Below are 288,358 nucleotides of genomic sequence, written 5' to 3'. Positions count from 1 at the left end.
CACATTGTACCCATGCGGGGATTCAAACCCGGGGTCTATGGCGTGATGAGCAAACGCTTTAACCACTAGGCTACCCCACCACCTATTCCTGGAAAGGGAAGCATGTCCCCATCATAGACGTTGTAGCAACTGCTACCACAAAAGCAATAATAATAATAATAATAATAAGGACTAACATGGCAATGTCCTCCGCCGCTTAAGAAGAATGAACTATACAATATTTAGGAGTTTTGATCTTTTGGTCACACAGAAGATTACCTTTTGTGTGATGTAGTTTTTAATCATGGTCACTTCTCAAAATCTTTTCTAACTTTTCTAAGGAATGTAGTAGATTTGAATGTATAGATGCTGATGCACATATATATCCACTGTCAGTATCAGTGTGTATTAGGGCTGTGATGGGACCAAATTTTCTACCCCAGGTACCCCACCCCCTATTACCCTATCCTACCTGGATACCCGTTATGTTATTCCTGACATCAAATTTGTAAGAAATGGCAATATATTCTTCAGCTCGGAGGCTAAAATTGGGTGCAACATTATATCTTGTTTACAAAAGTTTGAAAAATGGTCAAAGTGTCATGGTGACCTTGAACATAAGGTCAAGGTCAACCAAATTGATTGGTGTCTGCGTAATCCCCCAATGTAGGATATCACCAAATTAGAAGACATTGGGTATAACAGTTCATAAAATATCGCGTTCATCACCAAATTTGAAGACATTGGGTATAACAGTTCATGAAATATCGCATTCATCACCAAATTTGAAGACATTGGGTACAACAGTTCATGAAATATCGCGTTCATCACCAAATTTGAAGACATTGGGTACAACAGTTCATGAAATATCGCGTTCATCACCAAATTTGAAGACATTGGGTACAACAGTTCATGAGATATCGCGTTAATCAGAATCAGGACATACCAACGGATGTACAGATGCTGCTGAATACATAGTCCCCATTCCACGTTGCAGCGGGGACAATAACAACCCTTATAGACACTATTCAGTGTCCAAAAGTTACTAAGTATATTTAGCTTCAAGGGTGATTTGTTTCAGGTATTTCGTTCTTGGTGGGGGGAGAGCATTTTGCTTCTTCAATGAATAGGTTCATATGGAACAGTCATGTCAATGGAACTCTTAAAGCACCTGAAAGGCAGTTCTGGTTGTATACTCCCCAAGGAGTTGAGAAATCAATAGGACTGCATAGCAGTTCACTGACCAGGGTAATAATGGCATGACCTTTAGGCACACCACTGTGTGGTGCCAAGACTTGCATTTTCCGAGGCTAATCACTATTGATCACGTGTATCTATATGGGGGACACCTTTTGAAACACATAATAAAATGCTTTATGAATTTATTTTTTTTCATCTATGTGGGTATAAATGTAGGGAAGAATGAACTCATTATTTAAATCTGCAAACTCTACCCATCATAAAAAAGTAACAAAAGTATTGAAGTCAATTCTAAAATCTATAGACCAACAGTTCCAATGAGTGATTGATTGATTGATTGAGGGAGTGATTGAGTGAGTGAGTGGGTTCATTGCCAGTTCATTCACTATTTCAGTATCAGCATAGAGTGGGCAACAATTAGGGCTGGGACGTTTCACCGATGCATCACGATACATTTAAGTTTGATAAGTTTCGTATCGTGGACAGTTGTATCGTGGACAGTTGTATCGATACAAAACGATACACAACTTTTTTTCAAAACACTATTATCTTAAACATGTTACAGTACTTATTAAGAGAAAAATACGCAAGTATGATGGAGTTATCTGTTTGTTTATTACAATAGTGTTATTGTTAAACACAAATACCTTGAAATAAATCATTTTAAATCTTGATACCGTGTCATTCTTTCAAGGTGTATGTATCGTGATACGTATCGTATCACAGGAAAAATATCGCGATATGTATCGTTATCGTGACATAGTGTATCATCCCAGCCCTAGCAACAATACCACGTGGAAGATGATACCATGAGGTTTCAACAAAATCCTAATGAAGTTGAAGCTGGCACACTACGCCCACTATCAGCAGATCTTGGCAGGGCTAAGGGACACAACTCTGCACATAGCCGAAATAGACTTACAACACTGCATTCTAGGATTTTTTGCTGCAGAATCCAAAGTTATTGAATCAGATCATATGAATTGCAGAAAATCTGCAGATGCTTATAAATGAGTTGAAATCCTCTTCTCCATGTGGTACGGTTTTCACAGCACTGACCTGAGCATTGAACAGAACACCCACCAACTGAAAAATCACAGCAAGTACTTGCTCAACTGATATTGACAAATGAAATCAATGACTTTATGATATATTCCACTATCATACTGACCTCAGCTTCAGGTCAATAGCTAATCTAGGGAAACAGTAATTTGTGTAATTACTACTTGGAATAAATCATCGCCATGGCAACTGTATGATGGTACCAAGAGAACCAAAGTGAACATTCCACATTGCAACACCCAATTACTCCAGTCCTAGAGGACTACACCAGATGCACAGACAGGAATCTGCTGAGACAACAATTTCTGTAATTATTCTTGTAAGCAAATCATCGTCGTGGTAACCATGGTAAACATGGCCATCAACATCTGTTTGGAGATAATGCCACAGCATCTGTATACACTCAACATGCTTGTCGTAAAACATACTGACCTCAACACTTTGAAACGTACACCCTAGAATTTTCCGTGGCACCAATTTGAATAATTCTATAACAAGAGGAGCTGATATGGGATTTGACTATAGAATAGGGGATATATACATTGACTAATCTCACAAGGGAATCAGACTGGATGACATGTAGTGCCAATCCCTTGACCTACAAACAAGAACATGAACTGTGAAGGTCCGGGTTAGAATTGGTCTTCAGGAACCCATGTATGTAGTAAGAGGCGACTAACGGGATCAGGTGGTCAGGTTCGCTCACTTGGTTGACACGTCATCGTATCCCAATTGCGCAGATCTATGCTCAAGCCATCAATCACTGGGTTGTCTGGTCATTGTGTCAATGAGAAACAGTGAAACAATTGTTACATTGTTCCGGTTCAGATTCAGCAGAGTGCTGTGGTGTGATATATTTTATAGTTTCACTTAGAGTTAAAACTGATTCAGAAGCTTCTAGAGCTGGGCCTAGATTTTCGAAGCTCTCTTATCGCTAAGATAGTCGTAAGTTAATGTTAATGTATGGCACTTACGACTATCTTAGCGTTAAGAGAGCTTCGAAAATCTAGGCCCTGGAACAATCCAGCATAGTCACACCTAAAATGTTTTTGATTGTTTCAGTAGGGAAAGAAGTTAATATATAAGGGACACTCTCATGCCTGTGTGATCTCACGGAAGACCAGCAGTTGTGTGAAGATCCTATCCATTACCTGGCTTACTGACCAGGGTGTTATAACACAGTTATACAATGTCTTTGGCATGTATCACTCAGCTGTGGAAAGATGCTTACAGAGATTGTACCTCATCACAAACTATACTCAGCATTATTAGAGCAGCTTTTCCCATAACCTTTAATTCAGCAAACCTGTTGTTTTTATCAGTTATTGTCCTTTTTTCCAGTTTCATGAGAACATCCAGTCAACATTCTGATGGTATAACAACATGTTCCTCAACTGATAATCAACTTTTGATCTATCTGCTGATACACAGTATCCAACTATTTGAAGCAGCCAATATATAACTGAGACTGGACCAGACAATCAAGTGATGGTGGGACAAGATGTTGACTATGATCAACAGATACATTTGGCAGCATGTTACGACCAGCATATTGCTCAGAAAAATATTCCAATCAACATCAAAGAAGTGGTTGATAGCATGAATGACAAAGAAGATTTTTGATAGCATGAATGACACCCACAACATCTGTGCAAGATGAAACACATTCAGCCAAGCATACCGACGAACCACCTAATCTCATTCTTTAAAGGGAGCCATTGCTGGCCAAGTGGTTGAAGCATTTGCTCATCATGGAATGCCCAGGTTTGATTCACCATATGGGTACATAGTCTAAATCTATCTTTAAATTGTCCACAATGATATTGATCGAATATTTCAACAATCAGCATGAAACTTAAATCGTCATTACTCATCAGTTCCGACTACAATATCGGTGATACATGCAGATCCCTAAATCCTCCACCCAAGCTCTGTCATAATTGTATTTCTACCTCTGCTATTCCCTGTGACCGTGGACTAGCATGTAAGTGTTTCCGAATCTCCACGATCACCAAGTCCAATTAAGGCTGGAAGTATATGGAAATAACGTAACCCGAGTTCAGCTGTCTACATCAGGTGTAGGTGTATCAGTAGTAATACCCGACGTGCCATGCGGAATGTAAGACAGTGCTCCATAATTCACTGTCCACCGTCTCCAGATCCATGGCCATAGACATCAATTCGTGTAATCAATAGAAAACAACCATGTATGCATCCCAATATGTGATTAGCAGCCAGAAAAAACAGCTCCACCAATGTAAATATCACCCCTTCCTTCGAGACAGATTGACACTAGAGGGCGCTGCTGGTAACAAACATAGTAGTTTGCCGCCATGTCGGATGAATGTCAATCAGAAAGCATCATCTGACAACAAGACCTATTGTATTCCGATAAATATCGGCTCATTTGTCTCCCATTTGGAATATTTGAGATGTCCTCACAGTGATGGAAGCATATGTTTACCATGAAGAAACATGATTTCAATATGAACACAGCATGGTGCATGAGCAGGGAAACCCACCAATAGATAGTGCTAATCCTTAAGAAGTGTAGTGACATATTAGCAAGTCGAATACCATTTAAAAACGATTTCTACATCTGAGTGAAATACAACAACTCTAGAGCAGGGAAACCACTAACAGCAGTGAGTAGTACTCTTCCTTATGAACTTTCGTGACACATTACCTTGTCAAATGCAAAATATAAAAACAATTTCTTGATCTGAGGGAAATGAAACAACTCTGGAGTAGGGAAACCCACTAATAGCACAGTTGGTAGTGCTCCTTCATATGAAATTAGAGACACATTAACAAGTCAAATGCAAACTTAAAAAAATGATTTTTAGATCAGAGTGTTAGATAAATAGCCGTGAGTAGTGCTCTTCCTTATGAACTTTAGTGACACATTACCCAGTTGAATGCAAAATAAAGGAATGATTTCTCAAACTAAAAGCTTTAACCACTAGGCTACCCCACCACCCGTCAGTACATCTGAAGACCAAATGACATCTTGCAACAACCATTGGATGTTGAAGATCAGTTCTAACCCATGTATCACTTCCTTCTTCCAGTATTAAGATCCAGCATAAAGACCCAGTGTACTGACTGACTGACTCACTGAGTTTGGTTTTACGCCGCTTTTAGCAATATTCCAGCAACATCACGGCAGGGGACACCAGAAATGGGCTTCACACATTGTGCCCATGTGGGGATTGGAACCCGAGACCCAGTGTAAAGGTCCATACCAACATGTCACTAATGACCAATTCTAACCCATTGTTCTCGTGTTAAGGTCCAGTAGAAAGACCCAGTGTTAAGGACCATACCAACATGTCACTAATGACCAATTCTAACCCATTGTTCTCGTGTTAAGGTCCAGTAGAAAGACCCAGTGTTAAGGACCATACCAACATGTCACTAATGACCAATTCTAACCCATTGTTCTCGTCTTAAGGTCCAGTAGAAAGACCCAGTGTTAAGGACCATACCAACATGTCACTAATGACCAATTCTAACCCATTGTTCTCGTGTTAAGGTCCAGTAGAAAGACCCAGTGTTAAGGACCATACCAACATGTCACTAATGACCAATTCTAACCCATTGTTCTCGTGTTAAGGTCCAGTAGAAAGACCCAGTGTTAAGGACCATACCAACATGTCACTAATGACCAATTCTAACCCATGTATCAATTCCTTGTTCTCGTGTTAAGGTCCAGTAGAAAGACCCAGTGTTAAGGACCATACCAACATGTCACTAATGACCAATTCTAACCCATTGTTCTCGTGTTAAGGTCCAGTAGAAAGACCCAGTGTTAAGGACCATACCAACATGTCACTAATGACCAATTCTAACCCATTGTTCTCGTGTTAAGGTCCAGTAGAAAGACCCAGTGTTAAGGACCATACCAACATGTCACTAATGACCAATTCTAACCCATTGTTCTCGTCTTAAGGTCCAGTAGAAAGACCCAGTGTTAAGGACCATACCAACATGTCACTAATGACCAATTCTAACCCATGTATCAATTCCTTGTTCTCGTGTTAAGGTCCAGTAGAAAGACCCAGTGTTAAGGACCATACCAACATGTCACTAATGACCAATTCTAACCCATTGTTCTCGTGTTAAGGTCCAGTAGAAAGACCCAGTGTTAAGGACCATACCAACATGTCACTAATGACCAATTCTAACCCATTGTTCTCTCGTGTTAAGGTCCAGTAGAAAGACCCAGTGTTAAGGACCATACCAACATGTCACTAATGACCAATTCTAACCCATTGTTCTCGTGTTAAGGTCCAGTAGAAAGACCCAGTGTTAAGGACCATACCAACATGTCACTAATGACCAATTCTAACCCATTGTTCTCGTGTTAAGGTCCAGTAGAAAGACCCAGTGTTAAGGACCATACCAACATGTCACTAATGACCAATTCTAACCCATTGTTCTCGTGTTAAGGTCCAGTAGAAAGACCCAGTGTTAAGGACCATACCAACATGTCACTAATGACCAATTCTAACCCATTGTTCTCGTTAAGGTCCAGTAGAAAGACCCAGTGTTAAGGACCATACCAACATGTCACTAATGACCAATTCTAACCCATGTATCAATTCCTTGTTCTCGTGTTAAGGTCCAGTAGAAAGACCCAGTGTTAAGAACCATACCAACATGTCACTAATGACCAATTCTAACCCATTGTTCTCGTGTTAAGGTCCAGTAGAAAGATCCAGTGTTAAGGACCATACCAACATGTCACTAATGACCAATTCTAACCCATGTATCAATTCCTTGTTCTCATGTTAAGGTCCAGTAGAAAGACCCAGTGTTAAGGACCATACCAACATGTCACTAATGACCAATTCTAACCCATTGTTCTCGTGTTAAGGTCCAGTAGAAAGACCCAGTGTTAAGGACCATACCAACATGTCACTAATGACCAATTCTAACCCATTGTTCTCGTGTTAAGGTCCAGTAGAAAGACCCAGTGTTAAGGACCATACCAACATGTCACTAATGACCAATTCTAACCCATTGTTCTCGTGTTAAGGTCCAGTAGAAAGACCCAGTGTTAAGGACCATACCAACATGTCACTAATGACCAATTCTAACCCATTGTTCTTGTGTTAAGGTCCAGTAGAAAGACCCAGTGTTAAGGACCATACCAACATGTCACTAATGACCAATTCTAACCCATTGTTCTCGTGTTAAGGTCCAGTAGAAAGACCCAGTGTTAAGGACCATACCAACATGTCACTAATGACCAATTCTAACCCACTGTTCTCGTGTTAAGGTCCAGTAGAAAGACCCAGTGTTAAGGACCATACCAACATGTCACTAATGACCAATTCTAACCCATTGTTCTCGTGTTTAAGGTCCAGTAGAAAGACCCAGTGTTAAGGACCATACCAACATGTCACTAATGACCAATTCTAACCCATTGTTCTCGTGTTAAGGTCCAGTAGAAAGACCCAGTGTTAAGGACCATACCAACATGTCACTAATGACCAATTCTAACCCATTGTTCTCGTGTTAAGGTCCAGTAGAAAGACCCAGTGTTAAGGACCATACCAACATGTCACTAATGACCAATTCTAACCCATTGTCTCTCGTCTTAAGGTCCAGTAGAAAGACCCAGTGTTAAGGACCATACCAACATGTCACTAATGACCAATTCTAACCCATTGTTCTCGTGTTAAGGTCCAGTAGAAAGACCCAGTGTTAAGGACCATACCAACATGTCACTAATGACCAATTCTAACCCACTGTTCTCGTGTTAAGGTCCAGTAGAAAGACCCAGTGTTAAGGACCATACCAACATGTCACTAATGACCAATTCTAACCCATTGTTCTCGTGTTAAGGTCCAGTAGAAAGACCCAGTGTTAAGGACCATACCAACATGTCACTAATGACCAATTCTAACCCATTGTTCTCGTGTTAAGGTCCAGTAGAAAGACCCAGTGTTAAGGACCATACCAACATGTCACTAATGACCAATTCTAACCCATTGTTCTCGTGTTAAGGTCCAGTAGAAAGACCCAGTGTTAAGGACCATACCAACATGTCACTAATGACCAATTCTAACCCATTGTTCTCGTGTTAAGGTCCAGTAGAAAGACCCAGTGTTAAGGACCATACCAACATGTCACTAATGACCAATTCTAACCCATTGTTCTCGTGTTAAGGTCCAGTAGAAAGACCCAGTGTTAAGGACCATACCAACATGTCACTAATGACCAATTCTAACCCATTGTTCTCGTGTTAAGGTCCAGTAGAAAGACCCAGTGTTAAGGACCATACCAACATGTCACTAATGACCAATTCTAACCCATTGTTCTCGTGTTAAGGTCCAGTAGAAAGACCCAGTGTTAAGGACCATACCAACATGTCACTAATGACCAATTCTAACCCATGTATCAATTCCATTGTTCTCGTGTTAAGGTCCAGTAGAAAGACCCAGTGTTAAGGACCATACCAACATGTCACTAATGACCAATTCTAACCCATTGTTCTCGTGTTAAGGTCCAGTAGAAAGATCCAGTGTTAAGGACCATACCAACATGTCACTAATGACCAATTCTAACCCATGTATCAATTCCTTGTTCTCATGTTAAGGTCCAGTAGAAAGACCCAGTGTTAAGGACCATACCAACATGTCACTAATGACCAATTCTAACCCATTGTTCTCGTCTTTAAGGTCCAGTAGAAAGACCCAGTGTTAAGGACCATACCAACATGTCACTAATGACCAATTCTAACCCATTGTTCTCGTGTTAAGGTCCAGTAGAAAGACCCAGTGTTAAGGACCATACCAACATGTCACTAATGACCAATTCTAACCCATTGTTCTCGTGTTAAGGTCCAGTAGAAAGACCCAGTGTTAAGGACCATACCAACATGTCACTAATGACCAATTCTAACCCATTGTTCTCGTGTTAAGGTCCAGTAGAAAGACCCAGTGTTAAGGACCATACCAACATGTCACTAATGACCAATTCTAACCCATTGTTCTCGTGTTAAGGTCCAGTAGAAAGACCCAGTGTTAAGGACCATACCAACATGTCACTAATGACCAATTCTAACCCATTGTTCTCGTGTTAAGGTCCAGTAGAAAGACCCAGTGTTAAGGACCATACCAACATGTCACTAATGACCAATTCTAACCCATTGTTCTCGTGTTAAGGTCCAGTAGAAAGACCCAGTGTTAAGGACCATACCAACATGTCACTAATGACCAATTCTAACCCATTGTTCTCGTGTTAAGGTCCAGTAGAAAGACCCAGTGTTAAGGACCATACCAACATGTCACTAATGACCAATTCTAACCCATTGTTCTCGTGTTAAGGTCCAGTAGAAAGACCCAGTGTTAAGGACCATACCAACATGTCACTAATGACCAATTCTAACCCATTGTTCTCGTGTTAAGGTCCAGTAGAAAGACCCAGTGTTAAGGACCATACCAACATGTCACTAATGACCAATTCTAACCCATTGTTCTCGTGTTAAGGTCCAGTAGAAAGACCCAGTGTTAAGGACCATACCAACATGTCACTAATGACCAATTCTAACCCATTGTTCTCGTGTTAAGGTCCAGTAGAAAGACCCAGTGTTAAGGACCATACCAACATGTCACTAATGACCAATTCTAACCCATTGTTCTCGTGTTAAGGTCCAGTAGAAAGACCCAGTGTTAAGGACCATACCAACATGTCACTAATGACCAATTCTAACCCATTGTTTCTCGTGTTAAGGTCCAGTAGAAAGACCCAGTGTTAAGGACCATACCAACATGTCACTAATGACCAATTCTAACCCATTGTTCTCGTGTTAAGGTCCAGTAGAAAGACCCAGTGTTAAGGACCATACCAACATGTCACTAATGACCAATTCTAACCCATTGTTCTCGTGTTAAGGTCCAGTAGAAAGACCCAGTGTTAAGGACCATACCAACATGTCACTAATGACCAATTCTAACCCATTGTTCTCGTGTTAAGGTCCAGTAGAAAGACCCAGTGTTAAGGACCATACCAACATGTCACTAATGACCAATTCTAACCCATTGTTCTCGTGTTAAGGTCCAGTAGAAAGACCCAGTGTTAAGGACCATACCAACATGTCACTAATGACCAATTCTAACCCATTGTTCTCGTGTTAAGGTCCAGTAGAAAGACCCAGTGTTAAGGACCATACCAACATGTCACTAATGACCAATTCTAACCCATTGTTCTCGTGTTAAGGTCCAGTAGAAAGACCCAGTGTTAAGGACCATACCAACATGTCACTAATGACCAATTCTAACCCATTGTTCTCGTGTTAAGGTCCAGTAGAAAGACCCAGTGTTAAGGACCATACCAACATGTCACTAATGACCAATTCTAACCCATTGTTCTCGTGTTAAGGTCCAGTAGAAAGACTCCAGTGTTAAGGACCATACCAACATGTCACTAATGACCAATTCTAACCCATTGTTCTCGTGTTAAGGTCCAGTAGAAAGACCCAGTGTTAAGGACCATACCAACATGTCACTAATGACCAATTCTAACCCATTGTTCTCGTGTTAAGGTCCAGTAGAAAGACCCAGTGTTAAGGACCATACCAACATGTCACTAATGACCAATTCTAACCCATTGTTCGTGTTAAGGTCCAGTAGAAAGACCCAGTGTTAAGGACCATACCAACATGTCACTAATGACCAATTCTAACCCATTGTTCTCGTGTTAAGGTCCAGTAGAAAGACCCAGTGTTAAGGACCATACCAACATGTCACTAATGACCAATTCTAACCCATTGTTCTCGTGTTAAGGTCCAGTAGAAAGACCCAGTGTTAAGGACCATACCAACATGTCACTAATGACCAATTCTAACCCATTGTTCTCGTGTTAAGGTCCAGTAGAAAGACCCAGTGTTAAGGACCATACCAACATGTCACTAATGACCAATTCTAACCCATTGTTCTCGTGTTAAGGTCCAGTAGAAAGACCCAGTGTTAAGGACCATACCAACATGTCACTAATGACCAATTCTAACCCATTGTTCTCGTGTTAAGGTCCAGTAGAAAGACCCAGTGTTAAGGACCATACCAACATGTCACTAATGACCAATTCTAACCCATTGTTCTCGTGTTAAGGTCCAGTAGAAAGACCCAGTGTTAAGGACCATACCAACATGTCACTAATGACCAATTCTAACCCATTGTTCTCGTGTTAAGGTCCAGTAGAAAGACCCAGTGTTAAGGACCATACCAACATGTCACTAATGACCAATTCTAACCCATTGTTCGTGTTAAGGTCCAGTAGAAAGACCCAGTGTTAAGGACCATACCAACATGTCACTAATGACCAGTTCTAACCCATTGTTCTCGTGTTAAGGTCCAGTAGAAAGACCCAGTGTTAAGGACCATACCAACATGTCACTAATGACCAATTCTAACCCATTGTTCTCGTCTTAAGGTCCAGTAGAAAGACCCAGTGTTAAGGACCATACCAACATGTCACTAATGACCAATTCTAACCCATTGTTTGTGTTAAGGTCCGTAGAAAGACCCAGTGTTAAGGACCATCCAGTAGAAAGACAATTCTAACCCAGTGTTAAGGACCATACCAACATGTCACCTACCAACATGTGACCAATGACCTCTAACCCATTGTTCTCGTGTTAAGGTCCAGTAGAAAGACCCAGTGTTAAGGACCATACCAACATGTCACTAATGACCAATTCTAACCCATTGTTCTCGTGTTAAGGTCCAGTAGAAAGACCCAGTGTTAAGGACCATACCAACATGTCACTAATGACCAATTCTAACCCATTGTTCTCGTGTTAAGGTCCAGTAGAAAGACCCAGTGTTAAGGACCATACCAACATGTCACTACTATTGTTGTAAAGAAGCTACTCATCCTCCATATGTCATCAGTTGCTTCCAGTATTTTAAGGAATTCTGAACCAACGACACTGGAGGCTTTTCTATCTCTCCCATCACAGATCCACAACGAACTCTAAAAAAATTGCCTCAATAACCATGAAAACAAAATTTTCAAACGCTGTCCCAAAATAACTCTGACAGACCATGCTGGGCGGGCAATAACAGTTCTCATACAACAAGTGGGATAATTACGAAGCCGTATCCCCCTCCAGTAGCAAACTTCCAAACATAACTCTCGCTCTTCAGGGCATTAGCAGCAATTATGATCTCATTAGGAAACAGCTATCTGCTCACGACCACATTACAACGTCCGTGGTGGCATTAATGGGTCTACATCATGGCTACCGTTGGCTACAGTGTGTGACTCGGCCAGTTTGACATCCATGTCACAGCCAACTTGACTTCTCACGACGACAAATACCACTTGTTCTCCATCAAGGATTTTCTTGCTTACAATGACGCTGATTGGTGACTTTTACTTATATGTTTCAGGAGCTGATTTATATTGGTGTAAATTACTGCTACTTGTTGCTAGCAAATCTTAGTGCAGCACTTGTGACACAAAGAATGTGTAGTGAGTGAGTGAGTTTAATTTTACGCCATGTTTAGCAATATTCCAGCAATATCACAGTGTGGCACACCAGAAATGGGCTTCACACATTGTACCCAGGTGGGGAATCAACCCAGATCTTCAGTGACGAGCAAACGCTTTAACCACTGGGCTACCCCACTGCCCATGAAATTTGTAATTATGAAACAAAGTGTCTCAAGTGTCACACATGATCAAAAGGAACTGACAGAATTTCAACAAAACTTTATTTATACTGTCAAGACACCATACAGGGACATTTTGCATCTTTTATTGGGTCAGCCTACATTAACCCATAGGCCTAGAGTTTTATATCAAATATACTATGCTATAACACGACACAGGTTGACCAGTACACCCTTACTGTAATTCACCTAATGGAGTTAAATCCCTTAGGTGTACAAGGATCTGCTGGTTGTGGTTTACTGATTGACTTCCACTATGATGACCCTTGCTAATTGGTTTTCCCTAATCGACAAAGGACAGGATAGTTAATTGATCTTTTTAAACCACTGTAAAATGTATATTTGGAAATCATCACATATGAATAAATGCCTGAAAGCTGGGTCCTGATCCACAAAGTTTATCACAGGCTTACAATGGCATAGTGCTACAGACATTTGGTGGATCGGGCCCCTGGGCTTGTTTCTTCGTCACACTTGAGACATCACACGACAGGAGAATGGCCAAAATGACCAAAAACCCAACTACACATATGAGTGCACGAAACTTTGAAAACAAGCTTTGTCAGCAAAACATTAGTCCATTCATTGTCACGCCATCCTCAAATTATTCGGTCTCATCTTTTTATGTTATTCCACCCATGAAGATCTGGGTTAGAATTGCTCTTCCACAACTCACGCTTGCCGTAAGAGGTGACTATTGGGTGGTCAGACTCGCTGACTTAGTTGATACATATCATTGTATCCCAGTTGCACATGCTGTCAATCACTAGATCGTCTCACCCAGACTCAGCCATCAGTTACAGTTGTATAGCTGGAATATTCATGAAGGGGCGTTAAACAACAAACAAAACAAACAAAATCATGTCATTCCATAAAACCAATCTGATCAATTTACTCACAATTCGAATTTTTACAATATAAGTGGATCCAATTGGTTCCATATCTTTCTCACACCAGTGCTCAAAGTCACCTAATATGGAATACGACACTATACTTCATCTTCAGCTGAAACTCTTCAATACCCCATCCTGAAGAAATCAGGTATAACTCACCTGAACTGTCACATGCTCAGACTGTCAACTTTGACCAAAAATAATAAAACAGAGATCATATATGAGTGAGTGAGTGAGTGAGTGACCTTGCTTTTGGCAGAGATTTCTTATGACAATTGACTTTGTTGCTTATTAAACAAAAAATGACTCGTGAAGTGCAGTGGTGTAATTTTGACTTTGTCATCATAGGTGCAGTTATTTCCCCTTGCTGAGTGAGTGAGTGAGTGAGTGAGTGAGTGAGTGAGTGAGTGAGTGAGTGAGTGAGTGAGTGAGTGAGTGAGTGAATAAGTAAATGAGCTGTTCATTTTCTATTTTATTCGGATTAATGGACCATAGGCCTTTTCCACAAATAACCTAACAAGTTTTATGAGGGGTGACCGTTCAAGTTAGGCAAATAACAATTAAACTCCATTGCTCAAACTAATTTGGCTGCTATGGATTGATTGTAACCCCACACCATGTTAATGGACATATCACCATCTGTATCGAACATCGCCCCTGAAGCGGAAAACAACATTCACTCACTTTCACTCTGCTCATCACTTGCCCTTCCAAGGCTTCCACCACAAACTGAGACATTGTCGAGAGGACATTCTCCAGAGATACAATATGTCAAAGCAATTCATTTGAGTGCCTGTCACCTGGACAATCAAGTTTCCGCCTGTTACAGTCAAGACAGGCTTCAGGACAGCCTTATAAATGATTGTATTATGTCTACACGTCAGTGGGTAAAGTTGGGCAGATAACAGGAGGATGGTATCAGGCACACCATGTGATCAATGTATGACACTGATCTTCCTGTTGTTGTCAGGTTGTGTGGTGACCAACAGATGATCTTCCTGGGGTTATCTTACGTAACATGACACTGACAAAAGGTCTTCCTTGTGTTATGTTGTGACAGTTGATGTTCAGTGTGTTATCACATGCCATGTGATGGCTGACAGTTGATCTTCTGTGTGTTATCATATCACATGTGATGGCTGACAGTAGATCTTCAGTGTGTTATCTTATCGCATGTGATGGCAGACAGTTGATCTTCAGTGTGTTATAACATGGCATGTGATGGCTGATAGTTGATCCTCAGTGTGTTATATCACATGTGATGGCTGACAGCTGATCTTCAGTGTGTTATCACATGGCATGTGATGGCTGACAGTTGATCTTCAGTGTGTTATCACATGGCATGTGATGGCAGACAGTTGATCTTCAGTGTGTTATATGGCATGTGATGGCAGACAGTTGATCTTCAGTGTGTTATCATATGGCATGTGATGGCTGATAGTTGATCTTCAGTGTGTTATGACATGGCATGTGATGGCTGACAGTTGATCTTCAGTGTGTTATATCGCATGTGATGGCTGACAGTTGATCTTCAGTGTGTTATATGGCATGTGATGGCTGACAGTTGATCTTCAGTGTGTTATCATATCGCATGTGATGGCTGATAGTTGATCTTCAGTGTGTTATCACATGGCATGTGATGGCTGACAGTTGATCTTCAGTGTGTTATCATATCGCATGTGATAGCTGATAGTTGATCTTCAGTGTGTTATCACATGGCATGTGATTGCTGACAGTTGATCTTCAGTGTGTTATCATATCGCATGTGATGGCAGACAGTTGATCTTCAGTGTGTTATATGGCATGTGATGGCTGACAGTTGATCTTCAGTGTGTTTTCACATGGCATGTGATGGCTGACAGTTGATCTTCAGTGTGTTATCATATCGCATGTGATGGCTGATAGTTGATCTTCAGCGTGTTATCACATGGCATGTGATGGCTGACAGTTGATCTTCAGTGTGTTATCATATCGCATGTGATGGCAGACAGTTGATCTTCAGTGTGTTATCATATCGCATGTGATGGCTGACAGTTGATCTTCAGTGTGTTATCATATCGCATGTGATGGATGACAGTTGATCTTCAGTGTGTTATCATATCGCATGTGATGGCTGACAGTTGATCTTCAGTGTGTTATCATATCGCATGTGATGGCTGACAGTTGATCTTCAGTGTGTTATCATATCGCATGTGATGGTAGACAGTAGATCTTCAGTGTGTTATATGGCATGTGATGGCTGACAGCTGATCTTCAGTGTGTTATCATATGGCATGTGATGGCTGACAGTAGATCTTCAGTGTGTTATATGGCATGTGATGGCTGACAGTAGATCTTCAGTGTGTTATATGGCATGTGATGGCTGACAGTAGATCTTCAGTGTGTTATATGGCATGTGATGGCTGACAGTAGATCTTCAGTGTGTTATATGGCATGTGATGGCTGACAGTAGATCTTCAGTGTGTTATATGGCATGTGATGGCTGACAGTAGATCTTCAGTCTGTTATATCGCATGTGATGGCTGACAGTAGATCTTCAGTGTGTTATATGGCATGTGATGGCTGACAGTAGATCTTCAGTGTGTTATATGGCATGTGATGGCTGACAGTAGATCTTCAGTGTGTTATCATATCGCTTGTGATGGCTGACAGTTGATCTTCAGTGTGTTATCATATCGCTTGTGATGGCTGACAGTTGATCTTCAGTGTGTTATCATATCGCTTGTGATGGCTGACAGTTGATCTTCAGTGTGTTATCATATCGCATGTGATGGATGACAGTTGATCTTCAGTGTGTTATCATATCGCATGTGATGGCTGACAGCTGATCTTCAGTGTGTTATCACATGGCATGTGATGGCTGACAGTAGATCTTCAGTGTGTTATATGGCATGTGATGGCTGACAGCTGATCTTCAGTGTGTTATCATATGGCATGTGATGGCTGACAGTAGATCTTCAGTGTGTTATATGGCATGTGATGGCTGACAGCTGATCTTCAGTGTGTTATATCGCATGTGATGGCTGACAGCTGATCTTCAGTGTGTTATCACATGGCATGTGATGGCTGACAGCTGATCTTCAGTGTGTTATCATATCGCATGTGATGGCTGACAGCTGATCTTCAGTGTGTTATCACATGGCATGTGATGGCTGACAGCTGATCTTCAGTGTGTTATATCGCATGTGATGGCTGACAGTAGATCTTCAGTGTGTTATATGGCATGTGATGGCTGACAGTTGATCTTCAGTGTGTTATATGGCATGTGATGGCTGACAGTTGATCTTCAGTGTGTTATCACATGGCATGTGATGGCTGACAGTTGATCTTCAGTGTGTTATCATATCGCATGTGATGGCTGATAGTTGATCTTCAGTGTGTTATCACATGGCATGTGATGGCTGACAGTTGATCTTCAGTGTGTTATATCACATGTGATGGCTGACAGTTGATCTTCAGTGTGTTAAAGAAGGTACTTGTGGTTACCTAGTCTGGCACTCAGCATAAAGAGCAAAGATGTACTCTGAGTCAGAATGTGTCCGTTTGGGACTTCCATGTTAACTTAAGCTGGTATCTCAGCTAACAAAAAGATTACATTTTGACTGCACTAACACAAGAAGCCACAACCATCCAAATATATGCATGCACGACCACACATTCACATACGCACATCTTGTGAACACAATGTTAAACCCTATTTCAGATCAGCCTCATGTTGAGAGATACTACTTTCCACACACCAACCAACAAACTGGGTCAGCATCCCTCAGTAGCCCTTGATTGGAGGTGTGTGAATAGTGTTAAACATTGCAGCAGCAATTTCTCGGCTATTTCAAGTGACCGACAGAGGGAATTCCAGCATTTAGGCTATCTAGTCATTTCCGCTGTCTACAAAGCTGATGAAAAACAAATACAATCTGCATCCATCTCTGCTGTCTCCATGGCCACCGTAGGCCAGTGAAAGGGCCATCTTGTTAAAACATGCTTCTATCAGATGGTGCCATCACTGTATCATTAATCAACCACCTGCCACAGGAAACAAATGTTGGCCCCAGACACAGAAAACGTGAGTTTTAGACAAAAACAGACAAAAAGGCTGCTGAGTAACAAACTACAAAACTAGAATTAGAACTCAACATAATACTGGTCAGTGGGGCAGCAACTTACCCATCAATCATGAACACCAGGAGCAACTGTGGCTATGCACCACTGTGGGCAATGGTGGCCTTATGGCTAAGGGTTCACTTGTCATGACAAAGGCTCAGGTTTGAATCCCAGCATGGGTACAAAGTGTGAAGTACAAAGAATATTTTGTTAAAGTGGCATAAAAACCTCAGTGTGGACATTGTGCAAAGATGAGCTCCATGGTATGGCGATGGCTCAGAGATGAGACACTACAATCATCTCATCCTCAGGCTTCACACATTGCAGCTATGTGGGGAATCGAACCCTGGCCTTCGGTGTGACAAGCAAACGTTTTAACCACCAGGCTACTCCACCGGCCTTAAAAACTAGTAAGACAGATGTATAAAAATGACCTGATCACGCCTACAAGAGTTGACACAAGACTCACTTAAACACATAAAAGTCAGATGGAAGGATCACATAGACAGAAGGATACGCAAACATCTCCAGCTGACAGTGTAATGGTGGTGTTGTATTGTTGCTGCTATTGACGAAAATATCACGTGGTTGAAAACACTACAGAAAACTCAATTGACATGGTACTCCACTTTGGACTCTTGAATTAAACTGCAGATTGTACATGTCGTTTTCTGTTCAAAATCGTAATAAAATAAAATTGAGCACCTCATTAGAACTTTAACATTTGCTTTTTCAGTTGAAATTATTTTATCTTCAGTGCATATCACAGACGAAGGCTGCAAACAGTGCCTCTTCTACTAGTGCAGCAAGTGGATGCATACACGTTATGGCAGTTCAAACGCCCAATGTGAATAAAACGCAAATGTCAAAGTTCCGATGTCTCACGACAGCGACAAAATAGAGAGATCTGTCTGCCAGAGACAGTCGCCCTTAAGTCCTGGATCAACTAACACCCCACAATTCAAACATGAATCCTCTAAACTAACTTGGACCAATTACTGTGATTCAGTTCTCGGCTTTGAAGCCCTCATTACAAAGCTGTAACTTTTCTTTATGAAATTACCCACAGGAACTCAGCTCGCAGACCTGCCAACACAGGGTTATCTCCCTTGCACAAGAGAGGTGCTAATTGTCAATTATCCACCATCGGGCATCAGTGTGGTTGTAAAGTCCCTCTCTAGTCACGTGACTTCCATCCCGGATGGTTGAGAACGTGGCAAGATTTGAAATAATTGATTTTTCAACAATAGCACTTCCTGAATCCTAACACAAAAGCTTACTTCTAAACAGCCATTTCCATCAAAGAGTTTGAGAGCAGAGGGAAAGAGAGAAAGAAAGAGAGAGAGAGGGGGTTGAAAGAGGGAGAGAGAGAGAGATTCATAAAATTCAAAGGACCATCTGAGCCTTAGACTAGTATTTAAACAGGAAGGGAAATGTCTTTGCACAAAGTGTTCCAAATTGTTTTTGACACAGCATGTAACTGGGCAAATCAATCCACTTATTGTAAAATCAGGATTTACCAGCCTAATCTAACAGACATGTTTAGCATGGTGTTAACCTTGCAACGAATCTACAGTGATGCAGGGTCTCATGGTGTTATCAAACCAGGAGACCCATGAAGATATGGTTAGGACTCAGGTCTTCAGTAACCAATGCTTGTCGTGAGAGGCGACTAACGGGATCGGGTGGTCAGGCTCGCTGATCTGGTTGACACATGTCATCGGTTCCCAATTGCGTAGATGGATGCTCATGCTGTTGATCACTGGATTGTCTGGTCCAGACTCGATTTACTAACAGGCTGTCGCCATATGGCTGGAATATTGCTTGTGCGGCATTAAACTAAACTCACTCACTCACTCAAAATCTAGTTCAAGACAACAGCAGAGGTAACCAACCAAGTTAATAAATGTAATCACACTTGTAACATGTCTACTGTTAAACCATACCTGAAGCAAACAGTGATGCCCCATGTGAATTCTTATTTTGATGAATGAAGTAGGTAAGTATGATTTTATCGTTTTGACAATAATACAGCAATATCGCAGCAAGGGACACCAGAAATGGGCTTCACACATTGAATTTCTTACATTTCATTCAATTATCAAAATTTGAAATTTCTGATTTTTATTCAAACATTTAATAAGGAAATTTCACATTTTCTTGAAATTCTAAATGAACAAAATATTAAACCAGATATGTGTACACTAGAAAGTAATTCAAAAGTATTTTCAACTGTTTTACAGGCAACATGGCCGATGTTTCGGAAAAAGCTGTCTGAACCGGATATCAAGCATTTATCTCGCTAACCCGCCACACACTCACAGTTTACAACTTCAATTGAAAATGCTGTCTGGACTACTCAGGGCAAAATGAAAAGTAATTTTTAAAGGGTGAACTGGTAGCACAAATTAGCTGTTCATGCCCAAAATAACCTCCTACATAAATACTTCAAAAACACAGCACTAGATAACAGAAAGCTTCATTCCAAAAGTGGGACTTGACATTTCGTGTCATTTCATTTCTTGTTTACGAAATGTCAAATTCAGTTCATATCTCTGTCGTTCTGGCATCTCAGTGGGCGATGATTTAGAGAATAACTCACAAGCTGCAAGGGATTGAAAATTATCTGAGCTCGTGATTTGTCCTCCCACAACCATATTCTCTGCTGAGTAGGATTATATACTCCAGCAGCTGAATGTAACCCGACAGCATGGATCAGCGCTAATAGCTCAAAATAGCACTCAGTGGATTGTCTTGGCACTCACAGAAAGACACACAGACACACACACTTACTAAGATAGACACGCACACAGAGAACAGACATATATACACACAGACACACAGAGAGAAAACACACTCACACAGAGACTTACAGACACACACTCAGGCACAAACACTAACAGAGACACAGACAGTCACAGACACTCAAACACACACTCTCATGCACGGATACTCTCTCAGACACACACTCACATGGAAAGGCAGGCACTCAAACTCACAAACAGACCCTCAGATACACACACTCTCATGCACGGATACTCTCTCAGACACACACTCACATGGAAAAGCAGGCACTCAAACTCACAAACAGACACTCAGACACACACACTCTCATGCACGGATACTCTCTCAGACACACACTCACATGGAAAGGCAGGCACTCAAACTCACAAACAGACACTCAGACACACACACTCTCATGCACGGATACTCTCTCAGACACACACTCACATGGAAAGGCAGGCACTCAAACTCACACAGACACTCACACCAACTCTTTCACACACACACACAAATAGGCAAAGGAATGTCTCTTTTTTCTCTCTCTCACACAGAAAGAAAAAATAGGCAAAGGAATGTCCCTCTCCTTTCACTCACACACACACTCACACTCACTCACTCACTCACTCACACACACAGACACACACACACACACACACACACACACACAGAGGGGGAAGGAGTTAAAAAGACAAAAGAATGTCATGCCAGGTGACACCAGAACAGTCTTCACTAACCGAACTAAAGTTCGGCATAAAACCTGTACCTGAATAGGTGAGCACTCTTACCACAAGGCTACCAAACCATCCCAACAAAACCTTCTGGAAGAGACTTCAAGTATTCATCTCAAGACTTGGTTAATCTCATATCTAATATTTCAGGCAGGTTCCATAGATCAACAATAGAATACAGAAAGTGTAAATTGAGAAATATGAAGTAAAAGAAACATTGCAAAACACAATCACAATTTAATTCCATTTTTAAAATTTCACGAAATAATGGAAAAACACACGAGCTGATATTTAATTCCTTCTGATCAGAGGAATTACCTGGAAAGTTATTATCCACAGGGAACGGTAAAAACATCGTAACTAATGCCTCGATTAATTACAATTGTACACAAAATGTCAAAGTAATAAGTGTTCAAGGAATATGAGAAACCATAATTTTGGACTTTGCACCCAAATCACCCTAATCTGATGACAAAAAAATGAAAAAGAAACAATATTGGCAGTAAGCAGAGATCAAGAAATAATCTTTTCATTAAGTCCCAATAATATCAGATATGAAACTAGCTGTCCATTCAATATCGCTGACATTACACACAAAGAGGATTCCGGAATTTGAACAAGAAACGCATCAAATTAACCCAAGAGTTAAGAGCTTGTTATGAAAACAGCACCTGCTAAAGCTGATGTGGAAGAATCTGAACGGTTTCCATGACGTTGCAGGGTTCCACACAAGGGGAGGTAATTGATGACAACGTTGGTTAATGAGTTATCCCCGTTTCTGTTTGATCTGATCTTTAATAACATCACTGTTCCCTTTGTTGAAGATATTTTCATGAGAAACAAAGCCAGTGGCAGACAGGGAAGTGAGGGCGCCGACAGCGCCACCTATTGGCAGCCAAAGGCAGACATCGTAAGGTCATTAATGTTGAAGAGGCATCATACAGACAATCGATGAAGTCAGACTAATAAGAGATGATTTGAGATAAATTGGTTTTACTTCTTACAATAATGAATCCTCTGTCAATACTTCCAATGTTATCGTCTGTATGTACAGAGGTTGAGAGAGAGAGTTGATGAGTGAGTGACCTGTTCAGTGAGTGAGTGAGTGAGTAGTTAAGTGAGCAGTCGAGTGAGTGAGTGGTTGAGTAAGTGTGTGAGCAAGTGATTGAGTGAGTGTGTGATTGAGTGAGTGGTTGAGCAAGTTGTTGAGTGAGTGTTTGAGTGAGTGTGTGAGCAAGTCATTGAGTGAGTGTGTGAGCGAGTGACAGAGTGAGCGGTTGAGCAAGTTGTTGAGTGAGTGTGTGGGCAAGCATTCAGTGAGTGTGTGAGCGAGTGATTGAGTGTGTGAGCGAGTGACTGAGTGAGTGGTTGAGCAAGTTGTTGAGTGAGTGGTTGAGCGAGTGTGTGAGCAAGTCACTGAGTGAGTGTGTGAGCGAGTGTTGAGCAGTTGACTGAGTGAGTGTGTGAGCGAGTGATTGAGTGAGCGGTTGAGCGAGTGTGAGTGAGTGGTTGAGCAAGTTGTTGAGTGTGTGAGCGCGTGTGAGCAAGTCATTGAGTGAGTGTGTGAATGTATGAGCGAGTGATTTAGTGAGTGGTTGAGCAAGAGTGTGAGCGAGTGATTGAGTGTGTGAGCGAAAGTGAGTGACTGAGTGAGTGGTTGAGTGAGTGATTGAGTGAATGGTTGAGTGAGTGGTTGAGCAAGTGAGCGAAGTGAGTGATCGAGAGGGAGTGATCGAGGGAGTGGTTGAGCGAGTGTGTGAGCAAGTGATTGAGTGAGTGAGTGATTGTGTGAGCGGTTGAGCAAGAGTGTGAGCTAGTGATTGAGTAAGTGGTTGAGCAAGTGGTTGAGTGAGTGATTGAGCGTCTGTGTGAGCGAGTGATCGAGGGAGTGGTTGAGCGAGTGTGTGAGCAAGTGATTGAGTGAGTGAGTGTGTGAGCGAGTGATTGAGCGAGTGGTTGAGTGAATGTGTGCGAGTGTGTGAGCGAGCAAGTTGTTGAGTGAGTGGTTCAGCAAGTGTGTGAGTGATTGAGTGAGTGAGTGTGTGAGGGAGTGATTGAGCAGTTGAGTGAGTGTGAGCAAGTCATTGAGTGAGTGTGTGAATGTGTGAGCGAGTGATTTAGTGAGTGGTTGAGTGAGTAGTTAAGTGTGTGGTTCAGAAAGTGGTTGAGTCAATGATTTAGTGCGTGAGTGGTTGAGCGAGTGGTTGAGAAGTTAAGTGAAGAGTTGAGTGAGTGAGCTGTTAAGTGAGTGGTTGAAATAGGGATTGAATAAGTGGTTGAGCAAGTGGTGCAGTGAGTGATTGAGCGAGTGATTGAGTAACTGGCTCAAAATGACTTTCAAGGATTGACATAGTGGTTGAGCGAGTGGTTGAATGACAGGTTGAGCAAGTCATTGAGTGAGTCTTCAGTAATCCATGCTTGTCGTAATAGGCGACTAACAGGATTGGGCGGTCAGGCTTGCTGAATTGGTTGACACACCTCACATCCCAATTACATAGATCGATGCTCATGCTGTTGATCACTGGACTGTCCGATCCAGACTCGATTATTTACAGACCGCTGCCATGCAGCTGGAATATTGCTGAGTGTGGCATTAACCAACCAACCAAGCATCCTGGATGTAGTGAAATTGATCAGACATTGTGGAAAAGTGAGGAAATGAATATACATTTGGCATGAGAAATGTATTGGTGATTACAGTGTAATTCCAATAATATAAAAGTATCAAGACTTCCTGAACACTTTGTGAGCAGTACATATGATCACATCTAACCAAAAAATACTAATGCGTCAATAAAAAATTACAAATATTTTACAAATACAATCACAAGCAAATAAATCTCATACACTTTTCTTCATTTGACACTATCTTCCCAGCAACTTATAACAGAACCGAACATGAGCCGAAAGGTATAAATACTTTCGTCACTTTTGTATGTTCTATTTTGATACATTTTACCACAAAACTGTTAACACAACAGACGGGAAGCAGAAGAAGAGTGTTATGAACACAATGGCTAGAGATGATTTCCAAGGACTTAAATATTCATTGCATGTTGTCTGGAACGTAGAACAGTTAAATGGACAAATGGACTAATGGCTCAATAAAACCACTGCTATCATCTGTTGATGATGGTTACACAATCAGGAAGTGACACATCTACACAACAATGTTCGGGCATACAGCCAACATTTGATGTAAGGCCAAAAGGTCATTGGCTTCCCTGATTACGAATGAAAAGACGTAGTGTAAAGAAATGTATTGTGTATATTTGCTTGTGTTCACTTATATTCATGACATACTGGTTCCATGTTGTTTTTTTGTTGGTGTTCAACGCCACACTCAGCAATACTCCAGCTATATGGTGGCAGTCTGTAAATAATGTGTCTGGACCAGATAATCCAGTGATCAACATCAATTCAAAACTGCCTCTGTTCACCCTTCAGGAAAAGGGTACTCGATGGGATTATCAACCTTCTGGCGCCTCAATGGCAGCCTGGCTTACCCTGGGTAATAACGTCCAATATGTTCCATGCACTTATAGCATGCCTGTGTGGCGATTAGTTCAGTGTCATCTATGTGGCCTTATTATTATTATGAGCATCGATATCTGGGTCTCCAGGGTGACGATCAAACGCTTTAACCACTAGGCTACCACCGTCTCCACAGTGTTTGTGATGTAGATCACTGGTTTGTCTGGTCCAATGTGATTATTTACATAGATGCTGTCATAAGGTGGGATATCTTTCAGTGTGACATACAACGCACTAACAAAACCATCTTATCACAAAGCCAACTACAGCACTAGTCATGGCAGAGATGTTTTCACTGAACAGGAATTGCATTTGGAAAGAATTTAGGATTTTAGTCAGAGTCCAAATAATTTTAATAATTCTAGATATGATTCTCACTAAAACGGAAACGTATTACATTGACGAGTCTATTTAAAGAATTATTCTTAAAAATACCTTCGGCCTTACATTTATGAAAATATGACAAACATGATTTCTTGATTTATTTATTATTTAGTTTATATTTGTTTTTTTTAAATTTCATGCATAAATAAACCTTTGAATCTAAAGAAATGCAGTGATGTGTTTTCATAGGCAGCAGTTAGCATTCGGGCAAAATACCAAGCACCAACGTAAACAAAACCACTTGGCTCTGCTCATCGATTATGTTGTATCCCACAATATGTCCAGTACTAATACTGAAGCAGTAAGGTATGTACAACACTGCTACACTGGCTAGTACGCTTTATGCCTTATGGGGGTAATGGTATAAGGGAAGTAACTCTTGCACATTCCATCTAGTGCTTGTAATTCAGCAGTCACTACACTTACATATGTAGTTCAAGCATACATTATAACTGTTTATTTTTTAAATATTGTTTTCTGCATATTTTTTTAAATTAACTGTTTAACTTTAGCAAATCTTACATTTGATTGATTAATAGCTTGAAAAATACCACTGACGTTTAAGCAGATTCTTATACATTTTGCTTTGCTTTCTTTAGTCTTCTGGAACCAAAGTAATATTATTCTTTCAGGGTTATGACTCAAGCGTCTGCTCAGAATATACAGTACATCCTTCAATGCAAACCAATATTGGAGTCACTTCTTCAAAATATAAATGTCATCACTACACCTTGATTAGACTGTTTAGTTTAACTTAAAAAGACACTGATCCAAAAATCTGGGACATTCAAAACAAAAATGCAATCAGAACCTCCTCCCATCAGGAAACAGCAATCTGTGTATAGAGATATGAATATGCAAAGGCCACTGGAAGATGAATGCATATGAAGTGGTATAGTCAACCAATCAAATTTAATTTAATCAATTCAAATTAGTTTAGCAACATAATTAGTCGCCTCTAATTTGTAAATCAAAGCTGTCCGCAAAAAGACATAACTTCTTTTGTCACATCCCTCTTCATATTTTTCTGTGTATTTTCTCATCCTCCCCAAGCATAAAATAGCTGAAATTTTTCTATATCATTAACATCAAACAAAAGTCGAAACACTGATCAACCATTGGTAAGGTTTGTCAGTATTACTTGCGTTTATCATATATATTTTATGAAACTACATGTCAAAGAATTATTTGTCTTAATTTCCTGCTTGACAACAGTACAAGAATCTGTATCGAAATGTCGCACTCACGAAATAATAGAAGTTGTCACCTATAAAGTTTGTTCAATATTGTACTTCCCAAGTTCTAAAATGACACTCAAAGAAATTGTTTGTCTTAATTATTATACAAAATGCCTGAGTGAGTGATATACGCATTTACACATTGTTGCTTAATGAGGAACCAGTTACTATTTCAGTTATATCATGGCAGGTGATCTTCATGAGAAGAAACAGTTACTATTCATGTGTTCTTCATGTTGTGAGGAACCAGTCCTTATTCCACTTTTATCAAGGCATTTTATCTTTGTGGGAGGAAACAGTCCTTATTCCACTTTTATCAAGGCATTTTTGCATCTTATCTTTGTTGGAGGAAACAGTCCTTATTCCACTCTTATCAAGGCATATGATCTTTGTGGGAGGAAACAGTCCTTATTCCACTTTTATCAAGGCATTTTTGCATTTTATCTTTGTTGGAGGAAACAGTCCTTATTCCACTCTTATCAAGGCATATAATCTTTGTGGGAGGAAACAGTCCTTATTCCACTTTTATCAAGGCATTTTTGCATTTTATCTTTGTGGGAGGAAACAGTCCTTATTCCACTCTTATCAAGGCATATGATCTTTGTGGGAGGAAACAGTCCTTATTCCACTCTTATCAAGGCATGTGATCTTTGTGGGAGGAAACAGTCCTTATTCCACCTCTATCAAAGCATGTGATCTTTAAGGGAGGAAACAGTCTTTATTCCACTCTTATCAGGGCATGTGATCTTTGTGGGAGGAAACAGTCCTTATTCCACTTTTATCAAGGCATGTGATCTTTGTGGGAGGAAACAGTCTTTATTCCACTCTTATCAAGGCATGTGATCTTTGTGGGAGGAAACAGTCCTTATTCCACTCTTATCAAGGCATGTGATCTTTGTGGGAGGAAACAGTCCTTATTCCACTTTTATCAAGGCATGTGATCTTTGTGGGAGGAAACAGTCCTTATTCCACTCTTATCAAGGCATGTGATCTTTGTGGGAGGAAACAGTCCTTATTCCACTCTCATCAAGGCATGTGATCTTTGTGGGAGGAAACAGTCCTTATTCCACTCTTATCAAGGCATGTGATCTTTGTGGGAGGAAACAGTCCTTATTCCACTCTTATCAAGGCATGTGATCTTTGTGGGAACAAACAGTCCTTATTCCACTCTTATCAAGGCATGTGATCTTTGTGGGAGGAAACAGTCCTTATTCCACTCTTATCAAGGCATGTGATCTTTGTGGGAGGAAACAGTCCTTATTCCACTCTTATCAAGGCATGTGATCTTTGTGGGAGGAAACAGTCCTTATTCCACTCTTATCAAGGCATGTGATCTTTGTGGGAGGAAACAGTCCTTATTCCACTCTTATCAAGGCATGTGATCTTTGTGGGAGGAAACAGTCCTTATTCCACTTTCATCAAGGCATGTGATCTTTAAGGGAGGAAACAGTCCTTATTCCACTCTTATCAAGGCATGTGATCTTTAAGGGAGGAAACAGTCCTTATTCCACTTTTATCAGGGCATGTGATCTTTGTGGGAGGAAACAGACATTAGTTCAGTGATATCATAGAATATCATCTTCAGCCCTAATTACGGCTTTACACTGCCACTTTGTGAAACACTCACAGTTGTACTCCTAAGTGATCACAAAACAGAAATAAACAAGAAGACAAAGTCATCAATATCCCCCACAATGGCAAAATACTCTTCATGATTATGTCTACGAGTTATGATTATGTCAAATATTTAGGTGTGTATATAGAAAAGTGGAAGGAGAGTATTGAAAGGTTTTTAAAGTTCTGCTCCAGAAAGGAGCACTATCACCAATTTCAGTCATGGAAACGCCAAAACTATTTTATTCAGAATTCCAAAACTACCAAAAGGCACCAGTACACCACCAGATCTATCTATGTGCCAAGTTTGGTGAAGAAATAGTGAACAGTTTTAGAGTTCTGCTACAAATGTGCACGGACGGACGGACGGAGTCCATTTTAATACCCCCCCACAAAACGCGTTGAGGGGGATAACTAATTAAAACCCCAAAACAAGGCCACCAAGATTAAAAATCTCCATTCACATGTCAATCTGTTTGGACAATTTGAGACAATATCATGGATGCCTACACACTAACAATGTTTCGCTGTAATTATTGAAATTGAATGATGGACAAACGACTCACATGACCAGCTCGCTGACCTGCACATCGTCCGACTTTCCCATGTCCGCTGCCTACAGTCTCCCACACAAATAGGCTGAGAATTCAGATGAATATTCTATATGTTATAGACAGCCATTCTGACAAAGATGCCCATCAAGATGCAGAATTAATTCCAGGTTCAGCATCTTATCCCAAGCAGGAGCTGAATAGTCTACTCCACATTCAAAGGAAGTTAAACCAGTGTCAAACTTTACAGAACTATGGATTTGGCATCTTTCGTAACATTTTGACAAGGCATTAATGTACACAAGCGACCGGATATTGGCATTTGTAGGAAATAAGCATATGTTTCATTGGATTCCGATGTTTTATATCCTACGAACTCTACCTAATCAATGCTTACGCACAGCACAAGGCTGATTTAGAGGCTGTTTTATGAAGATAATGGAGACCCATGCAATGAATCCTACTGTGGCTGGGAAAAAATAGTGCATTAAGATGATAAATATATGACATACAGGCAGCCCAGTGTATAATAATCCATATCACAACATTTACAGATCTTATGATGTATATGTGACATACAGGCAGCCCAGTGTATTATAATCCATATCACAACATTTACAGATCTTATGATGTATATGTGACATACAGGCAGCCCAGTGTAAAATAATTCATATTACAACATTTACAGATCTTATGATGTATATGTGACATACAGGCAGCCCAGTGTATAATAATCCATATCACAACATTTACAGATCATATGATGTGTATGTGACATACAGGCAGCCCAGTGTATAATAATCCATATCACAACACTGACAGATCTTATGATGTGTATATGACATACAGGCAGCCCGATGTATAATAATCCATATCACAACATTTACAGATCTTATGATGTGTATGTGATATACAGGCAGCCCAGTGTATAATAATCCATATCACAACACTGACAGATCTTATGATGTGTATATGACATACAGGCAGCCCAGTGTATAATAACCCATGTCAAAACATTTACAGATCTTATGATGTATATATGACATACAGGCAGTCCAGTGTATAATAATCCATATCACAACATTTACAGATCTTATGATGTGTATATGACATACAGGCAGCCCAGTGTATAATAATCCATATCACAACACTGACAGATCTTATGATGTGTATGTGATATACAGGCAGCCCAGTGTATAATAATCCATATCACAACATTTACAGATCTTATGATGTGTATATGACATACAGGCAGCCCAGTGTATAATAATCCATATCACAACACTGACAGATCTTATGATGTGTATATGACATACAGGCAGCCCAGTGTATAATAATCCATATCACAACATTTACAGATCTTATGATGTATATGTGACATACAGGTAGCCCAGTGTATAATAATCCATATCACAACATTTACAGATCTTATGATGTATATGTGACATACAGGCAGCCCAGTGTATAATAATCCATATCAAAACATTTACAGATCTTATGATGTATATGTGACATACAGGCAGCCCAGTGTATAATAATTCATATTACAACATTTACAGATCTTATGATGTATATGTGACATACAGGCAGCCCAGTGTATAATAATCCATATCACAACATTTACAGATCTTATGATGTGTATGTGACATACAGGCAGCCCAGTGTATAATAATCCATATCACAACACTGACAGATCTTATGATGTGTATATGACATACAGGCAGCCCGATGTATAATAATCCATATCACAACATTTACAGATCTTATGATGTGTATGTGATATACAGGCAGCCCAGTGTATAATAATCCATATCACAACACTGACAGATCTTATGATGTGTATATGACATACAGGCAGCCCAGTGTATAATAACCCATGTCAAAACATTTACAGATCTTATGATGTATATATGACATACAGGCAGTCCAGTGTATAATAATCCATATCACAACATTTACAGATCTTATGATGTGTATGTGACATACAGGCAGCCCAGTGTATAATAATCCCTATCACAACGCTGACAGATCTTATGATGTGTATGTGATATACAGGCAGCCCAGTGTATAATAATCTATATCACAACATTTACAGATCTTATGATGTATATGTGACATACAGGCAGCCCAGTGTATAATAATCCATATCACAACATTTACAGATCTTATGATGTGTATGTGACATACAGGCAGCCCGGTGCATAATAATCCATATCACAACATTTACAGATCTTATGATGTATATGTGACATACAGGCAGCCCAGTGTATAATAATCCATATTACAACATTTACAGATCTTATGATGTATATGTGATATACAGGCAGCCCAGTGTAAAATAATCCATATCACAACATTTACAGATCTTATGATGTATATGTGACATACAGGCAGCCCAGTGTATAATAATCCATATCACAACATTTACAGATCTTATGATGTGTATGTGACATACAGGCAGCCCAGTGTATAATAATCCATATTACAACATTTACAGATCTTATGATGTATATGTGACATACAGGCAGCCCAGTGTATAATAATCCATATTACAACATTTACAGATCTTATGATGTGTATGTGACATACAGGCAAGCCCAGTGTATAATAATCCATATCACAACATTTACAGATCTTATGATGTATATGTGACATACAGGCAGCCCAGTGTATAATAATCCATATCACAACATTTACAGATCTTATGATGTATATGTGACATACAGGCAGCCCAGTGTATAATAATTCATATTACAACATTTACAGATCTTATGATGTATATGTGACATACAGGCAGCCCAGTGTATAATAATCCATATTACAACATTTACAGATCTTTTGATGTATATGTGACATACAGGCAGCCCAGTGTATAATAATCCATATCACAACATTTACAGATCTTATGATATGTATGTGACATACAGGCAGCCCAGTGTATAATAATCCATATCACAACACTGACAGATCTTATGATGTATATGTGACATACAGGCAGCCCAGTGTATAATAATCCATAGCACAACATTTACAGATCTTATGATATGTATGTGACATACAGGCAGCCCAGTGTATAATAATCCATATCACAACACTGACAGATCTTATGATGTATATGTGACATACAGGCAGCCCAGTGTATAATAATCCATATCACAACATTTACAGATCTTATGATGTATATGTGACATACAGGCAACCCAGTGTATAATAATCCATATCACAACATTTACAGATCTTATGATGTATATGTGACATACAGGTAGCCCAGTGTATAATAATCCATATTATGATATATATGTGATACACCGACAGCCCAATATATAAAATCCATATCACAACATTTATTGATGTTTTGATGTATATCTGATGTATAGGCTGCCCAGTGTGTAATCTATATCACAACATTTATATTGGGTACTTGGGAGCTATTCATTTTGTGGAGATCACCATGAGACACTGAGAAACTATTCTGTAGTTGGAGACCAACATGGGACATTGGGGACCTATTTTGTCTGTAGAGACCAGCATGAGACTTTGGGAACCTTTTCCATCCATGGCGACCAACATGGGACATTGGGGACCTATTTTGTCTGTAGAGACCAGCATGAGTCTGTGGGTACCTTTTCCATCCATGGCGACCAGCATGGGACATTAGGGACCTGTTTGGTGGGGGGAGGCCAGCATGGGACACTGCGGACAAGGAGACGACACAGGGACCCTGGGAATGTTGCTATTAGTCCAAACCTATTTTGACGGACAATCTCCAACAACATCTTCTGATGCTTATTTTCTGGTTCAGGGTGTTAAGAATATTCTGATATATACACAATATCAGCTTCATCTAGTTTTTGCACAAATATTCTTGGACAAATTGCTATTTTATTCTGTAGTCCTGACAAGCTAATCTTGGCAATACAAGTTTAAAACGATCATGTCTTAGCCTTGTTATAATAGCCAGTACGTTTTTGACACAATCCCTTGATCAGTGAATGCAAGCCGTAACAACGTTACAACCCATTTACAAAGAAGGACTAGAAAAGGCATTCAATACAGCTTTCAGCCCGGGATCCACCAATTTCCAATTCAAATCTGTCAAAGCTATGCATTGTATATTTTCCTTATCGAGACAAACAGATGGCCATTCTGTCAAGAAAGAGTTAAAGAATGAGAGATTTGAGGCACTGTTATTTCCAGTTTTCAAAACATTTTGTCTAATGCTGACTGACGAGTATGGAGACCCATAGCCAGTCTCACCATGTCTCAAGTGGGCAGGTGATGAAGAAAGTTGTTAGTTTTCCAGTATGAGCGAATGAACCAAACTATTTGACAGAAACTCCTAATGCTGGAGAGGACCCTATGTTTAGTAAGAAGTACGGTATTATGCCACTTTTAGCAATATCACAGCAACATAAGAGCAAAAAGCACCATAAATAGGCAGGGCTCGATTTAAGAGATGTTAACCTACTTGCACCAGGTGCAACCTTAGATATAATCCTAGTTGCACCTGTCAAATTCCAGTTGCACTGTTTTTATTGCAATATGTAATATCAGAAATATGCTATTGAATTATTTAGATGTTTTATTCAGAAGTTTACCCACTCAAAAATTGACTTGCACCTGGTGCAAGTTAGACTCATAACTAGGTTGCACTTTGTTATATTGGGTTGCACCAGTGCAAGTAACAAAGCACTGAATCGAGCCCTGATAGGCAACAGACATTTTGTTTAAGTGGGGAATCGAACCTGGTTGAGTTGCTGAACAGGGGCGGATACAGCTTTTTGAGAAGAGGGGGGCAGCAGCGGCTGCAGGGAATGAAAAGTTCATTTTCACCTGAGACCAAATGGATCCACCTATGATTTAATAAACTTTCAGGACAAAAGGGGAGGTGCGCACCCCTCCTGTGGATCTGCCTATGCTGAAGGCCTATTCTAACCCATAATGCATCAGTAAACACACACAAGTAACTGATGTCAATCTAAGACTCTGCCTATTCACTTGATAGTGACTTAAGAGCCTTAAAACAAGTAATTATCAATTTGTCTAAACTCCTCAGTATTGCTAACGTGATCGTCATCATGTTCCACACTAACACTCCTTTCCATTAATCCTTGTTTGCCAAGAGACCACCGGATCCTAACCAGCCAATCAGCAGCCTCGCTTCTGATGGTGAAGAGCACACACAAAGGCCATTCGGCAAACGTATCGAGCAAACCTCTCTCTGAAGACAAATCTTGGGTGTCCATTTGCAAATGTTTTACCTAAAATCAAATCTGTCTAATTGACTTGCGTATGATGGTGAATGTATTACAAGAAACAGACAATGGGTCTTGTAATCTGTGTAAATGTCTGTGTATAGCTGGGCCGTTAAATCATACGGTCTCGTTTTACAGTCAGATCACCATGACAGTCAGTGAGTTTAAATCTCCTTGGATCATAAATTGAGTTTGGTTTAGATAGTCAATTTGACCAGTACTCCAGTAACATTATGGCGTGTCATGTGGGAAGAAAGCCTCATGCAAGTCTTAAAACTTTACAACTATGGTAAAACTCTATAGTAAGGGTATTTATTGTCTGACAAACATGATCAGGTGGAATCTGGCTTAGAATCGATGATCCTTTGGGTAGTGTCAGAAGCCGTATAGTGAGTGAATATGGTTTTATGCTGCCTTTAGCAATATTCCAGCAATATGACACTGGGGGACACCAGAAATGGGTTTTACACATTGTTCCCATGTGGGGAATCGAACCTGGGTCTTCCGCGTGACAAGTGAACGCTTTAACCATTAGGCTACCCCACCAGCCTTGGAACAAGATTTTAAGATGTGTGGTTCCTGAGATACCCAAACCAGCATAATCATATTATCTATAAACACACAATCTCTTTTAGAATGTGGGCAAATGTAACAGGAAATTTTGGTGATTACACCTTCTTGGTAAAGTAGAGATTGTGTACTTTGGGGGTCGAGTCCCACTGGGGACTTGGAACTTGGAGGTGTCTCACTCTGAAACTATGGGTTCAAATGTCTGATTAAAAAAAATGCTAGAATCTCTACTTTACCGAGAAAGAGTTATCTCACATATGATATTTCACATTATCTAATGTGGTGTGCTTCAACCACAACGCTACCCAAAGCCTTTATTACCATTCTATAGTATGTTGGAATTTATTGAACTTGAAACTGTTTGTTGGCAGTATTAAAAGCATTATATCTTCTTTCTGTGATTTCTTGAACTTTCAGGGACAAATAATGCCTTCCCAAGTTTGGAAGACTGTGATAACGCCACTGTGACTTTCTACAGTGGATTTCTTCAAAGATCTCAAATCACAGACTTTTATGAACACTAATACGGCGTCTGTTTGTAAACAGAATAAAAAAAGTTCCAATCTAAGACATTTAATTTCTCACCTAAACTAATTCCAGATTTTTCTCATGATACCAAAGATTCAAACTTAATTTTCTCAAAATCTTTTCTTGTGAACTTTTGCTATCTTTCCCACTGAGCTCTAATTACAGTTTGCAACTATTCATTTAGACAATGTGTCAACTTTTTCCCATCCTTTTTAAATTTATTTTTCAATTTCAGTTGTGTTAGTTATTCTCAAGTGATTCACATGATGAGCAAATCACTGCAAGGATCTGAACACAACCCAGTCACAGAGTACAGCGTGAGCTGAATCAGGGGAAGGGAGATAACTCTAACAGGCTTAATCCATTCACTTCCCTGGGTCTGGTGAAATAACAGTGTACATTGATTTTCCTCGATCTCAGCAAAGAAATTATTCGCCAGTTGATTAGAAAACGTCCTCCTCACAACTACTGCACTCTTGCAGATTGAGTAATGACAAGGAAATTGCATGTGCAGAATCGCCCCTTGGGAAGCCTATCTTATGGTGGTTTTTATCTGTGTGCAACACTTTTCTCAGATTTAACAAATTACATGTAAGAACCATTTGGCATTTCATCAATGGATCTTTTCTCCACTGTGCAGTAATAGGTTTTATATTTTGTTCTGTCCTGGCAAAACAAATCCATAAAACCATGTATATTTAAGACAAAAGCACAGCCTTTTTACGAACCATCAGTTTCAGTTTTTCAACCATTTTCAGATTTGGATTTAATAAGTATATAAATCTTCACATTAAATATTTGTCTTTTTCCTTTATTTGTAAGTTTTTAAACATAAATCTTGTGGCATCTATCAATCATGATCGTATGCCAGTCTGTGTTCAACTCTCTTGAGAGAATGACCTTTGATCTTGATATCAGTGAGTGAGTTGGATTTTACGTCACTTTTAGCAATATTCCAGCAATATCACACCAGAAATTGGTTTCACACAGAACACTAAGTTTGGGAATCAACCCGGGTCTTTGGAGGGACGAGCAACTGCTGTAACCACTTGGCTACCCCATCACCCATCTTACCTTCACCAGATCTTAGTATTAATGTCTGCATGCATTTATCAGCAAAGTTTACTGGACCAAAAGAAGCTTTGTGAGACTCGGACTTCAGACAAGTGAATAAAGTCAAACATTCTTACAGATATTTGTTTGTATGAAATTCAACGGAAAAACAGTTTACATTCCAACAGTCATAGGAGAAGTCATAGCATAAAATATAATTACAAAATTCAAAAACAATTTAAACACATGAAAAGAAAATATACGACTTTTATGAATCATTCAGGATCCTATCTGCGGTGAAGCTGTTCGAAAAATGTTGCTTTTCTGCCGACTCACTCACCTTCCGAAAGTGTTTGGTCATGTGATCAACAGGGAGTATATTCAGTTTATACAACCAGTCTAAATGGTAATAGTGATCAATACTTCCTGGCAGAACTGTGACAGAACTTGTATATCACATAGACTCATGATACAACATGCCATTGAACCAGTCATTCTTATAGGGGCTGTTACAGTGTACAAAATAACAGGAATCTACATAATTTGTTTATACAAATAAAGATAATTCAAAACTGACAAAATAATTATCATGACACTGTCAGACATGAGTGAGAGAGTTTAATTTTATATCTCTTTTAGCATGTTGACATGACTGACTGACTGAGTTTTGTTTTACGACGCTTTTAGCAATATTCCAGCAACATCACGGCGGGGGACACCAGAAATGGGCTTCACACATTGTACCCATGTGGGGATTCGAACCCGGGTCTTCGGCGTGACGAGCCAACGCTTTAACCACTAGGCTACCCCACCGCCCCCATGTTGACATGAAGTACAACAGGACTTTTGATAGCATGGTATATACACGCTTATCATCTATCACCTGTGTCCATCAGAATTTCGCCCCAATACTGACTGACTGAGTTTGGTTTTACGCCGCTTTTAGCAATATTCCAGCAACATCACTGTGGAGGACACCAGAAATGGGCTTCACACATTGTACCCATGTGGGGATTCGAACCCGGGTCTTCGGCGTGACGAGCCAACGCTTTAACCTCTAGGCTACCCCTTCGCCCCAATAACCAATGATAGTCATACAGTGACTTAACGGATCAAGGTTGGATGATTCAGAGTCTCACAGTACTCAGTGTCAATATAGTTGCTCATCATATCAATCACTTGAATGTCTGGTCTGTATTCAATTAGTACAGCCCACTCTCACAACCTTGAATATTGACAGAGTTGCATTAAACAAATAAACAATTAATCAATCAATATGAGGTCAGACAGTTTCTTGAAGTATTGGTGTATCTCTTGTGTCGGACGTCACTAACATGATAACACTTCTTCGGACTACAAATACCGGTTATCTGGTCACATGACCAAACAGCCACATGATAAGACGACACACAAACTCTTAGAGCGACCTTCAACAGGCGACCTTCAACAGGAGTAAAGTCAAATCATTAAAAAGTCAATACATCACACTCTCCTACTGAACACTAAAGCAAACACTGCACAACTGAGATATTAACAACTTCAACACATGAGGCTATGACTTCAACAGATTGAAGGACAACCATAAACTTTGAAAGTATTGAAACATGGACAGCTTTCTTTGCAGATTCACAATGTTATTAATGATCAACTAGACTGGCTTAACTTGAGCTCAGTGCTAATTGGCATATGGAAATTACATTGGCTAATTAACATGAAACCAGTGTGAAAACAGATGGAAAATGGCTGCCCTTAAGAAGATTAGCTTGACCGGAAAGTTTAGATGCCCCTATCCATAGTCCAGGCCCATACATGTGAGTCAGTGAGTTTGTTTTTTACGCCGCTTTTCACAGTATTCCAGCAATATCATGGCGGGGGCACCAGAAATGAGCTTCACACATTGTACCCTTGTGGGGAATCGAACCCGGGTCTTCAGCGTGACAAGCAAACACCTTAACAACTGGCCTACTCCGCCGCCCCAACATGATGCATGAATATTGGAGCATCAAGGCAGCAAATGAGGAATATAATCTGGGTCAGGCAAACAAGTGGTTGATTGCATGATGACTGATCAATCCTGTAGGATTTCACTGCCATGCAGTCATTATGTTCATTATACAAGCAGAGGGAACAGGAATCTATTCCAATGGAATCATGGGACAGTGAGGTTAGTATACAGGTGAATGAATGAATGAATGCATAAATGGATGAATGCATGGATGAATGAATGCATGGGTGAGTGAGTGAGTGAGTGAGCCATATCGTGACGAAAACAATTTACACAAGAAAAAGTGAAAACGTTTTGAAAATTACAACCTGTCGACGATGGACAGTAAAAATACTAGAGAATCGCAGATATGAATATAAAACTAGCAAGCAAAGCTGAAACATTCCAATTAAAGAAGACAATACAGTATAAAACACAGGCTATAGATCACCAACAACTGAAGGTAGATCACCACACCAGGGACCAGGGAAAGAATGAATGGATGAACGAATAAAGGAATGAATGGATGAACAAATAAAGGAATGAATGGATGAATGAATAAAGGAATGAATGGATATATGAATAAAGGAATGAATAAAGGAATGAATAAGGAATGGATGGATGAATGAATAAGGAATGAATGGATGAATGAATAAAGGAATGAATGGATGAATGAATGAACGAATAAAGGAATAAATGGATGAATGAATGAATGGATGAACGAATAAAGGAATGTATGTATGAATGAATAAAGGAATGAATGGATGAATGAATAAAGGAATGAATGGATGAACGAATAAAGGAATGTATGTATGAATGAATAAAGGAATGAATGGATAAACGAATAAATGGATGAATGAATAAAGGAATGAATGATAAATGAATGAATGAATGAATGCATGAATGATTTTGACTTTACCAAGCATTTAGCAATATTCCAGCCTTATCAAGGCAGCACCACATAAAACACACATTGTACTCGGTTGGGAATGGAACCTGAGATTTATTTCACCATTTTTTCATTGAAACCCATTTCTTTGGCCCAACAGGTGAATGCTTGAACCACTCAGCTTCTGATTCCATTCACCTCATTTGCTCCAACACCAAAACAGAATCTAACTAGCCAATTTTCTATTACTTCAAACCTCACCTAACCAGAAACCAAATAGGATTTTTTTTAAAAACCCATTCAAACCAAATTTCTCAATTTAAACTCCAAATTATGACGAAGAAGTCTTCAACAGAAGTTACCATGACACTCGAGGTCATGAATGACTCACTTGCATCGCGGAAAAACAGTCTTCTTTCCATCTCAACATCTTCAAAAAAATATCACCCTGAGTGTAACCAGGGTCCAATCTCTTGAGGAAATTGGTTGAAATCAACACTATCAGGCTGGAGCTGCATTAGCTAAGTCACTCACAGTGTCCATGAACCTGAGCTGTTAACAATATGCTGACAAGACCTTTTAGGAACTAACACACTAATTGAAGAGAAGTGTCCTCAGCTGACATAAGAGAAAACCTCAATCACACGTATGATTCCTCGGTATGGAACCATCCATTGGCAAAAGCCACTGGAATCTGCATTTCATGGTTTGGAGCTAGAAACGTCTTCAAGGAATTACTGCTCAAAATATCTTAATCCATTCTGCATGCTTCCACGCAACCAAGGGGAGATAACTCCCATTTGGCGTCTGCTCTCATCGAAACATGTACAGCAATTGAAATTCAATTAATACCTTTGAGGAGTTGACATTAATCTCAAAATTCTACAAGATCCTTGAGGATTAGATAGTTGTAGTTACAAGTGAACATGCATCTCACAGAACATCTGAAGGAAAAGGATTTACTGAAAACAAGCTAGTATTGGATCCACTTATCTTGAAAGGAAGAGCTTGTTTGTGACTGAAATTGACGTGAAGATTGGGTAAAAACATTTTAATGCCACAATGAAATCGGAAATTATTTTGTTGAGGTTGGAACAAGGAGACAAGCACTGTGGGCTTTGTGTTTGAGTGGGGGGGGAGGGAGGGAGGAGGGAGGGAGGGAGGAGGAGCACACAGGAGTGTCAGGAAACTGAATGAGTACTCACTCAGTTTTACGCCGCTTTTAGCAATATTCCAGCAATATCACGGCAGGGGACACCAGAAATGGGCTTCACACATTGTGTCCATGTAGGGAATCGAACCCGGGTCTTCAGCGTGATGAGCAAACACATTAACCACTAGGCTACCCCACCGGCCCCTGAATGAGTGAGTGAGTGAAAGAGGGAAGGAAGAAGTGAGTGAGTGAGAGAGGGAATATTGGTGTGAGGAAGTGAATGAGTTGGGTATGAGTGAGTGAGGGAGCGAAGGAATTGGCACACAAAAATGTGTGGAACTGAATGAGAGTGAATGAGTGAGCACACAAGTGTGTGGGGAACTGAAGGGGGGAAGGAGGGCACAGTGACGATGGGAGGAAGAGAATGAGTGGGTTTTAAGTGAGTGGGTGAACAAACGGAATTTAAGCATGGAACCAGTTGTACACAAATGAGTGACTATGGAGTGAGTGAGTGAAGGTGTGAAGTTGGAGAGTGGGAGCACCAAAGTCAGAGTGTTAATGAGTGAGTGAGTGAGTGAGTGAGTGAGAGTACATGGTCTGAGTGAGTGAGTGAGTGAGTTTTACGCCACTTTTAGCAACATTCCAGCAATATCACAGCGGGGGACACCAGAACTGGGGGGCTTCACACATTGAACTCATGTGGGGAATCAAACCCGGGTCTTTGGCATGACAAGCGAACGCTTTAACCACTAATCTACCCAGCACCCTCCATGGTAGGAGGCAGTAGTACTTTGATGATGAAGCCATGAACAGACCCTACAAGCCCCCACACCAACCAGCAACAGGAAGTCACAAATCACAGCAATTACCAGCCCTCGCATCCTGGCGTACACACCGTTACGGATAAAATTGCTACAGATGAATAATTTTCTACCGAGGATGAATAATTCACCAATTTATGGACAAGTTACACCTCATAATTTGCCTGATACCCCTCACATCTAAGGTTTGCAAAACTCATATAGCGACAGAGATTGTCATTAATGCATTGCAAATAACAATTTAAAAGATTAAAACTTTTTTAACATAAAGAAAATTTTTACCAATTCATTGTGGTCGACAGATTGATTAATGTTCCGTATTTATCAAAAACAGATTTTGAACTAAAGGACAAAAAATTGGCATCTCATCAGATAGTGTGTGTGACACATTAAGCATGGTGACTGGCACCAACAAATGTTTCCATGAATCAATCGAAGCTCCCAACCAGGCTATGTTTACTTTACACTACGAATCTGACAAAGCAAAATGAAGGCCAACATTTTCTCAATAACTGGAATTAATATACAAATGTGGCATGTCTGAATTGACAATGACACAAGCGAGGAGGAGTGCATACTATTTTAAGCCTTAGTCAGCAATATCTAAGGTGTGTAAGTGAAACCACTATACAAGGCCAACATGTTTATTTGCATTGGCTGATTGACGGAAATTTAATTTGAACTTGGGTTTTTTTATTTCCGCCCACTCACACTCCGGACCTACCGACTGCTCATTCACTGCTTCCTTTCTTTTTATACATTTAATTTATTGATCCACTATCATATATAACTCAACAAAGATAACTTGTACCGGTATTGAATAAGGTGTCTAGCTTTGTAACAGGAACGTCTGATTCAATCTATTTTGATGTTCTCTGCTGATTATGCTTACAGAGCAATCTGTGTTATGGATTCAAGATCTGTAAATTAGACAACAAATTATTCCCTTGTATATATTTTTTATGAAAACCTTTTCATGTATGAACACATATACACATTGTTTACCTTGTCAAATAAACTCACACAGTGTATCAACACACACGTGTGATTATATTCCACCAAGTTATACAATGTGTGTAATGTGTTGATACAATGTGTGAGTTTATTTCACAAAAGTATACAATGTATTAACGCATACACACATTGTACATTGTGAAATAAACTCAGATATTGTATCAACACAAACACACATTGTATAACTTGGTGAAATATACTCACACATTGTATGTACACATACACACATTGTATAACTTGGTGAAATAAACTCACACATTGTATGTACACAAACACACATTGTATAACTTGGTGAACTCAACACACTGTGTAACACTTTGCTGCCACATCAACCCAGTGCAGTGGGACAGTAATGTTTGTCAGACAGGCTGTCAATCATCAGTCAACCTGCCCCACAACATGACATGCAGCTTTACCTCCTAACTGGGTCATCACATCAACCTACGCAAAACCAGTTGTAAAACATTAGTTCTCTAACTCGTGCATAAATATACCAAATGATTCATGTTTTATCTAACATGCTGCGTACTGTATATATTGAATAATACACACACTGAAACAGTGCAAGTAATTCATGTATACTGAGGACAAAAAGTAAGGGATCACATGAAAGGACAAGTGTTCCTTTATTTTTTTTCCAGGTTTCTTCACAAGCTATGCCATACAAAACTTGTGTAGAAACCTGGAACACTTATAAAGGAACACTTGGGCTTTCATGTGATCCCTTTATTTTTTCCCTCAGTATATAAATTGGCCATGTGTGAACTCATGACTAACAGTGGTAAAATGTGTGAAGCCCATTTCTGGTGTCCCTGCCGTGATATTGCTGGAATATTGCTAAAAGCAGCGTAAAACCATACTCACTCACTCATGACTGACTGACGGCATGAATGACAATCAATGTTATTGTGTTACAAAGTTTCTGAGTTTCATCATCCCAATGTTGCTAGTTTCTTATGATGCAATAGGGGACTATTCTGATCCAAAATCCAGAGGCAAACCCACAATCAACAGCTCCTGGTTCATCTAAGGGAAATAACTTGTGTCAGTATGTCTATTAACCATTACACTACCAAGAGTATGCCCATGCCTGTAGGTTCTTCTACTTACTTGCAAACAGCTTCTGACACAGACAAGGGACCTTTAAGCTACCAGGTATATTTCAACATCTCGAACTCCTCTCAAAGACCAGCAAGAAGCTCTTTAGTCTGTACATGACATCCCAAACTGCCATTTAACCATACATTATGATATACCCATATATCCTCTTGATATATACTCAGCCTCAATGGCGTCATTCATTCATCCCAGACAGCTCTATTAACCATCAACATTTAATTCTTCAATTAACGTGGTAGACAAAAGTGTATGTCTTCTGTTCCCTGATTTACGTGTTTCATTATCGGAAGAAGACTACCACCAGATGGAGTAAATCAAGAACAAAGCATCATTATACGGATGTTGACCAAGGCGGAGGACGAACAGATTGAGGGAGTCATGTGATCTGTAGTGTGATTGATAGTCATCAATGATGGTCATCATATCGAAATTGCCGTTTATTGATCGTTGGTGGCTGGACTTAGGTATATTATATCATACACTTGTAATCTGGGCGATATGAAACATTTGACATGTAATGGTTGTGTCAGCCATTTTAGATAATGTTCTTCATTTCACTTGGGTCGTAATTCATAGCTTAAGTGATGGCTGTAGTTAGACTGAGCTAGAGTGATGACTGCACTGTGCTGCTGTCAGCTCTATTAAACCAAATTACAGCAGCCTGTCAATAATAGAGTCTGGACCGGGCTAGTCTGTGGCTGTGGATCAGCGAAGTCCTTACCCATCAACGGACAGTGTCACACAATCAACAAGTGATATCTCACAGCTCTGTCAAGTCCTGTCCAACATAAGGGGCGGTGGGGTAGCCTAGTGGTAAAAGCGTTGCTCATCATGCTGAAGACCCGGGTTCGATTCCCCACATGAGTCGAATGTGTGAAGCCTATTTCTGGTGTCCCCAGCTGTGATATTGCTTGAATATTGCTAAAATTGGCGTAAAACTGAACTCACTCACTCACTCTGTCCAACAGCTCTGTCATGTGATATCTTACAGCTCTGTCAACCGATATCTCACACCTGTACAAAGTGATATCTCACAATTCCCCCAAGTGATATCTTATAATTTGCCAATTAATATCTCTCAGAGCTGTTAAGTTATATACAGCAGCTCTGTCAACTGATATCTGACAGCTCTGCAAAGTGATATCTCATAGCTCTGTCAACTGATATCCAACAGCTCTGGAATATGATATCTCATAGCTCTGTCAAATGATATCCAACAGCTCTGGAATGTATCTCATAGCTCTGTCAACTGATATCCAACAGCTCTGGAATATGATATCTAATAGCTCTGTCAACTGATATCCATCAGCTCTGGAATATGATATCTCATAGCTCTGTCAACTGATATCCATCAGCTCTGGAATATGATATCTCATAGCTCTGTCAACTGATATCCAACAGCTCTGGAATATGATATCTCATAGCTCTGTCAAATGATATCCAACAGCTCTGGAATGTATCTCATAGCTCTGTCAAATAATATCCAACAGCTCTGCAAAGTGATATCTCATAGCTCTGTCAATTGATATGTTACAGCTCTGTCAAGTTCTATCCAGCAGCTCTGCCATGTGGTATCTCACAGTTTCGTCAGCTGATATCCCTTAGCTCCATTAACTTATATATCTAAGGTCAGTTAATTGAGATCCCACAGCTGTGCCAAAAGTTAAGTGGAATGTCATCTAAAATATCAACCAATAAAGACCTGTTTGACCAAGAGTAGATTGAGAAACAATAACCTCAATAACTCTTAGTTATGTCATCAAAACATTACAATTTGGAAAACAGGAATTAAATTCATATTGGGCAGAAGTAATGAATGCAAAAACGGCAGAAAGGAATTCATCTTTTATTTTTTATATCTTCTTCCTTCATATCCTTCATACAACTGCCTGCTTTCATTAGAGCCTTCTTATGCATATGAAAAGTATTTTGATTCATTAATATGATTTACTCTTTATTTCTATTTCATATTTGACACAAATATTTTCCACAGAACATATCCAAAAGAAATTACACAAGATTAATTCAAATTTTCACCCAGAAGTGTTGAAAAAGTATGATCAAACAATCCTAAACTGAAATGTAGAAGATTAATTTTTCAAATAATTCTTTGAGAATTTCAATCACGAAATTCAAACACAGTGGTCAATCAATATTTCTCCGTGATGGCTTCAAACAGAAGCCAAATCCTAGCGGAATGCCGTCACTACCCACTAAGGCTGTTTGAATCATCTGCCAGGAGCACAAAACTGCAACAAATCATTTTTTTCATAGAAAATGCATGGTCCGTTCGAAGAATTGTAACATGTGAATGAGTAAGGCCAATTTGACATGCGTTAAGATCAATATCGCCTGTTGTACCTGTGTAATAAAGCTACAACCTGAGACGCGAAGGTCGGAGTGTTGCTCGTATCCCACCCCCAAAGTCTCATATCACACGGTGTATCAACTCTTCCTGGTTGTTTCTGCTGAATTATTGTACTCATAAAACTCGTTCCGATCCAGACGTCGACAATGATTGCATGTTCTTCAACCATTATGGTAAGAAATTTCCTACCATTCAGTGGAAGGAATCAACAAGTTAAAATATTACATGGACAAGTCTTAAGGTTGAAAAGTTTGAATTACACTGAAATATACTCACTCTGCAACAATGCTTACCTGATGGCAAACGCATTATCTGAAGGATTTTGATCATGCAAGCCATCAAGGTCAGTACCAACCTTTGGTTTGGCAACTAATTCTTTGTTCAGGTTGATTTCAGTGCCAAATGGTTCCTGGAAGTCTTGGAGGCTTGATGAAGAGTTTCTTCATGGTAGGTTCTTTCAAGACATATGTAATAACAACAGCCTAGTGCTTTGCTGTAAGTATGGCCATTACGCAGTTGGAAAATCAATGTACTGACCATTATAAGGCAGTTTGAGAAAAATAATTCAGGTCTCAGGATTTCAGTGTGGCTCCTTGAAGACCTTTTGGAGCCATTTGGCCTATCACAATTTAACAAGCGCATCAAATCTGTATCCAGATTTGCAAAGCAAATTCTTTTGACCGACTCCAGAGTTATGCCGATCCATCTCTGATGTGTCATGGAGCACGTGAATGTCAACAACACTTCAGCAACTTCAGCAACATCTCATGGATATCAGGCACACGATGGTACCCCAAACTGCTTTCAGCAATATTGTAGCCATATCACACAAGGTTGGGAGACACAACCCTCACAGACCACAACAACCAAACGAATTTGCAAGTGACAAGTTTCTCTCTCAAGAGGAAAGCTTTAAACATCCACTTCACCGAAATGCTACATTTTCTTAATAATAACCAGTGCCATGTTCCACAATGTAATCTTAGAGCTTGGAAAATCGTTACTACTGTACTGTAACTTACGACTATCGTTACTACTGTACTGTAACTTACGACTATCGTTACTACTGTACTGTAACTTACGACTATCGTTACTACCATACTGTAACTTATTATTATCGTTACTACCATACTGTAACTTACGACTATCTTTACTACCATACTGTAACTTACGACTATTGTTACTACCATACTGTAACTTACGACTATGTTACTACCATACTGTAACTTATGACTATCGTTACTATCATACTGTAACTTACGACTATGTTACTACCATACTGTAACTTACGACTGTTACTACCATACTGTAACTTACGACTATGTTACTACCATACTGTAACTTACGACTATGTTACTACCATACTGTAACTTATGACTATCGTTACTATCATACTGTAACTTATGACTATCGTTACTACCATACTGTAACTTATGACTATCGTTACTACCATACTGTAACTTACGACTATCGTTACTACCATACTGTAACTTATGACTATCGTTACTACCATACTGTAACTTACGACTATGTTACTACCATACTGTAACTTACGACTATTGTTACTACCATACTGTAACTTACGACTATGTTACTACCATACTGTAACTTACGACTATGTTACTACCATACTGTAACTTACGACTATGTTACTACCATACTGTAACTTACGACTATGTTACTACCATACTGTAACTTACGACTATGTTACTACCATACTGTAATTTACGACTATCATTACTACCATACTGTAACTTACGACTATCTTTACTACCATACTGTAACTTACGACTATGTTACTACCATACTGTAACTTACGACTATCTTTACTACCATACTGTAACTTACAACTATCATTACTACCATACTGTAAGTTACGACTATCACATCTCAAAGATTGAGGAACAAGACCCAGTCTCTATTATCACATCAGTGTCCGGTCAATATGGAGGGAAAGTCCATCAATGCTGTGGATTGAAGAACACTGGTTTCTTGCTACAAATTATAATCAGAAAAATTCCAAAAACAACAGTACATACTTAATGACAAGCTAAACAGTAAAATGCAACACCTTATTCAATGGTTTAATGAACTTGCCCTTTGGCCAGCAGATCCTGTATGACAAAGGGCAAAACCCTGCATGGTTTTCCATGGAAGAGTAAGAACAGCTTCATCCTACATTACTATGATATCCCACACAGACTGATACAGAGCAACGGCAGTGTCTACAGAGCAACTGCAGTGTCTACACTATCACTTAGAACGAAGGTGCTTAGTCAAACTAAAGTCTATAAAAGTAATTGATTGCTAACAAAAATATGCCTTAAAAAACTGCTGCACAAAGACAAAACCCCTTGGAAGACTCTCTGATTACTAACTGTCCAATCCCCTTCTTCAGAGTCATCCAATCAAATTGCCCCCACATATAATTCATTGATAAAATCACAACAAGCCTTCTTCAAAGGCATCCAATCTGATGCCCCCCATATATAATTCATTGCCCAATCACAACAGGCCTTCTTCAAAGGCATTCAATCAAATGTACCACACATATAATTTATTGACCAATCACAACAGGTCTTCTTCAAAGGCATCCAATCAAATGCCCATCACATATAATTCACTAACCAATCACAACAGGTCTTCTTCAAAAGCATCCAATCAAACAACTCCAACATATTATATTTTGCTGAAAGACAATACTGTCAGAAGGCTGAAAAGCAATAATATTGAAACACAGTTATTCAATAAAAAAAATGGGATGCAACGATTCAGAAAATTTGATGATGACATTATGTTTTCTCCTCAATGCTCTCAGCAAACAGCTATTTCAATGAATCAATACCGTATTCAGTATGAAGGTCAGAGGTCCACATACAATATGTAATTTACACGTTTAGTAGAAGCATTGTACAAAATTACATACGTTGTAGGACAAGCACTTTCTTCTTTAATGATTACAATAAATAAAACAAGCATAATGACTGCATTTTTTAGGATCATATCTGGCAATCATACTTTTAAATATATACAAATTTAGTGACCAATAATAATATTTAATTCTAATGGCATCACATGCATCAACCCAAGTTTAAAACTAAATTCATCCTTAATTCATTTCCACCTGCTTTAATTATTTCCATATTTCTCCTTCCTTAGAAAACACTTACTGAACAATTCTTAATTTACTTAGTTCAGGAAGATCATTTTCCGGTTCTAAATAACTTTTCAATTCACTCTGCTTGTTCTCTGTTGTTAACAGAACAATTACAAGCACAAGTCTTCAACAAACCTCATGAATTTATATAAGAAACTTAACCTAGTTACAAATTTGTGAAATTTAATTTTCAATTAATATTTTGAATTCTCAAAAAATTGGTTATAAATGAATTTGTCTTGACTATCCAATGAAACAAATTCTGTTTGGTGTATAGGTGAAAAACTATACATTATATGAATGGATCACTGATTTTCAGTGTTCAGGAGTGGCAAGTTGCAAATTGCCAAAAATATATTATTAGATTAAAAATCGGATTCCTTACACAAATTATTTTCTTAAATTCTCTAGTATTTAAAACAAAAAATAACCAATAAGAAGCTTCCTGATTTTTGGCCCTGATATCAAAGATATATAGTTATCTCTGTCAGTTACCGTGACACATTAGTTCTAACTTTAGGAGCATTAACTGGGATATCATCAATTCTAATCTGGGAATTTCAGAGATACTTCCCTTAGAATTGGGGTTGAATTTCAGCCTGTGAGCTGGTCTAGACAAAAACTGTAATTACTGAATATTTTTCTATTTCAAGACAGTGTATTGTATGCCATCGATGTGGATCGTTGCACCCATGGTAGAAGAAGGTTTGACTTACTTTCCGATGACTTCATAGAGGTCATACTTGTTGTCAAACAGGACCTCTGTCGCTGCGTCCTCCGCCATGGTAGCTAGTCAAACATGGAATGCTTAGGAACTGAAAAAACAAAAACATAGTTACAACTTCAAATTAATTTCACAACCATGTTAAGACAGTATCCAAATTGAGTATTGACAAAATTTTACGCACTGAACACTGAGCTCGACCTTCAGCACGTTTAAGATGTATTTCTTGCCATTTGAACACAACGTTAAAGAACAGAAAATGAAATTCATAAACTTTTCCAATAAATTCCATCACTGATTCCTATTGCCTGAATGCTGAAAAGGCAAAAAAGTTGAAATCTGGATCCAAGGGGTTACGAAAATAGAGAAACCAAAAACTCAGTTACTGTCTCAAACTGTCTCTCCTGGCCATCAAATTGTGGGTCGGCTTAACCGACGTGGTTAAAGGGACATTTCCTATAACATAGCGTAGCACTCAAGGCAAGGTACTTCAGTTACGGGACACAAAACAGATTCAAGTTTGTACTGCCTAAGAGTAGAGTTTGTATTTCACATCATGCAACACTCAGCAATATTCCAGGTATATGATAGTAGTCCGTAAATAATGGAGTTGGCACAACTGAGTGGCAACTCCTTCTATCACCTGCTGGAAGACTTGTTCTTCGCTGGATGAAAGTCATGTGCAAAATAGGACAAACAAATTAGAAAGCATATATTACTGCAAGTTCTTTGGTCAATACATCCAAACAATTTTGGAATTTACATCTGAAAATATACCCAAGACGCACTTATGTCCAATCAGTGTATATCAGTTTAAACAGCATCTGATATCTGTATGATATAGGGAGGAAATATGCATTGGAAACAAACCTACAAGATGAAAATCACCTAGTCTTAAAATAGCCATGAGTAACAGTTTGGCTTGTCTCAGAATAACAGAAGTTGGTCACATAGATTTCAGTGGTTGATATCTGGAGAATCAATCCAGGCATTTTGGGACCAAGTCAGTCAGCCAGACCATCAGATCCCCTTAGTCACCTCTTGGAACACAAGTGTTGCTGAAAACCAATTCTAATCTGTACCTTCTGAAGGACACTTGTACGTACATTACTTCACCACAACTGTAATATATATTTTCAAACTGAACTAAATTTAGTGTCCCTTCCTCATCTCTCCTGCATCCTCCAAATACCCCCAACCCCCCTCCCACGCACCTCACTTGACGTTCAAGAATGCAGGGGAGGACACGGTTCATTTTCACCCATTTTCACGAGAGTTTAATTGGTCATTTAATAAACTTTCGGGACAAAAGGGGGAACACACCCTGCATCCCCCCTCTGGATCTACCTATGGGAATGGCAAACTACAACACCATCTATGTATGCTCACACAGGAACCAATCGGTAAAGTTAAAGTCATCTATAGCTTCTCCATGCTTCACTGCAACACACACTGCTTCTCTGCACGCAGCCATTAACACAACTCCAATGAGTATAAACCTCTCTTACTACATAAAACCATGTTGCAAGTTGTACTGCACAAACTACTGAAGTCATCTTTTTTCCAAAATAAATAGTGTGTGAAATACAACAGTGATTCATAAATAGCCCAGCATCTCCAACACTTCCAGAATAATTAAACACCAGGTTTCTGCACTCACACAAACACTACCACAGAATGATGGAAAAGTGCTTAAGACATCGACTGCCAAATGATAAGATTCTGAATTCGAAAAATATGGTTTTCACATTCAATCTTATCTCGCTACACAAAGGTCAGGAAACAAAAAATGTGTGAGGAGGTAATTATCAGTTACTTCCAGACTGAGTCGGAACATGCTCTCTCACTGCTACCTGACATGAAACATCCTTTGTGACAACCCTCGCTGTGGTACAAAGTCGTCAGTCTTAAATTGATTTTGATGAAGTCTTGCGGAGGTCAAGATCAGCAACCTGTCACATTTCCTCTCTCAAGTCAGAGAGTAAATGGTGATTGTTTTACAGTATTTCAGCAACATCCCAGCAATATCACAGCAAGGGACACACCAGAAATGGGCTTCACACATTGTACCCACATAGGGAATCAAACCTAGGTCTTTGGTCTATGAGCAAACACTTGAACCACTAGACTACCCCACCACCCCACTGTTAAGTAAGAGCTTCTCTACATTAGAAGCAGGTATCTATAGATACAGTGCTTCAGGCTGAAGCAAGAGATAGGGTTCTGAAATCACTGTTGGGCTTCCATGAAACGCTGAAGGTTTAGTGAGTTGGCTTTTAGCAATCTTGGGCAATATCACACCAGAAATGGGCTTCACACACATCGTACCAATATTGGGAATCAAACACAGACCTTCAGTGTGATGAGCAATGCTTTAACCACTAGGCTACCTCACCACAATGCTGGCATTAAGGATGGATTCTTAGATGAGCATAACTGTTCTAAAACGAATAAAACCCCAACCATTAAACACGGGGAAATATGGCACTTGAGACACCGTAAATTACAGAGGACATCAAATACTGTAATAGCTGGTTTGTGATTTGTTCATCTATTTATATATTTTATTGATCATACAATGAAATACTCAAATGACATGTGCATAAATATTGTGTCATTTTCTGCCATCTCAAATATCATAAACTTACACCACCAGCATCTGAATAGGCTGAAGAATTTTGCTTACCATTGTAACACTGCAGTAACTGTTTAAATATATATATATTTCAAAATGAAATGGATTAGTAAACAAGAAGAAAGTTTATCTGAAAATGAGACTACATTTATTAAAGAAATCTAATAGATTTTGAAATAAATATCGTACAGACTGAGCTATGTCTGTTTCCAGTACAGATTTTCCAATATTAACATATAAAGTTCTTTCAATATCATCTCCATGTGTATAATACATATCATTCTAATGATTGTGCTTATTGGACATGGAAATAAGTAATAAAAGGTAAAAAAGATTCAGTTAAACTTTCAGTTGTATTGGGGCAATAACCATAGAGCCTTTAAACAGAACTAGAAAATCTAGTTGTGGCTGAAGGCAAAGATACCAGACACATGTGAAATAACCAGATCTCTCTGTGTGTTTCTCTCTATCAGTAGTTAATACCGGCATCTTTCAAATAAACCGTGTATCACTGCCGTTTTCTCACAACTTAATGTATACTAGTGCTGGGAATTGGTTGAAATCTCACAATTGATGACTGCTCAATACCAACGAACAATCATCGAAAAAAATTGGTTACAATCATTTTTCAGATTGTCCTATCCAGGTTGTTATTGCAGATATGTATAACATGATGCTACTTGTTACTTTAAAGTGATGACTTATATATCATGAACATAAACTTCCTGGAGTCTTCAAGAAATATTCAGTCATGACTTTTCAGTTAGTGAAGCGAGTTTTCTAAGAATTAAACAAGTTTTCAGGCCCTGACAACTTCGAAGATATGTTCCATTGTCAAGTGTTTCAAAGACTAAAACAGCAGTTCCAAAATTGTTTGTGTTCGATTAGGAGAAAATGTGATCGACTGATTGGTCGTTTGGTCACTGCCGCCAATCTTCGATTATTTCAATTAATCGGAACACCACTAATATATACAGCAGGTCATATCATATTCAGAGAGATAATTAAGCAGGGGTGGAAATAACTTTCAAACTGCTAGTGTACTCCGGTACAGTGGAACATGTAAAATCACTTGCCCTGATCATTTTTCCTCTATACCCGCCAATTTTCTTGTTGATTTTTTAAATAATAACATAATTAACATTGGAAAGTCAACTGGACACCGGTACAGCGTGACATACAAATTTGCTTGCCTGACAAAAAAACCCACTGGACTGGGACGTTGGGGTATGGGGTTATTTCCTGTGAAGCAAGGCAGTCTCTCTCTTTTTCTCTCTCTCTCTCCCTCCCTTTCTTCCCATTCTTGTTCCCTCCCTTTCATTTTTCACTCTTTCCACTCTTTCTTTCACTCAACTCTTTCCTTCCTCCCCTCTCTCTATCCACTCTTCCTCCCTCTTTCTATCCACTCTCCCCCCCTCTCTTTCTTGCACTCTTTCTACCCTCTTCATTTTATGGCTTTCACTTTCCTTCCCTTTCTCTCTCACTCTTTCTTGCCTGTGTGTGTCTCTCTTTCTCTCCAGTAAAATAAATAAAAGTAGTAAGTGACTACTTTACTCGTATTATATATCACGCAGGTTTTATTTTCACGCTTTTCGCGCAAAATATTTTACCGCAAAAATTGATACACAGCGAATAAACCTTTCATTCATTCATTCATTGTATTATTTGCAGGGATTAAGATTACCGTGTGTATTTGAGCCCGGAAATAGCAATCAGCTGTGCACACGTATCCCGGCGATTAAGTTCAAACATGCACAATAATATAACGGGACGAATTCTGACACAGTCATCAGTAAAATATAATACAGTACTATTATTTAACCCAAAGAAATATATCCTAGCATTGTGTAATTCTAGTTACAGTTTTTGCTCTATAAATGTAAAATATATATAATCAACACTAACATTATACGGACCCTCACGAACGTGGTAAGTTGTACGCACATGGAATGGGGTAAAATAAGGGTATTTTATTTATTCATTAAGATTTTATTTATATCTATTCCTGCATATTAGGAAATGAAATCACAAAAACCTTCATATACGGTAGAAGTTCATTTCCTTGATAGTCAATTAACACATCAATCATCACATTCACAGCAACCCGGCTTGTTTGAAATTACGCGATTATGACTTCGGCCTCAGTGTCATCTTTGCAATCATTTGGACCTGGAAGTCCAGCTGCTTGGGGGTAGAGGGTAGGTAGCAATATACGCCGCCTGATAGGTTGTTTTCATTGCTATTGGTGGCGGCCAAAGAGACGGTTGGCAGTTCCGGCAATTACTGATTGCGCGAATAATTGACCGCTCGATGTAGTCTAAACTAAAGTCTAAAGTCAATTTCCTCGAAATTTGCACCAAGCGAAAAAAAGTATGTGTACAGTAAGTTACTGAGTGACTCAGCAATATTCCAGCTATATGGCGGAAGAGAAAGTAAGTTACTAAGCATGCACTTTACTTGCAGCTGGCACTCAATAAGGAAATGATACCCAGTGATGGGTTCATCATCATCATCCTTCATCTTCCTATCAACTAACTGAACTTTATTTTCTTATCTCAAAACATGACTTCCTTAAATCGTGCACACTGCAATATCTTGCTATAAGCATGATAAGTCGACCCACCTTGCCCCTACTATCTCAGCCAGATTATTTCATCAAATCTGAAGCAGTTTCTATAGGGCTACATCACCAATTTAAAGCAAAGCAGAAATATTTAAAGGTAATTCTGCTTACTACAATGTATCTTGCAAAAATAAACCCAAACTGTACACAAAATGTTATCATAAAGCAACAAAATACATGTTCCCCTTATCAACATGAAAAAGCTTCTAAACCTGATCATTAGCGATTTGTTCAACCTTCAACATTGTATAACTGCCTTTATCAGAGTACAACAATGTACCAAAGCAAGTACAATACTACACAACAGTCTAAAATATTGTACGAAATGGTACAACTGTGTTCCACTGATTTTATCAGAGTACAACAATGGACCAAAGCAAGTACAATACTATACAACAGTCCAAAATATTGTACAACAGTGTACAACATGGTACAACTGTGTTCCACTGCATTTATCAGAGTACAACAATGTACCAAAGCAAGTACAATACTATACAACAGTCCAAAATATTGTACAACAGTGTACAACATGGTACAACTGTGTTCCACTGCATTTATCAGAGTACAACAGTGTGTCGAAGCAAGTACAATACTATACAACAGTCTAAACTGTGTACAACTGTGCCACTGCCTACATCAGTGTACAACTATCTACAACAGCCAAGTATAACACATCACTTTACAAGTGCCTACAGCAATGCACTACAGCCTACAGCACTTTACAACTGCATACAACACTGTACAACAGCCTACAGCACTTCTCAACTCCATACAACACTTTACAACAGCCTACAGCACTTTACAACTGCATACAACACTGTACAACTGATTACAGCACTGTACAACTGCATACAACACTGTAAAACTGCCTACAGCACTGTACAACTGCATACAACACTGTAAAACTGCCTACAGCACTGTACAACTGCATACAACACTGTAAAACTGCCTACAGCAATGTACAACAGCCTACAACACTGTACAACATTCACAAGACCTTTTCTTACACATCTAAACACTATTTGATTTGCTCCAGTTTACAAGGTTTAGGCAAGACGGAAAACAAATGATGACATCACGCCCTTCAAGCTCTTATTTAGTCTAAAGAAAAAGTCTGTCTCACTTGTGTAAAACTGTCTGGTAAAGATACTTTTTCAAACTAGAAAAATCCCATAAGACCTTTTACTACTAATTGAAATAGCTCTGTTCTCCACTGGGAGAGACAAAAGATACAGACACTGGGACTTTGGGAAGCTGTAACTCAATTAGATTCTAATCTCTTTTGTGAAGAAGGATCGGAGAAATTACATTTTCTCAATATTACTTTTCTTGAAACTGTCTCCAGTGAGACTTGTCAAGCGAGGAGCGGAGCGGAGTGGAGCATCTACATCGCGGGAGGTCAGGACACAGGCTGAACATCTCTACTGGTCAGTGAAACCCACAAGATAGGTATAACAAACCAAGGATCATTATCAGGTGGAGAAGAACACCCACAATCAACAGATCCTGACACAACAAGGGACACAACTCTACAAGGAGGTTGCAAGATTTAAGTTGGCAAGGATGACATACCACTTACACAAGGGAACAAAATATACATGGAAATCATGGCAATAAGACTGACTGACTGAGTTAGGTTTTACGCCGCTTTCAGCAATATTCCAGCAACATCACGACGGGGGACACCAGAAATGGGCTTCACATATTGAACCCATGTGGGGATTCGAACCCGGGTCTTCGGCGTGATGAGCCAACACTTTAACCACTAGGCTACCCCACCGCCCCTGGGAATAAGATCAAGGTAGACTTGGGTCTGTAGCAATGAGTCAGTAAGATGCATTGATTGCCACTTTGTTCAGTATGTCAGCAATGTCACAGCTTGTGAACTTCATGTGTGAGGGAAGCTCAAAGGGTTTATACAACTTCGGTGAAACCAAACCTAAACACCCCATAGTGGTGACTTGGAACTGGATAACATGATCTTAGGTTTGTGGTGTAGCAGTGAGTGTTTGTCACTCAAAAGTATTCCACCTACATGGCAGCAGTCTGTAAATAATCGAGTCTGGACCAGACGATCCAGTGATTAACAACATGAGCATTGATCGACGCAATTGGGATACGATGACATGTGTCAACCAAGTCAGCGAGCCTGACCACCTGATCCCGTTAGTCGCCTCTTACGACAAGCATGGGCTACTGAAGATCAATTCTAACTCGGATCTTCACAGGTTTCAGAACTTTGCATATGTATCAAACATTTGCTCTACTTGTGCCTTTATAGGTATTTCTAAAGAAAATATTGTTTCTGTCTCCATGTTTTGTTTTCCAGAGATTGGTCCTTTGCTACATGTTGACATGTTGTCTTGTTTTATTTTGTCCATACAATTACAAAAGCATGCATGCTTATGAAAAATACTTGTCAAGACTGAACAAAAGATGGGTGGCATAAAACATTATTTGCCACAGTTTGACCCTTGTTCCAAACTATTTGACTCACAGTAAATTGGCTGTATGGGGACAAGTCCTCTCCGAAACTGCTGAAGTTACATATTTGCAGTGAGGAAATCTCATTGGTTTTAAATTTCAACTAACAGTAAAACAGTCATTCAAATATATTGTTTAACATTCATTTCAACTGTTTTTGTAATTTGAGGATCTTTTGTTGATTGGTCTTGAAAAACAAAGAAATATATATCTGCAAAATGATTCTCAAAGAAGTTTTACATTACCAATGCTTTAAAACATCTTTAGTACAACCATTGCAAAAGCATTCTGATAATAGACATCACAAATGACATGACAAATTCCAAATTTGCAGAAAGTTGCGGGCCAAACAAAGCAGAATTTTTTTTGTTATTATCCAATATAAATTTATGAACATCTATCAACAGATACCCACATGATTTTTCTTAAGAAGAGAATTTGGAATCAATATCAATGGAAACATTGATAAAAAGCAGCAGTTTACTGTTTTCTTATACAGCGAGTGCAGGATCGATAGTTGAAGTTTCCTGTTTCTTCTTGTTATCAAATCATTCTACCCAACAATGAGCAATCGAGATCAATAATTCAATCAATCATTTCACCATCCACTTCTCATGTAAATTGGCTTGTAATAACATAGTGTACTGGGAATGTTCTGCTCCGGAAACCAAACGGGAAGATACAATACAAAGGGCATATTCTCTCTACGATGATTTCAAACATCATCATAAGAATCAGAGTGACAAAAAAGTATCTACAAGACTGAATGATAAGGGGCAGTGGGGTAGCCTAATGGTTAAAGTGTTCGCCTGTCACACCGAAGACCCAGGTTCGATTCCCCACATGGGTGCAGTGTGTGAAGCCCACTGGAGTTCTCCACTGTGATATTGTTGGAATTAGGGCTGCGTAATATAACCGGTTTACCGGTATTTACCGGTTCAGACATGAAATCGATACGTATTGCGATGCACGGATCGAAAACCGTTTTTTCGACATGCATTCGGAAAACTTCGTAACACTCGGAAATCTTCGGATATTTCCATTTTTCACACCGGAAATCAAGTTAAGTTCGGTTTGAAGTTGTGTTCTTAATTTTTGTTCAAGTGTTTTGCAAAGTTTTGGATCTGAATGTTATAGGCTATATATATTTACTCATTATTGACCAGTGATCCCTGATATGTCCTGACCAGGTCAAGTTGCTGTCTAAAATCTCAGGGCACTTTTGAGAGTGGAGAAACTAGTTCAAACTAGTAACCACTGTGTTAATGTTAAATTGTTCTTTTCCTTGTTTCCTTCATTTTAACATGATTAAAAGTTTTAATTAAAGCTTAATCAAGCATAGTGATTTTGTTGTGTTTTTGCTTTAAACATCAAGCATTAACTCGATCATAAGTAATTTTTTATGAAAAAAATATTCTTGCAATATATTGCAATATGTATCGCAATATATGCTTTCGAATCGCAACATATCGCAATATGAAAATTCTCTGCAATACCCACCCCTAGTTGGCATACTGCTAAAAGCGGCATAAAAGTAAACTCACTCACTAAATGACAAGACGGACAACTAAAACTTTCCAACATTCAATTTCAAGCACTGTTCCAGAAGATCCACTTTGGTGTCTAAATCTAAATTTCACAACTATGACAAGTAAACATGTTTTTCCAGATTTCTAAGTACATCATTCAAATCTTGTTCAAAATTATTTTTTAATCATGTGAAACATTCAAGGGCTTTGTAAAAAGTTTATGGTTGTTGATGAGAGGACAAAAAAGACGTATAACCCAAAACCTTTTTTAGGGGATCAATTGATTTGGCTTTGTATGTGTTTTTGGTCAACCAGGTTTTTTTTGCAAACAGCTGATATCGTCATAAAATTGATAGTGAGTAATTCACACACACATGCTCATGACACAGTCATATCCTACAACTGACTGACATTTCTGAGTACTGGTTTGAATATGTCACTTGTATTTACACAATAATGTGTTACCTCGCTTAAAAACTTTCACATCGTATTGACCCATGATTGATGCGAGGGGCTGGAATCGGGAAAACCCATTATCTCTGTATTCTCCAATGACCTATCTCATGCATCGTAGTCAAAGCATTTTTCTAAAAGTTTGAAGTAAATGTGAAAAAGACCTGAGAAAAAATGAAAGTTGACAAAAACGGCAAATCAAGGAGCACCTATGGTGTAAGAAAGGCACCAGTCAATGCCTACAGGTGCCACTCCGAAGAAATCGGTGTTCTGACAAGACAAGAGATTCATCACAATAACTATTCTGGGCCTTCAACTTGTCTACCAAAGCACTTATGAAAACTCTATCATGGGTTTAAGGTCACGAGCAGCAAGTTTTTCTGTAACCTAAGAATATAAAATCTATAGATTGTAGACAATCAACACTTGCTTGTCCATAGGCAAACTGTTAAACTCAGTCATATGTTAAAGACTTTTTATCCACTGAATAATGACAAAGTTGGCACCATATTTGTTGAAACATCAAACTTGTCAAACAATTGATCAACATTAATACCATACAATACCACACCATACCATGATATGCCACACCATACCATGACATACCACACCATACCATGACATACAAAACCATAATATGATATACCATACCATACGATGATATACCACATCATGCCATGACATACCATACCATGATATACCACACCATAAGATGATATACCACACCATAAGATGATATACCACATCATGCCATGACATACCATACCATGATATACCACACCATACCATGATATACCATGCCATGACATACCATACGATGATATACCATACCATATCATGATATACCACACCATACCAAACCATAATATGATATACCATACCATACCATGATATACCGCATCATGCCATGACATACCATACCATGATATACCACACCATACCATGACATACCATACCATAATATATAACACCAAAAAATAACGACATACCATACAATGATATACCAGACCATACGATGATATACCACATCATGCTGGCATACCATACCATGATATACCACACCATACCATGATATACCAGACCATACCATGATATACCACATCATGCCGTGACATATCATACCATGATATACCACACCATACCATACCATGATATACCACACCATACCATCCCATAATATATAACACAAAAAAATAACATGACATACCATACCATGATATACCAGACCATACGATGATATACCACATCATGCCATGACATACCATGATATACCAGACCATACGATGATGTACCACATCATGCCATGACATAGCATACCATGATATACCAGACCATACGATGATATACCACATCATGCCATGACATACCATACCATGATATACCACACCATACCATGATATACCACACCATACGATGATATACCACACCATACCATGATATACCATGCCATGACATACCATACCATACCATACGATGATATACCACACCACACCACACCATGCCATGCCACTGTACACTGTCAATTCAGTAACACTGGAAATTTGGGAATAGCATTTAATGTGAATTATTTACTTCAGTAGAAACCTTAAACACAGTATCCCAATCAGGACGGTAGACAAGCATTAGACTTATGGACCAGTAGTTCCAAAATATTTTTTTTACTTACAAACATATACAGTCAACCGCTGTTGTGTCGACGTTAAAGGGACCTATGTAAATACTCAAGTTATCAGAGGTTCCAGACAACTGACAAATTACACAATAGGAAGTTAAAATCATTTACTTTGAGATAACTCTCAGTTCCACACATCAAAGTTTGACACAACATTGGCTGTCACTGAAACAAATTTATTTAGCCCAAATGAAACTCTGAAATATTTTTATTTTCAGAAGCCAAGACAATCTAGACTTGCATAAAACCTGAGTTGGATTCATCAGTTTTTCTATAGGGTCTCGGAAACAGGCTAGTCAAGCATTGCAAGTTTAGTTCAGTAATTTGTAGTTTTTCTCTATCTACGTTTCAACTTTGTAGGCAAGATAGACAGTTACACAAGAGCCATTATCAGCGGATCCAAATATGGGCAAGTAACACCTTAGGCCACTGGCCCCTGAACTCCAGCTGGTGCATGTACTGGTATATGATGTATTATATAACTCGCCCATGACAGTCACTTCACTCTGAACTGAGGAGGGTAGTGTCTGGCTATGTGGCGTGTCACATTGAATTATCATTCTGCTTCCAGAAAAACTTTTGAAAGCAAACAGTATGAATTAGGAAATGGAAGGATATTTACATAAAATATTTTTTTTCAATAAATACCACCACTAACCTTTACCATTGCTCAAGGAACAGCAAAAAAGAAATAAGGTTTTAAAGTCCAATTTTTATCTTTTAGAAATGTTTGTTTGTTTTGTTCGTTAACACTGCCGTCTGTATATGATGATAGTCTGTAAATATTAAGGTCTGGACTAGACAATCCAGTGATTGACAAACACTGACCAACACAACTGGGACCCAATGACATTCAATTAAAGCACACCTTGCCCCTCCATCCATTGAGTCGCCTCTGAATAGATTCGTGTGTTGTTGGTGCGTGAGTGAGTGAGTTGATTTTTATGCCACTTTTAGCAATATCCAAGGAATATCATGGCAGGGGACACCAGAAATTTTACCCATGTGGGGAATCAAACCCAAGCCTTTGGTGTAACAAGTGAACGCTGTACCAACTAGGCTACCCACTGCCCCTGGGTTGCTGGGGACCAATTTGAGCTCAAACATGTCACAGGATGTCCAGAAAAATCGGTCAATCATCTAGGAAGAACGGAAGAGGCCTCAACCAACAGTTATAATATAGCAACACCCCACACAACATTTAACCTCCACAATTAATATTCACCACCGTGGTTGGCTGCCCCTGGAACAGCCTGGATATCTACGTACAGTGTACTTAGCTGCTGTCATTATACGTCATGAGCAGCGAATTGTAAAATTAGAAACATTATAAAAATACTCCAACTCTAATGAATAATTTCAGCATGGTGCTGAACCCACTACAGTGTGCTATTTGGGATTGCACTTATTTCGTTCTGGTTAAAGAAACTATTGATTGGCTGTAATCTGCTTTGCACTGATGGGCTGAAAAATGGATTTCCATGAAATTATGAATATACAAAACAGTCAACAGACCATGCAAGCAACTATCTGCAGTCTTAAATTACAGGCTGCATTTCTGTCCTGGAGATGACACTGTGTTAATTGTAATTATTTTCAGTTGGTGCGGCACATTTTGACCCCAGTCACTAGGGTACATCCGAAGATTCCAATACTTCTCTCACCACAATAGGAACATTGTGTTACTCAATAAACCAGATAAAACTGATGTCACGATTTGACTGACTGACTGAGTTTGGTTTTACACCGCTTTTAGCAATATTCCAGCAACATCACCCAGGGGTGGAAAAAACTTCAAAATTGATAGTGTACTCCGGTACAGTGGCACATGTAAAGTCACTTGCCCTCATAATTTTTCCACTATACCGACCGTTTTCTTGCTGATTTTTTAAATAAACAACATAATTACCATTGGAAAGTCAACTGGACACCGGTACAGTGTGATATACAAATTTGCTTGCCCAACAGAAAAAACACTGGACTCGGACGTCGGGCAATGGGTTATTTCCATCCCTGATCACCGCGGGGGACACCAGAAATGGGCTTCACATATTGTACCCATGTGGGGATTCGAACCCGGGTCTTCGGCGTGACGAGCCAACGCTTTGACCACTAGGCTACCCCATCGCCCTGTCACGATTTGAAATATATGCAAATATATGTCTTCCATACACTGATGCTATACTTCATAACACAGAAAGGTGTGTATTTTATCCCTTAATAAAAACACTACACGGCCCTGACTGGTTATTCATTCTCCTTGCAGTGTTTATTGTATGATGAACAGTGACTGTGAGTTGCTGATTTCTTAAATCTGACATTTTGGACAGGCTCTTTAAGGTTGTTAGCAAGAGTCACCAGATGAGATATCTCTTCATCTTGTTGCCCATCACTGATCATACCTACTTATACCCCACTTTGGATTTATTGCCATTGGATACTTTCAGCTAGAATTTTGCTGACAGCAGCATTAAATATTCTTTCACAAACTCACTCTCTTATCTCAGATCTCCATGATATAGCTGGAATTGTGCTCACTCACTCACTCGCCTGTGTGATACAATTGGAATATTACTGAGTGTGACATGAGTGAGTGAGTGAGTTTAGTTTACGCCGCACTCAGCAATCTTGCAGCTAGATGTCAGCGGTCTGCAAATAATCCAGTCTGGACCAGACAATCCAGTGATCAACAGCATGAGCATCGATCTGTGCAACTCGGATACGATGACATGTGTCAACCAAGTCAGCGAGCCTGACCACCTGATCCCGTTACGACAAGCATGGGTTACTGAAGATTCCTTCTAACCCGGACCCCTTCACGGGTCTGAGTGTGACATGAAGCAACATTCACCAACAAACATGTCCCATATTAACTGTCGGTTTTAAATAAAACAATTCAAGCTATGATAATTTCGTTATATACCTCTGATTTTCCAACACGGTATGTTTATCTCCTAACTACACCATGACTTTGAAGATGAACGCACCAGGTACCTCTAAACATCAAAGAACCCTCATCCATCCAAAAAACACAACAAACATGGTATTATGCAAATAACTCACCACCTGAGTCCTAATCCTCCCCGAAGCCTGACGCAACCATCATTGATATATGTTACATCCCCAGCATAGCCCATAAATATACACTGTGTATAAACACTAGACAGGTAGGACAGTATAGTTATATTACCCTAGTACTCTAATATGCTGTAGCATGTTGAAAGCTGGTTTTGCAACACTGTTTACTGTGCTCAGTTAACTGAATATCTCCACAGCATATAGTGAGAGGTAATCATTCGGGGGTTTATCAGTTAAATATAATCTACAGGGTTTCACCTGGGTCTATCTTTGTAGGGTCCAAGGGACTCTCAGTAATAAATAGGACTGGGAAAGCTGTCAAGAGCCTAAATATGGTGTAGCAGGCCGGTACCGTGCGACACCCTTCACTTGATTTATGAGACTAATACTTACATCATATCATTGCATGTGTTCAAAGATTTACACCTGTTATAGATGAGGATTCTGATATTGGTTTAAAGATTGTTATTCACTTACACCTGAATTTTCAAGGGTATTTTTGACGAGAAATTAAATGTAGTGTTATGCTGCAAGCAATTTTGATAAATAGAACTGATTTAAACAGCCATACATTTTGTGTCTCATAGCTTATATTATGTGCATCCATTCTAAATGTATGTGGTCACAAAATGCCATATTTTGCATTCAGTCAATTTCTGTGACATCTCTATTACACTGTGGATGGCACAGTTTGGAGCAGACAAACCACACTACCCAGAGTGCTACAAGGCTCCAAGTTAAAGACTCCATAAAACTTGAAGCATGATGTCCTAAAACCTCTTAATTCTTCTAGTCTATGTATGGCTCATATACTGACATGAAGTTAAATGTATAACCCACTATTTTACATGAATAAACACATGTCTCTTGCCATCCTTTTAGTGGATATCAGTGATAATATACAAAATATTTAGAATTAGCTGAGTTTTAACTTTTAGCCCCCACAGAATTTTTCTAAAATTAAGCTTTGAACAAGTGGCCAAAGTGGCAGACTGTTATGTTCTTGTCTTATGAAGTAATGCTAAAAACTCCAGTATGAACTAAACACATATAAGTTGTAATAATTTGTTTTACTCCATGCTTGTAGCCCTGCATTAGGACACAGACTTTGTCTTAGTCAGGTCAAACATCAAAACAGTCCAATCCTCATCTTCTGTAGCTCTTACAGCTATCAGCAGAACCTTTCCAGATAGTAGAATGTCCATTATGTATTGCAGAAAAAATATCTCAGATGTATTGATTAATTAATATTGATAACATGGTAATTATAAATTGTTACATGCAATTACTCGTTTCATCATTTTAATTATTATCTACCTGACATACATCTTATAATTGATTTGTTATTTTGTACTGACATTGTTGGTTTTAGGAAGATTTTGAAGTTAGACGTTATAACTATGTTGTTCGTAAATAAAGTTTGCAAGGGAACACATTTATTAATGTTCATCGAATCATGATATATTGAGTACTCTTGGTTCTGAAAAGGTGACAGCTCCTTTTCATGGTAATAAGAAATTAGCCACGATTAAAGGTCATATGTGATGATTTCGTGTTTCTACAGGTCAACTGCAAACTTTTAACTGAGCGTTTGTTTCAGTAAACATACACCATGTACACACGTCAACACATTGGTCCAAGGGAGGCAACCGCTGGCTGACAATACCGGTTCACACGTTTTCAAAATACAACCACATGCTGTTTAATAAATATCAACCTTAACTACAAAGTGCATCCACAGTCACTGCTGGACAAACGTGCACGTCCGAAAATGATCTTTGTTGCTTTTGACAAAACGTAACAAATCATTTCCACTTGTGTTTATCTAAATCCTTGATCCTTCTTTGCAAACCAACACCACTTTATCACGGAACTGTCAAATCGCACCGAAGCATGTTTCACGTGATACGTGCTTGTAACAACCACTTTTCTCCATGCAACGTGACAGTGTGATATCACTCATTATCACCTATCAATATATCACACACAGGGGGCTTATAGACAGGCGCGCTATTCAGGGGTACGGTCACGCTCCTCCTAAAACTTGGCTCTTTCGGACAGGGCTCGGGTCAAATTCCAGGCTTGCAAAATCCTTACCTGGCAAATGTGAAAGTTTAAAGAATAATCCGATGCCAAACTTTGTCTTTAAATGCAGATATGAGTAGGCACTGTTTAAAAAATACACAGATAGCTGGTCAATGTGGGTGATCGGGTAAAACAGTCCCTCTCTCGTACTCTTCCGCCATAGACTGATTTGTAACCGGAAGTAGGTCTTGTGACCCTCACGAGTCGAGATGGTCTGCGCACAATTTGTCGGCGACTGTCAGTTACCCCTTGATCTTTTGTAAAGGGATACATTTAACAAACTTGTTACAAAAATATTCCCAGCGAGTCAGAGAAACAAGACATTGCTACTTTTTGTGCATCTCTGCGGCGATTTGTTACTTTCCGCTGTCAGGACTCACGAAGTTTCATTCGTCTCGCTTGCAGTTTGGTTGAATGATATTGATTTTTTTAAAGTAACTATTTCGAATCCAACCCGACATAAGTTTCCAATATACTGACTGTTTGATGATGATATTAACTGCATGATTGTCCATATTTACGTAAGATTGAGTAAATTAGCTACGGCTGTCGCTGAAGAAAATCAATATATATACACGCATTCAGGGATGAAATGGTTCAAATTTTTTGCATGACTAAACGTTTTATATATTCATCCTTTTTCTGTCTTCTGTTATCTGGCTGGATAGAAATGTATGCCGGCAATAGCCCGGTATAGTACATAATCATAAATTCCAATTTGCCGCGTATTCCTTTCGGCTCGGCACACGAATACAAGGGTCCGGTTAAACCTGGGAAGATTACGCTCAAAGTGCCGTAAAACACTATTTTATGGCTTTGTGTGTGTGTGTGTGTGGGGGCAGAATGTACAATATGAATGACCACCCCTAAATTTTATATACAAAAGAAGTCAAAAGCCCCTCCATATCATGTACAAAATCAATTACCCCCCTCCCCTTCCCATAATTTCTAAGCATAATTTTAAACATATTTTTATGTACAAAATTGCTGACACCCCACCCAGTATGTGTGTTCAAAATAGCTGACCCCCAGCTCCCTAGAACAAAGTGGGTGACCTCCCCTTATAATCATCATCATACCCCTAGCCATAAATTATGAAAGGTCCCTAAATGACCATTGAAACTCTCTCTCCCCACCCCCACACACACACACACACACTTCATGATGTGAATCACTGGATTGGTTTGTCCAAACGTGATATATACAAACATCGTCATGCACCTGTAATATTGCAGAGTGCGGCGTAGAACAAAGAAAGACACACCCATAAATATGACACGGGTTATTATTAAAGCTATTCCAACCCAGTGCCCTTTCCATAAAAAAACACATCGCGTCGTGTTGGAGAGCATAGGGTGTCTTTCCGGAGAACGGAAGTTCAATAGTTCTATCCCCTGGTCACGTCCTACCAAAATACATTATAATATGGTGCTTGTTGCCCGGAGGTAGTATGCGTCTGTGCGACATGGGTACTCAGTTGAGTAAAATACGAAAACCGGCATAGGTCCGGTCTATTACAAAACGGACGCACACACGCACACACTGTCCACGTCGCTATGTAACAGAAATCTTGCTGAAGGCGACGTTAGAGCCCGTTTTACCTCATCTCACGTCCTTAGATGATTTAGATATGATGGCACTAATGTTCATGTCATTTGGGTGATTGCGTCGGATCCAGTGTAAATCGTTAATTAACCAGTGGTTTGTCTGATCCATATTCAATATAAACAAAAATATAATATATGTAGTTGGTTTACTGCCTTTTTTACCTGTCACTAAATAAGATAAGTACTGTCGGCACCTTTGATCTTTTAGCGAAGCATCTTTGGCATTTATGTCTAATACAGGTATCTCTACTCCCATGTCATCCTCGATAATCTCCAGGGTATACGGTCCGATAAGTCTCCACTATATAGCGGAGATTTATCGGAACGTATACCCTGGAGATTATCGAGGACAACCCCCAACCAACCCCATGTATAGTGTAATAAGTACTGTTTGCCCTGAAAAATTATAGCTGAAGCATAAAGACACATGACGTAACAACACATTACGTCAACAATGTCATGCCGCTCCCTTTGCCCCAATATCATCAGGTTCTATTCTTTGTACGTGCTATATGAATATGTAAACATTGAGGTTAAAACCTGCGATCAGCAGTGCATGTACTGTTTTCGTACGTGGGACCTCAGTCAGTAGGATTAGATTCCAATGTTGCTTTGGTCAGTACATCTTGTGTCTGAGTAGGAGCCCACTTTTCAGCACCGTCCCCTTGTTCTTGTGTTTCAACAAAGAGGGAAACGTCTCAACTCTACATCATTTCGGGGGCGGTGGGGTAGCCTAGTGGTTAAAGCGTTCGCTCGTCTTGCTGAAGACCCGGGTTCGACTCCCCACATGGATACAATGTGTGAAGCTCATTTCTGGTGTTCCCCATCGTGATATTGCTGGAATATTGCAAAAAGCGACGTAAACCCCAACTCACTCACTCACATCATTTCGTGCTTTCCCCCCACATAACGCTGACATACCGTGAAAAATAAAAAAAACACTGTTAAACTCATTCACGAAGTGTTGTGAATAGTATTAACGCTGAGGCTAGACTAAGCGCAGGTTTCTGTTTTTACTGACGTTTCACTCGTTCATGGTTGTGAGGGCTGTGGGGTAGCCTAGTGGTTAAAGTGTTCGCTCATCGCGCCGAAAACCCGGGTTCGATTCCCCACATGGGTACAATGTGTGAAGCCCATTTCTGGTGTCCCCCGCCGTGATATTGCTGGGATATTGCTAAAAGCGGCGTAAAACCATACTCACTCACTCACTGATGGTTGTGTGCTGTAGGGTAATTTGATACACCACCATTGACGGTTGACATTGTAGCAGTTTCAATTTTCTAGAGATACATCGCCAGAACATCCATTCCTCTGCTTTCCTCTTGTTGACTCTGTACATGTAACCTTCAACACACAAGTACCTACCACCACGTGAAGTTGGAAGGACTGACTGACTGACTGAGTTTAGTTTTACGCCGCTTTTAGCAATATTCCAGCAATATCACGGCGGGGGACACCAGAAATGGGCTTAACACACTGTGCCCATGTGGGGAATCGAACCCGGGCCTTCGGCGTGACGAGCGAACGCTTTAACCACCAGGCTACCCCACCGCCCCGAAGTTGGAAGGAACTCGTAATCGAACTCTCTCAACTGTGCATGCGCCATTATGAAAGTGATACTAGCTGTAGTAACGTGACGGTAGTTATACAATATGTAAGACATGCAAGTGCACTGTATGGCACTGGTTGATTGAACACATTAATCAGTATCATCATAATTTCAGTTACGTAACCTCAGTAAATTCAAATCATATTCCACAACATAGTTCAGAATTTTACAACACCCAATGACTTAATCCCTTATAACAACACAGGCACAACATCAAGGAGACTATACTGTAACAAAAAAAATTCTACTTCTCGGGAATACCTCGTTTCTGAAACCACACTGCTAGGCTACGATCAACACAAGAGCGTGTTGCACGACATCCGTGCACCTTGTCATGCAGTTGTTAGACCAACTCCATTCATATATCATATGGCGAGTGTCACGGAAAGTCACACTTTCACATACATATACCGTGAAAGTGCTTGTACACCTGGGCACAATAGACACTTGATCTCCTTGCTGTAATGTACAACTGATTGATTTATCCTTTGTTGTATTTATGGTTTATATATTGATATTGGTTTGGTTTCGTTTATTTGGGGTGCATCGTCTATCCATCCATTTTCATTCGGAAATGGTATGAGCAGTAAGTTTGAGTATACAGGTCTCAGTGCTGGGGTCTTTTACTGACCCGGAATCACTGTTAGCTTGTGTCAATGTACATGTAGACAGATTCTGAATGATTTCGGAACTGCGATAACTGACATTTTAAACTTGCAGCAACATAAGTAATGACACGGAGACTGCTTCAGAATGCTGAAAAATGTAACGGCATGCAACATTCCTGTGATCAAGTTGCCCTGGGCATTTATCTGTAAGACAGATATGAAGATGTTTGAACCACTACATTTTCAGCACCTGTCGTAAGAGGCGACGTGTCGGGTGGTCAGGTTCGCTGATTTGGTTGACATTTATAGTAATCGTATCCCAATTGCGTAGATCGAAGCTCTTGCTGTTGATCACTGGATTGTCTGGCTCAGACTCGATTATTTACAGACCGCCGTCATGTAGCTGGAATATTGCTGAGAGCGGCGTAAAACTAAACTCACTCACTCACATATTCATTTGCTCTATAGTTCGCTTCTTTTCAAGTCTATTTTTTACAGTTCAATTTGAAAGATATCAGTGAATATTTCCGTGAGATATATGCGGACATCAGACTTCTGTCGACAATGTCCGTTGAATGAATCGTCGACAGATCAAGCACAATTTGCAGATAATGTTGAATTATATTAGGAGGTTCATATTGTCCAGATGTGAATTCGAAGTGCAATAGATTAACCCCGAATATTGTCACCTGGCACCAACTGGAGTAGGGGGTATAAAGGGTGTGTTTAGGGTGGGGGGGTAAAGGCTCCATCCGTCAGTAATGCTTTAATATTTCTCTGAAACTTCTATGTAAACAAAAATGATGGTTTTCACACATCATTTAGGAATTAATATGTTGATCACTTTCGAAAATCATCATCGAATTATATGTATATAACTGACTGCATGAGTTATGGCCCGCGATAGTTTTTTTGGACACAGGGCACAGTTTACCCCTTATAGGGGGGGGAGGCTTATCGGAAACAAAGATAAATGGAATTTTGATTAAAGCTTATATTGGAATATTTCTGAGCTCGGCCTTAAGCAACAAAGATAAACAAATATACAACAAACAAGCAAAAGATCATAAAGTGATGAATATTTTATCAAGTTTGTGAACCACCATCCAGAATACAAGCTTGTTTTGTCAGTCACAGGCAAGGTTCATTGTATAGTTTACTCCACGACTGAATATAACAGTACATGCGCTTTGATGATATAACGGGTTATTGAAATAATGACAAATAAACGTCATTGATAGTACATGACAAACACAACTGCATATTGTCATTGTAATTGTACTGCCCGTTTGCACTTACGCTAAATTGAATTTGCACTGCCACGATATTGTATAGAGCCTTTGTAATTTCCATAATTTGTTTTTATTTCTGATATTTATACCACAGCTGCATGGTAATTGTGTAACATTTCTTTCTTGTTGTTTTTTTGTTTTGTTTTATTGTTTTTGGTTTTGTTAATTTCAGTGCGAATTTTTAAAGTGTATAGATTTTTTAGAAGTTTTTTGTTTCAGTTTGGAATACGGCACGCATCGATGGGTAACCTACACAAGAATACATCTCACTAACACATGCCTGGTGTACTAGATTGTCAGCCTGTTGGTGCTGGCTGCTACACTACATATTTACCCTATTACTGCAAGCTTCCCCAGTTGAATGCATTCACTCCCACGCCCTCATCATCTGATTAACAGCCAGGCAGTTTATTCCATGTTTAGGATTTATGATACTGCATATTCACTGAGCACCGGATACACGTGGTGTGTGATATTGATGACTGTGATGATACCCTTGCCCGTTGGTGTCACCAGAGTGAGAGACTAGCATCGCTTTGGGAATGTTCTCTACACAACTGAAACACGTTCAGTATTTCAGCCATGTCACAGTTTGTGAGCTTAATGTGTGATGAGAGCTCAAAGTGACGATGGTCTTAAACCACTTCGGTGGAACCAGCAGGTGTGGTGCTTCCAAACCAAAAACATCATAGTGGTGACATGGAACTGGAATACATGATCTTAGGTTTGTAGTGTAGCAGTGAGTGTTTGTCACTCAGCTATATTCCACCTATATGGTGGCAGTCTGTAAATAATCAAGTCTGTACCAAACAATCCAGTGATCAACAATCCAGTGATCATAAGCATCGATCTACGCAATTGGGATACAATGACATGTGTCAACCAAGTCAGCGAGCCTGACCACCCAAACCCGTTGGTCGCCTCTTACGACAAGTTTGGGTTGCTGAAGGCAATTCTAACCCGGATCTTCCCGTCCCGTTAAAAACGAAATTCACTCATTTCCCATGTTTGTTTGAATGACGTTCTGAGCGCTATGTGTTTTTCTTTTTCTAATTAAATGTTTGACAGCTGCCATTGTTTGCTTTGATGTTGCTGGTCTATACTTTCACAAAGAGGTCGTACCTCTGTGTAAACGTCATTCTGTAAGAACCTGTACTGACACTGGTTCAGAAAGTCCCTACTTTTGTCAATTTCGGGGAAAAAGAAAATTTATTTGCCCTATCTTTTATTTCCCACACATATGTAAGCTTCAGAGAGAAAGACACGCTTCTGTTGCGAAAGTGAAGGTTCTATTCAGCCAGTTGTTTAAACGAGCCTATACATGCCTTTCTGATGGTAAACGGTCGCACAGACACTAATTAAATAGTGGCATCTTCAGTTGTGTGTTTACCAGTGAAGATCCGGGTTACAGATAGTCTACAGCAACCCATTCTTGTCGTTAGAGGCGATCATGCTCTCTGACTTAGTTGATACATGCCATCGTGTCCGATGTGTTGTAGATCGATGCTGGTGATGTCAACATCATTGGTTTGTGTGGACCAGACTCCAGTAGTTTCAGATGCCAACATGCAGCTGGTAGATTCGTAAGTAGGGTGTTGAGTGTCGGGTGTTAATTGAACATACCGCACTCAGGGCTTCGCAGAGAGGAATATCATTTGACCGACGAAAGAGAAAACCTGTCTTTATTTCAAAGACTTGTCTAACGCCGCACTGGTACTCCTGCCACGTGGCCCCAATCTGCAAATAACTGAGTCCGGACCGAACAAACCAGTGATTGATATTATGAACAATGCCACCGAGAAATCACCGAGTGTCTCCACCATGCATTAAGTCGCATCGTACGACCAGCATTGCTGACTGAGAATCTCTTCCGACCCGCAATCTGGGGCGTGAGAAAACTGTCTAATATTTCTAGAATATGTATAAATGCAATCAAGTACCAGAAAAGCCAGTTTTCATTCCTCCTGCAGCTGTCCGGGCTCTTCCTGACGGTGACAGACGCTGTTATATCATACCTGCAGGTAATGGCGTTACACTTATCAAGCGTTTGTTCCTGACTCACCTGTTACCCAGTCTTGCACACATTCAAGTATTGATTTCCGTGAATAGCGTATACACACTGTCACCTACAGAAGACATATGTTGGTTCAGACACGCTTGTTATACATAAAAAACGCCACACTAGACGCAAGAGAAGTGTCGCCATTGCGATAAAAGGCCACGTGCGCTGTAACGGGCCGTCTCATAGATACGAGGAGCTCGAGTGTAGACAAACCAGAAACACTGCTTGCCATAATTTAAGAGGCGCGGTGGTAGGTAAACTACCGGACAAAATAAAGTACACCCATCTTTGATGGTGGAGGGGATGAAACAAACAAGAGGTAAATCGATGGTGATGAATGTCTTACGACTATCACTGGCGACTTTGCATCACAGGTATGAGCGGGCTAGTAACGTTTTTGTCATTTTATGGCCAAATCCAGTTTTAACGTATATACCTTCTTTTGAAGTTTAGACGGTTGATGACAACCAGAAGTTTCACTTGCGCAAATTCCAGTGCATACTTCAATATCCAAACCTCCGTTCCAGTACTCAGGTACATATTTCTGATGTTATTTCTATATCTATGCCTGTTAAAAATGTTTGACACAATGACAATATACAAGTTGAAATTATTATTGCAATTATCAGATTACAGGTGTGTTTTGTAATTTTTGTGATGCGACCCAATGTTGTGTGGCGACCCATTGTTGTGTAGTGCCCATGTGTCGTTGTCATGTGCCCATGTGTCGTTGTCATGTGCCCATGTGTCGTTGTCATGTGTCCATGTGTCGTTGTCATGTGTCCCTGGGTCGTTGTCATGTGTCCCTGTGTTGTTATCACGTTTCCCTGTGTCATTGTCATGTGTCCCTGTGTCATTATCATGTGTCATTGTGTTGTTATTATGTGTCCCTGAGTTATCACATGTCCCTGTGTTGTAATAACGTGTCCCTGTGTTGTAATCACGTGTCCCTGTGTTGTTATCACGTGTCCCTGTCATTATCACGTGTCCCTGTGTTGTTACGTGTCCCTGCGTCGTTATCACGTGTCCCTGTGTCATTATCACGTGTCCCTGTGTTATCACGTGTCCCTGCGTTGTTATCATGTGTCATTGTGTTGTTATCATGTGTCCCTGAGTTATCACGTGTCCCTGTGTCATTATCACGTGTCCCTGTGTCATTATCACGTGTCCCTGTGTTGTTAACGTGTCCCTGTGTTGTTATCATGTGTCCCGTGTCCCTGTGTCATTATCACGCGTGTCCTGTGTTGTTATCACGAGTTATGTCCTGTGTCTGTGTCATTATCACGTGTCCCTGTGTTGTTACCACGTGTCCCTGTGTTGTTATCATGTGTCCCTGAGTTTATGTGTCCCGTGTCCTGTGTCATTATCACGTGTCCCTGTGTTGTTATCACGTGTCCCTGTGTTGTTATCACGTGTCCCAGTGTGTTATCACGTGTCCCTGTGTTGTTATCACGTGTCCCTGTGTCATTATCACGTGTCCCTGTGTTGTTATCACGTGTTCCTGTGTTGTTGACATGCGTCCCAGTACTTCTTTCACACAGAATAATTAGGACTAAAGTGACCAGGTATAGGTCATATTGTCCTCTTAAAGAATCCTGAGTCAAATATTAAAGAAGTTTTCATCCGAGACATTAAAACTGACGCCCAATGGCTTGCTTCACGACATGAGTACTACTGTGCATTGTCAGGCAAAATATACTTCCATTTGTAGGCAAATTTTGTGAACAGCAGATGCTACTTTTAGAACAGGGCAAGCTAAGCCTTTTTGTGAACACCTGGTGTCATGATCACTGATTTTCAGTAATCTATTTATATAATGTTCACACCTGTCTTTGAATTTGTATTATTATTTATTACTTTCCACTGCTGTTGTCTATAAAGTTCAGTCAGTATAGTTATAGTCCGTTTGGCTCAAAATTGATGAATTGCAATCTAACTTGAAAACTAATAAACATAAAATACTCAATGAAACACTGATCATAATCAAAACGTCAGACCAACTCTGTGAGGTTTTTGCAAATTTATATCCTAAAGATAAAAAAGTTGTTTAACAAACTATCATTAAAATATTGACACAGTTCACTATGTGTTACAAGGGAGGAGTGCAGAGGAAGGGACAGCCAGGTGTGCGAGAAAGGATGGAGACAGCACAGCACAGGTTAATGAATCAATAACTTTGTAGGCAACTTTATATAACTTTATATGTTTGTTAGTTTTTGAGTTACATTGCAATTCATCAGTCCGCTTTTGAGCCAAACGGACTAAAGCACAAAAGTATCCAGGTGCATACTCCAATCTGTTCCCTTTCTTCTTCCACTCAGTATACTAAGTGTCAAGCACATGTCATATTACTTCCACGTAGTTCTCTTACCAGTATAGTCAGCTAGGCCCGTCCAGGTACATAAATCAATTGGTTTCCATATTTCTTTCTCTGATTTTCCAGGATAGCATTGTGATTCATACATCCAAACTCAGAAGGAGAAGAAAAGTGGCGAGTTATCTTAAACCAGATATATTTCTTCAAAATCTTATTACACAACAATACAAGGTAAACAAACTAATACAAAAATAAACACCATCAGAGGTTAGAGCACAGGCAGATACTGTCGTCCAATAGGTGGTCACTGGGTCATGTGGTGTACATTTATATGCTGATAAATTACAGAGACAGTTATGGGCAGACCGGTAGTTGCACAAACCATCCAGTTCATACGAAATCGTGCAATCTGCTTAGAATATAAATAGTTGAGTTTGTGCAGTGTCTAGTTTCTGGAACTCCAGTATTTGCCTGTGCTCTATGATAGAGAGAAAATATGTGAAACAAAGACCTCTGTTCCATCCTTTGTATGTACATATCCCAGTAACGTACTGGCACTCGCCCTTGATCTGTCACAAAAAAACTATTATTTTCTCAGTATACAAGGTTGCAAGTCAATATCAATATACAGTTTGCATTAACAGGATGTTACTGTAGCAGTGTTTTAAACAGAAGCTCTGTAGCTCACCTATGGTGGTGTGTGGCCCTGTGCATAGAGCTCAGGTCACAAATCAGTTGAAGTTAAGCAACATTGGGCGAGGAGAGTACTTGGATGGGTGACTGTGTTTGACAGCTTGACTCCAAAGGACTTCAGTTTCTAGGACTTCAGTCCTGCCCCACAATGAGGCACATGTGATACATGTGGTCTCACCTTAGGCAAGTGAGTTTGTTCAAAATTGCCCTGTTCACCCAGCAGAAAATGGGTACCCGGTGGGATAAGTCATGTGACTATTAATCTTACTGCCAGGCAGCTTGGGTTATCCGGGGTAATAATGTGCTGTGCTTTGGTTGTTAGCGCTATGAGCATTCACCTAGTGAATGGAGTTTAGTGCAATATAAATGCACTTATTATTATTATCATTATATACGTTTACACATGGCAAAATGACATGAGTGAGTGAGTGAGTTTGGTTTTATGCTGCTTTTAGCAATATTCCAGCAATATCACGACAGGGGACACCAGAATTGGGCTTCACATATTGTACCCATGTGGGGAATCGAACCCAAGTCTTCAGCGTGACAAGCAAACACATTAACCACTTGACTACTCCACCGCACCAAGTTGACATGAACAAAGACAGACACAACACCCTGCTATCAGGCTGATTTGTCAAAAGATTTCTGGGCACATTCATGTGACTAATTTATAGCAGTTTTTCTAATTTGGAACAATGATTGTCCTAGGATATTTCGTAAAACATTTTTTATAGAAAACTTATTTTGACGCATGACTTTCACCAAAAATAACATATATCATCAAGACAATCTGGAGTTTTGCTACTTATGCCCCACTTTGGGTCCCTTGCCATTGACTGACTGACTGAGTTTGGTTTTACGCCGCTTTTAGCAATATTCCAGCAACATCACGGCGGGGGACACCAGAAATGGGCTTCACACATTGTACCCATGTGGGGATTCGAACCCGGGTCTTTGGCGTGACGAGCCAACGCTTTAACCACTAGGCTACCCCACCGCCCTCCCTTGCCATTGGATAACTTGAGTTTAGTGGAGAAAACATATTCCTGTGTTCACTACTGTTCAATATCACAACCTGGTAACCATGAAACTGGCCTGTGCAGCAAGTTTCATCTAGATATATTCATCTGTTAGAGTTTTTTTGCTCCAAAACAACTACTACTCTCATTGATTTGTTTGAGTGGCATAAGAACCTATCCCGAAACGTCGCTATTGTTAAAATAAAGAAGTTGATCATCCATAAAGTTGTGTCATCTCTACTGCTCTTATTTTCAGTAAAGTCCAACTTGTCATGAAAAATATATAAATAAAAATCCCAAATCATTAGGCACTTCAACACTAGACTGAACTGTGTAGTACGTTTCATTCATAAATACTTACAGTTTTGGTGTTCTCCTCCATAAACAATAACTGTCATTTTCATGTCCAACATGTCATCATGAATATATATATATAAATAAATAAATAAATAAATACACAAAAACCTCAAATCATCAAAAGTTACCACTTCTTTACAAAATTCATCTCCATAGCAAGATTCATCAGGAAATATTGAATGGTGTTGGAGTTCTCTCCCTGAAATGAGCACAACCTTCTTTTTCAGTGAAAGTTCAACTTGTCCCCATAACAAAAATTAAAAAATATATATATAAATAGCACAAATCATCAAAGGCACCACATGACCATTAGATTGCACAGACAAAATTCATCAGGAAATATTCCAAGATTTGGGAGTTTCCTCAAGAAACAAATACAACTTGCATTTCCAGTGAAACTGCAATTCTCATGGGAAAAAATATATATGAATACATGAAAATTACAAATCATCCAAAGCCACACTGCACCACTAACCTGAACTGTATATCAAGGTTAAAAAAAAACATTCAATGGTTTAGGAATTATGCTTCAGAGGTAAAAAATGAAAACATATATTTAACAGCTTTTCACAAGCATTCCTAGAGTTGTGGTAGGTACAGGCACTGAATGCAAGCACTCCTAGAGTTGTGGTAGGTACAGGCACTGAATACAAGCATTCCTAGAGTTGTGGTAGGTACAGGCACTGAATGCAAGCACTCCTAGAGTTGTGGTAGGTACAGGCACTGAATACAAGCATTCCTAGAGTTGTGGTAGGTACAGGCACTGAATGCAAGCATTCCTAGAGTTGTGGTAGGTACAGGCACTGAATACAAGCATTCCTAGAGTTGTGGTAGGTACAGGCACTGAATACAAGCACTCCTAGAGTTGTGGTAGGTACAGGCACTGAATGCAAGCATTCCTAGAGTTGTGGTAGGTACAGGCACTGAATGCAAGCACTCCTAGAGTTGTGGTAGGTACAGGCACTGAATACAAGCATTCCTAGAGTTGTGGTAGGTACAGGCACTGAATACAAGCATTCCTAGAGTTGTGGTAGGTACAGGCACTGAATACAAGCATTCCTAGAGTTGTGGTAGGTACAGGCACTGAATACAAGCATTCCTAGAGTTGTGGTAGGTACAGGCACTGAATGCAAGCATTCCTAGAGTTGTGGTAGGTACAGGCACTGAATGCAAGCATTCCTAGAGTTGTGGTAGGTACAGGCACTGAATGCAAGCATTCCTAGAGTTGTGGTAGGTACAGGCACTGGAATGCAAGCATTCCTAGAGTTGTGGTAGGTACAGGCACTGAATGCAAGCATTCCTAGAGTTGTGGTAGGTACAGGCACTGAATGCAAGCATTCCTAGAGTTGTGGTAGGTACAGGCACTGAATACAAGCACTCCTAGAGTTTTGGTAGGTACAGGCACTGAATGCAAGCATTCCTAGAGTTGTGGTAGGTACAGGCACTGAATACAAGCATTCCTAGAGTTGTGGTAGGTACAGGCACTGAATACAAGCACTCCTAGAGTTGTGGTAGGTACAGGCACTGAATGCAAGCATTCCTAGAGTTGTGGTAGGTACAGGCACTGAATACAAGCACTCCTAGAGTTGTGGTAGGTACAGGCACTGAATGCAAGCATTCCTAGAGTTGTAGTAGGTACAGGCACTGAATGCAAGCACTCCTAGAGTTGTGGTAGGTACAGGCACTGAATACAAGCATTCCTAGAGTTGTGGTAGGTACAGGCACTGAATACAAGCATTCCTAGAGTTGTGGTTGGTACAGGCACTGAATGCAAGCATTCCTAGAGTTGTAGTAGGTACAGGCACTGAATGCAAGCATTCCTAGGGTTGTGGTAGGTACAGGCACTACAGGCACTGAATACAAGCATCCCTAAGGTTGGTGGTAGGGTTGGGGAATGAATACAAGCACTCCTAAGGTTGCTGGTGGGGTTGGGGAATGAAAGTAACTTATATCCCTGAATGTCTACTTGGTCTTTCAGTAAACTGGTAAAGTTATTCCGGGGGAATGTTAAGTGGGAAGGGATTATTTGCAAAAAGAAATATTTGCTTAAAGATGACAGAATGAGTTAACAATTCAAGATAAACTTTAAGATCATAATGATTATGCACAAAACTGCAAAAAAGACATATCCTTCTTACACTCTGAGTAGCAGCCGTAACCATGATTGGATCCGAACCTCAGACCCTGTGATCCATGGTTGGACACCTTGTCACATGACCCAAGAGGTCAATTACCTTGATACTGAAGACCTGACATGGATTTCAACTTTGTCATCTCAGAAGAGTATTAGCACTTGAACTATAGACATAGTGGATGCTTGGAGCGAAACTGTCCAATCAACAGGGTGTTTGTATCATTTTATATCAATATGTCATGTATCTGTACGATACATGCATCAATATATGATCTATGTGTATGATATGAGTGTCTAGGCTCAGAATCCTCTGTGAATTGTTTCAGTCCTTCATTTTCATCAGTTTTAATGGCAGTGATAAGAACAGATTTGTCAACAGCCCTGAGGCATTGGATGTAAGTGGGTCTGTCAGCACCATGATGTGCCTTACATCAGTATCCAGTCATGATTTATCCAAACTTCATTCTTGTTAGGACATAAAACCACATCAATGTTCAACATCCAAGCTGAAAGTCCTTCAGAATCTTGGCTCTACTCATTATCAGGGTAAAAGCAACATCTCTTGAGGACCGGTTGTGACAGTCCGACACAGAAGTTTTTGCATTCTCAGTTATCCATGGTATTAAAATCCCTTTTCTGACAACTGCCCCAACCTTTTCAGAAGTGAGAAGAGTATGCTTTTCATTTTTTCTCCAAGGAACCAAAAAATCACATCAATATTCTACATCCAGTCCAAGGATATCCTTTAGAACCACCATCCTCCTCAGTTTGGAGGTACGGGTAAAGACAGTATTCTCTTCATGCTTATTCCATCAATATTCTACATCCAGTCCAAGAAGATCCTTTAGAACCACCAACCCTCCTCAGTTTGGAGGTACGGGTAAAGACAGTATTCTCTTCATGCTTATTCCATCAATATTTTACATCCAGTCCAAGAAGATCCTTTAGAACCACCAACCCTCCTCAGTTTGGAGGTACGGGTAAAGACAGTATTCTCTTCATGCTTATTCCATCAATATTTTACATCCAGTCCAAGAAGATCCTTTACAACCAACATCCTCCTCAGTTTGGGGGGCAGGGGTAAGGACAGTATTCTTTTTTTCCATCAATATTCTACATCCAGTCCAAGAAGATCCTTTAGAACCAACATCCTCCTCAGTTTGGGCGGCAAGGGTAAGTTCCTCACCTTTGACACAATGTCCCGCCCTATGCAACGCCTCAGAGTGTACACAGCCAGAGTGGTCAGACTTTCAGGAACCGAACATTTCTCCTTCAGCCATTCTAACATGTCTGGATTTTCCCGCAATGATCGTGGTAGAGGAGCTCTGTCAAAGACATATGGCTTCTGGTAGCGCTGATATCCTGCTTCAACCAAGAGTCGAGCAATGTTAAGGTAGCCGAGCATTATAGCAAGTTCAAAGGGGTCTACAGTGTACTCGAAGTCATCTCTCCTCCAGTAGAACTGTCCCTGTAGATCCAGCTTGCAGTTCCACTCAATCAGGGTCCTCACAGATGGGAAGTCATTCTTGCCCGTTGCCTTCAGTAGAGGGGTGACCCCAAGGACAGCTGAAACAGTAAGTGTTTCACAAGAATTTGTTGTAGGCAGACCATAAAGTACATTTTCCTCTAGCAAAGTCTTTTTCTGAAAATGGGACATCTGTATTTTATAAATTCCAGACAGATGCTGCAGACTCAGGCAAACTCTGGCCTATAATAAAAAATAAATGAAAGTTAATTTACAAACATCTTTCTTGTGTGCAGATTTCTCAGCAGAGAAACAACTGCTTGCTCTTATGCAACATTTTCCATAACTCATGCCACATCACTGAAGACCAACCTGGTATATCGTCACCAGTTCGAAATCTTAACAAAGATGGCGCTTTGCCCTACCATCTGACCTTTACCGAATTGCATCACATTTTGAAAACAAAAAGCGAAAAAGAGTCTTGAATAAGTTTTAAACAAGACCACTTTGGATTTCATGATGAAAATCAGTTCCGTACCGCTTAAAGAACTTTTGATGTCGCCATTGTAGGAGCAGGTCTGTGCAGTAACAGCTTGACTGTCAGTTTCCGAGATATTTAAATTGAATACATGATAAAATCTACTTGGTCTATAGGTCCACCGATCACAACTTTCACTGATATGGAATGAAGATAAATACTGAAAGAAGTTTGGTTCATTACAACTAAGTTTTTTAATTATACAAAATGGAAAATCATTTGAAGTAGGCTACTCAAAACAAAACCAATATGTTGTCAGACTTTTAATTACATAAATATTCTTAAATGGTGAGTAGTATTTCAATTTTTTTCCACTTTGACCATGGACCCTACAGCCTGGTAAAGCTTGAATTATACATACAACTGTACAGCTGCACACACAATCACACAAATGCAGAGACAGTTGTACAATATTTCATTAAATTGTACAACTACACAATTGCACAAATTGTAAACTTTACATAAAGTTGTACAATTAAAAATACAACATATCATTGTACAGAAACACACATGTAATTGTACAATGATACATACCATTGTACAGAAACACATGTAATTGTACAATGATACATACCATTGTACAGTAACACATATAATTGTACAATGATACATACCATTGTACAGTAACATGTAATTGTACAATGACACATACCATTGTATAGAAACACATGGAATTGTACAATGATACATACCATTGTACAGAAACACATAAAATTGTACAATGGTACACACCATTGTACAGAAACACATGTAATTGTACAATGATACATACCTTGTAATGAAACACATAGAATTGCACAATGATACACACCATTGTACAGAAACACATGGAATTGTACAATGATACATACCATTGTACAGTAACATGGAACTGTACAATGATACATACCATTGTACGGTTACACATGGAATTGTACAATGATACATACCATTGTACAGTAACATATGTAATTGTACAATGATACATACCATTGTACCATATCATATGTAATTGTACAATGATACATACCATTGCACAGTATCATATGTAATTGTACAATGATACATACCATTGTACAGTAACATATGGAATTGTACAATGATACATACCATTGTACAGTACGATATGAAATTGTACATGCAAGTGTAGAATTGCAAATACAGCTGTAGATCTGAACACACAAATGTACACTTACAACTAAATCATTGGAACTAACTTTGTTTATCAGGGTTGGCACCATTAGACAGGAAGAATCGCATCAGACATTCCGCCTTCAATAGCGCTGCAGTCAGCATGGGGTCAGCGTCCTCGCATACACTGTAGCTATAATCTATCCCAGCATGCACCATCAGCAGCATTATCATCCAGACATCCTCATGGACGAACAAGGCACCATTCCTCATGCGTACATGTTGCAGCATCATGTTGGTCAGAGGTGTTTTGGCGCCACAATCCAAAGAATACATGTCGGCGCCAGCTGCCAGAAGAACCTCAGCCGCAGAGACATCCTTCTTTATTGTGGCCGTCTGACGGTAGTAAGATGATATTGTCACTCGACGGCAACCAATGCAATTACATTTGTCTGTCACACAGTTACTTAAAAATACAGCCTAAAACAATTCTGTAATATTTGAGTATCTCAAATATTATATCCTAGAGTACTACAGAAAAATTCTCTTGACTCATATTTATATTTATTCCAGTTTTATCAGATCATGTACGAGAAAAGTGATGGGGCTAACAGATGGGGAATGGGCTGCCATTGATGGACTTGCTGACCAGTGGATCAGGGTAATTGTCGTAGTTGCTAAGAACTTGCCATATTGAACCAGGGCATTCATAAAGGAAGAAGAATGATTGGTGTAGCTACATTTGAACCATTTTCCTCACCTGAAAGTTTAATGCTATTACCTCACCTGCAAGGCTGACCTCCGACATTTCTTATCCTTGATATTAACATCTGCACCTCCCTCAATGAGTGCCCACAAAACAGACGAAGGGTTCTTCATCATTCCTTCTTTGATGCACCGCATTATCGGCGTCACTCCGTCAAACGTGCGGTGATTGACATTTGCACCATATTGCACAAGTAGACGGATCCCTTCAGTATTGCCATCAATGGCTGCAAGGTCAAGGGCAGTGTATCCATCCACATCTTCATCATTTACAAGGTCCTGGTCCTTCTTCAGCAAGATTTCAGCAACATCGGTCTTCTGTGCAGCCAGCGCATACATTAAAGGAGTCCTACCACATCGATCTGCCACGTTCATCGTGGCATTGCTGTCAACAATGAGTCGGACACAGTCAAACCTGCCCTTCTCGCAAGCCAGATGCAGCAAGGAAACACCATCGTTGGTTGTGAAGTTGTAATAAAACTCATCCACATTCCCTCCCTGTGCCAAAAGGTCACGAAGAGTCTCAAGGTCATCTGCATTCATGGCATTATAAAGGTCACTTTCAGTACAATCCTCCATGGCAGTTTCAGACAAGTAATCCTCACAGAACAAAAGGTTGTGAGATTAAAAACTGTCTAACCAATCACAGCAAAGCTAACATCCAGTGGAACTTTTCATAACTATCTGGCCCATGCTGATGATCAGCTGGTGATGGTAGGTATCTGCCTGTCTGTCACTGTCGGCACTAGCACTGGTCAATTTGACCGTCAAGTGCAATGGCAGGATTCACATCCATCTGGAAAGAGATTGGAAACAGATGTCACGGGCATATGACGTAACACATCTTCTTCATGAGTTCACGCTTGGGTTCATGAATGAGTGTGTTCATGAGTTCATAAGTGAGTGAGTTCATGAGTCAGTCAAACAGTCAGATATCTGGGTTTAACGCTTCCTTGAACAGTATTCCAGTTAGTTATCATGAGTTATAGCTAAAATACATGGAATTGTCATGTAACTGCCCTCCTATTATCAGAAATTTGCGGGCAGCGGCAAATGATATTGGACCGCTTAACCTTAACGACGGGCCACTATCAGTTCTGTTGTCAAGTGACGTCATAGTGGGTGCGTGGGCTTACGGTTCATTCGACATTGGCCTTAGACTGGCAGATATTCTGGGGCAAACAAGTCAAAGCAACCCGAATTCGGGCTTTAAAGAGCGGTAATATTCGCTTTCTTGCTGGTGCTAACCGTAACAATTGCACTATTAACGTTGATGTTGGACCAAAACCGAACACTGAAAAAAATGAAAACTGAAGTTGTGTCTGACATAGTTTGACATGTTGCAGGCTATGGTCTTGTCAAAGACCAAGGTCGAATATCGTCACCTTCTGTTGTGACGTCACTTGAATTCTTAGATGACGTAATTGCATTCGGTCAGTCAACCCCGTCAGAAGTTGAGTTTTTAGTAAACTTACAGTCAAACTTGTTCATTGTTTCCTTTTTCTTTTCAACACAAATTCCATGAATTTTAGCAATAATAATGGTAATGCTATTTGTGAGGGCATTATCATTTGCAGGAGTCCTTGGTCTTTTTCAACTGACCTCCTTCATCGGGCAGTTAATGGAAGACCTCAGGCTTCTGCAAATGATAATGCCCTCAAAAATAGCATTACCCTTATAGTGTCACCTTAATGTTTGATGAACACCCAAATTTATGCAGGGCTTAGAAATTTACAACTTTGATGGAACACTTGAACCCAGGCATGGTGGTGAAAATCCTAGAAACGTAATCATGGCAAATCAGGATTTCAACTCCAAATAATATGATTCTTGCACAGTCAAGGGAAGCCACTCTGCTCAGCAGCTTGAAGTGCCTACATTTCATTTCCTCTTGTCGATGAGCAAAATATCTAACAGTGGATACAAACGGCAACAGACATTGACAAAAGCTTCTACTTGAGGCCACTTTTCACAATTAACATCAGAACCATTTTCTCCCTAATCGGCTATAACCATTACACATAGTATCAATAGAATGCTATGAATAAATTAACACCTTGCCTCTACCAAGGAATATACCTGCTTCCTCAACATTTTGCTGAATTCCTTCTGTAATATTCTGCAGAACTCGGTGCACTATTTGGTATCTTTATTCTTCAGGCTCTTCCATCACAGCGTAGGATGCTGTACCGTGACGGAAATAGGGTTAAACCTCGCGGTCAAGATTATGTCTATACTTTATTGTGGCCTTGTGCTCTGATTGTAAGATTATGTCTATACTTTATTGTGGCCTTGTGCTCTGATTGTAAGATTATGTCTATACTTCATTGTGGCCTTGTGCTCTGATTGTAAGATTGATTATACTTCATTGTGGCCTTGTGCTCTGATTGTAAGATTATGTCTATACTTCATTGTGGCCTTGTGCTCTGATTGTAAGATTGATTATACTTCATTGTGGCCTTGTGCTCTGATTGTAAGATTAAGTCTATACTTCATTGTGGCCTTGTGCTCTGATTGTAAGATTATGTCTATACTTCATTGTGGCCTTGTGCTCTGATTGTAAGATTATGTCTATACTTCATTGTGGCCTTGTGCTCTGATTGTAAGATTGACTATACTTCATTGTGGCCTTGTGCTCTGATTTATATTATGTCTATACTTCATTGTGGCCTTGTGCTCTGATTGTACTTCAGATTAAGTCTATACTTCATTGTGGCCTTGTGCTCTGATTGTAAGATTATGTCTATACTTCATTGTGGCCTTGTGCTCTGATTGTAAGATTATGTCTATACTTCATTGTGGCCTTGTGCTCTGATTGTAAGATTATGTCTATACTTCATTGTGGCCGTGTGACTGATTGTAAGATTGACTATACTTCATTGTGGCCTTGTGCTCTGATTGTAAGATTGACTTTACTTCATTGTGGCCTTGTGCTCTGATTGTAACATTGACTATACTTCATTGTGGCCTTGTGCTCTGATTGTAATATTATGTCTATACTTCATTGTGGCCTTGTGCTCTGATTGTAAGATTATGTCTATACTTCATTGTGGCCTTGTGCTCTGATTGTAAGATTAAGATTATGTCTATACTTCATTGTGGCCTTGTGCTCTGATTGTAAGATTATGTCTATACTTCATTGTGGCCTTGTGCTCTGATTGTAAGATTATGTCTATACTTCATTGTGGCCTTGTGCTCTGATTGTAAGATTGACTATACTTCATTGTGGCCTTGCGCTCTGATTGTAAGATTGACTATACTTCATTGTGGCCTTGTGCTCTGATTGTAAGATTGACTATACTTTATTGTGGCCTTGTGCTCTGAGTGTATGATTATGTCTATACTTCATTGTGGCCTTGTGCTCTGATTATAGCATTTCGCTACAACAAAGGAGTAAAGGAACACCAGCCATTTAAAGGTAAATGCATTTAATCTGTAACAATATATGCTATCCCAAAAAAGAAACACATAGGTGTTTTGCATTTTTAAAAATCTATTAATTACCTATTGTGTTCAAACAAACGTCAAAATATGTAACAAAAGTGTTGATAGCATGATTTTACACAATTGCACAAGTACAAAAATCGACTTTACCTAAAACATTTGATTTTGATAAGATTTCTTACAAGGATTAAAAATGCATCACCACAACGCAACAGAAAGAACCTTCCAGTTGAAATTGTGCAGCAAAGAGTGTGCACGGTCTGGCTATAAAAATCCAGACTACTTTCGGAAATCGGCATTCGTTTTGAAGGAGATTCACGGCCAAATCACTCCGCCAAGTCTTGACTCTGCGACAAGGAACATCGCCATTGAAAGAATGCACGCTGGAGATTACCAATCTTCTGTTACCAGGAGACTGAATGTTAGTCTGAGCACGATATCACGGCTTACAGCTCGTTACAACCAAACAGGTATAACAAATGACCATCCCTGAACAGGCAGACCTCGAGTTACCACTGTAGCCCAATATCGGTACATCCGCGTACTACATGTGCGTGAGTGTACTGCCACAGGTGAGAGCACAACAGCCAGGGTGCCTGGACTTCGGAGGATATCCAGTCAAACTGTATTGGACTGAGAGAGATTGGACTGAGAGCCAGGAGATCCGACATCAGGCCCGTGCTACATCGTCACCATGGCGCTCAACGTCTCCATTATATATAATTATCCACTTGGTTGTATAGACATTTCCTTCTCCTAAACTGATGTAAAGGTTCATGCACTAAAGTCTATTTGTGGACGAGTTATACATGTTTGAAAATACAACATTTTCGCAACAGATTTCTGGGTTATTCGTTTCTTTTTTGGAATAGTATATTAACTGTCGTGTACTAACACATTGGCGGATCCAGGGGGGGGAGGGGTTTTCGAACCCCCCCTTTTGAAAATGACTTAAGACCACATTGAAGATTTTTTTTCCATTGGCGGAGCCAATGGGGTTCAGGGGGTTCGAAGTCCCTGAACCACCACCCACCCCCTTTCAAAATTCCTGGATCTGCCCATGTAACATATGATGTTCCTTAACTTCTTTTGACCAGTATCATACTGCTACTATATATAGAATTCCATAGTACCCTGTTTTATGACTGTTAAGGAGTTCAGTGTTGTACAATATGGGTACATTGTTATGTAATAGAAGATGCATGGTACTTTTCTGTATTATTGTGTTATGATAGTATGTGCATGTGTTGATTCAGTGTAATATATGTTTCATTATATAACACAAGTATGCACTGTAATAATTGTGTCATTTTGCTGTTATTAAAAATGTAAATATAGTTATCATTTTTACATTTTGATTGTACTTAATTGTGATATGATGGCACCATTGAGGGGAAAAACTTCCGCCCGTATCCCCCCTTAAATTTCATTCTAGTCAAATCCTGTCACTTGAATTATATTCCTCATCTGATAAGGATGACTTTCACATGTTTCTTTAACTGTATCTGAATATACTGAAAGACATCTATACGTGCCACTCAAAGAATTTTTCCCTTATGGTTAAAATTTATGGGGGTTACGTGCGGAAATCTTACCCATTGAGGCTTTTATTTATGGGCAAAAACATCCCACTGACCACAATGTCCCAGGCCCCTTGAACACCATCCAAAGTAAGACAGTTGAAATACAATCTGGACATAATGGCTCCCATGTGTGAAACACAGCGTTGGTCAAACAGAGACACGGTCACGTGAGGTCACATGGTCGTGTTCGCGTGTTTTGACGGGCACTGTGTACAACGGGACGTTCTTGTACAACGCATCACGAGCATATTATCGGATTACCTGCTTTGTTTACCAACTATTTGTTTACCTGTAGACCTTAGTTTAACCGCTTCCAGCTTCTGACAAGTTTATGGTGTTTTTCTAACGTTGAATTTACGTCATCGTTGGTTCTCAATGTTTATCTAGACTCGGAGGAACTTCAGAAGAGTAATGTAACTTCCCTTTCATCATGTAAGTCATTTTGTAGGGTTGAACAGTCGCAGATTGTTAAAAATAACCAGCCAATCACAACAGGGCGAACGTCATTTGGAATTCCTTGGACTCACCAGCTCTGCGATGCGGGCAGTGACAGTATGTATGCATGTTTAAGGTTATACGAGAAACCCCCTGTTGCCCGTTCCGAGCATGTTTATCATCAAATGGGTTATTTGCGGTATCCATACTGCAATGGAAAGCACAAGATTGTTACTCGGTGAGTTTAGTTCTACGCCAGTTGCCATTGGTAGGATTTACGTCCAATTTTCTGGCATGCACTGTCGTAGTCAATAGTAATATAAACACACATCTGGTGCAGCAAAATCACGTCCTACATCCTTAGATTTGTTACACGTGGTCTCCTTGACTCGTTAGATTGGGGATAGAATTGGTCGCCAGCAACCTTTGCCTTTCGTAAGAGGTGAAAAGCGGGATCAGGTGGTCAGGCTCACTGGCTTATGATATCAGGGGCAGCGGGTAGCCCAGTGGTTAAAGCGTTCGCTTGACACGCCAAAGACCCGGGTTCGAATCCCCACATGGGTACAATGTGTGAAGCATATTTCTGGTGTCCCCTGGCGTGATATTGCTGGAATATTGTTTAAAAGCGGCGTAAAACTAAACTCACTCACTTAGGATATCACCGCATCCTAGCTACTTAGAGCGATGCTGATTATCACTGGATTGCCTCGTCCAGATCGAAAAATTCATAATCACATAATGACAGCTGGAATATGGCTGAGTGTTGTGTGTGAGTGAGTGCACCAACAAACTAAGATTTAAAGCATAGCTTCTTTGCTTGTGTCTGTGCTTTAGGGGCGGTTTGGGTAGCCTAGTGGTTAAAGCGTTGGCTCGTCACGCCGAAGACCCGGGTTCGAATCCCCACATGGGTACAATGTGTGAAGCCCATTTCTGGTGTCCCCCGCCGTGATGTTGCTGGAATATTGCTAAAAGCGGCGTAAAACCAAACTCAGTCAGTCAGCCTTTGCTTGTGTCTGTGCTTTAACTAACCAACATGTTAGTTAAAGAGTGGACGGAACTACTTTCAATAACAACAAACATGTCTTTTCACAGACTTTTTTCCGAGATTACATAATGAACCGAAATCACCTTTCACGACAACACTCGATCAGTTCTCTAACTAACCATTTCAACCATTGCAGTAGAAACCAAGTCCTCGTGCTCTAACCTATGTGATAGGTTCTCAGCATCCGTTGTCGATGTCGTGGGCGAATATAGGGATCAGGTGGCCAGGTTCAGGGACTTCCGTATCGCCATACGCCTGTTTAACGTGAGAATTTGCTCATTATGTCAGTAACTGGTCCAAACTCGACAGCGTTAAGGTGGCAGTTGCACATGGAACGTATAAGACAAGGGAAGGCCACTAGTTTTTTTGTCCATCGTAGATGATTGTAGAGATTGAGGTACTTGTAGACTTGTGCTATAGGTGTAGCCGTAAGCACCGGAAGTTGCAAGCACATCAAACAAGCATGCATTCACATATATTCGTATGCTCATGATGTCAGTCTCTGGATTGTCTAGTCCAGACTCGATTATTTGCATACCTCTGGAATATTGCTGAGTGCGGCTTTAAACAAGAAACAAGCGCACAAATGGTATTTCTGCCAGACTGATAGTCTGTCTCAGAGTGGGGGCGTGGTGGGCGAACTGGCTAAAGGGCCAGCCTAGTGATCCAGCGAGCTTGAGGTGACGGGATCGAGCCCACCTGTGACCGGGTGTAAAAACCTTGGAGTCAACTTTGTGTGCAGACTCTTTCAGTGTTGTCACAAACCCTAGTTTACAGTACACAACCCTGTGCACTTAAAAGAACCCACGAATCCGTTGGTATATGACAAGATGGTGGCCACATGAATACGTGCAAACACCTAGTTGCGGGTACAGCAACGTGCAGTAAACTTGGACAAAGTACTGTGACTATGTGTCCCAGTCCACCCAGCTGTGAACGGGTACCTCGTAAGGATGGGAAAGCTACACTAACTCGGTGCGCCTAGTGGCTGCAAGAGTTGAGATCTATAATACGGCGTGCCGTTGAGATTGACATCCAGTGATCGAGGGAAAAAAAACCAAAAGCGCCTTTGAGCAGCTGAGCTGGATATCGGCGCTATACAAATGTTAGTATGTATGTATGTATGTCTCACAGTCCCTGAACAGCATCATTTACCCTTCTGCATTGCAGCTTCTGCAATGCTAATTAAAGCTCTAAATGAAGCAAGTCTATATTTCCTCTGACTATCAGTTTGCGATATCAACATTACACTAGCGTCATTCAGCCCATGGAAGTGTCCATATGCTCTGACGGCCACTCTGACATGGGCCAGTCTCATTAGCCCTCTCATTTAGTAGGGACCTTTATACACCGGTTTGCTTTCAGTAATGCCATACAGTGTTTCCAGCATCGATCCTGCTCAACAAGTTGAACATCGGAAGGCGGTGAATTGCAACAACCGCCAGCCTATCTAACTGTAGACCCATGAAAAAATCATGTGTATTTCAATTTCGTTTGAGTAGTATATCTACCTTTAAGTAAATTTACAGCGACATGGGTCAACCCAACCTGCACCTTCCCAGAAACAAATATTGTTTTAATAACACGTGCTCCCTGGCTTTAGAAAATCTGACATTAACTGTCCGCTGAGTTATGTGTGTCGGGGCATTGGGACAATTAGTTTGCCGTTAGTTTCTTCAGAAGGTTATAAACCATTCCATGGATCAGCTCGAGCAAGAGGAGGCGCGATTTGATGGATTACCAATGGCGCTAGTTTGTGATCGCCGGTTACGTTAGGCAGCAATATGTCTCACCATTAAGGACCATGTATAAGGGGGCAGAGTTTCATTTATCGACATTTTACCCAGGCGAGCAAACTAGGCAAACGCGCTCGTGAATACTAACAAATTTGAAAAGGTTTCATCTTGGTTTGCGATCGTGACCAAAACTCCGATCGTCTATCTGTACAGAAAATTTGCCTCGCTTGGCTTGGATTTCTGATAACCGAATCGACTTTTCATTAGATTCCTAAAGAATTGGTATGACTTTGGCCCGAGAGATCATATCGATTATTTCTGAAGAGGTATCGCAAGACTCGCTGAGAGGGCAGACGGTATTTGGAAGGAGCAGACGACACAACGGTTTTGTGTGTCAAGAAGCTGATGAGAGAGGCGATTTGGGCGTTGTGACATTATCCCGGGGATTAGGAGATGTGTAGTGGTGTTATTCCTCGGTCAGTCGATATAATAATATTCACATCTTCCGTTTTGCACTCAGACTTCTTAATACTGAAATTATCCAATAAAGAAAGGGTAAACTTCGCCATGGGAAGGAATTATCTTCAAGAGCTGAATCTGATATTGAAATATATCTCTCTCTTTTTTTCCTAATTTTGGTCTCTCGCATACGTTTATGTTCCAACGCTATTTAAACGTTCTATGCACGTTAAGTGAATGTATGAGAGGGTTGTGTGTTTTTTATATTATAGAGGGTCTCGAATTTGCATGTTAAAGGTGATGGTCACAAAAACATCACGTTATCGGTAATGGGGACGCTGATTACCACGACCTAGAACTCATTCCTCACTCCTTATCGTGCAGGAGCATCTCTACAGTGGTGGTCAACCAGGGTTTTATCAACGACTTACTGTGAGTGGGTGAGTGAGTGTTTGGGTGAGTGCTGATTTGGTAAGTGAGTGAGTGATTGGGTTGGTGAGTAAGTGATTGGGTGAGTGATGGATAGACTGAGTGATTTGGGGAGTGGTGATTTGATAAGTGAGTGAGTGACTGCATGGGTGAGTGTGCAAATCATTGGATGAGTGAGTGGGTTAGTGAGTGAGTAAGTGATTGGGTGAAGAGGGATAGAGTGATTGGGTTGATGAGTGAGTGAATGAGTTGGGTGTACCTTGCACCGTGAAAGTACGAAATCGGAAGTCGTAAAAGGTATTTAAAAGAACTTATCCATCTTATAATTACAGATAATCTGTCATGTGTAAATTGATTATTAGCGAGTGACACATAATCCGCAATCCTGAGTTTCGACCAGACTATTATCTATATTGTCCATATTCCCCTTTAGTATTAGAGTTTGTGCTCGACCAAGAGACGAGGGCTTAATCAACGCCTTATCCTAGCAACATATCACACAAAGGGTATCAAGCAGTACCTGTCCACCCACAGTTGTCCTGCAATCTGGAACAGTGAGTGAGTGACTATGGTTTTACGCCGCTTTTAGCAATATTCCAGCAATATGGCGGCGGGGGACACCAGAAATGGGCTTCACACATTGTACCCATGTTGGGAATCGAACTAGCATGACGAGCGAACGCTTTAACCACCAGGCTACCCCCACCGCCCCGCAATCTGGAACAACGTTGTGTTGTGTCTAAAATTAATGTTTTGTGGAAAAACAGAAGTCCTGTTTTCACCGTGATTAAGTATGGACGTAAACACCCTTCAGCAGTATTCCATCAGTACCAAGGGACATCAAGACAGGCCCTTGACGTTGTACTCATGGCAGGAATAGAACCTTGGAGATTCAACGTGACGACATCGGGTGATGAATAAAGTCAAGTTACCATCCGGCTCTTGTCTTTAACGAGTGAGTGAGTTTGATTTTACGCCGCTTTTAGCAATATTCCAGCAATATGACGGCGGGGGACACCAGAAATGGGCTTCACACATTTTACCCATGTGGGGAATCGAACCCGGGTCTTCGGCGTGACGAGCTCTTTAATGAGAAATGTGAGTATGAATTATCATATGTACAATATAAAACACTCACGCACAACTTTGTCCTATTATCAGACACGACATAGCATGAAAGATGTAATATTGCGTCTAACAACATAGGAGTGGAAGGAGGATTTGAAGAGAAGAAATAGGAGGGGAAGTAGGCCATCTATAATGGTCTAATTTCCACTGTAACAAATGCTTATTATTCCCGGGGTAGTATACAACCACTCCTGTCTGTGGGCCGCTAGAAGGTTACAAGAGGGAAACAAAACGTTCGTAGCACTATGCCATTCTTAAGCCTATGATAAGTATATACTTACGATAGGTCGTAACGTTACGAACGCTTTTTAGATCGGCATCCAGATGTGCGAACTTTAACAACGTAATGTAGAGCGTAAATCCCAAAGTGTAAAAAGCAAATTCCTACGGTTATCATTCATTATTCATTGACAATCAAATTAAATTTTCTTTTGAAATTTGAAGTCGTATTATATACTGGGGGCGTCCATAACCTTTGCCATATGCGAGGGGGAGGCAATCATTTCATACATGGCAATATAAACCTACTGTGTGGGAAAATCAGAGGTATATAACGAAATTATAATAGCTCTAAATTTCATTTAAAACCGAACGCGTAGCGTGAGGTTTTAAATGAACAATTTAGAGCTATTATAATTTCGTTATATACCTCTGATTTTCCAACACAGTAGGTTTATCTCCATTCTACCATGACAATTTTATGAACAATTTCAGGTGGAGCTCTTTCTTTGGTTACGAGTCAATACGTGAAGCGGCCTCGCATTCCAATCTCAAGTGGTATCGCCCGAAACGGGGTGTTTGGTGGCAAACCGTCAATGACTAACAAACTCCAGATTCAGTAATAACAAATCACGTTTTGTTTTTTCAATGCATCAATCACCAATCATTAACTGATAAGTTGGAAAACATATATCAAATAAGTTTCAAAAGCTTGGTTCACATTTGAAAATTCCACCGTAGACCCTTTCCCCACCAGAATAGTGGCAGCAACCTCATGGCCTTGACCTTTTCTCGAAGTCATTGTTTACATTTGGAAAGATGCGACAGGAGAGCCACTGACAGTTTGAGCAAGGTTAACCTGATTGTATGACTGAGATAGTCTTTGATATCTAATTACTGGTACTGGTACAAAATTTAAGAGTAGAGGCGCTTTTGCTGTAACGAGAAGTCCGGGTTGTACCGAATTAGATGCTGTTGAATATTGCGCCCTGTCAACTTGACGATTTCACGCACCTCTACGTCTGCGTGCGACAGCTGTGGTGACTTACACACTCATGTGTGTACTTTGTGCTCAAATTCGATTCTACGGATATTATTTTCTACATTTTGGAAAGTGTTTTGTGACCTAGTGGCTTCAAAGTGTAGTGAATTCAAATTGAATCGGATTCGCTGGCATGTTCGCGAGTCTGTTGACAAAGAGCCAGATTTGTGGTGATATTTCCGAAAGGATGGACCAGGACATGAGGGTGTACCTCTGGCATAAACACGGTAAGGTAATTAATTATACTTTTATAGACTACTTTAGATCAAGCAGTGTAACGGATAAGAGGGATCATGACTAAGCCAAATAACTTTTTCAACGATATTACACTGTTAGAAAAAATATATGTTGGGCTAAACAGAACGGTTTGCAGATTCAGTAATTGTGTTTTACTACCGCTGAATTTGAAACAGTACAAATTTCAAAATATCATTTTGTTTGAATTGATAACCCAACTGTTTATTTATGTGGACGGAAGGCATTAAAATTTCTTCGGCGTTCGATGTTAATACATCCTCCGTTACCGGATCAAGATCAGTGGCGATATCGTTGACGAAAGCTGATAATAAATTTAACACGGAAATTATGTAGCAGTCTATTGCTGGATCTATTCTGACGTAACATAGAATCAACGTAAACATATTTGTTTTGCTGAATTTTTATTCGGAAAGCAGACGATGTTTTGATCTTGTTCGACTGAATATTTGTTTCCATGCTTTCGAAGTACTTTTGTATGTATAAACACCTATTGCTGTGATTTACGCAAGTAGTGAGTCGAGCCCGTCATCGCTAAATCCATCTTTAAAGACATATGTGTAATTTCCGACAGTAAATCGCCGTAATTTATCGATGCATCGGTAGGTTGTTTGGTGTCCGCCATGTTAGATATCTAGTGGGCAGACAAAAATAGTGCATTACCGTAAACCATGTATGATTGCGCACGGAAAACAGAGACCTGTATAACGTGATTATATACCTCTGAATGACTTTAATTAACCAATCACAATCCAGTGTTTACTGAAGTCATGGTAGAACTGGTGAAACAAAAGGATGAAATCTGATGAAAAAATAGAGCAAAACTTTAATGCTCAGTGAGAAGAACTAAAATATCACCCGTGCCCCTGTGAGTGATAAACATCAGTAATTGGTATTTGTGAGAACCTGAAGCATTGCATAAGAAGGGTAATAGGTAATGGCAAGATTGATCACTTCCAAATGCAAACACGTGGACGAGTACCGGGCCGCTTGAATGACGCGGATCATGACATATAACAAAGATGCCCCAACACAATCAATACCACCAAGATTCCCTTCAATCTGAAAAAAGCGACACAATTATTTGCAATTGTTGTACATAATGGCTCTAAATGGATGTCCATTTTGGTCCCGAGGTTATACATTAGTGGCAAGAGTGAACGAGAACCACGGCGTCTGTGTCAGCATCCCCCATTATCAACTTTGTACTGTATTCTCGAAACTATGATTAATATCTTTATGCAAAGTATATGCGATAATCAGGTTATCGATATTATGCCGTGTAAGTGGATTAATAATAATTGCTCACTGATATATATACGTGGAAATTAATTAAGCACCCCTTAATCAAAATAACACAGAATGTAAGTTTTAGAAATGAGCAAGTTGAATTCACATATTTCATATTGTGACCCTTTTCCAACACAATTCCATTACCAATACCATTGCGCTTGATGTTGAACGTAAATCACGGGTACAATACTACGCCAGAAATGTCTAAAACACATACTGGTTGTAACCATTACATGTTCATATTTCTCAGAATAACCTGTATGCCCATTATCATGGCACGTCTTGGATTGTCTGTAGCGTTCAGGGAGATTATTATTGGAATGTAAAATGCAGGAACGTCTTGTATGGAAATTGGACGTCAATACGGACGTAACCATACAGTAAATTCACGATTGAGCAGGAATATCGAAGAGCAAATGAAGTTAAGGACAGGCCACGCCAAGGTCCATCTCACAAGACATCCTGGAGAGAAGATGCAGTATTATTAAGTCTCGTTAGGCGGCGTCAGTTTGACAACAGTACAGTTTTAAAGGAAACAACTAGCTACCAGCTGGGCCAGAACGATTTGGGCTAAAGAGCCAGATCCTAAAGACCAATCAACCATTCTTTGACGTCAATCTTTGAAACAGTTCAACCAATACAGATCCTAAAGACCAATCAACCACTTGTTAACACAGATCTAAAGACCAATCAACTTGTTGTTAACACAAACCCTAAAGACCATCAAGATCCTTGTTAACACAGATCCTAAAGACCAATCAACCATTCCTTGTTAACACAGACCTTGAAGACCAATCAACCATTCCTTGACCAATCAACCATTCCTTGTTAACACAGACCCTAATGACCAATCAACCATTCCTTGTTACGTAGATCCTAAAGACCAATCAACCATTCCTTGTTAACACAGATCCTAAAGACCAATCAACCATTCCTTGTTAACACAGACTCTAAAGACCATTCAACCATTCCTTGTTAACACAGATCCTAAAGACCAATCAACCATTCCAATCAACCATTCCTTGTTAACACAGATCCTAAAGACCAATCAACCATTCCTTGGAAACACAGACCCTAAAAGTGGCTCGTTTGGTCACGTCTAAATTAGAATATTGCATCATGCCGGAGAGTCCATTTTCCAGATGAATATTGGTTTATGTTACACATGATACGGTTGTACAGGTGTTTGAAGGCAGTCAAATACAACCCTGGCTGCACACAACGTTCTAGAGTGAGTGAGTATGGTTTTACACCGCCTTAGCAACATCACGGCGGGGAACATCAGAAATAGGCTTCACACATTGCACCTATGTGGGGAATCGATCCCTGGTTTTCTAAGTGACGAGCAACAACTGTACCCACTAGGCTACCGCCCCGCCCCACACCGTTCTAAAGACTCATCCATTTGGTTGGGTATCGGTAATGACCAGTACGGGGACGAGTTTCATTCCATTGTTAACTTGACTTCCTGTACACACGGGTCTCAGCATCACCTCGACATCCTGGAGACGCCCGTTATCCCCTATTTTGACAATCATGCATAGACCACTAGACCTGTCTAGTAGATGGCAATACCAGATCTCACTGATTACGCGCTGTTCTGGAATGCTTGTGCAAGAATGCCATCGAGACAGTACAGAGTCCAGATCTTAATCCAATAGAACATCTTAGGCTGTCAAGTTCGACAGAGAGCCACCTGTCCAAACTTTACGTGAATTTGATGCTGATTTGTCTGCAGTATGGGCCAGAATATCTCAACGTCAAGCGCGCTGTCTGACTCGTGAATACACAATTCCTTTTAGAGAGTGGTCAGTAAGAGTGTTTGGGACTACCCTTTCTCAGTTTACACCTGTCAGGGGGTCTGGACTACATGAGATCTGGTCTAGCAGTTGTCGGCCTTTACGTGGAAGTAGCTGGGGCTGAGTAGGTTAGATCGCTGACTTTGCGTACGTCAGTCTGATAAAGTGGGTTCGAATCCTGTATGGGACTCAATCCGAAAAGGGGCGGTTGGGTAGTCGAGTGGTTAAAGCGTTCGCCGAATACCGGGGTTCAATTCCACACCTCGGTACAATGTGTGAAGCCCATTTCTGGTGTCCCCTGCGGCGTAAGACTAAACTCACTCACTCATTCCGAAACCGTACCAGAATATGTACTTTACTGTGAAAGTGTTTTCCTAGATTACAGGTATGACATGTTGCGTCTGATTCGTGGGGTGAGGAAGCGTCTAGTGGTAGTCTCTTGTGTGCAGGGCCTGGGTTGTTACACCACGTATTGACCACGGTGTTTGTCTCATCTACTGACAGTGGTCCAAGGTTCGCTTGTCACAGACTGGATATAAGCGGTTGGGCAACAATAGTAATTTCCACTTTGGCCTTTATGAAAGAAAAACGCCTTTTTAAAAATTGTCAACAGTCCAGAGATCCCATTCAACAATTGTTTTCTTCATGGTGACTGACAAACAGTGACTATCATTGGATAATGGTATCTCCTGCGCATTTTGCACGAAGCAGCAAATGAATTGATCCAGTCATGGAGATACTGGTAGCATCACGCAGATGTTGCCATACCATGACTATTGTTATACTTTTTAACATCAATGCCTATTGCATCACCATGATCAACCCCATGCAAAATGGAAGAATAGATATGGATGTTATATTGAAATGATAAATGTCAAATGAATAAAAATGTTCAAGAGATTCGTTTTTATCATTATTCCATATTTGAAAGCACATACATTGTTATACATATATGGTTGAATCAATCAGTTATGTGTTTCAAATGTATTAGATCTATTTATTATTAATTATGTATTGTGGTAAAGAACCATTTTCTAGTTACTACTGCTGGGCGTTCAGTATATTTCCAGCATTCAACAGGAGAAAATGGGACCAAATCATCGAATTATACGTCATCACATTTGCTAAAATAAAGATGCTATAGTTCTATATTCAATAGCGAGCTGACACAAAATATCAACGCACATGCCGGTGTTGAAAATGGAGTCTGTGTTATTGTTTACATTACGCCCATGTATAACGATTTTCGTGTCTCCAAACTGCTTAATAACGTTTTCGTGCACTAAAATATTTTCGGAAACTGTCGATGTTCACCGAAGAGAGGCCAGACGCTTCTTCAAAGCAGAGGGTAGTGCTAATGCGAGGGTCGGTGGTCAAATATGAAATGCAGTTAGACAAATTGAATACGATGAGCAGACAGGTAAAAGAATGACTTACAAGCTAAACACAATGTTTTGTGAAAAACGTAAGGTTTGATTGAACCGCACGTCGACAAAGTCGGACTGTCCGGTTTTCGATCGGGATTTTATCATCGCGGGTGTCACCTCTTGTGTATTTTATTCGTATGTAATGAGCGTAGCGGTCGAATTTGTAAAATATTCATTTCTTCAAATTTGAAATATGTCTAAATCATAACATATAAAAACTGTATACTATTGCAAAAGTCTAGATTTAAAAAAAATTATTCTCCAAACATTGATTCCAACCCCTGTGGCTTAAACCACCAGGCACTCCATCGCCCTTCATTTATTCACGACGTAGCGTGTACGCTGTGTGTCAGAAAACAAACGAGGAATGAGAGGGAGGCGGAATAAGAGGGGAGGAGGGAGGAGGGAAAGAAGTAGAAGGAGAAGAAGGTAAAACGGATGGTTATTAGATGAAAAAGGAGGAGGGGGGGGAGAGGGTTGGGAAGGAGGATTTGGAGAGAAGAAATAGGAGGGGAAGTAGGCCATCTTTAATGGGCCAATTTCCACTGAAACAAATACTCAGGACTCGATTTTCATTCCCGAGGCAGTATACAACCACCCCAGTCTGTGTAACGCTGGAGTGAGTGAGTGAGTGAGTTCAAGCTTTACGCCACTTTAAGCAATATGCCAGCAATACCGCGGTGGGGGGACACCAGAAATCGGCTTCACACATTGTAGCCATGTTGGGAGTCGAACCCAGCGTGACGAGCGTACGCTATAACAACCAATCTGCCCCCACCGCCCATGTGACGCTGGAAGGTTCCACAAAACGTTCGTAGGACAATGCCATTCGTAACCCGATGATAAAGTATTGACTTACGATTGGTCGTAACGTTACGAACGCTTTTGGATCGGCACCCAGATGTGCGAACTATAACAACGTAATATAGAGCGTAAATCCCAAAGTGTAAAAAGCAAATTCCGGTAATTATTATTCATTATTCATTGACAATCAAGTTTGATTTTCTTCTAAAATCTTTGGCATTTGAAATCGTATTATATACTGGGGGCGTCCATACCCTTGCCATATGCCATGGGAGGCAATCATTTCATACATGGATTTTGGGAAGAAATTCAAAATGCCAGCCCAGCATAAGACTAGTTTTCAAGTTTTGCGGTCCCGTTAAAGGGATTTAAGATCGCTCAATGTATATCTTCTAAAACCGAATCATCGATCCTGAATTATGTTAAAAATATAATTGCGATTACAAATTCGAAATAATAAAATAACTACAGAATAAACTATGAGTTACAGATGAAATAATTTGTTATGTTTTAAGTATTTCTTAACATTTAATCACTCGACGCAAATAATATAATGCATAGTAAGTGTTGAGAATTTCTGTATGTTACCCACGGTGTCTTTTTATACGGGTTTCGTGACGTCAAGCTCGGTAATATAACGTCACATAAATCTTGTTTGACGTCACGAACAATGAATGACGTCATCTTCCACTATTAACGACAATGCGTTCATGTAAGGTCAGGTTGCAACTGGTTCTGAAATCAGTGAAACAAAAGGATGAAATCTGATGAAAAAATAGAGCAAAACTTTAATGCTCAGTGAGAAGAACTAAATAACACTCGTGCCCCTGTGAGTGATAAACATCAGTAATTGGTATTTGTGAGAACCTGAAGCATTGCATAAGAAGGGTAATAGGTAATGGCAAGATTGATCCCTTTCAAATGCAAACACGTGGACGAGTACCGGGCCGCTTGAATGACGCGGATCATGACATATAACAAAGATGCCCCAACACAATCAATACCACCAAGATTCCCTTCAATCTGAAAAAAGCGACAAAATTATTTGTAATTGTTGTACATAAAGGCTCTAAATGGATGTCCATTTTGGTCCCGAGGTTATACATTAGTGGCAAGAGTGAACGAGAACCACGGCGTCTGTGTCAGCATCCGCCATTATCAACTTTGTACTGTATTCTCGAAACTATGATTAATATCTTTATGCAAAGTATATGCGATAATCAGGTTATCGATATTATGCCGTGTAAGTGGATTAATAATTAATTGCTCACTGATATATATACGTGGAAATTAATTAAGCACCCTTAATCAAAATAACACAGAATGTAAGTTTTAGAAATAAGCAAGTTGAATTCACATATTTCATATTGTGACCCTTTTCCAACACAATTCCATTACCAATACCATTGCGCTTGATGTTGCACGTAAATCACGGGTACAATACTACGCCAGAAATGTCTAAAACACATACTGGTTGTAACCATGACATGTTCATATTTCTCAGAATAACCTGTATGCCCATTATCATGGCACGTCTTGGATTGTCTGTAGCGTTCGGGGAGATTATTATTGGAATGTAAAATGCAGGAACGTCTTGTATGGAAATTGGACGTCAATACGGACGTAACCATACAGTAAATTCACGATTGAGCAGGAATACCGAAGAGCAAATGAAGTTAAGGACAGGCCAAGCCAAGGTCCATCTCACAAGACATCCTGGAGAGAAGATGCAGCAGTATTGAGTCTCGTTAGGCGGCGTCAGTTGACAACAGTACAGTTTGAAAGGAACAGCAACTAGCTACCAGAACAATTTGGGCCAGAGCTGTGAGACGTCATCTGAAACAGTTGAATACAGATCCTAAAGACCAATCAACCATTAATTGTTAACACAGATCCTAAAGACCAATCAACCATTCTTTGTTAACACAGATCCTAAAGACCAATCAACCATTCTTTGTTAACACAGACCCTAAAGACCAATCAACCATTCCTTGTTAACACAGACCCTAAAGACCAATCAACCATTCCTTGTTAACACAGATCCTAAAGACCAATCAACCATTCCTTGTTAACACAGATCCTAAAGACCAATCAACCATTCCTTGTTAACACAAATCTTAAAGACTACTCAACCATCCCTTGTTAACACAAATCTTAAAGACCAATCAACCATTCCTTGTTAACACAAATCTTAAAGACCAATCAACCATTCCTTGTTAACACAAATCTTAAAGACCACTCAACCATTCCTTGTTAACACAAATCTTAAAGACCAATCAACCATTCCTTGTTAACACAGATCCTAAAGACCAATCAACCATTCCTTGTTAACACAGACCCTAAAGACCAATCAACCATTCCTTGTTAACACAGATCCTAAAGACCAATCAACCATTCCTTGTTAACACAGACCCTAAAGACCAATCAACCATTCCTTGTTAACACAGACCCTAAAGACCAATCAACTATTCCTTGTTAACACAGACCCTAAAGACCAATCAACCATTCCTTGTTAATACAAACCCTAAAGACCAATCAACCATTCCTTGTTAATACAAACCCTAAAGACCAATCAACCATTCCTTGTTAATACAAACCCTAAAGACCAATCAACCATTCCTTGTTAACACAGATCCTAAAGACCAATCAACCATTCCTTGTTAACACAAATCTTAAAGACCACTCAACCATTCCTTGTTAACACAGATCTAAAGACCAATCAACCATTCCTTGTTAACACAGATCCTAAAGACCAATCAACCATTCCAATCAACCATTCCTTGTTAACACAGATCCTAAAGACCAATCAACCATTCCTTGTTAACACAGACCCTAAAAGTGGCTCGTTTGGTCACGTCTAAATTAGAATATTGCATCATGCCGGAGAGTCCATTTTCCAGATGAATATTGGTTTCTGTTACACATGATACGGTTGTACAGGTGTTTGAAGGCAGTCAAATACAACCCTGGCTGCACACAACGTTCTAGAGTGAGTGAGTATGGTTTTACACCGCTTTAGCAACATCAAAGGCGGGGAACATCAGAAATAGGCTTCGTACATTGCACCTATGTGGGGAATCGAACCATGGTTTTCGAAGTGACAAGCAACAACTTGTACCCACTAGGCTAACCTAGCCCCGCCCCACACCGTTCTAAAGACTCATCCATTTGGTTGGATATCGGTAATGACCAGTACGGGGACGAGTTTCATTCCATTGTTAATTTTGACTTCCTGACGACACACGGGTCTCAGCATCACCTCGACATCCTGGAGACGCCCGTTATCCCCTATTTTGACAATCATGATAGACCACTAGACCTGTCTAGTAGATGGCAATACCAGATCTCACTTTAACGCGCTGTTCTGTGAATGCCACTTCTGCAAGAATGCCATACCCATATGATACATTTAAACAGAGTCCAGATCTATATCATTCCAATAGAACATCTCTGTTCTGTCAAGTTCGACAGAGAGCTACCTTTCCAAAATGTACGTGAATTCGATGCTGATTTGTATGCAGAATGGACCAGAATGCCTCAACGTCAAGCGCGCTGTCTGACTCGTGAATACACAATTCCTTTTAGAGAGTGGTAAGATGCAACAGTTAATATTTGGGAATACCTTTTATCTGCGGTAGCCGTTCCAGTGTACAGTTGTCAGATAGGTACACTAGTGTGTGATCTGGACTAACAGTTGTCAACCTTTTGTGACAGCAGCTGGGGCTCAGTAGGTTAGATCGCTGACTTTGCGTCCCTCACTCTGATAAAGTGGGTTCGAATCCTGTATGGGACTCAATCCGAAAAGGGGCGGTGGGGCAGTCAAGTGGTTAAAGCGTTCGCCGAATACCGGGTTCGATTCCCCACTTGGGTACACTGTGTGAATCCAATTTCCAGTGTCCCCTGCGGCGTAAGACTAAACTCACTCACTCACCGAAACCGTACCAGAATCTGTACTTTATTGAGAAAGTGTACTCCCAGATATAACATGTTGTGTCTGACTCGTGTGATGAGGGGGCGTCTAGTGGAAGTCTGTCTAGTGCAACCCGTGAAGATCCCGGTTAGAATGTGCCGTCAGTAACCCATGCTTGTCTTAAGAGGCGACTAACGGGATCGGGTGGTTAGGCTCACTGACTTGGTTGACACATGTCATCAGTTCCCAATTGCGTAGATCGATGCTCATGCTGTTGATTTGTCTGGTCCAGACTCGATTATTTACAGACCGCCGCCATATAGCTGGAATATTGCTGAGTGTGGCATAAACCTGAACTCACTCTCTCGTGCAGGAAGTGCATGAGTGGTTACACCAAGTATTGATCAGAGTGTTTCCTCATCTTCTGACAGTGGTCCAAGGTTCAGTTGTCACAGACTTCAGTATTTATTGGACCACAATTGTAATTCCCATGATCTTCTAATAGAAAAAGGTATATTAGGGATACCACGGGGAAAACGATTGTGTAAATATTGTACTTATCAGGAGGTAGAAGATGAATATCATTTCTTGCTAGTTTGTCCATTGTATGCAAATATCAGAAAAGAAAACATAAAGAAATATTTCTACTTGAACCCCCGAAAAGACAAATGCTATACCCTCATGGCATCCCAAAATCAAACAGCCACAAAATATCTCGCAATGTATATATACCATGCCATGAATAAGAGATCCTCTGCATTACAGATGTGATATTGTTTACTATATATTATTATATATTGCACCCTCTGCTACTGTATGTATGTAAAATGTACTATAGGCCTACGGCCTCTTCAGTACTGTAAATAAAGATTGAATTGTAATTTTCACTTTGTCCTTCCTGACATAACCGCCTTTTACAAATGTCAGCAATTGAGAGTTCCAATTCCTCCATTGTTTTCTTCATGGTGACTGACAGCGACTATCATTGGATAACGATATATCCAACGCATTTTTCACGGGGCAGCAAATATATTGACCCAATCATGAAGATAATGGGTGGATATTTCCAGTTGTATACAATACAGCAAGCACACAATACTGGTATTAAATCACACAGTTGTCAGAACTGACTTTTTTTTACCTCATCGCTGAAGTCATCGTAACTATACGATAACCGAAACTCTAAGCTCGCTTTCTGGAACGGGGTCCTGGTCCCACTGATCCTCGATTATCCAGGGTATTAAATATCCATTCTAATAATAGTCTGGATAATCGAAGACTCATCGACTTATTTCAAGCTAGGTTCTTGACGCTGTATAGTGTCGGAAACTAAGGCTCACTTTACGTAATAACGTTACAGAGTGAAACAAGACACACCGTGCCACTTTAAATATCAGACAAATTAATTTTAAATGGGCCGAATTTTAAAGTGATTGTATGTGGAAGTGCTGGAGAGATGGAATACTGCCTATCGAGACATGAAAGTACAGATGTTCTAAGGGAGACTACTGCTTCCGTTCTACTGGTTGAGAGCACAAATCACCCGGCGCGGGTTTTCTCTTAACAGAAGTGAAGGATTTTATGCACCATCGAAATCTTGATTTGTTATAACAGGGATACTCTACGTTATATAGTCTCCCTGGTTATATGTTGGTCGTATGTCAGAATATCAAGAGATATATATATATTACTGAGAAAGTGTAATCCCAAATATAACGTGAAACAGATATAACTGTTCGAAACAAAAACAGAACACCATGGAGACTATACAGACGTGTTACATTTGGCCTATACTCTACCAAAGACCACATGCATGTACTATGCATGTATGCGTGCGTATTGTAATTATATCAATGAATGAATGTCCAGCATCAGATGTCACCATCAAAGGTGTATCCACGGAAGATAGTCCAAGATACTGCCTATGGCAAGCACCACTGTATTTCACTAATGATCTATATATAAATGGTTCATCACAGCAGCTACCATAGTTCAGACCTATATATACAATATAGAGTCTACAAACAACGACACTTGAGATTAGGACATAAAATGTTGCTAAAATTTGATATTTACGTTGTAAAAATATATTCTTGTTTCGCTCATGATAATAAAACAAATACCCTTATCATACAACTGAAGAAAATCCTGTTTTCACTGTCCGGGGTTAGCCTATCTCATTTGCATGGAAAGTGTTCAGTGGCGCCGGGGCCACGTGCCATACTTAGCATAACTTATGATGGTCACTATGACAATACAACTTGTCCTTTGGGTGGAACAGAAAGGCCCAGGAGATATTTTATTCAACAACAACTAAGACTAAATAATCTGGATAAAATTGTTTCATTAAAACAATATATCATTTATTTTGGATGATATCGGTAAGACATGGCAAAATAAATAGTACAAAATCAACGCGCTTCCTTAGTTATATACTGGTTTCAAACCGACATCATGACAAATTGGTAAGTTGTATGGTTTTGATGATGATGACGATGACGATGCAGCGAGTGCTTAATTTTCATACTATCAGGGAGTAGGTTAGACTAACGCTTATAGTCTCTATCTACTTTTGATAGTAATAAATACTAGTAGACCCATTTCAACTGAAAAGGAGCCCCAGTTGCGATTTTAAGTCTGAAAGAACCCCAGTGAGGTGCGACATTCAGAACCTGATGAAATGTAGACTTGTCTCATTTAGAGCCTTAGCATTGCAGGGAGGACTAGGCAGTAGGGAAAAGAATGTGGCTAAGGGAGCTGAGACAGACTAGGAGTAGGTATGTGTAGAGTTCTACCCTTGTCTCCTGTAATAACTTGGAAAATAACAAAAAGAAACTTGCTTGTTGAGGAATAACTTCAATTATCATTCTGTATAGCGGAGAGGGAATAATAACAAATAATGCCATTGCCTTAAATAACTTTTTACGGACCATTATGTTACATATGTATTTTCATTGCTCAGACAGCATCTTTCTTGTACAACCTTTCAAGGAACATAACTCTTAACTTTTAACATAAATGTCACACATGCGCAGTATGCAATTTGTAGCGGACGACGCTTCGGTCCAAATTCATACGCGAAGTCATGTGTATTTCGCTGGTCTCTTCTTTTTCACGTTGTTTCGATTTCATCTTCATATGTAGCGTTACAATATAGAGTCTACAAACCACGACACTTGAGATAAGGACATAAAATGTTGCTCAAATTTGATATTTACGTTGTAAAAATTTCAACGCAAAATTCCATTCATATAATCGGAAGTAACCTGTTTCACAGTATTTAAATATGAGCACGCGAAGTCATAAAGTGCTAAAGGATACGCGAATAAAATAGCTTTATGGGCGAAACAATCAAGAATACAAAATTGCCATCACATTAACTAGTCACAAATATAGTTTTTCAATGTAATAAAAAGAGAGGCGATGTAAAATATCATATTTGTTTAATACGGAAGAAGAACGACGGAAGCGCGCACCTGTCATGTGACTTTCTTCGACCAATCACTGATACGTTTACAACTTGTATACGCTCAGCTGCCATGCTTGGTTTACGAGCGAAATATCAAACTGACAAGAACATATACGTCCATTTGGTCGTTATCGTGTCCTCATTTTTATTCCTGTTGAGTGCTTATGGTCAAGAAGGAAGGTAAGAACAACGACTTGCCGGATGACAACATTTTGTGTGTGTTACAAGCACGGGTTGATGAAATAATTTGCCCAACCGTCAGACGTACTCCCTGTGTTGTCGTTTCGTGTAGAATGTTGTTGTGGCCGTTTTTTCAGATGTACCCTTTGGGGGAGTCATTTGAACAGCGGTAAACATACACATAACGGACCCATACAAACGTGATCATCTACCTATATATATCATATTACCTAAGTTTTGTATGACCCTCCCCGTGGGTAAGAATTTGGCACTTTGCCAAAACAGAACCCGAGAGGGGTTTAGGTACATTACACGACGGTGTGGTATATTTCCTACCGTTTTGTAAATACCGTTTCTTTCCACTTCCGTTTTAGTCGCTGATCTAATTGCTAGATTCAGTATCAAATGTAAAGTTATTCTCAATTACTCCATCATCCCCCATCTGTCAGACTGAAACTGTAAACGGGTTGTATACACATCTTGCATCAAAAGCTGTCTCAAAGTTACGTGCATCTTATTTATCGGGAAACCCTATTAACCGAATAAGGAGAAGGCTCAACTTTCATTACACACAGCCAGAAAATAAAAAAATTGTACTCACATGGCTAATTTCTGCTACCTTTTCATCCCAATCTTGATTTCCAATTATGAAGAGAAAGTAGTATTTTTGGTTTAAATAACCAAACAACAAAACAACTTTTAAACTGTTTCACATTTACATTGCATAATTATGAAATGTCAGCAAAAATGTGATGTTTTTGTTCAAATTATAACAGTTATAATTTTTACATAAAATTTTCAATGTTGATTTTTAGTTTGTCTGAATGTTATCATGATTCAGGCTAGTGCCTTCATTTGGATGGTCTTTGGGTGCGTTTACACAAGAGCAAACCCTTTTTTAAGAAAAGCCATTTAAGTTATCCTGTTTGTTAATGGAATTGTTTTTTTCTTTTGACAACTGCACCATTCTAAGTTATACCAGGTGCAAATCAGTTTTGAATGAGTAAACTTCTGAATAAAACATCTAAATAATTCAATAGCATATTTCTTTCATTACATATTGCAATAAAAGCAGTGCAAATGGAATTTAGTTGGTGCAACTAGGTTTTTATTTAGGTTGCACCTGGTGCAAGTAGGTTAACATCTCATAAATCGAGCCCTGCTAAATGTACGCAACAGTCACCATGTTGTTTACAAAGGGATGTCGATTTCATGATGTGATTTTGATTGGACTTGATAGTCTTGTTAATCCAGCCCTATGTAACTCCGTAATTCCAGATTGGTTTAGTAAGGGTGGAAACTTGGAAAGATGAATGTACTCACCTGGAGTGACAAGCATTTTGCTTTTCTTTCTTACCCTGCAAATGGTGCCACTCGACAGTACAGGTAGCTAGTGGATATTTCGAGCCCTGTATAACCATTTCTGGTAGGGTAGTGAGTTGTCAAAACATCATTATTGAAGGAAGCCCTCATAAAATGATATATGATAAAGTGATGCACACATATATGTGCAAGTATTGATATGCATAATGATGAAATGATATTGAAGCAAATATGTCTACAATATGAAGTACTGCCTCAAAGATGAGGAACTTGAAATATAGTCTACAGTGAGTCATAATTAAGGATCTGACATCGGTCCTTGCTGTATTCCGTACTTCCACGGGGATTTAGATGGAGTCTTGTATTTGAGGGTCCCTGGGACTCATACTCTTAATTTTCAGGCGTCCTGGACAACAAAATGGGGGTCCCGGACACTTAAATATTATCATTAATACTGTTATTGTATTGTGTATCATGATCATCACATTGTTACAGTAATTAAATTGCAAATAATACCACAACCCAGCTAGTAGCAAACTCAGTGAGAACATATTGTTACTTGATTGGAATTTTTACAAAAAGTATTTAGCCTTTCCTTGAGTCCCTGTGGATGCCTTAATAGTACTATATTTTGTAACGTCCGTTGTCAATTTTTATGCGTATAGGACGCAGGAATTCGCGTCCTGTAAATCCCTGCTTCCAGTCATGGAATATATTGGATAAATGTCCGCTCACTGCTGAAATGTACCAGTCTTGCAGAAAACCACTTTTTGTGCAGAACTTGTTGAGTATTTTTCATTTTTCTGCCACGGTTGATGTGTAATGTGTAATAGCTAAATATGTTTACAGAAACCAACAGTCGTCATTTATATTGTCGTTGCTTTAATTAGATCTTTCCCAAAAATAATGGTTTGAGGTAATAGTGGTTGGGGCAAAATGAAATAAAATGACCAAACCTTTTTTATACACTTTGAAAAATCTTTGAATGAAATAAATTAACCTGGTTTCATTTTGCAATGAAGTATCATTGTTTAAGAAAAGTGCATGTTTTTTCTCCAGTCAGCTGTAAGAATCATGGAAAATTTTCAGAAAAATGTCTGCCATGAGTAGATGTGTGCAGAAGTAGCATATTCACAAAACATTTTTTTTTTAATCAGACAGAAGTATCCGAACTTGCAAAAACTACTAAAAAAACTTGCCAACAGAATTTAAATGTTTTTGCTGTTCTATACTTCAGAGATCGTGACAAGCAATGATATTGTCTTGCCGTCATTGGTCATCCAGGGCTCCCGATAAGGGCCGTATTGGCGTATGTACGGATAAAAAATATGCGCGATACGCTAGGAAATAATTTAGAAAACGTAGCAGATACGGACCATGGCAATGGTGTAGGGTCTTAGAATCATTTACGGGTGGTGGGGGTACGTAAGTCCCAAAACATTCAAACTAAATTTAAATATACCATTAGTTTTAATCGTAGAATATGTGTTATTTTAACTTATGGCTAATTTGTCAAAACTTGCTGACGGCTGAAGGGATGGTGTAAATCCAGCTAGGGTCCATGCAGGAAGCAAATGTACTGTAAGTCCCCATGGTCCCTAGTATGGTGATCTACCTTCAGTTGTTAGCGATCTATAGCCCATTTTTATATTGTGTTGTCCCCCATAGTTAAAATGTTTTAGATTCAATTACTAGTTTTACATATATATCTGTGATAATCTAGTTATTTTACTGTCCTTCGTTGGCAGAATTTTATAATTTCACTTAAATTGTTGATATAAATATAACTTGCTTTAGTCACGATATGGCTGAAATATTGCCGATGTGACTAAAAATCTTAACTCACTCACTCACTCATTTACGGGTGGTGGGGTAGCCTAGTGGTTAAAGCGTTGGCTCATCACGCCAAAGACCCAGGTTCAAATCCCCACATGGGTACAATGTGTGAAGCCCATTTCTGGTGTCCCCCGCCGTGATGTTGCTAGAATATTGCTAAAAGAGGCGTAAAACCAAACTCACTCAGTCAGAGTAGAATCATTTACAGACGTATTTATCTGAAAAAGTATTGGTTCATTGTTTACCTGTTGACACAAGACTAGCAATGTTGTGGTGCATATATGAAATGAAACACAAGGTTACTGATATGCCATTAAATTACATTCAGCACTCTAAATGTACTCTTAAGATTTTCCAGTATTCCTATATTTGAAAAAATAAGGAGTACATACTCCTGATGTTGAAAAATAATCTGAGCCCTGGTCATCTAACTTCATGCTTTGACTTTAAACTTACTGAATGGTTCCCACTTTGCAAGACTGCCCAGTGCAGGACTCCGACGAGTTCATACTTGTAGTTGTAAAGTCCAAATTGTTTCAAGGATACAGATAATTGTTTTGAACCATTGAATATTGACTATGAAGTTATTTGTATATGGTAAGATTTATTGTGTTGGGTGTTCAATATGTTTTCATTCCTGTAGGTCCTGTCTATTGGGTATTTTTGAATCAATCTGTGTGTTGCTAGATAATTCTTCTTTAAAACTAAAAGCTGCTTTAGGTGATTTCAATTTTTTATATGTTTGTTCTGCCCCAGTGTGTGACCATGGTAACATATTGCATAAACTAAAATTCGTCACGGTATGGCTGAGATATTGCCGAAGTGACGTTAATATTAACTCACTCATAAACTTAAATATATACATCTGTAATTAATAATATGCAATACAGAGAGCCTTCTCTTATTAATTGTCTGACAGTGCAGTAGTGTGTGATACCTATGGAGAAATTTGAAAAAGATACATTTGAGAATTGAGTGTTGAGTGTTGCTTATTTGTGCACAAACTACACAAAGTTAACTAGCTAATGGTGATTTCGTTTACTCATTTTTTGCAAATAGACAGCTTATCTGTTGTCTTTGGGAGACCTGAAATAGTATCTGAAAAAATCATTAGAATCAAGTGCTCAGGATCCACATTGTCTGAAAACCTTAAAAATGTTGGTACTATTGGTACCATGTTTAATATGTACAGCATCACCATGACACTCAGATGTTGTCCAGCCAGCCAAAAGACATCTTCCACTAAAAGACATAAACTGAAATCAACATCATATTGAAATGTGTCAGCACGATCACAGGCTCATCATGTTCAGTCATCCTGCACTTTCAAACCCGTGAAGGTCCGGGTTAGAATTGATCTTCAGCAACCCATGCTTGTCGTAAGACTATGAGGCATCTAACGGGATCGGGTGGTCAGGCTCACTGACTGGGTTGACACATGTCATCGTATCCCAATTGCGTAGGTCGATGTTCATGCTGTTGATCCATGGATTGTCTTGCCAAGACTCGATTATTTACAGAATATTGCTGAGTGCGGTGTAAAACTAAACTCACTCACTCAGATGTTGTCCAGCCAGCCAAAAGACATTTTCCTCTAAAAGACATAAAATGAAATCGACATCATATTGAAATGTGTCAACACAATCACAGGCTCATCATGTACAGTCATCCTGTACTTTTAAAATGTCAAATATCTATGATATTGTGTCGTATAAACATAGGTAATCAGGGGTGGAAATAACCCATTGCCCGACGTCCCAGTCCAGTGTTATTTTCTGTCGGGCAAGCAAATTTGTATATCACACTGTACCGGTGTCCAGTTGACTTTCCGGTGTTAATTATGTTGTATATTTAAAAAAATCAACAAGAAAACAGTGGAAAAAAATTATCAGGGCAAGTGATTTTACATGTGCCACAGTTCCGGAGTATGTTAGCAATTTTAAAGTTATTTCCACCCCTGCAGGTATATGATCTGTCAATCAGTGGTACAAATGGCTGTTGGTTACTATTTCCAATTAGTGACATTTCAAACCTCATGCTCATTACAGGGAAAATGTCCCACAAAATCGCTGGTATACAATAGTGGTGTTCCGATTAATTGTTATAATCGAACACAGACGATTTTGGAACTACTGTTTTAGTGTTTGAAACACTTTATGATGGAACATTTCTTAGAAGTTGTCAGGGTCTGAAAATGTGTTTTAATTCTCACAGAACTCACTTCTTTTGCTGAAAAGTCATGACTGAATATTTCTTGAAGTCTCTGGGAATTTTATGTTCATGATATATTACTCATCACTTGAAAGTAGCAAGCAGCATCATTTTACATTGGATGTGTCTTTACCAATGCAGTTGTGCAGTTTCTTAAAAAAAAAGGAAAAAAAAGAGCCACATGTTTTTTCTTTAGGCTTAGGCCAGGCCAGTTTTATTTCTTGTTTTACGGAATTTTGTCCTCAGAAAACCTAAAGTCAGGAGGAAAAAAAATAAATGAAAAATGACACTAACCAATTTGTTTCAATGATTGCTCGTTGGTAATGAACCAATCATCAATTGTGAGATTTCAACCAATTCTCAACACTAGTATACACTAGACATTGATTGATATGTGAACTTCCCATTGCAGGTGATGAGTAGTGCTAATTTCCCAGGTGGTGGGGGTGAAAGACGGGAGGACAAACCCGAAACCCTCCCTACAGCAGCCCCGCCCACTTTAAGTGGCACACCTGCCCACATTCACGCTCAGCCACATCAAGTGGACATTAAGTTACAGGTAATATAAAAATATCATTTTTTCCTTATCCTGGCTCATTATTTGCTACTCTGTCTTTCAGCTGATACAGTTGAAACTTCTGTGTCTATGTTCCCCAAGACTCGTGAAGGTCCGGGTTAGAATGAATCTTCAGTAACCCATGCTTGTCGTAAGAGGCGACTAACGGGATCAGGTGGTCAGGCTCGCTGACTAGGGTGACACATGTCATCGCATCCTAATTACGTAGATCGATGTGCATGCTGTTGATCCCTGGATTGTCTGGTCCAGACTTGATTATTTACAGACTGTCGCCATATAGCTGGAATATTGCTGAGTGTGGCGTAAAACTAAGCTCACTCACTATGTTCCCCAAGAATAGTAAAAACATCTCACCCGAACGCACCAAAAAAAATACATTTTATGATCATTTGATTATTATTTCAAGATCTATCTAAAGCAATTACAGCATATCCCATATATAACTGCTGATGAATATTGAATGAGCACTACAAAACAATTGAAGCATAGTACTGTGAAAATACTAGAAGGAAGTTCAGGTTGAAGTAGGTGTTTAATCATAATGAATAATTGATTTGGTATCTAGGAACAATTATATACTGCAATTGTCTATAATGTTTGAAAAAATTACTACCGGTTTATATTATTTTGAACTTAATAATCAGTTGCTCAGTTAGGCATTCAGGGATTTACTTTGGCCTAAGAGACTCACAGAGTAAGATCTATTGACAGTACAAGTACAAGGCATGGATATGAGGTTTGAGGTTGGCACCTTTCATTTGGTTGCCAAGGAACTTATTATTATTCATACTCATAGACAGAAACTGACACCCTGAAAATACATTCTAAGATACTATTTGTAAATAGCCATAACTTGTTTGTGCGTAGGACGCATCAAATTGATCAATGATATAGTTATTTCCACCCCTGAGGTATGTGTTATAAAAAATAAATTGAAAAAAATAACACATTTGAAAGGTAAAATGACCACTATTCCCATGAGCATGTCTTATATTATTAAATTGATAGTTTACTCCGGTACAGTGGCACATGTAAAATCACTTGCCCTGATAATTTGTCCACTATACCAGCCGATTTTCTTGTTGATTTTTAAAATAAACAACATAATTAACATTGGAAAGTCAACTGGACACCGGTACAGCGTGATATACAAATTTTCTTGCCCGACAGAAAAGAACACTAGACTGGGACGTCGGGCAATGGGTTATTTCCACCCCTGTACCTTGACCGATCATTTCAATGAGCTGTGGACTTACTGCTGTTTTTGTTTGTTTTTGCAGACAATTAGACCAAAGATAAACCAGTCCGGGAGTCTAAGTCATCCACATCCGCAGTCACTAACAGCAATGTTGCCCACAGGTAATACAACCCTATGATGAATAAACAACCAGGCGACCAGGTGAAAATCAGGGTTAGAAATGGTCTACAGCAACCCATGCTTGTCGGAAGAGACAACTAACAGGGTCCGATGGATATTGCTGTTGTTGATGTTAAACAACAGACAAGCTTCAGGCCCAGGAAACATGTCTTCATATCCCAAGTGTTTGGTGCAGATGACTTGATTTTGATCATGGTCAATCACTTGTCTATCTGGTCCTATCTGGTTAATATAAATCATTACATGTCAGCTTGAAATACCTTGAATGTTGGTATCGAAAAAGCAAACAAATAAGGCATTTTTGAAATTGTATGAACTTTAAATCCTGCATTTATGAACCTGGAGTTTGTATATTTTTCAGGGTTAGTGAGCAATCCCAGTGACGGGGTGCATGGTCATATCGCCACCACCGCTTCAAGTGGGCTGTCGGCGGCACCGCATGGCCAGCTGTCTGCTGCCGTATCCAATCTCGTTCATCTCAGTGCTTCAGTGGCAGGTGGTGCTACTCAGTCGCTAGGCAACGCCCTCCCCTTGAACGTCATCACGAGAAATGTCACTCCACGACCACAGTTTGCGTCACACTTACCTAGAGGTAACTTTCATTGCTCTGTCTGTGAGCCTGAGTATGTAGGAATTATCAATATGAACAATAGGCACCTGTCCTATCATCCTTCCTAAACTGTCCACTAGTAAGGCAGTACAGGGACGAGTAGAAACATGAACCTTTTAAGGGTTTTGCTATATGTTAGTATTAGGACCAGTGGACTAAAATGTTTGTTTCTGTCTCTGTTGAAAGGAATGTATTTGCTTTGATCACGGTTTTATACTGTATCACATTGTGTCATAAGCCTTAGCCTATGTTTAGTGCAGTAATTAACCCATTCAACACCGTAGGCCGGAAAACCGGTCAAGACGTCACCAATCCCCAGACACCGTAGGCCGGAATACCGGCCAGGCAGTAGTCACATCAAAATGATATATAATTTTAGGAACCTAACTAACATATGATTCATTTATCAAATCTGTCACTTTTCATGCCTGAAAACACTTATTACATTTCAAATGGCCATATATAATCGACAGAATTAGAATTATAAACTATTTTTCGCAATGTTATTGAAACAACGATTCTTGGACACATGCTTCGGCAACAGGTCCACATCAGAGTTGTCAAAGAGCAAAGTAACGATGTTTCGAGATAATAATTACACAAATTGAATTTTCCAATTACGTAAAATGAAAATATAAAAGAAAAAGTTAAGGGGATATTCTGACATGTTACAAATGGAAAAAAATCGCCTCATATTTTGCTTCCTTCGTGGTTTATCTGGACATATAAATGTGTAAGCTTGCATTTTCATTAAAAATTAACTTATTTAAGTTGTAGTCGTATTACTTGAATAATATGATAAAAAATAACTTTCATATTTATAAACAGTAGGATTAGACCTTTCAAATGGTGTATGATATGTAGTAGTAATAATGATTTACGAGCTGATATTTTCATTGATAAACATAGGCTTTATCTATGACCTCAGAGTCTCTGGGAACTCGGTGTCATGGCAGTAATTGCTTCTGGTGGACTGGTGTTGAAAGAGTTAAAGTAATCAGTCAGCAATGTATGGAAATCCCATGAGCGAACTCTCTACCTGAATATGGTGACTATTGTTTCCTGACAGGAAAGCTGCATATAAGGAAATGATATACTGCTTTAAAATATAATTAATACAAAGTGGATGTGTATACTCCAAGGATATGATACACTGATATTTCTGAAATGTTGTTGCCATTGGCATAATGCAGCACTGGCTCCCTGACTCATTCCATTGTTTAGTGGATAGAACGTAGGCCAGGACAGAGGGAGGCTGGTTCCACCCACAGCAGCATTGTACCAAACAATGTTGAGAGATGTCCTGTCTGGTGCTCAGTATTAAGGGATGAAAGGACTGGTCGTATTTCAGTGTCAGATAGGGATGACTATTGAGGGAGAAACAACTATTGCGATAGCGATAGTCTATTGCGACCAATTATTGCAATAGTTTTTTTCTCCTTGAATTGTCTCATTTGAAGTCATTTCCCAAATGAATGTATAATTTATATGAAATTGATAACTGACGAAAAACTTCAAATCCAGATCAAGTTAATAACTTGACGATTCTGGTACTTCCTGTATTTTGTGCTGCGCATTTATCAACGGAAGTCAATTACTACACTATCGATAGTCACACATAATATTGATTATTCGATAGTTTTTCGTTTCTAGCATCAATTGATATCAGAGACTCAACAATTGCAATCCATTGATAGTTTTTGGTTTCTACCATCGATTAATTGCTATCGGAGACTCAACAATTGCAATCCATAGATAGTTCGATGCATCGTTACACCCCTAGTGTCAGAGTGGTGTAATGTGTTAAAATCCCCCTTAGTAGTTTGGCAAGTGCAAGCAGTCTCGTGCGCGCACACACATATGCATACACTTATGAGTGCATTATTCTTGAATGTGAAGTATAACCCCATTTAACCTTACCTCACACTCACTTTCATTACAGGAGCAATCGCTGCAGCAGCATTGTCAAAGACATCTGGCAACATCGCTACCGCAGCCCCAGCTGTGGTGCGGCCCCCGGTTCAGATCCCAGTGTCATCCAGTGCTATCCACGGTGCAGGTGTTATCCCCACCATACAGCCCTCTCTGGGCAGATCACCCATACTCTCAGCCATCAAACAGGCCACGCCCCCCTCCACACGGTCACCCTCACCTGCTGTCAACATTTCAACCTCACAGCAACCTGAAACTCATCGGTAAGTGTAACCATAGAAACCAGAGGACTTTAAAAGTGGTATTCATAGTAACATCCATCATGGTAGCCAGTCAAAAATGATAGACATGCTGTATAATCACAAATTCCTTTCCTACTCTAGATCAAGCTTTGCCATTCATGGCCAGCCACCAGCTACAAACCCTCAAAACATCCAGATCACTTTGACGACAACGAGGTCGACGACGGCCATTGAGATTCCGAAGCCTGTGAACACCCACAGTCAACAGAAGCCTCTGAATGTCCCCAACCCAATGTCCATACAAGCTCCATCCAAAGTTATCGTCTCACAGACAGTGAATCCACTGCTGCCTCATCTCGCTAAACCAGGTACAAAATCATTCGTCCTGATCCCAGTTTAAATACGTCCACCATGACGTGAGTGAAATTTGGTCGTCATGCACACTTGCTGGGTGGATTGTATTAGATAGTGAATTACACTGTTTTGCGAGTATTTTAAGGTATATAGTTTGGTTTGGACCAAATTTTGACTGTACAAAATGGTCCAAATTTAACTGAGGTCTGCTTGTCTGACACTTGTATCAACTTGTAAAATGGATTAAGACAAGTGACATATCATGTGAAAAATTACTTTTGCCTTTTTACAAATGGCATCTCTGAAACAGGAAGTTTGTGGACTTGTAAAAATGTTAAGTAGTATCAGTCGCTGTCTATTTTCAGTTACCATTCTATGTTTATTGGATCATGGTATTAAAGATCTTTATCTAGAAGAGCTCAGAGACCGAATATTTGGCCCCAAGCAAACCTGTAGCAAATATCTTTAAAAATTACAAAATTCAAATTCAAATTTGTCAAGGAGACTTTATGTCACTGATGACAGAACAAGCAGTGAGGCAGATGATTTTTAGTCGTACTTTATTGCACTGAATGCGATGGTAACATAACTTTGTATATAGGGAAAAGATTTTGACGAACTTTAACATGTAAGAAATACTGATGTTTTCTAATTCGCCTGCCAATGGCACTTTTTTAAATCATAGATAAATCCTTGTGTTAACCGACTGAAGTCAAATACCCATGATGATCAGTGTTTAATGAAGGTATTTGCTATTGTTTCAGTGAGTCTGTCAATGACAGGACACATATCGTCAGCCAGTGCCACGCCCCTAACCCCCGGCTCCATCACAACTACCACAACTGTAGCATCAACACCATCAACAATACCTATAGGTGGGTTGCCTTGAGATCATGTTTTCTCTTGTATACATTATTTGGGTTTATAATGAACTGGTTGATGTGTATGAAATTCATTTTGTAAATCTACCTAAGCCAGTTGTTGAAGACATGTATAGTGAAAAACCCAGAAGACCATTGTTGAAAGTTCCTTAATGCAGTAAAGGGGCAGTATAGGGGCGGTGGGGTAGCCTAGTGGTTAAAGCGTTCGCTCGTCAAGCAGAATGCCCGGGTTCTGTTCCCCACATGGGTACCATGTGTGAAGCCCAGTATAATGTGAGTGCCCATTGTCATCAGACAGTGCACTTGCTTGTATCCCTTAAACTGTGAACAGACTATTGCTTACTTTGTTAGTAAACAAAAGAGACTGATATATTCATAAGTGATTTAGGAAAGATGTGTTTGCAGTTCTATTAATTCCTCGTGATAATTGGCAAGATCAAGTATATCGTTTTATTTCTGAGCAAAGGGACAATTTATTGGTTTGTTCTGGTCAAAGTTGAAGGAAATGTTTAAGAGCCTCCATACCTGTCCTGCTTACAGCCAAAGTTACCCCCCAACGTCAGCAACAAACCATCCCCCAGCCCAATAGTGTGTCCCAGGCAACACCAGCCCAGGATCTGAGTCGAACAGAGGCCTCAACATCATCAACCAGTCACCCCCACGGGCAGCCAGCAGGGGGACTTTTCATTCCACAAGCTCATCGTATCCCAGCAACCACTGCACCAATCACGACAGCAGTAGCAGCAGCACCTTCTTCAACACCGCAGCAACAGGAAAAGTAAGTCTCTTTTCAGACTTGGTTGGGGGATCTCTCTATACAGGGCTGTTCCAGTTTTCTTTTCTAGTTTACTCAGGTATTATTACCCAGTTGGTTCCCTTTGAAGATCCGGATCTTCAGCATCCAATGCTTGTCATGAGTTATAGGTAATGGGATAAGGTGGTCAGGCCAGCTGACAAGGTTGATGCATGTAGTTTTTCTCATGTGTTTGGATTTCAATCACTGGGATGTCTGGTTCAGACTAAATTATTTGCAGACTGCAGTCATATAGCTGAAATATTGCCGACTTAAGTTATAATTACGAACAAACAAATCTATCAGAAAAGAATGAAGCTTCATCATGTTTTATTCTCACCATTGACTGTGATCTGTTTCAGTCGGACAGTGGGCAATATCCCCCAGCTGCCTCACCTGTTCTCCCAGACTGAACTGTGGCAGAGCTACCCTCTACAGTACCAGCAGCTAGTGTACCAGCAGGTGGCAGCACAGGCAGCACAAAATCCCCTCGCTACCCCCATTACCACCCCAGCCACAGCGCCAGTCAGACCCAGCCCTGGGACCCTCATCTTCCCCCGACCGCAGGTGGAACAGTCAGGTAGATATCCTTATACTATGCTTTTGGTTTTGAGACTTTTTGCTGTTTAATTTTAGAAGCTTTTGTTGATTAAAATAGAATGATAAATTTGTGTTGCTAAATATTTTTTTAATATCCTTTTATGTGAATTTGATTGAGTTGTATCTGAGAGGGAAATTATCTTGAGGCAGATATCTTTATGGGTATCTATTACAATCAATGACATGTTTTGATGATACTAGCATCATTATCAGGCATCTTCCATTGTTTTCTCCCTAAATCTAGTTATGGGAGGTGGGAGGTCCTACCCCAAGGTTTTCGTATTAGAACAGCCACATAAGACATAATATTTGTGTTTCAGTTCCGAGCCAGAACCCGAACCTGGCTGCGACCCTCCAGGCTCACGGGATGACGATGGGTCAGACCCAGACTCTGAGGTTCAACTCCATGATGGTGCAAGTGGACCCACGCCACCCCATGTCCACCATGCACCCCCAGTTTGCCACTACGGCGGCTGCGGCCGCCGCCATCACCAGTGGGGCATCTCTACCTCAACAGGACAGTAAACCAAGTAAGATATTTACTCCTACAGGCTGGAATGGTCTTGCTAGCAATTTATCAATTGAAAATGATGTATTAATTCAAAATTAGTTTCTGTGCTTGAATTTACTGAACACCATATTGAAGAGAGATGTAGCGTAGCACTTCATTTCATCAATATAGTCCAAAACATCTTCATGATTCCTAACCATTTTGTTCAGTGGAGTTACACTTAAAGATGTAAAAACTGAAACAGTTAAGATAATCATGGCTACTAGCTATGATGTCTTTCTGATATTGTCGGGAAAATGGACTCGAAGTCCTGTTTGTCATTACCTTAGTTGGACTGAGTTCCTCATTGTTTCTGATGTCATACACCCTGATACAACATTCACCTTATTAATCGGGGCGGTGGGGTAGCCTAATGGTTAAAGCATCCGCTCATCACGCTGAAGACCCTGGTTGAAATTCCCCACATGGGTACAATGTGTGACGACCATTTCTGATGTCCCCTGCTATGATTTTGCAGAAATATTGCTAAAAGCCGTGTAAATCCTTACTCACCTTATTAATCAATCAGAAATTTGTATGTTGCTCTATCAACTGCTTAAAAGTTGCATCTGTAACAATATACCAAACGTGAAAAGCTGGCTGGAATGCCGACATTTTGATATGTATATGTACCAAAGTTTAAAAGTGTACTTTGTGTTTCACTTTCACTGGGAGAACATTTTGTTTTTAGCAAAGGTTAACCCTGAATTCTCTTTGTTTTCTTGCAGAAATTGATTGGTAGGTGTTTTCTCCTGATGTATATATTGTAACATAAACCACAACAAATGTGCTGTGGATCTGTAAGATATGACCATTGCTGTCTATCCCTGTCAAGGGTTGATACACTTCGTATAGCCATCTGTTTGTGTGTGCAGCAATCTCAGCGACGCTGTGTCGGACCCCGCCCCCTGCCTCCTTGCACGACGCCAGCCACAACATGAGTCTGTCCACTGCCGCCACAGTCGCTAGCAGCATCTACACCAGCTCCCCAAACATGCAGACACAGTCGTCCTCCATCAACAACCCCAGTGCCTCACCGCGCCCTAGCATTCTCAGAAAACGAACCAGCGATGGGTAAGACATCCGATTCTTTTTGAGAAATTACTGGTTCTCAGGGACCTGTGAAGATCAGCTCTTCAGAATTTGTCTTCATCAAACCATGCTTGTATGAGAATAGAATCGAGTGGTCAGGCTAGTTGAGTTGGTTGATGCACGTCATATTATCCAATTTATGTAGATAAGTGCTCGTAGTGTCGATCATTTGATGGTGTGACTGAAATCTGATTATGTACTGAGTACAGTCGTTAAGTGCGACAAACAGTTGTTAAGTGCGACAAACAGGAAGTGTTTAACACAAAACAGAAACAGGTTCTTTCTTTTTTTGCAAAACAATCTTTTTTAGTTTAGTAAGTAAAGGTAAAGCTATGCAAGAACTAATGTTTTCTGTTTTTCTTAAGGTCTTTTTAGGTTAACCTGAAACAAAGGCTTCCCAAAGAAAACTGTTTTTATATTTGCCATTGGTTGGTCTGTATTCTAGTGCTGGTGTTGTTGTGAAGCGACCGATCGGACTGATGCCTGACAATCACAGTCCTCGGCCAGAGCCCTCCCAGCCCCAGTCCAATACAAGCTCACCAAAAACTCCAGCGGGGTAAGTTCCTTGTACAGTCACAGCAAAAATGACTGAGTTTTACCTAACGATACTGAAAAATGGCATTTGTTGTTACCCTGGCACCTCAGCATTGGGGGAATAAAACAAGGACTGGTTGGCATGAAGACATTATGATATCGGACTCACTTTCCTTAGTGCAAGAGATACCATTGTGATTTTAAAGCTTGCAATATGAAAATGTGGACTTTTTGCACACCATTGCTGAGGACAGGCCTGGATAGATCCCTTTGTCATTAACCTAGACTGAAAGTGGTGATGTCATACTGGGTTATTTCGGTCAGTGAAATATAGCACCATATGTAATATTTGGGATTACACTTTCTCACTGAAGTACAGATTCCAGTACTTTTGTTAGGTTGAGTCCCTCCGGGATTTGAACCCACACTCTTGAGTCAGCACACGAAGTCAGCTGTCTAACCCACTCAGTCGCTGCAGCTTCCTCTTGTTTTTGTATTTTCAGATCAATACAGTATTTTGTCTCTTATTCTTGACATATTATTTTGTAGTGACAACAACAGTCAGTCCTCAACAGACACTGCCTTGTCATCCAATGATGCAACGACCCCCACACAAAACTCACATCTAGACGTCAAGATCAAGCAGGAACCACCAGATACTATGGAGAATGGTAAATGTTTCACTTGTTCAAGTCTTGGTCTATGTGCATGTTTGTTGAGGCCATAGAACCAGACCTGGTAGCTTGATTGATCATAAATTGGATGAACCAGAGAGCTGAAATGAAGGTAGGATGTTTGGTGAGCATCAATGAGTTACTTCCCTTGACATGTTCATCGGATACAGGGAATGATTTGTATACTGAAATAGTTTGTTTTTCATCAGCTATTCAGTATTTTAGATTTAGAACAGTGCATTGTTAAAGTTAACATATTGAATAAAAAATTAAATTGGGAATGAGCATTTATGGCTGAATTATTACTGACTGTAGACAACATTCACGTAAACACTGACTGTGGCAGCAGAAATGTTGATGTACATTATGTAATTATGTTATCATATGCAGTTAGTGCCAGCTATTGATATTGGTGGAATATTTCTAAAAGCTGCATGTGACCATCCTCACTCGATTCCTCACTCCATGTTCCACAGGTCCATCATCGCTGAACAGCCTAGCATCCTCTCCAGTCAGCAACTCACTGGAGGCGTCGCCCAGGAAGAAACCAAGGAAACAGTTACTGTAAGCATAACAGGGCCATCAACGTGTCTCGTACCCGTCAGTTTGAAAATATATATTGTTGATGTTGTTTTGATGGTCATTTCTTTCAGAGATTTGGACTCTATTAATTTGTGCTTCTCTCCTGGTTGGGGTATCTAGGCAGAACATATCCTTATTCTTAGTAAACTGTATGCTTTTGAGATTCTGGGGCAAAATAGATCCCAAAATTGTGTGTCACTGACACTTTCTCTTTCTGCTGCAAGCAAATTGCCAAGTCTGTCAGATGGTAATCAGTTTTTGATTTTGAAATCAGAAAACATTCCTTGTACTGCAAGCTTCTTGTAGCAACCTGTCCTTATTAGGATACAGTGGGTTACCCTACTGTGCCCTCTTATCTCGGCCCAGATATTTGTCATTAACAGACATACATGATACACCCTATACCTACATGTAACAATTTATCAGTGTATCACTCATCAGTGTTTACAATCAACTCCATCAAACCTGAGTACTCTGTCCATAAACCAGCATCTCAGCAATGTGGCTTTCTCTATATAGCCACTGATATTTATTCGGCCATTATGTTCTCTGTACAGGAATGCAACAGAGGAGCTAAAGGACAACACATCAACAGATGAGGAAGTGGAGAAGGTCAGCGGCCATAAAGAGAACAAGCCTAAGGAAATCAAGAAAGAACAGAGAGATGGTAAGCTTTGTATAATTCTCTTAGATAAAACATTCAACCATGATGCTGGTACCATGATAGTGAAGGATGATGAAGTTTGATTGGTTAAATTTTCCCACGCCGTGTTTAGCGCAAAGCAGGGGATATAGTATTAGGCTCCGTACGTCCGTACGAATTTGAATATCTTAAGATCCGTTGACTAGATTCTTTTCATATTTGGTACCTAGGTTCATCACAGTCTAAGAAGAGTCCCAGTCAGGTTTGGTGACCTTGACCTTCATTTCAAGGTCACAAATTTCAAGGTCACAAGGGGACTTTACCGTTTTACTCTTGTCAGCGAGATATCTCAAGAACCGTGTACTAGATTTTCTTCATATTTCAACACCAAGCTTTATCTAGGGAAGGCACAGGACCCAGTTGAGTTTGGTGACCTTCACTTACTTTTCAAGGTCACAGCGACACTTTGAAGATTTCAGTATGTTAACCTGCATGTTAAGATGGTCAGCGAGATATCTCAAGAACCGTTTACTGGACTTTCTTCATATTTACCAAGCTTCATCTTGGGAAAGTGCAAGGCCCAGTCGATTTTGGTGACCTTCACGTAATTTTCAAGGTCACAAAAACACTTTTAAGATTTCAGCATGTTAACCTGAATTCACTGGATTTTCTTCATAGATTTTCAAGACTTCCCTTGAATGTAATTCAATAAGCAATTTGTTTAGAACCACTTTTGCATATTTCATACACTATGACATTCATGTCAAGGTCAAAGTCAGTCTTGAAAATATTTGTGTGTTTGAAGAACTGAAGAGCAAGATATCAAGAGAGGTTGACTGGTCATGTTTTTGTTGACATTTAACTTCATCTTAAACTTTCATTATTTTTTAAGTTTGATTTGATAATTTGCGACGGGGGATTATGTCACCTTAGTGACAATGCTTGTTTTAGGTTTAGGTGGGCGATAATCACTTCTGACCTCATCACTACACTAAATATCTGAGCAAGAAAAAGTCTTTGACTTTTGCCATTGTAGAATAAAGGTTCGTTCTTGGGTTGATAGTTTTAATTTTCAGCAGGCCCTTACTCCTTGCAGTTTATGTTAATCTGTAAACATGATGAATGAATCATAAGACTAGGAGTACCGTGTAAAATAGGGTCCAGCTTTAAAGTACTCTGCTGTTTAATCAGTCAGTCATCATAACTGTTGTACAAAACAGCCTTAGCACTAAGACTACCTTGAGTCTATGTTAAGGTTAGGGAGTTACGGTCACCTTAGCGCTAAGACTACCTTGAGTCTATGTTAAGGTTAGGGAGTTACGGTCACCTTAGCGCTAAGATCACTTTGTACAACGGCACCCAACAACTTACAGATGCAAAGCAGAGACGACTTATGACTCCAGTTTACATGCACTCTACGCACTGCTGAATTTCAGACACTGGATGCTCTGATGTTACGATGTGAACATATTTGTGCACTCAATATCAAACTTTTCTTTTGATCTTACAGAATTTATTGATGACGACGGAGTACGGTGGACGTCAGAGAAGAAAAGACCAAACATTAATCTTCTTAATTTCTACAATATAACATGGAAGCCGAAGAATAATCACTTTCAGAGATTTACTGATGTTAAGCCTAAAGGTACCTTTCACCCTTGTATCAAAGAATAATCAATCAAATTGTATTTGTCATTGCCAACTATAAATCAACAAATCTTGTCAATACTTCCCTGTGTGGAGTTGTCAACAGTTCCACAATGCGCTGTGCACATCTGCAAAACTTTGCCTAGCTTTGATTAGCCTTGATTTGTTGATGCGTGCTAGACCCCAAATTATGGACCAGTGTTGACAGTATCAGTACCTGTTTCCCTGTCACATCTAGTTAGATGACTATCTACAGATAAGGACAGTGGGGTAGTCCAGTGGTTAAAGTGTTTGCTCTTCACACCGAAGAAACAGGTTTGATTCCCCACATGGGAACAATGTTGAAAGCCTATTTCTGGTGTCCCATTGACATGATATTGCTGGAATTTTGCAATTAAAAGCGGCATAAAACAGTAATTACTCCCTCACTCAAGATAACTTTGGGAAAATAAGGAATTTATAATAATGAAAGACTTGGGTGACGTTCCACTATTCGATCTCATCTAAGATCAATCTTAGCAAGGCTTAGCAATCTTAGCAAAATTTTACAATTGTCTTAGCTAAAAGATACGCCCGTTCCACTTACCGATGTTAGGCGGATCGTAGCCGGTCCCGATCTTACGATCCGATCCTAGCTAAGATCGAGACTCTTTCAAGCAAGAGATAGAAAAATGCGAGGCACGAGTTATCTCCTTTGCTTAGTCTAGCAGAAGATGGAAGTAGTTTTGGAACCAAGTGTAAAAGTAGAGAAAAAAACTTGGGCGAGAAAGAGCAATTTTTCTCCTGAGGAAATATTAATTCTGGTTGACGAGGGGGTCCACCCCTATATATCTGGGTATCTGGCATCATATGTGGCTTAACCTTGTCGATCAGCATAAACAAGGCATGATGAGGCATCCTGTACCTCGCCACAAGTACATCATCTGTTAACATATGAAGAATCTGTGAACGGTCTAAAAAATAAGCTCATGGTGTAATGCTCGCTCTGCTTCTCCACATAGAATATGAAAGCTGCCATTTTGGTTTCTCTTCGATTGATATTAGCAATCCTAAGTTGGTCATGAGCAGCTTAGACTTTGGATCTTACTTTACGATTGACTTGGGTGAGATCGGTTAGTGGAACGGTATACCTATCGTCATGTCACGCTAAGATTGGGATTTTAGGCGTAGGGCTAATATCGGTTATTGGAACGGCACCCTGTTCATCATGATTGATAACAGAGTGTTATCTTTCATTATCCAATGTCATCCACAATCATACATCTGTGTTTCAGAGGAAAGGCGGCCGACAGTAAATGAGCTGTCTAACCAGAGAGGCATTCACCAGAGATCAAGTGGCTGGAAATTGTACCACATGGCATCTCAGCTAGAAAACTTGGTGAGTTCTTGTCTTGCGCTTAACGTTAAGGCCAGAAAACGTCATGTAAACGTACAGCTTTCAAACTTGGTGAATTATTGAAAGTCATTGTTATTAGCACTGAGATTAACTAATGCTGCTATTTTATTATGGTGTTACGATTCATATTGACTCTCTGATATGACTGTTTATTCCATGTGTTGTGGTGTTGGTGTAGAATGACCTGGAGAAGGACATGTGTGCCCGGATCAGCCAGCTGCAGGCAGCCCTGGCGCCAAGAGCGCCTACCAAACAGGCAATGGTGGAGGACTACGATGGTATCATTCATGAACTCTCACAGGTAGAAAAAATTCCAATTCCTCTTTAAAAATTAACAGGGAGCCTGAATCGTCAAACCTCCTTATACCTGAACCTGTCGTGCCTCTTAGGGGATTCTGTTTAGAAAAGATGTCCAACATCCTATTTTTGCAATAGGAGTCAAATATGTGGATTTGATGGCCAGACAGTGTTTGCCTTTAACCCCGAACGCTTTGGCCAGATTTGGTTGATTGGGTGTAATTATACCCTGACGTCATGACGACTGAAAATTTCAAATACTGGTTTTGCTGCTCCATATTTGCCTGTATGCTGGCACCAAGATCGTTGCAGCAATATTCACTCACTTAAACTGCAGCCATGTAGACTTGGTATACAATAAATCCCTTTTGTCCTGTAAATTAGTCTCAATTGTATTTCTTCTTTACAAGAAAACTATGGGGATTAATGGTGGCCCAGTGGCCTAATGTTTTGTGCAGAGTTGTGTCCCTTTGTTGTTGGGATCAACTTCATCATTAGTTTATGTGCCAGATCTAACCTGATTATAATCTTGTGTTTTCAGCGCTGTTAAAAATACTCATTGGATGTGAATGTCATGACACTCCAATTTTGACTTAAACTCTTCCTCCTTTTCTCCCAAAAATTTTCATGAAATCCTAATCTTGGAAATTTTGTTTTGTTATTCAGGCCAATATTCAGCGATGTCAGCTGATTGGAGATCAGCTAGAAGAGGCAAGGTCATCCATGCTGAAGATTCTCGAACACAAACCTCGCATACAGGAAATCATCAACAAGCACATGAGCAAACGACCAATCAAAAAGAAGGAGAGGACGTAACACACATGGTACACACATCGAGTGTGATACGAGACAATATCCAGCAAGTATTAACCCTATGACCACATGACTGTCACTGCAGGTCAAAGCTGTGAGGGTTAATTACATATAGCAGCACAATGTGTGTGATACAAGACAGTGTGTTAACCCCTCAACTCTCGACGACAATACTGCAGGGCAAAGAATGAGAGCGGGTTAACCGACTGATGGCGAGTGGCAATATATCATTCATTATCATCTGTCAACAATTCTTCCATCACCCTGTGTAATGTCAAGTCAAAATGATCGTTTCCAGTGCTTGTAAAGCCACGGTGTGTTCGTTTGTTTGGTCCTGAAGAACAGGAATCATTCAGGATTCTTTTAAGTCTGATTGTTTTTCTGAGTAACTCTGAATTGTGTTGAATGAAATCAGGGCCTGCTCATGTGATTGAAAGACAAGGTAGCTGATGTAGTATTTCACTACTTCTCCATCGGAATTTCCTGTTCGTGACTCTGGTCAGCTGGCATCCAGTTCCACGAGAGCTTCATAACGAAGGAATACTAGTGCTACTTTTAATATTATGGCTACATGTGTAAAAACGGTAAAGAAGAATTGGTTGCTTGGAACCTAGAACATTTTTTTCAAGACTTGGATCATGGATTCGCCTACTCGGCATTTTAGCAGTGATAAAAATATGACTTTATTTTTGTTTTCGCTGACCATTTAAGCTATTTTTACCCGATATTCATATGTGGATCTGTGAAGATACATTACAACTCCGGTAGGGAGTGTATAGGTTATATATGGACATAAGATGACTGGCTGAAGAAATAGTTTGTATTTGGTTACAGTATCTCTTGTCCGGTAAATAAAACATAACAATTAGTTGTTATCACCTGCTTTGGTGTTAATTGTATTTTCAATTTACTTTAATTCTTTGGGTAAGTACAAGGGAGTGTTGTTCTGATCTCTGATCCAAGTTGGTAACGGTTGGCCTGTTAACATTTAAGGAAATATTTAGACTGTTTGTTGTGGTTTGTGACGAGGTAAGTGATTGGGTTGACAAATGTGATGTATCAGTCGTTTTGGGTGTCACTGTATTACTGAACTTGCGGAAAGGTCACAAAGAGGAATACATGGATCCACCATTCGGACAGTATTACAAGGTAATATACTTCCCAGTATTGACAGGAGTAGTTCCAAGTACTGATAGAAATACTTCTAGAACTGAAAGGAATACTGCCTAAAACTGACAGTATTTAGAATGCCGCCATATAGCTGGAATATTGGTGAGTGTGGCATCAAACTAAACTGACTCACTCCTAGAACTGAAAGGAATACTGCCTAAAACTGACAGTAATTAGACCGCCACCATATAGCTGGAATATTGCTGAGTGCAGCTTAAAACTAAACTCACTCACTCCTAGAACTGAAAGGAATACTGCCTAAAACTGACAGTAATTAGACCGCCACCATATAGCTGGAATATTGCTGAGTGCAGCTTAAAACTAAACTCACTCACTCCTAGAACTGAAAGGAATACTGCCTAAAACTGACAGTAATTAGACCGCCACCATATAGCTGGAATATTGCTGAGTGCAGCTTAAAACTAAACTCACTCACTCACTCCTAGATCTGAAAGGAATGCTGCCTAAAACTGACAGAATATTTCCTAAACCTGGCAATAACACGGTCTGGTGGAATGGTAATACACCCAGCATACATCAAGATGTGTTCATAGGAACAGACACTCCGGCTGGGCCACGACTGGTTTATTGGATGTGTTTTGGTTACAGTACTGGATATGTGCAGGAATGTTGGATTTCCAACAAACATTCTAATGGTCAAGTCTGCAATGATGCAAGTCTGACCAACAACATGATACATGCGATGTCCTACAATGTCAGACGCAATATTTTACGTTTACAGAGATGAAGAACAAATGAAGAACAGGTTATCGTGTCCTGTAAAATACAGAGTCAAACTGACAGCTTCATTCTGAAATGCCGTTGTTGTGTCTAATGTCAGTGGGGTGGTGGGGTAGCCTAATGGTTAAAGTGTCGGCTCGTCACACTGACGACCCGGGTTCGATTCCCATATGGGCACAATGTGTGAAGCCCATTTATGGTGTCCCCCGCCATGATATTGCTGGAATATTGCTAAAAGCGGCGTAAAACCCAACTCACTCACTCACTCTAATGTCAGTGGTGATGTTGCCAGTGTCTGATGAAGCCAGTGTGTCTTTTGCAGCCTAATACTAATACTATAACAATAAAATAATGTCTGTGACAATAAAGACAATGCCATGTTACATGTATTACCCTAATGTATTATTGTAACAAATATTTTGTTTTACCCTGCAAGAGTAACACATGCAATCTGTTTATCCTATAACCAAAGCCTACTATCCTAGCTTTTTGTCCTGAAAAGGGAACACACTTGGTTATATCCTATAAAGATAACAGATTTAGTTGGTTTATCCTGCAAGGGTAACGCATACAATTTCGTTTTATCCTAAAGGACAATGCATAAAATGTGTTTTATCCTACAAGGAAAATAACAAAAAAACACAATTTGTTTTATCCTACAAGGATATAATTTGTTTTATCCTACAAGGATATAATTTGTTTGTCCTACTAGGATAACACAAACAATTTGTGTTATCCAATAAGGGTAACAAATACATTGTTTCATGCTGCAAGGATATTGTCACGAGGGTAACACACATGATCAGTATGATGCTGCAAGATCACAATATATGTATCTATAAGTTTAGAGGGGCGGTGACTTAGCCTCATGGTTAAAGCGCCCCCTTGTTATGCTGAAGACCCGGGTTCGATTCCCCACATGGGTACAATGTGTGAAGCCCATTTCTAGTGTCCCCGCAGTGATGTGGCTGGAATATTGCTGTAAAATCATACTCACTCACTGTAATATTAGGTTAACAGAGATACAGAACAAATGAAAAACATGTTACCATGTCCTGTGAAAAAAACAGTCATAGAATGGCTACACATGATGCTACAGTGTTGTGATCAGACAGACAGACAGACAGACGTTAACTCTTGTGATCAAGCTGCTGTGATGGCTTGTACCCTGGTGTGATCTTGTTACATGCCTACATTTCATGAGCTCAAGCCTGACCTTCAACATTTTCACCCAGACGGCCAGTTTTCATTTTGTGTTCTGAAAAGATTGATGAAATGTTTTGTTGAATAAATTGTATAGGTAGAATTTTGATGAAATTTCAAGTTGTATTGTAAAAATGATTGGCGTCTCAATATCGCCTAACTGAACAGTTGCCTCCCCTGTTTTTGTTCTCACAATCCCTCTGAATATAGGCCCAGTCAACATCTCCACACACGGACAGCTCTTGTCTTGCATCATGGAATCTGACACTGTCCATGCAGCCCTGTTAATGTGAAGAACATGTACATGATATGCTTGTTCATATCATCTTGTAAATACGCCCAGTGCACACTCATGGTCAGGTGTGACAGTGGTGACTGCAGTGTATACCACTCAGAAGAAGAAGAAGTAAAAGGCCTGCCCTATTAATCAGTTATATGAATATTCTCTGACTTGTTTTGAGTAGTATGTATATCCCTGTTGTGACTGGACAAGGACTCTGTTGTCACTGTCATTTATTTCATGATTTTAGTTCCGAGAACTTGTTATTATCTTGTTTTCATAACACACCTTTTATAATATAAGTATTGTTTCTGCGAGAGGTGTCACTCCACAGATCATAAATTATTAGATATCTAATCTGTGTTGCTTTTTCATCCATGTGTGCAATATACCAGCTATATGATGGCTGTGTGTGCAATATACCTGCTATATGATGGCTGTGTGCAATATACCCGCTATATGACGGCTGTGTGCAATATATCCGCTATATGATGGCTGTGTGTGCAATATACCTGCTATATGATGGCTGTGTGCAATATACCAGCTATATGATGGCTGTGTGCAATATACCCGCTATATAATTGCTGTTTGTCCAATATACATGCCATATGATGGCTGTGTGTGCAATATACACGCTATATGATGGTTGTGTGTGCAATTTACCCGCTCAATGATGGCTGTGTGTGCAACATACCAACTCAATGATGAATGATGGCTGTTTGTCCAATATACCTGCTATGATGGCTGTGCAATAAACCCGTTATATGATTGCTGTGTGCAATATACACGCTATGTGATGGCTGTGTGCAATATACACGCTATATGATTGCTGTGTGCAATAAACCCGTTATATGATTGCTGTGTGCAATATACACACTATATGATGGCTGTGTGCAATATACACGCTATATTATGGCTGTGTGCAATATACCCGCTCAATGATGGCTGTTTGTCCAATATACCCGCTCAATGATGGCTGTTTGTCCAATATACCCGCTACATGATAGCTGTGTGCAATATACCTGTTATATGATTGCTGTTTGTCTATAAACATCTAGAGACACCAAAGTCATACATCAGGATCCTCTTCGTTGACTTTTCATCTGCATTCAACACTATCCAGCCACATATCATGATACAGAAACTGTTAGACATGGGCATTAACTGATACCACATCAAGTGGATCGAAAACTTTCTTGTGGACAGACAGCAGTACGTGAAGGTTAACGGGGCTGTATCGAGTAAACGGACCAGCAACACTGGTGCACCACAAGGCTGTGTAATATCTCCTGTTCTTTTCACCCTCTACACTAATGATTGTGCAAGCTCGAATTCAACCTGTTCAACTGTAAAGTTCGCAGATGATGCAGCAATTGTCCGCAAACTGAACGACACTGACTCTGAAGAACTGTATTAATCATTTGACGACTTGGTGTGCAGAAAACCACTTACTCTTAAATGTCACAAAAACAAAGGAAGTAAACCCACAGAAATGCTTCCAGTGATAATCAACGGTGAATGTGTTGAGACGGTGTCGGAGTATAAGTATCTGGGAACCTTCATTGACTCTAAGCTGAACTGGAACTCTAACACTGAAGCCCTATACAAAAAGTGTCAACATCTTCATCTCATGCCTAAACATATCTTTTAATGTTAACCCATCTGTGATGTCATCTTTTTATGTAGCATTTATTCAGTGTATTTTAATTTTTTCCTTCCATTGTTGGTACGGGTCTCTCTCAGTTCATCTCAAATCTAAAATAGACAAAATTGTTAACACTGCAAGTAAAATCGCTGGAGTCAGATTGAATGTTTATCATCAATATATGAGCTGCAAATCGTGAATCAAGCTGTTAAAATCATATCTGACCATACTCACTACTTAAATTCGGAATACAACCTCCTCCCTTCAGGCCGCCGCTACAAAGTTCCAATTGTGAAAACTAATAGAGCCCGTACATCCTTTATTCCAAGTACCATATCTCTCTTAAACCAATGTGAAGATGCCTAAATCAAAGAATTTATGTAAATATGTTTGGTATCTCTCTATTGTGTCAGTAGCTCTGCTGATGTAACACAAATTCCTGAAAAGGCATTAAAGTATTATTCTATTCTATTCTATTCTATTCTATTCTATTCTATTATGGCTGTGTGCAATATACCGGCTATATGATGGCTGTGTGCAATATACCGGCTATATGATGGCTGTGTGCAATATACCGGCTATATGATGGCTGTGTGCAGTATACCCGCTATATGATGGCTGTGTGCAATATACCCGCTAAATGATGGCTGTGAGTGCAATATACCCGCTCAATGAAGGCTATGTATGCAATATATCCGCTCAATGATGGCTGTATGTGCAATATACCCATTATATCTGTGCAATATACCCGCTATGTGATGGCTGTGTGCAATATACCCGTTATATGATGGCTGTGTGCAATATACCCATTATATGATGTCTGAGTATAGATTTTGCGTGACTATGTGATGGCTGTGTGAAATATACCTGCTCAATGATGGCTGTTTGTGAAATATACCTGCGTAATGATGGCTGTGTGTGCAATATACCTGCGCAATGATGGCTGTGTGTGCAATATACCTGCTATGTGATGGTTGTGTGTGCAAGATACCCATTAGATGATGTCTGAGTGTGCAATATACCCGCTCAATGATGGCTGTGTGTGCAATATACCCGTTATATGATGTCTGTGTAATATACCTGCTCAATGATGGCTGATGTGCAATATGCCCATTATATTGTCTCAGTGTGCAATATACCTGCTATGTGATGGCTGTTTGTGAAATATACCCGCTATATGATGTCTGAGTGTGCAATATACCTGCTATGTGATGGCTGTTTGTGAAATATACCCGCTATATGATGTCTGAGTGTGCAATATACCTGCTATGTGATGGCTGTTTGTGAAATATACCCGCTATATGATGTCTGAGTGTGCAATATACCCGCTATGTGATGGCTGTTTGTGAAATATACCCGCTATGTGATGGCTGTTTGTGAAATATACCCGCTATATGATGTCTGAGTGTGCAATATACCCGCTATATGATGTCTGAGTGTGCAATATACCCGCTATGTGATGGCTGTTTGTGAAATATACCCGCTATACGATGTCTGAGTGTGCAATATACCTGCTATACGATGTCTGAGTGTGCAATATACCCGCTATATGATGTCTGAGTGTGCAATATACCCGCTATGTGATGGCTGTTTGTGAAATATACCCGCTATATGATGTCTGAGTGTGCATATACCCGCTATGTGATGGCTGTTTGTGAAATATACCCGCTATATGATGTCTGAGTGTGCAATATACCCGCTATGTGATGGCTGTTTGTGAAATATACCCGCTATGTGATGGCTGTTTGTGAAATATACCCGCTATGTGATGGCTGTGTGAAATATGCTTGCTATGTGATGGCTGTGTGGGCAATATACCCACTATATAATGGCTGTGCATGCAGTAAATCCTCTTCATGACTGTGTATGCTATATACCCATTATATGATGGCTGTGTGTTCTATATAACCGCTATATGATGGCTGTGTGTGCAATAATAATATATCAGCTATATGCAACATACCCGCTATGTGTACAATATATTTCTAGTGTCCCCAGATATTGCAGAAAAATTGCTAAAGGAGTGCAAAACCCATCTCACTGACTCATGCACTTGTATTTGAAGCTCCACTGGTTGCAGCGAGTTTCTCTGTTGTTTGGTCAACATAATCTCTATAGTGTAGCAGTCCTCTTGCATTTGTTAACATTAAGACTGACTGACTGAGTTAAGTTTTACGCCGCTTTTAGCAATATTCCAGCAATATCATGACGGGGGACACCAGAAATGGGCTTAACACATTGTGCCCATGTGGGGAATCGAACCCGGGTCTTCGGCGTGACGAGACAACGCTTTAACCACTAGGCTACCCCACCGCCCCGTTAACATTAAGAACATACAAATGACCTTCTGTCAACACTGTTGCAAGCAGCATCAGTATGATTTGCTCGCGTATACGGTGAATCCCTTCCATCAGAACAATTCATTACTCAACATCACTAGAATCAAACATTTATGAATTTTTAAAAGAGAGTGTTTTACTTGAATCTGAGTGTTATTTATCAGAACGAAATATGCTAAATGGAATATATCCACACCAGTCTGGATGATAGTTAACACTCTTTTATATTTAATCTGACAGCAGTTCACTGGTAATAAATGAACGCTGTCAAAAATGGTAAAAAGATGTGAAATAAATGTATTTTGTTCTGATTAAACTGAATAATACATCAAATGCTGACAAGTATTTGCAATATTTGTACTCAGTACCCAGTATTCATTATATGTATCATATTCACCTCATAGTGGATTCATTGCAGCCGACCTGTGAATTATAATTGATCTTCAGTAACCCATGCTTGTCGTAAGAGGCGACTAACTGCATTGGGTGGTCAGCTTTGCTGACTTGGTTGACACGTCATCATATCCCAATTGCATAGATTGATGCTCATGCTGTTGATCACTGGATTGTCTGGTCCAGACTCAATTTACAGACCGCCGCCATATAGCTGGAATATTGCAGAATGCAGCGTAAAACTAAAAACTAACTCACTTATTGAAGCCCTAATCAGTACCAACTTGATAAACAACAAAATATTCTTGTCACAAAGTCTAACAATATTTATTCAATAAAAGGTACCTTGATTGGAAACGTTGTCACAAGTATGTGTAACCATGTTTCACATGTCATTGCACTTGTCTCCATATTTGAGAACCTGCGGTGATAAACAGAACACAAAAAAGCACATCGACGAATTGGGAGAGCTTTCAGAACGTTTTTTACAGAATTCAGACAAGTTTTTTTTAATCAAATTCGAACCATTCAGAATGAAAACAACAGTACATTGAACTAGTCATATAGAAAGGTTGTCCCTCAAAATATATTCACACTCAATCCGTGCAAAATCTCTCGCTTCGGTTTAATATTAATTGTTATGATCTGGTAAAAGTGATTGTTTTAACATACTAGAAAATATTTTCACCTGAATAATACCGGTTTGACTGTTTCACTGGTCTTGATTCACTGGTCTACGACTACCATTGCTTTGTAAAGTCATCATGAACAAGACATGTTCTTTGGATTCTCAAATCATTCACGCTTCCAAAACAATGCCATTCAAAAATAATTATTTATCCACACTCTGGGAAAAATAACCGTATGATAAATCATTACTTTGTTGTGGCCATACATGGTGTAAGTCCATATTTCACACTGGTCCAAAACAAGTCATAACATACCAGCAGCCCATGTGATACGGACTCACAGCCCATTAGGCAAGACTCTTGAAGAAATTGGTTTTCGGGATTCATGGACCTTAACAAAGTATAGAAGAATGGCGGAAACCAACTGAACCTGATAGTTGAATTGACGCTCTGTTTTTTTACAATATATCTATCTGCAACCTTTGGCTTCATAAATAATGCACACTACCCAGACATTCTAATTCTTCCATTTTATTTCTATTTCCACATACTGACCAAGATCTTTCTGAAAAATATCCGTAAACCAGCCAGGCCAAACCAGGCTAAATAAGATTCATGATTTCTGAAAATCTTTACAGGACGATCATGATCTTTGCGCAAATTGTTTGACCAGAGTTCAGTCTCCTGTAATCTACAATGACGTTCAGTCACATTACCTGTAAGTTTTACTTTACAAAGACATACACATGTTCTTACACTTGTAAAAAAACATTCTAGTTTGTGTTGCAGATTCTTTCTCCTTACTGACAAAACAACCTTCAACAAGACATGAATAAAGTATAACAAATGATCGCACATGAATCCATTACAAACAATAAAACAAGTATAAAATAAATAAACTTGACAAATAACCAGATGACATTTTGTACACACCAGACGTTTCAAGGGAATCTCGCTAATTTTGTCAAGTAATCAAACTTACCCTAAAATGACTAAGATTTGATAAAACTGTCACATGAACCAATTTAATATAAGATCCATCCAATGTAAGCTAATATCAATATTGATCAGTCTTTGAAGATGGATGGGTGTGGTGTAACTCGTAACTTTATCAATACATCATCAGTTTCATCTGCAGCATACTGCAACCATTTTGACAAAGGTCAAGGACATTTGCTGAAGAAAGGGACACAACTCAAGTGAGTCTGCTTTCACTCACTAACCATTTGCGTACTTGACAAACATTATCAAACGTACAAATTTTGTTGACAATATTTAACTGAGAGCTTTAACTGCATCTTCCAGTAAGATACAGACCAGTTCCCCGTAACTATTTCAACCAACATCAACACCCAACGAATGAAAACACATCCATGCAGGTATGCTTTTTTCTTCATAAAGAAATGAAGATACATATTTGTGTGACATTTTAACAATAGCCATTACAAGCATGGGTTATACAAAAAAGTCAACTCCCACTAACTTCATTTTGAGTGAGACATCCAGAGGTATAATTCTATTTGTCATAAACAAACAACATCAAAACATGGAACAGAACTTGTGAAAAATTAATATAAAATGAAAAATTCGGAAAATATTTCCAGACAATCTAGTTTAAGTTGGACAAATTTAACTTCAGTCATTATAAAGATTGGTTTGGATAGATTCTTACTAGGACAAAGCGCAAACACAGAATTCCAGTATACTTTGGTAGCGATTGATCCTAGAGTTGTCTCCCTTGGATGCTCATGAACATATACCCGTTTTCAGATCAGTAGTTAGACATAAATATACACCTTACACTGTGGTCTCTTGTGAATGGGTTTTGAGAAATTCCATTCATGTTAAAACTTTAAGTAGGAAAGATTTGGATTTGAACACATTTCATATCTATAAATAACCTTCATGGATACTATTAGTCCATCTGCATTAAACAATGAGTATTCCCGATGAGACAGTCATCATTGTCTTCACTGATTAAAAGCTGTAACAATAGCTTGCATGCGTATGTTGATGTTTCAAAGAATAGAAACCAAACACATTATTTGAATTTTTGGTAGAGACGCTGTGTAAATTTTGGGTCCATGTCACCATTTGACAGAAAATATTTCTTTAAAATCAAAATCTATTACACAATTAGAATACATCGCTCATACTAAACTAAAAGTTGTGTCTGTCTGAAAACAAGAACAAAAATCCTAGAAAAGCTTTTGCAATGTTCAATGCGATATATAGTAAGTTGGGAGGGAAGTATCATATCACTCTGCCATTATAATAAATGCACTTCAACAAGCTTAGGGAACAGTTGTTGGCCGCCAGCACAAGATGGCCACCGTGTGAGGCTAGTACAGCTAACATCCACAAACATCTTCTTGTACAGTTATTAGCATAAATAGGGTCTGTCTTCAATAAAAACACTATAGCTTTAGGAGCTGGAGGGGAGATAACTCCAAAGGCCCACTCATTCACTTGTCGTGGGTTATCCCCCCTTGAGCTTGACATTCGGTGCTGTAATCACACAATCAGTACATTTCTGGGTTTGGGGGTGGTTAGGCCTCTGTGTCATCTCCTTCGTGGCCCTTGAGGCGAAGGCGAGCAAAGTCCTCGAATATAAAGTCGTCATCCTTGTCGCCATAGAATGCCTCTCCGCTGAAATCATAATATATCAACAGTATAGCGATTGTTCAACACATACATTGATGAGGTTTTAACAGAACTAATTTATTTTATCATTTTATAGATAATAAACTTTGAATATTATTTACATGTGTAATACAACGTTACTGCAACAGCTATTGGATATGTATGTAGGGCTTGGTTTAAGTGTTTTGTATCCAACAATATTCCAGCTCTACAACAATGGGTGGTGAATAACAATGGCCCAGTCTGGACCAGGCAATCAAGTGATTGACCTCATGAGCATCGATCTATGCAACTGGGAAATGTTGACATGCATCAACCAAGTCGACCGCCTCCGTGGTGTAGTGGTTAGAGGGTCCGCCCGGAGAGCGGAAGGTCGCGTGTTCGATCCCCGACCGCGTCATACCAAAAGACGTTAAAATATGGTACTTGTTGGTCCCTGCCTGGCGCTCGGCATTAATGGGTACAACAAGGACTGGTCGGCTCGGAGTCAGTATACTGTGTCTGAGTGGGGTATTCATGCTTCACTGCGGCATGGTATCTCAGTGGGCTAGCACTATAAAACCAGCTTAAGGTTTGGGCTAGTACAAGCAGCCGCACATACACATACACACACATGCACGTCGTCATATGAGCGAAATATTCTCAAGCACGACATTAAACCCAATATCACCTCACCTCAACCAAGTCAGCGGGCCTGACCACCCGATCCCATAAATCACCTCTTCAAACCCACAATGACTGAATCAAACAAAGGAATTCCAGGACACCAGAAATGGGCTTCACACATTGTACCCATGTTGGGAATTGAACCCGGGTCTTCGGTGTGACGAGCAAACGCTACTAGGCTACCCCACCGCCCCAGCAATTCATTACAAATATAGAGTAACATTACACTATGAGAGCAGGTACAAAGTAACATTATACAAAGGGAGGTAACTGACTTTGTGTCGAGCTGTATGAGGTTGGTGTCGACTGGAGCGTCTCCCCCTTCTGCGGGCACCAGACTTGCTGGGCGTGATGGGGGTGGGGACTCTGGGGGCTTGGGGTGCGTCAACGTGAATGGCAACTCCACCGACAGGTCCCTGGAAACAGGATAAAGCAGCACTATCATACATGAAACAAATCAACCTATCTCACAAACCCACACTGTAGTGAGCTGGCGTTTATCCATGTAGAGATAATAACAAGTCATCTTGAACACTGTTGCAGTTATATTCAGTCATGTTGACACGATGATCCATGGGAAGAAAATAACAAGTGTGTGCTGATCCATGGTGTTTATCCATGTGGAGAAACCTCTGAGCAAAATTATAGTACTTATGTTAATCCTTCAAATTCAAATTATTTTAACATTTTATGAGATTAATCACATTTAGCACATAATCAACCTGTAAGATGAAGCAAGTCTGAATTAACTTCATTTTGGATTTCATTTTCCTCTAAAAGCTGATAACATTCACATTACAAGGGTTAGTGTGTGCTGATCCATGGGATAGGAACTTTTAGCTGTTTGAATTAAATCCATTTTCATAACTGACCCTTCAAAAGACAATATATTACCTGTGTTGTGAAACAAGAGATAAGATTAACACTCAACCTGTAAGATGAAGCAAGCAATTCTTTAAATCATTCAATATATACTGCCACAGCACGATCAGCTTACCCAGATCCAAATCCCAGAATGAGCTTGACCTTGACCCTGTAGGAGACGACGATGCCGAGACTCTCTTTCTGACTACTGTCAGTCATTCTGTTAAGTAAAGAAAACATTATTCAATATCACAAAGTGATTTGATGCTATTTTACGTGTGTCTGTAATATTACTGTTCACCTAGAAATAACTGGGTCTTGGCATAGCAAACCAGCGGTTAATGTGAGAGACATTCCCACCATCTGTAGAGTAGTTTGTAGAAAATGTTTTATCCAGAACACTTTTTTTTCGGTTGTACACATGTACATTTACATTCACAGTTAAAACATCAGACCTGCACATCCAGAACCAGATATTTACTGGTTTGAGTTTCAAGTTTTGGCAAAAATTGCTGCACAAACCAATACTTGAACAAGTACCCCGGCTTGTCAAATCTAAACATTTTCACCAAGAAACAGTGTTTATCTATGAGTATGCATGAGAAATTTCCATATCTATAAACATATGACACATTTCAATACGAGTGAGTGAGTATGATTTAACGCTGCTTTTAGCAATATTCCAGCAATATCATGGCAGGTAATGCCAGAAATGGGCTTCACACATTGTACCATGTGGGGAGTCGAACCCGGATCTTCGACGTGACAAGTGAACACGCATTAACCACTAGGCTACCCCACTGCCCCCATCTCCATAAGAGATTAAAGCTTCATTAATTTACAAACACACACAGCTGAAACTAATGTTAACAAATCCTGTTGAACCGAAACCATTATACAGTTAGGCGGCATACCAACAAGAGTGTCAGAATACTCAGACCTTGTAAGTGTGCTCATGTTGTTCATAACAGGACAAATTTATTTCTAAAAGTATTAGTACCATGAACTCTTTTTAGACTATATTTGGTATTTACATATCAGAGGGAGTGCTGAAGGAAACAATCAATCCAACTTAAACCTTTCGAAATATTCAACAATCCAAAGAGAATTGATGAGCGTTAAAAAAGAAAGTAAATTAATCAATGATATTTTTGGGTATCATAAAAATCCATATATTTAATCACTATACATAAAGATGTCAGCTCCACTCGGGGCTACAACTTGTAATTAGGAGAAGCAGAGGGATGAAGAGGATGAGCATCACTAGCATCACCCATGCCCTTGAGACAGGTCAGCGTGATTAGGTCACCATCATGATGCCCACTTTGAAGGGAGAGGTGAAAACCAGATAAATCTTTGTTCACTCAATTTCTTATCAATTAAAACATCCAACTGATGGTTGCTATGGGTGTAACCAACCCCATCCAACTGATGGTTGCTATGGGTGTAACCAACCCCCATTAAATTGACAGTTGCTAAGGTAGTAACTAACACCCATCCAACTGATGGTTGCTATGGACATAATTAACCTCCAACTCAGCTGATGGTTGCCATGGTGTAACTAACCCCATCCAACTGATGGTTGCTATGGACATAATTCACCTCCAACTCAGCTGATGGTTGCCATGGTGTAACTAACCCCATCCAACTGATGGTTGCTATGGACATAATTCACCTCCAACTCAGCTGATGGTTGCCATGGTGTAATTAACACCCATCCAACTGATGGTTGCTATGGACATAATTAACCTCCAACTCAGCTGATGGTTGCCATGGTGTAACTAACCCCATCCAACTGATGGTTGCTATGGACATAATTAACCTCCCAACCCAGCTAATGGTTGCCAGGGTGTAACTAACCCCATCCAACTGACAGTTGCTATGGATATAATTAACCTCCCAACCCAGCTAATTGTTGCCAGGATGTAACTAACCCCATCCAACTGATGGTTGCTATGGACATAATCAACCTCCAACTCAGCTGATGGTTGCCATGGTGTAACTAACCCCATCCAACTGATGGTTGCTATGGACATAATTAACCTCCCAACCCAGCTAATGGTTGCCAGGGTGTAACTAACCCCATCCAACTGATGGTTGCTATGGACATAATTACCTCCCAACCCTGCTAATTGTTTCCAGGGTGTAACTAACCCCATCTAACTGACAGTTGCTATGGACATAATTAACTTTCAACGCAGCTGATGGTTGCCAGGGTGTGACTGTCTTGATAAGAAATGCAAACATTGTCGCATTCAGTTGATGCCTTCCTCCCACGTAACACCTCAAGAGTATCCTACATCACTGTGTTCATCCTACCAAACACGGTCAGGCAAACATATCTTGACATAAACACTGGTATTGTTTCAAACTGCCTTTCTGGCACTTTTGTAGAACATGTAACGGAAAATGGCAATTCTCCGTCACCATGGCAACAGATTAGCCTATAGATACCATGGTGGATGATTATTTGGTTACGTGTCTCACTGGATGAGTGCCGTGATGGCACACTCGGCCCACAGAGGACAACTATCATGCAACATTCTATCAAAAGTTTAAAGTGACTATTTTTTTTACTTTCTATGATTAAGATTCTTCATTCTATACTCCTGAGAGAAAGGGCTTTTGTAAAGAAGTTAAAATATACAGTGCAGATTCTACAGTGATTACTTTCTTTCTGTAACGGTGTTTCAGCTACATACTAAAAGGAAGGATAACAATACAGGGCTCGATTTAGTGCTTTGTTACTTGCACTGGTGCAACCCAATATTACACAATGCAACATAGTTATTAGTCTAACTAAATTTTTGAGACTTCAGCTGGAAAACAGAATGATGAGGAACTGACTTGGAAGAGTGACTCTGATGACTGTATGAGCAGTGACTGAAGGACTTACTGTTCATGACATTTTAGGAAGTAAGATAACTAATCTTATCAGTCCCAGATTTCTTTTGTTATAATGTTCTAAACTATCATTACCAAAACTCAAGCATCATATTTTATACAAGATTATATAGTGAGGAGCAGGTGCAACCTGTCTTTATCTGATGCAACAAGGTTTCTACCAAGTAGGTTTCATTTCTTTAAATCGAGCCCTGCAATATATGGATGAACTTCTTTATTGCAACTATTATTCTTTATTATGGATCATGTTCATCCATATATTGTTATCCTTCCTTACTGTTCCAACTTCTAAATGCCTCTGAAAGAAGTTACTCACTAAAACCTTTAAGGGAAGCTCATTATAAAACTGATGATTGCAGTTGAGTTGGTACAGCAGATAAATGTCTTGTTTTCTACTTTCTTAAATTAATCAGAGTAATATTCAACATTTAACCTAAAAACATAAAACACAAACAATACAAATACAAGGCACATCATTGTGCCTCGTACAGAACCCTTGACCCAAACAACTCTGCACAAGACGAGGCATAGGCACACTATTGCATTCTGGGAAAGGCCTGACCCAGGTGAAGGTCATCAAGATCTATGACTGACACTAATGTTTCTCTAAGCTCTGCTTCAGGAGAGGGCCAAATCAATGATGCCAAGCCGTTAAAACTTGTACACGTCACTGTTACAACCATCCAATCTGCAGTTCGATCATAAGTGATTTAACTGACAAGCCACTGATATATATGATCTTTTCATGATCAAACCCATAAGCTCCATCTTACAATATACGTGTTATATAGCATTTACATTTATGAGAGACAATCTACTTCCATGAGCTGGTCCATGTTTTCTGCTAATGATTTTTTTCTGGTGTAAAAATCGATCTTTCAAATCAAAGTGATATTCAAGCAGATTAGAGTTTGCACCAATCAATACTAGTCTGATGAATCTGTTTGCAGCAAGTGACTTGGTGTAATCTACGTCACAGTGTCTAGACGCACATCAATGTTAGATATCGCCACTGATGGCTCAAAGCTGTTCATCCACGTTGTTTTCCCTACCTGACAAGACTTAAGTAAGGACCAAGTTCAGAGTTATCCCTTCATGTTTTCGGTCAATGGCACAGTGAACAAGATGAGTCTGCCGTCTGCAGACGTCAGGGTACATGGGCTGTCTGACTGCCTCTACAGTGAGAGGCACAGCAGTGAACAAGATGAGTCTGGTGTCTGCAGACATCAGGGTACATGGGCTGTCTGACTGCCTCTACAGTGAGAGACGGCAGACGTCAGGGTACAAGATGAGTCTGTACATGCTGTCTGACTGCAGACAGTGAGGCAGTGAACAAGATACATGTCTGGACTCAGGGTCTGACTGCCTCTACGCACAGCAGTGAACAAGATGAGTCTGGTGTCTGCAGGCGCCAGGGTACATGGGCTGTCTGACTGCCTCTACAGTGAGAGCACAGCAGTGAACAAGATGAGTCTGTCTGCAGACGTCACTGGGATCGCCAGGGTACATGGGCTGTCTGACTGCCTCTACAGTGAGAGACACAGCAGTGAACAAAGATGAGTCTGCTGTCTGCAGGCCGTCTGACTGCCATCAGGGTACATGGGCTGTCTGACTGCCTCTACAGTGAGAGACACAGCAGTGAACAAGATGAGTCTGGCTGTCTGTACATGGGCTGTCTGACTGCCTCTACAGTGAGAGACACAGCAGTGAACAAGATGAGTCTGCTGTCTGCAGATGTCAGGGTACATGGGCTCTGACTGCCTCTACAGTGAGAGTGCACAGCAGTGAACAAGATGAGTCTGGTGTCTGCAGACGTCAGGGTACATGGGCTGTCTGACTGCCTCTACAGTGAGAGGCACAGCAGTGAACAAGGTGTCTGCTGTCAGAGTCAGTCAGGGCATGGGTGTCAGGGTACATGGGCTGTCTGACTGCCTCTACAGTGAGAGACAGCACAGCAGTGAACAAGATGGAGTCTGACTGTCTCTACAGTGCGAGTGGAACAGATGGCAGGGTCTGCAGACGCCAGGGTACATGGGCTGTCTGACTGCCTCTACAGTGAGAGCACAGCAGTGAACAAGATGAGCCTGCTGTCTGCAGGCGTCAGGGTACATGGGCTGTCTGACTGCCTCTACAGTGAGAGACACAGCAGTGAACAAGAGAGACTGCAGACGCCAGGGCAGACTGCCTCTACAGTGAGAGAGGCACAGCAGTGAACAAGATGAGTCTGCTGTCTGCAGACGTCAGGGTACATGGGCTGTCTGACTGCCTCTACAGTGAGAGACACAGCAGTGAACAAGATGAGTCTGCTGTCTGCAGACGTCAGGGTACATGGGCTGTCTGACTGCCTCTACAGTGAGAGACACAGCAGTGAACAAGATGAGTCTGCTGTCTGCAGATGTCAGGGTACATGGGCTGTCTGACTGCCTCTACAGTGAGAGACACAGCAGTGAACAAGATGAGTCTGCTGTCTGCAGACGTCAGGGTACATGGGCTGTCTGACTGCCTCTACAGTGCCTCACAGCAGTGAACAAGATGAGACATCAGGGTACATGGGCTGTCTGACAGCAGCAGTGAACAAGATGAGCCTGCTGTCTGCAGACGTCAGGGTACATGGCCTGTCTGACTGCCTCTACAGTGAGAGACACAGCAGTGAACAAGATGAGTCTGCTGTCTGCAGACGTCAGGGTACATGGGCTGTCTGACTGCCTCTACAGTGAGAGACACAGCAGTGAACAAGATGAGTCTGCTGTCTGCAGATGTCAGGGTACATGGGCTGTCTGACTGCCTCTACAGTGAGAGACACAGCAGTGAACAAGATGAGTCTGCTGTCTGCAGACGTCAGGGTACAGGGGCTGTCTGACTGCCTCTACAGTGAGCGACACAGCAGTGAACAAGATGAGTCTGGTGTCTGCAGACATCAGGGTACATGGGCTGTCTGACTGCCTCTACAGTGAGAGACACAGCAGTGAACAAGATGAGTCTGCTGTCTGCAGACGTCAGGGTACAGGGGCTGTCTGACTGCCTCTACAGTGAGAGACACAGCAGTGAACAAGATGAATCTGGTGTCTGCAGACGTCAGGGTACATGGGCTGTCTGACTGCCTCTACAGTGAGAGACACAGCAGTGAACAAGATGAGTCTGGTGTCTGCAGATGTCAGGGTACATGGGCTGTCTGACTGCCTCTACAGTGAGAGGCACAGCAGTGAACAAGATGAGTCTGCTGTCTGCAGACGTCAGGATACATGGGCTGTCTGACTGCCTCTACAGTGAGAGGCACAGCAGTGAACAAGATGAGTCTGCTGTCTGCAGACGTCAGGGTACATGGGCTGTCTGACTGCCTCTACAGTGAGAGACACAGCAGTGAACAAGATGAGTCTGCTGTCTGCAGACGTCAGGGTACATGGGCTGTCTGACTGCCTCTACAGTGAGAGGCACAGCAGTGAACAAGATGAGTCTGCTGTCTGCAGATGTCAGGGTACATGGGCTGTCTGACTGCCTCTACAGTGAGAGGCACAGCAGTGAACAAGATGAGTCTGCTGTCAGCAGATGTCAGGGTACATGGGCTGTCTGACTGCCTCTACAGTGAGCGACACAGCAGTGAACAAGATGAGTCTGGTGTCTGCAGATGTCAGGGTACATGGGCTGTCTGACTGCCTCTACAGTGAGAGACACAGCAGTGAACAAGATGAGTCTGCTGTCTGCAGATGTCAGGGTACATGGGCTGTCTGACTGCCTCTACAGTGAGAGGCACAGCAGTGAACAAGATGAGTCTGCTGTCTGCAGACGTCAGGGTACAGGGGCTGTCTGACTGCCTCTACAGTGAGAGACACAGCAGTGAACAAGATGAGTCTGCTGTCTGCAGACGTCAGGGTACATGGGCTGTCTGACTGCCTCTACAGTGAGAGGCACAGCAGTGAACAAGATGAGTCTGCTGTCTGCAGACGTCAGGGTACATGGGCTGTCTGACTGCCTCTACAGTGAGAGACACAGCAGTGAACAAGATGAGTCTGCTGTCTGCAGGCGATCAGGGGTACAGGGGCTGTCTGACTGCCTCTACAGTGAGAGACACAGCAGTGAACAAGATGAGTCTGCGGTCTGCAGATGTCAGGGTACATGGGCTGTCTGACTGCCTCTACAGTGAGAGACACAGCAGTGAACAAGATGAGGTGAGAGACACAGCAGTGAACAAGATGAGTCTGGTGTCTGCAGACGTCAGGGTACATGGGCTGTCTGACTGCCTCTACAGTGAGAGACACAGCAGTGAACAAGATGAGTCTGGTGTCTGCAGACGTCAGGGTACATGGGCTGTCTGACTGCCTCTACAGTGAGAGACACAGCAGTGAACAAGATGAGTCTGTGTCTGCAGACATCAGGGTACATGGGCTGTCTGACTGCCTCTACAGTGAGAGACACAGCAGTGAACAAGATGAGTCTGGTGTCTGCAGACATCAGGGTACATGGGCTGTCTGACTGCCTCTACAGTGAGAGGCACAGCAGTGAACAAGATGAGTCTGGTGTCTGCAGATGTCAGGGTACATGGCCTGTCTGACTGCCTCTACAGTGAGAGACACAGCAGTGAACAAGATGAGTCTGGTGTCTGCAGACATCAGGGTACATGGGCTGTCTGACTGCCTCTACAGTGAGAGACACAGCAGTGAACAAGATGAGTCTGCTGTCTGCAGACATCAGGGTACATGGGCTGTCTGACTGCCTCTACAGTGAGAGACACAGCAGTGAACAAGATGAGTCTGTTGTCTGCAGACATCAGGGTACATGGGCTGTCTGACTGCCTCTACAGTGAGAGGCACCGCAGTGACTGACCCAGGACAGCTTGATGCAGTGGAAGAAACATACAGGGAAACACCATGGTGCTTATCAAAGAATCAAACATGGCATTGATCAGCATAGGCCCAACTACTAGGCTACCAATTATATGGCTTTTCTTTGGTATCTACATTACGAACACATAATAGCAACCCTTCCCAGATACTCATATAACAACCATCAACTCATCCCCATGTAACCATCCCCTCATCCCAGATCCCATTAAAATAACAACCCCCTTATCTCAGATCCCATTTAATAACCATCACCTCATGTCAGATCTCATTTAATAACCATCACCTCATGTCAGATCTCATTTAATAACCATCACCTCATCTCAGATCCCCATGTAATAACCATCACTTCATCTCTGATCTCCCTGAAATAATGTCAACTTTTCCCAGATCCCCATGTAATAATACATTAATTTCATATAATAACAATCCTATTATATTTAGGTCTGCCCAGATCAATAACAGTTAATTAGTAGATAAAGTTTATCCTCAAAATGTTCCTGGAGGTGACATCCAGGGCATAAATATGTTTGAAATGTAGAACAGATCAAACTTAAGGGATGTTATAAGCCTAATTAATGATGTTCCAACTAATTAACCTGCAAAGTCCGCAAACTGAGGATGGATGAAACGTAACTATATTATGTAATCAGTCCAGACTTCCAAACAGGAAGTCTCTCGTGTACAAGAACATTATTTACGTGAGTTATTTCCCCTTGGAACCCACTCACAAATTTCACCAGATAATGAAGGGCACATGTCTGGTACTAACAAGGCACTTCCAGACACAAGGCACTTCCAGACACAAGGTACTTCAAACATGTCTCAAATTTTTAACAAATGAAGCACCAACTCGGGAGCATCAAACACCTAATGGGCCTGAAGGCAAGTCTGTCCGAAAAAAACACACAACAAAACTTCAAAAGCTTCATATTCCTTTGAACACTTTTTTCAACAAAATAACACCACGATTTTAGAAGTAGTCGGCTTTCATTCGGGTTTGAAATTCCTTCCTTCCTGTTGTGATATACACCACTGAAAACAAGTCACAGAACACTTTGTTCTTTTATAATACTATAGATTATATGCCATGTTCTGCAACTTTTTTGAGTTTAAGAATTTTGTGAGCCATGATTTGTTTAATGAGTGAATATGATTTATGCCCCTATCAGCAAATATCACATATTAAGGGACACCAGAACTGGGCTTATACATATCCATGTGTGGAACCTGTGTCTTCAGTGATGAGTGAACACTTAAAACCACACGGATACCCCACCGCCCACAATAACTTGGTGTAGAAATACCAATGACCAATCTCAGTAACTTAGAATGGCATCAAAAACCATCTTTCTTTGGTCAATACTGTATATTTCTATTTAATGCACTCTCAGCAATATTCCAGCAGCTTGGAACAGAAGGTACTTACAGATTTGTTTGTTTGTTTATTTAATGCCGCACTCAGCAATATTCCATCTATATGGCGGCGGTCTGTAAATAATCGAGTTTGGACCAGACAATCCAGTGGTCAGTATGAGCATCAATCAGTGTAGCTGAGATACGATGACGTGTGAATCAAGTCAGCGAGCCTCACCACCGGATCCCGTTAGTCACCTCTTACGACAAGCATGGGTTACTGAAGACCGATTCTAACCCGGACCTTTACGGGTAAATCCAGCAGCCTGTAACTGAGTGAGTGAGTATGGTTTTTACGCCGCTTTCAGCAATATTCCAGCAAGATCACGGCAGGGGACACCAGAAGTGGGTTTCACACATTTTACCCATGTGGGGAATCGAACCCGGGGCTTCGGTGTTATGAGCGAACGCTTTAACCACTAGGCTACCCCACTGTCTCGCCTGTATCTAAAGGGACTGACACAGAAGTACTTACATTGTAGAAGATGCCAGGTTGGTGTCCTCATGCTTCAGCTTGCCGTCCAGGGCCAGGCCACGCTTGTCTCGGTTGTTTGATAGTAAAGGGGTTAAGTGATAGACCTTGCAGAAGCCTGTTTGGCTTGGCTGGATGGGGAAACCCTCTCTGGAATTACAACACAGGGGAATGTGCCTATTTATGATGATGTACAACACTTAGATGCGGGTTAGCACGTGATGAGTGCAAGGCAGGGAAACAACAAGTACCATCTTTTAATGAAGCGGCGAGGGGTCAAACAACCGACCTGTGCAATCAACAATAATGAATAAAAACTATATTGCAAGGTCAAATCTAAACCATAAAATTTACATGTTTGTTATTTTATCCTGCACTTGGCAATATTCCAGCAATATGAAAACAGGATGTAACTACTATTCCGGTGATTGATATCGTCAGTAACGGTCAATGCAGGGTACGATGACACGCAATTCCCCAAATCGTTTGACCACCCGGCACATTTGCTTGTCTTTATGGCCAGCTTAGGTTCCTGACCCAGAATCCACAGAATCTACATATAGTCACAGATTTTTTACAATTATATAAAAATCATTAACGTATAGTGTCTTTGTTCTAATATATTGTAAACTGATTGATTAAAGATACAAATAATTAGAAAATATGCATGACTTTTAGAAAAAATTATTATATTCAAATAAAATCTATGCATTTTTTTTAATGAAAACATATCCCTATATAGACACATTTACAAATTCTTTAAAAATCAAATCTAATCATTACATATGTCATGTTATGTCCAAAAACATTAGATTAGATATTTTCCTTTACTCCTGAAGACAAAATTACAGATCACCAACATTTGCTTGTTCCGCAAAACGAAAACATTTTCAAGAAATGAAGACTAGTTTTGTGTGAAGTAGTTTTTACATGGCAGGTTTGACACTGTATCCTCTATACTGTGGTAGAAAATGTCGGCAATGATTAATCAACACTGAGCATGCCTAGTGTGACATATTCTCATTGCAGCATATCATACATATTGCTATAATTGTCCTGATGATGTAATATAAACTGTTATTCCCTGACTAAAATGGCCTGAGATAGTGCAGGAATGACTGGTTACATCATAACTAAAATTACTGGATGATAAAGTTTCACACAACTCAAACATCAAAGACACGCTGGTGATATATAAACGATAATTCCTTCTACTGACTTCACAATGTCGTAATGTTCTTTACTCTTTACGTTCGCTACATCAGAGCCAATGTCATACCAGCTTTACAATATTAAAATTCTATCTTTACAAGTTAATGACGAATGTCAGATTTGATTTGTGCTGCAAATGAGATGAGGGAGGCATGCAATACAACATTTATTGCAGCGTAGTGATGGATGACTGTCGTTTCAGGTACGCCTTCTTTGATTCAGTAGCGTACGAACCTAGCAAGTGACGTCCCAGCAGGGCAATGGGTATCATGCATTGTACCCATCTAGGTAACACAGCAGGAGTCTTCAGTGAGTGAGTGAGTTTAGTTTTACGCCGCTTTCAGCAATATTCCGGCAATATCACGGCGGGGGACACCAGAAATGGGCTTCACACAATGTGCCCATGTGGGGAATCGAACCAGGGTCTTCAGCGTGTTGAGGAACGCCTTACACACTAGGCTACCCCAGCGCCCCAAGAGTCTTCAGCATTATACGGGGTAACACTGCATTTTGCAGGGATACCCCACAAAGACACATTACATTATCTTTAATGACCAGTCATTGTTTTGTGCCTTGAACGCAGAGCGCCAGACAGGTAATGAGTACCATCTGTTAATGTCTTGTCATACCATACCTGTATCCTGTACACGGGTACACATATCTCACGTCTCTACCATGTATCCCACACCTGTAGCCTCTATAATGCACCCATATCCCACATCTGAAGCCTTTATCCAACAGTCATGTATCTCACATCTTTATCGCACATCTTATCCTGTATCCTACATCCATACCCTATATCCCACATCTGTACCTCATATACCGCATTGATATTTGTGATCTGTATTCCATATCAATATCCCACATCTGTACCCTGTATCCACACCCATATCCCACATTGATATCCAATATCCCACATCCATATCCAATATTGGTACCTTGTATACCACATTGTTACCCAATATTCCACATCCATATCCAGTATTGGTACCTTGTATACCACATTGTTACCCAATATCCCACATCCATATCCCATATTGGTACCTTGTATCCCACATCGGTACCTGGCATCGCCCATACCTGTATCCTACAACCATATCCCACATCACAACCTGTTACAACCACCATCAGTGTATACTACAAACCATATCCCCACATCTACTCACCCATATACTACAACCATCATGTATACACCCAGTATACTACCCTGTATACTACAACCATATCCCACATCTACACCATGTATACAACACCATATCCCACATCTACGTGTATACAACACCTGTACCCTGTATACTACAACCATATCCCACGTCAGTACCCAGTATACTACAACCATATCCCACATCTACACCATGTATACAACACTTGTACCCAGTATACTACAACCATATCCCACATCTACACCACGTATACAACACCTGTACCCTGTATACTACAACCATATCCCCATCGTCGCCAGTACCCACTATATATACTACAACCATATCCCACATCTACACCACGTATATACAACACTTGTATACGGTATACTACAACCATATCCCACATCTACACCCATCGATACAACACCACCCTGTACCCATGTATACCACGTATACAACACCTGTACCCTGTATACTACAACCATATCCCACATCTCACCATGTATACAACACCTGTACCCTGTATCCTACAGCTCCAACACAAACATCCCATAAACTAATATGTTACTCACTCGCTCTCCAGCTCAGCAACGGTGCATTTGTACTGTGCAGTTGAGAAGAGACAGATATCTGCAAACTGCCGCACTGCATGTGCAAACAAAACATCAACAAATGAACATATAAGACATAGATGTATATTAGACATGAGACAGGTGAAAAAACAAACACAGTGACAATGCATCAGATACATAGCAGCATCAACAGTCTTTCTGAAATGCCACCATACTGCAAAATGTGGATGCTCCCAGCCAAATATTTAAAATGACTGACAGAACACCACTCAACATGGTACAGATCCATGTCAAGTGCGGCAAAATAAAACAAAATAAAAAAATAATAAGATTAACATATGTTTTTACTGTACACTGGCTTATCATTTTGCATGCAAGCATGTCTTTTTTGCAAACTAGTCATCAGGAAAACATTGTTCTTATTTTAAGAGACACTAACGCTATTTAGGTATGTTATATAATCATCATTCACCCTTCAGTTAATGATGACAGAATCAGACACAATTTGAGTCCCATGCTGGGAATCAAACCTAAACTCTTACACTAGATGACAACCTTCTCCTTATGGTCATGAAGACTTTGTCTGTTACAGTTTGGACTTCTTACACCAGGTGACAACCTTCTCCTTATGGCCATGAAGATTTAGTCAGTAAGAGTTTGGACTTCTTACACCAGGTGACAACCTTGTCCACATGGTCAAGAAGACTTTGTCTGTTACACTTTTTGACCTCTTACACCAGGTGACAACCTTGTCCTCATGGCCAAGAAGGCTTAGTCTATTACGGATTGGATCTCATGTTTTCAAGGCCAAGATGGTTTGCCTAGCCCTGATTTAGGCAACACGTAGAATACTTACCAATACGTTATTGAAAGCCACACAGCAATATTTCAGCAATTGATGGCAGTCTATAACCAAGTTTGTTCCCGACAATCCAGTGATTGAGAGCTATCTACTCCACCAGACATAATGACACAGTTGAGTCATTGAGCCAGACCACCAAATCCCGGTGGACACATCATACAACATGTAGGTTTTGCTAAGCATCAATTTTAACCTGGACCTTTAATGGTTAGTTTCCAAAAGGTTTGTGACTGTTTCTAATCTGATGTGCGTGACAAATGGCCTGCATTATCTGTGTCGAGCAGCAGATAGTTTGGGAAAGCTCCCAGGACCGATCCATCATGTTTTCTTTCTATCTGATCATTGACCTTCTGACTTATGCTTGCCATTATGTGGACTCATCATCTCTAGTGATAGATAAGACCTATTAGATGTCCGTGCCACCGTAATTTGTGAAGAGAAAGAGGTTTTAGTCCCAACTCTTAATAACACATGACAGCTCTCTGCAGCTTTGGCTGTCGACATTGTACACCGAGCCTTGAAGGTCATGCTGGTGAAATGGACTTAAAATGTCAAATGACTAAAACAAGCTCATTGCAGAAACATTATCGTACACTTTCGGAGGAATTCTCTAAAGATGACTCATTGTTTGTCAACATTTATATGTGATGCCACCCCCAGTGAGGATCTCAACACCTTCCTTTCTGCTACTTTCATGCACGCGACTTGTGGTGTCATGGGTAGAGCAGGTTTGGTAGGTGTTTGGAACACCTGGTGTCACCATGACATTATATTCTATGATCCAATCATATATTTTTCATCACAATTTTGTCTTTCACCGCTGTGGAATCCTTTATTGCAGATATTTGAGGTGAGTGAGTGAGTGAGTATGGTTTTATACCACTTTTAACAGTATTTCAGCAATATCACGGCAGGGGACACCAGAAATGGGCTTCACACATTGTACCCATGTGGGAAATCGAACCGGGGCATTTGAGGTGAATTATTCCCTGGTGCAGGTATACTACAGTTCTAAAGGACATCGACAGTAACGTCAGTTTGTGCTTCAATGGCAGACGCTTGAGGCCCAGTGTGCTGAAGTGGTAGCGACGGGCTGAAAGTTCACGTAGATCCCATCGTCTTCCAGGGGGAAATGTTTCATTTGTAAGCCTGCAGGGTGCTATTTGACTTGCATGTCTGGAATTGACCTTGCAGATCAATGTATTGATTTGTCCACGGCATCTAAAAGGTCTCGGACTTCATTCTTGTATACACAGGATTAGTCCACAGGGGAGAACTGTCGTGGTCTGACATGGATCAAATTGACACAAACAGAGCCTCCACACACACGAAACTAGCAGAACTGTTGTATGTAGGGATCCTGGCAGGGATTGCACTCGCACTGAGATAGTACTGAAAGTGAGATAGTACTGGTACTGAGTTGGTAGTACTGATACTGAAATAGTACTGATACTCTGATACTGAAATAGTACTGATACTGAGATAGTACTGATAGTGAGACAGTACTAATACTTAGTTGATAGTACTGATAGTGAGATAGTACTGATAGTGAGATAGTACTAGTACTGAGTTGATAGGACTGACTGTGAGATAGCACTGATAGTGAGATAGTACTAGTACTGAGTTGATAGGACTGACTGAGATAGTACTGATACTGACTTGATAGTACTGACTGGACCTGACAGATAGTATTGAAAGAGAAATAGTACTGATATTGAGATGATAGTACTAATATTTTAAATATTGTTGAAATTGAAATAGTAGATAGTACTTATATTGAGATAATGCTGAAATTGAGACAGTAGATAGTACTGGTATTGACATTATACTGAAAGTGAAATAGTAGATAGTACTGACATGGAGATTAAAAGTCAGATAGTAGATAGTACTGGTATTGAGATAAAGGTGAAAGTGTGAAAATAGTGAGTGACTTTGGTTTAATGCCACATTTAGCAATATTCCAGTAATATCAAGGCAGGGGACACCAGAAATGGACTTCACACATTTTACCCATATGGGGAATCAAACCCGGGCCATTCGGTGTGACGAGAGAACGCTTTAACCACTAGGCCACCCCACCGCCCCCGAAAGTGTGAAAACAGACAGTACTGGTATTGAGGCCATAGCAGTGTCATATGAGGTGTAAAACATCATCTCATCAGATGCAGAAGAAGGAATACTGTGTCACATGACAGTTCCAGCCGTTCAATCCTGGAGCAGGCATTAGGACAGTGTGAACATCCAGACACAGCTGGCAGTGTTGCAACATAAGACCATGAGAAATACCTGCAATACTGCACCCTGGGAATATACCGAACTGGGCGGGTTTGGTCAAAGCCATTTTGACCTGTACGGCAGGTAGGTCATGACCTGACATTTTGATGTAGGAGAAAAGTCAGACATGACACAGGTCCTCAGCATTTACCAATGTGGTGAAACCCACGAAATAGGTAAGATGTGGAACCAAAACTTGGAACTGTATTCATTCAGGGGGAGGTAATCAACGAGCCACCTTAGTTATTCTACAGCTGACTGACTGACTGAATTTGGTTTTACGCCGCTTTCAGCAATATTCCAGCAACATCACGGCGGGGGACACCAGAAATGGGCTTCACACATTGTGCCCATGTGGGGATTCGAACCCGGGTCTTCGGCGTGACGAGCCAACGCTTTAACCATTAGGCTACCCCACCGCCCCAGTTATTCTACAAATATTCTAACATAAACATAAAGATTTAAATTCTGTACTAGATACTGATTATGAAACAGAGAAACACCATCTGGAGACAACCTTCTGCCTCGTCAATCAACATGATCAAAATTGAAAGGAACAAAATGGAATATTACACAAACAGCCTTGACCACCGTGTGGTGTGTCACATGCAGTGTTGTCTTACGCCAACTCCCAGTCTTATCTCGTTTCAGTCATCACAATTATGCCTCGTGTTACATCCTCTGTAATCACACTCCGTCGGACTGTATGTCAACATGCCCTACCACCAACCATTATCAGTGAATGGCATCGTGCTATTTCTGTACTGTATCTACACTCATATTTCACACCTCATTATGGGCTGGTATCACCAACTGTCATATACTCATATTTTACACCTCGTTATGGGTTGGTATTACCAACTGTCATGTCACTGGATAATCATAAGAATAACAATAATAATTGTTCTACTGCTGCTGCTACTATCACTGCCTCTGCTACATGTACTACATATACGATTACTAGTATTAGACGTATGTATCATATTCACCTCATATTGCAGCCGACCCGTGAATTATAATTGATCTTCAGTAACACATGCTTGTCGTAAGAGGCGACTAACGGGATTGGGTGGTCAGCTTTGCTGACTTGGTTGACACGTCATCATATCCCAATTGCATAGATCGATGCTCATGCTGTTGATCACTGCATTGTCTGGTCCAGACTCGATTATTTACAGACTGACGCCATATAGCTGGAGTATTGCTGAGTGTGGCATAAAACTTCACTAACTCACTAGCTACTACTACTACCAGTATTACTACTACTACTACCACCACTATTACTGCTGCTGCTGCTGCTACTACTACTACTACTACTACTACCACTACTACTACTACTACTACTACTACTACTACTACTACTACTAATTAATAGTGAGTGGAATTAACTGAGAGACAAGATCACAGGCCAGGAAGTAGGATACTCAAAGTAATGTGTTTTGTATCAGTGTGTCTGTATTGTCATCTCCCTTGGGAGTATACAATCAGCGGGAGAACCGACCTGAACACTGATCTTAGTGATGATTGTGACATGAGTCATCATAAAGCCTTACTCATATACGGAATGACATTACACTTGAAACATTCAATCAGACATCATTTCTTAATTTGTACAGTCAATATTGAGAGACTGAACGGTAATTTGATTAAACAACGCTTATGAGTTTTATTTCAAGTATATCATTGCATCCTGAAGCGAGTCAGGTTATTGATGTTTAGTATCCTGCACAACCACGGCGTCTAGATCAGTCTCAGACACACCAACATGAGAACCACACCGAACCTCTCCTCTTGCATCCATTACTGATATAATCAACCTCATTGAAACACAGTCTTGATGCTGACCTCAGCAATATTCCACCTATATGACGACAGTCAGTAAATAGTCCAGCCTGGACCAGACAATCCGATGACTGACACTATGAGCATTATTATTACTGACAAACCAACCCCCCTTGATCTTATCACCTCTTACGACAAGTATGGACTGCTGGGGACCTTTAGTCTTACCTGGATCACCAACAGGTGTCCCTTATCAATGAAATATACTGTGAGAAACAAATAAAAAACCACAAGAAAATTCAAGCGTTCCTTTATCATTTTCCAGTTTTCATCACCAGCTTTGAATAGCATTGGGATGATGAAAACAGGAAAATAATAAAACGCTTGCATTTTCTTGTGATCCTTTACCTGTTTCTCTCAGTGTATCTTTAAATGGCGTTTCAGAAGCTGTAGCAAAGATGGTGGACGTACAGATCTCATTCAGAGTATAAAAACTGAGAGCCATCAGCTCTTCATTTTTTCTCATGAAATATCAGACGCTATACCAACAACAGCAACAATCAATCTAATTCCATCATTTCAAACAGCAAAAACTGTTGCCTGGCAACCTGTAGCTCACAATAACATGCATGATACATATATTATACCACCTGTAGTGCTACAGCTGATATACAACAGTGAATATAACAATATTCCAACATGCATAGATTGCCATTTCCTACACAGTTTCAGTAGTTGTTTGTCCAGACTGACCTGACTGTTGGCCAGCAACACGGGATATATAGACAGTTAACACACATCCACTGCTAGACACTGAACACCTCTGTGACATTCAAATATACTCTGTGATAGTCCCATAATGCAATTCTGTTTGACTTCAACAATTTTAGAAAACTGACGAAACAATTTAAATGTGAGATTACAACTAAATATTGAATCTATCACAATTTTAAATAAAGTTAAATGAGGCATTAGATTTTAATTGATAAAATGTATGCCATTTACGATGTATGTTGGTAAATGTGTTTATTATGTAAATAACTGCATTGCATCAGGGTCTGAAGGTGTTTTCAAAGTTTAAGTTTTTAAAAATTATTTTTAAGTTAGAAACAGAATTGCATTGTGAAGAGAACAAGTCATACATTGTGTTGTTTTGTGATGGACGACTTACAGCATATCCTCATCAGCGATCACATGTGTCTGCTCATTGGTCTCATGGAGAACCAGGCTCATTAATTGAATTGCTAACAGAAGAACCAATCAGATGTCATATACACAGGAAAGAACCAATCATATTTCAGATACAGAGGGAGAAAATGTAGGAAGGACCAATGATATTTGAGATACTGTAGGAATGGACCAATCATATGTCAGATATGGCTGGAAGGACCAATCATTTTTCAGATAAAGTAGGCAGGGGCCAATCTTATTTCAGATACTTTTCAAGCACCAGTAATTGTCTTAAATACAGCAAAACCATGCCTTACATAGTCCAACAGCCAATGCGATAGAAACAATGGCCTATGAGACTGTGGCATCGACTTCAAAGGATGACCCACAAACGCATTCCGTTCTTATTAAACAACTACGTCACAAAATACACAAGGTAACTTTCTCACTTTTGCCAATAAGGTACATGAGAAATCATGTAAAATCTTTAAAGCATTTATATAGACTGTAATTGTGAGATATTACACAGTGGTAAGAAATTGTCCACCACTGATCAGAACTAGATGCAGGATATACCACAGTCAGCATAATAAGCACATTTCACTAATAATGACGAAGGAGTGCTAATTATGTTGGTTACGGTAAAGGCCCTACAAAACAGCATTGAAAGATTATCAAGTTTATTACCAACTATGGAATTAACTTTAAGTAATAATAAACTGTACTAAGAGTATATTTACCTGAAATTTTGATTTTCTTGACAGTTTTACTTGTGTTATTGTCCACCAAAACATTTATCGCTAGCCCCTCTCCATGGTAATATTTCTGAAATAAAATAAACAAACCATCAACAAATCAGCAAAAAACACAAAGAATATAAAAATTGAAACACAAATTTTTTAATTTTTTAATTGTATAAAATGCACTGAGTTATGATGACGACTCCATCACACAATGAAGCAATACCTTGTTGTGTGTTCTAGCAATCAACTTGGCCACCACATGTACTGCATGACAGCCATTTTGTAATATCTTATATTTGGGATTACACTTTCTCAGCAAAGTACAGATTCTAGTACCTTTAACAGGTTGAGACCCATCTGGGATTCGAACCCCTACTCTCAGAGTCAGGCACCTAATCGCCAGCACACAGAGTCAACAATCTAACCTACTCAGCCACCACAGCTTCCCCCAACATAGAGGCCAGACAACAGGTAGTCAACATCACATACCTTGTGTACCCCTCTGACAAATGTAAATTGGAACGGCTCCCACTGTCAAAAGCTATGTAGACACAATACATTTTAGAAAGTGGTCAAATGAAACATGCTATATTTGGGATTACATTTTCTCTGTGAAGTACGGATTCCAGTACTTTTATCAGGTTGAATACCATCCGTGGGGTACACAAGGGGATATAGGTACTAGAATCTGATCTTTACAGAGTAAGTGTAATTCCAAATATAACATATGGTACATCAAAAAGTTGGTATCAAAATTACAAAAAAATTGAAATCCATACGTCAAGCTTGATGTCATCTCTTCTGATCATGTTATTCCAGGAGGACATGTGTTTCACCCACCTCTTTGTCCAGCGATGCTTCTAGTCTAATGTTCCCGGGGCTCATCATGAAGTCTTTGACTGCCTCAGCATTTGGCTGCGGTGCTGGCTCCTCGGGAGCATATGTTAACTTGCGGATAGCTAAACGAACAGAGTTCCTGGAAACAGAAAACTCACATTCTTTAAACCATATACATTTATATTAAATGAGAGTGTGAGTCTTACACCTCTTTCAGAAATATTCAAACTTCATGGCAAGGGACTGACTGACTGACTGAGTTTGGTTTTACGCCGCCTTAAGCAATATTCCAGCAACATCACGGCAGGGGACACCAGAAATGGGCTTCACACATTGTGCCCATGTGGGGATTCGAAGCGGGGTCTTCGGCGTGACGAGCCAACGCTTTAACCATTAGGCTACCCCACAGCCCCATGGCAAGGGACCAAAATTAGGTTCCTCTCTGAGGAATCAAACCCAGACCTTTGGTGTCATGACCAAACACCTCAACCACTGTGCTACCCAAACCTCTTTATTGTATCTGCAGATGTATGTTTTAGCTTAAAATGATGTCTTGATGAAATAACTTGTGACTTTATTAATGATTTCATTTCTTATGAAATTAATAATTTTGGAGCTTTTTTAGTTTCACTCTGTTTTAAACTCAAAATGACTCACAATCAACACCAACAAGTTCCACCAAGTCTGGGTTTGGATACATGCCATACAGACATTAATGTGAGTTGCGTAAATGGGTTAATCAAGATTTAAGCAAATGGCGTACTGCACGTGTCACGTACAGACATCAACTAGGCACAGTTGAGTTCCACGCTTGGCATAAAATACGTCACAAACATCAAATAAACATCACAGCTAATGTTTTTTCAACAGGTTGGTTGGTTTGTTGTTTAACGCTGCACTCAGCAATATTCCAGCTGTTTTTTTAAGAGATTTCAATAGCTGTGTATAGCATTTTTAAAATATATAAATTGAAAATAAAAATAACATATACGTCTCAAAGACCATCAGCCAATTTCATTGCAATTTACGAGGCAGTAAATGTTTTTGCCAATTTCCCAAACTGACTGTAACCTAATCAGCATGAAACTCTTCTAAATCAACGTTGTAACAACTTATTCTGACTGCTGCATGGGGATGATATACAGGCTTATATCTGCCTAGCTGCCATCATGGTGTCTGGTTACAGAACAGGTGGTAACATATGTAATATTTAGCAGTATCAACCGATGAGCCATGTTGGTATGAGCCATATTGGTATGCTAACTTTTCAATATGAAATATATGTTGGTTCCTAATACTTGCAATAAATCAAATGTACAATCAGAAACTAATCACGGTTGTGATCACTGATCTGGGGATTTGACTGGCCCTGAGGGGATCTGGGAATATCGTCTTGGCGTGGAGGTTGTGGAGCAGGATAGGCTTATCTCCCCATAACATTTCTAGGTCAGATAAAGGCCCAGCATCTCACATGTATCTTTGTCCCTCGTTCCTACGTCAGAATAGGACAAGCACCAAATGCTTGTCTCCTTGACACTTCTTGATTTGGGTAAGTCCTAGGATCTCATGTCTCCCAAACGAGTTTCTAGGGCAGAATGAGTCCCCTCACCAAAGGGTTGTCTTCCCATAGCTTTTCTAGGGCAGAATAGGTCTCCTCACCCAAGGTTTGTCTCCCCATAGCTTTTCTAGGTCAGAATAGGTCCCCTCACCCAAGGTTTGTCTCCCCATAGCTTTTCTAGGGCAGAATAGGTCCCCTCACCCAAGGTTTGTCTCCCCATAGCTTTTCTAGGGCAGAATAGGTCCCCTCACCCAAGGTTTGTCTCCCTATAGCTTTTCTAGGGCAGAATAGGTCCCCTCACCCAAGGTTTGTCTCCCCATAGCTTTTCTAGGGCAGAATAGGTCTCCTCACCCAAGGTTTGTCTCCCCATAGCTTTTCTAGGGCAGAATAGGTCTCCTCACCCAAGGGTTGTCTCCCCATAGCTTTTCTAGGGCAGAATAGGTCCCCTCACCCAAGGTTTGTCTCCCCATAGCTTTTCTAGGGCAGAATAGGTCCCCTCACCCAAAGTTTGTCTCCCCATAGCTTTTTCTAAGGCAGAATAGGTCCCCTCACCCAAGGTTTGTCTCCCTATAGCTTTTCCTAGGGCAAAATAGGTCCCTCTCACCCAAGGTTTGTCTCCCGATAGCTTTTCTAGGGCAAAATAGGTCCCCTCACCCAAGGTTTGTCTCCCCATAGCTTTTCTAGGGCAGAATAGGTCTCCTCACCCAAGGGTTGTCTCCCCCAGAATAGCAAAGTTTGTCTCCCCATAGGGCAGAATAGGTCCCCTCACCCAAGGTTTGTCTCCCTAGCTTTTCTAGGCAGAATAGGCTTCTCCCTATAGCTTTCTAGGTCAGAATAGGTCCCTCACCCAAGGTTTGTCTCCCCATAGCTTTTCTAGGGCAGAATAGGTCCCCTCACCCAAGGTTTGTCTCCCCATAGCTTTTCTAGGGCAGAATAGGTCCCTCACCCAAGGTTTGTCTCCCCATAGCTTTTCTAGGGCAGAATAGGTCCCCTCACCCAAGGTTTGTCTCCGATAGCTTTTCTAGGGCAGAATAGGTCCCCTCACCCAAGGTTTGTCTCCCCATAGCTTTTCTAGGGCAGAATAGGTCCCTCACCCAAGGTTTGTCTCCCCATAGCTTTTCTAGGGCAGAATAGGTCCCCTCACCCAAGGTTTGTCTCCCCATAGCTTTTCTAGGGCAGAATAGGTCCCCTCACCCAAGGTTTGTCTCCCCATAGCTTTTCTAGGTCAGAATGGATCTCCAGTAACTCTTGCACATATCCCTGTATGGCTTTTATGTCAGAATAATACCCTATGCTTTACAACTCCCAGGGTTACCAGGTCAGAATAGGTCCCTAGTAACTTCATACCTCTCTCCCTAGAGTGAGGCCAAATAGGACTCCAGCAACTCTTACACATCCCTATAAGTAGTGTTGGGAATCGGAAACCAAAACCACTATCGATTATCGGAAGACTTGAGGTGAACGATTATCGAGTATCATCGAAATATATACATTTTTAATAAAATCATCAATTATAAGGACATTTCCCCAGGTTTTTTCTAATTAGTGTTGTTTATAACTGATACTGTCATGTAATTAAATGCACACATGCAAGAAAGACATTGGAATTGTATTTAAACAATAAAAGTGGTTAAAATTTTACAATGCGCATAGCGTTACGTTCTTGAGCGCATGTTTGTTCGTGAATATTCGTCAAATTTAATCTTTAGCTTAATTCATTCAGGTGTGTTATACTAAAACAACCAAATTCCGATTAATTGAAAATATGTTTTTTACAATCAATCATCATTTTTAATCCTTCTTTCGATCGATTTTCGATTATTTTCTATCATCGGAACACCACTACCTATAGGTTCCCAAGTCACAACAGGTCCCTAAACACCCAATACTTGGCTATCTGTTGAGGTTCCAGGGCAAGACACGTCTCTAACATCAAGAGTAAATCAAAACAGTCAACCACAATCCTGCTTGTGGCTGATTTCTCCAGCTATAACATATCACCAGGGACTTAATTACCGTAGGTCTTAGACACAGCTAACAAATTGCTCTGATAATGGAAAGATAACATTCAATCGCTCTACTGTTATGAAACACACCCAAAATAAAAAAACAAAAACAATTATAATCCAAAATATTGTCTTAAAGACTCAAATATATGAAATTTTCCACACAAACACAGATCTCTAATCACTATCCATTTCTACAGCTTCAGCCCGAACGTTTTTTCAACATTTTCTTTAAATTTGCTCCCAAAGCATCTCTTTGCCTGCATTATGTGCCAGTCCGTCAGTGCCAATGAACGGCACACAACTAGCCTAGAGGGTGTGAGTCGGAAATACGTAGGCCCCAGTCTGATCAATAACCTGATTAGACCAAACGGTCAGCCTGACCTTAGCCCCAAGAACTCCCATGGCCCTAGATGACAACATGATCAAGAGTCAAATTTAGCACACTATAATTGAAGTTTGACAGGATATTCCTCGGTACTCTTTCCATGCTGACACTACTCATTCTGTGTGGTAATCATTGACTTTAGTCGGACATTATAGCTCACAACCATTTTAGTTCCATTTTGGAGACGGAAAAAACATAATGTCGACATACAGATGAACATATAATCGCTTGGAAATCACTAAATGTATTTCCTATGCAACAAGCAAGAAAACTGTCATTCTGTTCTTCTCTTTGAAAATATCTGTAGGTGTATTATTACAGTTCGAAGCGCAGAATATTTTATACTGAATCAAGCAACCCAGTTTTTTGTCTGTTGTTTAACGTCAGCAATATCATAGCTATATGGCCTCAGTGTGTAAATAATCCAGTCTAGACCAGTCAATCCAGTGATCAACAGCATGAGCATCCATCTGCGCAATTGGGAACCGATGACATGTGTCAACCAAGTCAGCGAGCCTGACCACTCGATCCTATTAGTCGCCTCTTACGACAAACATGGGTTACTGAAGGCCAATATTCTAACCCGGACCTTCATGGGTCACAAGTCGTAATGAGGAACACAAGTCGTGTAAACAATCAAGTCTGGACCAGTCAATCCAGTGATCAACAGCATGAGCATCGATCTACAGAATTGTAATACCCTGACATTGGTGGGCATGTCATTGCATATATCTGTAGATGAATGACAATATTGTTTGGATGATTTAATCCTGACTATATTTAGACTTTATTTAGTCTTCCACCTTAAAATTGGAATATTGTTGACCAGCATGAAACTGATGAAATAATGAGTGAGTGAGTGAGTTTTGGCGGGGAGCACCAGAAATGGGCTTCACATATTTTACCCATGTGGGGAAACCAACCCGGGTCTTCGGCGTGATGAGCGAACGCTTTAACCACTAGGCTACCCCACCACCCCTGATGAAATAGGCCAAACAAAATACATACAAAACGTCCTGATGAACAGAAGGCATTCTCATTCACTTTCTTTTTTTCCAAAGTCTATCCCTAAAATCAATCTTTCTGTCATCAATTTCAATGTATACTTATTTTACTATTTTATCCTCTGTATGCATTGTATGTATGCTTTTATGTAGCGCCGTGAGCATGTATCAGTGGGTGGAAAATGGCACGCTAAAAATATCCATTATTATTATTATTATTATTTCCAGGTATTAGTTTAATAGTTTAATATTACTCTTGTTTTATCAGAAATGGGATCAGACAATTCCACACAAACAAATAAATACTTTCAGTTCATATCACAGCAGCCTCTAAATAATCAAATTTGTCAGAGTCAAAATGGTGGTTGAAGTTATGAGAATGATCTGACACAGTTTGTGAAATAGTTTCCAAATTTTGCTAGTAAGTCGGGATAGCTATGCCTGAAAGTTACTAGTCCACAAAAACATTCACTAGCCCCAAATTTGAATGTAGAAACTAAGCAAAGTCGGAGAGAGTGATATATTTACAAAATAACTCCATGAAATTTCACTAGCAAGTTGGGCCAGTGACTGTAGAGATTTAATGTAGTACTGGATTTTTACTAGCCATGGGCTAGCAGGCCAGTGGCTATTTCGCACACTGATCTGACATCCCCATCTGGTTACAATGTCAAACAAACTCTATGGTTGGTGTGAATTGTGACCTTTGATCACTGAGACCCCACCATTTGATCCTCTAGTGCAGGTATAGTCGTAACTACAGGGTATATAGTGTATACTCACCTCTTGTGGGGCTTCTCCTCAATTGAATCTGCTACAAATGTCTTCATCTCATAGTCCACACCACATGGCTGAAACAGAGAAATACGACTGATATCATCTCAGTACCATGGTAATACGACTGATATCATCTGAGTACCATGATAATATGACTGATATCATCTGAGTACCATGGTAATATGACTGATATCATCTGAGTGCCATGGTAATATGACTGATATCATCTGAGTGCCATGGTAATATGACTGATATCATCTCAGTACCATGGTAATATGACTGATATCATCTGAGTGCCATGGTAATATGACTTTTATCATCTCAGTACCATGGTACTATGACTGATATCATCACAGTACCATGGTAATATGACTGATATCTTCTGAGTGCCATGGTAATACGGCTGATATTACCTGAGTACCATCACTGGCAATACATCTGATATCCAAGAACCATTACTGATGATACATCTCATACATCAACAGGATATCTCCAAACAACCAGTACTATGACTCGTATTATATACACATTATCACTGGAGTCACCTGTGCAATATACCTGGCATCACCTGTATATCTCATACAAACATATATTGGTAATATAACACGTATCACTTCTACCTTACCTATCAGTATGCGAAGTTATCTGGTAGAATCAGAATATTTCACAGAAAGGCTTTGAATGTTCCTAATGATACATATGACACAGTTGACAAATGTTTTTCCAAACTTACCATCTCAACTGAGAGACAACATAAGTAAGATTCTGGCTTTTATTTCATACAACTCAGCAATCATCGAATCAGCTTAGCAAGGTGATGAGCGTGTGAGTGAGTGTGTTGGGTTTAATGCCCCTTTGGACAGTATTCCAGTTACATGACAGTATGTCAGCCTGATGTAGGAGGAAAGAGATGCAGGTGGACGTCTACCACTGATGGTGAAACCAGTCTCCACAGGTGACTTGGTGCTGACAAACCTACAAACACACTTGGCAAATCAGGGATTCAAACCCTGTCACAGGTTCTGGCATTCTAAGGGACACAACTCCCACAGTGAAATACAGTGCTTTAGATGACCTGTGACCAAATCAATGTTTTGAATATTAACATTTTGGATGTATCACAAATAACAATTTAGAGCAATAGTTTGTTATTGCCTACTGTTGCTAGTACCAAGCCTACCCTCTCACTAAACAGTTGTCTGTAAATCAAGAACAAAATAAACACTATTACTTTGATTGAATGTTGCTTATACCATACAATATCACCCATTTGCATGTATTATGAGTCTGGGCCAGGAAAACCATGAGGGACAGAACGAGTGAGTGAGTGAGTGAGTTTTATGCCGCTTTTAGCAATAATCGAGCAATATCACAAAGGGGGACACCAGAAATGGGCTTTTGTACACATTGTACCCATGTTGGGAATCAAACCTTGGTCTTTGGCACGACAAGCGAATGCTTTAACCTCTAGGCTACCCCACTGCCCCAGTGACAGAACAAACCAGCAGTCAGCAAATGCAGTCACAGAGGGTTACTCTGACCCAGCATCTCACATAGATACAGCAGTCTTTAACCATCATTTTACTGTTATGTCCCAGAAAGAGACTGTTTCAGAGCGCGAGTCTTATCAGTTACTGATGCCATATATATGTTCTGGAGGTTGTGATAAGTTATCATATATCACCTAGTTATCATATATAAACTGCTATCAGAAAGATAAAGTATCTCATAGTTCCAACATGACTGTAAACAGTAAACAAACTGAAATATACACTACCACACTTTGTACACAACCTGACCCTCTGAAACACCTTTCAACAGGGCTAAAACCAAGTATTGCCTTATGATATATAAAAACATTAATCTGTGTGGCCCCAAACAGGATCCGTATGGTGTGTGATACGAGATCTGTATCCAGTGTGTGATACGTGATATATGACATGTCTGTGTATGATCATGTGACAAGACAAACATCATTCAGCCTTCCATTTCCGCTACAGTCGCATTACTGTAGAGATTTTTCATAATTTTGTACTCATGAAAATTCTAGCTATGTGACAGCCTGTTCATAAAGTTGGACCAGACAATCCAGTGACAAAACCACACATTACACTGCCTCTTATGATTGTGTACAGAAACAAAATTCCCTCCCCAGACTCTTTGGAATTCTGTGATCCAAGAAATAAATATACTGGCCTTAAACATGGCTTAATATTCTGACAAAATCCCCAAATATGGGGAACAAATAATTGTTGAGAAGTGTTCATCCAGTTTATAACATGTTATATCTGAGTATATACTTCATAGACCATCCATGAACACGTCTTTAAAATTAGTTTACATTAAACTAAGTTCATGAAGAACATGGTAATAACAAAATGAAGGATATAACAAAGTGTAGATTTGGTCACAGCCACTCCCTGTGCTTCAGTTGAACAGCATATAACGAATTATTGTTATAACAAACTAAAGTTTGTGGTCACTATCAGTTTGCTATAACTATAGTATACTGTACTTATGTTCTTCAACACAACCTTTCTTCCTCTACTGAAATTCAAGGAAACTAGATTTGCTCTAGATGATCGAGACTTCCCTTGGCTTTTAGTACCAAAAAGATAGATATATTGCTTCTTGAGCCATAGACAGTAAGCTATATATTGTGTTACTATGGTGATACAGAACCAGCAATCGGTAACTTGTGATGCTCTGGGGTTTGTGAAAACAGTTATATACTACTCAACTTTTGACAGGGATATTTTTACATTTCCATGCCACTCATAATAGCATGTAGCGTATGTTTAATCAGAATATCTGGTTATCCCTTTCAAAAGTTGAGAAGTATATGTTGACAAGTGCTGTTTGGGTGTAGTGGATACACAGTGAGTGAGTGAGTGATGTTTAGCTTCACTTATTTACAGTTTGGAGGAGAGGTGAGTGATGGGGCACATCTTCATCAAGCAAGGGTACTGACTAAACCAGATCACTGAGCCACATTGGGATTCGAACCCAGACAGCAGATCCTGGCCCAGCAGAGATCAAGTACTCTACCATGAACAACAGGTTCACTGATTCCAACAGGTCACGGTGACCTGGGGAGAGTTTTGATATGCAACTCTGTTTCAATCTGACTATAATACCAGATAAGGTAGTGCTTGCGACAGCTGCGTCAACTGTGTGCAGTATTGGCCAAGCTGAGTAGAAACATAATTGACAGCAAATATTAAACATGTATAAATATGGACACTTAGTGCATATTCATTTTTTTTCTCTAGGTAATACAATAACTTTATTGTGTATTCAATATTCCTGAAAAATAATAATATTTCAATAGTTAACAAAATGAAATTCATAGAAGCATTCATTTTTTAACTGGCTTGCAGACTGTGAAGGGTATATATAGTGTACAATTGGGGATAGGTTTGGATGTATGCTTGATAATTGTTGGTCAAATGAAATATGTAATGGCAGATGGGGCATACAAGCAGTGATTATAAGGGGATATTTCAGATTACTTGGGGTCACTACATGTATATACCTCTGGTTTCTTAACACCCTTCTCTTCAGGCTCCTGCTGTGAGGGAGAAATCTGATTGGTTAGTAAATGACTTGACTGTTAATTCTGCAGTAAATGTCTTGGAGAAATCTGATTGGTTGGTGAATGACTTGACCGTCATTTCTGCAGTCGCTGTTTGGGAGAAATCCGATTGGTTAGTGAATGACTTGACTGTTAATTCTGCAGTAAATGTCTTGGAGAATTCTCATTGGTTAGTGAATGACTTGACCACCAATTCTGCAGTCGCTGTCTGGGAGAAATCTGATTGGTTAGTGAATTACTTGACCGTCAATTCTGCAGTCATTGTCTTGGAAAAATCTGATTGGCTAGTGAATGACTTGACTGTCAATTCCACAGTCACTGCCTTGGAGAAACATGATTTGTTAGTGACAGTCATGAACATTGGTTAGTAAATGACTTGACAATTCATTCTGCAGCAAATGCCTTGGGGAAATCTGACTATGACTGAAACAACTTGGGAAAGCATGACAAGCTATACTGGTTAACATGGCCTGAAAGAAATGTTACTGACACATTGGTGGAGACACAAAGCCATTAGCTGCAGAGATAAATAATATAAACATGTCATCTGAAATGATTTCATCACTAAAAAAATTATGAAAACAAATCATCAAAAAAGGAATTATTCAGTTCAATTACCTTTTTACCTTCCTGAAGAAGACAGAAAGGTTATCAAATAAGCCAGGACAACATAACCATGGCGATAAATGTCGCTCATAACATTCAGAGATGCTGTAACAAGGGTAATCTCGACTTGTTTGTATTTCATTCCTGAAAAATGTGCTGCTACTTCATAAAAAGAAAACTTACTGTCTGCCAGACCCTCATTTTCACCTGAATATGATGAATAACGCATTGCATTCAAGGAAGTAAACTGTCACGAATGTTGTTTTAATGTGAAGATGTTTGTTTCTTTCCATTTTCTTTAGAGATTCTGAATCACAGGTCAATGGCATCAGCACATTTAGAATTCTGATATTGACTACACAATCTGATGAATGAGCACTACCTATTTCGGTGATATTATTGAAAAGAACGGACAATATGATCAATATATATTAGTTCCAGGAAATTACCTCGCTTAAATTCTGAAAAAAAAGAAAAGAAAAACAATTTCCATTTCCGCAGATTGATAACAAATTTGTGTAAAACAAGAAACCAATTGTTTCTATCCTAATCTGGGATGTCTGGGTGACAGGAAGTAAAGGTTGAGTACAAACCTTCCCAGTATCCCCTGGTGCGGGCTGAAGTGTGACGGAGGCTGGAGCATTTGGCGGCAGCTGGAACAGAAAATGACCGTTATTGATATAACAAAAAAACACACATTGAGTGAGTGAGTGACTGAGTACGGTTTTATGCCGTTTTTAGCAATATGTCAGCAGTATCAAAGCGCCGGGTCCCTGGAATGGGATTCACACATTGTACCCATTTTTTAATTAACCTTTGGTATGATGGGTGGAGACTTTAACCACGAAGCTACATCACCGCTCCAAATGTACATTGAAATAATTCCACGGCTCACCCCCTTATGCAGTCAACAGTTTAACATGTCATTGACAGAGTCACTTAAAAGTTGATGGCACAACTAATACCAATTCATTTCCTGCATATACTGTGTAAACACTATAACAAACATGCATATAAAGTACTTAATCTGTCATAACAATGACAAAGGGAAGTGCTTCTAAAACTATTCACGACACGCTGGATTTCTTGTCGCAGACTGAGCAGTAAAGAATAAACTTGGTTCAAGTGTTCAAACCAAAACGTTTACAGCAATTACTACTAGACTATGATACAACTCTTTGATGCAGTTGTTTCCTGAAAACCAATCTTGATACACACAATGAAATAAGGATTGCCATGTACACATATTTGTTTATTGAAACAGTGACAAATAAATTACAAGTGATTCAGTATCATTTTAAACTGTTTATCCTCAGAGAAACTAACTTGAAATACAGGGCCATGACCCATTAGCCACACGCACTGTGGAATCCTTTATCACAGATATTTGAGGTAAGTGAGTGAGTGAGTATGGTTTTACGCCGCTTTAAGCAATATTTCAGCAACATCACGGTAGGGGACACCAGAAATGGGCTTCACACATTGTACCCATGTAGGGAATCGAACCCGGGACTTCGGCGTGATGAGCGAATGCTTTAACCACTGGGCTACCCCACCACCCCCTAGCCCGGATGATGTCACTGACATGGAATTGTTGAGGATCAAATAAACAGTTTGTGATGCAGGGCTTAATTTAAGATATGTTAGCCTACTTGCACCAGGTGCAACCTAAGATAAAAACCTAGTTGCACCAGCCCGATTCCAGTTGCACTGCTTTTATTGCAATTTGTAATGAAAGAAATATGCTATTGAATTATTTAGATGTTTTATTTAGAAGTTTACTCACAAATTGACTTGCACCTGGTACAAGTTAGACTAATAACTAGGTTGCACTTTGTAATATTGGTTTGCACCAGTGCAAGTAACAAAGCACTAAATTGAGCCCTGAATTGTTATAGCTGATGTAATTAGTTAAAGGTCACATGCAACCAAAAAAATCAAACATAATTAAAACACAATTATCACTTCTTCATGACATATAATATGCATTGCTGATTATGAAAAAACAAATAAACAAAATTATAAGCGTATAATCGCAAATCAAAAGTGCAATATTTTGTACTTGGGTTTACCTCCCTCGAAACGAAGCAGCCGGATACCGAACCCAGTCAGAGAGGGTGGGTGTGCACTCAAGTGTAACGGCTGGTTCATTAGCAGATGCCGCCTTCACGGCTCATTGTGTGTGTATATATAGAGATGTTGGGTTTTGTAAATACATGCTCATTTTTTGTGTATAACATTTTGCAATCAACAGACATCATAACATGTCATGTGTTCAAGTATCACACCTGCCTGTCTGTGTAATTACATAATGTGACAGAGACCGAACTCGGGCCATAAATCAATGCGTTTTGTTTATGGTGTATAGCCTGATTGGTGTTAAGTTCAAATTGCATGTGGTCAGTGATCGCAGTTGTGTATTGAATATTGTCATTAGCAGACAGGCAGGCAGACACACAGGTGTCAATAAAACAAGACATTGAGTTTGTCTGTGACAGCGACATATCTATATCACAGTTAGAAATTGTGTCAGCTAAATAATGACATTGCTTTTAAGTATCGAACTGAGAAAGTGACTCGGTAAGAAGAGCGTGTGGTGAAATAGACAAATGAAATTATATAAACAGTTTATTTACTGTCATAACATATAAAAGCTCGCCTGTGAGATATCAACAAAACATTATGAAAATAGCTCACACCAAAGCCTTCACGCAGTATTCACCAGACAGCCCGCTTCCAAGTTGCGCGAACCTATTTCACTGCGCACGTGCTATGGCGGCCAGCTGTTGAAACCCGTATTCCCCAGAAAGTCTGGGGAAAATTAGTGAAAACGTTTGAACTCCGATTTTGGCGCGGTTTTTCATGGCGTTATTTTTCAACTTTATAAGTTGAATTTGCATTTTGAAGCTTTGTTTGGTAAGTCCATACCGAAAGGTATCAGAATCTGCAAAGTTGTGTTTACGTTGCATGTGACCTTTAAAGGGCTCCTGAAGAAAATTGATCTCCATATACAGACTGACTATTCAATTAAAGATCATGCTATTTTTCATACATAAAATCCTCGTAATATTTTATTCATTAAAAATGTCATGAATATTCATGAATGTTCCTGAAGCAAAGGCTTTGTGAACTTTCAGAATCAACAAGTGGAATGATTTGACTTGATATGTTCAGCAAGATCAAAAATGTGTTTATGGAATCCCCCGTAGATATATTATCAGTGTACAAGATGATAGATATATTATCAGTGTACAAGATGATGGATATATTATCAGTGTACAAGATGATGGATATATTATCAGTGTACAAGATGATAGATATACTATCAGTGTACAAGATGATAGATATACTATCAGTGTAAAAGATGACAGATATATTATCAGAATACAAGATAACAGATATATTATCAGTGTACAAGATGATGGATATATTATCAGTGTACAAGATGATAGATATCTTATCAGTGTACAAGATGATAGCTATATTATCAGTGTACAAGATGACAGATATATTCTCAGTGTACAAGATGACATATATTATCAGTGTACAAATATATTATCAGTGTACAAGATGATAGATATATTATCAGTGTACAAGATGACAGATATATTATCAGTGTACAAGATGATAGATATATTATCAGTGTACAAGATGATAGATATATTATCAGTGTACAAGATGATAGATATATTATCAGTGTACAAGATGATAGATATATTACCAGTGTACAAAATGATAGATATATTATCAGTGTACAAGATGATATATATATTATCAGTGTACAAGTTGATAGATATATTATCAGAGTACAAGATGATAGATATATTACCAGTGTACAAGATGATAGATATATTATCAGTGTACAAGATGATAGCTATATTATCAGTGTACAAGATGATAGCTATATTATCAGTGTACAAGATGATAGCTATATTATCAGTGTACAAGATGATAGATATATTATCAGTGCACAAGATGATAGATATATCATCAGTGTACAAGATGATAGATATATTATCAGTGTACAAGATGATATATATATATCATCAGTGTACAAGATGATAGATATACTATCAGTGTAAAAGATGACAGATATATTATCAGAATACAAGATAACAGATATATTATCAGTGTACAAGATGATGGATATATTATCAGTGTACAAGATGATAGATATCTTATCAGTGTACAAGATGATAGCTATATTATCAGTGTACAAGATGACAGATATATTCTCAGTGTACAAGATGACATATATTATCAGTGTACAAATATATTATCAGTGTACAAGATGATAGATATATTATCAGTGTACAAGATGACAGATATATTATCAGTGTACAAGATGATAGATATATTATCAGTGTACAAGATGATAGATATATTATCAGTGTACAAGATGATAGATATATTATCAGTGTACAAGATGATAGATATATTACCAGTGTACAAAATGATAGATATATTATCAGTGTACAAGATGATAGATATATTATCAGTGTACAAGTTGATAGATATATTATCAGAGTACAAGATGATAGATATATTACCAGTGTACAAGATGATAGATATATTATCAGTGTACAAGATGATAGATATATTATCAGTGTACAAGATGATAGATATATTATCATTGACAAGATGATGGCTATATTATCAGTGTACAAGATGATAGCTATATTATCAGTGTACAAGATGATAGCTATATTATCAGTGTACAAGATGATAGATATATTATCAGTGCACAAGATGATAGATATATCATCAGTGTACAAGATGATAGATATATCATCAGTGTACAAGATGATAGCTATATTATCAGTGTACAAGATGATAGATATATCATCAGTGTACAAGATGATAGATATATCATCAGTGTACAAGATGATAGATATATCATCACTGTACAAGATGATAGATATATCATCAGTGTACAAGATGATAGATATATCATCAGTGTACAAGATGATAGATATATTATCAGTGCACAAGATGATAGATATATCATCAGTGTACAAGATGATAGATATATCATCAGTGTACAAGATGATAGATATATCATCAGTGTTCAAGATGATATATATATCATCAGTGTACAAGATGATAGATATATTATCAGTGTACAAGATGATAGATATATTATCAGTGTACACGATGATAGATATATTATCAGTGTACAAGATGATAGATATATTATCAGTGTACAAGATGATAGATATATCACCAGTGTACAAGATGATAGATATATCATCAGTGTACAAGATGATAGATATATTATCAGTGTACAAGATGATAGATATATTATCAGTGTACACAATGACATATATTATCAGTGTACAAGATGATAGATATATTATCAGTGTACAAGATGATAGATATATTATCAGTGTACAAGATGATAGATATATCATCAGTGTACAAGATAGATACATTATCAGTGTACAAGATGATAGATATATTATCAGTGTACAAGATGATAGATATATTATCAGTGTACAAGATGATAGATATATCATCAGTGTACAAGATAGATATATTATCAGTGTACAAGATGATATATATATTATCAGTGTACAAGATGATAGCTATATTATCAGTGTACAAGATGATAGCTATATTATCAGTGTACAAGATGATAGCTATATTATCAGTGTACAAGATGATGGCTATATTATCAGTGTACAAGATGATAGATATATTATCAGTGTACAAGTTGATAGATATATTATCAGTGTACAAGTTGATAGATATATTATCAGTGTACAAGATGATAGATATATTATCAGTGTACAAGATGATGGCTATATTATCAGTGTACAAGTTGATAGATATATTATCAGTGTACAAGTTGATAGATATATTATCAGTGTACAAGATGATAGATATATTATCAGTGTACAAGTTGATAGATATATTATCAGTGCACAAGATGATAGATATATCATCAGTGTACAAGATGATAGATATATCATCAGTGTACAAGATGATAGATATATCATCAGTGTTCAAGATGATATATATATCATCAGTGTACAAGATGATAGATATATTATCAGTGTACAAGATGATAGATATATTATCAGTGTACACGGTAGATATATTATCAGTGTACAAGATGACAGATATATTATCAGTGTACAAGATGATAGATATATTATCAGTGTACAAGATGATAGATATATTATCAGTGTACAAGATGATAGATATATTATCAGTGTACAAGATGATAGATATATCACCAGTGTACAAGATGATAGATATATCATCAGTGTACAAGATGATAGATATATTATCAGTGTACAAGATGATAGATATATTATCAGTGTACAAGATGACATATATTATCAGTGTACAAGATGATAGATATATTATCAGTGTACAAGATGATAGATATATTATCAGTGTACAAGATGATAGATATATTATCAGTGTACAAGATGATAGATATATCATCAGTGTACAAGATAGATATATTATCAGTGTACAAGTTGATAGATATATTATCAGTGTACAAGATGATAGATATATCATCAGTGTACAAGATAGATATATTATCAGTGTACAAGATGATAGATATATTATCAGTGTACAAGATGATAGATATATTATCAGTGTACAAGATGATAGATATATTATCAGTGTACAAGATGATAGATATATTATCAGTGTACAGGATGATAGATATACATGTAGCTAACATGCATCAGAAAAAAATGGATAGGGCTGGGACTGTACACTATGCCATGCGAATTTTTACTTCCGATAAGATACATATCATGATACATACACCTTGAAAGAATGACACAGTCATAAGATTTAAAATGATTTGTTTCAAGGTATTTGTGTATAACAATAACCCTACTGTAATAAACAAGCAAGAAACTCTATCATACTTGTGTATTTTTCTCTAACTCAGTACTTCAACATGTTCAAGATAATACTGTTTGGACAAAAGTCATGTATCGTTTTGTATCGATACACCAGTCAACGATATGATAGCTGTATCAAACTTAAACGTATCATGATGTATCGGTGCATCGGTGAATCGTTCCAGCCCTAAAAATGACAAATGTCCTTTTTGTAAATAATATTAAATGAAACACTTCCTAAAAATGCTATTAATCAAAATATTTCTTACTGCTTGATTTATATTTTCATGTCATATCTGTATATTAGAACAGGGAAACATGTTCCAGCGTACCCTCTTCCATCAACACTAAGTCTTGGTCCAATGTGAAAAGGTCAAGGAGATATATAAATATGACTGATTGTTCACCAACTGAGATGAGAGTCTACTTGCCAGACTGCATCAGCACTTTTAAAAGTTGAAATTAGCAACACCAAAAATGTGTTCTATTAGTGGAATGAAATATTCAGTAGTTCCCCGACCTTGTCGGAACTCCATTATCTCTACATTTGTTCCCATGGAAATGTCAGTGTTCCCAATATAGCTTCCTCACTACACATCAAGAGAAGGATGTTTGAAACAGTTTGTGGAATAATGTCTTTATGTGTAAAGAAGCAGATAACACATTCCTTTAAACAAACATTTAAACTTAACTGTCAAAAGCTGACACCTTCAACTTCCGGAAGAAAGTACATCTGTACCGCCCACGTGCCCGTGAAAACAGCTAAATCATTTGCCTGTACAACTAGCTTCAGGACCATGACTACAGGACACATACATAAGCAACAACTTCCGATGGTCACAACACTACCACGCCATGGAATGGGTCCTTGGAGGGAGGCCATTAAACACATCATCTAAATTCTACAACCGAGTACCTAATTGGTATTCCTTCATCAACAATGGAGGCCATCATTTGTTGTGAAACAGTCACACATAAAACTTGCATATTGGCAAGAATTCATTTACAGTTACCAGTGTGACGAGCCACGCTACGTCCCGTCACATACGGTCAGGGACTAAACCATGATGTGTCCACGTCTTGCGTCTAAAATATAAAACTATTTCCAACACAAAAATATCAATTTACTGATATTACAAATTTCATTCCATTCCTCTTATTTCTGATCAGATTTCCTATCAAATTTCTCCTCCACAATGAAACCTGTAATGGCTGGAATATAATAGTGTACTGAAGTGGCCCCTCTCTCAGTCGATACTCACATAATCTGTGGGATCGATAAATGGCAATAAAGAACAAGAGGAACTCCTTTCCTGGAGGTAACCTGATTGAGTAAGAAAGTTGAAGAAAGAATCAATTCTTGTAAAGATAGAAGAATGTAGAGGGAAGTCTGAAACCTGCTTGTTTATTATTCTGTTCCTTCTGATAATCACATAACAAAGGGGAGTATATCATTCACTTCTACATCCAAATCTCATTGAGCCTTGAGTCAAATCAAATAGGATAAGAAAACCAAGGCATATATGATGACATACACTGACGATATATCTCAGTTGTAACACACTGTTGACATGTATATTGATATACACGGACGATATATGTCAATGTATGTTGATGTACACGAACAATATATCTCAATGTACGTTGATATACGCTGACAATATATCTCAGTTGTAACACACTGTTGACATGTATATTAATATACACTGACAATATATGTCAATGTACCTTGATATACGCTGACGATATATCTCAGCTGTAACACACTGTTGACATGTATATTGATATACACTGACGATATATGTCAATGTTCGTTGATATACGCTGACGATATATCTCAGCTGTAACACACTGTTGACATGTATATTGATATACACGGACGCTATATCTCAATGTACGTTGATATGGGCTGACAATATATCTCAGTTGTAACACACTGTTGACATGTATATTGATATACATGGACGATATTTGTCAATGTACGTTGATATACGCTGACCATATATCTCAATGTACCTTGATATACGCTGACCATATATCTCAATGTACCTTGATATACGCTGACGATATATCTCAGCTGTAACACACTGTTGACATGTATATTGATATACACGGACGATATATGTCAATGTACGTTGATATACGCTGACCATATATCTCAATGTACGTTGATATACACTGAGGATATATCTCAGCTGTAACACACTGTTGACATGTATATTGATATACACGGACGATATATGTCAATGTACGTTGATATACATGGACGATATATGTCAATGTATGATGATATACGCTGACGATATATCTCAGTTGTAACACACTGTTGACATGTATATTGATATACACGGACGATATATCTCAATGTATGTTGATGTACACGGACAATATATCTCAATGTACGTTGATATACGCTGACAATATATCTCAGTTGTAACACACTGTTGACATGTATATTGATATACACGGACGATATATCTCAATGTATGTTGATATACGCTGACGATATATCTCAATGTACGTTGATATACGCTGACCATATATCTCAATGTATGTTGATATACGCTGACAATATATCTCAATGTACGTTGATATACGCTGACTATATATCTCAGTGTAACACTGCTGCCATGTATGTTGATATACACTGATGATATATCTCAATGTATGTTGATATACACGGACGATATATCTCAGTGTAATACTGTTCACATGTATGTTGATATACACTGACGATATATCTCAATGTATGTTGATATACTCTGACGATATATCTCAATGTACGTTGATATACTCTGACGATACATCTCAGTGTAACACTGCTGACATGCATGTTGATATACTCTGACGATATATCTCAATGTATATGGATATACTCTGACGATACATTTTGGTGTAACACTGCTGACATGTATGTTGATATACTCTGACGATATATCTCAATGTATGTTGATATACATTGACGATTTATCTCAATGTATGTTGATATACTCTGACGATATATCTCAATGTACGTTGATATACTCTGACGATACATCTCAGTGTAACACTGCTGACATGCATGTTGATATACTCTGACGATATATCTCAATGTATGTTGATATACTCTGACGATACATCTCAGTGTAACACTGCTGACATGCATGTTGATATACTCTGACGATATATCTCAATGTATGTTGATATACTCTGACGATACATCTCAGTGTAACACTGCTGACATGCATGTTGTTATACATTGACGATATATCTCAATGTATGTTGATATACTCTGACGATACATCTCAGTGTAACACTGCTGACATGCATGTTGATATACTCTGACGATATATCTCAATGTATGTTGATATACTCTGACGATACATCTCAGTTGTAACACACTGTTGACATGCATGTTGATATACTCTGACGATATATCTCAATGTATGTTGATATACTCTGACGATACATCTCAGTGTAACACTGCTGACATGCATGTTGTTATACATTGACGATATATCTCAATGTATGTTGATATACTCTGACGATACATCTCAGTGTAACACTGCTGACATGCATGTTGATATTCTCTGACGATATATCTCAATGTATGTTGATATACTCTGACGATACATCTCAGTGTAACACTGCTGACATGCATGTTGATATACTCTGACGATATATCTCAATGTATGTTGATATACTCTGACGATACATCTCAGTGTAACACTGCTGACATGCATGTTGATATACTCTGACGATATATCTCAATGCATGTTGATATACTCTGACGATACATCTCAGTGTAACACTGCTGACATGTATGTTGATATACTCTGATGATATATCTCAATGTATGTTGATATACTCTGACGATACATCTCAGTGTAACACTGCTGACATGTATGTTGATATACTCTGACGATACATCTCAAACACAGGAGACTGGAACCTACCCTGGAACCCATCGAGGAAGACAAGCTTGAGGTACTTGGGATGTAAGTTGCCCAAGAATTACGGAGAGATTAGTGTGGGGTGTTGGGGACCCATTTTACTCCAGATCGCTGACTTGGACATAGACAGAAATGCATCAGGTACTGGGGATCTATTTACCCACAAAATCCCCATAGGGAGACACTCAAGAGGTGCTTGGTATCTATTTTGTCTCAGAACCCTAGTGGAAGAAAAGTAGAAGGTTCTTGGGACCTGTGTTGCCTCAGAATCTCCACAGCTCGGGGTATTGGAGCAAAATACAATTTTGTCATTTTCACTGAAGAGAGCAGCTGCTGAACAACATCAAATCAAATTAGGAAATAAAACTTTAAAAATCCCCAAACCAAACATACTTTCACTGTCCCTGAAGGAATGTCCATTACATTATTGCCGCTGTAACCAGAAGAAACTTTCACTGATTCATTTTTTTAACATCTGTTGGGACAAACTGAAGATGTGGAAACCAGAATTGTATTTCAGGAAGATCTTAAAAGGATGCAATGGATGACAAAAGGGTGGGTGCTTATCTTGACAGGAAGTCGATAATGTCACTGGATGGTATGCAAAAAAATGGCCTTCTCTTCAGAATATTGGCTTAATCACGCCAATCTTGTCTAAAATGGAAATAGAGGATGTAGGACACTGCAAATGTCAAGTCATCGTCTGATGAACTGAAGACTTCGGGTTGGGACTATATACATGATAATGGTCCCATCTCTACAAGAGGCACGATTAGACTGTTATCTTTACAATGATGTCGCCAGTCAAATCACCGATTTCCCTCAAGCTAAATTATTTTATTGTAGGGATGTGATGATAAGGGATAATTATGACTGCCCCAGGGTAAAGTACGTAAACGCTGAACACAAACTTAGTTAGCTGAGTGATGCTGACTCGGAACTCTTTTAATATTACCAGGAGGCAGCATTTTACAGTTTGACGTGAAATAACTCATGCTCCACACACAGAGCTCTGTGTCTACACCTATGACAGTATGTTTGGGCAGGATATATCATGGGGATTGCAGCTTTAGTCAAGCAATATCACTGTAGTAGCATCTTATGATTGACTTTAACATGCAATATGATAAGCTTTACACAAACAATGTTGTATCTGTATTTGCAATCACATAAGCAGTACTGCCTAATAAGGAAAACAAACTCATTTTTTAGCTTTGGGATGTGTTTGTTTGTTGCCTTGAGCTGCAACAATATTCAAGCATTTCTCCTTTGAAAATGTATGAAATAAGGCCCGATCGCCCGAGATGGGCTAGATTTCTGACGGACAGTCTAAATTTACAGCAAGCCAGCTTTGACAGTCTGGTGCAAATTTTAGATGTTCCATACATCTGAGTGAATCCTTGGTGTCTTGGTTAAATCCATCTTGGGCTGGTTACATTTTGAAGTTACCAGCCCTCATGTCTGGTTGAGTTTTTGGCTTATTTCATACACTGGTTTCATTCTCTGAATGCTTCTGAAAGACTCTCCCTGTGCCATGTTTATAGTGCATGGTGTGCCCATTACAAAGACTGCTCAATAAGCGGACAGTTTGTGAGTTTTCTTATTGTATGGTTGGCTTTTTAGGGTGATTATGGTAATGTCTGCGTGGCCGAATTCTTTATCTATACTCGGCAGTTTGACTTCAGGATGGCTTTAATAAGCCGACCCTGTGTCAGTTTTCTTATTGAATGGTTTGCTTTTTAGGGTGATTACGGTAGTGTGCGTGGCTATAGACTCTATCTGTACTGTACAGTTGGATCTCTGTGTTGTTTTAATAAGCCGACCCTGTGTCAGTTTCCTTATTGAATGGTTTGCTTTTTAGGGTGATTACGGTAGTGTGTGTGGATATATACTCTATCTGTACTGTACAGTTGGATCTCTATGTTGTTTTAATAAGCCGACCCTGTGTCAGTTTCCTTATTGAATGTTTTTCTTTTAAGGGTGATTACGGTAGTGTGCGTGGCTACTGCTATTTATTCAGTACTGTTCAATCCCTGTATGATTTTGATAAACAGTCCCTTTGGGATTTGTTAGTGTATGGGGGCACTTATTACAGGGACTACAGCAGACGTACTCACCTCAAAGTAGAAGGGGTATGCATTGGGGCCGAGCTTCTTGATGAGTCTCTCCTGTAGGCGTGTCAGGGGCTTCTGGTGCTCCTTGAGGGGTGGATACACCTGTAGGGAGGACAGGTATAGGTCCTTCCGGAACGTGAGTCCCAGAACATCCAGGTCCTCTCGCCCATAGCGGAACGCTGCCAGAACATGGGCAAACACTTTCCTGTCCTTCAGATACTCCGGGTCGACCAGCACAACGCCATCTGGTGGAGACAAGTGGAAACACTGTATCATCGGACAGGTGCCAGGAAACGGTGTGCAAGTAAATATATACTGTCACCCCTATCACTACATACCACTGTTTCCTCTGTTGCTGCTATTTCCTGACAGCACCAGGAACCACTGTCAGACATCCTTACCATATGGAATAGACTGATATCAGAGGAACAAGACGGACATACAGTCCCAGAAATAAACTTATCCTATTTAAAACTATATCTACAAAAAAACAAAACAAATGGACTGAGTTTGGTTTTACGTTGCTTTCAGCAATATTCCAGCAACATCACGGTGGGGGACACCAGAAATGGGCTTCACACATTGTACCCATGTGGGGATTCGAACCCGGGTCTTCGGCGTGACGAGCCAGCGCTTTGACCACTAGGCTAACCCACAGCCCCAAAAAACAAATGGAGCTTAAATAATCCTTAAACTTTAGCCGAGAGCTCAGGCAATGTAGACTTGCCAAATCATTCTAACTTGTGTTCAACTCCTAATTAATCATGTGATTTATTAACAAGGAAGACTGGCTGTCAGAGAAATGTAAATGCATTATTCTGGTCTAATGACATTACCTATCACTGTCACTTCAAGACCTACAATATATCAAGTTTATATATAATCTAAATAATGTATCTTAAAAGATATGTGACGTAAAGCCCAACTTAAATCAACTAAAACATATGTGACGTAAAGCCCAACTTAAATCAACTAAACAATATGAGTTAGTGAGTGAGAATGGGGGAGTTTATGCCACTTGTAGAAATATCCAGCAATATCGCAGCAGTGGGCACCAAAACTATGCTTCATAAATAATGCCTATGGTGAGAATCAAACCCAGGCCTTCGATGCGAAGACTAAACATATTGACAATTACCCTACCACCCCATTATTCTCTGACAGGCGGAGCTAAAACAATTGGGGACGAACAACAATATATAGAAAGAATGGGTGTGGGGGGGTATTTTCAGTGATTTTCAGTGGCAGCAGATGACTGAAGCACACCTAAAATATCTAGAGCTGTAGGAGCTAATGTGCTCAGGAAGAGTCACTTAGAGTTACCTGTCTTGGTTTTTACACAGGACAGCTAAATCTCATCCTTTTCCTAGTTTTGTGATGGACAGTTGGTAAAGGCTGGTATAAGAACAACAGCCTATTAAAGACCTTCTACAACCTAATTTGCATTTGATCTACTTGCTTAGTAGGGACACTGTATCTATCTAAACAAATCATATCTTGCCAGCTTCCGGGACTAATCAGATTCAGGGGTGGAACATGTGCTTGTTTCAAGACAACTGACAATGACAATTTCAGGACATTCAGAGAGCACAGCATGTTGTAGAGCCTGCTTCTTATTGCTACTGTAGGCTATTCAGTTGTATGGCCTTGTGTGATTGTCAAAGTGTTTAACTAGAATTTATTAACTATTCATTCTGTGCAGACATTTACTGATTTCACATTTACTGTAATTTCTGAGTTAATCTTCGTGTTGCAATTTGGAAATGTCCCATTATAGTGCCTTGTCTGACGATTTTGGCTAATGAAACCATCAGATCCTGGCTTGGGGGAACAAGCTCTAAACAGCTGATGTTGAACACGGTATCAGTAATAGGATCCATGTCCACAACGTGTAATCAAATTGAAAATGGGATCTATGAACAAAGTTTGCTGATAAGGTCCAGAATATGTGAAATTAGCTTGTAATCAGACTTAAAATAGGATCTATCAACAAACTTGACAACTAGGAACCTTGTGTAGAACTGACACATTCACAAAGTTAGCTTGTAATCAGACTTAAAATAGGATCTATCAACAAACTTGACAACTAGGAACCTTGTGTAGAACCGACACATTCACAAAGTTAGCTTGTAATCAGACTTAAAATAGGATCTATGAACAAACTTGACAACTAGGAACCTTGTGTAGAACTGACACATTCACAAAGTTAGCTAGTAATCAGACTTAAAATAGGATCTATGAACAAACTTGACAACTAGGAACCTCACAAAGTTGACAACTAGGAACCACATTCACTAAAGTTAGAGACTTAAAATAGGATCTATCAACAAACTTGACAACTAGGAACCTTGTGTAGAACCGACATTCACAAAGTTAGCTTGTAATCAGACTTAAAATAGGATCTATGAACAATTCACAAAGTTAGCTTGTAATCAACAACTAGGAACCTTGTGTAGAACTGACACATTCACAAAGTTAGCTTGTAATCAGACTTAAAATAGGATCTATGAACAAACTTGACAACTAGGAACCTTGTCTAGAACTGACACATTCACAAAGTTAGCTTGTAATCAGACTTAAAATAGGATCTATGAACAAACTTGACAACTAGGAACCTTGTCTAGAACTGACACATTCACAAAGTTAGCTTGTAATCAGACTTAAAATAGGATCTATGAACAAACTTGAACAAACTTGACAACTAGCTTGAACCTTTGTGACAACTAGAACCTTGTGTAGAACCGACACATTCACAAAGTTAGCTTGTAATCAGACTTAAAATAGGATCTATGACTTAAAAATAACAAACTTGACAACTAGGAACCTTGTGACAACTAGGAACCTAGAACTGACACATTCACAAAGTTAGCTTGTAATCAGACTTAAAATAGGATCTATCAACAAACTTGACAACTAGGAACCTTGTCTAGAACCGACACATTCACAAAGTTAGCTTGTAATCAGACTTAAAATAGGATCTATCAACAAACTTGACAACTAGGAACCTTGCTGTACTAGGAAACTAGGTAATCAGACTTAAAATAGGATCTAGAACAAACTTGACACATTCACAAAGTTAGCTTGTAATCAGACTTAAAATAGGATCTATCAACAAACTTGACAACTAGGAACCTAGAACCGACACCAAAGTTGTGTAGAACTAGGATCTATCAACAAACACATTCACAAAGTTAGCTTGTAATCAGACTTAAAATAGGATCTATCAACAAACTTGACAACTAGGAACCTTGTGTAGAACCGACACATTCACAAAGTTAGCTAGTAATCAGACTTAAAATAGGATCTATCAACAAACTTGACAACTAGGAACCTTGTGTAGAACCGACACATTCACAAAGTTAGCTTGTAATCAGGCTGACTGTGGGAGTGACTACCAATGAAATATCCGACAGATGATTGTCTTGTATGTCTAAATTAATCACCTAATAAATGTCACACTACAAATTACTTCACATAGGCTACAGTAACTCAATAAATCCACATTTGCTAGTTAAATTATTTCAAAAGAGAGAAATTCTGCCGGACCAACTTACCTATAGGATCAATGTGAGTGAGATGGTCGATGAAGTCTCTCTTTCCCAAGTAGGTTGTTATCTGAAAGACAAACAAGCTAATTAGTAAAATACACCTGGTAGAAGAATAACCAAATCACTAATTGGGCAATTTGTCAAGTGATATACAGTTGAGGGGTGCTGGCAATCGGTGTCTCGCAGTCCATGTCCTTCTGTTTCTGGTTGTAAATGCACAATGCCTTTTAGAGAGTAGACAAATGTAACAGAGTTGTATACTCCCCAGGGAGTTGAGATTGATAATACTGTGTACCATTGAGATTGACATCCAATGATCGAGGGAAAAATTATCAGCACCTTGAGCAAGCACTAGTTACCTGGATATGTGCGCTATATAAGTATCCTATAATAAAAATAAAATCTCATATGTAGGCTTTCTTTGGGAAAGTACTTATTCAGGTACTTTTGGGGGTTGAGGCCTTCTTGTTTTCAAACCCAATTGTTGTTTGTTGTTTAATGCGGAACGCTTACTAAAGTTCTATCTCCATGATGACAGCCTGTAAATGATCAAGACTGGACCAGACAATCCAGTGTAAATGCAATAACTGTACTTTACTGACATTTCAAAGAATAGAATGAATGAGTTCATTTAACTGTCCTTCAAACAGTATTCCTGTGATAACACAGTGTGCCATCTTGATGTGTGTTAGGGTTAGTGATGTAGGTCTTAGAGTGAGTGAGTGAGTGAGTGAGTTTTATTCCGCTTTTAGCAATATTCTAGCAATATCAAGGCAGGAGGACACCAGAAATTGGCTTCACACATTGTACCCATGTGGGGAATCAAACCTGGGTCTTCGGCATGACGAGCGAACGCTTCAACCACTAGGTTACCCCACCGCCCCGCACATCTAACAGGTTTATCATTCTGTCGGAGTCCATAGGAACTAGTATGCCATTTCGATAAGGAAATTTCCTTGTTTTTAACCTTAAGGAGATTAAGGTTTTTATTTAGAACATGAGGAAACTGTATGCTCATTTATTTTCTGCTTCTATTGAAGTTAAGGAAAACCAAATTCTATGGATTGTCAACTTCTTATTGCAATGAGTGAGACGTTTCGGTGCAGGTACTAACACCGTTATCAAGCAAGAAATCCATAGAACTTGGTTTTTCTTCACCTATACAACTTCTAAAAATGCCTCTCAAAGAAGTTCTATTGAGGTTACATTATTTATTATTTATTGACACAAGAACTGGTCAACCATGATAAAAACCACACACCCAGTATAATCTTTTATCTTCGTGACAGATGAGTAAAACAATAAATAATGTGTCGCTTAGGAATGAACACATGAAGCCTCATGTCTGGTTGTCTTTAAGATATACCACGCTGTGGTGGCAGTATAACATTACATAGCTCCTACTGTGGAGGGAATAAATATTTATACACCATGTGAAAACATTACATTCTTCCTCTTCCCAACAACCCTAACATAATCGATGCAATCGCTGTCATGATACGTTCTTCAATTGATAAATAAAGGATGTTCCTGAACACATTTATCAAAGACAGGATCTAATATGTAAATGAAGTCGCATGGAATAAAATTCCGCTCCAATAAATATCAGCGCCTCCAAAGAGCTGTTTGATCTTTAATCATGAATCGCCACGGCAACGTGGATTATGTGACACTTATACAAGAAAATCATGCATATTGCAGACTAGATGATCTGGGTGCCAAAAATGTCTGTAGAATAACAAAACAAGAATATGATGAGAAACGAGATCATTTCCGTCATCCCTGTTGCATTTTAGGAGCCGCTAGGATCGTTATCTCATGACCGTATCAGAAATAACAAATTCACAACCAATTTCCACTGATAATAACTTCTCACCTGGGATTCACAGAGCGATGCTTAATGATGTATTAATGGTCAAGTGACTTCACACTAACTCATTAACATTCATGGTCAATAATAACATACGTTGCCATAGTGATGTGGCCTAGCTCACATAGTGGAAATTCATTGGATAGCGTAAGTGCAATGGTTCCTATCCCATGTAACTTACATCATATACAGACAGTCCTGTATGTGAGTGTATCATAAAGTATTGAATGATAAGATGAATATATCAACACAACTCTGAGAGGTGAGGTGAGGTGAGGTGAGGTGAGGTGGGGTGGGATAGCCTAGTGGTTAAAGTGTTCACTCGACATGCTGAAGACCCGAGTTCAATTCCCCACGTTAGGTTTAATGTGTGAAGTCATTTTCTGGTGTACCCTGTCTGATATTGCTGGAATATTGCTAATAGCCATGTAAATCCAAACTCACTCACTCACCCTGAGAAATGAAGGAGGTGCAATGGGGTTTAATGTTGTGTTGAGCCATGGGTGTTCATGTGAGTGCAACCCGTGAAGATCCGGGTTAGATTGATCTTCAGTAACCCATGTGTGTCTTAAGAGGCGACTAACGGGATCGGGTGGTCAGGATCGCTGACTTGGTTGACACATGTCATCGGTTCCCAATTATGCAGATCGATGCTCATGCTGTTGATCACTGGATTGTCTGGTCCAGACTCGATTATTTACAGACCGCTGCCATATAGCTGGAATATTGCTGAGTGTGGCGTAAAACTAAACTCACTCATGTGAGTGCATGCATGCTTCTTAGTTTTTATGTGAGTGTTTGCATGTATGCATGTGTCTGCGTGTATAATTAAGAAAAGTTAAAGCAGGTTGGGTCAGATAACCCTGTGACTGACATCATGAACATCCATGGTGTCAGGGTTTGACACAATCGATGAAGTCACTGATAGCCGGTGATCTAACCACGGCTGGATATGACGAGATGACTCAGTTGGAAGCGTTATATACCAGAATAACTGACAACTGGCTGCACTCAATCCTATCAGCGGACATTACTGACAGACACTGTATTATAATTTGATGATATGAGACATGTATTGAAACTATGACATTTAAATATTTGCAATATCTTGATGTCTGGATCTGTCTGTCTCCCTCGATTGATGGTAGTGGTTGCAGGCAATCCCTCAAACAGCATTCGGTGGAATGAGTGAGTGAGTGAATGAGTGTGTGGGTGATTTCATGAGTGATTTCATGGGTCGGTCGGTGAGTGAGTGAGTGAGTGATTTCATGGGTATGTGAGTGAGTCTGTCTTGACTGTTTGTAGTGGTTGTGGCCATTCTCTCAAACAGCATTCAGTGGAATGAGTGGATTGAGTAAGTGGGTGAGTGAGTGGGTGAGTGAGTGCATGAGTAGTTGGATGAGTGAGTGATTGTTTGGGTGAGTGAGCGGGTGGGTGGGAGATTTCATTAGTGGGTGAGTGAGTGGGTGAGTGCATGAGTAGTTGGATGAGTGAGTGAGTGTTTGGGTGAGTGAGCGGGTGGGTGAGATGAGTGAGTGGGTGAGTGCATGAGTAGTTGGATGAGTGAGTGAGTGTTTGGGTGAGTGAGCGGGTGGATGGGAGATTTCATTAGTGGGTGAGTGAGTGTGTCAGTGTCAGTGCATGAGTGAGTGAGTGAGTTTACATCTGCTTCAATCAGTATTCAGGTTATATCTCACATGTGGGCCAACTGTGGGAGGAAACAGAGGTTATCCATGTCCCCAGTTAAAACAGCAGAGAACGAAACAATACCCTTGTCACATATATAGAAGCAGCTGAATTGAAACTTGCAGACAAATCAAAAGCCTTTTATTATTTTCATGTGGATCCATGTGAACAATAAATACCCCAACTGACCAAATGATAAGCATATAAAGTACAGTTACTTGTACTAAGATCTTGCTGTTTGGTCAAGTTAAAATCCACAGAACGATGGCGGGGATCCTAATAATAAATTGTTCACCAAATAAAACAATCTGTCATGATTATTTAGTCAGATTAAATCATCCTTAAAGCAACAAATAGTTATCAAACTATATGGCTGGTTCACTAAAATCCGTGAGTGGGAGTGTTTGTGAAATGTTACTGTATAGTAGTCACCAATATTCAAGCTACACTAAGATCTTGAGTCTGGCCAGCAAACTAGTGGTAGATAACATGAGCATGACTTTATTATGACATCTTATTTTCCACTGCATTCCCAAAACTCTCACAAAACTGTGATGAAACTCCTGCAACATTGCTTTAGTGCAATAATCCTTACAATGTTAAACCCTGTTTCATATCACATGAAACTCGGCGGACTTGATTAGCTAAAACTAAACGTTGTGAGAAATCACTGATAATGTATTTTGCCACAGTTTGTAACACATTCCAAATTATTGTACTTGGCACTGTTCTACAAAGCGATATTGGTACTTAGATGATTTTAAACCTTCATAATTAGATAAAGAGTGAGTGAGTATGGTTTAACGCCGCTTTTAGTAATATTCCAGCAAACTACGGCTGGGGACACCAGAAATGGGCTTCACTCAATGTACTCATGTGGGGAATAGAACCCAGGTCCTCGGCATGACGAGCGAACACTTTTTTTTAGATTTGTAACCTCACAAAGAAATTTAAAAACATGTAACTATCATTAACCAGACCTCAAGAAGATCTCCAAAGTCTGTCTCACAGTACCACAGCCATCACCTGCTCTTCAAACCAGTCCTTACTGTTCAACTATAGCTCTAAATGTAGCAAATCTAGATTTTTCAAATATTCAGTCTACCATTACACTGAGTCTCCTTTGCAGTCTATTTAAAATACATTTGTTTTAACCAAATCAGATTGTTTCGGGCAGTTAAGTATTGTTCTACTGAAGCCTTTGAGGTACCAAAGGTTCCTTTCAGTGTGGCATTTGAAAGTTTTGCCGATTCCGTATCTATGTGCATGTCGGCATGGACATGCTAACATTTCACATTCTCACAGAAAGGATAATATCTCACCTCTAATGGAAATTGTCAACATAACAGTGAAATATTATTCTCCAAATGTACCATGTGATTATCCAATCTCCAGCATGTAATCAAGTCGAAGGCTGAACGTTCTAAATCACAATGAAATATCACTTTGAGACCCATGTCATACTGTTCTGTGTGGAAGCCATGTGGGTTGATTTGAAAATGGAAATTAGCCATAAAAGTGATACTTTATTTTGCAAATCCCTGTAGGTGAGGACATTCCATGATTAACCCTGGATGTATTTGACAGGTATGATGCTGATACTAAAATTGATTCGCTAGCTGCAACATTTTCAGTTCCCTTTTGATGTCTGTGAGTAAATTAAATGCCTTATTATCTAATCCACATATATTCCATACTATTTAGAGTAAGTGATTGAGTATGGTTTTATGCCACTTTTAGCAATATTCCAGCAATATCACGGCGGGGGACACCAGAAATGGGCTTCACACATTGTACCCATGTGGGGAATCGAACCTGGGCCTTCAACATGACGAGCTTTAACCATTAGGCTACCCCACCACCCCATACTATTTAGAGAATAATTGACAAGCTACAATAAATACTGACAATCTGCCCAGACTGAAGGACTGATGCAAGTGAGGAAGGAAGACAGATCATCTGTAATTGTGAGTTATGAGTAGATCATCCTACATGTTGGTTGTTGACATTTTAAACATGTTGAAAGAAACAATAATAAGAATACTTATAAAATGTCAACCATACGGAGAATCTTCACTGCCGGCAGCCGATTGTTTGATGGCATAATGTCATCAATATGTCGTGCCACGAACAATGGAATGGTCGTGTTTATCAAGCGTGATACACTCAATGTCACTCGGCTTCAACTGAACGAGCAGAATTGGAAATCACTCAAATGCACAAATGCAAATATGGAGAAGATTGTATGCAGGACTATTTAACGCTAATGAGTAATATTTGCACATAATGAGCTCCGTTGGACGGCACTTTAAAAAAAGCTGACAATTTTAACTGTTGCAGAGGCCCAGATAAGCTGCGTATACGGGTAAAATACGCATAGAAAATTTCCAATTACGCATTGAAAAATAATTGTTGCGTACCAATTACGCATCTAAAATGTTAGATACACAAAAAGTTTAAAACAAATGCGTACGGTATATATTTATAAAATCGCTTGCGTAATGAAAAAGACATTGATTGCTATCAAGTTGTACTGTTAGTATAGGACTAGTGTTGTACTGTCAGTATAGGATAAGTGATGTTTTTTATGAAATCATTCCCATTATATTTAAGTTGGTTTTGATTAGGTATGACATAAGGCAGGACATACCTGCTTAGTAAACTTACTCAATGACATATATACTTAGGTGAGTAAAATGACTGAAATACGCACATATTTGAAAGCAGTGGGTAACGGAAAATGAAAAATACCCACTCAACATTCATAATACCCACTCCAAAAAAAATTACAGTGGGTACAGTACCCACATGAGCTAAATCTTATCTGGATTGATCACCATACAACATTGCTAGTATTGGGAATTGGTTGAAATGTCACAATTAATGATTGGTTCATTACCAACAAACAACCATCGAAAAAATTGGTTAGCGACATTTTCAGGATTTTTCTATTCAGGCTGATATTGCAGATAAGTATAACACGATACAACTTGCTACTTTAAAGTGATGACTAATATATCATGAACATAAACTTCCTGGAGTCTTCAAGAAATATTCAGTCATGACTTTTCAGTAAGTGATGTGAGTTTTCGAAGAATTAAACATGTTTTCAGGCCCTGACAACTTCTAAGATATGTTCCATCATCAAGTGTTTCAAACACTAAAACAGTACTTCCAAAATCGTTTGTGTTCGATTATGAGAAAATGTGATCGATTGCTTGGTCGTTTGGTCATTGCGACCGATCTTTGATTATTTCAATTAATCGGAACACCACTAAACATTACTACAAAGTGCAATAATCCAGAAGTGGTTGTGTTTTGTTATGATTGTATGTTTTTCATTGTTGATAATTTTACATTAGATTTTTCTGAAAGCAATTTTATCTTTTCACTTTTCTAAACCATCAAAGATGTAGCAGTTGAAAAGATTTACACTGTTTGTTTTTTTTGTAAAGAGTTCTGTGCCCTATAGCTGTAGTCATTGTAATCACAACCAATAAAATTAAAAATCTCTGACAAATAACTAAATTTCCAGCAGCTGTATCTGATTGTTTATAACGAATGGTTGACTCTAGCTGAATTAACCCCATACCTAAAAAAATATGACAAATTTAGCTGAATAATGTAAGCTCTAGCTGCCATTATAGTCTTCCTTACAGTAGCACCATGTATGTGATATTGGCTCGTATTTCCATGCTGAACAATTGGAAGCTTTTCCATTATGACAAGGTATGTCCCTAGTGGCTGCCATCTATTCAATATTAATGAAGCTGGTAACATGTTGTATATATTCCGTACAGCCTCACTGCCGGTGGTGGGAAGTACGGTGTATATCACACATGTTGTCCACATCATTAGATGTCACAGCCTCCGTATCAACATCTGTTTACACACACTGTCACAACTAGGTGATATTCACAAGGGTTAAATAATGCAGTCACCTACACTATTTCTTTTACATCTGATGCAAATATTGGTAACTGAAAGAGGAGCGTCGATGAGTGAGTGAGGTTTAATGCTGCTTTTGGCATTCCAGTTACATCACGTTGTGTAAATTTAACAATGGAGCTAGGCCCAAACTTAAACAGGCATCAGACACATGCCACTTCGATGATACCCATATGTATAGCACGAACAAACCTACATACATATCGGGACAAACAAAGATTCGAAGCCTTGATCTGGCATGCTCAAGGGTGGCAAATCTGCACAACGAATTACAGTACCATAGACGACTATGCATCGGAATACCAAAAATCATTATCTCTCCGATAAAAATGGAGAAGTTATTTTAGAGTTAAAATACTAATAATATTGTGCTTTGCAACATTATCTTGGAACACCCTGTTTACCCTCTCCAAAAATTCCAGAAATAAATAGTTGGTGTCCCTCTCAAGAAACATACTGATCTAAAGTAATTTTTCAAATATGAATGCTGATACTTAAAGGCACAATGTCACAATGTATTTTGCCCTACATGATATATATTGGGGCATATGCACTTACTTTAGCTTCCTATTGATGCAATAAAGGACTTATGATCCCTTACGACTTGCCTGAAATCGATAATTGAAACTTCCAGGCTAACACCTTCCAAACACTTGCCAGATATGGAATATAAACAATGGCTCCATACATAAAAAACTGTTGCATGCGGTGTCGTTGGTGTTTGCCGAACTGGTTTAAATCACAAGTTGTACGTAGAATATTCGTAAACAGCACTCCAAGGGACATAACTCTATGGGATTCGCTTGAAATACTGTTTAGCCGGCAGAGGGTGCGAGAGTCAATATAATGCAACATTGCATTAATTCATTCAAACTTATATTGTAAACTAAATACGTAATTTTGTTTGGAATAAATTATATGGTAGCTACCCTGAGGGCTGATTGGTAGTATTATTGAGAGAAATGCATTATTTATTTTTAGAAAAGTATGGTGTGACATAGTGCCTTTAAACGATAAAAAGAAAATGATTTCTACATACCTATAATACGTGGAGGTAATACTTATCAACCTTACCTACTCTGCTAACCATGAATCATTGAGCTGTAAACACGTAGACCTTATGTTTCTAGGTGAGTTCAGATGGCAAAAATAGAAATTGTTCTTACCTTTCCATTGGGGCTGCTTTTCTTGAATACTCTGTAACACAAACAGACAGAGTGAATCATACGACACAGATTTTCATGAATCATAAAGCCGAAACAACCTCTGGGCCACCCAGTGTACAACACTGGCGTATTTAAATCCTGAAACCAGGAGTACTTAGCGTCTTCCGAGGATCCACTTGGTTGAGTGGTTGAGTGACTAAGATTATTGCATGTGTTTTTGTTGCAATTGTATTTTAATAATGCCCCTATTGCATGGGTCGTGTGAGAGCAATATACTAACTTTGAGGCTTGATAATCACATTAATTCACGTAACAAAAAGTATAAAGTACCATTGACATTGTGAAAATCAGCCATTTTCCTTCCTGTTGCTCATCAAATCAAAGGGAAGTAACTCTAATCCTTGCTTTTCAAGGTAGAACAGGTTTGAAATTCAAATGTAAAACTGAGTTTTTATGCCGAGTTCATGCCTGATTTATAACGAATGTTCCAACAACTAAAAAGTTCCACTGATTGTTATGCATACTATCGACAATACAATTGGCTTTGTTATATTCCCTTTCAAATTGCAGAATCAGGGCAATCAACTGTAAAACATCGATACATCTCATTACAATCCTGCTATATATAATAAACTTTGCCTTGGTTGTATTTGGCCATATCAGCACTACACTAACAGTGCCCCAGTTATATTCAATCCTGTCATTATGACATTAATAGCACCACAAGACATGGAATAACACCAGGAAGTTCCAACCCTATGGAATACAACACCAATACCCACTCACAAATGCCATGAAGATACACACACACTATCGGAAAACCATTTTTCATATGTTCATGAAGCTATTTTCTTGAAACTGACCCCAAACATATGACTCTAGCTAAAACAACTTGTTAATATAACAAGTGACCTTTGTTTCATGTTCAGTGGCAATCAGAGCGGCAGACATGAGAACATCCTGAACGATAATATCGTGTAGGACCTGCCTGCCTTGATGGAGACGATTAAGCATATTCTCAAATTGAAAACATATTTCCGGAAGCTCTCTAATCTACAAGAACATGGCCGCCAGGTCTGATTATGATCCAGACTTCGCAGCTACCAGCAAAGACCTACTGTCTACCTTGGCAACATGAAAGCTGACATGAATATGAGACATATAAACAGTTCTGGACAAATCCTTTTACAGGGATCAAAGCATCGGAATAAGTGGCTTCAATCAGCAACATGATCTGTCATTGATGGATGTCGGAACTGTGAATGAGGAACACGATGATGGGAGGAGGAAGTGGGTGAGTTGAGTGAGTGAGTGGTTGAGTGAGTGAGTAAAAGTTGCCACAAAGTTAGTCTGCAAGAGTGAATGAGCAAGCTATTGTTTCACTTTCGGTGGTGGTAATTGTGATGATGGTGAGGGGTTGGTGTGTGATGATGATGATGATGATGATGATGATATGAAGATTTGATGTGTGCTTTCCAGTATGATGCTTCTATTGCACACAGTGTATTATTGTCTTTGAAAAGAGTGAATGAGTGAATGAGTGATGGAGCAGTTTATTCTGTCTCTTGCACGTCTACAATAGATTGATCATTAGTTTACTCACTTCTATCAATATTCCAGCCATATCACGACTGGTGGCCAGCATTCAGTTACATTACTGGGAGCTAAGCAGCATTGTTCCAGCCACGTGCAATGGATCCGGCTGGACAATATACTCCAATATGTCTGTGCATCACTTTATTATTGGGACACAGGATGGGACATTAGCATCTCTCATGTCAATTTCTGTTTTCACTATAATTTTAGTGTAGTCCACTTCACCAGAAGTCACGCTTGGTCACGCAAATACAGGTTTGCAGTTCATTGATGTCTAACAAACACTTGGTATTCTGAACAGAACTGCAGTACATCACATCATATGTTCAAAAAAACCTTTATAAGGCCAAACCAATTTTATTTCTGATGTTTTCTGAAGACAAAAATCCGTAAAACAAGAAATAAAATTGGTCTGGCCTAATGAGGGTATTGCTTTCTAAATGTCTGTTGAACACATTGCAACTGTGTAGAAATGAACCTGAACTTTTCTGTTAAGCACCTTGACCATTGTGCCATGCCATCCAACTCAACTCCTTAAAAGCTGCGAAAATCATATCAGAAGAATAATTGCAGCATCTTAAGTGAGTCAAAGATATCGTACCCTATTGTGTATGAGTAAATTCATGTCACAGTTGGACTAGACAAACCAATGCCACTGTACAGTTTTCCGTTTTATCAAGGCAAGCCAACCCAGTGTGGGAAGCAAGTCTGTTATGATGCCTTCAGGCCTAAAAACATAACCTTGGCAATCCACGATTCGAACTGACAATCAAAGGTTTCTGCGATGTCCCCAAGGATTTGCACTGCCCGAAATGACTGGTACCCCTAGTTTCCTCCCAACCTACCCACCACCATGACAGTTTGAATACAGTGCATACCTTGTGTCTTAAAGCAACATCTTAAATGCTGATGAAAATTGATTACCAGACATGAAATATGACATATAACTGTCCAAAAATATCTGATGCATCTAACAGAAACCACATAATTTCATACTGCTCCTGGATGGGTATCAACAGTGAAACTATAAACCAATAACATACAAAACGTGATAACGATTTATGCTGACTCTTGATGGTCCTTCTACACAGCCTTGCCGCGAATAGGTGGAAAATTGCTGATGCGGCGTAAAGCAACAGTCATTCATTCATTCATTCATTCTACACTGCATGATGCTAACCATTGGGGTCGGAGGGGGTTAAGAAATGTGAGACGGTCATATAAAATAACAATGCCATCGTCAAGATGCATTTTGAGCACATGATTGAATAATGTTTCTTGACTGACAGGTGCACAATGAGGTTGACGAATGCAGGTTACACGTGTGTAGATTAAAGGTGTCTAGATTACAGGTGAGAAACCAACCTTGTCTTGATGTCCACAGAAGCTCTAGTTGCTTTGTTGTTTGTCTTAGATTTGGAAGGCATCGAGAATTTTGGTAACAGTATTCCAACACGTGTGACTCCTCAATGCTGAACCTCGACAGGTGAATGGCCATCGACGCCACTTCACCTCTTATACCCCAACAATTAATCCGCATCGTGAAATCATGCACACAATCGTGTAATTGTCATGGACTGCCTCGCCACGTGATATTAACCCCATAACTTCTGTCCACCTAGCTTACCAGACATATATTCCTAAGAACTTCTATTACTGACTGGGGTGGGTTAATCCACTTATACAATGCTCACATGGTTGTACACGTTGTATACAACGTCACATTACTGTGCTGATCAAGTCAACAATTAAGCTGATGAGATTACAAATATGGTCACGCACCCTGTAATAGGATTTCCTCCCATCGTCGTCAGTACTGTGATACTTGAAGCATCCAGTACTCAGCTCATATTGGCATTGATTCCCCAGATGTACAGACCAATCCAGCTACTTCTCATCACAAATTTCCCTTTCGTTCAATCAAATTAAGAAGTGATGGTCGCAGTGGTAGCCAAGAAGTGTTGACCTTCAAGGAAGGTGTTAATAACTCCAAGGTTGCGTCAGTTCAGTCTGTCTGTCCATCTAAAGGACGTGACACAACAAGAGGAGCTGACTATAACATCCTCTTCACTATGCAGGATAACTTTTCATATTTTGTTTAAGATTGATGTTTAACGCCACAACCAGTAATATTCCAGCTGTACATCAGCGACATTCCAGTTATACAATGGCAGTTGAATAATCAAGTTTAGACCAGACAATCCAGTGATTCATATCATGAGCATCAGTCTACACAACTGGGATACGATGATATGAAGCAGCCAAGGCAGCGAGCCTGACCCTGTGTTTGAAATACCTGCCTGGCCGACCGCCCGGGAGGGGTTATTTTCAACACAGACTGCCAGATGCTTAAATTCACCTGCCGATGGTTGGGTTAAAATTTAGACATGTATATGATGATATTTTGTGGGCAGTTAAGTTTTGGTCAGGTCAAGTTTACATCTAACCAGTCCTGTGGTCTGATTGAAACTTTTGGTAGTTTCATACCCTGCCTGACCACGTGATCCCATGGCCTCCTCTTACAAGCAGGGTGGCTGGGTAGCCTAGTGCTTAAAGCATTTGAGCGTTGAAGACCCGGGTTTGATTCCCCACATGGGTGCAATGTGTGAAGTCCATTTCTGGTGTCCCCCGTCGTGATATTGCTGGAATATTGCTAAGAGCAGAGTAAAACTAAACTCAGTCATTCTTACAACATGGCATATAAAGCATATGGCTAACACTGTTAGCAGTGAATGGGTACCAGGTAGTATGACAATGTGAATGGAAATCATGTAACACCTACAGGCAATGTATACTGCTCAGGGAGCTGAAAACCTTAGTTGTATATTCTCGTGAGTGAGTGAGTGAGTGAGTGTTTTTACTATTTGATAGTGATGCATAACCACATGTTCATGGTCAGAATCTAACAATGGCCTCCCCTTTCAGAAAGATTTCAGAGGATTAAGAGAATAACTTTGCTTCACATTTAGATCATTAACGGTGTCCCTTTCCTGTATCGTTTTGTTTGTTTGTTGTTTTACGCCAGACTCAGCAATATTCCAGCTATATGGCAGCGGCCTGTAAATAATCGAGTCTGGACCAGACAATCCAGTGATCAACAGCATGAGCATCGATCTGCGTAATTGGGAACCGATGACACGTGTCAACCAAGTCAGCGAGCCCGACCACCCGATCCCGTTAGTTGCCTCTTACGACAAGCATGGGTTGCTGAAGACCATTCGAACCCAGATCCTCACTGGTCCCTTCCTGTATCGATGAGTATGGATAAAGTGGCACTCAACACACATGATCCGGAGCCCTGTGAGGATGGTTTGGCTTGGTATCGTGGTTAACTGCCCGTTGTACCACAAAAACATCAATCCATGCTTATGATGTCGATCATTGAATTGTCTTGCCCAAATTTAACAAATTACAGCCCACTAATTACAGCCCGCTAATTACAGCCCGTCATCACAAAGCGGGAATATCACTGAGTGTAACACCATCCAACAAACAAAACTACTCTTCACTTACCCGTAGAAATCACGGTCACACATACTCCTGTAGCAGTGCATACCAACATAACTCTGGCAGTAGTTATTGACTGGCAACAGATTTCAATAACAACAACAACTAATGCTTGGAACATTCAACACAAAACAACTATATCAGCTTTTTCCTGTTTTGTTAAGCATTAGATGTGATAAGAAAGATACTACATCCTTGTCCCACAAACCAGAAGACAAATGAACATCCGGCTTACAGTTCACGTCCAGTACTACTAGGCTATATTTACACTAGACTAACGCTCAGTCCCTGAATATATATGGTTTTGATAGTAACAAACAAACCCATTTAAATTGAAAAGGAGCCACAGGGAGACATAGATTAGTTTTGCTTCATTTAGGGATTTAGCACTGCAGAGAGGGCGAGGTAGTAGGGAAAATAATGTGGTTCAGGGACTGTGAGGCGGACTATACTTACACTAACATCCAAAGATAATCAAAGGTAATTATTTCAGATTTTTCTGGCCTTTTATGTTTCATTTGTTGATTTACAAAATGTACGAACCACGAAGATGGGTGAAAACATTACTTATAACTTTCAACTTCCATATCAGTACTTTACAACTGAGTGAAATATAAACAAGCTTTTACAAGACACTGAAAGATAACTGTTTGCATTTTAGTGGTAAACATCAATTAACATAAATTATTTGTACAATAACAATTTTGTCATGACACTAACTGAAGAATTAGCAAGAATTGGTGTTTTTTCCCCTCTCAAAACCCTAGTTGACTTTTTTTCTGTTTTCTGCACCGTTAAAAAGCTAACATAAAATATAACTTATTGTCATAAAATATTTCAACACCAGAATATTCATGAGAGAGTGGGGGCACAGGTGGAAAAGCAGTGGAATGCACGGCACTTTACTGTGCAGAGTTACATCCTTTGGGCACACCAGAAACCAATGATAATGAGTTTGAATCCTGTTTCAAAGCAGTTCACATGTAATACATATATCACTTCAGGCTTTCCTCCCAAACAGAGTGAGTGAGTGAGTGAGTGAGTTTAGTTTTATTACGCTGCTTTAAGCAATATTCCTGCAATATCACGGCGTGGGGCACCAGAAATGGGCTTCACACATTGTACCTATGTGGGGATTCGAACCCGGGTCTTCGGAGTGACGAGCCAACGCTTTAACCAGTAGGCTACCCCACCTCATTTCCCAAATATAGCTGATAGTTGCTATATAACTACAATAAAGAGGCATTAAACTAAATTCACTCACACCATGGAACCTTAAAATGATAAATATGAAATAGTATTAGGACATTTGATCAACAACAGTACTTCAGGCCAATTTTCTGGAAACTACACAAAATAATTATTGAGCCGCTTGGGAAACTCATATCACCCTTGCTTCCTGAATATGCAATTTTCTCAGAAAGCTAATAAAATGTTCCTATTCTTAGAATAGACAAGCACTAAGTTTCTACTCCATCATTGATAAAACCATTGATCTGGTTACAAACTAGTAACTAGCCACACCCATTGGTTGTCATGGAAAAGGGTCTTTGCTTGGATATGAAGACATCTTGGAAGTTATTCTTGCCTATATGCAAAGATGTGATCATTTTAGAAACTCTAAAATCATAAGAATGAGTCATACATTACTTTTGTCAGTTTCTAAGAGGCTTTTCCTGCATGAACCAATTATCATCTTGGAAGTTATTCTTGCCTATATGCAAAGATGTGATCATTTTAGAAACTCTAAAATCATAAGAATGAGTCATACATTACTTTTGTCAGTTTCTAAGAGGCTTTTCCTGCATGAACCAATTATAAGAAAATAGACTGATGTGTGTGAAATAGAAATATATTGTTAGTGCTGATGTGAGTAAGTGAGGTTTTATGCCAATTTTAGCAATATTCTAGCAATATCACAGCAGAGGACGCCAGAAATGGGCTTCACACATTGTGCCCATGTGGGGAATCGAACCCGGGTCTTCAGTGTGACAAGTGAATGCCTTAACCACTAGGCCACCCCACCGCCCTCAAACATGAGCATTGGGCATGATGATCTAATGCTTTACCATCCTATGTTCAGGCGCAGAAGTCAGAAGTAAGGGCTGGTCTAGACAGTAGTGAGGGAGGTTTTGCCTGTTGTTTCAGACTTTCAAAGACCTTTAAAACACAGTATTCCAGCAATATGACGGTGGCCGATGAAATTTGGACCAAAGAGACCATTAAAAGCAATGTCTACAGCTTTTTTGGTTCCATGAAATGAAACACATCGCTAAATGTAACAACCTTTTCAAGCAAATTATTCTCCTTGTACAACCTGTAGAAATTGTTAGTGCCCAGAGTGAGTGGTTGAGAGAGTGGTTGAGCAAGTAGTTGAGTGAGTGGTTGAGCGACATGGCCAGGTGAGCTACAGCGATGACCTTGTACAGCCATTGCTGCGGTAGAGAGGCACTGACGTTGACATGGCCAGGTGAGCTACAGCGATGACCTTGTACAGCCATTGCTGCGTTAGAGAGGCACTGAAGTTGACATGGCCAGGTGAGCTACAGCGATGACATTGTACAGCCATTGCTGCGTTAGAGAGGCACTGAAGTTAACATGGCCAGTTGAGCTACAGCGATGACCTTGTACAGCCATTGCTGCGGTAGAGAGGCACTATTGTGTGCATGGCCAGATGAGCTACAGCGATGACCTTGTACAGCCATTGCTGTGGTAGGGAGCACTGACGTTGACATGGCCAGGTGAGCTACAGCGATGACCTTGTACAGCCATTGCTGTGGTAGGGAGGCACTGAAGTTGACATGGCCAGGTGAGCTACAGCGATGACCTTGTACAGCCATTGCTGTGGTAGGGAGGCACTGAAGTTGACATAGCCAGGTGAGCTACAGCGATGACCTTGTACAGCCATTGCCGCGTTAGAGAGGCACTTACAGGCTAATACTATTTGAGATCAGAAGATAATATTGTCAATACTGACATCTACCTGACAACCCCAGAATTTATAGCATGTTATTTATTCTTTCAAGACAGCTAAGAGGATTGTCACTGATTATGAACATGTGGTGTTCGAGGAGCTAGATGAGGCTTGATAACGTCCTGATCGATACACTGTAGTTACAGGGTGATTTCTCCGCTTTCCAACGTTCTACAGAGATGTCACGTTGTTGAGCTGGGGCAGGGGTCCAGCGTTTTCATTTAAGGGATTTGGTTGATATGAATAAATTCAGAAACCGTTGATGAACAGTGAACTTAGTACACATCAGTCTGAGGTAGCACTGTTGGATACACTTGTGTCAGTACTTATACAGGTCAGTTGCCTTGATAACTGCCTGGATATAACTGAAATATACATGGCGAGAACACATCAATACACTAAATTCAGCAATGAGATAATAACCTACACACTGGACGTCATTATGAGATAACTGCCACACTGGATGTCACCATGAGATAACTGCCACACTAGATGTCACTATGTGATAACTGCCACACTAGATGTCACCATGAGATAACTGCCACACTGGATGTCACTATGTGATAACTGCCACACTAGATGTCACCATGAGATAACTGCCACACTGGATCTCACCATGAGATAACTCCCACACTGGATGTCACTATGTGATAACTGTCACACTAGATGTCACTATGAGATAACTGCCACACTGGATGTCACTATGTGATAACTGCCACACTAGATGTCACCATGAGATAACTGCCACACTGGATGTCACCATGAGATAACTGCCACACTGGATGTCACTATGTGATAACTGCCACACTAGATGTCACTATGAGATAACTGCCACACTGGATGTCACTATGAGATAACTGCCACACTAGATGTTACTAAGAGATAACTGCCACACTAGATGTCACTATGAGATAACTGCCACACTGGATGTCACTATGAGATAACTGCCACACTGGATGTCATCATGAGATAACTGCCACACTAGATGTCACCATGAGATAACTGCCACACTGGATGTCACCATGAGATAACTGCCACACTGGATGTCACTATGAGATAACTGCCACACTGGATGTCACCATGAGATAACCGCCACACTGGATGTCATCATGAGATACCTGCCACACTCCGAACCCAGCTGAAAAGGCACCATGGTTGACCATGGTCAACCACGGCTTACCACGGTAAACCATGGTATTACCATGGTTTACCATGCTAAACCGTGGTCACTAACATTTCTCCCCATGGTAGACCATGGTAGACCATGGTCACCATGGTATACCACAGCAGACCATGGTCACCAGAAACCATGGTAGACCATGGTCACCAACATTTCTCCCCATGGTCTACCATGGTGACCATGGTATACCACAGCAGTCCAGAAACCAGTCGCAAACCAGAAACCAGGGTAGACCATGGTCATCTTAGACAAAACTATGATAGACCATGGTGTTGTTCTCATACAAAGTAATGGTTCACCATGGTCATCACATACAAATCTATGGTAGACCATGGTCATGACAGACCAATTTTACATTTCAAACTGTGATAAATAAAAAAATTGAAATTAAAATCCTGACTGTTTCATGACATTGTGTTTCATTTATGAATAACAAAATAACGGGAGCATTCAATGAAGTGTTACAAAAGCATTATACTAATAGCATTACAAAGGACGTGTGTAAAACATCTAAGTGGCAGATAAAAAATGTTTTTCCTGAGTTAGTTTGCCTTTAATGAATATTCATGACAGATATCTTACAGATCCTTGTTCTTACGTCTGTGTGCATTAAACAACTAAAATTGAACACTTCCGTCGGTGAGAGACATGTTAAAATGAAGCGTGTTTTAATGAAAAATACAAGAACACAATGTCATAAAAAACAATTATCAACGGGAACAGTTCACGCAATTTAACTTTCTCATTGTTGCTACAGAAACACACAAACATTTAAGGTACAAAGGACGCCTTATACACTTGAAAATCAAAACAAAATTAACCCTCCGCACATCTGAAAATAAAATAATTTTGCTCGCCCCCTTTGCTAAAGTTGTCCATCGAACTGTGTAAACCCCGCCCTCGTGGTCTTACTAGTTTTTCAGCCTGGTTGCCTTTAGTTGTTGTTTTATTCCCCAAAAACAGCAACAACAAAACAATGCACGCACAGAAGGCTTAAACAATATTCTGTGCCTAACACGATCCGCCTTAGAAACATAGACAGTTCTGCGTGAAACTTACCTTCTGTCAATAACAGCGTAACCAATTAGTGCTGTGGAAGATTTTAATTCTCTTTCTTTTCATCTTTACTCCATAAAATAAAATTTGGAAGTACAATGTCAAAATCGTCTTATTTCATTGAATTTCTCCCGTGAGTGATCACGATCGCAAACGCGTGCCCATACTTGTCATAAGTACGTCTTTCGCAATGTTAATGGTGAAGCTCCGATTTTAGAACACATTTCACTGTCACTTCCTGTTCAGCACGTGCAATATGACCCGGAAGAGATTACATCAAAGTAGATTAATGAAATTTAAATTATTGCCGGAGATATGTGCAAAAACTATTCTTCCACGTTATGATCGACGAAGGAACGTGTACACTGAATATATTTGTTCGCGATTCCCGTCGTTGACAATATTACTGTTTATTAATTCTAATTTTGATGTGATGCCTAGATATTGTAATTCTTGCCTTTATTTGTTAATAAGATGAGAAATTATCCACTGTTGATGCGTGAGTGTTGTTATGAAGTACCTCGATCGCTGTGATTGCAACACGGCCACGCGCTCTTCGTGGCTTACGTAATCTTATTGCGACTTCAAGAACGGATAGCACTAATCATACAGCCTTTTACATACATAATTACAATACATCCCTAGTCGTACTAATTAATTTTTCTTTTCTAAAAATATGTTTCAACTTCCAACTCAAGGCTATTCGGGACCAGCCGAATGTAAATAGTAATGATATCTGAGACACGCTGACCGTTTCGGCACGACCGATGCCATAGCTGCTACTTGTCACGTAGACATGTGTGAGCCAAGCAAAACCAGTGATAGGCTAAACACAACTTTGTCAACACTGGCAATAGACTACAACGATCAAGCGAAGAATATCCCTAATATATTAGCAATGACGGATTTCGAGGATAATCCCGCGATGGATATGTCAAGAACTCATGATAAAGGAATAGACAAGATTTAGTGCCGATGGATACATCTCAAGTTGAATTCCAGTGGACACAAGCATGAGCCGTGTAAGTAAATAACAGCAAGATTGTAATTGTTTTGAGTGAAGATATATTGAAATTGTTTTGATGTTCGGAATACGCACATACCTAACATAGGTGACGTGGTAAGCAACAGTTTTGAGGAGAATGACGGAAAGACGATATAAGATATAGCAGTGTTCATTTTATATACAATGTACATCTCTCAAACGGAAAGTCAGTGTTAATTTGGGTTTTGTGCAATATGTTCTACATATCTATGTTAACACACACGACCAATATCTAACGGTACTTTTAAAACAACAACGACCGTTATGACTTTTTGTAGTTAAGTTATCAGTGATGGAATGGTGTCAAAGTTCACGGGCTTGTAAAGGTCAGCCTGAAAGATTCAGTTTGTTTGCTTAGATTACACAGACAGCAAAATATATTCAAAGGGTCATAAAAGGGAGATAATTGCTACAGGCACGTTTATGGATATTTCATTTTCTTTCTATCGTATTTGTATTCAGTTTTGGAATAACTACTGATTGTAAACCAAAATGACTGTGCCAAAACGCTTAGCTATTCACCTAACGTGGAAATAGCTTCACTTACAGTAAGATGCGTTTTTCTATGTTGTGATATGTTGATTATTATAGTAACGGAAATGTAAACATTTCAGAATATTATATTTGGTTATGAATGGTGATTTAGAAGCCAATTTTGTGTTTTAATTTCTAATACATGTTGTGTTACTTGGCATAGACACTTCACATTACAAAAATAATTTAAAGTAATCTGCCATCAGTGTAAAGAAATTATTTTGAATAATATAATTAGAGTCTGGTGAAAAAATATTTGCAATATGTTAAAAATATATAACATTTTGAGCAACTGTAAATATATATTTAAAAAACAACAACACTTTTTTGATATTTGCTTAAGACTGTTTGAAATAGAATGATTGTGATTAAATGTTGGTGTGTTTTTCAGATTTCCACTGGACGATTCTGAAGAAATGGTCCTAATGTTGAAACACTGAAGATAAAGTTCTGCAAGATGAGTTTATTCCTGAGCTGGAGCGTTTGCTCTTCACACTGAAGACTTGGGTTCGATTTCTCACATGGGTACAATATGTGTAGCCCCTTTCTGGTGTTTCTCACCGTGATATTGCTGGAACATTGCTAAAAGTGGTGTAAATCTAAACTCACTCACTCAATATCCCTGAACCAATATAGACATCTTCGGTGATGTCACCACTGCTCTTCCTGAAGGTTCTTCAGACTTGTGTGCATCCTGTTTCTTCTGAGAGAAATTGTGATGCCCCTTGTACAACTTCCAGGTAGATTTTTTTAAGGCCCTGTTGTAATTTCTCTGTTGGTTGTGACTCTCATTTATTATGTCTACTTCTAAACCATATAGACTAAAGTGATTACTCTTTCTGAAATTGTATATTACTGCATGAAATGGTGTTCTGAATTGGTTAATTTTCCTGGATATAGACTGCCATCCAAGCTGCCCTAAAGATGTTTTTAGACTAAAATAACAGATAAGAATATCCTCTGAAAAATGATGAACATGTCCACATGCCATTCGTCCCTAGCAGCATTACTGGATATGTAATTCTAGTTTGCTTTAGACTTGTACTTGTTGCACAGCATATCCCTCAATCCCTGTGGGTTTCCCAACAACTGTCCTCATTTAAATCTGTCACTGTCAGCAATAAAATGTGTCTTCATAATTTGAACAGTTTGTTTTCAGTGCGTGAATTTGTTTAATGTTAATTTTTCAATACCCAATATTCTAATTGATCTCTCTGCCATGGTGTATGTGACTACAATGTATATATTGTGGTATGGCGCGGTTGGTTTCTTACCATAGTCTAAATAATGGTATTCTAATGGTAAACTGTTGTGCCATCTACCGAACAGGTATACTGACCATGGTCTCAGTTTTTTTCAGTAGTAATCCATGGTACACCATGGTTTCTTTTTACCATGGTAGATCATGGCACACTATGGTCTCATTTTTCCATGGTAAACCGTGGTGCCATTTACCGTGTGGTTTATAAATCCATGATTCACCATGGTCTTTTTTTACCATGGTAATCCATGGTAGACCATGGTATACCATGGTCTCTTTTACCATGGTTGACCATGGTAGACCATGGTCTTATCTTACCATGGTAAACTGTGGTGCCATTTACGCGACGTGGTTAAACCATGATAGACCATGGTCTTTTTACCATGGTAGACCATGGTATACCATGAGTCTCTTTGACCATGGTACACCATGGTCTTCTTTTTTTCACCATGGTAGACCATGGTCTCTTTTGACCATGGTAGACCATGGTCTCTTTTGACCATGGTAGACCATGGTCTCTTTTGACCATGGTAAACTGTGGTGCCCTTTACCGGATGTGGTAAGCCATGATACACCATGGTCAACCATGGTCTGTGAACCATGGTCTACCATGGTATACCATGGTATACCATGGTCTTTTGCCTGCTCATTTCAGCTGGGTGGATGTTACTATGAGGTAACTGCCACAATGGATGTCACTATGAGATAACTGCCACTACTCTACATGTTCCAAAGTGCCGGGGGATATGCCAGAAAATATGAGATATCTGCTGTAAAACCACTAGATTCTACTGCGATGTGTCCTCCATTAGAGAACAGCTGTCCCACTAGATGACCCTACGTGACCACACCGCTGGGCATCACATGACATGCAGCATCGTCCACTCCCCTAGAATGTCACATGTAGGTATCCGTATCACACTCTCAGATACTCTGCCACAGTTACCATAACAACAGAAGACTGAATCAATAGCCCTAAGCATCTTCCAAGATGAGTCTCATTTCCTTGCAATAAGAGAAATTGTTTTTGGTTTCAATGTTGGCAACATTTTTGCTCTGGTCCATTTCGCATCTCTCTAAAACAACTTCCGCAACTGATAAAAACAACCTCTTTTACCATTCAGCTTGTAAGCCCCTGCCTCCTCCCGTCAGTAATCAATGAAGAATCCACATCGATGATGTCCAAGTTTTTTCATGCTTGTGATAAAGTCAACACTTAGTGGATGTCAGCTCATCCATCACGGTTGAACGAGGTGTCAGGTGATGTAATACCTCGGGTCAATCGTCTCTGTCTTTCACTTCAGCCATAATGACAATCACACAGAAAAGTCATACCCTCCTCTACAGCCAATCTCTTCATCGATTGTGATACATGAATGCATTCTTAAGGACTGTGTCAATACTGTGTAGCTTGTCCCCATGTCCTCTTGGTGCCATGATGCTACACCTAGTGATTCATGAGTGAGTGAGTCTAGTTTTACGCCGCTTTTAGCAATATTCCAGCAACATCACGGTAAGGGACACCAGAAATGGGCTTCACACATTGTGCCCATGTGGGGAATCGAACCGGGATCTTCAGCGTGACTAGCGAGTGCTTTAACCTCTAGGCTACCCCACCGCTCCCTAGTGATTCGCCAATACCCTTCTAACCTGGAGTGAGCTTCATGTGTGAGGAGAGTCGAAAGTGGTGGTGGTTCTGGGTGTCCGCTCCTTGCTGGTATATCCAATATAATATAATAATGAACACACAATGCCATTTAGGAAGTCGTTAAATGTAACTTGAGTGCTGGCGATATAGTGGTAAGTGATCTAGACTGCCAGTTGTCTGACTTCCATTTTGGGGGAAGCCGTGGTGGCTGAGTGGGTTAGATCGTTGACTTAATGTGCTGGCGATTAGGTGCCAGACTGACTGACAGGGATCGAATCTTGGATTGGACTCAACCCAACACAAGTACTAGAATTTGTACTTTACTGAGAAAGTGTAATCCCAAATACAAAGTGTTCAAATATTATGAGATCCAATACAATTATGGCCAACATGGATCTGAACACAGATTTCTGAAACATCTACGAGATGCAACTCTGCATATTAATGCCACTGTAGCATGATGCAAGCATGATGCCTGTATGAAACAACACTGTTGTTTTACTGCATTTTGACTCAGATCTCATTTTTGTAAAACAATGATAATGCTTGTTTAATGATTGTATAAAACCTCACTGTTGGATACAATGATAACACCTGTATCAAACCCTACCGTTGAATACAATGACACTGCTTGTATCAAAAGCCACTGTTGGATGTACTGACAATGTTTGCATAAACCCCCAGTGTCAGATACAACTATAACGTTTGCACAAACCCAACTATTGCAATAACAATAACACTTGTATACAATCCCCACTATTGGCAATACTGATCATGCTTTTATACATCCCCACTTTCGGATGCAATATTGCTTGTATCAAACCCAACTGTTGGCTACAATGATAACACTTGTATACAACCTCACTGTTTCTACAATAACACTTGTATACAACCTCTCTGTTTCTACAATAACACTTGTATACAACCCCAGTTTCTACAATAACATTTGTATACAACCTGTTTCTACATTAACAGTTGTATACAACCCCACTGTTTCTACATTAACACTTGTATACAATCTCTGTTTCTACAACACTTGTATACAACCCGTTTCTACAATAACACTTGTATACAACCCCACTGTTTCTACAGTAACACTTGTATGTTTCTACAATAACACTTGTATACAACCCCTGTTTCTACAATAACACTTGTATACAACCCCTGTTTCTACAATAACACTTGTATACAACCCCTGTTTCTACAATAACACTTGTATACAACCCCTCTTTCTACAATAACACTTGTATACAACCCGTTTCTACAATAACACTTGTATACAACCCCACTGTTTCTACAATGATAACACTTGTATACAACCCCAGTTTCTACAATGATAACACTTGCCTACAACCCCACTGTGCCTACAATGATAACACTTGTATACAACCCCACTGTGCCTACAATGATAACACTTGCCTACAACCCCACTGTGCCTACAATGATAAGACGTGTATACAACCCAACTGCCTACAATGATAACACTTGTATACAACACCTCTGTGTCTACAATAACACTTGTATACAACCCCACTGTTTGTACAATAATGATACAGTGTTCCTACACAAACATCAACACGATGGCCTGTTTTTCTAGTGCTAGTGTTGATATGGAACCTCAGCTTAATCCATACCAGCACATGCAGCTCTGCACTTAAGTATCCAATTCTTCAAGACTCTGTGGAAATGGAACTCATCCTCCATGTTGAAACTTTACAAGGGAGAACCCATGGCACCATGCCAGACTACCATAGTCTTAATACAACAGACAACATCAAGAGGACGATATCTCTCTAAACTGTAACCTAAGTGACGGGATTCTACTAGTGAAAATCTGACAGCTAAATGTTCAACATCTCCATGAGTGATAAAATCTGTAAACTGTTGTGCTGAGACCATGCCAGTCATCTTAAGTTAATTACTTTAGAGATAAATGTCCAATAACCTGTTAACATGACAAATATACATCACATTGACTGCAAGCAGAAATAAATAATTAAGGGAGTTACTTTGCCATGAAAGTAGTACTTGCAGCATGCTTGTCTAATTACTGTGTGGAAGGCTTCACATGGAAGTGCTCATAAAACAAGCAGTTGTTGGGGAAGTACTTTCTTCCAAACTACTTTCCTTAATTACTTTCAACTACTTCCATTACATGGACTGCACACAGACACTAGACAAAAAAAATAAGGCAAACATTGAAAAGCATAATTCTTCTAAATACTAAATTCATTCGTTTATTTTCAACAAATAATTGAAATGTTCTTTTAGTTTAAAAGTCATCACTTCTGTATAATATACATGATACAATTAAACCAATAGGTCAAGGTAAATATGTTATAACCATAATGTTAACAGTAAAAACAGTTTCCTAGCAACCTGTACTGGTCAGGCTTAGTGGTTTGGTGAGTAGCACGTCGTCTTGCCCTGGTGACGAGATTAACTGCTCATAATCTCAATCACTGGATTGTCTGTTCCAGACCACATTACCGCCATGATATTGGTGAATAATTCAAGATTTGAGCATTACAGAGAAAACAATACTTTATCAGCGAATCTCAAGGTCAACATGATCTGCCAACACTTTTGAACAATGTACATGTGTTAAATTTCTTGTTAGACCTGAAAATAATCTTCATTGATTGTAATCATTTTTAGCTCTAATATTAAAGTAAAACAATAAGCCATATGTGACCAAAACAATATTCTCTGTCAATAACAAATGTCGGTTATTTACAAACTCAAAATTAAACAAAAACTTGAATGGAATTTATATTTTTCTACCCACATTCCTTTACAGCCATTTTCAGCTGTGACACGAGTAATCAGAAAGTCGACACAATGTCCGTCCATGTTTACCTTCATCCCATGATAACACGACACACACACAGAGGCGTGTTTTCGTGCTCATGACCACAAACACATTTTTAACCGTAACAGTTTTCTTTTTCATTGAGTGTCTATTTGATCAATGCTGGTGCATATGTACCCAGAATAACATTAGATTGTTTGTCGCAGTCCACACGTGTGTCTTCTATTCAGGATTGTTGATCTGGGACTTAAATTTCTTACAAAAACCCAGACAATGAAAGCAAGCAAGTGCTGAGTCAAATAAGACCTCATCTCAAAGCATCAACTTATCAGCACAGCTACAAAGGCGAGACATGCAAATCCAAGACTGAATGCAACATTGTTTCAACATTGTGTCTCAGCTCCTGTGGGACGTCTATCATTTGTGTACACATTTCTATCGTACTTTTCCCCTGGTATATTACCTATATTCCATTATTAATCAACCTGATGGTTTATGTTGATTTGCCAGAGAATGCCAAGAGCAATTTACAATAATTAATCATACTGCTCAAACTATCTTAGCATTAGGCTCGATGGTCATGTCATAACTGACCCTTAGGAAACATTGAGCAGGATATGAACTCATTATAAGGGCTCTTAACATTCTGAGATAACACAACACATTTGTTCCTTCACATTTCCTGTTAATGTTTTTAGGCTTGTTTTGCTTAATTTATTGTAGAAACCTTTCTGAGGTGATATCCTAGCTGCCTTTGGTAGCACAGGCTTATCATCCACAGATATAAGTGAACAGCAAGCGGTATTCGTTAAGATAAAAGAAATGGGGTGTACGTGTCGTATCTTCCCTTTCCATGTGTGATATGTACCCCGTCAGTCCAAATTATGGCCTGCTAACTGAAAAAATAGGCCACACCCACTAAAAGACTGCTGTTTCTTGATTGGTTGATAATATGATGGGCATAGTTTTGGTTGTATTATTGTGTTTTATAAAGCCTCTGATGTCACATTGTCTTTAGATGTGCGTTAATCATTAAACATGCAGTCTGTGAAGATATTGATGATATCTGACTTTTAATATGTTTTTTTTTGTTAATAGTGAGTCAGTAAGTGAGCTTAGTTTTACGCTGCACTCAGCAATATTCCAGCTATATGGCGGCAGTCTGTACATAATCGAGTCTGGACCAGACAATCCAGTGATCAACAGCATGAGCATCGATCTACGCAATTGGGAACCGATGACAGGTGTCAACCAAGTCAGCGAGCCTGACCACCCGATCCGGTTAGTCGCTTCTTACATGGGTTACAGAAGATCAATATTCTAATCCGGATTTTCACGTTATTTTTGTGTTAATAGACTTATTTATGCAAGAGATGGTCACTTCAGTTGTCAATCATTTCATAACATACAAAGTATGTGTGTTGCGTTATTCTTATTGCAGACAGGGGGTGGTGGGGTAGCCAAGTGGTCAAAGAATTCGCTCATTAGCCAAAGACCCAGGTTTGATTCTAGATATGGGTACAATGCGTGAAGCCCACTTCTGGTGTCCCCTGCTGTGATATTGCTGGAATATTGCAAAAAGTGGTATAAAACTAAACTCACTCACTCACTCACTACTTCAGAGACACTTCCATATTTCAGTCATGCAAAAATCTAACATGGGCTGTGTGTGCATTGATTGTGTTTTTTTATCAGAGCATGGTCACAGTTGTGATCTATGCACTACACAGAGTTATGTCCCTTAGAAGTGCCAGGAACCAATGATCACGGGTTCAAATTCTACCGTAGTTCCTCCTCATTACATTTCTTGGTTCGCTCCTGGGTTTGACCAAGTGGTAATCACTTCAGGCTTTCCAATCACATTTAGTGGACACATCATGATGTAATTGGAATTCTGTTCAAAATGGTGTTAATCCAATCTCTCCTAAAAAATGTTTGCCCAAATGACACAAGATTAGCTGCATCAATATAAAAACGCAGTAATTCAAAATAGTATGTTAACATTATGTTAATTTAGCATAGGTTCATATCTCCCTAAAAACCTTAAACCCCCCAAAAAGAAAAGCTTCTCGGTTATTTGTTGACTCGCTATAAATTACGAGTGTCAGTCCTTTCAATGCCAGGCTTGACAACTGAAAATTACACAGATATGAAAAGTTCAATGTGTTACCAATTGGGTTGTAGTTTGGGAAGAGATAGAAATGTTCTTAACACATCACTTTTGTTTTCATTCAAAAGCAACACTCCTTCATCTCTCCTCAGTGAGATATATGTGCCCAGAGACATTTAAAAAATGTATTCCTCCTACGAGACAAGGCCCCTCCTCCCTGTCTTACACAGTGGCCTGTTGTGGACATCGCTACCAGTCTGTCAATTACTGTAAGACCCATGTCAATATAGCTGATATCCTACCAGGCCACTGAGTGCTCTAGTTATACCACACATTGACCATAGGGCTGTTCCAATACTTCCCTTATTCCCTAATGGCAGGGTAACTTCGTAAGACCTGTGTCTGTATTATGTTGCCACGAGAAAACTGTTAACGACACTGGGTAAATGTAAGCTGTCGTTCCCTGTAGATTCCATAATTCGACACTTCAGTGTGACCTTATCAGTGCCGCTATTGACCAATGAAATCCTTCATTACGACATAGTAATGTCTTTGACCTGTGACATTATGTTTCCAGTTGATGCGTGTCTCGATCAACATCAGTCAATAATCCCTCCATTGTTGCACGCCCTCCAAATCCTTGGCCATTTAAGGAGCTGTGCTGTACCACAGTGGTCAAAGCGTTCACTCTTGACACCAAAGACCAAGGTTCAATTTCCAATTTGTGATGCTACTGGAATATTGCCAAATCATTGTTAAAAATTATACCCACTCACTCACCTCGCTAATAAACTCCCTGAAACAAAATACAAGCAACAAAACCCTTCAATATTTGAAACGTAACAGATTAGATATGGCTATAACAAACGTGAGTGACAGAGTGAGTATCAACTATTTAATAATCCACCAACATTACGAAAGGGGACAACAGGAACAGATGTCAAAGAGTTAACAAAGTTGTACCTTTGTGCAGAGTCAAACCCAGATCAAATATAGAGCACTGCCCGCGTGACCACCAACTAGAGAACATGGTTGACAGGCAATAGAGAGAACTTATTCTCTCTCAGATTCACTTTACAGTCAAACATTTAGTGTCAAACTTATGGTTATCTGAGAGAAAAGCATGGTCTATTTGTATTCTTTCTTTAGGCCAGACCAATTTTATTTCGTTTTACGGATCCGCCGGTCGTATTTTTTCCAGAACAAGAAAAAAAATTAAAATTAATTTTCCCTGCTCAAAACATAAAATCCTCATGTTTTTATTGGCCAAAAAAGTAAACTTACAACAACAAACATTTTGATTGTGTTTTGCCCCATATAAACTTCATAAATTGCCAAAAATAAAATACTTTTAGTATTGAAAAGGAAAATTATTTTGACTAGTGATTTTTATTTTTATTTTTTTCCCTCCTGCCTTTAGGTTTTCTGAGGACAAAAAATCCGTAAAACAAGAAATGAAATTGGTCTGGCCTTATTCATTTATTTCACTGATTCAGACCTTGGATAACTCAAAGTATTGATGTAAACACAAAGAAGTTTGATTATACCTGATCATCTCTCTGCCCGTGGTCGTGACGAAAGATAATTACAGGTATCTAAAAATAACCACTCACACAAAACAATTTCTGCTGACCAGGTACAGCAACCTCTAAACATCACGTGAAATGTTCAAGTGAAATGTGAGGACTGTTATATTAGTTAAAAGGTCGGTCTAATTGACAATATTTTGACATCAATCTGACAGAAGAGGACGATGACGATGATGACGAGTCAACTAGTGATTACAAGATGGATGGCTGAAAGTGAAGCAAGTCATATCACAGTTGATAAGGTCAACCCCCACGTTTCAGGTCCATCAAAATTATCGCCAAATTATCCTTAAACATCTAGGCCTTGTCATCCGACTTGGGTTAATCACAACTTGGGAGAATGCAACCACATTGCCATGGAAACAAGCAGTGATTTATTGGCAAACAAAAGCCAGTAAACTTGAAACGCCAACATACGGCAATAACCTCTAATAAATATGCCATCAATGCTATCTTCAATAGCTGGTCCTGACTGAGATATCATTTGTGTTGGTGAACGTGGCTATTGCTTTGAGTGGCTCCTTTGCGGACACCGAACCCATCAGCTAGACATTATTTACAACTGAAACACAAGCATGTAATGAATTACATAAATTCCTTCATTCGGATCATCGCAACGTTGAGCTCATTGTCCAGTGTCAATATCAGATGGAGATTTATGTCATTATAAACTGTTCTCTGTCGTAACATGTCCAATCACACGTGTTAAGTGGAGTAGTCTCTCACAGACAGGGTAAAAGGACTTATTTTATTCAAGACCTGTCTCATTTTTGCAGCGAATGTCAGTAAATATTCCATGTGAATCATAAATATCCCAACTCATGGTATATTACTCAGTATCAATATTTTGGGGCCAAACAAATTATTAATCAGGAAGATCAAAGTAACCATTCCAAACGTATTTCATATTTGTGGTGACAAATAGCAATATTAATCATCACGGCTGGGGAAGAAATCAAATGTAACCATTCCAAAGCTTTAACCATTATTTCATATTTGTGGTGAGGGAGACAAGGTAAGAGAGAGAGAGAGTGTGTGAAAGTGACCGAGTGAGGTGAGGTGAAATTGGGTTTAACTTCGAGCTTGAGAATATTTCACTCATAGTACGACGTGCATGTGTGTGTATGTGTATGTGCGGCTGCTTGTACTAGCCCAGACTTAAGCTGGTTTTATAGTGCTAGCCCACTGAGATACCATGCCGCAGTGAAGCATGAATACCCCACTCAGACACAGTATACTGACTCCGAGCCAAGCAGTCCTTGTTGTACCCATTAAGGCCGAGAATGACAAAGTGCCTGGTTGCAAGTGCCCTGCGAGTGAGTGAGTGAGTGCTGCCTCTTTCAACAGTATTCTACCGATATAAGTGTACAGGCTAAATGCGAGAGGAAAGTTCTAAGTGATGCAGGTTTTGAACATCTATAAAATCCACAAAGATGGATACTGGCAAACCTAGAAGATAATCGGGGTGAACCAGGATTCGATCCATGGTCACTGAGGCACCACAGACGATTGGGCTACCTGTGCTTCGAGGTAATGCAATATCAGTACTAAAAATTACCAAATTTTCAACTTCAAAGAATTCTGTTCCTTGGAATCAACCATTTATAACTAAATATACTCTTACTTATCATGCATTGCACACACAATTTAAACCACTAGTTGCCTTCAGTCATGTGTCTTGGTCAGCTGATTCCATTGCCTTCCATCTTACACCTTCCAGGGCAATGGGGTGGCCTAGTGGTTAAACTGTTAGTTTGTCATGCTGAAGACCCGGGTTCGATTCCCCACATGGCTACAATGTGTGAAGCCCACTTCTGGTGTCCCCCGCCGTGATATTGCTAAAAGTGGTGCAAAACTAAACTCACTCACTCATTTACCTTGTCCATTGTCTTAAATAGGTCCATTTATACATTTATGTTTTTAAAAAAGCATCTGAAGTCAGTTTAACACACAACATGTTCTTCACCTAATTGTTGCTTGTTGTACAGTCCATGTTTGCTACCCTTGCACACCCAGGTGACCCTTCCATGTTTGCTACCCTTCACTCCCAGGTGACCCTTCAATAACGACGCTACCCTTCACACCCAGGTGACCCTTCAATAACGACGCTACCCTTCACACCCAGGTGACCCTTCAATAACGATGCTACCCTTCACACCCAGGTGACCCTTCAATAACGCCTGCTACCCTTCACACCCAGGTGACCCTTCAATAACGATGCTACCCTTCACACCCAGGTGACCCTTCAATAACGATGCTACCCTTCACACCCAGGTGACCCTTCAATAACGATGCTACCCTTCACACCCAGGTGACCCTTCAATAACGATGCTACCCTTCACACCCAGGTGACCCTTCAATAACGACGCTACCCTTCACAACCAGGTGACCCTTCAATAACGACGGCTACCCTTCACACCCAGGTGACCCTTCAACACCCAGGTGACCCTTCACATCCAGGTGACCCTTCAATACCCTTCACCCAGGTGACCCTTCAATAATGGACGCTACCCTTCACACCCAGGTGACCCTTCAATAACGACGCTACCCTTCACACCCAGGTGACCCTTCAATAACGACGCTACCCTTCACACCCAGGTGACCCTTCAATAACGACGCTACCCTTCACACCCAGGTGACCCTTCAATAACGATGCTACCCTTCACACCAAGGTGACCCTTCAATAACCACGTCAGTGTAATGGCTACTGATATAACTCTGTCCAGGCTACTTAATTGACTTAATTCCAAATTTAGCAAAACACATTTTGAACTACAAAGAAAGATAATTAAATTTGTTATCATGAAACATAACTCTGTATATTATGAAAAGCTCCACCCATGTGCACCTCTACCCCCTGCAAGTTTACTAACACATGTCAACTTCAGGAACCGCTGAAACATGTACAGTTTACAAGAACAGAAACATATTGATGAATCCTAGCAACAAATTTTGAAAATCAAATTTACTTTTATGGGTGTTCTGTCTATCTGAGAGGTCATTGACCCTCGGCAACAGAAGATATGTTCTTCATTAGCAGCAAGGCTGGTTTCGATTGGGGATGTTCCATTGTGAAGAACATTTGGTGCCGTGGCACAGATTCCCACTACATGTATTTAGACCCATTACCATAACTTGGCGCCACTTAATTTCCATGGTAATGGAGTTTCTGATAGCACTGGTACCATGAGTCCAGACATTAGAATTGGTTTTGTTATTTGAATATATTAACCCCTATTACCAACAGGCTGCTTTCTTAAAACCACTTTCACTTTGAACTTCCTTCCAAAACAAATTCTAGAGCTTTGGAGATCATGTTTGGAAATTTGTTTTAACCTTTAATAAAATTACGTTAAATGTTTGTCTGCTTGGTGCCAAATTAGGAAAAATTCCAGCACATGGTAGGGGTCTGTGAGTGCCCGAGTCTTGACCAGTGATTGACACAGTGAGCATAAATCTATGTAACAGGGATACGATAGACTAACATTAGTCTCTGAAATGAGCATATTTTACAGAACAAACAGTTCCTAAATTATAATCACAAAATATAATAAAAAGAAGCCCAGGGACTTTCTTCATTTTCAGCCTGAAACTGTGGAAATCTAGACTTGCCACATATTCTAGACTTGCATGGGCTTTTTTTGATATATTTGGTTCAGGGTCTGTATGACAGACTAGGGATACGATGACATGTGTCAATCAAGTGAGTCTGACCACCCGATCGTGAAGTCTTCTTTTACGACAAGCATGGGTTACTGAAGACCTTACCTAGTCTCATTAAACCTATGAGATATTCAAATAAAATCAATTATCTGTTTGTCCGACAGTTGCTCAACCAAAATACAGCAGGATTCTTAGTTTGATAGAGGTGACTCTCACCAAATATGTTATTATTTTTGGGTGATCCTGCAGTGATTCCCTTTGGATAATCTGCTTGTGAACAATCAGAGTATCGCCAACATTCCTTTTTGTCAGCAATTCTGCATAAATGTAGCTGTGTAGTGTTTCGATTTGAATTTTCAAAATGGTCTCCCCCAGTGTGGCCCTGTTACTTTCGATATTTCAAATCACTTCACATTTTGAAGCAGCAGGACTTTCTCCCCACCTGTCAATATCTTTATAAAACGTTGAAAGCGCAGTCCAACAATATTCAATATTATGTAATCTGGAAAGCATATTTGTAATTATTGACTGGCAGATGCTACTTTCTATTGATTGCCACCACTTATTGTCATTATCACCTAACTGTGCAGCCTTCAGCCAGACTGTTACACAAGACATTCAGCTGTTGTCCTCACACCTTCAGTCAAACATCCTCCGTGAGATAATGACATATTACCTATGTGATAACAGGGTGATGCTATATATAATTATGAGAAACACAATGTTTATGACACAGTGGAACTAAATTAAATGTTATTATCTCATTTAACACTATCCTCAGATGGCACCGACTGCTTTTCCACAATTAGCTTACCATTATCCCAGTGCCATTTACCATAAACCCTCAATTAAACAGTAGAAGAACATGTCAACCTGTTCACAGGGGCTCATTTATTCAATGGCTTGCAAACATCATATTATATTATTAGGAAATATAATATGTTTCCTCCATACATAGCCATTCTTTTCATAATTCAACAGGGTATTTTTGAGAGCAACAATTACATTAAAACATAATATAAATAGTACACAACACTTATATAGTCCATAATTAAATAAAATATTACAATGCCCAGTGTGCTCTAACAACCGCATGATTGTTGAAACAGAAATGTCGGATTCTGAGTATGAAATGGAAAACAGTGGGAGCAGGTTGAAGCTTTTCTGAGGATCGGTCCACAGAGACACTGCAGCCTATGTGAATGTTCTTCTGCTGGAAGTACAAATTACGTTTTTAGCACTGGGAACTGGGACTAGATGTTGTTGCCGAAATCAGGGAATTCACTGAGGAGAAACATGCAAGATTTCACATCTACTAAATGTGATAAAATTTTACAAATCCACCCAAAGCTAATTTGATAGCAAAATAAATTCTAAAAAAACATTCCAATACTATGTGACATGATCACATGACAAAATAAGATGTACTGTGAGGGTAAAAACATTATTGTACAGACGTCATGAGACAGCATTAAAAAGCAAAAAATATACACAAATGTCATATCTCGGAGGACATTAACGAGTGAGTGAGTGAATTTAGTTTTACGCCACTTTTAGCATTTATAATTCCAGCAATATCACGGCAGGGGAACCAGAAATGGGCTTCACACATTGTACCCATGTGGGGAATCGAACCTGGGTCTTCGGCGTGACGAACGAACGCTTTAACCACTAGGCTACCCCACCGCCCGGACATTAACTCTTTCAACACCAGTTAACCAGAAGCTTTTACTGCCATGACACCGAGTTCCCAGAGACTCTAAGGTCATGATGAAGCCTATGTTTATGAAGGAAAATATAAGCTTGTAAAACGTTATTGCTACTACATCCCATACACCATTTAAAAGATCTAATCCTACTGTTGATAAATATGAAGTTTATTTTTATCATATTATTCAAATAATACAACTACAACTTAAATAAATTTATTTTTAATGAAAATGCAAGCTTACATTTATAACGTCCAGATTAACCACAAAAGAAGCAAAAACTAGGGCGATTTTTTTCCATTTGTTACATGTCATAACATCACCGTGTCTTTTTCTTTTATATTTTCATTTTTACGTAATTAGAAAATTATTATAAAAAGATTTCTTAAATAATATGTATGGTTGCCTATTTCCTGATATCAGTGGCTTTCCGCTCGGTAACATGACACAACAACGGAAAATACCCCCGTTTTCAAAGCTTCGTATGAGTAACATGCGAGGCAAATCGTTTGATGGCAGGTATCGTTCGAAAGCTCTGAACATCAACAAGATCACTGTACTCTTGCCGAGAGTATTTTCACAGTTTTAAGAAGCGATTTTATTGGACAAAGATTGGTTTCTAATGACGCTTTTTCGCCACAGTCTGCTATAAGGGTCGTGATTGGTTAAAATCAGACACGTGACCAATCATATTACAGCAATGGATACCGTCCTCGTAAAAGAAAACTTTTAGATTTAGACAAAAAAATTGGGTAAAACAAAGCTATTCTGAGCATATTAAGCAAGAAATCTCTACCTATAGGTAAATTTTGGAACTTATTGGACGTATCGTGCTAGGTTATGACCTGTGACAAAAATGATTAATGCATATGTTTTCGCATTAAACATCGTGTCCGAGCGTGAAGATTGAGGCGGCGAAAGCCGAGATGTCACTTGTCAGTGACTTTACTTGCATTACATGATTGCACAAAAAGATGGAAATAGTTTTTTTATGTGTACGTTTGACAACTTTTATGAATGCTATTGTTGATTTTATTCATTAGTTTATTCAATTTATTTAATTATTTCCTCGAAACGTCGTTACTTTGCTCTTTGACAATTTTATTGTGGACCAGCTAGCGAAGCATGTGTCCGAGAATCGTTGTTTTTAATAACATTGCGAAAAATAGTTTATAATTTTAATTCTGCCAATAATATATGATCAATTGAAATTTAATAAGTGTTTTCAGACATTGTGAAATGTGATAGATTTAATATATGAATCATAAGTCAGGTAGGCTCCTAAAATTATTTCTCATTTTGATGTGACTACTGCCTGGCCGATTAATCGGCCTCCGGTATCTGGGGACTCATAACATTGTGGCCGATTATTCGGCCTGCGGTGTTGAATGGGTTAAAGACGTGTGGGCGTTATAATGGTTTCATCAGCTGCATGTTGATGGGTGCCGACGAAATGACAGTAGTGTATGACCAACACTCTGAGCTTACGTTTAGTCTGATAAAAGAATTCCATCTTTACGGAAACACTTCACTTGTGTTGTTTCATTGTTCCACCCCTATTAGAGACAATATTTGGGTTTCCGGTTCTGCGTACAAAGCTTGCTGCCAACAATGGACATATTTTCCCAAAGTCATTCTCTTGACCAAAGATCAGCAAGACAAACATCCTGGACAATATGGCCACACGTAACACTATCACACCGACCAGAATCACGCTCTCCTACACATCACTTCCATGGTAATGACTCTAAAGATAAAACAACACTTATTTCTGTTTACAAAATCAGAAGAATGTAAATGGCCTACATTCATTTTGATTCTGTCAATTTTGAAGGACTAGAAAGAATGTATTTACAATTTCAAAATCAAACCAAATGATCAGGATGACAGTAACTGTAAACATATTAAATAATACGCGTTTCATCTCAATTCACAAACATCAGGGTCCCAGGGGCCCCAGATCATTACATTTAACGATCCTTGCAGACAATACAAGGGTCCTGTGAAGTAACAGTGTACTGAACTGTATGTTTTGATAATTTCTTTAGAGTCTGGAATGAATCATAGATAATGGATCATGTGTACTGATGGATGAAAGAAACAACCAAACACTTAGAAGTCACAGATGTGTTGTGGGTACAATGAATAATACATTGTAATAAATATTTTTTCTATTCTCTACATATGTGCACATCTGCGGTTTGCATAAAACCCTGCAGTAATAAATCAAATGTATTTGTGTTTTGTTTCAAGTCACTGCTAAATCTCACAATACAACATTTCCCAGAGACAACCTTTCAGAAGTACTTCCAATTACATTCTGTTTAAAGAACACTGTACACCCTGTCTTTGAAACAATCCGAGCATTTACCTTTTCCCCTCTCAATATTGTTCATAATTCTATTTTGTAATTCAAACCATGTAAAGACTTAATTTGTGAATAAAATCCATTGCATTAAAATCCTCTGACAAATTAAGAGTGAATAACATAGTTCTATGACTCTCTTTAGCAATATTCCAGGAATCTCATAAAGAGGAGTGCATAGACAAGGATGACCCATTATCGTATGTGGGAATTGAACCCAGACCTTTCAGCATGACTAAGCGATTACTTGAACCACTCTCCCTTAATGTACCAACAATATTATTATCATTATTGACATATTGCACTTTAAATAATTCATAAAACAGCTGAACTAGATGATGTGAGAGTTTCTTGTGCATCATGAGTGAGTTTAGTTTTACGCTGCATTTAGCAATATTCCAACAATATCACTGCGGGGACACCAGAAATGGGCTTCACACATTGTACCCATGTGGGGAATCGAAACCGGTCTTCAGCGTGATGAGTGAACGCTTTAACCACTAGGCTACCCCACCGCCCCTGTGCACCATGAAGGATGTACAGATAAGCATACATTTTTCGGCCATGGAGCGAGTTCAGTTTTACGCCGCTTTTAGCAATATTCCAGCAATATCACGGCGGGGGACACCAGAAATGGGCTTCACACATTGTACCCAGGTGGGGAATCGAATCCGGGTCTTCGGCATGACAAGCCAACTTTTTAACCACTAGGCTACCCCACCGCCCTTCGGCCATGGACATGTACTAATGGTGTGTAGTGATAGATAACTTACTAAGTGTTGAGATGTCTCTTTAACCAACAGACCAGCTCTTACCACCACCAACACAACTTGGACCAATTCTTCCCAGAAATTCCCATGGTGTTTTCATTCACAATGGATTTTAACAAAATACACTCATCAAAAAACATCCTTAATCATGATAATCAGGAACTTTTGGCACCAATCTGAATATTTTCATTTGACTGATACAAACTGGACCCAGTTAACTTTAACGGGACAGTTCAACCATAGACAGCAGGAGTGAGTGAGTATGGCTTTACACAGCTTTTAGCAATATTCCAGCAATATCACGGTGGGGGACACCAGAAATGGGTTTGACATATTGTACCCATGTGGGGAATCGAACCTGGGTCTTCGGCGTGACGAGCCAACGCTTTAACCATTAGGCTACCCCACCACCCCATAGACAGTGGGAGGATGAGTCACTGAAAAACCTCAGAGGGACAGATGGAGAATATCCTCAATGAAAAGCAGTTGTTGCCAATCAGCATCACAATCAGGGGGATGGAAATCTTTCTCAAAGAACATAATAAACATTCAGTCCTTCACACAGCACAATCAATGCCCCATGACACAGAATATACTTTCATGAAACTAATGTGCCTGCCGTGGCAAAGCTCCGGTCCACGGGATTCATGGATCTCATGCCAAGTTCCAGATAGTAAACTGATTCATGGTTTGGGTCATTTTGAAGTTAAATTAATTGAAAATAACTTCTAACAAACTCAAAATACACATATCACTTTAGATCGAAAAATATATTTTCAGGAAACAGTAAACTCCTTATATCTTGCTTAAAATGTGAGCATATTTCTAGCAGAGATAAAACCTTATTCATACGATCAATATTACATAACAATACGGAAATCATCTGCTTACTAGTAGCTGCAATCAGCTGAAGCGTTGAAGTGTGTCAAAATATGAGGGTCCGGATGGGGGGGTTATAAGTCAGTAGTAAGTAAAATCTGTTTTGAACATCCATTTTAACATTAATCCTCATGGAACCGTAGACCATAGTGCTCTTGTACCACGGAAATTAATCTACTATAAAATGGTCTAAGGCGGCAGAACCACTTTATGCAATGATTCCAGAGGTAAAATCAACAGGCATTTAAGGTGTAATTTTTTCAAAATCTAATTCCACAAATTTCTCCAATACATCATTTTTGATAATAACTTGACAGATCTAATGTCTACAATAACATTTTAATCTCATTTACACAGTAGATCCCATCAGGACCCCTCATTGTGTAACATGACTGCTTTACGAAATATTGACATTTGGAGATATTTGCTCAGCTCTATATATTTGTGTTTTACTCAAAGCAATCCCTGCAACAATGCCACACACTATAACTATATTCACAGTTGTGGCGATTATAGGAAAGAGTGAGCATGGTTTTACCCTTCCTTCTGTGTTGTTAAATCATGTAATATTATGCTTTAACTTAATTACGTTAAGTCAAAATTCCTGATTGATGCTAGGTATTTTTTTAAAAACCATGTTGATAAGGACCCTTGAAATATTCCTAATCACGGACTATTCCGTAATATTTCATAAATTCTGACTGAACTTGCCACAGTACACTTTTCCTAACCACTACTTATACTACAACTGTGGGCATTATCTGGAACCGAGAGACCCTCTGATGTGTGTGGGTGTCAAAAACATGGACTCAAGAGCCATAAGTGTGTCAGCTTGTCAACGTAAACAAAAACTAGCACTAGAATCAAATACACAGCATGTATGTGAAAAATATATTGCAGTGGAAAACCAGATGTTGGTGACACCAATGAAAATGACTAATGATATGATGAAAGGCATGCTCTGAGTTGTGCTGTCCAGTCATCTGACAGGGAACAATGTGTGAGGGTCTTAATGAGCAGCTGGTCAGGTGTGCACAGGTAACACAATTGATACTGAGGTGTTTATCACACCTGGGTGATGTCTCTCACAGCTAACTCAGCCACTGAGAACACACTGGTCAAGAGGGGTACTAATGAGTTTCATCATCATCATCATCATCGTCATCATCGTATTCATCATCATCATCATCGTTGTCGTTGTCATCATCATCATCATCATCATCATCATCATCGTTGTCGTTGTCATCATCATCATCATCATCATCTCTCAAATATTACCAGTATGTATTTCATAAAACATCATTTTCATAATATCCACTGCCACCACCACCACCACCACCCTCTTCTTCATCATCATCAGCAGCAGCATTTCTCAAATATCTTTTTTGTGAGGGAGAATTTCAACATCAATTTCAGTTATACTACAGCAATCTAACAGGAGGGTTCACCATGAAGCGTTTTTCCACAATTTACCAACTCAGGGAATCAAAGCAATGTTTTAGACATGAAGAGCTGGCACTTGGATACACTACTTGTGACGGAAGCCAACCTTCCACTGTTCCGTGACAATTGGATCACATTGTTACAAAGAATGATCGATGTGATTACAAATAAACACAATAAACAAACTGGCCACAATATCATCAACACATCACTCTAAACATAAGTCTGAGTATGTGAGTGAGTGAGTGAGTTTGGTTTAACACTACTTTTAAGAGTATTCCCGTCATATCACAGAACATCACCTTCATGAGTGAGTGAGTTTGGTTTAACACTACTTTTAATAGTATTCCCGTCATATCACAGAACATCACCTTCATGAGTGAGTGAGTAGGCTACCCCACCGCCCATCAGCTTCATGAAGGTAGAAATACAGAAATCATGTAAAACCTTGGTGAAACCCACAAGCACTGGCACTCACAAACTTAGAAACATGATTGGGTGAAGCAGGATTTCAACCCATGATTATACGTTCCTTCCAGGTCCAAGGGACATAACTCTGGGTAACCCATGCCTCAACTCTATTCTGCCAGAGGGTTCCACATGAAAACGACCCAAAACTATTTTAAACCAAACCATTCTTAAATACAGTAAAACCTTAGGTAAAACAGTGTTCTCTTAACGCTGAAATACCTAGAAGGGAAAAAGTTACAGGTTTCTGATAATTCCCTTAACTCAAATGTGAAAGCCATCTGTGAAGAGAGCAAAGATTCACATTATCCAAATTCCCATGCTATCTACCATCAAGGCCTGAGCGTCTGTATACACCCAGAGTTTCATGTGTCTATGTTACTGTGATCTTAGTAGGGTCGACCATCTGATGTACAGGAGAGGGAGCGGAGCACCGGGGTGTCTGAGATTCCAGAATTTGGGAGTGCCTGTCATTAGGGACATTTTATTACAAACTAATTAGGCCTAAAAATACTACAAAAACATTTGCCTTGAGTTTTACTGTTTGCAGGTGATGCTGTAGTTTCTGGAAAAAATGTGTTGTCAATATAAATAGTTCAATTCCCCGTATCAGAAAAAAACTTTGTTGGAGCAGGGACTGACACATATCCCATCTTTAACAAACATCAACACTTCCCAACTCTTCACCTTCATTAATACCCTGTCCCATAGCTGAGTGAGTGAGTGAGTGAGTGAGTGAGTGAGTGAGTGAGTGAGTGAGTGAGTGAGTGAGTGAGTGAGTGAGTGAGTGAGTGAGTGAGTGAGTGAGTGAGTGAGTGAGGGAGGGAGGGAGGGAGCGAGCGAGCAGAGGTTTTAGGCCACTCTAGTTTCAATATTCCAGCAACATCACAGCAGGGGACACCTTCACACATTGTACCCATGAGTAGAATTCTGCTGGAAATCGAAACGTAGCACCATGTATGTCGAGTATCTTGTCGCAGTAGAATGACAACATGCAGTGAGTAAGTGAGTTTAGTTTTACGCCGCCTTTAGCAATATTCCAGCAGACACCAGGCTTCACACACTGTACTTATGTGACGAGCAAACACTTTAATCACTAGGCTACCCCATCGCCACTACCTGTGGCATTAATCAATGTCTCCCACCCAAATTGAGAATGGGGTAGCCTTGTGGTTAAAGTGTTCACTCGTCACACCGAAGACCCAGGTTTTATTCCCGCCATGGGTACAAATGTGTGAAGCACATTTCTGGTGTCCTCCATCGTGATATTGCTGGAATATTGATAAAAGTGGCTTAAAACGCAACTCACTCACTAATTACTAACATGAAAGGGTATTGCAACTATTAACTTCATTCACTGTACCAAGGTACAGAATGAAACACCTTACCCATTAAGAAACCCAACCATAACAGAACTTGAAAATTGTTAAAATTGAAAAAACTGACAGCACAGCAGAAAATAAACTGAAGCAGTTTGTAATTTAGTGAAATAAAATCTCCCCAAAACATCCACATATCATGTAAACTTGGCATAAACAAGAACATGCTATTATTGTCAAAGTCAAAAACCAGGAAGTCAGCCAGCTAGCTATTCCTTTCTCCTCCCCTGTACGCTCAGCATCACTTCCTTGCAATGTTCACCTGGCTCCATCAAGCTTATCGTGTTCCACTGTTGTGACGACAACAAAGAAGAATGTTTTTTAAATCTTCACATGTGTGTTGACAAATTTGTTCTTGCTCATTAATTCTGTTTTATTGTGACAAGAGCTCAAGATACAGTTGCTAACAGCCACAAGAGTCAGGTATCGTGGCATTTTGGCAAATTTCATTACGGAGATGGAAATTTGTAAGTCATTTATTTATAGGACAAGCAAAAAGGGTTGGCATGGCACCAGAATAAATGTGCTCTTTAGGTAGAGATCAAATCCTTCCGTTATACTCTGCATTGCGTCATGGCAATTACGTTGACTACCGACTTTAACAGATGTTGTCTTTATCTGCTTGATTCTCCGCCAGGTAGCTATTGCACAACATCACTCTTGCTTACCATGTTTAAACTGGGACCTATGACTTACATCGGAATATTCGTTTCAGAAACTGATAGCTGATTCATTAGTCAGGAAGATCAAAGTTACCGTTCCAAACAGCAAAGTAAGAGAATGTACATGTGTGTGTGTGTGTGAAAGTGAGAGTGTGCCTGACTGCCAGTGTGCATTGTGGGCGGGTGGGTGGGTTGGTGAGTGAGTGAGTGAGTGAGTGAGTGAGTGAGTGAGTGAGTGAGTGAGTGAGTGAGTGAGTGAGTGAGTGAGTGAGCGAGCGAGTGAGCGAGCATTGTGAGCATTGTGAGTGAGTGAGCATTGTGATGAGTGAGTGAGTGAGTGAGTGAGAGAGAGTGGTTTTATGCCACTTTTAGCAATATTCCAGCAACATCATGGAGGGGAAAACACCATACTGTACCTATGTGGGGAATCGAACTCGAGTCTTTGGTGTGACAAGCAAACACTTTGACCATTTGGCTACCCCAGAGTGAGTGAGGGAGGGAGGAAGGAAGGACGGTTAGATGGAGAAAACAAGCTTGGAGAAGGGAGGGAATAGTGTTGCACTTTCCAAGAAGGTCACAAGTGAGTTACATATCATGAAACATGACACCACGTTTTGAATTTCATGCATTTCGGGTGATTCTGGTCCGAGACATCTAACACTGACAAAAATATTATCCCCATCAAAATGTAAGTTGTACACAAATAAAACTAATATTACTAAAACAATTTTCAAGAAAAGAATATTCCTTATAAAACAAAACAAGATACATCATTAAAGCATCACATCAACCTTAGCGTCCAATTTCTCACACTGATACACAGGCGGGTGTCGAAAACCCTGTAAGAAACTAATTGTCTGTTGGGAAGAGCTGATTCTGTATATATCCTATGACACACAACTAGACGCAGGCAGCAATTACTGTGATATAAAACTGTTATAGACCAGGAAGACGAGACAGCCAGGACCACGGAACCAATAATCAACACGCGTCGAGACCACAGAAAACACTACTGTTACAGTTTAGCGCTGTTACAAAGTTGTCGCAGTGGCGTACAATAACAGCATTGATAATGCCCGTCCAGAAGGAGGAGGAGGTGGATTCGGAGACGTATATCAGTCGTAATGACCACCCTGTGGCAGAGGGGGCATACCAGGCCTTGTCGTCTTTGGCGCCACAATTTGCAGCGCAAGAACAGTCCTTTGGGCATGTCAGAAGCCTACGAGTGCTTGTCTGAACCCTGTTGGTCGTGGTTATGTTTTCAGTTTGCAATATCCATCCTGCTCACCAAAGTTGTAAAGGTCAGAGGTCTCCATCACTTCAGGCACATTAAGCTGACAAGCATTGATATAACTGGAATAGTGTTCAAAGTGGTTTTGAACATAACTCACTCACTCACTCACGCTATAGCAGTGAGGACTGTCACTCCAGACTTAACCAAAGCTGAACAATAATTTCATTTACCGGTAGTTCTTAAAGAAATATGATGACAATATTTTTAACAGTCTAACCAAGCTTACTGAACATAGTTGCCGGCATTAATCTATTTTGCTGTCATTTCTAACTAAAACTATTTCAAGAGAAGTAAGTGTGAATGTTTAATGATTTGGCAGGTTTCCCAATATCTCCTTATTCTTAAATTGTCAACATTGTAAATGAAAAAAGAAACAATTTCAATTGTAAACAGGCACTACTACTACTACTACTACTACTACTACTACTACTACTACTACTACTACTACTGTAAGAGACAACTAACGGGATCGGGTGGTCAGGCTTGCTGACATGGTTGACAAATGTCATCGGTTCCCAATTGCACAGATCGATGCTCATGATGTTGATCACTGGATTGTCTGGTCCAGACTCGATTATTTACAGACCGCCGCCATATAGCTGGAATATTGCTGAGTGCAGCGTAAAACTAAACTCACTCACTCACCCACTACTACGACCACCATAGCATACTTATGTTATTAGTGTAAATAATGCATTAAAGGTAAAACCTCATTAAAAATTTCCAATATCCCAAATAATTTTTTGGGTCCTAACATGCTTTCAGACAGAAAAGTTTCCAGCAGTTCTACAAATGCATTAGTCCAACAAACATGACATGGTGATAACGTGGCCGTAATGCCTAGTCTCCCATTGGTTACAACCTATAACACAACAAGTTCCACTCCAAGGCGGTGAAGTGGTAACTGCTGGTGGCTAACCTCACTAACGAGTGGCTAGTTCAACAGCTGAGAGCATCTCGATTGTGCTACATGTCAGACAACTGATTCCATATCACAGCGGTGGTCATCTGAAGGTGATGGACCAGAAATACAGACTTCCTGGTCCCAGCTGCTGCTTCACCCGCAAAGATCTGGTTTGTGATGCTGGCAGAGTTAGAAAGCTTCCTCCTACACACTGCAACTGTCAATTTCCCTGTTGTACTGGATACAGGGTACACAAGAGTAGACGATCAGAGTACTTGACACTGTCGCTCTGGTATACACAGAGCTGTGGTTCAACTCCATGGCTCTCACAATTAAATCAAGTAGAGACTACACAGTTTTCATATGAGTTTGTCTTTTGAGGGGAAGTAGGGGGAGACTAAAATAATCTTGCGAGGGGCAGGTGAATGATTGAGTGAGAAGGTTTGAGAGAGCAAGTGAATGAGCCTGGGCTTACACTGCTTCTCATCTTCCTACACATGTCAAGGGGCAGGAGACGAAAACTGGATTGCACATGTTGGGAATCAAACCAGGTCATTGGTGTGACAGGTGAACACCTCAACCATTAAACTACCTCCCTTAAACACGCTAAGCATGCATGGCACAAATACAAAAAAATACACATTATTCTTAAAATAGATTCTGATCAGTTTTCCTGACAAGTGACATTTCTCCGAAAGTAAGAGTGAGTGAGTGAGTTAGTTTAGTTTTACACCGCACTCAGCAATCAGAAGGTAAGAACATCTAGCAGGCAGATAAATGAAAAATTCCATGGAATATGCTAAACTGCTGATCAAACAGAATCATCTTTTCCCATCTAACATATTATAAACCTTCAACAAATACATGGTTATACCATTATCAAAAGGCTGTGCCTTAACAACAACTAAATATGATATTCTGCTGACCGTGCAGAATTACCTTTTCCAATCTCACATTTTATAAACCCACACAAATACACAATCGCACAATTATCAAAGCGTTGTGGCTGAATAAGAGAATATATTTTTAAATTTGAGAGTTTATGATTACAGTCAAATCCATTAAGGTGTTTTTTTTCAAACCACTTCAACCAGGGTCTGCCAGACTGCAGAGCAATAAACAAATGAAGCAAGGGTTATACAGAACATCAGAGCATCTTTTCCTGGCTGCGTCCCAGAGCCACACGCCAGATACAGGACACACATGCCTCTGTGGTACTGACAACATTTACACTGCAGGCTGCAGGTGGACTCTAATGTATTATCTCATTATGCCAGCCCTATATACAGTTGTGTTTCCATATGTACTCAGGTACTCAGGGTTTTACGGGACGCATGATTTCTGAGTATTGGACGCAGAAATTTGATGAAGTACCCCCAAACTAAAATCCTGTGCGTCCTTGTGGACGCAATATAATTTTGTCATGAAATCCCATGTTAAAATATAAACATTCTGTTTACAATCATTATTCTAATGACATTGAAAGTAAGACAATTATTTCAAGCAAATTGATGGACCCCAATTTTGGAAATGGACTCTCAGAATATATATGCCCTGAGTCCAGAGGACTCCCAGTTTTGAAGAGCTATGTAAAACCCTGGTACTTGTTCAACTGAGTGAGTGAGAGAGAGAGAGAGAGAGAGAGAGAGAGAGAGAGAGAGAGAGAGAGAGAGAGAGAGAGAGAGAGAGAGAGAGAGAGAGAGAGAGAGAGAGAGAGAGAGAGTGAGTGAGTGAGTGAGTGAGTGAGTTGAGTGAGTGAGTGTTTGCCCTTAACCCTGAAAAGCTGCAGGCCCTAAGGACCCAGAACCATAGAAATGTGTAGGCTGTATATTTTAGTTACAATATAAGTAATTCCCAGCAAACAAGGCCATAAGGATCTGCAGACAATGAAAGCTGGTTTTCAGTCGGCTTCGGGCCTAAGGACCAATGATAATTTCGAACACTGAGTGAAAAGTGAGAGGACGTGAGTGAGAGAGTGAGTAAGTGAGTGAGTGAGTGAGTAAGTGAGAGAGTGAGTAAGAGGGAATAAGTGACTGAGTTCAGTTTTTCGCTGCTTTTTGCAATATTCCCACAATATCATGGGGACACCAGAAATAGGGCTTCACACATTATACCTCTGCAAGTGGGGAATCAAGAATAACAAGCTAAACAAACTTTAAGTTTAACCATTAGGCTATCCAACAATGAGAACTCATGGCAATTAGAAAGAAAAGAAAGAAAACTGTTGAGTATTTAATTGAATTCAGTATACACTGGACGTTGACACATTCCATATTGCTTGCTCCACAAAACATCAGTGTGCCATATTAGTTTCAAATGTCCAAAAGTGAACAATATTCCAACAAAAACCCAAATTTCTGTCTCATCTGTCGCGTTCCATTCACCTTCTGCTCTTTTTCCTTTTCCTTCATTACTCTCTTTCCTTCCTTGTTGCTCAAGTTGACAATTTTGTTCACGATATTTTTAGTAATGTCACTGTTAGTGTACTTGTTTCATTCACTTCCGGGCCATACCAAAATACTACAGATGACATTAGGTTCCTATCCTAAAGGAAGCTGACACTTTTTTAATAAAAAATGGACATTATAAGGAAACTTTTCTTCTTCTGTATGACGCGACAAAATATCTAGCATAATGCAAGTTAAGTATATCAAGAAGAAAGTAAGTTATAGAACACGAATGTTTTAAAAGAATAAAATAATACGATTATGTGCTCTGCTTTCATTACTAGAAAAATATATCCCCCCAAATATTCATGATACCTAACTTATTTTCTTCAGTATATATTTAGCTATTGCATACATCTTCAGTAAAAGACATTTGTGCTGTGTTTAACCAAAATTCATCATGTTTGTGATAAGGCCTAAAAAAAACAAATGTTGTGGTTCCAATTACCTGACCAACCCTTGAATTCTGGTGCCGACCCTAATTTTTTTAAGAGGTATGAATAAAATAAGCTTTCAGATACCATTTCGGCCATTCTGATAGAGAAAGTCAACATGATGGTCGCAAGCTTGATTGAATAAACAATTACACATTGATAAATGTGTTATTAGTTCTTAATTTACTTCTGAAATGTTTTTTTTTAATAAAATAAAAAGTTCCTACCTACTTACCCTAAATTTCAAAGAGGTGTAATCGCAACCACAACATTTTTTGTATTTGGCCTAACATGAAGTTTCTATGCTTTTTCAAGGGGGAATTTGTAACTAGGTAACTTCACCAAAGTGGTCAGTTCAGACTTTCATCCAAAATACAATTGTGTTAACATTAGTGTTGGGGATTGGTTTAAATCTCACAATTGATGACTTGCTACTTTAAAGTGATATATCATGAACATAAACTTTCTGGAGTGTTCAAGTAATATTCAGTCATGACTTTTCAGTAAGTGAAGTGAGTTTTCTAAGAATTAATCACGTTTTCAGGCCCTGACAACATTTACGGTAAGATATGTTCCATCGTCAAGTGTTTCAAACACTAAAACAGTAGGTCCAAAATCATTTGTGTTCGATTATGAGAAAATGTGATCGATTGCTTGGTCGTTTGGTCACTTCGACCAATCTTCGATTATTTCAACTAATGGGAACACCACTAGTTAACATGAATACTCAGGAGCACTGAGAAGAACGCAACCACAAGTGGTGCACAGGTGCCCAATCCCTTTGTCTTTTCAACAATGAAAAATGTTTATAACAAAAAACAAACACAGTGAAACTAAACTCACCCACTATAAAACTCATAATCCTGTCCCTTATTGTAATACTATTGATTTAGATGGAACAAATGTACATTTTCCACAGGTTCTGAACCTCCCTTCTCACTGGGATTTCTTATCAGTTGATATGGATTGTCTGTTTAAATATGAATAATATATTCTTGGCAACTAAGCATTACTCAAGAAGATTATACGCTCACATAATTAATCAATACATATATTCACAAGCAAGGATTTTTCCGGGTTTCTAAACTGAATGTTCTTGTCAGGCAATTGGTTCAAAACTTGAACTTTGTTAAGGTTCTCAAGGTTTTCTGAAACATTACATTCAATGCAATAATGTAAAACTAAGCATTAAAGTCCCGTCCTCTTTCTTGGTTCTGTTCTCATTAAATGTTATGTCCACAAAGTCATCACATCACTTCAAACTATTAGTAAGAACTGGGAAATCTTTAATGACAATATGGAACTTTGTACTGACATTGACGTTGGGATAAGGAATCTTCACGGCTCCCAATCATGTAAGTCACCTCATACAACAAGCATGGTTTCCTGAAGACCAGTTTTAACCCTGATCTTCACGGCTCCCAATCACGTAAGTCACCTCTTACAACAAGCATGGTTTCCTGAAGACCAGTTTTAACCCTGATCTTCACAGCCCCATATCAAGTAAGTCACCTCTTAGTCTTACAACAAGCATGGTTTCCTGAAGACCGGTTCTAACCCTGATCTTCACAGCCCCTAATCAAGTAAGTCACCTCTTAGTCTTACAACAAGCATGGTTTCCTGAAGACCAATTCTAACCCTGATCTTCACAGCCCCATATCAAGTAAGTCAAATCTTAGTCTTACAACAAGCATGGTTTCCTGAAGACCAATTCTAACCCTGATCTTCACAGCCCCTAATCAAGTAAGTCACCTCTTAGTCTTACAACAAGCATGGTTTCCTGAAGACCAATTCTAACCCTGATCTTCACAGCCCCTAATCAAGTAAGTCACCTCTTAGTCTTACAACAAGCATGGTTTCCTGAAGACCAATTGTAACCCTGATCTTCCCTATCAGTGCACCTGCTACCTGTTGAGCTCTATGATCTGGTCATGTCAGTTTCAGATGTACAGGAATCAATACATGAACATAAATACCACACCAGAAAGCAGAGCTGTTCAGTCCAGGGCTTCCCTCTAACACAGACGGCTGCAAGCTGGATACTCCGTTGGATCCCAACAAATGGCATATGTTCATGAAATGATTAAAACAAATCAGTTCAGAGACAGATTTTCAACATGCCTAAATCATCTTATCTCCTTCTTATCTCCTTCTGTTCTTGGCTCAAACAATTGCCAGGAGATAAACTATGGCATCAAATCAAACAGAATCACAGACCTGTACATGGTGTAGGCTACAATAGTGAGTGAGTGAGTGAGTGAGTGAGTGAGTGAGTGAGTGAGTGAGTGAGTGAGTGAGTGAGTGAGTGAGTGAGTGAGTGAGTGAGTGAGTGAGTGGCATGAGTGAGTGAGTGAGTGAGTGAGTAAGAGTTTAGTTTTATGCCTCTTTTAGCAATATTCCAGCAATATCACAGTAGGAGACACCAGGACATCACACATTGTGTCCATATGGGGAATTGAACCCGGGTCTTCGGCATGATGAACAAATGCTTTAACCACTAGGCTACCCCACAGCCCATAGGCTACAATGCCACCTGATGTTATTGCTGACAAGATTGTTACTGTTATCACCAACAAACATGTCGCCCTTCATAAGAGTTTAACTATTATTCTGATGGAAAACCGCAACATAAACAATATTGTTATCGTCAGCAAAGTGTTATCCTTTACAAATATGTAACTGTCCAAGATATTTTTATGGATTAAACTTCTTTTTAAATTTCTCTCACAACGTTTCGAGACCATTCCAGGTCCCTTCATCAGGTGAACTGTCACCTGATGAAGGGACCTGGAATGGTCTCGAAACGTTGAGAGAGAAATTAAAAAAGAAGTTTAATCCATAAAAATATCTTGGACATCAATGTACAACTTCTAAATGCCACAGAAAGACAAAATATGTAACTGTTATTCCAATTATCGCCAACATCATCAGTGAAACCAAATTGTCATCGTCCTCAACAAAAGCAGTATTGTCATGACTGTTTTTCAAAATGGATACATTAACACCAATCTCCTCAATAAAAGAAATACTGTTATCCTCAACAACACCAATAATGACATTGTCAACATCCTCAACAAAAGCAATATTATATCATCAACATCCTCAACATCACCAATATTGTCATCGTCAACATCCTCAACAAAAGCAATACTGTTATCCTCAAAAACATCAACGCAATCCTTCATGTTTGTATAAATCTAATCATGATAAGACTAATTTTAAAGGAAAAACAGTCACTGTAACTCTGGTCTGGTACATATCAGTCCATCATCGGCCAACTCAAGTTACCAGGATTCAAGCTATCAGTATGATACTGTGTGTAGAACATTGCACAAACTAAACAGGCGTTTCCATGTTTACACTGGGCTCAAAATCCAAACTGCCCGCGCTTCCACAGACAAGCAAACTGTACTAATCAAGCTTAGCCACTTTTCAGTGTTAATCCACTTGTCCTGGGCTAGCAACCAGATATTGTAAGAAAATTTGGAGATACTTTTTTATTTTACATGATAAATCTGTCCGTTCAAACATGTCAAATTAAACAAACTTGAAAAACTCGTCAATGACTTAGCTTCTGAATATAAACAGTTTTGACAGAAACAAGCATGTACATTAATAGCGAACAGTGGAGACGTGTCTTCACTCTCGTCCAACAAATCTTCATAATGAATCAGGGAAGATAAAACAACAAACCCTTGGCCTTGAGGTGAAGGCCGATACTACGGCAGTATCTTATACTGGGAGATAAACGTTTTGTCGCTGACAATATATTATTTTGACATAAACAATCTTCTCTATTTAAACTGAAAAGGCGCATTGCGGAGATGGGAGGTTGAAACATGGTTCATCTAGACTTGCTTCATTTACAGATGTAGCATTAAAGTGACTGTAGGCAGACTTCCACGGTAAACAAGATGGACGCATTCTACGCAGTTCATCTGACACTATCTGTGACAGAAACAAGTAATCCACTGTCCATAACTCAGCGAAACTTGCTTCATTTATAGATGTAGCATTAAAGTGACTGTATGCAGACTTCCATGGTACACAAGATGGACACATTCATGATGTCCACGCAGTTCATCTCACACTATCTGTGACAGAAACAAGCAATCCACTTGTCCACAATTCAGTGGGACAGAATGTGCATGTATGCAAACTTGGTCTCGTTGCTATATGGCTGAAATAATGCCAATGCGACGTAAAACTCACCTCAACTCAACTCAGTGGGACAAAAAACAAGCGATCCACTAGTCCACAATTCATCACAATCGTATCATTCTTATTCTTGTGCAACTCCTGGAGAAAATGATGACTCCAATGATACAATAGTAAGATATACTGGGATTTTCCAGACAAACAGACATATATCAAATCTGCTACTTCATTTCTTGATGCCATTCAAAGACTTAACACCACCTGCACTATTTAATTCCCTACTCTTAATATAATGTACATGTTGTACCTATGTGAGGAATAAAACACGGAACTATGGTATGACGAACCAGCACCTTAACCATGTTAACCACTAGACTATCATCTGAGTACACCACGATGTTATACTTATAGCACCTGTGAAGATTTCGGTTAAAATTGGTCTTCAACAATGGGATCAGGTGGTCAGTCTCGCTGACTTGGTTGACACATCATCGTATCCTAATTATAGCAATCGATGCTCATGCTGTTGATCCCTGGATTGTCTGGTCCAGACTTGATTATTTACAAGACTGAGGCAATATGGCTGTTAAACAACATCAAACATATTCATAACACACCAGGCCTACCACAGACTGGGATATATACTGGTGGGCCAGTCGATGTGTTAAAAGCCATGGCCATCAATATTCCAACTAAAGCAGGGTGAATAAGCTGGACATGACTTAATGGATCCGGATATACATTATGGAAAACAGAAATGTTTGAGAACGTTTTTCATGAATAGTTCAAGCTTCTACCACGGTCTACAAACACGAAATATAACAGATATAACATAGCTAGTTGATAACAATAAAGCGAGGTTATAACATAGATTATAAAGAGATTGTGAAAGTACAATGAAGGTTTACATACCACATTTTCTGTATTAAGTGCCCCACACCAAAAAGTGACCCTTTGAACAACTTCTAATACAATTAGTTAAGTCATTTTAATAGCAACCTGCATTTAGCCTAAAAATGTACACAACAAAACTTATTTCCTTTTGAATTGCTTAAAAACGTCCTGACCCCTACTGTAAAGTTTCAAAATGCCTGGGTGGTGCTTTATGGTAAATACGGTATTATGAAGGAGCTGATTTGTTTTGTGGAGGAGGTCGCTGTCCTACGCTGATCTGCTCACTTACCCTAGAAATTAAGGGAACACTCAGGGTTGTTACGTCTTCTCCATGATATTATTCTAATCCATACACTCCCCAAATGTTGAACTTTCAACAGAGTTTCAGTTTCAAGCTTAATTCCAAACACTGTATGAGGTAACCATGGAAACAAGTGAAAATGTCCATCGCCTAGATTTAGGAGGAGACTGTGGTGTTACATTATCCTAGTGAATAATTATGAAGCATATCTAAACCAAGGAAGAACATCAGGAGGAACAATAATCAGGAATACTGTCTCTACTTCCAAGATCCAGCAATAAAATGTCAGAAGAAAAAACATTGTTCCCTGCAAGGTTGTCAGATTATATCAGTGGCTCCCATTTATTGTAAACATTTCACAGGAGAAAACCCCAGCAGAGGACTCACGGCTTCATCAACGGATACTGATAACAGTATTTCATAATGACAAGGCATAGCTGTCTGGGTCGCACCCTCGCCCACGACTCCAACCATTCACTCGATAGTAGGACTGCACAGTGTTACTGGTATAGCGGTATATCGCAACACGCTTTTCAAACAATACGTACTGCAATATTTTTTCCAAGAACCAGTATATTGGGTAAAGAACATATATGAAATTTTTGTGATAATCATTATGGTTTAAATTAAAATCTGCAGACTTTCATTCACAACAAATATTTTCCTTCTTTATTCAATGACAAAACGACATACAGTAATACCATAAATTGTATAAGAAAGAAAATAGAACCCCTGAGCATGCAACCTAACTTGATTGCTGTTATCAGAACCATAACATATACGTTTAGGGACTTATAATGTAGAAAATATGCCAAACACTAAGTTCCCAATATATCGCAATACAGGAACTAAAATCGCATTATATTGCAATACAATTTATTTGCCAATACACAATCCTACTCAACAGTGTGTAACTTCTAACTACATCCAGCAAACACACATCATTAAAGATCAAACCTGGGTGGGGGAGCTGCCATAGAATATGTTTGTCAACATTTTCAATCTGGATCCAAGAGAAAATTATTGGGATAGGCTAGCCTAAACCTGACACTACTAAACCCCAAGGGTCGGGGAGGGACCAGAGATCAGTGAAAGGATACTAAAGAATATTTCTTAAGTTATATCTATTTTGTATAAATATTTTTAATGGGTGGAAAACATATTCTATAATCACGTCAAACTGGGCTATATGTTGTGTTTGTGCTATTCCGTAAGGATATGTATTCTAGCTGTATGTATTTCTGCCAGTGTCTAGTTAGGTCATCGTAGTTTTTCATAAATTGAAATGAATAAAACTGATATGACTTAAACAATACAAAATCATTCATCAGGAATATTGCAAATATGACAGTCGGGGCTGAAAAGATTTGAATTTTTCAAATGTGGACACTGCCTCGTTATAATCATATTTAAGATTTTACAATGAATGTGTGATAACAGTTATTAATCTGTAAAGAGTGGAATACATTAGTATGTTCCTGGTAAATACAAAGTCATAATGCTTAGACTGGATTGTCTATAAGTATAATCCCTAGATCTAACTATTACTAAGACTGTACCACCTGTCAGCTTGGTTCTCTAGCCTGCATCAGCAACATTATATATATTTGCATTGTTTTCCAAGCCAGTAGTAGAATCAAAACAACAAAGTACAACAACACCCCCGTGCTATAACAACAATACACACGCTGAACAGTAAGCGTAACGGTAGCAGTTTAGAAATGGAATTATGTACAGTGTATTGACATCAGAGGTCTGAATAACATTATGATGAAGCTCAACACGAACGTCATCCAAACATACACACAGGTTCCCGGAACTAGCGACACAACATCGTTTCACACCGTTCACCCAAATTACACGTCGAAACTGGCAAATTTAGTATTTGCTGGGTAGCAGGGTTGGAATTGCACAAAATTTGTCAAGATCAATTTCTTACCGTGTTCCTTGTTTTTTCTGAGGGTCATCGGTCGAGCTCTCCATGGGCCCATTTTGTCCTGCGTTTGAAGCCATCTAAAGATATTATAAAATCTTCCTGCTCCGTCCTTCGTTGAACTAAACACCTCCACAGGGGGATGGCACGTAAGACCTTGCTAAAAGCTCAATTATGTCAAATGAGGGATTCTGTCGCTCACAGAATGGCCGATCTTCAGCACAAATGGTGATGCAAATTATCCCAGAAAATTTATCACTTGCCGACGTTGTGTTTGCACATACACGGCACCGCCACCTCCATAGAATATACAAATCCAAACGTACGTGGTAATTACGAAATTCAAGAAAACATACACAAAAACGGCGTGTTTATACCGCTCAACGACAACCCAGCACTATGGTCGATGTCATGGCGGATAGGGTTGAGCTCAATTTAGCTCGCCAAATTTCTGTCAGTGTGCTGGGCGATAGCACACTTGCTCTTTCCTTTTCGCTTCGATTACGCACGACTAAAAATAATATCTGTGTCTAATCACCCGAAACACGGGATGCACTTCTTTATACCGACCACTAAGCCTAAATTATGTCAGCAACAATGTCATAATACACAAGCTCGTGCAAACGGTTCTGTTGTTAATAGCGAGGTCATGTGACTGACCTCCATACAGTCTGAATGACGTCAAGGGGTTTCCTCGCCAGCGTGCTCCACGAGCTGTCGGGATTCCCCAACCTATTTTAGTGTGTCTCGCGCACCTTGGCGCACCTGCACGGGATGCCCTTTTTACGTTGAAGCTCATTTTATAAACTGAGTTCTTTCGACATTGTCTTTTGAATCAATCAGGGAAATGATTTAAATTACACGCTTGAAATTTCCCTTCCTTATAAGAACTAAAATGTGAGATATATTCGTCATAGGAAGTTGAAGGTTTACGGACACGTTTGTACAATATCGGTCAACTAATCGGTCACGTGCTATTTGAACTTATTCACGAATTGAATATATTTCGTTCGGAAACATTAACAGATATAATGTTCACCTTTTAGGATATCAACGCACGTGGTCACTATTGTCAATAATTATTTTTCTAAATGTGTAATTATTTGTAGGGTAGGCTACTATTTTTGGTAAGTTTATTTCAGGATTTATAATTGCTTTTATTCAGCTGCATTTAGAGTGAGTGAGTCTAGTTTTACGCCGCCTTCAGCAATATTCCAGCATTATCACGACGGGGACACCAGAAATGGGCTTCACATATTGTACCCATGTGGGGATTCGAACCTGGGTCTTTGGCGTGACGAGCCAACGCTTTAACCACTAGGCTACCACGCCACAGCTGCATTTAGAACTGTGATTATATTTATAACCCATTTTCATCTCGAACCGTCTTATTTTCCTTTCCATCCATCCCTAACTGAACATGGTGCTATAACAAGTCTGGATTTTCGACAGGTTCTAGTTTTGACTCTCCTTAACTAACTGGGGCTACTTTACATTTTTCTGGAGTTCTTTTTCAGCTTAAGGATATTTTTTCAGAGACTTTTTTCTTACGTATTTCTGTATTGAAACACGCAGATCATAAAGTTAATCTGAAGGCACTTTATTATATTAGTAGAGGATAATATGTACATGTGATATTGACAGACAATTCTAATTGTTCCAGTGGCGGTGGGGTAGCCTAGTGGTTAGGGCGTTCGCTCGTCACGCTGAAGACCCGGGTTCAATTCCCCTCATGGGTACTAAGTGACAAGCTCATTTGGTGTCCCCAAATGTTGGAATATTGCTGAAAGCGGCGTAAAACAAAACTCATCCATTCAAATTGTTTTATTTCAAAACTCATTAACTCCCTGTCAGCCCGGTTTCACCACGGAATAAGGAAGCCTATTTTCTTTGAATACCTAATGTCATTTTTTGTTCCACAGCTTGATGTTTCTGAAAATTGCTTAAAGCGGCGTAAAAACTCACTCATTCTCCTTGGCCTAGTGGAAAGGGTGTCGGTTAAAGCCTAATCTGTGGTTCGGTACCTTGCTGCGGACCGCCTCCGTGGTGTAGTGGTTAGAGCGTCCGCCCGGAGAGCGGAAGGTCGCGGGTTCGATCCCCGACCGCGTCATACCAAAAGACGTTAAAATATGGTACTTGTTGGTCCCTGTCTGGCGCTCGGCATTAATGGGTACAGCAAGGACTGGTCGGCTCAGAGTCAGTATAATGTGTCTGGGTGGGGTATTCATGCTTCACTGCGGCATGGTATCTCAGTGGGCTAGCACCATAAAACCAGCTTCAGTCTGGGCTAGTACAAGCAGCCGCACATACACATACACACGCATGCACGTCGTCATATGCGCGAAATATTCTCAAGCACGACGTTACACCCAATTTCACCTCACCTCACCAAGCTGCGTCAACCCAAAAGTTGCTGTCGAACGCTATACCCAGCAATGTCACAGCTATATCACGCTGGTCTGTAAAGTTGGATCAGATAATCGCATGATTGACATCATGAGCACTGACCTACTCCATCAGGGTAAACTCCATCAGGGTACCTCGCCACACATGACCAACCGATGTGCTTGATCTGCAGGAGATTTTAATCACTGCACACGCATACCGGTACAACTATTAAAAAAATCTATTCCTACTTGTCAAAAATCAAAGCCTCTACTTCTTTTAGTAGTCGTTTGATTTCTTTGTGATAGTGTCCACGTTACGGCTGCATGGCAGCGAATCTCTTCACAGCGACATCTTGTTCCTTAAGCTGTATTTACAACACTAGCACGAGAAAGCAGTGTCATGCAATGTTTAGAGTTTGACACTTGGGCATCAACAGCGAATTACGCCCATCGTGTCCATGTACTATAACGGGTTATATGTCTGCTTGTCTGTTGTTATGGAGACATTTAAAGTGAGTGAGTATGGTTTTACACCGCTTTTAGCAGTATTCCAGCAACATCACTGCGGAGGACACCAGACATGGGCTTCACACATTGTGCCCATCTGGGAAATCAAACCCGGGTCTTAAGTGTGACGAGCGGACGCTTACACCAGTAGACTACCCCACCGCACCGGAGACATTTAAAGAGCAATATTCTTAATGTCGGACAGACAGAACGTTTAATGAGCAATGTTCAACGTCAGACAGAGAGAAAGGGCTGGTGTTTTGTTTTATTATTGTTTTGTTTTGTTTGTTGTTTTGCGGTCTGTAAATCCAGTTTGGACCAGACAATCCAGTGATCAGCAGCATGAGCATCGATCCACACAACTGGCATACGATGACATGTGTCAACCAAGTCAGCGAGCCTGACCACCCGATCCCCTTAGTTGCCTCTTACGACAAGCGGGGCGGTGGGGTAGCCTAGTGGTTAAAGCGTTGGCTCGTCACGCCGAAGACCCGAGTTCGAATCCCCACATGGGTATAATGTGTGAAGCCCATTTCTGGTGTCCCCCCGCCGTGATGTTGCTGGAATATTGCTAAAAGCGGCGTAAAACCAAACTCAGTCAGTCAGTCAGTCAGTCTTACGACAAGCACGGGTTGTTGAAGACTAATTCCAACCCCGGATCTTTAGGGTTCAGGGTTGGCGTCGCATCAAATCCTAATCGTCATGCACGTAGTAACACACTACATGCAGCTAGGATCTATGGAACGTTTTGTCCAAGGTTTATCCCGGTATTTCTGTTTATCCTGTGTTTACATGGAGCGTTATGGCGAGATATTGCAACGTACATGTGTCCTTATAACTATACATCTTAAATCTGTTATTTCAAATGTCCTCTCTCTCCACTCCATTGTTACAAAGGGTGTGGTTAAAAACATGACTCGAGGGCCTCTGGTCCGAACAGCGTGCATGATTTATGTGTGAGTTCATATGGCAAACAATGAGCCCAGCTGCGGCCCTTTGTCACGCTGGGACCCGCCCACATGGCCTCACTTCCGGGTTCCTTTCATGGCTAATAAGCCTGGTTCCCTGGTTATTCGGCGCCTTTTTGTTCCAGTGTCAGCGCAGCAAAACCAGGGAACCACATTAAAGCTACCGGTAAATCGCCACCGTCTCATGAGATTAGGGATTCGAATGCGTTTCTGAAATCGTGTTTTCTTCCGACTTGTATACTTTTCAGAAACAGTCACGCAATCACACTACATGCAATAATAACTAGCTTGACCTCCTGCTAGTTGTTGGACATTAAAGGCTGTGTTTTTCCTTATGCGTGAATTACACACGAATGAATACCATTCATCAGGTCACGTCAAGTAATTAGTACACACTTATTGTTGACCACTTCTTACAAGTGCAGGGCTAAGACAGCTTAGTGCAAATGTTCTTAAGGTGACCAGAGCCTGTTTTACAACGACATCTTAGCGTTTCACTGCTTTTGTTTACGTTTGTTTTTTTGTTGACGCACTATCCAGCTATGGAACAGTGGTCTGTAATTATTCGTGTCTACAAACATACAATCTGGTGACTGATATCATGAGCACCAAGTCATACAAATGGGGTACGGTGACACGGATACAGCCATTTTACTGAGTGCCACATGATTCATCGCTCATTTCTTCCAGCTAAGGGGCGGTGAGGTAGCCTAGTGGTAAAAGCCTTCGCTCGACACGCCGAAGACCGGGGTTATATTCCCCACATGGGTACAATGTGTGAAGCCCATTTCTGGTGTCCACCGCCGGGATATTGCTGGAATATTGCTACGAGCGGCGTAAAACTCACTCACTCTTCCAGCTAAACCAGGAATCCTTTTCAAGGTGAATACGGTTTTTAACCCCGAGCTCCTGACCTGACGGAAAGCCAATGTTCGTGACATCAATCACTGGATTGTCTGGGCTAGATTCGATAATTTACAGACCGCTGTCAAATACCTGGAAAATTGCTGAGTGCGGCTATTAGCAACAAACAAGTAATACCTTTCGTTTCCCAAATGTGGAAAGTTCGACATTAATGAACTCTCACTCATTCACTCACTCACTCATTCCCTCCCTCACGTACGCACACACGCACGCACGCAAGAACTCCCTCTCTCACTCACTCACTCTACAATGCTGATCAAACAATCCACACGTGGGGTACCCATGCATTTTAATTAGAATATCGGCATCACGATCAAGGGTAGTTTAACACTGTATGTATTTTCCTGTACTGTATAGAATCAGGTTCTGATTATGAAGACTTGACTGTCAAAAAATATCACGTGATGTGCCCTTTAATCGACCACATCCAGGTAACAAGCCTTGGTTAATATCCTGAGTGCCCGGATGTGGAAGTTTGGTGACCGTGTTTCGCGAACCTGTTTCCTAAAGGTAAATATGCACGTGGAAATAAATCATATTCTGTAAATCGCGGTGACAGGTGCTCGATAGGGAATTGATTGGCTGATGTGACCGTATTATATTACAGGTATTGTTGTGTTGATTTTATATGGCTTTATTAATTTTTCAGCTTTTGAATTTGGTATGAGATTTTCATATCGTTAACCTTCTGTGAGCCGAGAGTAAAGACGACCATGATTATTCCGAATATACTAAACGAATGGCCGTCTGCCTGAGTGTCTTGATACAAACTTGTCAGCCCTGTGACAGGGAAGACGGTTGGGAACATTTCAGCAATATTGCTTAGGATGGTGCCCGCCGTGATATTGCTGGAATATTCAGAATATTCAGGGTCGGATACAGCTTTTTGAGAAAGAGGTGTGTGTGTGTGTGTGTGTGTGTGTTTGTGTGTGTGTGCGTGCGTGCATGCGTTCGCGCGCATATCCCTGCACCCACCCCACTGGATCCGCCTATGATAGTGCTAATAGCGGCGTAAAACTAAACTCACTCCAACTCTATTGGCGTAGTATTTCAATAGTCGTTCTGTTGTATACTGCGTCAAAAATACCTTATTGAAAGCGGATTTACTCTACTCATATTCTGATGTCTGAGGGGCTGTGAGTAAAGCGCTCGAAGACCTGGGTTCGATTCCCCACATGGGTACAATGTGTGAAGCCCATTTCTGGTGCCAACCGCCATATTGCTGGAATATTGCTTAAAGCGGAGTAAAACCATACTCATTCTCACATTAACCTTTCATATAGAGATATAACTGGAATACTCCTCAAAGTGGCGTTAAACCCACCTCACTCTCTCACTCTTCGGCGGGACTGGCCCAGGTTCCGACCTCAAGACTACACCAACATTCCACTTGGGGATGTACAGAACTAAAAATTTAGTCAATCTGTCGATGATGACAACTTCAATTCTCCAAAACGTTTGCATATTTCGTGCACATCCGTCGACTGCAAATCTCTCGAGGGCGGTGGGAAAGCCTAGTGGTTAAAGTGTTCGCCCGTCACGCCGAAGACCTGGGTTCGATTCCCCACATGGGTACTGTGACAATGTGTGAAGCCCATTTCTGGTGTCCCCCTCCGTGATATTTCTGGAATATTGCTTAACACGGCGTAAAACTATACTCGCTCTCTCAAATATCTCGCCATGTACAAAGTTGTGATCAATGGTAAGGAGAGCCTTTAATAGGTGCACACAGTCTGCACATTAACCCTTATGTCCATCCATCGACAATAGATAATACCTACAGATGGGAATATCGTGTATGTTATTTTTTTGCGCCCCATCCAATGGCTACTTAAGGCACAATGTCTTGTGAGTCTATATTCAGACTATCAACTTTCAGACCACACCTAAAGCATTTATAACATACAATATCTTCCTACTTACTGGGTGTGGCGGGTGTGGGAGATGTCTATAATTCCTGTCAGTTTTCGGAAAGTATTGAATTTCAATTGTAAGTCCGCCCGCCTGAGTGTTCTTTGCGCTGCGATTGCCGCTCCATGGGACGAGGCTCTCAGGTTTGTTGCTCAAGGCGATCCTAGCTAACGCTAAGGTGGGATCAACACCTTTAACATACATTTACCATATAGTTTTATGCTACGGAGGTTTTATGCTACGGAGGTAATATATCATAGATTTACAATTTTGTCTTACTGCTTACGGTGGTGCCTTAACACTCATACTATTACATAGATATACGACCCCAACACACATACTATATAACGTGAATTTGCCGTTTTGTCTTTATATTATGCTGGTGCAAACACTCATGCTATAACATAGATTTACCATTCTGTCTTACTGCTACGGTGGTGCCAACACCCATACTATAACATAGATTTTGTTTACCACGGTGGTGCCAACACCCATACTTTTGTCATTTTATACTACGGTGGTGCCAACACCCATACTATAACATAGATTTACCATTTTGTCTTTAAACTATAGTGGTGTAAACACTCATACTATTACATTGATTTACCATTTTGTCTTATTGCTACGGTGGTGCCAACACTGATGCTATAACATAGATTTACCATTTTGTCTTATACTTTAGTGGTGCAAACACTCATACTATTACATAGATATACGATTTTGTCTTTATATTATGCTGGTGCAAACACTCATGCTATAACATAGATTTACCATTCTGTCTTACTGCTACGGTGGTGCCAACACCCATACTATAACATAGATTTACCATTTTGTCTTTATACTACGGTGGTGCCAACACCCATACTATAACATAGATTTACCATTTTGTCTTTAAACTATAGTGGTGTAAACACTCATACTATTACATTGATTTACCATTTTGTCTTATTGCTACGGTGGTGCCAACATTGATGCTATAACATAGATTTACCATTTTGTCTTATACTTTAGTGGTGCAAACACTCATACTATTACATAGATATACGATTTTGTCTTTATACTACTGTGGTGCCAACACTCATGCTATAACATAGATTTACCATTTTGTCTTTAAACTATGGTGGTGCAAACCCCGATACTATTACATAGACTTACCATTTTGTCTTACTGCTACGGTGGCGCCAACACCCATACTATAACATAGATTTACGATTTTGTCTTTATACTATAGTGGTTTAAACACTCATACTATTACATAGATTTACCATTTTGTCTTTATACTTTAGTGGTGAAAACACTCATGCTATTACATAGATATACGATTTTGTCTTTATACTACTGTGGTGCCAACACTCATGCTATAACATAGATTAACCATTTTGTCTTTAAACTATGGTGGTGCAAATCCCGATACTATTACAAAGATTTTCCATTTTGTCTTACTGCTACGGTGGCGCCAACACCCATACTATAACATAGATTTATCATTTTGTCTTTATACTATAGTGGTTTAAACACTCATACTATTACATAGATTTACCATTTTGTCTTATTGCTTCGGTGGTGCCAACACTCATACTATAACATACATTTACTATTTTGTCTTACTGCTTCGGTGGTGCAAACACTCATACTATTACATAGATTAACCATTTTGTCTTAATACTACGGTGGTGCCAACAAACATCCTATAACATAGATTTACCATTTTGTCTTTATCCTATGGTGGTGCCAACACTCATACTATTACAAAGATTTTCCATTTCGTCTTACTGCTACGGTGGTGCCAACACCGATACTATAACATAGATTTACGATTTTGTCTTTATACTTTAGTGGTGCAAACACTCATGCTATAACATAAATTTACGATTTTGTCTTACTGCTACGGTGGTGACAACACTCATACTATAACATAGATTTACCATTTAGTCTTTAAACTATGGTGGTGCCAACACTCATGCTATAACATAGATTTACTATTTTGACTTATAGCTACGGTGGTGCCACCACCCATACTATAACAGAGATTTACCATTTTGTCTTTATACTATAGTGGTGCAAACACTCATACTATTACATAGATATACGATTTTGTCTTTATACTTCGGTGGTGCCAACACTCATACTATAACATAGATTTACCATTTTGTCTTCAAACTATGGTGGTGCAAACCCCAATACTATTACATAGACTTACGATTTTGTCTTACTGCTACGGTGGTGCCAACACCCATACTATGACATAGATTTACCATTTTGTCTTTATACTATAGTGGTTTAAACACTCATACTATTACATAGATTTACCATTTTGTCTTTATACTACGGTGGTGCCAACACACATACTATAACATAGATTTACCATTTTGTCTTTATCCTATGGTGGTGCAAACACTCATACTATTACAAAGATTTTCCATTTTGTCTTACTGCTACGGTGGTGCCAACACCGATACTATAACACAGATTTACCATTTCGTCTTTATACTATAGTTATGCAAACACTCATACTATTACATAGACTTACCATTTTGTCTTACTGCTACGGTGGCGCCAACACCCATACTATAACATAGATTTATCATTTTGTCTTTATACTATAGTGGTTTAAACACTCATACTATTACATAGATTTACCATTTTGTCTTATTGCTTCGGTGGTGCCAACACTCATACTATAACATACATTTACTATTTTGTCTTACTGCTTCGGTGGTGCAAACACTCATACTATTACATAGATTTACCATTTGGTCTTTATACTACGGTGGTGCCAACAAACATCCTATAACATAGATTTACCATTTTGTCTTTATGCTTTGGTGGTGCAAACACTCATACTATTACAAAGATTTTTACATTTTGTCTTACTGTTACGGTGGTGCCAACACCGATACTATAACATAGATTTACGATTTTGTCTTTATACTTTAGTGGTGCAAACACTCATGCTATAACATAGATTTACGATTTTGTCTTACTGCTACGGTGGTGCCAACACTCATACTATAACATAGATTTACCATTTAGTCTTTAAACAATGGTGGTGCCAACACTCATGCTATAACATAGATTTACTATTTTGTCTTATAGCTACGGTGGTGCCAACACCCATACTATGACAGAGCTTTACCATTTTGTCTTTATACTATAGTGGTTTAAACACACATACTATAACATAGATTTACCATTTTGTCTTTATCCTATGGTGGTGCAAACACTCATACTATTACAAAGATTTTCCAATTTGTCTTACTGCTTCGGTGGTGCCAACACCGATACTATAACATAGATTTACCATTTCGTCTTTATACTATAGTTATGCAAACACTCATGCTATAACAAAGATTTACCATTTTGTCTTACTGCTACGGTGGTGCCAACACTCATGCTATAACATAGATTTACGATTTTGTCTTTATACTATAGTTATGCAAACACTCATGCTATAACAAAGATTTACCATTTTGTCTTACTGCTACGGTGGTGCCAACACTCGTGCTATAACATAGATTTCCGATTTTGTCTTTATACTATAGTGATGCAAACACTCATAATATTACATAGATTTACCATTTTGTCTTTATACTATGGTGGTGCAAACCCTGATACTATTACATAGACTTACCATTTTGTCTTACTGTTACGGTGGTGCCAACACACATACTATAACATAGATTTACCATTTCGTCTTTATACTATAGTTATGCAAACACTCATGCTATAACAAAGATTTACCATTTTGTCTTACTGCTACGGTGGTGCCAACACTCATGCCATAACATAGATTTACGATTTTGTCTTTATACTATAGTTATGCAAACACTCATGCTATAACAAAGATTTATCATTTTGTCTTACTGCTACGGTGGTGCCAACACTGATGCTATAACATAGATTTACCATTTTGTCTTTATACTATAGTGGTGCAAACACTCAAACTATTACATAGATTTACCATTTTGTCTTTATACTACGGTGGTGCCAACACTCATGCTATAACATAGATTTACCATTTTGTCTTTATACTATGGTGGTGCAAACACTCATAGTATTACAAAGATTTACCATTTTGTCTTACTGCTACGGTGGTGCCAACACTCATGCTATAACATAGATTTACCATTTTGTCTTTATACTATGGTGGTGCAAACCCTGATACTATTACATAGACTTACCATTTTGTCGTACTGCTACGGTGGCGCCAACACCCATACTATGACATAGATTTACCATTTTGTCTTTATACTATAGTCGTTTAAACACTCATACTGTTACATAGATTTACCCTTTGTCTTATTGCTTCGGTGGTGCCAACACTCATACTATAACATACATTTACCATTTTGTCTTTATACTATAGTGGTTTAAACACTCATACTGTTACATAGATTTACCATTTTGTCTTATTGCTTCGGTGGTGCCAACACTCATACTATTACATAGATTTACCATTTTGTCTTTATACTACGGTGGTGCCAACACACATCCTATAACATAGATGTACAATTTTGTCTTTATGCTATGGTGGTGCAAACACTCATATTATAACAAAGATTTTCCATTTTGTCTTACTGCTACGGTGGTGTCAACACCGATACTATAACATAGATTTACGATTTTGTCTTTATACTTTAGTGGTGCAAACACTCATGCTACAACATAGATTTACTATTTTGTCATACTGCTACGGTGGTGCCAACACTCATGCTATAACATAGATTTACCATTTTCTCTTTATACTATGGTGATGAAAACACTCATAGTATTACATAGATTTACCATTTTGTCTTACTGCTACGGTGGTGCCAACACTCATGCTATAACATAGATTTACCATTTTGTCTTACTGCTTCGGTGGTGCAAACACTCATACTATTACATAGATTTACCATTTTGTCTTTATACTACGGTGGTGCCAACAAACATCCTATAACATAGATTTACCATTTTGTCTTTATGCTTTGGTGGTGCAAACACTCATACTATTACAAAGATTTTCCATTTTGTCTTACTGTTACGGTGGTGCCAACACCGATACTATAACATAGATTTACGATTTTGTCTTTATACTTTAGTGGTGCAAACACTCATGCTATAACATAGATTTACGATTTTGTCTTACTGCTACGGTGGTGCCAACACTCATACTATAACATAGATTTACCATTTAGTCTTTAAACAATGGTGGTGCCAACACTCATGCTATAACATAGATTTACTATTTTGTCTTATAGCTACGGTGGTGCCAACACCCATACTATGACAGAGCTTTACCATTTTGTCTTTATACTATAGTGGTTTAAACACACATACTATAACATAGATTTACCATTTTGTCTTTATCCTATGGTGGTGCAAACACTCATACTATTACAAAGATTTTCCAATTTGTCTTACTGCTTCGGTGGTGCCAACACCGATACTATAACATAGATTTACCATTTCGTCTTTATACTATAGTTATGCAAACACTCATGCTATAACAAAGATTTACCATTTTGTCTTACTGCTACGGTGGTGCCAACACTCATGCTATAACATAGATTTACGATTTTGTCTTTATACTATAGTTATGCAAACACTCATGCTATAACAAAGATTTACCATTTTGTCTTACTGCTACGGTGGTGCCAACACTCGTGCTATAACATAGATTTCCGATTTTGTCTTTATACTATAGTGATGCAAACACTCATAATATTACATAGATTTACCATTTTGTCTTTATACTATGGTGGTGCAAACCCTGATACTACTACATAGACTTACCATTTTGTCTTACTGTTACGGTGGTGCCAACACACATACTATAACATAGATTTACCATTTCGTCTTTATACTATAGTTATGCAAACACTCATGCTATAACAAAGATTTATCATTTTGTCTTACTGCTACGGTGGTGCCAACACTGATGCTATAACATAGATTTACCATTTTGTCTTTATACTATAGTGGTGCAAACACTCAAACTATTACATAGATTTACCATTTTGTCTTTATACTACGGTGGTGCCAACACTCATGCTATAACATAGATTTACCATTTTGTCTTTATACTATGGTGGTGCAAACACTCATAGTATTACAAAGATTTACCATTTTGTCTTACTGCTACGGTGGTGCCAACACTCATGCTATAACATAGATTTACCATTTTGTCTTTATACTATGGTGGTGCAAACCCTGATACTATTACATAGACTTACCATTTTGTCGTACTGCTACGGTGGCGCCAACACCCATACTATGACATAGATTTACCATTTTGTCTTTATACTATAGTCGTTTAAACACTCATACTGTTACATAGATTTACCCTTTGTCTTATTGCTTCGGTGGTGCCAACACTCATACTATAACATACATTTACCATTTTGTCTTTATACTATAGTGGTTTAAACACTCATACTGTTACATAGATTTACCATTTTGTCTTATTGCTACGGTGGTGCCAACACTCATACTATAACATACATTTACTATTTTGTCTTTATACTACGGTGGTGCCAACACACATCCTATAACATAGATGTACAATTTTGTCTTTATGCTATGGTGGTGCAAACACTCATATTATAACAAAGATTTCCATTTTGTCTTACTGCTACGGTGGTGTCAACACCGATACTATAACATAGATTTACGATTTTGTCTTTATACTCTAGTGGTGCCAACACTCATGCTAGAACATAGATTTACCATTTTCTGTTTATACTATGGTGATGCAAACACTCATACTATTACATAGATTTACCATTTTGTCTTACTGCTACGGTGGTGCCAACACTCATGCTATAACATAGATTTACCATTTTGTCTTTATACTATAGTGGTTTAAACACTCATACTATTACATAGATTTACCCTTTGTCTTATTGCTTCGGTGGTGCCAACACTCATACTATTACATAGATTTACCATTTTGTCTTACTGCTATGGTGGTGCCAACACTCATGCTATAACATAGATTTACCATTTTTTCTTTATACTACGGTGGTGCCAACACCGATACTATTACATAGATATACGATTTTGTCTTTATACTATGGTGGTGCCAACACCGATACTATAACATAGATTTAGGATTTTGTCTTTATACTATCGTGGTGCCAACACCGATACTATTACATAGATTTACCAATTTGTCTTACTGCTACGGTGGTGCCAACACTCATACTATTACATTGATTAGTCTTACTGCTACGGTTGTGCCAACACCGATACTATAACATAGATTTACCATTTTATCTTTATACTATAGTGGTGCCAACACTCTTACTATTACATAGATTTACAATTTTACCTTACTGCTATGGTGGTGCCAACACTCATACTATAACATAGATTTACGATTTTGTCTTTAAACTATGGTGGTGCCAACACTCATGCTATAACATAGATTTACGATTTTGTCTTAATACTATCGTGGTGCAAACACGTTACTATTACATAGATTTACCATTTTGTCTTACTGCTACGGTGGTGCCAACACTCATACTATTACATTGATTAGTCTTACTGCTACGGTGGTGCCAACACCGATACTATAACATAGATTTACCATTTTATCTTTATACTATAGTGGTGCCAACACTCTTACTATTACATAGATTTACAATTTTGTCTTACTGCTATGGTGGTGCCAACACTCATACTATAACATAGATTTACGATTTTGTCTTTAATTTATGGTGGTGCCAACACTCATGCTATAACAAAGATTTTCCATTTTGTCTTACTGCTACGGTGGTGCCGACACCGATACTATAACATAGATTTACCATTTTGTCTTTATACTTTAGTGGTGCAAACACTCATGCATTAACATAGATTTACCATTTTGTCTTTATACTTTAGTGGTGCCAACACTCATGCTATAACATAGATTTACCATTTTGTCTTATTGCTATGGTGGTGCCAACACTCATGCTATAACATAGATTTACCATTTTTTCTTTATACTACGGTGGTGCAAACACCGATACTATTACATAGATATACGATTTTGTCTTTTATACTATGGTGGTGCCAACACCGATACTATAACACAGATTTACGATTTTGTCTTTATACTATGGTGGTGCCAACACCGATACTATTACATAGATTTACCATTTTGTCTTACTGCTACGGTGGTTGCAACACTCATACTATAACATAGATTTACGATTTTGTCTTTATACTATAGTGGTGCAAACACTCATACTATTACATAGATTTACCTTTTCGTCTTACTGCTACGGTGGTGCCAACACTCATACTATAACATAGATTTACCATTTTGTCTTTATACTGCGGTGGTGGCAACAATCATGCTATAACATAGATTTACCGTTTTGTCTTTATACTACGGTGGTGCCAACACTCATGCTATTGCAGAGATTTACCATTTTGTCTTACTGCTACGGTGGTGCAAACACTCATGCTATAACATAGATTTACCATTTTGTCCTTATACTACGGTGGTGCCAACACTCATACTATTACATAGATATACGATTTTGTCTTTATACCATTGTGGTGCCAACACTCATACTATAACATAGATTGACCATTTTGTCTTACTGCTACGGTGGTGCCCACACCCATACTAGAACACATATTAGCCATTTTGTCTTTATACTATAGTGGTGCCAACACTGATGCTATAACATAGATTTACCATTTTGTCTTACTGCTACGGTGGTGCCAACACTCATGCTATAACATAGATTTACCATTTTGTCTTTATACTACGGTGGTGCCAACACTCATACTATTACATAGATTTACCATTTTGTCTTACTGCTATGGTGGTGCCAACACTCATGCTATAACATAGATTTACCATTTTGTCTTTATACTACGGTGGTGCCAACACCGATACTATTACATAGATATACGATTTTGTCTTTATACTATGGTGGTGCCAACACCGATACTATAACATAGATTTAGGATTTTGTCTTTATACTATCGTGGTGCCAACACCGATACTATTACATAGATTTACCAATTTGTCTTACTGCTACGGTGGTGCCAACACTCATACTATTACATTGATTAGTCTTACTGCTACGCTGGTGCCAACACCGATACTATAACATAGATTTACCATTTTATCTTTATACTATAGTGGTGCCAACACTCTTACTATTACATAGATTTACAATTTTGTCTTACTGCTATGGTGGTGCCAACACTCATACTATAACATAGATTTACGATTTTGTCTTTAAACTATGGTGGTGCCAACACTCATGCTATAACATAGATTTACCATTTTTTCTTTATACTACGGTGGTGCCAACACCGATACTATTACATAGATATACGATTTTGTCTTTATACTATGGTGGTGCCAACACCGATACTATAACATAGATTTAGGATTTTGTCTTTATACTATCGTGGTGCCAACACCGATACTATTACATAGATTTACCAATTTGTCTTACTGCTACGGTGGTGCCAACACTCATACTATTACATTGATTAGTCTTACTGCTACGGTTGTGCCAACACCGATACTATAACATAGATTTACCATTTTATCTTTATACTATAGTGGTGCCAACACTCTTACTATTACATAGATTTACAATTTTACCTTACTGCTATGGTGGTGCCAACACTCATACTATAACATAGATTTACGATTTTGTCTTTAAACTATGGTGGTGCCAACACTCATGCTATAACATAGATTTACGATTTTGTCTTAATACTATCGTGGTGCAAACACGTTACTATTACATAGATTTACCATTTTGTCTTACTGCTACGGTGGTGCCAACACTCATACTATTACATTGATTAGTCTTACTGCTACGGTGGTGCCAACACTCATACTATAACATAGATTTACCATTTTATCTTTATACTATAGTGGTGCCAACACTCTTACTATTACATAGATTTACAATTTTGTCTTACTGCTATGGTGGTGCCAACACTCATACTATAACATAGATTTACGATTTTGTCTTTAATTTATGGTGGTGCCAACACTCATGCTATAACAAAGATTTTCCATTTTGTCTTACTGCTACGGTGGTGCCGACACCGATACTATAACATAGATTTACCATTTTGTCTTTATACTTTAGTGGTGCAAACACTCATGCATTAACATAGATTTACCATTTTGTCTTTATACTTTAGTGGTGCCAACACTCATGCTATAACATAGATTTACCATTTTGTCTTATTGCTATGGTGGTGCCAACACTCATGCTATAACATAGATTTACCATTTTTTCTTTATACTACGGTGGTGCAAACACCGATACTATTACATAGATATACGATTTTGTCTTTATACTATGGTGGTGCCAACACCGATACTATAACACAGATTTACGATTTTGTCTTTATACTATGGTGGTGCCAACACCGATACTATTACATAGATTTACCATTTTGTCTTACTGCTACGGTGGTTGCAACACTCATACTATAACATAGATTTACGATTTTGTCTTTATACTATAGTGGTGCCAACACTCATACTATTACATAGATTTACCTTTTCGTCTTACTGCTACGGTGGTGCCAACACTCATACTATAACATAGATTTACCATTTTGTCTTTATACTGCGGTGGTGGCAACAATCATGGTATAACATAGATTTACCGTTTTGTCTTTATACTACGGTGGTGCCAACACTCATGCTATTGCAGAGATTTACCATTTTGTCTTTATACTGCGGTGGTGGCAACAATCATGGTATAACATAGATTTACCGTTTTGTCTTTATACTACGGTGGTGCCAACACTCATGCTATTGCAGAGATTTACCATTTTGTCTTACTGCTACGGTGGTGCAAACACTCATGCTATAACATAGATTTACCATTTTGTCCTTATACTACGGTGGTGCCAACACCGATACTATTACATAGATATACGATTTTGTCTTTATACCATTGTGGTGCCAACACTCATACTATAACATAGATTGACCATTTTGTCTTACTGCTACGGTGGTGCCCACACCCATACTAGAACACATATTAGCCATTTTGTCTTTATACTATAGTGGTGCCAACACTGATGCTATAACATAGATTTACCATTTTGTCTTACTGCTACGGTGGTGCCAACACTCATGCTATAACATAGATTTACCATTTTGTCTTTATACTACGGTGGTGCCAACACTCATACTATTACATAGATTTACCATTTTGTCTTACTGCTATGGTGGTGCCAACACTCATGCTATAACATAGATTTACCATTTTGTCTTTATACTACGGTGGTGCCAACACCGATACTATTACATAGATATACGATTTTGTCTTTATACTATGGTGGTGCCAACACCGATACTATAACATAGATTTAGGATTTTGTCTTTATACTATCGTGGTGCCAACACCGATACTATTACATAGATTTACCAATTTGTCTTACTGCTACGGTGGTGCCAACACTCATACTATTACATTGATTAGTCTTACTGCTACGGTGGTGCCAACACCGATACTATAACATAGATTTACCATTTTATCTTTATACTATAGTGGTGCCAACACTCTTACTATTACATAGATTTACAATTTTGTCTTACTGCTATGGTGGTGCCAACACTCATACTATAACATAGATTTACGATTTTGTCTTTAAACTATGGTGGTGCCAACACTCATGCTATAACATAGATTTACGATTTTGTCTTAATACTATCGTGGTGGAAACACGTTACTATTACATAGATTTACCATTTTGTCTTACTGCTACGGTGGTGCCAACACTCATACTATTACATTGATTAGTCTTACTGCTACGGTGGTGCCAACACTCATACTATAACATAGATTTACCATTTTATCTTTATACTATAGTGGTGCCAACACTCTTACTATTACATAGATTTACAATTTTGTCTTACTGCTATGGTGGTGCCAACACTCATACTATAACATAGATTTACGATTTTGTCTTTAAACTATGGTGGTGCCAACACTCATGCTATAACAAAGATTTTCCATTTTGTCTTACTGCTACGGTGGTGCCGACACCGATATTATAACATAGATTTACCATTTTTTCTTTATACTTTAGTGGTGCAAACACTCATGCATTAACATAGATTTACCATTTTGTCTTACTGCTTCGGTGGTGCCAACACTCATGCTATAACATAGATTTACCATTTTGTCTTACTGCTACGGTGGTGCCAACACTCATGCTATAACATAGATTTACCATTTTTTCTTTATACTACGGTGGTGCCAACACCGATACTATTACATAGATATACGATTTTGTCTTTATACTATGGTGGTGCCAACACCGATACTATAACATAGATTTAGGATTTTGTCTTTATACTATCGTGGTGCCAACACCGATACTATTACATAGATTTACCAATTTGTCTTACTGCTACGGTGGTGCCAACACTCATACTATTACATTGATTAGTCTTACTGCTACGGTTGTGCCAACACCGATACTATAACATAGATTTAACATTTTATCTTTATACTATAGTGGTGCCAACACTCTTACTATTACATAGATTTACAATTTTACCTTACTGCTATGGTGGTGCCAACACTCATACTATAACATAGATTTACGATTTTGTCTTTAAACTATGGTGGTGCCAACACTCATGCTATAACATAGATTTACGATTTTGTCTTAATACTATCGTGGTGGAAACACGTTACTATTACATAGATTTACCATTTTGTCTTACTGCTACGGTGTTGCCAACACTCATACTATTACATTGATTAGTCTTACTGCTACGGTGGTGCCAACACCGATACTATAACATAGATTTACCATTTTATCTTTATACTATAGTGGTGCCAACACTCTTACTATTACATAGATTTACAATTTTGTCTTACTGCTATGGTGGTGCCAACACTCATACTATAACATAGATTTACGATTTTGTCTTTAATTTATGGTGGTGCCAACACTCATGCTATAACAAAGATTTTCCATTTTGTCTTACTGCTACGGTGGTGCCGACACCGATACTATAACATAGATTTACCATTTTGTCTTTATACTTTAGTGGTGCAAACACTCATGCATTAACATAGATTTACCATTTTGTCTTTATACTTTAGTGGTGCCAACACTCATGCTATAACATAGATTTACCATTTTGTCTTATTGCTATGGTGGTGCCAACACTCATGCTATAACATAGATTTACCATTTTTCTTTATACTACGGTGGTGCCAACACCGATACTATTACATAGATATACGATTTTGTCTTTATACTATGGTGGTGCCAACACCGATACTATAACACAGATTTACGATTTTGTCTTTATACTATGGTGGTGCCAACACCGATACTATTACATAGATTTACCATTTTGTCTTACTGCTACGGTGGTTGCAACACTCATACTATAACATAGATCTACGATTTTGTCTTTATACTATAGTGGTGCAAACACTCATACTATTACATAGATTTACCTTTTCGTCTTACTGCTACGGTGGTGCCAACACTCATACTATAACATAGATTTACCATTTTGTCTTTATACTGCGGTGGTGCCAACAATCATGGTATAACATAGATTTACCGTTTTGTCTTTATACTACGGTGGTGCCAACACTCATGCTATTGCAGAGATTTACTATTTTGTCTTACTGCTACGGTGGTGCAAACACTCATGCTACAACATAGATTTACCATTTTGTCCTTATACTACGGTGGTGCCAACACCGATACTATTACATAGATATACGATTTTGTCTTTATACCATTGTGGTGCCAACACTCATACTATAACATAGATTTACCATTTTGTCTTACTGCTACGGTGGTGCCCACACCCATACTAGAACACATATTAGCCATTTTGTCTTTATACTATAGTGGTGCCAACACTGATGCTATAACATAGATTTACCATTTTGTCTTACTGCTACGGTGGTGCCAACACTCATGCTATAACATAGATTTACCATTTTGTCTTTATACTACGGTGGTGCCAACACTCATACTATTACATAGATTTACCATTTTGTCTTACTGCTATGGTGGTGCCAACACTCATGCTATAACATAGATTTACCATTTTTTTTTCTTTATACTACGGTGGTGCCAACACCGATACTATTACATAGATATACGATTTTGTCTTTATACTATGGTGGTGCCAACACCGATACTATAACATAGATTTAGGATTTTGTCTTTATACTATCGTGGTGCCAACACCGATACTATTACATAGATTTACCAATTTGTCTTACTGCTACGGTGGTGCCAACACTCATACTATTACATTGATTAGTCTTACTGCTACGGTTGTGCCAACACCGATACTATAACATAGATTTACCATTTTATCTTTATACTATAGTGGTGCCAACACTCTTACTATTACATAGATTTACAATTTTACCTTACTGCTATGGTGGTGCCAACACTCATACTATAACATAGATTTACGATTTTGTCTTTAAACTATGGTGGTGCCAACACTCATGCTATAACATAGATTTACGATTTTGTCTTGATACTATCGTGGTGCAAACACGTTACTATTACATAGATTTACCATTTTGTCTTACTGCTACGGTGGTGCCAACACTCATACTATTACATTGATTAGTCTTACTGCTACGGTGGTGCCAACACCGATACTATAACATAGATTTACCATTTTATCTTTATACTATAGTGGTGCCAACACTCTTACTATTACATAGATTTACAATTTTGTCTTACTGCTATGGTGGTGCCAACACTCATACTATAACATAGATTTACGATTTTGTCTTTAATTTATGGTGGTGCCAACACTCATGCTATAACAAAGATTTTCCATTTTGTCTTTACTGCTACGGTGGTGCCGACACCGATACTATAACATAGATTTACCATTTTGTCTTTATACTTTAGTGGTGCAAACACTCATGCATTAACATAGATTTACCATTTTGTCTTTATACTTTAGTGGTGCCAACACTCATGCTATAACATAGATTTACCATTTTGTCTTATTGCTATGGTGGTGCCAACACTCATGCTATAACATAGATTTACCATTTTTTCTTTATACTACGGTGGTGCCAACACCGATACTATTACATAGATATACGATTTTGTCTTTATACTATGGTGGTGCCAACACCGATACTATAACACAGATTTACGATTTTGTCTTTATACTATGGTGGTGCCAACACCGATACTATTACATAGATTTACCATTTTGTCTTACTGCTACGGTGGTTGCAACACTCATACTATAACATAGATTTACGATTTTGTCTTTATACTATAGTGGTGCAAACACTCATACTATTACATAGATTTACCTTTTCGTCTTACTGCTACGGTGGTGCCAACACTCATACTATAACATAGATTTACCATTTTGTCTTTATACTGCGGTGGTGGCAACAATCATGGTATAACATAGATTTACCGTTTTGTCTTTATACTACGGTGGTGCCAACACTCATGCTATTGCAGAGATTTACCATTTTGTCTTACTGCTACGGTGGTGCAAACACTCATGCTATAACATAGATTTACCATTTTGTCCTTATACTACGGTGGTGCCAACACCGATACTATTACATAGATATACGATTTTGTCTTTATACCATTGTGGTGCCAACACTCATACTATAACATAGATTGACCATTTTGTCTTACTGCTACGGTGGTGCCCACACCCATACTAGAACACATATTAGCCATTTTGTCTTTATACTATAGTGGTGCCAACACTGATGCTATAACATAGATTTACCATTTTGTCTTACTGCTACGGTGGTGCCAACACTCATGCTATAACATAGATTTACCATTTTGTCTTTATACTACGGTGGTGCCAACACTCATACTATTACATAGATTTACCATTTTGTCTTACTGCTATGGTGGTGCCAACACTCATGCTATAACATAGATTTACCATTTTGTCTTTATACTACGGTGGTGCCAACACCGATACTATTACATAGATATACGATTTTGTCTTTATACTATGGTGGTGCCAACACCGATACTATAACATAGATTTAGGATTTTTGTCTTTATACTATCGTGGTGCCAACACCGATACTATTACATAGATTTACCAATTTGTCTTACTGCTACGGTGGTGCCAACACTCATACTATTACATTGATTAGTCTTACTGCTACGCTGGTGCCAACACCGATACTATAACATAGATTTACCATTTTATCTTTATACTATAGTGGTGCCAACACTCTTACTATTACATAGATTTACAATTTTGTCTTACTGCTATGGTGGTGCCAACACTCATACTATAACATAGATTTACGATTTTGTCTTTAAACTATGGTGGTGCCAACACTCATGCTATAACATAGATTTACGATTTTGTCTTAATACTATCGTGGTGGAAACACCGATACTATTACATAGATTTACCATTTTGTCTTACTGCTACGGTGGTGCCAACACTCATACTATTACATTGATTAGTCTTACTGCTACGGTGGTGCCAACACTCATACTATAACATAGATTTACCATTTTATCTTTATACTATAGTGGTGCCAACACTCTTACTATTACATAGATTTACAATTTTGTCTTACTGCTATGGTGGTGCCAACACTCATACTATAACATAGATTTACGATTTTGTCTTTAAACTATGGTGGTGCCAACACTCATGCTATAACAAAGATTTTCCATTTTGTCTTACTGCTACGGTGGTGCCGACACCGATATTATAACATAGATTTACCATTTTTTCTTTATACTTTAGTGGTGCAAACACTCATGCATTAACATAGATTTACCATTTTGTCTTACTGCTACGGTGGTGCCAACACTCATGCTATAACATAGATTTACCATTTTGTCTTACTGCTACGGTGGTGCCAACACTCATGCTATAACATAGATTTACCATTTTTTCTTTATACTACGGTGGTGCCAACACCGATACTATTACATAGATATACGATTTTGTCTTTATACTATGGTGGTGCCAACACCGATACTATAACACAGATTTACGATTTTGTCTTTATACTATGGTGGTGCCAACACCGATACTATTACATAGATTTACCATTTTGTCTTACTGCTACGGTGGTGCCAACACTCATACTATAACATAGATTTACGATTTTGTCTTTATACTATAGTGGTGCAAACACTCATACTATTACATAGATTTACCTTTTCGTTTACTGCTAAGGTGGTGCCAACACTCATACTATAACATAGATTTACCATTTTGTCTTTATACTGCGGTGGTGCCAACAGTCATAGTATAACATAGATTTACCGTTTTGTCTTTATACTATGGTGGTGCCAACACTCATACTATAACATAGATTGACCATTTTGTCTTACTGCTGCGGTGGTGCCAACACTCATGCTATAACATAGATATACGATTTCGTCTTACTGCTACGGTGGTGCCCACACCCATACTAGAACACATATTAACCATTTTGTCTTTATACTATAGTGGTGCAAACACTCATACTATTACATAGATTTACCATTTTGTCTTACTGCTACGGTGGTGCCAACACTCATGCCATAACATAGATTTACGATTTTGTCTTACTGCTACGGTGGTGCCAACACTCATGCTATGACATAGATTTACGATTTTGTCTTTATACTATAGTGGTGCAAACACTCATACTATAACATAGATTTACCATTTTGTCTTACTGCTACGGTGGTGCCAACACTCATGCCATAACATAGATTTACGATTTTGTCTTACTGCTACGGTGATGCCAACACTCATGCTATAACATAGATTTACCATTTTGTCTTTATACTATAGTGGTTCAAACACTCATACTATTACATAGATTTACCATTTTGTCTTACTGCTACGGTGGTGCCAACACTCATACCATAACATAGATTTACCATTTTGTCTTTATACTATTGTGGTGCCAACACTCATACTATTACATAGATTTACCATTTTGTCTTACTGCTACGGTGGTGCAAACACTCATGCTATAACATAGATTTACCATTTTGTCTTTATGCTACGGTGGTGCCAACGCTCATACTATAACAAAGATTTAGGATTTTGTCTTTATACTATGGTGGTGCCAACACCGAAAATGTAACATTGATTTACCATTTTGTCTTTATACTACGGTGGGGCCAACACCCATACTATAACAAAGATTTACCATTTTGTCTTTATACTATAATGGTGCCAACACCGAAAATGTAACATAGATTGACGATTTTGTCTTTATGCGATTTACCATTTTCTGTATATACTATGTACCCACTCATACTATAACAAAGATTTACCATTTGTCTTACTGCTACGGTGACCCATAACATGTGGAGATGTTTAACCTGTGAAGATGAATAGGTCTCCAGTTCCCCCTGTGTGTTGTAACTGTGTGGAGATTCCTGTGAAGAATAGGTCTCCAGTCCCCAATGTTGTAAATGTGTGGAGATTCCTGTGAAGAATAGGTCTCCAGTCCCCCGTGTTGTAACTGTGTGGAGATTCCTGTGAAGAATAGGTCTCCAGTCCCCCATGTTGTAACTGTGTGGAGATTCCTGTGAAGAATAGGTCTCCAGTCCCCCATGTTGTAACTGTGTGGAGATTCCTGTGAAGAATAGGTCTCCAGTCCCCCGTGTTGTAACTGTGTGTGTGGAGATTCCTGTGAAGAATAGGTCTCCAGTCCCCCATGTTGTAACTGTGTGGAGATTCCTGTGAAGAATAGGTCTCCAGTGCCCCGTGTTGTAACTGTGTGGAGATTCCTGTGAAGAATAGGTCTCCAGTCCCCCATGTTGTAACTGTGTGGAGATTCCTGTGAAGAATAGGTCTCCAGTGCCCCGTGTTGTAACTGTGTGGAGATTCCTGTGAAGAATAGGTCTCCAGTCCCCCATGTTGTAACTGTGTGGAGATTCCTGTGAAGAATAGGTCTCCAGTCCCCGTGTTGTAACTGTGTGGAGATTCCTGTGAAGAATAGGTCTCCAGTCCCCCGTGTTGTAACTGTGTGGAGATTCCTGTGAAGAATAGGTCTCCAGTCCCCCATGTTGTAACTGTGTGGAGATTCCTGTGAAGAATAGGTCTCCAGTCCCCCGTGTTGTAACTGTGTGGAGATTCCTGTGAAGAATAGGTCTCCAGTCCCCCGTGTTGTAACTGTGATTCCTGGAGATTCCTGTGAAGGAATTCCTGTGAAGAATAGGTCTCCAGTCCCCCATGTTGTAACTGTGTGGAGATTCCTGTGAAGAATAGGTCTCCAGTCCCCCGTGTTGTAACCTGTGTGGAGATTCCTGTGAAGAATAGGTCTCCAGTCCCCCATGTTGTAACTGTGTGGAGATTCCTGTGAAGAATAGGTCTCCAGTCCCCCATGTTGTAACTGTGTGGAGATTCCTGTGAAGAATAGGTCTCCAGCCCCCGTGTTGTAACTGTGTGGAGATTCCTGTGAAGAATAGGTCTCCAGTCCCCCAGTGTGTTGTAACTGTGTGGAGATTCCTGTGAAGAATAGGTCTCCAGCCCCCCCATGTTGTAACTGTGTGGAGATTCCTGTGAAGAATAGGTCTCCAGTCCCCCATGTTGTAACTGTGTGGAGATTCCTGTGAAGAATAGGTCTCCAGTCCCCCGTGTTGTAACTGTGTGGAGATTCCTGTGAAGAATAGGTCTCCAGTCCCCATGTTGTAACTGTGTGGAGATTCCTGTGAAGAATAGGTCTCCAGTCCCCCGTGTTGTAACTGTGTGGAGATTCCTGTGAAGAATAGGTCTCCAGTCCCCCGTGTTGTAACTGTGTGGAGATTCCTGTGAAGAATAGGTCTCCAGTCCCCCGTGTTGTAACTGTGTGGAGATTCCTGTGAAGAATAGGTCTCCAGTCCCCCTGTGTTGTAACTGTGTGGAGATTCCTGTGAAGAATAGGTCTCCAGTCCCCCATGTTGTAACTGTGTGGAGATTCCTGTGAAGAATAGGTCTCCAGTCCCCCATGTTGTAACCGTGTGGAGATTCCTGTGAAGAATAGGTCTCCAGTCCCCCATGTTGTAACTGTGTGGAGATTCCTGTGAAGAATAGGTCTCCAGCCCCCCCCCGTGTTGTAACTGTGTGGAGATTCCTGTGAAGAATAGGTCTCCAGCCCCCCCATGTTGTAACTGTGTGGAGATTCCTGTGAAGAATAGGTCTCCAGTCCCCCATGTTGTAACTGTGTGGAGATTCCTGTGAAGAATAGGTCTCCAGTCCCCCGTGTTGTAACTGTGTGGAGATTCCCTGTGAAGAATAGGTCTCCAGCCCCCATGTTGTAACTGTGTGGAGATTCCTGTGAAGAATAGGTCTCCAGTCCCCCATGTTGTAACTGTGTGGAGATTCCTGTGAAGAATAGGTCTCCAGTCCCCGTGTTGTAACTGTGTGGAGATTCCTGTGAAGAATAGGTCTCCAGCCCCCATGTTGTAACTGTGTGGAGATTCCTGTGAAGAATAGGTCTCCAGTCCCCCATGTTGTAACCGTGTGGAGAGTCCTGTGAAGAATACGTCTCCAATCCCCCATGTTGTAACTGTGTGGAGATTCCTGTGAAGAAAAGGTCTCCAGTCCCCCATGTTGTAACCGTGTGGAGATTCTTGCGACCATGACGACCTGCCACTGGTCACGTGACTCTCTCCTCTACTCGACGTTTAACAGTTCTTGTACAATACCATTAATGATGCAATGTTACATTACTGCCTAAATCGGTGCTTTGGTTCTGAGATTTCCCTGAGGCAACGAGTTATAGATTTTCGTAAATTAAATACATCTCTGATAATAAATACAATTAGTTGTCTCAAAACAGTTTCAACGCTGCAAGTGCTCCTAGGGCTCGTCATTTTTTATATAAGGCTTGTCATGTACGAGTGATAGCCTGCAGGTGCGCGCTCAGTGAGGCCTCAAATTATGGAATGAAATCGCCAGAAACATCGGGTGCAAGAGACGATTGTCATCCACTGCCGGGGGCATCTCACCACACATTTGGAGATTTTCGATGAACCTAGGAGGAATCGTTACTTTTAAACTGGTTCATTTAATCTAAAGCGCTACATAAGGCAGACCAGGTGGCTCTTGCAGAGACGACACTCTCATAGACTTAAACTTAATTTGGCATGTGCGCGGTAATTAGGCTAATTAGCTCATTAGATACAATTCTTGGTGGTATTGAGATAGCACCTCCATGAAAACCCGCCCACCCATGGCTGTAGGCTGTGGTCAACACTCCGACATGTATTAGCATAGGATAGGTTTCAAAGCGAATCCCGTTTGCTGTAGGGAGTTTCTAATTACCGCTGACGCGTGGTCGAAGGTTGGTCTTTCTTTGGCCTTGTTGAACGAATAAACAACTGATGCAATATACCGATGAAGTAATTTCCTGAAGTGTATTGACATCGTCTTCAACGCCGCCCGACGCTGCCATGAAACGGCAGTTATTGGTTTGTGTGAGTGCGCGATGATTCAGTCTTTGAATAGCAAGACATGGCCATAAAGATATATGTATGCGAAAATCCAACACCATACTATTGCTTCTATGCCGATCAGCACAAGTTAGGGATCATGAAGGTTTCTTCTAGGACTGGGCACAAGCATGGGTTGCTGAAAACCAATGGTACCCGGATCTTTGTTCAGCCTTTGCAATGAAGCTTCATGTTATCTGAGCTTTAGGCTTACAATGCTGTCGGCGTACCAGCCTGGTTCCCTGGGTCTGTTGTGCCTACGTTAGCGCAGGGGCACCAGACCCAGGGAACTAGGCTGTCGGCGTCCTATCTTCAGTGTTGTCTTCACATCCCCCAAAACAGGTCGACATCACTCTCCATGGTGGACATGAAATTATTTGGGAAGTGATCAAGGCGTGCCTTCTGTTCTAGCATCACCTCCAAACATTGTTGAATTCTGTGAACACGTTATATCTGAATGATGGGTAGACTTCTGATATTAAATAAACTTGATTTCAATAGACCTGTCTTACGAATCATTGTCAGACATCAAAACAGCCAGCATGTTCTTGATGCCACCATTATCACGTTCCTTGATTCCGTGGGCGACAGGGCTTCGCGTGGAACAGTCTGGCCAAAGCTGATTCAGCATGGCCGATAAAATTTGCCGAGAAATCTGAAACATTGCCACAATGTATAAACACCGTTGTGTCGAAGTCGGAGGAACTTAAAGGGATACTTCGAGTTACTCTAGGTATTGACAAAAGGCATACGGAGGGACCAAGACAACCCTAGTTCGACACATGGAAGTTGTAGGTGACCACGGTTGCTCGCTTGGAAGTAAGACGTATTGGAACACATAACTTAGTCAATGGTCCAGCGGATCAGCCATCAGGTTGTAGGCGACCACGGTTGCTCGCTTGGAAGTAAGACGTATTGGAACACATAACTTAGTCAATGGTCAAGCGGATCAGCCATCAGGTTGTAGGCAACCACGGTTGCTCGCTTAGAAGTAAGACGTATTGGAACACATAACTTGGTCAATGGTCCAGCGGATCAGCCATCAGGTTGTAGGCGACCACGGTTGCTCGCTTGGAAGTAAGACGTATTGGAACACATAACTTGGTCAATGGTCCAGCGGATCAGCCATCAGGTTGTAGGCAACCACGGTTGCTCGCTTGGAAGTAAGACGTATTGGAACACAGAACTTAGTCAATGGTCCAGCGGATCAGCCATCAGGTTGTAGGCAGCCACGGTTGCTCGCTTGGAAGTAAGACGTATTGGAACACAGAACTTAGTCAATGGTCCAGCGGATCAGCCATCAGGTAGTAGGCGACCACGGTTGCTCGCTTGGAAGTAAGACGTATTGGAACACAGGACTTAGTCAATGGTCCAGCGGATCAGCCATCAGGTTGTAGGTGACCACGGTTGCTCGCTTGGAAGTAAGACGTATTGGAACACAGAACTTAGTCAATGGTCAAGCGGATCAGCAATCAGGTTGTAGGCGACCACGGTTGCTCGCTTGGAAGTAAGACGTATTGGAACACAGAACTTGGTCAATGGTCCTGCGGATCAGCCATCAGGTCGTAGGCAACCACGGTTGCTCGCTTGGAAGTAAGACGTATTGGAACACATAACTTTGTCAATGGTCCTGCGGATCAGCCATCAGGTTGTAGGTGACCACGGTTGCTCGCTTGGAAGTAAGACGTATTGGAACACAGAACTTAGTCAATGGTCCAGCGGGTCAGCCATCAGGTTGTAGGCGACCACGGTTGCTCGCTTGGAAGTAAGACGTATTGGAACACAGAACTTGGTCAATGGTCCTGCGGATCAGCCATCAGGTTGTAGGCAACCACGGTTGCTCGCTTGGAAGTAAGACGTATTGGAACACAGAACTTAGTCAATGGTCTTGATAAACCATCATCCGTTTCTAGTTAGTTCACTGCGGGGCGGTGGGGTAGCCTAATGGTTAAAGCGTTCACTCGTCACGCCGAAAACGCGGGTTCGATTCCCCACATGGGTAAAATGTGTGAAGCCCACTTCTGGTGTCCTCCGCCGTGCTATTGCTGGAATGTTGCTAAAAGCGGCGTAAAACTAAACTCACTCACTCACTGCCTGTTGTCATTGCACTTCAACAAGATACTTCTCGAACTCGACATACATGGAGCTACGTTTCGATTTGCAACCGAAAAATCTACTCAAAAGAATTGAGTGTGAAACCATCCAATAACAAAGAAATGTTTCCTGGTAACACTAACTACTGCATCCTAACATAAACAAGTAATTCTTCAAAGGTATTTAGAAGTTGTTGTATTAATACAAGTGTATATTAATACTTGTATAACATTAACAAGGTTTGCAAATCAATACAGATTTCTGCGAAGTTAATGACAGTACACAATAGGGAGGCAGTACAAAGGGTAGTGAAATTACAGTTACTGTTTAAATATAATAGCTGTGGCAATAGGAATGGTAAGTGATAAAAATATTCACTTTAACAGTTGTCAGTTTTCAAGAAAATGCCGGCTAGGCGTCATATCCAAGGTGAAAATAGCATCTTCTGAAAAACGCAGGTGAGAGGATAGAGGCAAGCATGTGCTTTCCCACTTATATATTTAGAATACATTATAGAACGTTCTACACAATGCTGGACTGGTCCATAGCTGTCACAGAAAATTAAGATTACTCTTGACTCCAAAAGCATCAAGATAGTAACTTTCACACAATTTATTACATTAGAATTGACTCTGAGAGTATGGGTTCGAATCCCGGATGGGAAAGGTACTAGAATCTGTGCTTTACTGAGAAAGCGTAATTCCAAATATAACACGTGTCACGCTAAATTAACCAAGTGCTTGTGTTCAATAACTCGTAATATCAACTTCCGATTCACTATTCATTTGAAACACTGTACCGACCCCGAACATACATCGCAACACCCCTAATCTTTCGGTCACCCCAAATTGGCGTTCTATCATTTCGATGAGCCCTTGCACTGGGAGACAGAGGGTGGCCGCAAAACAAACCTTTTTGAAGATGGCCACAAAGGCATTAGCGTCGTACTCAGTGTCAGTTACAGAACATTCCAGAACCTAACGGTTTCAGGCGGGCTTGTCAGATCCAGAAAACACCAGAACCTAATGGTTTCAGGCGGGCTTGTCAGATCCAGAAAACACCAGAACCTAATGGTTTCAGGCGGGCTTGTCAGATCCAGAAAACACCAGAACCTAATGGTTTCCAGAAAACACCAGAACCTAAAGCGGGCTTGTCAGATCCAGAAAACACCAGAACCTAATGGTTTCAAGCGGGCTTGTCAGATCCAGAAAACACCAGAACCTAATGGTTTCAAGCGGGCTTGTCAGATCCAGAAAACACCAGAACCTAATGGTTTCAGGCGGGCTTGTCAGATCCAGAAAACACCGGAACCTAATGGTTTCAGGCGGGCTTGTCAGATCCAGAAAACACCAGAACCTAATGGTTTCAGGCGGTCTTGTCAGATCCAGAAAACACCGGAACCTAATAGCTTCTTTCCAGAAAACACCAGACCTAGTCGAATACCCACGTGGTTCAGTCAGGGCCATTACTGTGAGTATATTTTATTGCACATGATGTGATATGAGTTCTCTACGTAATTGCCGTTTCACTATATGAATCACAGTAATGTGAAACCGTTAGGTCTTCCTTTACATCTTCATCAAAGCCAGCTTTCCTATTCAATCATTGCGCTGGTGACAGGTTTCTATTTTTCATCTCGATATTTCTATTTCTGTACAACCATCGTGATATATTTTGTTATAAGTCTAAGGCGATAAAACGGTTCAATCACCGAACAATAACCGCTTCATATCCAAGGCAATTATGGCATGAACTGGATGTTCAACACAGAACCTTATAGCAAGATTATATCCATGAATAGAAACTGTTATTATTGTCTCAGCTGACGGGGGCAGTCTCCTCTCTATATCATTATATCTGAAGACCCGTGAAGATCCGGGTTAGAATTAGTCCTCAGCAACCCATGCTTGTAAGCGGCCTCTCTAGAATTACTTCACAAAATGCGCTGAAATTGAAGATCCGGGTTAGAATTGATCTTCAGTAAAGTTATATATGCTGGATACTAAAAGCGCAAAAGACACTGTTCTTGACAGTCGAAGATTGGTCCATGCCAAACCTGCATTGCATCCTCCACTACAAAGTACAAATGAATCCTCATCCACCATACCCGTGAAGATCCGGGTTAGAATTGATCTTCAGTAACCCATGCTTGTCGTAAGAGGCGACTAACGGGATCGGGGGGTCAGGTTCATTGACTCGGTTGACACATGTCATCAGTTTCCAATTGCGCAGATCCATGCTCATGCTGTTGATCACTGGATTGTCTGGTCCAGACTCGACTATTTACAGAACGCCACCATATGGCTGGAATATTGCTCGGTGTGGCGTAAAACAAAAAACCAAAAACAAACACACTCAAAACAATCCATATCTGAAAATAGAACTGTCTCATATTGAACGCAACCCATTTAATTCCCCGCTTATCCTTTCAGCTGTTTGCGAATGATTTATTTCTTGGTAGAGGAAACATTACTACTGCCGCCTAATATTGCATTCACTCACCCAGTGATGAAGAGTCTAAATGACATCATCGAGCGAATACCACTGTCTGGAAGCCTAACAGTATCACGTGACCTGGATACGTTATTAGTGGATCCCTTCCCACACGCGACAAGGTGTTACAACAGTTATGAGGCACCTGAGACACAAACAGTAACGCTCAAATGAACACGGTAACAAGATCATGTAAGCCTCGTTTGGGGATTAAGCAGCACTTGAAATATGCGTTTGATGGAAACCTTTAACTCAGCGTTTAAAATTCCCGCCTGCCCGACCGTCCGGAAAAGGTCTATTTTCACCTCGGACTGTCAAATTTCAAAAGTAGCCCGTCCGGTGGTCTGGTAGATATTTTTACCCCTAAGAGTAAACATTTCATAATATCAGACAGGTTCTCGTGTCGTCAGTTTGAGGTGTTTAAGGTATTATGGAAATTATGTTAAACTACATACGATTGTACAGTTCCTGTTATGATAACCTATCACAACACATGTACTTTCAGTTTACCTAAACACGGTGCATTGCCTGTTAATGCTATGTAGTTCATTGCGATGCCTACAAACAGTGAATGGAGCTTGCTCGAGTTGGCAATTGCAGTCACAGTTTTTTATTGTTGAAAACCGGACAGGCAAGTTTGTATCCGGTCTGGTCTGGTCAGTGCTGGTAATCTTTTAAAGTTACCAGTCCGGCTGTCTGGCTTGGAATTTTGGGAGTTTTAAACACTGTTTAACTGGCTGTAAACATCCACAGCAGCGAGGTCCCAGCCGCATACGCGCATCCTGCTGGAGAACAGCATCTGGATCTTGACTCAATATCCCACAATTCCTCGCGTATGTTTGTTTGGGTCCACTAACCAATGCACTGAGTACATGTTAAATATATATGGAAAATAGCTGGTATGTTGATGACTTCAAAACATATCTCAGAACACTATAGAGAGACGAAAGCCGGTAGATCGGAATCTCAGAGATTCCGAAAATACCGAGACACCTGAGATGGTAAGTCTGCTTGTTGACTCAGGACTACAGCTGAGGTTGTCGAATCTGGACCAGATAAACCCGTGATTGGGGCTCCACATCGCCGTGGCATGAGTGGAAACTGACCACGTCACTGAGCCCAATCAGTTGCCAAACTTAGATAAGTCTGACCTGACATCTTGAACAGGAAGCAGATGTCGCCGTAGATGTGCAGCATGGGATCCTTGTTTTAATCACCGACTAGAATGATGGTTTGAATGTGTGTCATCGTGTCAGTATTTATCCATGTTCAATAGCATAGGTAATATATGTCAGACAAAAGAACCAATGGACTGATTTAAAATAAATAAATAAATTGAAAAAAAAATAATAATAAAAATAAATAAATAAATAAATAAATAAACGAACGAACGAAAGATCGAACGAGCAACTAATGAATGAATGAATGAATGAATATGAAATACAATAGATATAACTGAGTGACTGAGTATTGTTTTAATTAGCTTCTAACACATTCTAGTCATATCCTAGCTAAAGGACCATACGGAGAGACACGAGTCTTCATCGCGAGGAACCAACGCTTTAATCATGTCACCCTACCATCACGTCGTCCACGGTGTATTTGGGAAGTCAAAGGACGCCATGACGTCAGTCGGACATCCTCTCCTCTCCCCTATCCGTAACCTGACCCGGCTGTGACACTATCTCTACCAGAGTGACCATGGCTAGCATTGAACTGGAAACTATACACGGTCAATCAAATTATGAAAAATATATATTGGCCTGAATCCTCATCTCAAACTCAAACAGAAGTAGTTTAACGTCGGTTTTTTTTACGTTTGACTAATACGTCCTTGGTTGTCGACTGCAAGTTATGATGCATATATCACGTGACAGTCACGTGCTAGCGAGATCAAATATAGCCTAGTTTTACAATGTCTACGAGTTACCTCAGAGGACTATTTTCTAGCGGAAATTGATGATGGAGTTCAGAGTGGTCATGACGTCTCTCGGGCTTTGGAATTAAAAGATATTCTACGACTGCACTTTGATCTTCAAGCCTTTGCTCATAGCCGAAGATCAATACCGGACTTAGTACATCCGGGTGATCTGGGACGATCTACTCCGTCAGAAGGCGGCACTAGACGCCCCCAGCAGAGAGAGGGGACTGACGTACCGGCGTCATGGTGACGCTTTCAGGAAAATACACCGTGTTTAGGTAACACGCATCTTCACTTAAACAGGCTTACATTTAGGTAGCAATTTCCTGAAAATTACTTGACCAAAAAATGTGAATGGTTTCGAAAGGACATTCTCTCTTCACGCAGGAAACAAATCAGTCGAAATTGACCTGAAACTAATTCAACCCGGACATTTAGTGCAACAACCGAACTGCATCATACATATGAGGAACTAAGAGAAGACACGGTCATTTACTATGAGAGACGGGAGGGATAGTGGGGTGATGGTGCGGAGAATAATTGACCATAAAAGAATGACCGCGAAAAATGCTGGTGATGGGTGGATTGAAAACACGACACAGTTCTGTTGGTTGTTTTAGTGTGTTTTATTATAGATTTGAATTTTTTAATTGACCGGCCAGGAGACTGGGGCATGCAAATAGTGTTTGTGGGGTCTCGGAGTCTAAAAACTAGTCTCACCCACCCATCACCCACCCATCACCTACCCACACGGTAACGCTGAAGGAGACAATTTCCCTGAAGCCGAATAATCTGATGATCTCGCCTATCACTGCCAAGAATAATCTAGCTCAAAATCTTGATTTGGGTTCTTTTTCATAGAGACACTAAACATATAAGTAGTATCCCACTGAAGAACAGGTCGGACAAAATGCTGCATGTTGGGCAGTTTCAAGAGGACAAGAAATGGTGACGATATGTCATTCGTCTTAAGACGCCAATGTCTATCCCGCTCTCTTCAAGGTGAGTGAGTGAATGAGTTTAGTTTTACGCCGCTTTTAGCAATATTCCAGCAATATCACGGCGGGGGACACCAGAAAAGGGCTTCACACATTGTACCCATGTTGGGAATCAAACCCGGGTCTTCGGGGTGACAAGCGAACGCTTTAACCACCAGGATACCCCACCGCCCCTGTCTTCAAGGTACGATAGAGACTCGGCACACCACACTGAGGAAGAACAATGGTGTTAGGAATGAGCTGCAGCATGCTTTTTGTTGAAGAAAAATCAAGATCTTCTATACATCTGATTCGAGTTTATCCTGTCCTATTTTCGTGATAAAAATCATACCAGTACCAGTGTTGCATCTGTAGCTGTAATTTAGTCACCAAACAAAATATCAGCCACCCCACCCTAAGACCACCGCCCCCACCCCAATCCCCTACCCAGTATATCAAGGTGTCGGTGATTATGAGCGTCTTCTTAAAACTAACCCAATTTATGTATGACGCCAAATTATTTGAACAATGGGCCATGCAGAGACCATATACCGATGGTCTCTGGGCCATGCAATAAAGGCCAACAAACATTGATGGTCGGTCAACGAAACCAGTATGTAACTCACATGGCTGAGTTACACGTATGTACGGACCACAGGGGGTGGCCTGAAGAAATGGTCCGAAATATGGTGGCGCCAAGTCAAACAGAACCTCATAGTTAAGTACAAAATCCCAACGATGTCCGCCATTGACGTGTATCGGTAAAGGGCATCACAAATATGTCTGTCGTGATCAGGGCCATCTTCTCCCTTGCGCCATCTGGACGAGGATGGGCGTGCGTGTCGAGATGGATAGTGCCTAATTGGGATGAGATTTTTGTTCAGCAATCCCGATCCGATATGGCCATACGTTGCTACACTGGAGTTCTTTTCCTTTCCCAGGTTGTGCAGCGGGTTTGTGTGGACGTAGGCCTGATCGTGGAGCGGGCGTAGGCCAGTCGTTTTCACATTTATTTCGAAATTATTGATATCTTTGATTAATTCACGATATCTTGAATTAGAGGGCATATTAAAAATATCTGCATTTAAATTCGTGATATGGATTGATGATATTGTATGAGGATATGCTGAAGCATATTTATGATATCTTGAAAATAACTACTGATATCTTAAACTGGATTAATGATATCCGAATAAGATTTAAAGATATCAGCACATATTTAATGATATTTGTTATTCAATTTCTGATATCTTCTTAGTATCTTGAATGGGTAATTTATACTAAAGGGCGATAACTCTCCTTCATGTTTCCGGTCAGATTCATGAATCAACTTGTGAAATGTAAAGACAGAGCCAGGCTCACCCCTTACTAGATCTAGAGCTGTGGTTTAAATATATCGATACTTTTGTCCGTATCGTGATATGAATCGTTGACCTTAAAATTGTATATGTACACTAGAAATTGACGGTTATGTAAAAATTTACACTGTTACTTGCTATCAAAATATACTTTCTTAAAGAAAATAACTAAAGATAGCATATCGTGATATGCATCGAATCGAATCGTATCGTTCCAAGATATCGCGATACGTATCGTATCGTGACATCGTCAGACCTGTACCCGTTACCTCTCACCGCCATTTTGGAACCGGAAGAATTTATGGATATATAACCGGAAGTATTTGAAGATATCTATAGATCATTTCCCGCCCTTTTAGGAACCGGAAAACAATTCGTTTGCCGTTCTTTCCTGTTCCCAATAATTCATGTGAAGATATCTTCAAAATAACTAATAATGATGTCTTTAATTTGATTTTAGGCATCAGTAACGGTCAGAATTTAAGATAAACTATGTTACATTTAGAAATATCACAAAATATTTTCTTGATGTCTCAGTAGCATTTCAAGATATCAGTAATTCTACTTTGAATATCACACATTAATTATTGATACATTTTATTATGATACAGATAACTTTAACTGAACAACTGAAGATATTTCGGCATGTGTCGGGGTGTAGGCATGGTCGTGGAGAGGGACGTGTCGTCATGTAGGCATGGTCGCAGACTCGGCATGTGTCGGGATGTAGGCATGGTCGTGGATAGAACACGTGTGATGATGTAGGCACAGTCGTGGAGAGGACACGTGTCGTGATATAGGCATGGTCGTGGAGAGGACACGTGTCGTGATATAGGCATGGTCGTAGAGAGGACACGTGTTGCGATAATAATAATAATAATAATAATAAATGAGCATTTGTATAGCGCCTTATCCATAAATCATATGCTCAAAGCGCTGTACATGGCAAAGATGAAATGTCAATCTGGATACATATTTTTAAGAGATGTGTCTTCAAATGGGCTTTGAAACTCTCCAAGGATGGGCAAGTTCTCATGTCAGTAAACAGAGCATTCCAGAGAGTAGCGGCAGAGTTTTTGCTTCCATCTAGGTGTCTGGAGGAGTCTGTGTGTCTGATCGGACAGAACGAGAGGGTTTGTATAAGTTGATGAGTTCACACGTGTACTCGGGGGCTGTTCCATTTATACACTGGTACGTAAGGGAGAGAACTTTGTACTCCATCCGAGCCTGTACTGGTAGCCATTGTAGTGATCTGAGAATTGGCGTTATGTGGTCGTACTTGGATCTTCGCGTTACTATCCTGGCAGCCTTGTGTTGTATCCTCTGAATACGCCTGATATGTTCTTGCTTTGCACTCAGGAGCAAACTATTGCAGTAGTCCAACCTGGACAGTACAAGTGGTCTGACGAGGGCAGCAGCTGCTTCTTGGGTGAGAAGGTAACGAGTGTTCCCAATGTTTCGTAAATGGTAGTTACACTTGCAACAAAGGTCGGTCATATGGTTGTCACAGGTAAAGGTTGAATTGAGATAAACTCCAAGGTTTTGGACACAAGAAGGAAAATATATTTCATTTCTTCTTGGCCAACTGAGAGCTTGTCAATGTTGCTTTTGGACAGAATGGTCTTAGTTCCAATCAGCATGGCTTCAGTTTTGTTTTGAATTGGTTAAGCTTTAGCTAATTGTTGTACATACAAGTGCCGATGTCATCAAGACAATTAATTCTCTAAGGATGACAATGGTGAGCCAGGGTTCTCGATCTGACGAAATCTGTCCATAACCTGCGTGTCGTCCGCATATAGATGATGACCCTTGTCATGGCTATCTATGAGGTGACCTAGTGGCTTCGTATACATGGTAAATAAAGCCAGTCCCAACACGGATCCTTGTGGTACACCACATTCCAACAATACTCTGTCCGATTTGATATCATCAATTGCAACAGCCTGTTGTCTTCCTGATAGATAGGAGGTAATCCTGTTGTCATATCCAGTGATACCAAAATCTGACTGGAGACGACAGAGAAGTATGGTGTGGTTTACAATATCAAAGGCTGCTGTCAAATCCAAAGAACTAGAACACCTAGCTCACCATGGTCCACTGTTTGGTGAAAGTCGCTTACAACTCTAAGCAAAACTGTCTCTGTGCTGTTGCCAACACGATATGCCGACTGAAACTTGGGCTCAATATATGGACATGGTCGCAGATACGGTTTGTATCGAGGTGTAGGCATGGTTGTGGAGAGGGCACGTGTCGTGATATAGGCATGGTCGCAGATACGGTATGTATCGAGGTGTAGGCATGGTCGTGGAGAGGGCACGTGTCGCGATATAGGCATGGTCGCAGACATGTGTCGAGGTGTAGGCATGGTCGTGGAGAGGGCACGTGTCGCGATATAGGCATGGTCGCAGACACGGTATGTATCGAGGTGTAGGCATGGTCGTGAGAGGGCACGTGTCGCGATATAGGCATGGTCGCAGACACGGTATGTGTCGAGGTGTAGGCATGGTCGTGGAGAGGGCACGTGTTGCGATATAGGCATGGTCGCAGACACGGAATGTGTCGAGGTGTAGGCATGGTCGTGGAGATCTAGGGAACGTGTCGCGATATAGGCATGATCGCAGACACGGTATCGAGTGTGTAGGCATGTGTCGCGATATAGGATGATCGGACACGGTGTAGGCATGGTCGTGGAGAGGGCACGTGTCGCGATATAGGCATGGTCGCAGACACGGTATGTGTCGAGGTGTAGGCATGGTTGTGGAGAAGGCACGTGTCGCGATATAGGCATGGTCGCAGACACGGAATGTGTCGAGGTGTAGGCATGGTTGTGGAGAGGGCACGTGTCGCGATATGGGCATGGTCGCAGACACGGAATATGTCGAGGTGTAGGCATGGTTGTGGAGAGGGCACATGTCGCGATATAGGGATGGTCGCAGACACGGAATGTCGAGGTGTGGAGAGGGCACGTGTCGCGATATAGGCATGGTCGCAGACACGGTATGTGTCGAGGTGTAGGCATGGTTGTCGCGAGAGGGCACATGTCGCGATGTAGGCGTGTCGCGATATAGGCATGGTCGCAGACACGGAATGTGTCGAGGTGTAGGCATGGTTGTGCAGGGCACGCGGGCATGGTCGCAGACACGGAATGTGTCGAGGTGTAGGTGTCGAGGGCACATGTCGTGTAGGCATGGTACGGAATGTGTCGAGGTGTAGGCGCGTTGAAGTGTATCCATGGTCGCAGACACGGTATGGCCATGGAGGGCACGGTTAGGCATGGGGATGGAGGGTCTGAGATTGGTGGAGCACTGAGTTAATACAGATGTAGGCGTAGGAAAATAGTATTGTTGACCGGAAGTGTGTGGGCGTCCATGTTTTGGACGTGTCGTGTCTGAATACGATTATTTTATACATATTCTAGTTGATCCCCCTCCAGCAGTGGCCAAGCCAGCTTCACATACAAAGCCCCTCGTTGGCCTCCAACATATCTTACAAGGTTAATGTGACGGTAGCATACAGAGCCCTTTACAGGGCGGTCGACATAGAAGGCGCGCCCTGTAATTTTCCCGCGCTCAAACCACTTACCCACTCCACAACCGGCCAATCACATGACAGATTGCATCTAATTGACCAATCATTACAGCTATTTCTGTACCATTTTTTCCCAAAACCTCCCTCAGATCGATGAACGCGTCTTCGGCTGTTAAAGGTTCGCTTCCAAATTCAAAGACACTTAGATGTGGATGGCCGAACTCAGGCCATTGACTGCAGACATTGAAGTATTTATTTTATAGACAAAGACATGATCTGGTCAACAAGGATAACTCTTCAGGTCCCAGAAACAACAGCGTACACACATGAGCTCCAAACGCTGTACCTCTGTATGTCAGTTGTAATGGATGTCTCCCTCGCTGTGCTGTGGAGCTGTGGAGCTGGAGATGGTAACCGCTGCCTTGCGTGCGTTTCGTTTGTCTATTTTCAAGATAGTTCATTTAGGAAACTGTTGAAAATAGAACACTTACTTTCCGCTCGGTGAAAGGAAGATTTGTTTATGGTTCAATCTTCATTCGGATGTCAATGAACTCCGTTCGTCCATAGTATAAGTTATACATTCAGTCAAAAGGCTCAGTCCTGCTGTCCGAGATTAACAAGATCGTTCAAGTACTTTCTGGCATACGCACATTCGGAAGCTTCAAAAGGTACATTTTAGGGGCGGAGCCAATATTCTACTGATTGTATTAAAGTTAAGTTAGATTTAATAGCTTTTCTGTGATTAAAACCTTGCGGTAAGCTCCAAACAGTCTCGCACATTTATAGATTAGACTCTTTAGGGAGGATTGGAATCTTAAAAAGGTGGAAAAACAGAACCTTATAGCAGAGGAATCCCTCTTCGTAGAATATTCTGCCAATCAAACAGCACGAACTTGAAAAAATGTAAAATATCGGCAAAACACACAAAACGTCGTTTTTTGTATACGATACATCGACATCAATTTAAACATCAACAGCTGATATCGATACCGTCACTCGTCACACCAAAGGTCCGGGTTCGATTCCCAAAGGGTACAATGTGTGAAGCCCATTTCTGGTGTCCCCCGCCGTGATATTGCTGGAATATTTCTAAACGCTGTAGAAGATCACTCTCACTATTTATTCTGAAATGACATTTAAATTTAAGTCAATTGAAAGAAAACTCTTTGATGTATGTTTTCAGTTGAAATATTTGAAGACATTCTAGAAACTTCCAATGGAATTGGAAGGTCAAAATAAGGTCTATTTTTCACATTTTTATTTACATTTTTAAAATTTCTCTTTGTGAAAAGCATATGTGATAATGAAGACATTAAAAAAAGCATCTCGGCAAAACGTGTTTGTTGCATCTTTTCCTATGTCGGAAAACACGAATAGGTAGCACCAGGCAATAGGTAACCAAACAGATACCAATGAAAAAAATATGTAAATGGATCATGGAAAAAACAGTGATGACTGTAGATATTCTCCATAGGTATACGCATTAGGCAGACTTTAGCAATATCATATGGAATCTTAGAAGGGACATTGTCGCGTTGTCGCATCGTCGGCCACTTATGGCTTGTTTTTGTGACAATGCCACAACGCGACAATGTCCCTTCTAGGATTCCATAATATCATGGTAGGGGACATCAATTATGGGCTTCATATACATTGTACTCGTATGAGGAATCGAACCCGTGACGAGCGGACACTTTAACTTCTTAAAATCAGTTAGCATTTGAGATAAGTTTATAGTAGTTTGAAAATATTGTATAAGTAAATTATATTGAATTCAGAGATTGATGTGAAAAAGTGTTCAAACATTCGCACTTTACTTTACTGACATTAAGTAATTTGAATATATCTTATTTAACAATATATTTCCAAAAATATAGGGTACATCTAACCCAAGAACATTTCCAAGATCAGATAAAATCTAGACTTGCTCAATCTTTCACGACTTGAAATGGACTCTTTTTAATGTAATTCTCTTGGGTCTGGGAGACTACTTGCCTGGATAGTTCAAGCTGCGCGTTCCAACGTAAAGAGGAAAATACAGAGGGCAGATTTGCTGTTTTGTCAGTGTTGAGTGACATGTTACGATGTCTCGTCCTGTCATCTGTTTGTACCCGGCAACTGATGTGGACACAACTGATTACAAATTATTGATTTTACTGTTGAGGTTAGTTGTCTCCAGTGAGATTTAGCAGTGTTATTTTAGCTCCGTTATTTAGGGCGACGTAGCGGCAATCACGTCGTTTAATCAGACGAAGGCGATGTAATTTCGCCGAACACGTAATTCATCTTTGAAGGCTGAAATCCTATGTTTTATTTTATTTAGTAATTCGTATAATAACAGAAAACCAGCGCCGTTATGTTATCGTGTGTAAGTAGCGCAATCTGATTGGAACAGAGTGAGTGAGTGAGTTTTAGTTTTACGCCGCTTTTAGCAATATTCCAGCAATACCACGGCAGGGGACACCAGAAATGGGCTTCACACATTGTACCCATGTGGGGATTCGAACCCGGGTCTTCGGCGTGACGAGCGAACGCTTGAACCACTAGGCTACCCTACCGCCCGATTCGATCAGAAGCAGATTATATTTTTAAAAGATACAAAGCCCTTTCCAAATGTGTTATTTAAATTAAAGACGTCTAGCACTTTTATTTGACGAAATCCAAGGGACGCAACTCTGCACTTCGAATTCTGGCTGTCATGGACCACTGGGCCAGCATGCGGTTAGTACTCGTGGCGTGTAACCCATATTTAATGTCATCGCACTCTCCAACATGGATTGTTGATCCTGTAGTTAACCACAGGTTTGTCTGTGCCAGGCTCGATAAATCACATACACTCGCATTAAAGCTGACCTGTATCGTAAAACATCACTTACTCGCTTATATCAATGGTCGAATCTCACAAAGCATTTACCCTTTGAGATTCCGGGGTAGAACAAGCCCCGTGTTGTTGTAAGTGACGGGGGAGGTGAAGTAATGGTTAAAGCTTTCACTCGTCATGCCCGGTGTTCGATTCCCCAAATGGGTACAGCGTGTGAAGCCAATTCCTGATGTCCCCCGTCGTGATATTACTGGAATTTTACTAAAAGCGTCTCACTGACTCACTCACTCAAATCCCCCCCCGGACTTTTGTTTGTTTGTTGTTTAACGCCGCACTCAGAAATATTCAAGCTATGTGTCTGTGGTATGTAAATAATCGAGTCTGGGCCAGACAATCCAGTGATTGACATGAGCATCCATCAACGTAATTGGGATACGATTTCGTGTCAAAACGTCAGCGACTACCCGATCCCGTTAGACAACTCTTACGACAGGTAGCCGGAGACCAGTCTAACCCGGATGTTCACGGCTTGTCCACGGGTGAGGACCAGACTGTACCACCATTGCGTGAATCGGTGCTCATGCCTTTAGTCACTGGTTTGCATGATTAAGACTCAATTATAATACAATAACTCACTTAACCCGGGTCTTCGGCGTGACGAGCGAACGCTTTAACCGCTAGTCGCCCTCTGATGCGTAAGGCTATTTGGGCGTGATAAAATGTACAAAAGAAGAATTGACAGCGTGAATAGAAAAATAATAACTGTTATGAGACCCAAACACATCAAACCGCTTTGTTGACAGCGTATTACCATGGCGATGGCGACAGAACCTTGAGCACATACGTAAACGCCACTCTGGGTGAAGTGATTCCCCAGCTGACCTTGTCACAACCTCACAGTGACATTTACACCGCATGTGGATCGTCATGTCCCCAAGGCCGAGTCGTCATTTGGCCCTCGTGAAAAGAGTAATTGCACAAACAAGACGCAGAAGGTCAAACGCGAGGGAAGC

The 288,358-nt window shown here is 39.7% G+C and overlaps 3 protein-coding genes and 1 long non-coding RNA gene across 6 annotated transcripts; 2 read left to right on the top strand and 2 right to left on the bottom strand.

Moving 5' to 3' along the window:
- Positions 1-80,756: 80,756 nt before the first annotated feature.
- Positions 80,757-88,993, bottom strand: LOC124277263 (serine/threonine-protein phosphatase 6 regulatory ankyrin repeat subunit C-like). Its single transcript, XM_046712913.1, has 4 exons — positions 88,846-88,993; positions 83,551-84,325; positions 82,851-83,160; positions 80,757-81,217 (listed from the first exon to the last, which is right to left on the bottom strand). The coding sequence occupies exons 2-4, from the start codon at positions 84,106-84,108 to the stop codon at positions 80,757-80,759; spliced, it is 1,329 nt and encodes a 442-aa protein (XP_046568869.1). The 5' UTR covers positions 84,109-84,325; positions 88,846-88,993.
- Positions 88,994-108,059: 19,066 nt separating this feature from the next.
- LOC124277312 (histone deacetylase complex subunit SAP130-like) lies at positions 108,060-130,026 on the top strand. Its single transcript, XM_046712964.1, has 19 exons — positions 108,060-108,186; positions 113,969-114,115; positions 115,414-115,492; positions 115,873-116,103; positions 118,064-118,316; positions 118,437-118,663; positions 119,414-119,524; positions 120,071-120,308; positions 120,686-120,903; positions 121,244-121,453; positions 122,349-122,547; positions 123,011-123,121; positions 123,649-123,770; positions 124,250-124,337; positions 124,913-125,022; positions 126,509-126,643; positions 127,920-128,023; positions 128,220-128,342; positions 129,005-130,026. Exons 2-19 carry the CDS (start codon positions 113,972-113,974, stop codon positions 129,152-129,154), a joined length of 2,853 nt encoding a protein of 950 aa, XP_046568920.1. The 5' UTR covers positions 108,060-108,186; positions 113,969-113,971; the 3' UTR covers positions 129,155-130,026.
- A 7,207-nt stretch (positions 130,027-137,233) lies between these two features.
- Positions 137,234-244,673, bottom strand: LOC124277310 (arrestin red cell-like). 3 transcript variants are annotated; one of them, XM_046712961.1, is made up of 13 exons: positions 244,040-244,673; positions 197,019-197,049; positions 188,355-188,415; positions 184,804-185,045; positions 172,479-172,538; positions 167,691-167,758; positions 161,955-162,090; positions 161,112-161,196; positions 154,284-154,356; positions 151,358-151,513; positions 141,858-141,944; positions 141,136-141,276; positions 137,234-140,200 (listed from the first exon to the last, which is right to left on the bottom strand). In XM_046712961.1, the coding sequence occupies exons 1-13, from the start codon at positions 244,111-244,113 to the stop codon at positions 140,101-140,103; spliced, it is 1,314 nt and encodes a 437-aa protein (XP_046568917.1). In that variant the 5' UTR covers positions 244,114-244,673; the 3' UTR covers positions 137,234-140,100. The 3 variants fall into 3 exon arrangements, with proteins under 3 accessions (XP_046568917.1, XP_046568918.1, XP_046568919.1); XM_046712962.1 differs by having other exon boundaries at positions 151,358-151,504; XM_046712963.1 differs by lacking the exon at positions 244,040-244,673 and adding an exon at positions 199,980-200,066.
- On the top strand, positions 189,383-205,215 carry LOC124277311. Its single transcript, XR_006898793.1, has 3 exons — positions 189,383-189,454; positions 192,119-192,124; positions 205,205-205,215. It is a non-coding gene; the product is annotated as an uncharacterized LOC124277311 (long non-coding RNA).
- Positions 244,674-288,358: the final 43,685 nt, after the last annotated feature.

This window comes from Haliotis rubra, unplaced genomic scaffold (genome assembly GCF_003918875.1).
Source record: "Haliotis rubra isolate DU_JTF1 unplaced genomic scaffold, ASM391887v1 Scf22, whole genome shotgun sequence".
Lineage (NCBI taxonomy): Eukaryota > Metazoa > Mollusca > Gastropoda > Lepetellida > Haliotidae > Haliotis > Haliotis rubra.
This window is presented reverse-complemented; position numbering and strand designations above follow the sequence as displayed.

What these genes read in the sequence shown, in the direction of transcription:
- LOC124277312 (XM_046712964.1), top strand. Translation starts at nt 113,972, where the DNA reads ATGAGTAGTGCTAATTTCCCAGGTGGTGGGGGTGAAAGACGGGAGGAC. An exon ending in AACAGCAATGTTGCCCACAG is followed by an intron (nt 115,493 to 115,872) that starts GTAATACAACCC and finishes TATATTTTTCAG; the next exon opens with GGTTAGTGAGCAATCCCAGT. An exon ending in AAACCAAGGAAACAGTTACT is followed by an intron (nt 124,338 to 124,912) that starts GTAAGCATAACA and finishes TTCTCTGTACAG; the next exon opens with GAATGCAACAGAGGAGCTAA.
- LOC124277263 (XM_046712913.1), bottom strand. Translation starts at nt 84,108, where the DNA reads ATGGAGGATTGTACTGAAAGTGACCTTTATAATGCCATGAATGCAGAT. An exon ending in GTCGGAGGTCAGCCTTGCAG is followed by an intron (nt 83,161 to 83,550) that starts GTGAGGTAATAG and finishes TACTACCGTCAG; the next exon opens with ACGGCCACAATAAAGAAGGA. An exon ending in TGCCAACCCTGATAAACAAA is followed by an intron (nt 81,218 to 82,850) that starts GTTAGTTCCAAT and finishes TTACTGTTTCAG; the next exon opens with CTGTCCTTGGGGTCACCCCT.
- LOC124277310 (XM_046712961.1), bottom strand. Translation starts at nt 244,113, where the DNA reads ATGGCTTCAAACGCAGGACAAAATGGGCCCATGGAGAGCTCGACCGAT. An exon ending in GAGGAGAAGCCCCACAAGAG is followed by an intron (nt 162,091 to 167,690) that starts GTGAGTATACAC and finishes TTCTGTTTCCAG; the next exon opens with GAACTCTGTTCGTTTAGCTA. An exon ending in CAAGAAAATCAAAATTTCAG is followed by an intron (nt 154,357 to 161,111) that starts GTAAATATACTC and finishes TTGCACATGCAG; the next exon opens with TGCGGCAGTTTGCAGATATC.